This window comes from Haemorhous mexicanus, chromosome 3 (genome assembly GCF_027477595.1).
Source record: "Haemorhous mexicanus isolate bHaeMex1 chromosome 3, bHaeMex1.pri, whole genome shotgun sequence".
NCBI lineage: Eukaryota > Metazoa > Chordata > Aves > Passeriformes > Fringillidae > Haemorhous > Haemorhous mexicanus.
The window spans coordinates 60,502,524-60,789,118 of NC_082343.1; the positions used below are offsets into that span (position 1 = coordinate 60,502,524).

Below are 286,595 nucleotides of genomic sequence, written 5' to 3' on the forward strand. Positions count from 1 at the left end.
TGCAATTGACCTGAGATCTGTCTTCAGTTTCCTTGGAGACTACATGTTTTTGCTTTTATCTAGAAGGCACCAAGAAGAATAACTAAACTAACGGATTTCTATAAGATGCTGTTTTCACTGGCAATAGCTGTGGACCCTTATTCTGCACCAAACAAAGTCAGGACTTTGCCTTGGCACCATATTTAACAGTGGTGTTTGCAGAAGAGTGATTTGCTTTCTAAATCTGGACAACTGATGTATGAAAGGCAGCATCCTCTTGGCAAGGAGGAGCTCTCCCTGTTCATGACCACTTTAAGAGTTCTTGCTATGGGCCCACCAGTGCTTGTTATTGAGCTAGCAAATTTGAACTTCCCCTTCCCCTTCCTTTTCCTCTTCCTCTTCCCCCTCCCTGTGGACCTATGCAGTTCTGTAATGTTTTGCCCTGAGGGTGACAAATGACCCACCTGGGTGTTTATGCCTCTCCCTTGTTCCCACAGTATGATCTGGTGTGTGGCAATGCCTGGATGCTGGATCTCTCACAGGCCATCCTCAATCTGGGGTTCCTGGCTGGGGCATTCATCTTGGGCTATGCTGCTGACAGGTACAGTATGAGCTCATACTTTGGTTTGTTGGGAGGTGAAGCCACTCTCAGTATCACCTGCAGTAGGCACGTGTCAATGTTTTGCAGGTTTAATTCTCTTGGGATAAATATCTCCAAAATGAGTAACAAAACCCAGCCAATGTAATCTTTGCTTTGATTTGGGCTGGAAACTTTATGCATTTGTGCTTACTGGTCCTGCTTGGAGCTTAAAATACCACAAAATGAGTTTTTCTTGTGGTTTCCAAACTTTTCTGTGCGCATCTGGACCCAGAAAGGGCAGAAAGACACAGAAACAAAAAGGGAGCATTCAGAGGAGCTTTCTGACTGATGTTTACTGAAGGGTATTTAATAGGCACCATTGATGATTTCTGCTTTCTTTTCCTTTATCAACAGATATGGCAGAATCCTCATCTACCTGCTCTCCTGCCTTGGGGTTGGGATATGTGGTATCATAGTGGCATTTTCACCAAATTTTACTGTGTTTTTGATCTTCCGGTTTCTCCAAGGCATGTTTGGCAAGGGAACCTGGATGACATGCTACGTGATTGGTGAGAGCTGTTACCCTCTTTCTTTCTTGATTAGGGAAAGTGAGGGATTTTTGGAGGACAAAGCCTCTGGCTTCATCCGCTTGTCATTCTGTTTTTTCTTGGGAACAAAGCACTGGCCCTTGGAGTCAGCAGACAAAGAGTAACCCAAATCCGCCCTGGTTAATGCACTTGTCCTCCAGTGATTAAGAGGTGAGGGAGCGGATTATTCATATATAAAGTTTTTGTTGTTACATACATCACCAGGATGATAAAAAATCTACAGAGCGAGCCCCAAACAAACCGGATACACAAAGAGGGATGTGGTTTATTTTGGCAGAGTCTGAAGGTCTTACACAGATGCTCAGAGGAGTTAGCTGCTTCTCCTCACTGGGAGGACAGCTTGGCTGGCTGCTTTCATTCTTTAGTTTAGTGTCAAGGCTGGAAACCAGGGCCCATATTAGGATTATTATTTTCCTGAAATGGGAAAAGAAAGGGAAGCTATGTTATAAATAGCATCAAGGCAGCAGGGATACAGAATCTTTGGTAGATTGTAATTTATCAGTCCATAGTCTATAGCAATGAAGCTCCTTGCACAGCAAGCTTCCTTTTGATGAGGAAAGGATATTGTTGTGGTGTCTTGAATGACTGCCAGGTTCAGTAAGGCAGTCGTAAAGCATGAAAAAGCCAGACATTGAGGAAGGCATCCTGCAAGAGACAGGATGCCAGATTTACTTAAAAATAAAACCAGCCATTCGGTGATCTACTGTTACAACCCAAAACATAGTGATGACATCATTAGGCAAAAGGGCAAAAGCTTGTAGCATTGCTGTTGTCTATGAGGCCTGTGACAAGTGTTTAAAATTCCTGGTGGAAGTTAGATGAATGGGAGCAGAATTGCAACCAGACATAAACACTTACAGTGAGACCTGGGGGCACTGTGGTGATCTATGTGCAAACATACCAGTCTAGCCCTTTTAGTACCTAAAGCCCAAATTAACCTTGGTTTTTTTTGGGGCTAAGCTACACTGCTGAGCAACTCCTGTCCAAGATCCAGAGAAAGTACCAGAAGCTGGTTTTCCTCTTACTTCCATGCACATGGCTTAATTTTAAACTGAGATCTTAACTTGAGACTTTGGCAAGTGCTCTAACCAGCAACATGTTTTATGACAGATCCAGGTCTTCCTTAAAATGGCCAAGCTTTAACAGAAAGGAGTGTTTTTCAATGCTCAGATCAGGCTGCCTGACTTTAGGGAAAGATTCAGAGATCCTGAGAACCTCAGGAACACTGTATTACTGCAGGCCTAAGCAAGGTGCCTAACTCTTGAATAGAGTGATTCCTTCCAAATCCCTTCAGGGATCGACTCTTATCTCCTGGGATCACCCAGAGTATTTGCCAACCTAACATCTTTTAAGAAACATGCATGTACAGTTCATAGGTTTGTTTGCACCCGGAGGGTGGTTGCTATTAATACATTCCCAAAGCTCTTGATCTGTGCTTCAGGCTGCCCCAATAAACTCCCTTTGTATGTATGAAAAATACAATCCAGCTCTTTTGGGGTCAGTGCTATCAGCAATCCTTAGGCCACAGAGTTGCCCCTGAGCTATGCAGAGGCGATGGATACTCAATAAAAATGGTCATGCTGCCATATCTCTCTGCATTGCCAGCCAAAACAAATCATTGTTACTTGTAAACTTGTGCCTCCTTTAGCAAAATAAATAAATAAATAAATAAATCCAAATTAAAATGCTTTCTATGTGTTGCAAGGCAAGGTGAAACACTCTGCTTTTACTCTGAAGGTGTTGTAGTGAAGATAGTTTTGGAAAAAAACAGGAGACACTTCTTCATGCACTGTTCACCTCAGTTGTGGATGTCATGGCCATGGGATATTGCCTGAAAATGAGCATAGATTTCAGAGCTATTAGACACATTCACAAAATTAAAAATCCACCAAATGATTTTAAAAAACCCCAAATAACAAAAACTAAAGCTTTCCTAATAAATAAACAAACCAGACTGGATCATACCTTACCCTCAGGGCAACCATGCTGTGAGCAGCCTCTGCCTGAAGGATCCCCTTGTCTGGGGCATGTGCCAAAATTGCACCAGGAAGAGTGCTAAGGATTTCCCACCAAGCATAATCATGATGCAGTCTCAACCTCCTGTTGTGGCCCCATGTGGTTCAGCAGCAAACATGCAGTCAGAAACCCCTCTGGCTGGAGAAGGGTGGGTGAGTTGATGAGGAGGTGTCACTCGTGTTTGCCCTGGACAGCCTCAGTGTGCCAACACTACTGAAAACAAAATGCTGGGCTAGACACAACTGTGGCCTGATACAGCAAAGTCTCCCTTATATGTCACCTCTAATAATTTATTTTCAGCTTGGGTTTGTTTCTGTGTTATTTATTGTGGCTTTGTCTCTGCTCAGTGACGGAGATCGTTGGTTCCGATCAGCGGATGGTTGGAATTGTGATTCAGATATTCTTTACCCTGGGAATTATAATTCTCCCTGGAATTGCATACTTGATTCCCACCTGGCAGGGGATCCAGCTGGCCATTTCACTGCCCAACTTCCTCTTCCTGCTCTACTATTGGTAATGTTGCAGTCATTGCTCTTGTCATTATTGCTATTGCTATTTGAGCATCTCAGGAGTCCTGCTGTGGCTCCAAGTCTCCAGAGTGGAAGATGTAGGTTAGGAGGAAGATATTTACACATTGTTGACTTTGCAATTTGTATTCCTTTTTAGTGAATCACAGACATACATTACTCTAGTTTTTCTGCCCACAGTTTGCCTCTCTGATCGGCCACAACTGGCCCTTCACACAACCCTGCACTGTTTATAAGGTTAACTTGACCGAAGTTGGTTTTTCCCATCAGCCATGAGACTCCACTTCTGCCTCCCATTATCTACTTAGTTAAAGTTTGACCTTGCCCTCAGGTCCCCTGAGCTGGGCAGCACAGCTGGTGAGAAAGCAGAACTCTAAGCCATGGTAAACACCTGTCTCAGTGCAGCGGTCCTGTGGGATGGATCCCAAGGCACTAACCCATGGAGCCTCCTCCTGAACCCTGCTTCCTTAAACACTGCCTGCTGTGAACCTTAAAATAGTGAATCATCTAAACCCTAGGTAGCAGAAACTGAAGCAGCCATCAGTGACATTGCTTTGTTCAGTTTATAAAAGAAGTAAGTTTGTGTGTGTGTATCTTACAGTGATACAGCCAGAAACTTCCTGATCTGCCTGTACGTGTTACTCTACCTGTTTAGTGTTGGCTTTCATTGTTACTGTTCTACAGGAATCTTCTTTGCTTGTTGGTTATACTTTTGACAACCAATGTGCAGATACAATATTAAAATTTCTGATTTTTCAGCTTTGCAGAGTATTGATGTAGTCTCTTTTCTTCTTTCTTGCACACTAGGATCAAATATTTTACAGAAGGCTGACTGGAAAAGCAGTCCTCAAAAGAGTTTTTGTGTCCCAAAAACTGACAAATCTGTGTTTTGTGTTAACACAGGGTAAAAGATAAAAGACTTTGGCTTATTTATGATATTATAAGGTAAAAGCCTTATTTACAACTTTTGTGTTCCTACAGGGTGGTTCCTGAATCTCCACGTTGGCTCCTGACACGCAAAAAAGGAGAGAAGGCATTGAAAATCATGCGCAGCATTGCAAAACACAATGGGAAATTTCTCTCACCCCATTACTCAGAGGTACAGTCATGTGTTTGAGCTAGAGGTTTTTCCAAAGCTTTCTTAAGCTTTGGAAGGTTCAGTGGTGTTAAAATGCATTCTCTCTAAGGGATGGACAGCACTCTTGAAGAGTCACACCAGAACAGTTTGTTGTCAGTCACACAGCTACTTTGTTAATTGCAAGATGGGAAAAATGAACTGGCTGGAAATATACAGGCTGAAAAATATAAGTTTGCAAAACAAGGAATCAGGTCTTTCTTTTGTAACACTCCTACTCAAAGAACTTGTGAGAAATATCAGAAACTAACCTGAGGGGCAATGGTGTTTCATAGCAGTTGCCATTTCATCTGACAGAGCGAGTGGAGATAGCATGATCCATTTTCCTGGCTCCTTTTCTAGAAGTTCCTTTCACAACTCTAAGAGAAAAGGAAATTAGATTTCAAGTATAAATTTGCTTCCATGCCAACAGGGAGAAAATATGCTGCAAAGTTCACAGCTGAAGAAGCTCTGTCTGAGATCACTATTCACAAAGTAGACACAGTCCTTTGGCCAGAGGTTGTGACAGAACTTGAAAGGATTGATGCATTTAATGCAAATAAAGCTGTTGTGACATTGCAGCATTTGGCTTGTCCTGTGTTGGTAGCAAATGTCTGGTGCTCAGACCATGATTACTGCAGCATTGGACTTATGGTTCAGTGGGAACAGATGTGGTTAACTGGAGTGATTGTGGTCCCTTTCAAGCCCAGCCATTCTATGATTCTTGTCCTGGGTGCAGCAGTCAGGTGTGGTCTCACAAGGGCAAAGCAGAGGTGCAGAATCCTCTCCCTCGCCCTGCTGGCCACACTGCTTTGATGCAGCCCAGGATACAGCTGGCTCTCTGGGACCCAAGTGCACATTGCTGGGTCATGTCCAACCTCTCACCCACCAGAACCCCCCAAGTCCTGGGCAGGGCTGCTCCTGGTCTGTTCATTCCCAGCCTGTGTTGACACCAGGGGTTGCCTGGACCCAGGTGCAGCACCTTGTTAAACCCCTTGTTAAACCACGTGAGATTATGAAAGGACATAAAGGTGTTGGAGTGAGTCCAGAGAAGGGCTATGGAATGATCAGAGGGCTGGAGCACCTCTCCTGTGAGGAGAGGCTGAGAGAGCTGGGGTTGTTCAGCCCAGAGAAGTGATGTTTCCAGGGAGACCCTAGAGCTGCCTTCCAGTACCTGAGGGAGAGTTACAAGAGAGCTGGAAAGGGACTTTTGTCAAGGGCATGAAGGAACAGAACAAGGGGGAATGGCTTCAAACTGAAAGAGGGCAGTTTTAGATTAGATATTAAGAAGAAAATCTGCACTGTGAGAGTGATGAGGCACTGGAACAGATTTCCCAGAGAAGCTGTAAATGCCCCATCCTGGACAGTGTTCAAGGCCAGGCTGGACAAGGCTTTGAGCAACCTGGCCTAATAGACAGTGTCCCTGCTCATGGCAAGGGAGCTGGAACTAGATGAACTTTAGTGCCCCTTCCAACCCAAACCTTGCTATGATTCTGTGAATCTATAGTCTTTTGCTGGGGCATATACACCAGTGTGATTCCCACATCCAGGTCAGAATTATGCAGTGCCAAGTTGCCCCAAGTCATGTAGCAGGACGTTTGTGCTTCTGCAGCTTCCTCTCCACGTTCAGCCCCACATTCCTACACCCACTTCCTCTCTAAACATCAGCATTTTCAAAGCATCATGTCAGAAAGATGTGTCTTTCCTTGTTTTTTCTTTAAAGTTGTATTTTTTTTTTTTCAAAAGTATCCATGCTCATGACCTTAAGCCACTCGCAGCTGTAACAGATTAACCTCCACACATCCAGATTTGTACTGGATCTGTTCCTAGGATTATTTAATATAGAATCTCTGTCATCCTTTTGCTGTGCCCAGGGGAAAGAGAACATCTCCAGGAAGTGCATAGGTAATGGACCTAGGGTATTTCTCACATTAACTGGTATCAGACTTCTCTTTCATGAAACAGCTCCAGAATTTCAGGCTAAGTGCTGCAGGTGTGGAGGCTCAGGAAGAAGTGAGAGGCATTATTCCTCAATGCACTTGGGCTCAGATTTCCCAGTATGTCTGTATCAATTTCATCAGCCAAGTGTCTTACACGGCTCTGGATGTTGCAGCTTTGGGTTTTTGTTGGCATGCAGAAACCACAGATGACCTTTATACGAAAAAGGATAAACATTTGTTGTTTTTGCTTTGTGAGTTATGACACTGGTGTAGGTCAACCCCAACCAGAACTTATTAAATTATTTTGAAATTATAAATTCCTTTTTTTCCAGTTGCTCATATTTATCCTATCATGGAGAGAGTCTTTTCAAACTAATTTTCTAATTCTTGGTCTCTGTCCAAAACCAGAATAAACTGCGACCCTCTGAGTAGAGCTACTTCTTATGAGAATTGTGGATCAAAACCTGTCCCTTTATCTCCAGATTTTTTCCTACCCTATACAACATATCTAGACATATGTATTTCTTGCATACATTAACTTACATATGTAAATGTTATACACATCCAGTATGTATAAGCCTGCATGGCCCATGAAGAATTAAGCATGTGTAGAACTATGTACACAAAAAAATTTTGGGAAAAGTGATATGTAATTTTGCTGGAACATGAAAATGTGAGAGAAGTTATAAAGGGCTCATCCAGGGTTTTCAAATCTTTGGAAACATGGGCCCTGTCACTGAATTCCTGACTGCACTGGTGTGAATAGCAAAGCTCTCCTTGACTTCAAAGAACAAAAAGGGGATTTTTTTCCCCTCAAAGTGTTGACTCTCCATAGTGCTTTTTTTCTTCATCTATAAAAAAATGTGTGCTCAGTCATGCTGGGGGTTATTTTGACTTTATTAAGACATAAAAATACAAGTGGCAGTTGTGCTGAATTTATCTTTAGTTCTCTGGAAATCTAAAACCATATTTGCACAAAGTCACAACTGATGGCTGGCAGCCTGTTCTTATAAACAACAGACATGGCAGCTTTATAACCATATTATGAGAGAGTCCAAGAGCAGTGCAGAAACCCAGCAACCTCAGCCTGCCCCACTAAGGGCTCTGGCATGCAGCACAAGTGGCAGTGCTTTGAAGAAAACTTTTGGCTCTGGTTACAGAAGAAAAGTGAGAGGGAGTAGAAAGGAAGTTCAAACAAGTGTGGGGTTTCTCTGTCTTACTTACAAAGCTTTGTGTCAGTCAGTTAGGAAAAAGTCATGTGTAAACACGTCCAACCAAACCTCACTGAAAAGCAGCTGTGCTACCTTATGATAAAATAAAACAAATAAAGGGTGAAAGCTTTGGGCTCAGCCCTAGCTGTGCTGATGAGACTCTCAGGCAATGCCTTTGGCTTTACTTGTGTTCTCATCATGGATCTGCATGTTACCTCCAGCTTCTCTGTCTTTTTACTCTCCTCTGGCCTGGGCTCCTGCACCTCTGTAAGCAGCAAGTGCTGTGGTAATAGAGAGGGGTTTGCTCCTCTCTTTGCCCTCTTAGGCCTCCTCTCAGGAGGGGTCAATAATGGGGAGTTAAAGCAGCAAGGCTGCCCAAAATCCTTCTAAAAATGGCACAGCAGGTTTAACCCCATGTTCCCCACAGCTGCTTTGAGAGTTGATAGCAATCCCAGCTGTGGCTGCCAGTTCTTGGGCAGTATCATGTTTGGTGCCTGCCTGAAACTGCCTCTGCCTTATCTTCCTTGTGTCTTCCTCACTTGCCAAATGACCATATGAACAAAGGGTTTTCACCTGGCTCAGTTAAAAACTGCTGGCCGGGTATAAAACCAGCCTAGATCAATATAACTAATCCCTTTTTGGCCCTGCTAGTATTCTGGCTCTGTGCTGTCCACAGCAATGAACTTCAATGGGTAAACACAGGACTGTGTGAAATCCTGCTCTTTTCTGTTAGGGTTAAACCTTCTAACCAGTAGTTTCACTGAGTGTCTCATTGAGATTGTATTGCAGGCAGCTGAGAGCAGATTTATTCTACTTTGTGGGCAGTGTGAGAACCATTAATTCATACTTAGCAGGTTATTTTTTTCAGGGCAAAAGCCATGTTCAGCACAGTGTGTGTGTATTATAGGGCACTCTGAATTTCACTGGTTGAATATTTTGTAGCACCCAAGCATTGTCATAGATCTGCTCTTTCTCTCACTCCCATTTTCCTCCTGCTGCCCAGCTTGCTGCCAGTGATGTTCCCAAGCCCATTGCCTGCTGCTCAGCCCCTCTCTCCATGCTTCCCTCAGCCCATTGCTTTACCCTATCTCCTTGTCCCCGCCACCCCGGCAGAAGGCTATTCTGTGCCCAGTGGCCCTGATGTGACAGTGATTGCTTGTTAACTTCCAAGAAAATCCAGGTCAACAAGGAGGAAATAATTTTTCCGTTCCCAAGCTAAAACTGGGGATTTTTTAAATTGATTTTTGCACAATCATCATTAATGAAAGCCCAGAGCTATATCCAGTTATCAGCTGTTCCAACACCTGTGCACTCCTCTGGAGTGCTATGAGCAGCACACTGGCTTGCCAGCACCTTTGCTCACTGGACTGGAATATTGCTGATCACTGTATTTACACAGAAACTGTGTCCCAGTGTGTCACTTGTACGCCGAGGTTGGGGTAGGAACAGGTGAGAGGCAGGATGGTAGAAAGGCAAAGAAGGCTTTATTCAAAAGAACCGTGTGGTTTTTATAGAGTGGTACGATAGGTTCTATTCTGTTGGCTAACTAACAGAAACATCTTTCTCACGCACTGTCCTTGAGAGGAACAGAAAAATAAAGTAGAAAAACAGCACCTGCAAATTGTTGATAGTCAACAAGTTATCACATCTTTCCAGCTCCCTTAAACTTCTCACAAGCCGCTGTGAGAAACGCTTGCCGTTTCTCTCTCTCTGTCCTATGGATCCCCACCAGTTCCTGCCTGACTGCTGACAGCTGACTGCTGCTCACTTGTCTCCTCAGATCACTATTAGCAACGAGGAGGTCAGCAACCCCTCCTTTCTGGACCTGGTGAGGACTCCCCAGATGAGGAGGAACACACTCATCCTGATGTATGCCTGGTGAGTGCCTATGTCAGTCCAGCTTGTTATCTGGGTGGGGGGTCTTGAGGAAAGATTCCCTTGTGACTTTTATGGTTTCTTCAGCTGCTTGCAACCATTTGTTTGCCTCACAACACTTTTTTCCTTCTGCTGTTTAGGTTCACGAGTGCCCTTATCTACCAAGGGCTTGTCATGCGCCTGGGAATTATCGGAGGAAACCTCTACCTGGACTTCTTCATCTCAGGAGCTGTGGAGCTGCCCTCTGCTTTCCTCATTATAGTGACAATGGATCGCATTGGCCGGCGCCTGCCCTTTGCCATGGGCAACATCGTGGCGAGTGTGGCGTGCCTCATCACTGCCTTCCTGCCAGAAGGTAATAAATTCCCTGCCCTGGGACAGGCTCCTCAGGCCAATGTCACCTCCTGAGCAAGGATAGTGAGCCACACAGAGCTGCAGGTAAAAGCAAAAGCATCTGGTGATACAGGCAGCACCCAGATGTGGAGCAGCACCCCTAATCTGTATGTAGCACATCACCTTGTTTCCCTGGCACGTGGAACAGCCATCTCTTTGATGGGTTGTGAACAACAGCTGGGAATAGCCTTTGAGAAAACTTCTGTAAAGGCCCTGCACTCTCTGTAAAGCCAAATGCAAGGGAAGAATATGCAAACATAATGGGAAAATACATTCCCTGACCTGGAACAGACTTAGTGATGTAGGAAATCAGTGATTTTGGTGAGTCATCTTGGTAAGTCTTTTCCTTTACAAACAAAACAATGCAAACCTCAACACAATGTAGGGGCTGTGGTTGGCATCTCAGAGCTTGTTGCCTTGCCCTCACTCTCCCAGGGGTTTGGACAATGCTAAGAGGCTGGGAGAAAGATATGGCTTTTGATTAAGCCATTCTTATCTGGTTTCAAGGACAGAGAAAAGGTCTGATATTGCACAAAGGCTGCCCAGCACTTGTCTCCTTTCTTTAAATTGTTTTCCCTACCATGGTTTTTTGGAGGGGTTTTTTTTGGTTCTTGTTGTTGGTTTTTTTCAGGGTTTTTTTGTTATTGTTTGTTTTGTGGTTTTTTGTTTGTTTGTTGGTTTGGTGGTTTTTTTGTTTTGCTTGTATTTTTTAATCCCTAGGGAGGCATTTGGAGGTGCTTTGAATTGTATATAGGATTATGCTTTGCCTTACTGTAGCGGGGGACCAGCAGCTCAATGGACATCAGAAAGGCTTATTCCTCCCCTGAACTGTTCCTGTCAAAGTGAGGGACAGTCCTGGCCATCCTAAGAGGTTTTAGTTTCTCAAGGTGTATCATGGGGCTTCTCTCAGCAGGAGAGGACAGCCTTGGGATTAAGATACTTACAGTTGGACACCTGAGGTCCAAGTCCTGCTTTAAAGAAGTCTGTTTGTACCGATGGAAAAAACTGTAGCTCTCAGATCTGAGCCCCTTCACACTATGTTGCTCACACAGTTCGAGTCCCCTGGCAGAGGGAGGATCCACAGGGACATCACCATCACCTTGGGAGTCTGATGGACTGAAGGGATGCCATGGAGATGATGTGGATTTGTTTTGTTCTTTCCAGCCTTTGTTTTTCTTATATAGTTTTGAAAACAGAAGACTTCAGGGCAAAAGCAGTGTCTTGCAACATGGGATGAAGTTTGATGGTGGTTTGTTTGGTTGTTTTGGAAGGGAAAAAAACCCAAGTGTCTCATTTTTGGTTCAGAGAAAACTGAGTTGTTTTCTTGTTCTTGCACTGAAGGTTTGAAAAAACACAATCACTGCCAGAGCCCCCTCCAGTGGCAGAGCTCCCCTTTGTGCCAAGTTCAGGCTCGGTGTTTCACTTGCCTCCCTGCCTGCCTAGTCATGTTTAGACCACGCAGAAGACTGCCTCCTTCCAAGAGTGTGACAGAAGTGCTTGTCACATTCCTTGTCATGCACTTCTAGAGAGCACCAAGATCTCCAGAGAGGGGCTGCTCACAGTGAGAGGGGCAGCTCTGCCCTGCTGTGTGTGGGTGGCCACTGCATCCCTGCTGATGTACAAGGGCTTCCTGCTGATGTATTCAGGGCAGTGGCTGCTCACCAGAGCTTGAGTGGAGCTGGGAGAGCTGGGCAGAGCCAACAGGGCAGTGCCAGGTACAGCCTGTGCCAGGTATGATGGGAGGGGAGGATGACCAGCACTAGCATAATTAGGAGTGGCTAGAAAAATCACAAAGGATAAGTGGACTGCTCTAGGGAGAATGATTTTACTGCAGCCTTCCTGGAGGTTTCCAAGTGATGTGTAGATGTGGCACTCAGGGACATGGTGTTGTGGTGGAATAGCAGGGTTGGGGAAACCGTTGGACTCAATGGTCCTAAAACTTTTTTCCAACCTAAGTGATTCTATGATTCTATGAAGATTTAGAGGTACTTTCCTTGGGGTCAGAAGGCTTTGGGAGGTGACTCAACAGTGTTTCTTACAGCATAACATCTCTCTATAGAAAAATACTCCTTTCTGCAGCATAATTTGGATGTGGTCATGGAAGCTTATGATGGTTATTCTCCCACCCATGCTGTTATGCCCCACCGGCATCTGGAATCAATCAACTCTAGTGATTTCTAATTCCCCAAAGCAGCCTCACATGGCGTTTGAAAGCAATAAATGCCAGTACAGATTGATACCTACAGCAGTGGCCTTTCAGTCGGATTTGCAGTGTTCCTGTGGTATAATTTCTGCTGACAGGCCTGGGGCTCTCAGAAATGCTCTGCTGGTGTGGCAGAGCACACTTCATGCAGAAGTGTTTCTTTTTGTATGAACAGATATCCCATGGCTCAAAACAACAGTTGCCACGCTGGGAAGACTGAGCATCACAATAGCTTTTGAAGTTGTCTATCTAGTGAACAGTGAATTGTACCCTACAACACTGAGGTACGTCAAAAGCTCCCAGGAATCTTTCAACTTTTCCCCGTGCTTTTCACCACTTCCTATTTCACTGTCCTTTGGTTAAACTTGGTTGTCTCCAGAGTTTCCCACTCTGAATAGCCACTGCCTAATGTGGAAGGCATATACTGAAGAGATAGTTTTGGAGCTAAGTCTACATTCTACTCCTTAAACTGCTGGCTATTCTGTTTGGTAGCACCTCTCTAATACCTGATACTTCTTGTCTTTTGCAGAAACTTTGGTGTTTCCCTGTGTTCAAGTCTGTGTGATCTTGGTGGGATCATAGCCCCATTCCTGCTTTTCCGATTAGCAGCCATTTGGTTGGAGCTACCTCTAGTTATTTTCAGTAAGATTTAATTTACAATATACTTTTGCTTTAAATGTCCTTCTCCTAACAGAGCTTTTCTTTTGGGTCAAAAGCAGTATGTGGCCTTATCTCCCCCACAGAGCAGTGCTTCTCCACCTTCATGCCCAGAGCAAGAGGCTGAATGGCAAATGGGTGAAAGGTGATTTCTCTGCACAGCGTGGAAGAGCTCAGGTCTGCTTAGGTAACTCTGCTGAAGCAGCAGAAAAGAAACTATGTGAAGTGCTTTAAGACTGAGAAGCCTTTCAGCTAGATTCTGTAACTGCATGGGAGTCTGTGGCTAAACCAGACTTCTAGGAGGTAGATGTGACTGGAAAAAATCAAAATGAAAAGGATAGAATAAGAGGGGAAATTTGCACCAGTGACAACTTTAGCTGAAAACAAAATTGGAAAGACAAAAGACTTTAATCTTTTAAAAGATTACCATTCTTTCAAGAAAATACATAGATAGTACAGCTTTCGCATTATCTAATTATTAAATTCTGCTGCTTCTGAGGGACATATGAATTCCCTCTGTCTTAAGTAAACAGCTACAAAATCAGGATCAGAGTGAGCTGTGCACCACTCAGGGAACATTTGATTTTTTGCTCCAGCCCTTCTATTTTTGACTTAATACATTGTATAAATTATATCTATGCAGGAAATGATTCCAAAATATCCATTCCTAGTTCAGATTGTATCTGAATGCTGTTCCCCAAGGAGGAGCTTTTATTCTGAACCACATCATTTACTTTGGCCATGGATAAAGAAGAGAGTATTCAGGAAAATCCCACTGGTTTCAGGAAACACAGATACATCTACATGACAGAGCCCTTTGAGAAAAGGCAGATTTGTTCTACATGAGAAATACCACCCTGGTTCCAGTGCTGTTTTTATACATTTGCCCATGTGCACTTACCTCGGGTTTTTGGCTTCTAAGATCTCCCTTTGCAGAGATCAGGCTGCAAATGAGCTCCTAGCCCTCAAGTGATTTTGTAATAGGCTAAATTAATGTTACATACAGGTATTTGATTAGAATAGGTTAATCAGAAATAGCTGACACATGTAAAACATCTCACTTCAAACTCAATCTGAATAAACTTTTCTCAGTGGATAAATGCTGAAAATAAAAAAAGTAACAATGTCCTTATTGCTTTTGTATTTCTTCAATGTCCATTGTAGGTATTCTTGCAGCTGTCTGTGGCATCCTAGTATTGCTTTTACCAGAGACAAAGGGAATCTCATTACCAGAGACAGTGGAGGATGTGGAGCAGCTTCCAAGGTATGAAATGTATTTTCTTACTTATACTTGGGTGAGGTTTCCAGGGGATGTTCTCCAACTTTACTAACTGTCATAAAGTATTGACGTTTTCCAGTGTCAAAGTAAATTCCCTGGTTAGGTGGATGCTATGAGCAGGTGGTATTTTCCTCAATAGAAACCTGAACTTTGCACTATCACTAAGGAAGGCTATTAAAAAAATGTATGGTGATAAGACCTGTATTTTTCTTATAGAGACACAAAGTTGTCCTATGCATCTCTGGAAGCAAAAAGCAACAACAGTGCACAAGAGAGGCGCTGCAAAGCATAGTCTGCAACTCTCTGCTCGAAAAAACCAGCCATTACCTCAGTCCAAGCATCCTGTGAAGCAGGGCCCCTTATCATGGATGCAATCCCACAATTTGTGAAGTCATTTAAAAGTCACTTATGAGATGGATTTATAGCTGAAGAGCTTTAGGCACAGCTTTTGCACTCCTGGCACACGGCAAGCCAGACTGCTCTACAGATATCTGGGGAATATTTGCACCTTGGCTAAATAATTTGAGGTCCTAGTGCTATAAATGAGTTTCAAGGAGAGGCTTTGAATATCACATTAACAACTTTTGCCAGATTCAATGTAAAAACAAAAGAAAGAGGAAATTTTTAATGGAAAAAATTAATGTTTCAGTACTGCAGCTTGGACTACAACTTGAACTATATATTTGCCTGGTTTTTCACACTTATACCCCTCTCCCCTTCTGTTTCAACAGTCATTTTGGAAAATGTGGCAAGAAACGGAAACACCGGGACACCAACTCTTATATTTGACTTTTGAAGGACAGCACTGAGCTAAGAACTTTGTTCCCATACTGGGAATTTGTTCTCCACCTGCCACCACTTCAAAATTTGCTGCAGAATATGGATTAAACTTCATGTTTTCCCTCTAAGGACAAGGACATTTAATACAAGTAGTGTATTTTTCTATGAATATGGAATAAATACTTTTTTTTTTTTGAGTATGATGTTTGCAAGAAGGGACTGTGGTTCTTCACAGAGAACAGAACAGCTTTAAAAATATGGAACGTCCTGCTCAGTGACCCTGTATTCATTTCTGTATCTGAGACTTTTGTTTATTGTTTTGTTAGGATTTACATTCGTGTGGGAAGGATTTAAATGGCAGTGCTTGTTTAGATGACCTTGAGGAGGATAGGATGACTATTTTAACCTGTCCTCCTGTGCCCCTGAAGAGTGTGGACCAACAGAAGTTATGATGGCTGAAGGAGGAGGGCACTGATCAGGGTGACTCTTTCCCTGGTTGACAGGGATGGAAATCAGCAGTGTGCATCAGCAGAATCTCTCTCTGGTCTGATTGTCATCCACAGGGACCCTTTTCAACAAGTGCTCTTCTTCCCTCCCTGTTCAAGGGCTTTCTGGAATGTGGAAGCAGTCCTCCTCACCTTTCCAGGGCTTCATGTAGGTGTCAATCCCTGCCCAGGGCATTAGCTCTGCAGGACAGATTGTCCTCTGCCCATTAGTGCCTTCCCCAGACACAGCTGGGGTTCATGTGACACCCCTCATCTCTCCAAGGGAAGGGCTTCTGCCTGCTCTCCTCTGTTGAGTGCTTTTTCAAACACCTCTTTCAAGAGCAAGCTGATTTTTTCCTTTGCAAATCATGCTCTCTGCCCATCCCTACAAACCAAATTCCTTCACCCTCACCACTGCCAAGATGACCTGCAATTTCTGTCGTCTGTTCATTATCACTATTTGTCATCTTTCTGTCTTGGGGATAACTTTTTGGGGTTCTTGACAGAGATCTCAAGCTGACTTGGGCAAGGATGAGCCAGGAGCTTTGGTTATGAAGGGAGGTAAGTGTTAATTTGTCCTTTGAAGCTGACACGTAACAGAATAACTCTCTGGCTCTGTGAGCAGATTCCAGGGACAGACTGCCTTTCCCTTCTCCTGTATGACCTTCGTCAAGAATTGTGTCCTGGCCACTGACTGGTGAACAATACACTCCTTGCAGGGAAGGACTTGAAAAGATGTGGCATTCAAAAGGTATCCTGTTACCAACAGAGAAATAAATAAAAGAAAGTGAGATATTGTTAAGGACCTTATAAATTCACAAAAACCCCCTTGTTTGGCACAGACAAATATAGGACTGAGTTTGGAGGGTTCATACCACAAATCAGCAGCACTATGGTGCAGTCAGTGAAAATGAATGATCACTGCTCCAGTCTCACCCTCCTAGGAGCACAGGAGGATTTCCTATGGTGAGGAATATACTGTGCTTTTCAGCAATTCCCATCGTTCTCTGCCTTTTTCCAGTAACTGCCTTTATCACCAGCCCTTCTGGAGGAAAACAGGACCTTTAATAATAATCCCAGCCTAATGTTTGCACACTTTAGGTAGTTAGTGATAAAGGCCTGTCTTTCAAGGCTGTTTCCAACTTTGAAGCATAGCAAAGGTCAAAGGTATGCTTAGCAAAAGTCAGTAATGACTTAGAGATATGAAACTAAATTAAAATCTCAAAATCTATATGGCTAATCTAGAAGACACCACACAAAACTGGAGCTACTGCTACAAGGAGAAAACTTCTCCTAGACCAATACAGTCTTCTGTAGATAGCTGAAGACGATAGCCCAAGGCTGGCTGGCAGACACCAGCCCAGAACTGGAAGCTATGAGCTTGCACTGGCCAGAGGCTGTGTCCCAGTGCAGGCCTCCAGCCACAAAACTCAGCCAGCCCCTACTGAAGGCACCTTGGAGAACCAGGGTGATCACATGTGATGCTGGGTGAGCTGAACCACCCTCTTCCATTTAGTGCTTCTTCTTTGTGATTTTTTTAAATTGATGTCTTAAACGCTTTAGCAGCTTGAGAAAGATTGCAGAGATCTTTTAAAGCTACGAGTTTCCAAATAAATGTGAATGATATTTGACAGCTTCTTCAGTTTGTGAACAACTAAAATGTATTGAGAAATGAGAGATGCAAAGACTTGTTTCCTCCTTTCAGATTGTGCTTTGTTTTGCATGTGTTAATCAAAATATAATGTAAGTGATAAATTTCAATAGGTAAAATGGCTTGGGATAGTGTCAGAAGTTTAAACATATTTATTTCTTAAAAATTTGTTTTGTAAAGGACAGCATAAAAAAGGCTATGCATATATTTTGACTTCTAATCTAGTAGTGCTAAGCAACCTCAGGTGGAGTTTGTATTTGGCCATTGCTTTTGTGCTAACTCCTATTCCTAACAGGGATTTTGTAAGTTGAAAAATCCTTCCATCTCTGTGAGACTCTGTTGCCTCCTGAAGGTGTAGTGGGTACATAATGTGGTGCATGACCAGCAGCCTGGAATGATGGGGTTGCACTCTTGTGGGTGAGAGATGACAGAGGAGGTGGTGGTACTAGATGAAGAGCTTCAGCAAGGGAGAACCCCAAGCAAAACCAGCTGTGTGGAGGTGGATGCACCTGGGCATGCAGACCACAGGACAGGCTGTTTGTTAAAAAAAAAGTTATTCTAAATTCATATGTGCCTCCAACTGCTTAATACTTACAGGAAAGTCCTACAAGCTTCTCAGGAGGCGTAGCATGTGTTGCTATGCCTAAGATGCATGTGTTGACACCAAAATGGCTGTTGTGACCCAGCTCACTCAGTGAGAGGCACCTCTTCACTGAGGGCCTGAACTCTGTCAGCTACAATTGTCCTGCACGTGTGTCCTCCAGGGGCACAGTGAGAGATGTGAGGTACTCAAGAGACAAAGGGTCACTGTACCATCACCACAGGCACATAAACAATGTGACCTCAGAAACCCAACTGTTTTTCCTGTTGGCAAAGAGGTTTCTTGGACCAACAAACAGATGGAAGTGCTATTTTGGGTCAAATGCGCCACTGCCGCCACATGTGCTGAGTTACTTTATCCAGTCTGTGCAAATGGTTACCACAAAAAGTGACAATTTTTATTGCCCTTGACAGTCTTGCAGAAGGAAAGGATCACAACTGGCACTGTTTGAAGCATTATGAAGTGGGACTTTTGTGGTCACTCAAGCATATCCAGGCATTTCTAGCCAGTTTGGCAAGGAGAGCAGGGCCAATGGTTTCTCTGTCTACAAGCCAGGTATTAGCCATGCCTTCAAGAGTTCACATCTGAAGAGCTTAATAAATCAAAGCCCAAGCTGCAACACAGAATTTCTGTTGTCAGGGAAGAACTGTACAAATCTCTTGGCTGGCTTAATGACCAAAGTGGATACATATGGAAAATATGCAGGAGGGTTTTTGTGCTCAGTGGATCTCTCTGACCAGACAGGTGGGTGGTGTGTGCTTTATCAGAGCTGCTCCTGCTCAGAAAGGCAATGCCCGGAGATGATTTCATCTTCCAGAACCAGACTTCAGATGTAGAAGCTTCAGAAATCACCCTGCCACCTAAATATGCTTAATAGTTCTCATCTCCCTTTAAGGCACTGGGAGAAAAAAACAAACCAAACCAAAACTCTAGGATGCAACACATCCCTTCTGCATGTGCAAGCATACAAAAAAAAAAAAAAAAAGACAATTTTAAACTGACGAGGAGTTTGGCTTGTCTGCGAGTGCAGAAAAGGGACAGGACCAATCCCACCCCAGGAAGTTGCTGTGTTACTTGGAATGGCTTCATCACACCATGGGGATGCCAGAAGGACCCCGTGCAGAGCTGGGGGTCTCCTGATGCTGTGGGGAGCTCCCTGCTTTATCTGCCAGAGAGGCAGGATGTGAGCAGGAGTTCATAGTCAGCAGTTGTTTCACTTTGGCAAGCATGAGTCAATCTTTCCCTGGAAAGCATTTTGAAAGGTTTAAACTTACACTCCCTATAGCCACATGTGTACATCATCTTCTTTTAGGGGGGAAAAATGTACATCTAAGAATTATTTAGTCAGATAATGTTATACAAGGAAATAAATGGGTACTATGAGTACACAATTTTATAATATGTAGATGCATTGTCACTATTTGTGGTACCAGCTGTAGATATTTTCTTTTCTTTTCTAGGGACTAACTTCAGGGTGAGGCTGTTTTTTTATTCACTGTTTTATATCTTTGATGCAACATTTATACTTTTGTGACACATGTATTTCTATGACGATAAAAAAATATGAAAACACAAACCAAAGGTGTTTCCTTCCATTTTTTTCCCCATTCCATGTATTTAATGCTATCAGATATAACTAATAAAACTTCACAGGCGTATAAGGTATGTGGTGTGAGATTCTTCTTTGGTTTGTAGCATCAAATTGGTAATAGGTTCACACAGCACATAGAAAATAAAAAGTATTCTCATTTCTTCATATGTTAGAAGCAGAACATCTTGAAAATGATGACCTTAAAAGAAAATGTCATTGCAGAGCTAAAAAAAAATTAAAATGCAGGTGTCCAGTTACAGTTAAGGTTAGAATTTTCCACATGTATTTCAGAGGTGGGTAAGTCTATTGTCAGACATAGCAAACAAACTATAGAACATATAGAAACAGGGTAACAGACTGTCAGCTGGGCTTCTTGGCAATGACTACTAATTTATAGCAATTTAAAAAGGACGATCATATTTATTTTGCTTTCTCATGAATGATTGTAGCTTTAATATTGCACTTGGAATCTTGTATTTCTGACGTGCATGCTGCTTTCCAGGAGAGGGCAGTCCATACCCAGGATCAGTTGCTTTCCATCACACTTTTAATCCAAGGAATGTAGTTGGAGACTCGAACATAAACACCAGGTTTCATGGGTTGGGCACAGCCAAGGCCCCAAGAGGTGACTCCATGTTGGACAAATTTATCTTGGTCCAGACAGACTAGAGGTCCTCCACTGTCCCCCTAAACAGCAAAAGAACAGGATGATTCCTTCCTGGACAGACCCTTCCCACAGGAGGCACAGAAATACAAATACCTCCTACATGCAAAGGACACAGTAGTTATAAGGAAACACTGGAATTCCAGCAAGGCAAGAGTTTTCCATGTATTTTGTTGAACACTTTTATAATAAAAGCCCTCTTCATCTCACCCAGGCATTACATTTATTTTTGAAGTAAGGGGGTTTATTGAAAAAGAATCTGATTGCCTTTGTTAACTTGAACTGTGCTTCCTCCCTCAGTCTCTTTTCTGAGGTCTTCATGGGTTTCTGTTATTGCTAGATGATCCAGTGGCACTGATACTTGGAAGTTCATAGTTCCTTTGGCCCTTGTTTTGCCTGCATGGCAGGCTCCACTGCATCCTTCCTTAACTGCTAACTGAGATGCTGTTAACTGAGCTAGCTTGGACATTGGGGGTAATCTAGTTGAGGCTAGAAAGGGGGCCTGGGGAAAGAAAATCAGACCTTTTGTCATTCTAAGTTGGCTTCCACACACCTGACTTGTGCAGCTGTGTATTACCACATTCTCTAGAGTTCAGGCTCTTCTGAAAAAGTGCCCCACTTCCCAGCAGCAGACAAGGGAGCAAGGAAAGAGAAGACTGCATGAGCATTTTTCAGCTCAGATACACGTGGTGTGGTAACATCCCAAGGATAATTCTGGGCTGCTAAAGCCCAAAAAAGCAATGCCCTATTTGATCTGAATGTGCTTACAAGTGACTCTCATGCTGACAGACTTTCTTACCTGGCAGGTATCTGTGCCACCATGAATATTCCCAGCACAGAGCTCATGCTTTTTAACTCTACCGTTCAAGAATTCAGGGCGGTTGCATATTTTATTCTCGATTACAGGAAAGCCAGTTTCCTTTAAGTAGCCCTCACCAGAAGTACCTTTGCAAATAAAAATGAGACAAAAATGGAATGAATGACAAAGGTAATTATCATATTCACAACACACAAATATCAGAACACGGATAAGCAGTAAAATCAGCAGAGTGTGCACTGTGCATATACTTCCCAGGCCCAATATGAAGATATGCCAAAATCAGTAAGCATTATCAGTATTATGGTATTTAACAGCTTCTACCACCCACCATTGACCTTCCTGTTCTCACAGTGCATCCATATGGATCCAGTACCCACAGATACTTGGGGGAGTCATTCCCAAGCCATTTTATTTCTCTATATCTGAATTTTGTGTGGAAGAAATTAGGTAGAAAGCAAACAATAGAAAAAGGCATGATGGGCAGGGAGGCAGAGAAGGTACCAATACACTTTTGAACCAAGACAGAGTAAGAGGTTTTCAAAATGAGGGTTTTATTTGTGTGAGATGCAAACCAGCCTGGCTGGGAGGAAGAATCACTCAAGAGAATGAGAAAAGTCACATTTATGTGATTAAGAAATAACCTAAATCTAGAAAAACTTTCCATCCAATTGGGCAAAAGCCCATTTTGGGGAAAAGCATATGGACTGAGAGAGAAGTGACTCCTTAGCTCTGCTTCTCCTCTTGTAGCATCTATTTAGAAGGTTTCAGTTTACATGGCCTGAACAATTTAGGAGAATCAGTGTCAGAGAGAGACAGGGGGAAGTTTGGCAGCACCTGAGGAATTTTGATGAAACAAGTTTTTAATCAATAGCTTGTGTGGGGCACAAGAGAGGGCACACTTTGGATACAAGTATATACCAGTCTGCAAACACGGAGCTTTTAAATGTGTTAATGCTGTCTCACCTCTTGTATCCCCCCAGCCTGTCACATAGCACTCCTCTCTTCCTCCTAACACAGAGTTTTCTTTTGGTAAACAAACTGGGATTACATGATTATTAATGACTGCTGGTCTGAAATGAACAAAGAGAAAAAATCATTAGCACAATTATACTTATTACTAGGTTTTAATTCAGGTTTCTAAAAAGATTTTATATATATTTAGCCTTTTATAATTTAAATCCTTAGTTTCAGTTGAGGTTTTTTTCTGACATGCAAAATTGCTTTTTAAGCTCTAAACCCACAGAAAGTGATACACAAAAAAGTCTGAAATGGATAATGACATAAAAAGAATCAACAATAATCCAGGAGAATGCTTTGAATTAGGCTAATGCATAGTAAACAGAACCTAACTACAAAACTATTATAAAAGGTATAATTTAGTGGCATTTAACACATAGGTGTTAGATTGCTCTTTCTGCATCCAGTCTGATTTGAAATCACTTTCTGTCAGGACACAGCACACAGTAGAACCTAAGTCCATCTGACTTGCCGCCTGACTTGCCTTTGGGTGCAGCAAAAGCTCATTTAGAAGACCACATTTTTAAGCTGACCCTGCATCTGTTTCAGACATGCACGGCAGCCACAGCACTGAAAGCCCAAGCACCACACGTTCACATCTGCTGGCAGCTGCATGGACAAATTCCTTTTGATTGCACAGTTCCACAGAGGGCATTTCCAATGAATGAAAACAGATGCAAGAGGGGCCATACTGGGCATTACATCAAACTCTTTGCCTGCCCACTGGCCAGCCCTGCTGGAAGAGGAAATTTCCCCACCACAGCACGGAAACAGCATGGAGTGGCATCATGTTAATGCTACAGGTTTCAATCATCATTACCTTATCAAGCATGTAGAAACACAGACTGAAAGCTCCTCTTGGCATAACCTCCTGCTACTCTGCTGCCACTGCCTCACCTTGCAGCAGCTGACACCCAGTGCATTTCCAGCCTGGCTAACTGTCCCCAGCCCTCCTCCCCTCCCAAAGGCAGCCTCTCCCTTTCTGACACCCCGGAGCCTCTGCAGAAAGGGAAGCAAGAAGGGGTCTCAAATCACTAATTGAACACAGAATATGCAGAAACACTCATTTCTACAACACCAGCATCCACTTTTTAGTCACGTTGTCCCATGAGAACAAAGGAGTGCTTCAGGTAAGAAGGTACCTGCTCAGTTTGAGCAGAGCAATATCTGCTCTGCGTGGCTCCTTGAACAACTTCTCTACATCACGTATTTGTACTGATGGCTCTGTTGCTATTTCTCTGTGTAATCCAAGGTACACTTTATATGCAGCTGGTCGTGAGGACCTATTGGAAATGATTGCACATGGTGAGCTGATGAATAGACAACCAGAACAGAGACCACTTACAATGTTACTGACCACCTTGCTCTATCAAAGCCAGATAGCCACCTTTGGAGTAAACTTAATCCCTTATAATGGCACATGAAATCAAATTGGCAGGAGTTATCACTGTCACTCTGATTCACAGTCAAAATTCAGCTTTAATGAATGACAAATAGACTTGGCTCAATTCTTGGCTGCTTGCAAGCTGTTTGCAACCAGCTTGGGTGGTTATTAGGCTTCTTGTTTCTCCTGTTATTTTCTATCTCATGTAAGAAGTTGCTGGTGGAGACTACAATAGATACTTACTTTTCTAAGCAGTGGGCAGCAGTAAGAACCCATTGAGGATCTATCAGAGTTCCCCCACAGAAATGCAAGCCATAACTGTAATAGAGCAAAATGTCATGAAAAGGGCAGTGGTTTAAGATGGGGAAGTCAATCCTACTGTAATTTATGAGGTAATATTTCCAATGTGTGCCTTTACAAACTAAAGACATTACTCTATAATTTTATTAAGAAATGTTTTGCTTTCCTAGAATAATGCTTCTTACAATGACAGTAAGAGTCTATGGACATTTTTAGGAGGCCTTGTATTAAAACACCTAGATCTTCATTCTTAGTGTTTCTATTACTGGAAAACCCTGTGTGCATTGAGGTTCACCATTTTAGAGATTTTGACTTTTTCTAGCTCTAATCACAGTCATAAAGCTCTGCATTATGGCCTTGATTCCCAGTTTTATTAATAATTTTGCCAGTAGGATCAAATGTTTACATGGAAGGACTGATCAAGAGGTGTACTAGCCATACTGTTGCTTTTATTAATTGGAAACCGATTCTGTTGTAGAATATAGGGACAGATTTAAAGCCATTCTGCCTTCTACTGAAAATGTTCTTGAAATTAACAACTAACAATTGATCATCTCACTATTTGTCACAAAATAGAATGTTCTTGGTTGTCTAAATGACCTTTAAGAATAGCACACACAATGTTTAGCCTTGAGCTATTTTTAAATTGAAATCAAGTTTAGAATGCCTGAACCACTTGCTGTAACATTGTATGAGAGGCAAGGTTTCTTTGCATGTAGAGTCCAATGTAACAGGGAATAACCATACCTGGTACGGAGACTGATCTGCCAGGGCCAGGAGTGTGGGTGTGAAACACACCCTGCAACAATCCTCTGAGCACACAATTTTGGTCTGAACTTGGATTTCCCACATTCATACTGAGGAGGAGCTTCAGAATAAGAAAAAAACATCACTGTAAGGAACTTAAGTGATTCGCTATGAACTCAGTGAACTAGAAGGTGAACCTGTTACATTTGTCACTTCAGCTCCTGATTCTCTTCAAGTAATTCAATACCATGCATCACATATATTTTGTTAGGTTACTCTCATCTGGAACACCTAAAAATGCCTAGTAATTTTTTTTTCACATACAGTTCTCAGTGGCCAGCAAATTCCACACAAGTAGCTCTACAGTCAGATAGGAAAAAAAACAATCAAACAAATCCAAAACAAAAACAGGAGGAGAAAGAGAAGAAAAGAGAGAGAAAAATAAAATAAATTCTGCAACAATTTTTAAATGGTCTCTTATGAACATCAGCAGTGCAGAAGCTGCACTGGCAGATGTTTTAAACTTATCTTGGTGGTACAGCACGTGAAATTCTAATGCTGTCTCTGAGGAACAAAATTTTGTCAACTCTTATCTTAGGATCATTTAGTACTTCAGATCTCTCTGAATTATTAAATAAAGTAGTTCTTATTCAGCCTTGGTGAACTGAGTTTTATCAACACAGAATTTAGAATTTTGTCAGCAAAAAGAGGTAACTAATGAAATTAAAAGCAAAAGCCATGTTTCCTCTGCTCATTAGATTACTTTCTCAACAACAAAAAAAAAAAGCAAAAAAAAAGCACAAATTTAAAGAAGAAATGGATCATCAAAATATAAAACAATAGCGATGTGAAAATGTGATTTTTTTTTTTTTAATTTAAGAGTCCCAGCCCAACACATTCACTGCAGTAATACTTTCACAGGTCCAGTGTGATTACAACAACAATTTTCTTTTTCTTGTTTGCTCTGTTTTTGGTTTTGATCTGAACACATTTTCTTCTGCTCACCGCTGAGGGGATAAAGCAGCAAGAAAGTCACCCTTCTTTTGAGAGCTACCTCTCTTCCTAGGATAGCTTTTGTTGTTGATAGACATGGAAGGACTGGAAACCAAAATGTTAAAAAACTTTATCACTGTATACTTTGTTGCACCACCTCATTCAGAGCTTGATTACTACCAACAAAGACAAAGAGCATTTGGTTAAACATTTAGGGTCAGATGCATTTTGCAGACATCAGACACAGTACAATATCAGAGGAAGGACAAGTTGGTTGTCATCCAGAACAGAACCAGAGCCACATGAGCAGGGAATGCAAAGATTTTGCTGGTATTAGAGCGTGCCTTGTTCACCAAGGCCTCACACAAAGTTATGCCAGGAGATTAGGCTGGGTTAGGGAAAATTTCTGCTGGAACTGCCCATTTTGAAACACATGGCAAAACCCCATGAGCCTCAGTGGCCTCCATATCTTGTGGTGCATTTGGGGCTTTCAAGGAAGACCAATCTTAAGTCTTCAGACAGATACCCTGAGAACATCACTTCCCAAGTACCTTAATTTCTAATCTTTATCTATTGCACATAGATCAATCTTTCAGACTAAACACCAAGTACTCTCCAGCTGTTATAAAAAGGTACAGGAAAGGGAGATAGTAATCTTTAAGGGGAAGGGAGACACTAGTCTTTAAAGGAATAATTACGGCACTTGGGAATGTCACAGTACTCCCAGGCTTTTCTCGGGTCTGTTGTGTAGCACCAAGGTCCATTCACATCTCCATCAGGATTCCTGCAATACTGTAACAAAGAATAAAGGCACCAGCTATTAACCAGGGAATAAAAAGGCCAACCAATTAAAATTTCAAAATAAAATAAAATAAAATAAAGTAAAATAAAATAAAATAAAATAAAATTTGGGAAATATTGTTTTATTTTCATTCTTACAAGTGATTTCCCATTCCTTTTGTCAAAATTTATTTTATTTTTCCATTTGCTCTGTGAGTTTGGAAAAGGATAATAAAAATCAGACTTCCTCAACTGTCTTCAGACATTAAGCTTCACTAGGGCAACCTTGGATCTCTGAGATCTCAAAAATTAGATCTGGACTTTGGATGAAGCTTTCTAAGGCACGGAAAATATCTACTCCTGCTTTCTCTTCAGTAAATAGGAGCAGTAGGATCAGTCTTGAGGTCTTTCCACATCTACTCTGGCTGCATGACTCAGGGACAATTGAGTGTTGTGTAAGCTGTTGCTCAACCTGATGATGCCTGTGGTGATGCAGGGCTGCAGTGCTCTCCTCATGCAGGTGCTGGTTAGCCGAATCACTCTCTAGGCTTTCCCTGGGCATATTGACTGATCCCTGCTAAGCACAGACACCTCACACAACTGCATGCTACCAGCTATCTTGTCCAGTTCCCTTCCCTATCCTGAAACATATCCCATGTCTTAGAAAAAAGGAGAAAATATTTGCTACCAAGAGCCCCTGACAAATGCAAGAACCAAGAATTTATGACAGGCAGCTTTTTAGTGGGAGTTTCCCCAGTCTGGAATTCAATACAGGGTATGTGATGCCATCAAAGAATTGACTAAAGCAAGTTCTGGGCATCTCTGTGTCCCACAGTGACCACACTGGTCATGTCAGCAAGAATTATCATGGTCAGGTTTTTGGATTGAACTGAGGAAAAGAAATTAACAAAGACCTGTCACCAAATGCTCACTGAGGGACCCTGAAAAAGACAAGTAAAGCTCAATGACCACAAGCATTAAATGAACTGTTGTTTACATTTTTTTCCAGGCCTGCTCTTGGATGAGTTGTGGGAGTGAAATAGTCGTGGCTGTGAGGTCTCTGAGAGCTCCACTCTTGACAAGTCCTGCCCCTTGCAGTTTTTGCCACTGTGCCTCGGTAGTCTACACCATTTTCAATAATGCACTCTGTGAAAAATGAAGGAAAGGAAATGGTTGTTAGCTGTGAGCTGTTGGGCCATGTCCATACTTGATGGTGGTGAAGCAGAGATAAATTTGAGGAAATACTACTACAATTTACACGTCCTACGTATTATGTAGATAAGGAAAGAAGGGCTACATAGTGTCAAGGATGACTAACAATCATATTTTAATTTCCTTGCATCTTAAAAATTTTCTTCATGATCACACAAGTTATAAATAAAAGAAGTTTACATTCAGTCAATCCTTCAAGACTCCAGAAATCAGGACTACAAAGACCATGCACTCAAAAAATATTTTCCTTGCAGACACTGATATCTGTCCAATGCCATATTTTACAGCAGGTAAAACGCAGTAACACGTATTTAGCCAAAATTATTAGCCTTCTAACCAGTGAAACATGTCATAGCAAAAAAAAAATTAAAAAAGAAAGCTGCAATACTCTAACCATCTACTGCATAACAGAGTTGCATCTGAACTGAATCAAAAAAAGCCAGCTGTCCTCTGATGGTAAGTGGAACCCTAGAAATGTGAAAGCATGGCACAGGAAAAGAGCTTTTGGAGCAGGTGTCAGCAAAATGCCATCACTGCTCCATTTCTGTCATTGCTAGTTGGCCTCCCACGGTAGTGTGGAGACTAGTAGCCATCTGCTTCCTCGCATTTCCAATATTGCCAGATGTAGCAGGTAAAAGATGTGATATTAGCCTAAAATCTAATGCAGAAACCCTGCTATAAAATTCTACAAAAATGCTCAGAAAATTAAGATACAATACTGTATTTATTACTGGGGCATGGGGGGGGATACAATACTGTATTTATTTAGAGTTTCCTGTATTTCATCCTCATTAAATTCTTGAAGGCGTTTCCATAAAAACCAGCTTCCTGGTTATGAGCATTTCTGGGGAAGCTGAAAGTATTCTCACCAGGGTTTGTTTCCTCTGTTGTCTGAGGAGGCTTAGGTACAGTCTGTAGTCCCTGGTCATCACATTTCTTCAGGTCACAATACTCCCACCTCACACTGGGGTCGGTGGTGTAGCACCATGGACGGCTGTCGGCATCCGGGTTTCTGCAGTAATTTTGGCTCAGGCCCCTGCAAATGCAAACATATTATATTCCTATCAATGCCATTGCCCCAGGGAGAGCTCAAAAGAACATTTTAGAAAGCAGACCTGCTTCAGAGTTAGCATATACCATTTATCATGCACATTCTGTCATGGCTAGCTGAAATCGTTTTTACAGCAGAAAGAAATCAGGACACATACATTAAATATTTAAATATGCAAATTCACTGGTTAACACTTAAAGTAGAATATAATTTAAAAATCCAGATAAGTTAATGCATACATGTATAGCAAAGATATAATTTATTTTATTTTTTCCAAATATGGCAATAGTTTTTAAAAAGGAATAGTTTTTTTTCATTTTGGAAAAAATAAGTGATAAATATTAGGAAAGGAAAACAATCTATCCCTTCTTCGAAGTTTTAATGACTTGCACACTAGGAAGCAAAGACTTAAACTCATGAATAAATTAATACATAGAAACAGTTCATTCGGCATAAGGGAAAATTTATTATAACTATTAATTGCCTTAGAAGCAATGTAGAAACACACAGTTAACTAGTCTAAAGTATAATAGTGACACCTGTGGTTTCTTTCAAGACGAAGTGAATAAAAATGTTTCCATGAAGAAAGAAGAAGAAAAGAGAAGGATTATTTTTATTGAGTACACTTCCTTCCCAGCTTTATAATCATTGCTGTGCAGTTATGATGCAAATCAAAACAAGCTTACAAAACAAGCTGACCATTGTCCAACAAAACCTGGACATGGGAAACACACGTACGCATTTGGGAAGTTCTCGGCCGTTTTGTTGTGCCGGTGCGGCGACATTGAGCTCCAGGCTTGGCATTTCTTTCCCGAGCGAGTGAAAGAAGCTGTACCACGGTAAGTCACCCCATTGCCCTGATAGCACTCCTCAGTAACTTCAGCCTGCTCAGGCACATCAACAGCTGTAGTGAATAACAGAAACCAATCTCTAGCATCTTAACACTTGGACATTGATACTTGAGCACAGCAAGACAACAGAAAACAAGAAGCCAGAGTATTTCATTGACCACCACAGCAAGCTCTCTGTAACAGAATCCTTCTAAGACAGTAGATCAAAAGGAAGATTTCAAAAGATGCTTGCAAAAATTTCATGATATGCTAGATTAAAAGCAGTTGTACTTGATTTTACTGTCACACATGGGTATTTATTTCAGATAACAAGCCAAAGAGTTAACATACGAATCAAAATTTTTTCAGGATGGGGGCTGCCTGTGTCTTTGCCATACACCTGTGTGTGGAACAAGACTACCTTGTGTAAGGAGAGTTTTCTTCTCATTGTTTTCTATGGAGTCTTGGTTCAATGCTCCTAAATTATCTAAGGTTTTTGCTACAGATTTGGTTTCTGAGGAACTGGCATGTAAAGCTAACTAACTTTTCCAATGGAGCATTTAAAAATACATTGGTGGAAGTAACCACCACTGGGCAAAATGAAAAGACTTCTTTTACTGCAAAATTTCCTGATCTGAGGCAGCAGCTGACTTAAAACCTTCTGCGCTTGGCTGCCAGACTGAACACAGCAGCCTGGGCTCCACATCAGACCCAGGAGCTCAGCTAGACACAATGGCAATGCCAACAGTGACAGCAGCAATGCAACTGAGCAGAGTCACACGAGATTTTTCAAAATAAACCATGATGACCCTTCACTTCCACTTGTCTCCTGCTCTTACCAGGGGCCTCTGGCTTGGCACTGTCACAGGAGGGGATGTTGCAATATTCCCACCGGGCAGTTGTGTTGGTGGTGTAACACCATGGCCTCTTCTCACCATCAGGGTTTCTGCAGTAGTTTTCATCTAGGCCCCTAGAAGAGAAAACTTGACTGATAAAAGTCTCTCTTGGAAATCTACTAAAAGTTATGAACAAATGGATTTTAATGAATTTACTCATGCCATTGTTAGATGAATAATTGTAATTCACTGGTGTTTTGGATGTGCTAAACCAGATAGCTGCAGGTCTGAAGGATGAATTAAGAGACTGTAATACTCAGAAGTCAAGAGTAGCAGAGCAGACAGAATCTAGGGTGAAAGAATCTAGCCCCAAGCAAATATCATAGCTGTACCCTTCTTACTCCACATGGTTTCATCTGAGCAAGCACACAGTAAAAGGATGAAATGAGGAGGGAAAGAGTCAGCCAAGAAGAGCTTGAAAGTCAGGAGACACCTGTATTCAAGAAGAAAGAAGTCACTAAAAAGAAATGTATGAAAGAAATGAAAATATGAGATCCAGCAGGTGATGAATGCTGGTGTAACTGAAGGACTTTGCAATACAGATGACGAAAATTTTGAGACTGAAGTAATTTTGAGACTTGGTATTTCTCTTGGACACGGAGTAACAGAGGGGTTTCACTTACTGGCAGGGATAGTTTTCAGGAGTGCGAGCGTGTCTGTGGGGAGACTGAGAGCTCCAGTGCTGGCAGGTATTTCCTGATTCAGTAACAGATATTGTGCCTCGGTAGTCTTCTCCTCTCCCTGAGAGACACTGGCGTCCTGGTGCAGGAGGTGGTGGGGGTGTTGCTGTTATAGAAAAAGGAACTGAAATTAATCTGTGCCTTCTAGATATAGTAAAAAGCTAAACCAACAAACCACTCTGATCTTTATAATCAAGTGGGCCTTTTAGATTTCTTTGCAGGTAAGTTCTAAATATCAAAATATTTGAAAAGTCCAAAAGGCCAATAAAAGATCTAAAGATATCTTTCTTAACTTTCTCCCATTTGAGTTCTTCACAAGCAGTCAGGCTGCCAGAAGGGCATTTGCATCTGCCCCTTTCCATCAGCCAGGATACAAGACAGGCCCCAAAAGTCAGGATATGAAAATTCTAGCAGCCTCATCAGAACACAGCTGGAAAGTGAGCAAGTGGTAATACTGTGAAGGAAACTGGGGTGACAGTGTCTGGCCCATCAGTGACACAGACAGGTGCACGTGTATAATAGACATACTCTGACTGGTGAGAGACAGCAAGGATGAGGTCTAGTGAGAAGTCCCAAGAGAAAGTGTAATGGCAAGGACAGGCCTTTAGGGGGAAAGAAAACAGAAATGTGGAGAATTCATTTGGAAGAGCAAAGCAAAAGCCAAAGTATTTTCAGGAAGAGTGAAACTTCTTGGCATCAAAACATGAGCAACAGAAGAAACAGCAGAAATGCCTGGTCATAGGAAAAGACATCAAGGAAGGGAGATGTGCTCCAGACAAAACCATTAGAAATGCCTTTGACAAAATGCCTAGCCTCAATAAAGCTATCAGAGGTTCATTTTAAAGTGATTAATCTTTTTCTTTCAGATAAAATTCAGCTGTCTTTTATACATTATCTTTGGGACCTCTTCTGTTTGTTCTAGATCCTCACAGCACTCTGACTGGAAGAAGCCCAGAAGTCAGACTCACTGCAACGAGGAATGTCACAATATTCCCAGCGTTTAGTTGGACTGGTAGTGAAACACCAGGGCCGAGGTTCTCCATCAGGATTACGACAATAATTATTCTTCAGATCCTTCTCTGGAAAACTGAACCAGGAAAATAAGATTTTTAGGTTTTAAGATACACTTCCAATAGCTGTAACAATTCTCCTGTCTGCTGCAGGGTGGTCTTCGGCCCACCACTGGTGATAAAGAGACCATCACAGAACCTGACTTACTTTTCAGGGAGGTATCCATGGGAGTGAGGTTGCTGGGAGTCCCAGCGCTGGCACTCAAGCCCAGACATTGTTGTTGCAACTACTCCATGGTAGTTTTCTCCACTGCAGTGCATGCACTCTACTGTAGGAACAAGACAGAGTAAGGACAAGAGAGACAGAAAGCCTCTGATGAGCTGGTCCAGAAACATTGCTTCATGTCTCATGTGAAGCACAAGAGCCTGATCAGAGCACAAGGCTGAATTATGATCATTTTTTGGCAAAGTAAAAGCTGAGTTTCCTTGGTAAGATGACTTTAACAAGTTGATTACGTTTGTAGTATTCCATGAAAAAACCCCAAAGCAACATTACAGACTGCAGGCTTTAAAAGAGCTAAATTGAATCTATTAAGATATAATTTAAAATCTGTACTTTGCTACTGTCACATTTTATTGAGTTCTGCAGTAGCAACTGTCCTTTTGTTTAATTCTACTTTTATGATATATGAATACACACATATGCCTGTTTTTTCCTAGGGAAAAAAATACTCTGTAATGATGTTTTCAGGGTCTTTTGATATCTTCCTTGTTGATGTTTAAAATGTTTTGGCAAATTTCATATTGAACTACAAGTTTGAAACAAATGCTCAATTGAAAATAAAGTGTCTGAATAACTTAACATTCTTGAACACATCTTGCAAAAATTGGAAAGAAGTCAGTATGTGTATCCTGACCTTCACACTCAGGGATGTTACAGTAGTCAAATCTGGTATCAGGATCTGTTGTGTAACACCAGGGTCCCTTTTCATCCTTGTCAGGATTTCTGCAGTAGTTTTCCTCCAGTCCTGCCTTGGGATATTTTTCAGGCGTGTAACTGGAAGAGAAGTAAATGGGATTACAGAATAAGGAAAGTGTCCTATTTATTCAGCTGAGGACTGTAAAAATATAATCTTTATCTGAGGACAATTTTATAGATGTTGGTCTTTAGAGGGCCCCTAAGAGTTACTGTGTGCAATTGCTGAAGCATTAGAAGTGCTACAATGATAGACTTCAAGCAATACAGTGCCTCTAGGGCCAGTTATGCCCTTAATACTTGCATTTTCTTTAGCTATTGGTTTCCAGCAGTTATTGCTCAGGCAGGGTACCATGTGGCATGTAGGGAACTGCCTCCTCTGGAATATGTTCCCTGGGAGACACAATGAGAACGTATTGGCTGAAATGTGAGAGTCCTCTGTAACCTGAATGCTATAGCTTCTGAATAGAAGGTTACTAAATAAACTCAGTTAGGGGTTTTTTATTAAATACAAGAAATACTGCCTTGTTAATTGTGGATTCACTGATAAAATGATGCACCTGTATCTCATCTGCCACATTTTATACCTTTGGCCAAGAGAAGAAGTTCTTGCTCTGGTGAGACTACTGAAAAATTCTGATTTCAGCAGAAGCAGATGTTTCTCTCTCTAGTGTTTTGCTCATGTAAAGCCCCTAAAATTTAAATGCTTCTGCCAAGACTGACAGTGTCTCTATTGATCATGTAGCACCACTTAGAGGTCTCTGCGTAATAACTCAGATTGGAGAATTATCTTATTCTGGATAGGTCCAGAAAAATATTTTATAAGGAGATTTCTAACACCAAAAAAAATTGCTTACAAGACATATTAGCACATAACAAAATTTCAGAAAAACATATAAACAAATACGAAAAGACCTTACTTTGGTTTATGTGGGGCATTATCAGCCCACTTCTGGCACTTCACACCTTTCTGAGTTTTGGCTTCTGTTCCTCTGTAATCCACTCCTTTTCCCTCCTTGCATTCTAGAAGATATACTGAAATGATATGTGCTTAATCAGTATCATGACATATCTATTGGGTTCTAGCACACAAAATCCATTTTCATGCCAGCACACTTAAATATGTTTGATCATATTTTGACTTTCTTATGCGCTCAAAACTAGACATTTTACATTGTAAAAGCCTGCTAGATGGCTGATGTCTAAGTTCACCTAATTGGAACTGAAAAATGAATGTGAAAGCAAAAGAAGTTCTACACCAGAATTCCAGAGGAATAAGTGTAACAAAACCCAGTTATTTTGGGAATACACCATAGTAGATTTCAATAATAAAATCCATTTAAACATTTAAATAGATGCTGTAACAGAAGAGAAACACATTCACTTTTTCTTACCTCCTATGAGGTTATTATAGTTATGCACAGTAATTAAAATGAGATCTTTAAAGATGGTCACCTGAATTCAGCTGAAGACAAGACAGCTGCAGTTTAGGGACAGTCACTGCCAGGCTACGTGTCCTCTGGCTCAGAAAACTAAGTAGGAAACTCATTTACCATTTCCCTGGGGAAGCAATCTGTCTTTTAGGTTGTGACCTGGTTTGCCTCAGTGTCTTTAACTAGTGTCCATACTGAATACTCAGTAGAGACTGAGTTCTGCCACAGTTTTTTCAGCATCAAAGTTGTAACAAAGCTGACATACAAGCAGAAGATTAACAGAAATCTGGAGAAATAATGCCATTTTACACAGACCTGTCTTGCCCACAGTGAAAAGAACTAATATTTGATTCCAAAATATGGTTCAGCTTTTCTGAGGGCTGATATTTTAGACCCAAATTTATAGATGCACCCTTAGGAATGCTTTTTTTGAATGTATATATAGAGGCATGTTTACTCTAGAAACTTTAGCTGGAAGCCGTTTGGATCCCTCAAACAATTTTGCAATAAAATAACATTAAACCCCTTGATCACTGAACATTGAATCAGTCAAGTGCTGACTCTTTTTGTTTGTGTAAACTTTTGACCGTTTATATAACCTTCAGGGCTTTTCCTTTCTGATGACAAATTACTAACTTTGATCCCCAAATTCAACCCATGTCCCTTTGGGTTAACTATTTCCAAACAGATATGTAGGTAACAATTCCCAAACGCAGCTTTAATTCTTGTTCCTTTTACTGTAAGTCAGAGACTATTAACTTTCTCTTTTATAGCACATACTACTATTAAAAGGAATAACTTCTGAAACTGTCAGTTTTATAGTAATTGCCATCCTTTGTGTTGAACACAATGGTAAATAGCAAGTAGGTCTCATCAAGTAATTGATAGACGGAAAAAATTACTGCAGATACAAAAATGAGCAACACAGACAACATCTGACACATGCACAGCAGATTGTGTATTTGATGTTTGTGATACCAAGGCCCATCTTTTGGTTTCTGCAGGCAGAGGTGCAATCTTTGGAAATTTTGGTTTTGTCAAACAACAGTTTTTCACACTTTTAGTGGTGTGTTTCTGTTATTTCAAGAAGCTAAAACACATGTCTGTGGCCCCAAAACATGTAGTAACAAATCCCCAATGAATATTGCATTACTGGGTGCTAACTTCAGTAAATCCAAGGGATGTCTCGAAAATAAACCAGAATTGCAATCTAGCTCCTGATCACAGTAAGAAAAACCAATACAATTATTTACATGTAACTCATACAACCTTTTAGCTTTGTTACTTATTAATTGATTCACTCAGTTTTCCTTCTAAATAAGAACTGCAGAAGACTTCTTATCATCACTTAATTTAATGTATGGAAATTCCCAGCTGCTTCTGTGTATAATGAAAGAAATAATGCTCTAAACATTAAATTACCTGCAGAAAAAATAAAGCTGGCCAAAGGCTTCACAAGATATTAGGTTGAAAAGGACCCTCAGCTGTCTTTGGTCCATAGCCCCAGAAATAGCACATTCAGGTTCTAAGGTGAGTGAGACTGCTCAGAGCTGTGTCCAGCCAATATCTGCAAGGGTGCAGGCTCCACAGCCTCTCTGGGCAATGTGGCTCAGTACTTACACACCTTTCTGTGAAAAATTACCTCCTTATCTTCCTTATCAGGCAGTTATCCACAGTGCCTGACCAAAATCTCATTTGGATGTTCGGCTGCAATCCAGCTAAAGCTGTTTGGGCCACTATCTAAAATCTCCTTGCAGCTGCTAGAGACACAGCATTGTCTAGCCCACAGGGAGGGGATAAGCTACCAAGGTCAACAGAGAAGTAAAGATGCATTTCTCTGGAGCTCATGGGTATTTACTGTCAAGTTATTGAGATTCTTGCCTTTTGCTTAGAGACTGGCCCATCCAAACCCCTCCATGATTTTCATCAGCTGAGAACCTGGTTCATTTTGTATTACTAAAGTCAAGTATTACTGTATTATTCAAGTCAGTGAACAGCACAATGAAATTTATGCTACATTAAAAATTAACCACATTCCTTCTTCCCTGTATACAGCATGAGCTCCACGCTTGCTAATGTAATTAAAAAATATTCTTAAAACCCAATTGTTTCCTTGCATCTGGCATAAGCTAAGAATTTTTGAAACAGGATAAAGAATTGGATAGCTGCCATTCCTCAGAGACACACTTCCTATTTTCAGAAAGAATCAGAGACCATTTCTGTCAAATGATCCTCATCTATGACAAAAATATTTATAAAAGATGTAAAAAAGGGAACACAAAAATTCACCACGTCAATTAATTATATCATAAAAATAAGAATGGGATAAAAATGTCACCAGATTAATTAACTGAAGAGTATGAACATCATATAACAATATACAAATACTATAAAAAGAGGTTATTTTTATCTGAACCCCCTGGCCAATAACATAAAAAAAGATATAGACATACTTCTTTTTTCATAAAGAACTGCATTTGCTCTTCTGAATATCATTGCTGTTTTGGTGTTCTCTTTCAATGTTAAACACTGCTGGTCTTTGCTGGTAAATAAGAAGGCCCTGTTAAATTTAAGAAGAGAGAGCAATGTAAGAAACAATACTGAATATATGCTCACTTTTCTGCAAACATTTTTGAGTACTCAGTTGTCATTTTATCAATGACACTACAGTTCAGTGATATTTAAGACTGAGAAATGTTTTCAAATCACTGAGTATTGCAGCTCACATTTTCAGTGGTGATTTTGAACTTCTAAGTGTTCATATCAAACCTAGGTTGAAAGGGAGCTACAAGAAGAAATTATAACAAGGGATTTATAACTTGCCAGAGGTTCAAGAGACCATGTTGAAGGGGATATATACAAAAGGGACCTTGACCTAATGTTAAAAATATTAGCAGTCATTCAAGGAGTTAGACACTCCACAGTATGCAGCAGTTACCAAGGAGCAAGTAAAACACAGTCCAGGACCTTAAATTATCTTGTGGTAATTCTTCTGACAGTGAGCACTTTATAAGTCATAGCCTTTTGTCTTTTCAGCAAGTGCCTAGGCTGTAAAAAAACTGAAAGCAGATGGTGTAGCGTCTAGAATAGCACCTAGGGAAACCTTCTGGCAGGCTAAAAAATTCCTACAGCTGGCTTTTCTAGACTAAAAAAAAAAAAAAAAGAAGAACAATAGCAGCATGGCATTCAGTGGGCAGATCCATACCAGGAAAGCTCTTAGTCCAATTAAGCCAATTAAGCTGTCAGTAATGTTAAATTTGTAAGTAGGAAAGTATCTAAGGAGGACAACCCAATCCACCTCTAAGGTGGGATAATATGTCTGAAGTATTGATCTGAACAGATTGGTCTGAGGCATTAATGTGAGGATGCTGCAGTGCTGCCCTGGTCTTAAGCTCTAACTAACATTTATCTTTCTTCCCCCAGATCCTTCCTGCCAGACAGCACCTGTTCTTGCTTGATAGTAATAGATCTCACATAATTAATTCAGGAGGCATTAACCTGATGTCATTCCAGTGCCAAGTGATGGCGGGCTTAGACCCCGGGGCAGAAGCTAAGGAATGATACTGTGTCTGAATATGCCTCAAAAGGGAACATGAATTCCCTGCCAACTGTATATGTATAATCTGAATATAGCGACGCTCTCTCTGCCTTCCTCCCTTCTCTCCTGAACCACGTGCTGCTGCAGCTCTGCCCTCTTTGTGGTTTTCAGAGTGAAGCTGGATCAAGGGGAATTGGTGGTATTTCATAAAGTCAGCAGACCCCTGTCATCCTTCAGGGTTACAGCGTTTTACAAGAAGTCTCCTTTTCTCTTTGGAGTTAAACCCCAAAGTTACAAAACACACTTAAGAATTCAGGACCATTGTATCCCTGTCTTGAATAAAAGCATTAAGCAGAACCAAGTGCTTGAAACAGCACTGCAGGCCATCACTCTGCTGAGTTCAGAAAGGCATGCTGCAGAAGTGCTACACTGGAAGAGACAACCCCTCTCCCCCATATGTGCAGACTGCCTCCCACCACAGCAATGGACATGCCTCCTGACTGTCCCAGTCTCCTGCTACATTGCTGGAGCTCAATGGGCTGCAGGGCTTTGGCACAGGAGATTCAGCAGCCTTAGGCTCAGAGCAATGGGCTCCAGTGGGGCAGAAGCCTGAGCAAAGGCTAACAGTACAGGTTCATCAACACCTTTCTTGCTTTCTAGCCCCTTGAGTCTGGTTAATGCAAGTGCAGCGAGAGGACTTGGCTGAAAGAGTTTAGAATCATTAAGGTTTAGGTGGCCATCACCTTCTCAAAGTAAATAGACGCTACCTAAGTCCAAATTCTAGTAAAATTCTGAATAACAGATTTCTGTGCAAGATAGGCAAAGCAATGAAAAAAATCAATGCCATCATTGCTGTCCTAAATTTCCAAGAAATTAATTATGACTCCTTGTTGCAGAAGAAGTGCAAGAGTCTTGATAAAACCATGCCAAGTTGGTTTGCAGCATGTCAAGCATCAAGATATATTACATAAGTAATGTTTTTCAATAAAAATTCAACATGACTTTCTTAATTTCTTAATTTTTTCTGTCTTCATCTATATGTCCCAGGCATTCTGTTTGTGCCCATTTTTTTGTTTTTCCAGCAAACCTCAAACCCCTCCATGGTCATAAGAAAACCCTTGAAAGTTCAGACTGCAGATAAAAAGGCATATTGTTCCATCACTTGCAATGAAAGATATATGTGGGAACCAGTGGAAATTACCTGCAAGCAAACTTTTCTTCAGTTTCACATTTCTCTGCACATTCTTCATCACTATTTGCTCTATAAACTTGTTTCATTGGGTTGAGCAACCAAGCTCCCTCTGTTCTCACATAGCGGTCTAGAATGCTTCCTTGCACTAAAAGGAAAAAGAGATAAAGGAGTGAAAATGGGAATGATGATTTGATTGATTTCAAACTCCCATTAAGTTCTTTGTCACCTAGTCATGTGACATCACCATTTAATTACTGGAATAGCTGGGTTAATGGTGACAAAATATGGGTAAATCTAAAATGCCTTCCTGGTATGGCAAAAGGTAGCACCACTGAAAACCCAGTGTAAGGCAGGACAGAGAAATGGTTTGAACAGTGATAACACAAACCTATGGCATAAAGTAATGGCAGCACAGAAGATGACCCAAGGAGCAAAAAACAAAGGGGAGGTGTTTCAGAAAGAAAATATTGGCCATGCATACTTTGGACAAAGCGGAGAAATGGGGCTCAAGAGAGATGTGGAACAACATTTGTCCCTTGCTGTCCATCTATCCACATGGAGAGACTTCAGATTTATCAGCCACCTCCTTACAAAGGCTCCTACTCTTAAAAGAAACAAACCACCCTCAGGTCACTGGGGTTGTCAGACATTCAGTTTGTCATTTTCATAATAATCTTGTACTGAACTTGCTCAATAATCAAGGTAGCAGTTTTTGCCCTCCATTGCAATGAATGAAGACAAGACACTGAACTGGTAAATAAACTCACCTGACAACCTCTGGGCTACAGCTGCATGTCAAATATATAGAATACTAAAAAGTACAGCTGTGTTTAATGGTAAACTCAAAAAGTGTTCAAGAACAGTCCTTCTTGTAAAGGACTTTGGCATTTCGTATTTTCCTGTTAGAGCTCTGCAATCTCAGAATTAGTGCACAGCACAGGGATTTTCATGACTTCCAGCTGCAGGGTCATGGAGTTGCATGAGTCCTATGATTTTTACAGTTTCTTTATCAGTGGAACATATGATTCTTGTGACGAACATCTGGCCCTGGGAGTTACCTGTTCTGAAGGGTTTCAACCCCAGACAGACACCCCGGCGCCTGGTCACTGCAGGACATCTCAGTCCTGCTCTGTGCTTTTGTGCCTGGCCTTATGCAATTGCTGAATAAAAGGCAGACAGGGGATGAACCAGACCATGGCTGGAATCTCAGGAATAACAGCCATGCTGCAGAGAGGAACTTCACTTTCTCTGCCCCTGTCTGTCTCAGCCATGGCCCAATGCCAGCAGGAGGGACAAAAAGCCTCCTTGTCCCACTCGGACCCAGGGCCTGTGAGAGGGGGCTCCACTGGGTTGTTTAGCGGTGTCCTTCCAGCTGAGAAAGGCAACAGCTCCTCTCTTTCCTGAGTAACACTCTTTAGTGTGAAGCAGGCTCATAAGTGCCCTGCTATTAAATTCCTTCACCTGAGAGATAGCTCAGCCTGCAACTGGGTATTTTCTTAAAGATCATTTTGCATCTACAAGTTGAAGCTGGTAACATAGGGATAGAAGCCAAATTACGCTTCCTCTCATACAACTGCAAAAGCACAGAAGTTACTGCAGGGGTTTTTCTGGATTTAAAAACCCCTGGGAAGAGCTCATCCCGAAGGGTTGGCAGTTACTTTAGCAGTATGCATGGAAGAGAAGGATAGCTGCTGGAAAACAAAAGAATAAGTGAAAAAGAGTCCAATGACATTTCCACTAGTTATTTCAAACCAAAAACATTGAGAATAAATGAGTTTTGAGACAAAACATTAAACTAGGTTAAGACAATATCATAGGGATGCTGCAATGCTCTTCACAAGAAAAACAAGTAAGGAACTCCTATTATGGTACAGCTTCCATGCACACTTAATTCTGTTCTGCTTTGACATTTTGCAACAACATTGTCATTATTAATACAACATTTGGTTTTAGAAATATTGACAGGAGCCTAATTGATTTGGGTCGTAAAAATATTTTTCCCCTTTTCTGTTATATTTACATGGCAGGGCATTACATGTAGGGAAAATAAAAAGGAAAATATGCAATCAATTAAAAAGCAGTACATTTTCGTGCTACCATTTTCCCTATATCTGTGATGTTTTACAGTCTCAGAAATGCAAATGTTTACTACCATTTGATAAAGAATTACCAAACAAAAGTATAACATTTCAGATAAAAGCCCAAATTGTATATTTATCTCATTCATATACAATTCCTACTTAATTGAGGAAGGTATTTGATTTTACAGAGGCTGTTCTTTTGCAAAAACAAGGCTTAGAAACTCGAATTTAAACAAAGATAAAAATTCTTAGCATTAAATAACAGATTTTTTCTATGCTGGGGCATGTCTCTAATATTTCCAGCTAAAATCTACCCATATATTTTCCTAACTGTTACTTTTTCTTACATTTTAACACTGCACATGTAAAATGTTTGTCTATTTTATTGTATCTTTAGATAAGCATTAGCACACTCACAATTGTATTTTTTACTACAATCACAACATTTTGTGTAGTTATACAGATGCCTGCAAGAAGCTGTGTGGTCTGAACCTCACACTTCATTGGAGTTTAAGGTTTTCAGGACAGAGAATATTCACATGTATGGATCCCATATAAATATATCTAAAGAGCTCAATTCAGTTCTTGTGTGTGCCAACATTCTTTATCATCTTTCACAAAAATATCTCTGTGTACCAAAAATATTGCAGAAACTAACAGTAATCAGATTTAGTCTCCCTATCACATGGAATGAAAAATTCACTGTTAAGAACGTGGTTATGAAAAAGACTGAAACTGCAGTGTGTGGAACAAACTTTCCTGTATGATTCTGTTTTGCACAAGCATTTACAAACTTTAGAGCAATAAGAATAAGGATCACAATGTCTGGAAATAACAGAAAAAGAAATCCCCAAACCTAAGACCAAAGGCTGCTGAAACCAGAGGGAGCCATGCCTTTGGACAAGCCTTTGCAGGCTGCTCCCCAAGGGTGCCCCTGTCTCTGGCCATGGGAAACGTTTGCTGGGAGCCATAAGCTGCCCATGCAGACACCGAGGCTGCTCCTCTTCTGGTGTCTCTAATGAACACAGCCTGGAGCAATGACAGCTCTCACTCTGGTCAGCAGCAGCTCTTGCTGCCCAGCAAGCCCCAAATCCATCATCGTCCAGGGGAGTTGTGATGCAGGGATCTGGGGACCTACCTGCATCACATGGAGCTTGCAAGTGTCTGGCCCCAGCCTCACCCTGGCAAGCAGAAGGCAAAGGACTCTTACCTGAGCTGAGAAAGAGCAGAAGGAGAAAGGCAGCTTTGCTAATCCCCATTTTGGGCCAGCTTGGAGGGTGCTGGAAGTTGTGTGTGTCGGTGCTCAAAGTTTTATTGACTTGCACTGGAGTGAGGCAGCATCAAACAAACAAGGCAGGAGGATTAAGTTAATCATTCTCCCATGCTGCTCCCCCCTTGCCGTGGTGTGGCTGTTCAAACAACCTTGAATTGGATGGATTACCAAATCAGATTCAATCATTCCTACTGGATGTTATTAAATGCAAAGGCACTTTCTTGTTTTGCAGGATATGTTTGGCTCTCAAATGGTTAGGTCTTTCTCTACTAGAGAAAAGGCAGAAAAAATGTTGCTGGAAAGCATGGGAAATCATGTGTCCAGGCAGGATCTGAATTTCTCTTGACATTAGAGTGCCAATAGTAAATTCAGCCACACATGCCTGTATTGATTTATAAGGAGCAACTTCTTTTTAATCTCATGGTAAGCATGATTATAAGATTCAGATATTAACTCTGTGAAATAATTTCATTTTACTTCTTTATTAAAGAATTCCTTTTCTGATGTCTCCTTGAATTAGAATTTTCTTTTTTTTTTTTTTTTTGTTCTATTTGGGAGTAAGACTTAATTTTAATTTCATTTAAACTTTAGATTTAATGGGATACTCCAAACCTTAAACTTTAGGTTTAAGAAGCATAGATAGCAATTTAGTGTTCTTCCTTACCAGACATGTAACCTCACACTGCATGCACAAACTCATCCAGCGAGGGTGTCAGACTTTGCTCATCTGTGTGTTATCCTGATTTCAACATCAGCTCTCTCTGTATTTCCCAAGCAGGCTTTACCTTGGAAAAGTTGCACTGCAGCACCATTTCATGGCTTCTCTTGCATGTTAACTCTCTGGTGTTGCTTCCAAACAGCCTACTGAATCACATGTGCTAGTGACTCACCAGAGGCAGGAGCAGGATGAATATTGGATGGGGAGAACAGACTTCTATGGACAGTGCTGGATCATGAAATTCAGTCTTCTGCATTGGAGGCCAAAAGTTTGCAGAATCATGAGCTACTTCTAAAAACTAATGAGGCTGTCCACTTCTACATCATCCTGCCTGCTTTAAGTAGAAGTTACACTGTATTGAGGGCTTGGGATAAAGCTAGGAGTGCAGGAGAAAATATGTGAGAGAGGCATGAGCATGAGAACCACATTAGCTTCTATTTTACTGATAATGTGAAAAATTTAAAGCTGATCCTGCTTGTGGCCCTTTACTTTTTTTTTCCTGTCAGGTAGTATAATCCCATCCTATTTGGCTGTTTTCTGTGCTTGAACCTGTTTTACTGCAACTTGTGAACAAGAGCAAAGCATGGGAAATCTGCAGAGGCTTGGGATACCACTGATGATAGTGCAGGGAAACAAAGCAGACGGGCCAAGGAGAGGAGCTGATGGGAGCTGGACTCAGCTCACGGAAGCATTTGAAGGGTGGCAGGGAGAATGGGTGGGATATAATGCAATTACATGTGGGATCAGGCTTATCAGGTTTTAGGACCAGTTACTCACTGGGAAATAATGGTAAAACAAAGGAGCAGAACACCACGTAGGCTTTACCAGCAAGCAGGCTTTTGAGAGCTATTCAAGCCTGGTTTAGCTCCACACTTTTAAAAATCTTAACCTCATTTTCAATTCTAGGTCTAGATGCTGGTTTTCATCTCTCCTGCTCTATACCCCCTGACTCCCTGGCTACAAACAGCATCTGCTCATCCCTGTGCCTCCTTCCTATCAGATATTATCACATAGTGAGTCTTTTCCTTACTCCAATGCAAAATTGGTTTTCTGCTCAGCCCTGCCCTCTCCAGCATCTTTGGCACCTTCCCCAGTTTCCTGTATCTCCCATTTCCACTGAGGTAGTCATTGGGTCACTTATGTTATGGAGCACATCTGCTGGCAAATGTCTAACAAAAAAAACTGCATAAGTGGGTGAGTGCAGCTGTTTCTGCTGCATGGAGAGGTTTGAAAAGCTGTGAATCTTCACTGATTTTGTAAAACTCATCAATAAACACTACGTGTTAGAGATTTTAATCAGATCAGCTTTTCCTACTGGTTTTCAAAACCAAAGAAGCAAATTGTGTTAGCCAAAGGTTTGTTAACACATGCCTAGGATAGTCTGGGAAAATTTCCATGCATCAGGCCAGCAGACTCTTGCAAGCTTTCCTCATGTTCAAGGTCTATATGTACTCCTTCAAAATCTATCCTCCTTCCTTATAGTTGTTGCTAGTTTAGGGCTTGGCTCTGGTTCTTCTCTCAATATCATTGTCTCAAATCTGATTAAAATGCACCTACATTGGTGTGAATGCTCTGAAGAAAGCAAAGAACACTCATATTGCTGTTTCATTCAAAGATGGCAATGCAGATTTGAAGAAATCTTATTAATCTCTATCTAAATGGATCTGATCTTGGAAAACGGGACTTGAGAATATTGTTAGCAACTGTTCCTGGTACAAAAACAGTCATTCTGTAAGTTTTTCACAAGAAAATGACAAAACAGAAGTGTCTTTCATCTGCCCCACTGGCACTCCTCACTGTTGTCTTGTGACAAGGATGTGACTTGTCAAGGCATTATGTTTGACAGGATCCTAGTAAACTGTTGATTTATCCTTTTGTGCCTTTCCTTCTTTCCTCTTTCCCCTCACTGATGCACACAGTATCTGAATCTCTCTCCAGTTCTAATCTTGTGGTGTTTGTTCTCATTTATTTGATCACTGTGAGGATCACCCATAGGTGGAAGTTTATCAGATCTTATTTCAGAGTCAGGGTACATTGGTTAGCACAGTGGTTAAAATATAAACAACAGTAGGAGGCTTTTTAAATAGAAGTTGACCCTTGAAATTGGGTTTACTGTAAGTTCAGAAAAATACATCCACAAAACTAATTACAAACAATGTCAGGAAAAAAGAGCAGAATATCTTGAATAAATTCCCTTAAACATAAATTCTCTACATATCAGAATCAGGAAACATCAGAAGACAGACACTGATCTGATATCACTGATATCACTTACTTGCTCAGAGGAAAGAATCAAAGGAAAGATTTTGTTATCTTTAAATGTCTTCAAAGGAAGGGAAAATTTCAAAAGGCATCTCTAAGGTATTCCACATGCACAAGTCTGAGATGAGCATGAAGTAAAGGAGTTCATGTTATTGCTCCAAAGAGTAATGCCATGACACAGAGCCATGAGCAGCTGGGAAATAAGGAAGGTCTTTTTACTTTCTTTTCAAACACCAAGAGAAAAATTAACAAAAGTGAGACTTACATAGCCTTGATGCACAGAGCCAGAGGGAACTTTGGGCAACAACCCCAGATGGATAATGTGGATGGCTTCTAACAGCAGATGCTGCTGACCGTAAGGTAGGGAGGAGTTTGGGAGGAGGAAAGGTAGCCAAGTTAAAAATAAATTCTGTCCTTGCTCTGCACATGAAAGAACACAGAGGGCAGAAGATCTGGCAGATAAACTCATCTGTCTGATTTCTGGCCACAGATGTTAATGGATCCAAGGTAAGGAACATGACAGTAAGGAGATACAGAGAGGATGCTTTTCCAGTAGTGAAAGCTTCTGTCTCTAAAATGTTCATTTGTTCTGGCTGCTGCCAAATGTAAGAAACCAGCAGAATAAAGTCAGACAAATAAGAAGCTAGAAGTGAGCAAACTAAGTGCCAGCTTTATAGCAGAAAGATCTAAAGAATTAATTAGTGAGGTTTCTGCATTGCTGAAAAAGTACCTAGAAATACAGGGATTGTGCAACTGCCTTTAACAAGGGTGAGGAGAGCATTAAAGCCATAGGGAATCTGACAGCCAGCACTTAGCACACAGTGTGCTACAAGTCTTTGCACATGAGGGACAACTGCATCATGCTGCTGCTAGGTAAAATCATTCTTCATTTCCTACATAGAGAACATCAGAGAAACCACAGCTAAGCTAAAGAATTACAGACAGCAGAGGGATTGTACAGCTTTGAGTTCTGCTCGAGTATCCCAGCCTGTAACATCCAGCACCAGCCCTGCTGTAGCCTGCTCCACATTTCTGTCAGGGGGAGCACATGTCCTGCACCCAAACCTGTCCTTCCTTGATTTTCTTATTCTCCTGCTGTACTGCTGCCACCACCCTGCCTAAAGAGCGCTACCCACGCTTTACATGTGGGGCTGCCAAACACAGACAGAGAAGCAGCACAAAATAGGGCCTGAAATGCAACCCACATGTCTGACTTTCCTTTTTGTTCTGTTCTTCTTGGAAGAGTCTGTAAGAAAGTGAGAATCTCTTTGTATTCAGGCTCCTCCAAGACTGGTGCATGCCAGGTCATTGCTGCAGCTCTTTGTGTTTAGCAGTTCCTGTCACTGCTGTTCCAAGTCACAGGACTCAGCTGTGAGCTGTGCCCTGGAGCCCATGCAGGGGGAGGCTTGTTGAACTCTTATCAGTCCTTCCTCTGACACCTAATGGTGCAACTTAACCCTTTCACCACTCTGTTCAAAGTGTTTAGAGCCACTGGGGAGTCCTTGGATGAGGGTAAGGGCCATTTGGCAGCAGAATGTGAAAGAGAAAATGAAGAAAAGAAGCATAACAATTATTCCACTTCTGGTTAGAAAAGCAGAGGACAGACATCGTGAAGAAATTTTGCATTTTACCCAACAGTTGTTCAAGTGCTTCCATAGACCCCTGCAAATGCCTGCTATTTGTAAAGTGCTGTTCTGGTCTTTTTCTACACACTTAGGCAGTTTTATACAATTATCAGTGCTGCAGTGTTTTGCTAACTGGTAGTTCCAGTCAGTGATGAAATCAACTGTCTAGAAATGTCATTGAAACAAGATGATTGTTTATAGTTCTTTACTTCTCTGACAGTTTCAGAAAAGAGGGACAAGCCACCTCCATTTTCCACACAAAGTGTATATTGACATTTCCAAGTGCATTTTCTGCTTGTCACTTACATATAAGTTTATTTCCACCCTTATTCTTGGGTCATTAACTTGCATAAAGGAGGGATGTTCTAACCAGTTTAATCTTATTGAAAGTAAGTGTTAAAAGGGTAAGGCAGAAAATGATGTTAATGTTCCATTCAGGACTGTTTGGAATGGGATCAGCTCAAGACACTTGAGTCACAGAGATTTTCAACAGTATGTCAGCAAGGTGAGAATATTACCTTCAGGTTTAGTTCAACATTTTGACAAATTGCATGTGTGTGTGTGGGGGTGGCACACATATGTGCGAGTGTGTTTATGTGTGTGAATATAAGCTACTATAACATCTTTGCTTACAAACAGTTAATAAAAGTGTTAATGGCAGTTTCAGTTTAATAGAGTTTGTAAAAAACTCCTCTATTCTTTCATCATTTTTATGTCCCTATGCAAAAAATCTTTGTCATTATATTCCACAGCCTACATTTGCTGAAGACAACATTGGAAAAATTTATTGGTTCCTTTTTTTCCTGACTCTCATGTAAACTCCCAAGCTGAGATCAGGAAATTTTTTGCATTAGAAATCATGGAAAAATTGCTGATCAGCTTTATCATTTGCTCCTATTATATTTTAATTCAAAGTAAATTTCTGAAAGATATGGCATTTACATGTGCTGTGTGTCCCAAAGACTGTAGCATACCATGTTCTGTTTTTGGCATAGAAAGTGCAGAAGTATGAATCACCACAAACAGTGGGCTGAAAGGTGGATGAAAATGAAAAAATTAAACAGATGATGCTGTCAGCAACTGGAATTATCTTAATAACTTTTTCCAAACTTATTTTGAAAAAATTTTCAACTTTTTAACTTTTTAAAAATTTTTAACTTCATGGAAAAAAAAGCTTTTCTAGCACTCAGAAAGTTTTGAAGTGTAGTGCAGTTGTCTACAGGGTTAAGATACAGGAAAATAAAAAAATCCAGTGGAACCACATTTGAAAATGTGACAGAATAAGGACATACAGATCACCAAAGCAGAGCCAGACAGGTGAAATGAGAAGGATAGAACTTGTGTACCAAGGATCTCAGCGGAGTCCCATCGAATGATAAAGTGCTGTAGGGTCCAAGTTCTTGCATTCTATGACAATATATTGACACAGTCCTAGTAGGAATGACACAGTCCCAGTATTCAACTGTAAATATGAAAAATTATTTATATTTAGGCACATCAAAGACCGGAAAATGCAGGAAATCTTGCCAGAAGTATCACCTGAAAAGGTGCCTGAATTAGGACAGATGACTGATAGTCAATCAAGAATTCCCAGGCTGCTAGAGAATAGATAAAACTGCAACTGTTTTCTCAGCTGCAGAAAATAATGCAAGATATCCAGACTGTATTCTCACAAAAGCCAAAAAAACACCCCAAGTCACAGAACACCACCAAATAACTGTGAAATGAAGTCAGAGAAGATTCACATAATATTGCAAAGTGAAGGCCTGACAGTCTGTATCTCCTGAGAACATCCTATAGCAAGAGGATGGGCTGTTAACGAGTCACACAGATTTCTGGGCAAGACACCTGATTTCCAAATGCAATGCTCAATAACATCAAAATTGCTATTTTGGCAGTCACCCCAAGTCTAACCAAAGAGCACTGCGAGGTACAGTGACAAAAGTGTCTGAGAAGAGTAGCCTTTTTGAAACATTAAAATCAAGAACCTTTGGTTTACATGAATCAGCAGCAGCATTTCAGTGACGTGGGGCTGGTGGTGGGTTCCACACCTGTCCTGCTGTGATCTGTGCCTTACAGGCAGACTGTGCAAGGCCTCTGCAGGCAACAGCATCACCTAGGGGGGCAGATCCCCAGCAGGCACAGTTCAGCATCTGCTAGCAAAAGACAGTATCAAATTCCAGAAATTTCCATTAGACAGTGCCCACGGGACCCGCAGAATGTCTCACAGGAACCAAAAGAAACAGGAACAATTTTTGGGCCAGGCCATTTATTACAGAGAATTGGTGCCAATGTTTTTTTAAAGAACAGCACTTCTGGCAGAACTTTCAAAGCCAACAGTGCATGGGGGACAGAAAGCAAGTGCCAGATGGCAGCAAGCCTTGTGTGTGCTCTGGGAAATGGTGTGCTCAACAGGTTCTGAAAGCATCCACATTTACTGAGCACGAAGCTCAAGAAAAGCCCTTGGGGCTGTAGTACAACAGGAGAACGAGGCAGAGACACACTGAGGACTATACCTGAGCAAGGGGTGCTGGTTTTGAGTTCACAGTTCAGCTTTTTCTCTGATCTTGTCCCACTGGTTGATTAGTGAGGGAAATGGCAACATCAGGCTGCAGAAGTGGCTGTAGGCTGAAGCATGGTCCCCTGTGCCAGCCTGTTCAGATGATCACACAGGAAAAAGTAGAGGAAAGCCACCACCATTTCCAGCATTCCTTGGTTAGAGTACAAGGGTCTGGGGTACTGTGAGAAACTCCACACTAAGGGCCACATGCTTGGAAAAGGCAGCCTGTAGTAGACTGTGAAAAAAACTTTGCTGTTTACAGCATTTTAGCTTTGGGAGAACTGCCACCCACAAGAAGTTGGTAATACACAAGAAGAATAAAATCCGTGGGCATAACTGGTCTTGTACCTACTCTGGAGAGAACTTTGAGAAGGCAAATGTGGCTCAACAAAGTCAATGAGAATAAAGAACCTTCCTAAACTCTTTTCTGAGAAAGGACTGCTTACTTGCCCCCAGTGAATTAAGGGCACCCACTTCAGGAGTAGAAGACAAGTCGAGGACAGAACTAACAGTGAAATCTTTTCAGTTCAAAGACTTTCAGATCCCTGAGAAGCAGCCACAGAAATTCAGATTGCCAAATTAACACCTACAGGCATTTCTACTGCCAATATCCACATATTTGGGGTCCACCAGCTTTCCAGCATTGTTAGTCCTTATGACTTGCATGCAAAGCACCAGAAATTTAGCATGCAAGATGCAATCCTCTCAGGATGCAGAACATTTTGCACAATTGTTCCTAATTACTAAAGAAATTGATTATTGACTTTAACTTTTTGACCCTTCTTTTTCTTATCAACACAATATATGTAAAATTCTTCTCTCACTTTCCCCAACTCAGGCTTCAGCTTATGTCAAACAATCAGATCGTTTGCTCAGAATACCAAATACCAGAAACATGATTATATTTTGCTATCAAGAGAAAATAACCTACTGATCAGTTAAACAACTAACTGCTGCCAAAATATCACTGCACCTTTAGCACTCTCTAAGTTATCCAACCACAGATCTTGTTTCTATTTTCAGCACTCGAGTGACACCTCGAGGCTGTCCCTGCATGTGACAGATTTTACCTTCTGTTGAAAGCTAGGCTCTGAGAAGAACCTTGATCCATTCTTCATCATCCTGGAATTCCTGCAAGATTTTCAGAATGTATCTGGTATCTACAAACTGTTCACCTGTAACCCACAATCCGCCCCCTTAGCTCGTGTCCCTTTCTACTTCCCACACATGCCAAATGTAAGATGATGGAAAGCTTTCTCTGTACAAGCCCCTGCAACTGAAATATCAGGTGAACACAGGGAGCACATACTTTTGAAGCCATTGAAAAACCCCATACATACATGTTCCATATTTTTCAAAAGCCTTGCTTTTCTCCTTCCAGCAGATTAGGAATTGCACACTTGTCTCTGCTTACAAACAGGATGTGTTGTGCTTGGAGTATGCTTTCTTTCCTTTGGTTTGCTCCACAGGCCATCAAAGGACAGACAAAACTCATCCTGTTATTTTGGGGGCTGTACAGGTTCCCCTGCATTCTTTAGGTGCTGCTCCTGACTCGCATTGCTTTTGCAATAATGAGCAAAGTCCAAATTTTTTTTTTTTTATTTCACTGTCAGGAAATGGAAAAAAAATATTTGTGACACTGACACGGGAATACACATTGCAACATCTTTAGCTGTAATGGAAGTGTGTTTAGCAGCCTCAGAACCTGCTTAATATCAGCAGGTCATGTTTTGCACTGTGCAAAGTACATCAGAAGAACTGTAAGACACAGGACCTTGTAAGAAGTAACATGAGGAGAAAAAGTCTTCTTTAGATCAGCATGTCAACCCTTGGCTTGCAGCAGCTTTCTATCTGGAACATTCTTAACTCCAGAATAGTGATTTTTAACTAGTCCAGGATGAAAGGAACCAACCTAACATAGATTTGCTTTATCTATTATTTATGAGTAAGAACTGCAGTATTTTCATCCGTCTCTACCCCCCAAAAACCCAACTAAACAAGACAGCTAAAGAGGTCAGATTTATTCTCCCCTGACACAGAAAATGGCCTTGACCACTACTTGCTTGTAGAGCTCAGATGGCACAAACACCTCGTGTTTGTCAAAGGTGCAATGGTCACAGAAATCTTAGACATTCTTGTGAAACAAGTGTTCCTGGAAACTTGGCACAAGCTTTTGGAATAGAAAACCTGTTGATGTCTTGAGCCAGGCTTATTTAGAAGGCTTTATAGCCCATCACTGCTGGTCAAATTAGACAATATCAAATCTGCTTTCCATGTCAGTGACTAAAAATGACTGGTTTTGAGTTTGCCATAACTGAGCCTCTCAGCTGCCAAGAAGTTAGTCAGGAAGGACTATCTGGATTTCTGGTCCAATCTCTTGTTCAATGCAAGGCCAACCTGAAAGTGAGACCAGGTTGCTCAAGGCCATTATTTCATGGAGTCTGGGGTACTACGAAGGACAGAGAGATAAAAGAATGGAGATACACTAAGGATAAAGGGAAGCACACGAATGCTGAGCAGTTGGGTTTTGTTTGTGTCATGCCAAGGCAGCCCAGGACACCTGCCTAAGGCAATCTGAAATACCCCCACCTATCAGTGAGTGCATGCCAGCATTTGAGAAAGCAGAGGACAGGTGAGTACAAAAAGAGATACCAGTGACTGTCACTATCAACTCATGAGGAACAGGGAAGCCAGGTTTCAGAAGGCACATTGACAGAGTCGACGGGAGACAAGCACATCCGATGATGATCAACAAGTCTCAATTTATTGATTTTACATGCGTGTTCTTATAATAGTGATAATAAGGCTCATACATATTGCAAAACTAAAGCTCACTATTGGTTCGCTATAAAAGGTCAGCTCAGCTTTTGCTATCAGATACTCAGGATGCTTATGTTTTCTCCCCTCAGATACTCAGGATGCTTATGTTTTCTCCCCTCAGATACTCAGGATGCTTATGTTTTCTCCCCTCAGATACTCAGGATGCTTATGTTTTCTCCCCTCATTAGCTAGTCTCTGCTTCTGCATCCCGTTATCGTATAACTTCCTGCTCAAGGACACTCTGGCCCTGCCAAAGGCCCCCCATCAGAGGCCCATTGCTTTACCAGCTGTATTTTATCATGTCCCTTCTCTTCAAGCCACGTCTCCACAAAACTCTCCACACTTCCCCCGTTTTCTTTTTGAGCAAGAAGGTTTGTCTGCCAGGTTTTTTCTATCATTCGACTGACCATATTCTGAATGCAATTAAAAATACAAGGCAAAATAAGCAAAAGCATCAAAACTACACCCAGTATCCCTATAGCATATATTACAAGGTTCCTTAGCCATGGTCCAAGTCCCAAGCTTTTAAGCCATTCGTCAATTCCTAATCCTTCCTCTTCTTTGAGACTGTGAAGTCCCTGTTGTAATTCTTTTATTTTAGCATGAATTGATACAGAGTGGTCGGACAAATTCATGCAACACATACCTTCAAATTCTTCACATCCATGCCCGTGAGCTAAAAGCAAAAAATCTATAGCGGCCCTATTTTGTAAAACAGCATGATTAACACTTTGCACATCTGCAGTTAGCATATCTAGAATTTCTGACGTCTTATTCAATTCATCCTTGGCCCAACACCCCAATTGCTTTGCTAAGTTGATAGCTTTATTTGCAGCTCCTCCTGGCAAGATAGTAGAAACTATCACTTGTTTTAACTCACTCCAAAACTGTGGGATTCCTATCTGATTGCAGTCTAGGTCGTGCAAGCTGCGTCTCTGCCTGCTTGAATTTCGGCTCAATTGCATCAATAGAGACACATTGGGGTGAAACAATGACAATTTTCCCAAATAGCAAGGTCCTCCCTGTGGTTTGGCCGGCATACCATTCCAAGCTCTGTCTCCACAAATTAAAAATATCCCTGTGGGTAATTTCTTCGGGGCAGTGATATTACTGCCGTTGCATCGGCTATAAAGCTGCTTATGCACTATACCTGATTCCAGGGATGAATCTAGGGTAGCCCATTTCCCTCTATTCTGATTAAGATCCTGGGAGTTTAAGGGCTCAAAACTGATCCAATTGCCCTTTAAGGTGTTAGTCATACTGGCGTTTGCACTTCCAAAAAGATCCAAATCCTCAGGAGGAGAGTGCAAGGTGGTATTAAGTGACAGAATTATTTGACATTGACGGTAGCCATCATTTTGTGTAGGGTTTATAGGGTCTGTAACCGTCGAAAGGTTTTTGCACAAGGTTTGATTACCTATCAGACCACAAAACTCCTTGGGAGACCACACAGGCAGGCCCACTAAGCACGTACGAAAGGGGTTAGTAACTCCTCCTAAGCTAAGACAAAGCGATGATAGATTAGTTTGATTAGCAAGCGTTATCTATATATTGTCTCTTGGCTGATTAAAGTGCATTACTCCTACTACCCCAGCTATCACAGCACTAAGCAACACAACAAAAATAAGCTTCATTTTTCCCTCTTATTTTTCTTCTTTTTCCTTTTAATCTTCAGCGTTCCTAACCGTTGTAATTTTAAATCTTGTAATTTTCTTAAGCATTGATCCAATTCTTCATCGGGATCCCCCTTAATGGGCCCTACTACAGAATGCTGTGTTAAGGGCACCAACTTTCTACACCTTGCAGATGCAATATAGGACCTACTTTGAGCTTTAACCCTTTTTACAATATGATTTAATTCCCACTGATAATAAGCCAAAATCTTTTGTTCAGGCGCTTCAAAAAGATTTAAAGCCGAACCTATGTCCAATCTTGTTTGTTCTCCCAGCTCCCTTTGCCAGCTATCAAAACGATGGTCATACCAGCACGTATCACACCACAATTGCCGGATCAAGGACTGCTCTATCCAAAAGTTCTTACAGCAGCCCCCACACTACAATGCCACCCAAGCAGCACAACATGAACAATTACAATCAAGACAGTTCTGGCCCGCTGGGCCCCTTATGTAAAAAGATGACAGTGATTCAATAGCTTCAGTCAGCTCCTTAGTAGTCTGGCAGTGTGTCACAGCCCTGTCGATCGCCTTCGAGTGTCCCTTCAGCTGTATCAGTAGTGGCCGTAGGATCACTGGCAGCTTCTCCTCTAGTCGCTTCTTGTCCACTTCTGACAGATTGCTCACCAACTGCTGCATTGAGAACAGGTTTAGTCCACTTTGCGGGTACCCACACAGCTCCTGTATTGTGTGTATTCGAGCGGCATTTCTGGCACCAGATCTCTGTTGCTCGGCATTCCCGACACATGTGATTCATGCCTCTGCATCGGTAACATCTCATCCGATTTCCTGTCGGAGCCGGGGTAAGTGCAGCTGACGCTTGAAGGGGTGCAAGGGCAGCTAACACCTGATTCTGAGAAGCCTTTGCTTGTTCTTGTAACCCTAATCCCAGCTGATTGATAGCATGTACCAAACAGACTTGTGATCCTACCGGCATCTGTGCCATTTTTTCTAGTGCTTCTTCTATGGTCCAGTTTGCACCTAGTGTATTAATTACACTCCTTGTAGCTGAATTACAATTCTGAAGAGCACATTGTTTCAACAAAGCCCCTCTCATATACTCGGGTACCCCTGCCTTCTCAATCGCAGCAGCAGCTTTATCTATAAATGAACCGAACGATTCCTCCCGGCCCTGCTTAATTCCCATATACACAGGTACTCCTCCTGGTTCCTTCACTCTATCTATTGCTAATCTAACCAACCTCATTGCCTCTCGGCACTTGTCCGGTCCAATCAGAGCCTGTGCTTCAGTGTGAAGAAATGCTCCTAAATCCATAAGCTCATCCACAGTCACCCCATGGAGAGGGTCTCCTGGCTGCCGCTGTATCGCTACACACTCATTAACAAGCGCCTGCCAATGTGCATTAAATAAAAGTTGTTGATGCTGAGTGAAAATCAACTTCACTATCCCTCTGCAATCAGCAGGCAAAAGTACCTGAGTATTCCAAACATAATCCAACATCTGTCTTGCTGGTTCACTAGTTACCCCAAACTGACTAACAGTAGATCGCAATTGTGATAGCAATTTCCAATCGAGAGCAGTGATTGTTGCTAGTAATCCTCCACCAGCCTGTGCCTGGAAGGTCACCGGACATGCTAGCTGGGTTGCCGCACTAACTGCACCGTTATCCTCTCTCTCCAAGCCATCTTTTGCCAGCGCAGCCCAAGCCTCCCTTCGCTCCCTGGCAATGGCCTCCGCTAGGTCGCTTTCCGCCCCAGGGATCGGCTCATTACCCTGCGGGAATTCAGCAGTGGGTGGCCTTGGCTGTGGCCCCTGCTCTTTGGGGGGTGCAGAAGGCTCATAAGCAACCTCAGGACCAGCTCTGGTAGAAGGCGATGGTGGAGGCGGCAGGACCACCTTTGTGAACACAGGGGGTAAAGGAGTGGTCTGATCCTGATCACTCCCATAACTCCTATTCTTGGTGTGAGCAGCAGATACCTGCTCAGCTGCTTTCTTTTCTGCCTGATGCTGCAGAAGCTCATTGTGTACCACCCTCCAAAGCTTTCCCAACTTTCTAGCCGTCTTATCATCCTCTAATGTAGCCTCCCATAATAAATCCCCGAATTTTTGCCACTCTGTCAACTCATGTACAGTATGAGGATTTGCAAAAACTCCCTTGGCATACCCATATGCTAAAAGCCCCGGTAACTCCTTTTGTAAATCTATCTCCTTAACCTGCCGCTTTTGTAAAAAAGCGGTAAATAAATCATATACTGCTTGCCTTTCCATACCTAATTCGTCAGCGCTGTTGCAGCCCCTCAAGGTCTCGGCAGCACGTATCGGCCAGGCTCGTCTGTATGGACACCCAGGGCACGGCACGTCTTAACTCTTCTTTTTCGCGCTTTTTTGCCGTCCCGGCTGCTTCGAGACCCGACCCGGTCGTCGCTCGTCCGTGGTGTCTGGCAAGGATCACGTCGTAGGGGTCACCATTTGACGGAGTTGACGGGAGACAAGCACATCCGATGATGATCAACAAGTCTCAATTTATTGATTTTACATGCGTGTTCTTATAACAGCGATAATAAGGCTCATACATATTGCAAAACTAAAGCTCACTATTGGTTCGCTATAAAAGGTCAGCTCAGCTTTTGCTATCAGATGCTCAGGATGCTTATGTTTTCTCCCCTCATTAGCTAGTCTCTGCTTCTGCATCCCGTTATCGTATAACTTCCTGCTCAAGGACACTCTGGCCCTGCCAAAGGCCCCCCATCAGAGGCCCATTGCTTTACCAGCTGTATTTTATCATGTCCCTTCTCTTCAAGCCACGTCTCCACAAAACTCTCCACAGCACATTCTTTTGGAAGCCAGTGTAATTCATTGACAGAATTTGAGGGATGCAATGCTTGGGAACTGTGTCACAAGCTCAGGATCACAAGCATTTGCTCACCTCTAGTTTCTGAGAATTGCTGCCAACTGAGGCTAATTTTACGCAGTTTAATTTTACCCAACTTTACTTCTGAAACAAACTAACCACGTTCACTGAAAACCTTGCACTGATTTCTCAAACCTTCTAGCGTATGAGAGACCTTTGACATCTACAATTTTAATCAAATTTTACACAGAAAAAGTGAATTTGCAAGTTTTGGAATATGACAAATAAGCTTAAGTTTTTAGGTAATTATCCCTAAGAGGCGGAGGAAAAAAAAAACCAAAACACTACTTAAATCAACTCCTAAATCAGGCAAGAAATAAAAGTTTCTCCAGTACCTGCATAGCTCGCTATCTGTGCTGCGATTTGCAGAAAGCCTGTGTGCATTCCCAGCACCTGTCCCTTGCATTCCAAGCACCCGGCACTTGGCCTCCCGAGCCCCACAGAGCCCATCGCCCAGGGACTTCAATTCTTCCGCAAGCAGCTTTTGTTAGTCTGAACTCTGAGAGCTAACATGTACTTTCGACACTTTTCTCTAACAGCGGACCCGTGCGAGGGTTCCCGTCTCTAATGCTTTTTACCGGTTTTTGTTTGTTTGTTTGTTCGTTTTGTGTTTATTTCCTTACCCAGCGCTTCCCTCGCCCGCCGTTTCCTTGGGAGCCGCGATTGTTTTGGGCGGAACCACCGGCGCGGCGCTGAGGAGGGGGGAGCAGGGCCAAGGAAGAGCCCACTGGCGGAGGGAAGGGGGGAAGGCGGGGCGGCCGCAGCCGGGCCACGTCGCGGCCGCCACGGGAGCGGACGGGACCGGGTGAGCGATGGCGGGGGTGAGTGATGCCCTCGGCGGGGAGCGGGGCCGCGCCCCGGGCCGGGAACCGCCGGGCGGGTGCCGCCGCTCGTCGCAGTGCGCGGCCCCGGGGGCGGGTAGGGCTGGGTACCTCCTCCCTTCCGCTGTTCCCTCCCCCGGCTCCCCTTCCATCCCAGGGCTGGGCACGGCCGCAGCCGCTCGGGGGCCGCGCCGGGACCGCGGCCGGTGGCGCGCTCGGGAGGGGAGCGGGAGCAGGGCCGGGAGCGGGAGCGGGGCCGGGAGCGGGAGCCGGGGCGGGAGCGTGGTCGGGCTGGGCGGCGGCCAGCGCGGGCCGGGGAGCGCGGGCGGGCTCGGCGCGCTCCGGCGGGCAGGCGGGAGCGGGTGGCGCACCCGGCGAGCGTGGCCGGAGTGGCCCCGCCGGGAATGTGCCGGGCAGGCGGGAGCGGCGGCCTAGGGCGACCCGCGCGCTGTCACTGTCTGGTGCCGGCGCGGCGGCACGGGGCACTGCTGCGGGAAGCCCTAATCCCCAGATCGGTGTTGTTACGCGCCGCCTCCCCCTCGGCTTTTCACCAGCTGTGTAGTTCACTGGGGTGACATGCGTGGGCATTGCAGTGAACGCACAGCGCTTCTCCATGCCTGGCACCTTGAGCTCCAAAACGGGGATGCCTCCCTGCACTCGGAATGCCCACTTGGATGCACATCGCATCCTCGTTGAATAATTCCCTCGGCTCGTCCAGTTGTGGTGTGTGGTGGGAATGTTCCTTTATAGCTTTTAAATCTACCACTATTCTGGGCACAGCAGAATGTCACATTGGAAATTAAAATACCTAGGGTGGTCTCTTGCTGAGAACACTTTTTCATAATTAGTCTCTAAGATAAAGCAGAAACTTAATGCTTAATAAGCAATAAAATTCTTCTATATTTCCTTACATAGAACTGAAATCAGTGATTTTGCCATCAGAGTCTGTTCACAACTTTCTCTTGACTAAAGGTGCCAAATTTCTGGAGTAAAAACCTCAACCTGACAGTTCCTATGAAGCAAAAACTTTCTGATGCATTACTACTAGAAAACCGAGGGTCACATCAGCTTTCTAAAACACTTCCAAACTTTTATTAGTATGAGTGTGAAGTTTTTACAGGCACATCCAAACTGGTAGAAAACTATTGCACTTTAATTTGTTTTGACATAGGTGTTTACCTCATCTGTCAGTTTTCTGGACTTAAATACTGAATTTTCATTAATAAAACTAGATTGTTGTTTGATGTCAGATTGGTCAGTAGTGAAGAGGAACAGATTCATCTCCATGTAATTTTGCTGTATAATTCTGAGGTGAAACACTTTCACATCTCAGAGTAATGATCCCTACATGTAGGTAAATTAGAGATGTTCAAGTAAAACCCGAGTTTTCCCCCATGATCTAAAGGATGAGAAATAAACAAGGTGTTCCACTGGTTTTCAGTCATTGAAGTTTATGCTCACTTAATGCAACAAAAGGAAAATGAGGAATGTAGTTCAGGAAAATTCTAGAGTGTGCAATTATATTTTGTCAGCTCAGTTTCCCAAATGGTTATAATTGGGTAGGAAATTTTTCACTTCCCATTGCATAGTGCAAATTCTGTATGTTCTGCTCATTGTAGCATGGGTTTGATTTATATCTTTCATTAGTGGTCAGTAAACGTAGGTTTTGTTTATAGTGACCCTTGTGGCAGGTTTAGCATAAAATCCCTGTATTACAGATACAGAATATTGGAATGCAAGGGATATTGTAAAATACAGTGAAAAGAGGAAGAGTTTAATGTAGAATCACTTTATAAATACAAATAGAATATTGGAGAGGAGCAAACTAGGTTATTTTCAGGAAAGTCTAGTAATTGGAAGTCTAGGCTTTATGAATTTATATTGCTGTTTATTCCTGGTGGCTGGACTATGTCACTTTCGAGATAGGTGATTTTGTCGGTGTTGGATTGTGTTATATTTACTAGCATGGAAGAGATCCAATCTGATGAGCCAAAAATGCCTTTTACAAAATTAATGGTAACTGAGCTTACTCAGACTGGGACATGGTCGTTGCTGAACTTTGATACACAATCAAATCTCTCCTATTCTAAAGTGAGATTACACTAAGTAAACAGCCTTGTTCTTATCCTTGTTGATTAATGATCTATATTTACACAAGCCTGAGAGTTGCTTTAATGCAGCCTGTCAAAGAGCATGAAGCTCTAAATTGGAAATGCCTATTAAACAATAGCACTGTCATTAGAGGACTTTATCTCCTAGTTTTATTGCCACAACAGGGTAGAGACTGAATAAACAAGCAGTGATGCAGTCATTGGTGAATTTTATGAATTCTTCGTTTTACAGAGAGGGCTTGTAGATGCAAAGCGACCCCAGCCTTTGGTAAGATGTTTGTTCCATTATAATAAAAAATTATCTGTAAAATTTTATCTTAACCAACCCATAGGTTGGTTGGGTTTTTTGGTGGACTGATTTATTTAACCTTTGACCAGAAACTTATTTCTGTACTTAGAATAGGTATGCACTTATTTAATTTTGCTTTTGTGTACTATATTGTCTCTCATATTTTTTGCTTCAATTTTAAGAGCTCTTCAGTATTTAATTTCTTGTTTCTAATTAGTTTTTGAGGGCTTGTTGAAATCATTCAGCTAAATATAAGATAGTTTTCCATGTTTCTGTGGTTCTCAGTCAGCGATTAAAGTGATAGAATCTGCTGTATTTTTTGAACTTATTTAGTTTTCTGCTCTTCTAAATTATGTGTTTTCTAGCCACTTGTGAATTGACTACTTGGAAAGCAGCACTTAGTAACTGTAGTACTTTTAAAGTGCCCATTAGGTTTAACCAAGTAGAAATGGCAAAAGCAGTTTTATTTTTCAGTGGTTTCTCTTTTAATTTATTGTAAGAAGTGTTATTTTACTGGTTCAGTAGTGACAGTAAAGCTTTCCTGTGGGAGTCAGAACATATTTTAGATGGTGAAAATATTGCAATGTCATCAGTGTCATTTCAGGCATAGTTTGGATGAGTGTTAGGTGGTCAGAATGATGTGAGAATAATGCAACCACATATCCTGGCACTGTTTAATGCTGTGCCTTAATTTGTTAGGATCAGTGCAGTCTGGGTGTGCAGTGAATGTGGAGTTAGTGGTGTCTAACAGGAGCTGTTCCCTAGGGAGAACTCAGAGCTGTTACCTGGTGGGCCATGGGGGACACAGGTACCAGAGTTCTTGCATGGAAGGCTGCAGGGAACATCACACCTTCCTAGGAACCAACACTTCATTGGTTCTGCGGTTTACAAAACAGCTCTTTGGATTAAACTTTTTTGTAGAGCAGTCTGAATTTTCTTGATGAAAAGATAAACCTGTGTGATGTTTTTATTTGCCTTCAAGCTTTGTTTGGATTGCATTTGCAGGCTTTTTTCCACAACCAGGAGGGCCTAACAATTTTTTTTTTTCTTTAGAGAAATGAGTTTCATGTAGTTGCTTGTCTGCTCTGTAAAAATACAAATGCTTTATAGAAACATAAATATTTAGAGATTTGTAATAAAGTTAGATTTGCTGGCAGATACTAACCTTTGTATTGAAAACTATCAGCCAGCCTCCTCACTGATACTGTCAGGAGAGGAATCTGATTAGAATGGCTTCAACATAAATGGTTTCATGGGTCATTATTATTTAAATAAACTGTTAGATTTTTTTTAGAAGGCTGGAGGACTACAGTCCTGAATTATTTGGCTCCCACCCAGAAATAGCCAAATAGCTAATTCAATTACTGTAATGTTGGGGTTTTTTTCTCTCAAATAATAAGTATCAGAGCTATCAGAGCTGGGATTTGATAGCAGAAAATTTCTAATAATTTAGACAAATAGGGAACTACTTATTTCTAAATAAAATGCAGCCATCCCTAATACTAATTAGCACAGATTTAATTACTAACTTGAAGTCTATGGACCACTTATGCTAATGACAGTTGTTAAATACTTTAACTAGAATGGTGAATTCTGAGGAAGAAGCAGCTGTTGTGTTGAGCCACCTCTAACAGAGGACTGAAAATGCGAGCAGGTAAGGATACTTTGTGTTTGATTTCCTGTGTATATTTTATAGTTAGAACTAGGTGCAAATGATAGAAGTTATTTCTGTCCTATATAAATCCTTAATGCTCCATTGTCACCTTTTAGAGTTCATGATTACAGCCTGGTTTTCAAAGTGGTGTTATTTTTTTATTTAAAAAAATAATTCAGTGACTTTTACCAAAAGTTGTAATGACAGTGGTAAATATGCTGTAGCTGAAGATTCAACAGCCTTTTTCAGTGGTGTTCCAGGTTGCATTTTGAATTCTTAGTTACAGCTTAAGCATTACCTGAGGGGAACTAGAACAGCTGCTGCTTCAGGGGTTGAAATGCTGCTGATGGCAGTATCATGATTCATAGAAAGGCGAGAGTGCCAGCTCCTGGCTCTTACAGGTCTGTCTCAGGATAGTGCTGCTCTGGTTTCCAGATCCAGTAAGAGCCCAGATCTGCTGCTTCTGCTGGAAGACGGTGTGTCACCTCTGCTCATAAACAGGGAGGGCAGTAATCTGTCCTCTGGTTTGGCTAGCCCAAGTTTTGTGCTGATCCTCTGTGTGCTCTTCAAAATGTGCTTTCTTCAGGAGACAGGGTAGATGGTGCTGACTTCAGCAACAAGTGAAAGACTGGTGTGTGTGTGTGTGTGTGTGTGTGTGTGTGTGTGTGTGTGTGTGTCTGTGCAAAGCTGCTGAGTTATCCTTGCATGGGTTATGTTGCCAGTGGAAATTCTTAACAAAGTGAATTTCTTGGTAAACTTTCCCTGATAAATAATTCTCATCCTTTGCAATTTCAGAGCATGACTGTTCACCTTTTTTAGCAATGGTGATTAATGAGATAGCAAATCATACTCTTGATTTCTTTTTGCAGTTGAAAGTGAGGCGAAGGCAAAAACCAAAGTTCGCTTTGAGGAAATCTTCAGACGCCATGCTGCCCTAGCAGACACAAAGAAACCAAAGAAAAAGAAGTTTGACTCTCAAGAGAGTATTGTGGTGAGTTACAGCACATGCAGGCTTTGGTACCTTCCTTAACTCCTTAACAGAAAAAAGATCAGGAAAATATATTGCAGACAGGAGATGTAAGCATTTAAAAAAAAAATGAAGTGTAAAGTATGTGTCTGCACATACCCCTTGTTTTGGTGTGGCTTTTATTTTCTTCTTTGTGTACCAGCAAAGTATCCTTGTAGCTTGGAGGTATGGCAAAATGATGTAGACTATAATAGTAGTGAAAAGAAGTGTCACATGCAGGCATGCACTTGTTTAATGTCCACCAGTGCTTGCTTTGCCATACCCATTTTTCATTAAATTTTTCACATTTTTCATACAATTTTCATGCAGTTTTTCATAAAATGTTTCCAATTCAGTACTGACTTTCCTGGGAGTTAATTAGATGTTCGAGGGCTAGTAGAATGACCTCTGTGAAAGTATTTAATTTTGAGAGTACTACATCTGTGTGATATGGGCATATCTGTCTAATACAGCTGTGAATTAAGAACTGATGAAAAAACATAATAATATTAGAGACAGTAATTAATTATTCCATTTTCTACTTTTTCTAATCTCAGTAATCAGTGAATTTCTACATGTGCTGAGCTTTGTGTCTTGAGTGGTTCCTTGTTCACATGTCAACTTTTTTTTGAAGATTTTGACCTTAGCTTGTGACTTGCAGCTTAGGAAGGATTCTACCACCCTGACTTTATAGTTAGATGACATTTTTGTTTGTGGTGTCACTAAAGGAGCCTCAGAAATCCCTCTGAGTTGTGGTTCATATTGTAATCTTTTTCCTGAAGCGGAGAAGAAAAGTTCAATATGTACTTCTCCTATATATACCTGATTATTGACTTAGAAGATTTGGAATTTGGAAAGAATGTAGATTGTTTAGAAGACAAATGTTCTGGTTTTTTATTTTCCTCCTGATAGCTTTTATATTTTTAGTCATTTTTCTTACAATTGTGTCCATATCAGATTCTGGAAATGAATGTTCCTTCATTAATACTCATTTAAGACAAATGGGTGGTATTTCATGTAATATCATAAGTGTTAGATGTAGTTATATATAGAAGAGATAGATCAGACTTAGTATTGCTAAATATTTGGTCTTAGGTTGACAATTTGAAGTTGGATTTTGTATGGACTTCTAAAAAATTTATATTCCTTGATGTATTTGCTATTTAGTCAATAGTCTATAGAAAGAATCAACTTGATGTCTAAAAATAGTACAGAGAGTTAGAAGGTGGAGTTTTTTACTCATTTACAGGCAAATATGTGGATAAAAGACTAAGTTCTTTCTCAGTTAAGTTTACATTTTTATGAAATGTGAGTTTTTAATTCTGTAATATATAGATATTTTTGAACACATAATTGTACGTTCATATGCAACTACATATTACTTGTAAATATTTTAAGCTTGCTTTGGTTTTAGAATTGGTTTCCATTCCAGAAGTCTCTGATGTGAAACATTAGTGTTGTGGAGTTTTGTAGAAACACTTAAAGTCACAGTGATCGGAATCAAAACTCAGTGGTATGCAAGCAAATTAAGAAGCATTTTTAGGATCAGGGTGGAAGCTCAGATTTCTGGCTTTGTTGAAGCTATAAGTATTACAAATTAAACCACTTAAAAATTAAGGATTTGAAGAGAGCTTGTATTGAAACATATTACTGACCACTTGGAGTATTTCCTTAAAGTGTGACAAAGTTGCAGGAGTTCAGGTTGGTATTTTCCATGCTGGTTGCATTCAAGTAGAAATTTCTGTAAAAGCTTCAGCAAATAAACAGTAATTTCTCTGTAAAAAATAAATGTGTGTGGAAGTGAAAGAGTAGGTAGATGGAGGGGCTTGGCTGGTTTTGTTCCTGTTTTTCTCAAGTTCATATGATTTAACAGTACAAAGTTTCACATATCTTGAAATAATGTGAAATTTGTCAGTGATGGTTGGCTTCACATCATGCACTTGCCATAAATGGTCTCCCAGCTTTGATCAAAAACAGGTCATGGTTCAGAGCCTATTTCCACTTGAAGTGTTCCAGTCTGTTTCCTTTGCCTTTGTCTTTGCTCTAGACTTTTTTAAAGATTAATAAGACTTTTTCCCTTATAGTCCACTATTTCTTTGAAACCTGAGTTCTGGAGCTGTGTGACAATCATACCTGAAAGGTTGTGGCCGTGACACTGGGATTTGCAGGCCGTGCCTGGTAAAATCCAAGGTGTAGGAGAAGTCTCATTGGCAAGGTATCAAAAAGCATTGTGCAAATTGAGGGACCAGACGGAAAATTGGCCTGTGTCATGTACCCTGTGATTGCTGGGAAGCCTCGCTCGTCTCTCTCAGTTTGGGGGTCGAGGCTTCGGTTGGAGCGGTAGGAGAAGCCGCAGGAGGGGAGATTTTCTCTGGCTGTCTTTTCAAATCCCTGTTTACCACTTCTTTCCAAATCACAAGGAACACAGGAAAAAATTGAGACACTGTCCCATCTCCCTGTTCTGCTTTTGCTGTTAACAAGGCTCCAATTTTGTCCTAGGCAGAGACAGAATTAACATTCTGCTGAGTAAACTGAGGGAAATGAAAAGATATCCAGTGATCAAACCATTTCAAAACTGCTTTGGAAACCATAACGTTTCCACTACTTAGGGTATCTAAAACTAGGATATAAACGCTTCTCTGTGTTGCAGAAAACTTTGCACCCATTCTGATGTTAAAGAATGGCTGCCAAAGTTACACAGAGCTGCTCAGGAGTCCCAAGAGTTAGAGCTCTTGGGCTCCTCCCCTGCACCATACTGCATGCACTTTGTCTTTATCCCACTTTCCAACACCAAACCTTTTAACAACATAGTACAGTATCAAGCGGAATTCACTGCCAAAAGGTGGTGTAAGGTTTGAAGCCATGTTGCAGCCCATAATCTGTACCATTCACATCCCAAAAGCCTCCCTAAAGATTTGTTTTTAATTTGTGGGGATTGGGCATAGGCAGGAATCCCTTCTTGGCTTTTAGGAGGGCCATGTACCATCGGGCCGTTGTCCCTGTTGACACCCAACCAAAGCATGACTGGCGAATGGACTCGAAAGAACAATTCAGTTGGCAAAATTCAAAAGAGAAGCAATTTGGACCCAATCTGTGATGCAGAAATTTTCCACTGGGCCAAGTCAAAAAGAGTTGCTGTATCCCTGTTCCTTCCATGGGTTGCAGAAGCCAAAGCTCTAAGTGAATTGGGCCACCTGGAGTGCTGGGTACTCAAACAGGCAAACTCGACATCCACGGCCATCAGCTCCCTCCTAGATGATGAGGAGATTACCAGGCAGGCCACACTCCAAAATCGTGTGGCCGTAGCTTTCCTCCTCCTGCTGCTGCACGGACACAAGTGCCAGGAATTTGAAGGACTGTGCTGCTTGAACCTAGTATCAAAAGCACCCAACGTCCACGCGGCTCTCCGAGAAGGAATCCAAGGACTGGTTCAGCAGACTGTTCAAGGACTCGGGGTGGTGCACTTCTATAATTAGGACAGTTCTGTTCTTTTTCTAGTCATGTTAGCGTTCAGGATTCTATGTCACATACTTTTAAAGGCTATCAGTGGTTTAGTCTCCACTACCTTAAAAGTCAACCGCACAGAGATTGTGGACCTAAAGCAAATTGACAGGCCCGCGAATCATGAGTGGTGGACAGATTCATAATCTGCAGCAGAAATAGTCTGATGCATTTCCTTCTATTTTTTTTTTTTTTTTTTACAAAAAAGGGGGAGGTGGTGTATTGCACTAAATAGTTTATTTAGTTGTTGTTTTGCACTGGGTGATTTGACATTTGCAGAGAGTAGTCCTTATATCACACGAAATAGTTTATGTTATGTCACGTGGATTGTTATTCCCTTCTCCCATCACATGGTCTCTCCCTCATCGACCCCTCTGCCCTATACCCCCTGGTGGTCTGTCCCCTGGTTACCCCTCCCCTCACCCCTCCTCAATGATATCCCATTGGCTGTGGTCCACTTCCCCTGCCCCCATTCCCTAGGGTATAAATGTCCCCTGCAATAAGAGAAGGGGCTCTTTTCTACCTGGGGGGTTGTCAGAGTCTGAGGTGTCCTTTCTCAATCCAAGCTTTCTTAATGTTCAAGGTCTATATGTACTCCTTCAAAATCTATCCTCCTTCCAACAACTCTATAGTTGTTGCCAGTTTAAGGCTTGGCTCTGGTTCTTCTCTCAATATCATTGTCTCAAATCTGATTAAAATGCACCTACATTGGTATGAATGCTCTGAAGAAAGCAAAGAACACTCATATTGCTGTTTCATTCAAAGATGGCAATGCAGATTTGAAGAAATCCTTTTAATCTCTATCTAAATGGATCTGATCTTGGAAAACAGGACTTGAGAATATTGTGAGCAACTGTTCCTGGTACAAAAACAGTCATTCTGTAAGTTTTTCACAAGAAAATGACAAAACAGAAGTGTCTTTCATCTGCCCCACTGGCACTCCTCACTGTTGTCTTGTGACAAGGATGTGACTTGTCAAGGCATTATGTTTGACAGGATCCTTGTAAACTGTTGATTTATCCTTTTGTGCCTTTCCTTCTTTCCTCTTTCCCCTCACTGATGCACACAGTATCTAAATCTCTCTCTAGTGCTAATCTTGTGGTGTTTGTTCTCATTTATTTGATCACTGTGAGGATCACCCATAGGTGGAAGTTTATCAGATCTTATTTCAGAGTCAGGGTACATTGGTTAGCACAGTGGTTAAAATATAAACAACAGTAGGAGGCTTTTTAAATAGAAGTTGACCCTTGAAATTGGGTTTACTGTAAGTTCAGAAAAATACATCCACAAAACTAATTGCAAACAATGTCAGGAAAAAAGAGCAGAATATCTTGAATAAATTCCCTTAAACATAAATTCTCTACATTTCAGAATCAGGAAACATCAGAAGACAGACACTGATCTGATACCACTGATATCACGTACTTGCTCAGAGGAAAGAATCAAAGGAAAGATTTTGTTATGTTTAAATATCTTCAAAGGAAGGGAAAATTTTAAAAGGCATCTCTAAGGTATTGCACATGCACAAGACTGGGATGAGCATGAAGTAAAGGAGTTCATGTTATTGCTCCAAAGAGTAATGCCATGACACAGAGCTATGAGCAGCTGGGATATAAGGAAGATGTTTTTACTTTCTTTTCAAACACCAAGAGAAAAAGTAACAAAAGTGAGACTTGATGCACAGAGCCAGAGGGAACTTTGGGCAACAACCCCAGATGGATAATGTGGATGGCTTCTAACAGCAGATGCTGCTGACCGTAAGGTAGGGAGGAGTTTGGGAGGAGGAAAGGTAGCCAAGTTAAAAATAAATTCTGTCCTTGCTCTGCACATGAAAGAACACAGAGGGCAGAAGATCTGGTATCTTAACACTTTGACATTGCTACATGAGCATAGCAAGACAACAGAAAACAAGAAGCCAGAGTATTTCATTGACCACCACAGCATGCTCTCTGTAACAGAATCCTTCACAGAAAGTAGTTCAAAAGGAAGATTTCAAAAGATGCTTGCAAAAATTTTATTATATCCTAGATTAAAAGCAATTGTACTTGATTTTACTGTCACACATGGGGATTTATTTCAGATAACAAGCCAAAGAGTTAACATACGAATCAAAATTTTTTCAGGATGGGGGCTGCCCGTGTCTTTGCCATACACCTGTGTGTGGAACAAGACTACCTTGTGTAAGGAGAGTTTTCTTCTCATTGTTTTCTAAGGAGTCTTGGTTCAATGCTCCTAATTTATCTAATGTTTTTGCTACAGATTTGGTTTTTGAGGAACTGGCATGTAAAGCTAACTAACTTTTCCATGGAGCATTTAAAAATACATTGGTGGAAGTAACCACCACTGGGCAAAATGAAAAGACTTCTTTTACTGCAAAATTTCCTGATCTGAGGCAGCAGCTGACTTAAAACCTTCTGCACTTGGCTGCCAGACTGAACACACCAGCCTGGGCTCCACATCAGACCCAGGAGCTCAGCTAGACACAATGGCAATGCCAACAGTGACAGCAGCAATGCAACTGAGCAGAGTCACACGAGATTTTTCAAAATAAACCATGATGACCCTTCACTTCCACTTGTCTCCTGCTCTTACCAGGGGCCTCTGGCTTGGCACTGTCACAGGAGGGGATGTTGCAATATTCCCACCGGGCAGTTGTGTTGGTGGTGTAACACCATGGCCTCTTCTCACCATCAGGGTTTCTGCAGTAGTTTTCATCTAGGCCCCTAGAACAGAAAACTTAGCTGATAAAAGTCTCTCTTGGAAGTCTACTAAAAGTTATGAACAAATGGAGAATCTCTTGCTGCCTAGTTAAAGGTATTAACTGATGCCATTAGTTACATGAATAATTGTAATTCACTGGTGTTTTGGATGTGCTAAACCAGATACCTGCAGGACTGAAGGATGAATTAAGAGACTGTAATACTCTGAAGTCAAGAGTAGCAGAGCAGAGAGAATCTAGGGTGAAAAAATCTAGCCCCAAGCAAATATCATAGCTGTACCCTTCTTACTCCACATGGTTTCATCTGAGCAAGCATACAGTAAAAGGATGAAATGAGGAGGGAAAGAGTCAGCCAAGAAGAGCTTGAAAGTCAGGAGACACCTGTATTCAAGAAGAAAGAAGTCACTAAAAATAAATGTATGAAAGAAATGAAAATATGAGATCCAGCAGGTGATGAATGCTGGTGTAACTGAAGGACTTTGCAATACAGATCAAGAAAACGGAAGTAATTTTGAGACTTGGTGTTTCTCTTGGACACGGAGTAACAGAGGGGTTTCACTTACTGGCAGGGATAGTTTTCAGGAGTTCGAGCATGTCCGTGGGGAGACTGAGAGCTCCAGTGCTGGCAGGTATTTCCTGATTCAGTAACAGATATTGTGCCTCGGTAGTCTTCTCCTCTCCCTGAGAGACACTGGCGTCCTGGTGCAGGAGGTGGTGGGGGTGTTGCTGTTATAGAAAAAGGAACTGAAATTATTCTGTGCCTCCTAGATATAGTAAAAAACTAAACCAACAAACCACTGTGATCTTTATAATCAAGTGGGCTTTTTAGATTTCTTTGCAGGTAAGTTCTAAATATCAAAATATTTGAAAAGTCCAAAAGGCCAATAAGAGATCTAAAGATATCTTTCTTAACTTTCTCCCATTTGAGTTCTTCACAAGCAGTCAGGCTGCCAGAAGGGCATTTGCATCTGCCCCTTTCCATCAGCCAGGATACAAGACAGGCCCCAAAAGTCAGGATATGAAAATTCTAGCAGCCTCATCAGAACACAGCTGGAAAGTGAGCAAGTGGTAATACTGTGAAGGAAACTGGGGTGACAGTGTCTGGCCCATCAGTGACACAGACAGGTGCACGTGTAAAATAGACATACTCTGACTGGTGAGAGACAGCAAGGATGAGGTCTAGTGAGAAGTCCCAAGAGAAAGTGTAATGGCAAGGACAGGCCTTTAGGGGAAAAGAAAACTGAAATGTGGAGAATTCATTTGGAAGAGCAAAGCAAAAGCCAAAGTATTTTCAGGAAGAGTGAGCCTTCTTGGAATCAAAACATGAGCAACAGAAGAAACAGCAGAAATGCCTGGTCATAGGAAAAGACATCAAGGAAGGGAGATGTGCTCCAGACAAAACCATTAGAAATGCCTTTGACAAAATGCCTAGCCTCAATAAAGCTATCAGAAGTTCATTTTAAAGTGATTAATTTTTTTCTTTCCAATAAAATTCAGGTGTCTGTTATACTTTATCTTTGGGGCCTCTTTTGTTTGTTCTAGATCCTCACAGCACTCTGACTGGAAGAAGCCTAGAAGCCAGACTCACTGCAACGAGGAATGTCACAATATTCCCAGCGTGTAGTTGGACTGGTAGTGAAACACCAGGGCCGAGGTTCTCCATCAGGATTACGACAATAATTATTTCTCAGATCCTTGTCTGGAAAACTGAACCAGAAAAATAAGATCTTTAGGTTTTAAGATACACTTCCAATAGCTGTAACAATTCTCCTGTCTGGTGCAGGGTGGTCTTCAGCCCACCACTGGTGATAAAGAGACTATCACAGAACCTGACTTACTTTTCGGGACGGTATCCATGGGAGTGAGGTTTCTGGGAGTCCCAGCGCTGGCACTCAAGCCCAGACGTTGTTGTTGCAACTACTCCATGGTAGTTTTCTCCACTGCAGTGCATGCACTCTACTGTAGGAACAAGGCAGAGTAAGGACATGTGAGATGGGGCAGTAAGTATATAGTGCCGCTTTTCCTTTTTTTCTGGCTTTTCGCTTTGCTCTTGCTTTTTGCTTCTGCTCATTAGTTAGTTTAGCTAAGCTGTCCAGATTATTTTCCTGGTCTGTTTCTCCTTTCCTTTTTTTGGACCTACTCAAACCTGCTCCAAACTGGGACCTGGGAAACACTGAGTGTTTGCACTCTGGGGCTGCAGCAGCTGGCCAAGTACCAGAGGGACTGATAACAGAGCAACCATCCCCAGGGGAGACTTTCTGAATTTGTCATCTTTTTCAGAGCCGTGAAAGGGTGTTGTCATCTGGTCTTGTTAATTTTGTTTGCTGTGGGGTCATGTGCCTGTTAAATAAATAGATTCTTTCCACTTCTCTCTGAGGAATCCTTCCGGAACCGGTTCGGGGCTGGGGCCATGTGAGTTTGCTTTCTGGAGGGGCCCTCTTTTGGAGGTTTTCTCCCAAATTTGCCCTAAACCAGGACAAAATTTGGCACCCAACACGTGGGGCTTGAGAGAGAGTGGAAAAAACCCTGTTTTGAGTGCATTTTGGTTGCCGTTACTCTGTGTTCATATAAAGCAGTTAATAGCCATGCTTTTTGAATTCATAATGTCTCTTGGGGTGAAGGCTTGCATGCATTTCTGGTCCCTTGGTTTTTTTGAGATCTTAATACCTCTATGGTCCCTAGGTTTATTTTCCTATCCAGAAATAGCTCTCGTTCTGTCCCTAATATGTAGCTTTTACAGCAGAGGGGCAGTGACCAGAATAGCTATCCTGCTGGGCTTGGTGGTAATGATTTGTAAGAAGTTTATAAACATGCTGGGGTCTGTTCCACGTATGAATGTTCATGGCCAAGGTTATGCACCCAGTTTGTTAGAGGAGGAGCAGGTGATGAGGCTTTTCAGCCTTTCCTTCTTCTCCTCTGAATCTGTTACATCACTATTGGAGAATGTTCAGTTTCCCCTGAATGTTAAAGAAACCATCTTTCTGGTATTCAGTCTGGTAAGCTTCCTCTATACAGTCTGCAGCTTCTCTAGAATGAGGTCTGAGATTTCTAGACGGGCTGATGAGACACCTGACTCAGGAGTAGACCCAGGTGTGGAAAAACCTGAGCGGTGTGGGAAATGGGAGGATATGGGCCAAATCCTGAGGGAATTCTCTGACCCTATAGTCTGGGATTTTCCCCATGAACAAATTCAGAACCCAGCTGAGGTGGGGAAATATCTGAAGGAGAAGTACCAGAATGACCCTAAGGAGAAAAAGATCATTGCAGTGAGCTGGGCCTTGGCCTATGCTTATAGCACACTGCTAATACTGTCAGGCAGCAGACAGAGGCAGGGGAGCAGGGAGATAAATCAGCAGCTATCCCGGTCTCTCAGGCTGCAGCCAACACCCCAGGCTCGAAGCCAGCAGCCAAACTAGATAGTGAGCCTAAGCCAGCAGCTAAACCAGACAATAAGCTTCAACCAATGGCTGTTGCTACCAGCACGAGAAGTGGAAAATGCACAGACAAGACCAGTCGACCAGTGGATGATGATGATGATGATGATGATGATGATGCAGGAGAAGGTCCCTCAATGCCTCCTGACATAAAATCAGGAGTCAAAGCAGCAGGTGCAAGATGAGAAGCCAATATTGAGTCCTTTTTCCTGAAGGACCTTCATGGCCTAAGGAAGGATTACACTCGACAACCTGATGAATCCATAATTAGTTGGTTATTCCGTCTTTGGGATGCTGCAGTCGAGGCTACAATTCTGGATGGCACTGAAGCGAGGCATTTGGGATCCTTGTCACATGATCCTGTCATCGACCAAGGAATGATGAGGGGAGGTAACCCTCACAGCTTCTGGGCACGGGTCTTGGAAAGATACCTGTGTGCAGATGATCTTTATATGCTGCAAACAGAGTGGAAGACCATAGAGCAAGGGATCCAACGCTTGAGAGAAATGGCAGTGGCAGAGATTGTCTTCTCTGATGACGTAACAAATAGGAATCCAGACTTGGTACCATGCACATCTGTGGTGTGGTGGAAACTTGTACGACTCAGGCCACATGAATATGCTTCTGCCTTAGCCATAATGAAGTGGGATGAGAGGGATGAGACCGTGCTGGATATGGCAAAGAAGCTCGGAGCATATGGAGACGCTGTGCATGGCTCAACACATGCCAGAATCGCAGCAGTGGAAACTCGTCTGCAAAAGTTAGAGGATAAGGTAGAGGAGAATCACAAGAAGCTCAGAGAGGAGATTAAAGAAGACCTTCTCCAAATCTCAGCAGTACAGATCAGAGGTTCTAAAGCCCAATGCAGATGTTCCCCAGATGCAGAGAGAAGGTACACCCCACAAACTGAGCTGTGGTTCTTCCTGTGTGATTGCGGAGAAAACATGAGGAGATGGGATGGGAAATCTACTGCTGCTCTGGCACAACGGGTGTGTGAGTTGAAGGACAGGGCTCAGAGAGGGAGTTTCACCAAAAGGAAAGCAGCTTCAGTTGCCCGTAGCCGAACTGCCAGGTGTGATGATAATGATGACATGTCCGATCCCCTTGAAGGAACCTCCAAGACATGCCCAGGGAAAGAAGGATAACCAGGCTTAGAGGGGCCCTGCCTCTAGCCATGTAGAGGCTAGGGGAAACCATGTTTTTTGGACTGTGTGGATTCGTTGGCCTGGCATATCGGAACCACAAGAGTATAAATCTTTGTGCCATGCACAAAGTATAAATCATGTGCGCCATGCACATTAATTCCATCGCGACATGTGGGGACAGAATCTGTTCTATTGCTGGTGTGACAGGGGGATCCCAGGATTTCACTTTGGTGGAAGCTGATGTGAGCCTTACTGGAAATGAGTGGAAGAAACATCCAATTGTGACTGGCCCGGAGGCCCCATGTATTTTGGGCATAGGCTACCCCTGAAGTGGGTATTTCAAAGACCCAAAAGGACTCAGGTGGGCATTTGGGATAGCAGCTGTAGTGACAGAGGGCATCCAGCAATTGAACACCTTGCCTGGACTGTCTGAGAATCCATCTGCAGTAGGACTTCTGAAGGGAGAAGAGCAACAGGTGCCAATTGCCACTTCCACAGTGCATTGTCAACAGCATAGAACCATTCAAGATGCTGTGATTCCCATCCATAAGTTGATCTGAGAGCTGGAGAGCCAAGGGGTGGTCAGCAAGACCCACTCACCCTTCAACAGCCCTATTTGGCCTGTGCGTAAATCTGAAGGAGAATGGACATTGACTGTGGACTACCGTGCATTGAATGAAGTGACTCCACCTCTAAGCGTTGCCCTGCCAGACATATTAGAGCTCCAGTACGAGCTGGAGTCCAAGGCAGCAAAGTGGTATGCCACTGTTGACATTGCCAATGCATTTTTCTCCATTCCTCTGGCAGCAGAATGCAGGCCTCAGTTTGCTTTCACCTGGAGGGGAGTGCAGTATACCTGGAACCGACTGCCCCAGGGGTGGAAGCACAGTCCTACCATCTGCCGTGGACTGATCCAGACTGCACTGGAAAAGGGTGAGGCTCCAGAACACCTACAGTATATTGATGACATCATTGTATGAGGGAACACAGCTGCAGAAGTGTTTGAGAAAGGAAAGAAAATCATCCAAATCCTCGTGGGAGTTGGTTTTGCCATTAAAAAGAGCAAAGTAAAGGCACCAGCTTGTGAGATTCAGTTCCTAGGAGTGAAGTGGCAAGATGGACAGCATCAGATCCCTACAGATGTCATCAACAAGATCACAGCTATGTCTCCACTGACCAATAAGAAGGAGACACAAGCTTTCCTATGTGCCATAGGCTTTTGGAGAATGCACATTCCAGGGTACAGTCAGATTGTGAGCCCCCTTTACCTGGTCACCCGCTAGAAGAACAATTTCCACTGGGGCCCTGAGCAGCAACAAACCTTTGCCCAGATCAAGCAGGAAATAGCCCATGCAGTAGCCCTTGGCCCGGTCAGGACAGGACCAGATGTGAAGAACATGCTCTACTCTGCAGCCGGGAACCATGGCTTGTCCTGGAGCCTTTGGCAGAAGGTGCCTGGGGAGACTCGAGGCCAACCACTGGGATTTTGGAGTCGAAGCTACAGAGGGTCCAAAGCCAACTACACTCCAACAGAAAAAGAAATCTTGGCTGCCTATGAAGGACTCCAAGCTGCCTCAGAGGGGACTGGCACGGAAGTGCAACTCCTCCTGGCACCCTGACTGCCGGTGCTGCAGTGGATGTTCAAAGGCAAGGTTCCTTCCACTCACCACACCACCAATGCTACATGGAGCAAGTGGATTGCTCTTATCACTCAGCGTGCCTGTATAGGTAAACTGAATCGCCCTGGGATTTTGGAGGTAATTACAAATTGGCTCAAAGGTGAGAATTTTGCTGTCACAGATGAAGAACCAGAACCAGTGACACGGGCTGAAGAGGCTTCTCCGTATAACCAGCTGCCACCAGCGGAAACACGCTATGCTCTTTTCACGGACGGTTCCTGTCGCATTGTAGGGATGAACCAGAAGTGGAAAGTAGCCGTATGGAGCCCCACGTGACAGGTCACACAAGCTACCGAAGGAGAAGGTGGATCGAGCCAACTCGCTGAACTCAAAGCTGTTACACTGGCCCTGGACATTGCTGAGAGAGAGAAATGGCCAAGGCTCTACCTTTACACTGATTCATGGATGGTAGCCAATGCTCTGTGGGGATGGCTGGAGAGGTGGAAAGAGGCCAATTGGCAGCAGAGAGGAAAACCAGTTTGGGCTGCTGATGAGTGGAAAGACATCGCTACCAGGGTAGGGAAACTACCTGTGAAGGTCCGCCATGTGGATGCCCATGTCCCCAAGAGTAGAGCTAATGGGGAGCACCAAAACAATGAGCAGGTAGACCAGGCTGAAAAGATAAGGGTGTCCAAGATAGACCTAGATTGGGAACAGAAGGGAGAGTTATTCCTAGCTCGATGGGCCCATAATGCCTCAGGCCATCAGGATGGAGATGCCACCTATAAGTGGGCACGAGACCGAGGGGTGGATCTAACCATGGACAGTATTTCTCAGGTTATCCACAACTGTGAGACATGTGCTGCCATCAAGCAAGCCAAGCGAGTGAAGCCCCTGTGGTATGGTGGGCGGTGGTCCAAGTACAAGTATGGGGAGGCCTGGCAGATCGACTACATCACACTGCCCCAGACATGCCAAGGCTAGTGCCACGTGCTCACAATGGTAGAAGCCACCACTGGGTGGTTGGAAACCTATCCTGTGCCTCACGCCACTGCCCGGAACACCATCCTGGGCCTTGAAAAGCAGGTCTTTTGGAGGCATGGTACCCCTGAGAAGACTGGGTCAGACAATGGGACTCATTTCAAGAACAGCCTTATCAACACCTGGGCTAGGGAACATGGCATTGAGTGGGTGCACCCACTGGCATTGAGTGGGGTATCCCCTACCATGCACCAGCTGCAGGAAATGTTGAGAGGTACAGTGGACTACTAATAATCCAGTTGAAAGCCTTGGGTGGGGGAATCTTTCAAAAATTGGGAGCAGCATTTAGCAAAGGCCACCTGGTTAGTTAACACCCGAGGTTCCACCAACCGAGCAGATCCTGCCCAGTCTGAGTCCCTGAATATAATAGATGAAGTCCCAGTGGTACATGCCAGAGGTTTGTTAGGGAAGACCGTGTGGATCAATTCTGCCTTGAGTACAGACAAACCAATTTGTGGGGTTGTCTTTGCTCAGGGACCAGGTTGCACATGGTGGATAATGCAAAGAGGTGGAACAACATGATGTGTAGCTCAGGGAGATCAGATTGTGGGGTGAGAATGATACGCAAATATCACTGTTCTTTGGATGTTACTGCCATTGTCTGTACATTAAACTGTGAAGACATGAGATAGAAGGAAATGTGTAAGTGTTGATGGTCTGAGCAAGTGAAAGATGGAGTTTTGAGTGAGTAAAGTGAAAGTGGGGAATCCTGCAGCTCTGTAGTATGGGGCCTGGATTCAGTGGTCCAGTGTGGGGATGTAATGAGGCCATGATGGGTATTGCTTGTAAATTTTGGGTGATCAGATGGAAGTTTTATGTGAATAAATGCATGATGTGTTGTAGTATGTAGAAGATATGGGAATAAGGGGTGGAATGTCTTAGGGTGACTTTATGAAGATTGTATCCCCATTTGTGTGTGCTGGTTATGCTGGATATTACGTTCTGTGCCTTCAAGACGGGCTCTGAAGAGTGAATGTTTTGTTTTGGTTTTCCTATCAGGCGCTCCTGCATGGCTGGCGGGACACAGAGACGGGGCAGTACATAGTGCTGCTGTTGCTTTTTGCCTGGCTTTTTGCTTTGCTCTTGCTTTTTGCTTCTGATCATTAGTTAGTTTAGCTAAGCAGTCCAAATTTTTTTCCTGGACTGTATCAAAAGGCATCTCTAAGGTATTGCACATGCACAAGTCTGGGATGAGCATGAAGTAAAGGAGTTCATGTTATTGCTCCAAAGAGTAATGCCATGACACAGAGCCATGAGCAGCTGGGATATAAGGAAGGTGTTTTTACTTTCTTTTCAAACACCAAGAGAAAAAGTAACAAAAGTGAGACTTGATGCACAGAGCCAGAGGGAACTTTGGGCAACAACCCCAGATGGATAATGTGGATGGCTTCTAACAGCAGATGCTGCTGACCGTAAGGTAGGGAGGAGTTTGGGAGGAGGAAAGGTAGCCAAGTTAAAAATAAATTCTGTCCTTGCTCTGCACATGAAAGAACACAGAGGGCAGAAGATCTGGTATCTTAACACTTTGACATTGCTACATGAGCATAGCAAGACAACAGAAAACAAGAAGCCATAGTATTTCATTGACCACCACAGCATGCTCTCTGTAACAGAATCCTTCACAGAAAGTAGTTCAAATGGAAGATTTCAAAAGATGCTTGCAAAAATTTTATTATATCCTAGATTAAAAGCAATTGTACTTGATTTTACTGTCACACATGGGGATTTATTTCAGATAACAAGCCAAAGAGTTAACATACGAATCAAAATTTTTTCAGGATGGGGGCTGCCCGTGTCTTTGCCATACACCTGTGTGTGGAACAAGACTACCTTGTGTAAGGAGAGTTTTCTTCTCATTGTTTTCTAAGGAGTCTTGGTTCAATGCTCCTAATTTATCTAATGTTTTTGCTACAGATTTGGTTTTTGAGGAACTGGCATGTAAAGCTAACTAACTTTTCCATGGAGCATTTAAAAATACATTGGTGGAAGTAACCACCACTGGGCAAAATGAAAAGACTTCTTTTACTGCAAAATTTCCTGATCTGAGGCAGCAGCTGACTTAAAACCTTCTGCGCTTGGCTGCCAGACTGAACACACCAGCCTGGGCTCCACATCAGACCCAGGAGCTCAGCTAGACACAATGGCAATGCCAACAGTGACAGCAGCAATGCAACTGAGCAGAGTCACACGAGATTTTTCAAAATAAACCATGATGACCCTTCACTTCCACTTGTCTCCTGCTCTTACCAGGGGCCTCTGGCTTGGCACTGTCACAGGAGGGGATGTTGCAATATTCCCACCGGGCAGTTGTGTTGGTGGTGTAACACCATGGCCTCTTCTCACCATCAGGGTTTCTGCAGTAGTTTTCATCTAGGCCCCTAGAACAGAAAACTTAGCTGATAAAAGTCTCTCTTGGAAGTCTACTAAAAGTTATGAACAAATGGAGAATCTCTTGCTGCCTAGTTAAAGGTATTTACTGATGCCATTAGTTACATGAATAATTGCAATTCACTGGTGTTTTGGATGTGCTAAACCAGATACCTGCAGGACTGAAGGATGAATTAAGAGACTGTAATACTCTGAAGTCAAGAGTAGCAGAGCAGAGAGAATCTAGGGTGAAAGAATCTAGCCCCAAGCAAATATCATAGCTGTACCCTTCTTACTCCACATGGTTTCATCTGAGCAAGCATACAGTAAAAGGATGAAATGAGGAGGGAAAGAGTCAGCCAAGAAGAGCTTGAAAGTCAGGAGACACCTGTATTCAAGAAGAAAGAAGTCACTAAAAATAAATGTATGAAAGAAATGAAAATATGAGATCCAGCAGGTGATGAATGCTGGTGTAACTGAAGGACTTTGCAATACAGATCAAGAAAACGGAAGTAATTTTGAGACTTGGTGTTTCTCTTGGACACGGAGTAACAGAGGGGTTTCACTTACTGGCAGGGATAGTTTTCAGGAGTTCGAGCATGTCCGTGGGGAGACTGAGAGCTCCAGTGCTGGCAGGTATTTCCTGATTCAGTAACAGATATTGTGCCTCGGTAGTCTTCTCCTCTCCCTGAGAGACACTGGCGTCCTGGTGCAGGAGGTGGTGGGGGTGTTGCTGTTATAGAAAAAGGAACTGAAATTATTCTGTGCCTCCTAGATATAGTAAAAAACTAAACCAACAAACCACTGTGATCTTTATAATCAAGTGGGCTTTTTAGATTTCTTTGCAGGTAAGTTCTAAATATCAAAATATTTGAAAAGTCCAAAAGGCCAATAAGAGATCTAAAGATATCTTTCTTAACTTTCTCCCATTTGAGTTCTTCACAAGCAGTCAGGCTGCCAGAAGGGCATTTGCATCTGCCCCTTTCCATCAGCCAGGATACAAGACAGGCCCCAAAAGTCAGGATATGAAAATTCTAGCAGCCTCATCAGAACACAGCTGGAAAGTGAGCAAGTGGTAATACTGTGAAGGAAACTGGAGTGACAGTGTCTGGCCCATCAGTGACACAGACAGGTGCATGTGTATAATAGACATACTCTGACTGGTGAGAGACAGCAAGGATGAGGTCTAGTGAGAAGTCCCAAGAGAAAGTGTAATGGCAAGGACAGGCCTTTAGGGGAAAAGAAAACTGAAATGTGGAGAATTCATTTGGAAGAGCAAAGCAAAAGCCAAAGTATTTTCAGGAAGAGTGAGACTTCTTGGAATCAAAACATGAGCAACAGAAGAAACAGCAGAAATGCCTGGTCATAGGAAAAGACATCAAGGAAGGGAGATGTGCTCCAGACAAAACCATTAGAAATGCCTTTGACAGAAATGTCTAGCCTCATTAAAGCTATCAGAAGTTCATTTTAAAGTGATTAATTTTTTTCTTTCCAATAAAATTCAGGTGTCTGTTATACTTTATCTTTGGGGCCTCTTCTGCTCTAGATCCTCACAGCACTCTGACTGGAAGAAGCCTAGAAGTCAGACTCACTGCAACGAGGAATGTCACAATATTCCCAGCGTGTAGTTGGACTGGTAGTGAAACACCAGGGCCGAGGTTGTCCATCAGGATTACGACAATAATTATTTCTCAGATCCTTGTCTGGAAAACTGAACCAGAAAAATAAGATCTTTAGGTTTTAAGATACACTTCCAATAGCTGTAACAATTCTCCTGTCTGGTGCAGGGTGGTCTTCGGCCCACCACTGGTGATAAAGAGACCATCACAGAACCTGACTTACTTTTCGGGACGGTATCCATGGGAGTGAGGTTGCTGGGAGTCCCAGCGCTGGCACTCAAGCCCAGATGTTGTGGTTGCAACTACTCCATGGTAGTTTTCTCCACTGCAGTGCATGCACTCTACTGTAGGAACAAGGCAGAGTAAGGACAAGAGAGACAGAAAGCCCCTGATGAGCTGGTCCAGAAACATTGCTTCATGATCTCACGTGAAGCACAACAGCCTGATCAGAGCACAAGGCTGTATTGCGGTCATTTTTTTGGCAAAGTAAAAACTTAGATACTGTAGCAATATAGAAACACATTCACTTTTTCTTACCTCCTATGAGGTTATTATAGTTATGCACAGTAATTAAAATCAGATCTTTAAAGACGGTCACCTGAATTCAGCTGAAGACAAGACAGCTGCAGTTTAGGGACAGTCACTGCCAGGCTACGTGTCCTCTGGCTCAGAAAACTAAGTAGGGAACTCATTTACTATTTCCTTGGGGAAGCAATCTGTCTTTTAGGTTGTGACCTGGTTTGCCTCAGTGTCTTTAACTAGTGTCCATACTGAATACTCAGTAGAGACTGAGTTCTGCCACAGTTTTTTCAGCATCAAAGTTGTAACAAAGCTGACATACAAGCAGAAGATTAACAGAAATCTGGAGAAATAATGCCATTTTACACAGACCTGTCTTGCCCACAGTGAAAAGAACTAATATTTGATTCCAAAATATGGTTCAGCTTTTCTGAGGGCTGATATTTTAGACCCAAATTTATAGATGCACCCTTAGGAATGCTTGAATGTATATATGGAGGCAAGTTTCTCTAGAAACTTTAGCTGGAAGCCGTTTGGATCCCTCAAACAATTTTGCAATAAAATAACATTAAACCCCTCGATCACTGAACATTGAATCAGTCAAGTGCTGACTCTTTTTGTTTGTGTAAACTTTTGACTGTTTATATAACCTTCAGGGCTTTTCCTTTCTGATGACAAATTACTAACTTTGATCCCCAAACTCAACGCATGTCCCTTTGGGTTAACTATTTCCAAACAGATATGTAGGTAACAATTCCCAAATGCAGCTTTAATTCTTGTTCCTTTTACTGTAAGTCAGAGACTATTAACTTTCTCTTTTATAGCACATACTACTATTAAAAGGAATAACTTCTGAAACTGTCAGTTTTATAGTAATTGTCATCCTTTGTGTTGAACACAATGGTAAATAGCAAGTAGGTCTCATCAAGTAATTGCTTAGACGGAAAAAATTACTGCAGATACAAAAATGAGCAACACAGACAACATCTGACACATGCACAGTAGATTGTGTACTTGATGTTTATGATACCAAGGTCCATCTTTTGGTTTCTGCAGGCAGAGGTGCAATTTTTGGAAATTTTGGTTTTGTCAAACAACAGTTTTTCACACTTTTAGTGGTGTGTTTCTGTTATTTCAAGAAGCTAAAACACATGTCTGTGGCCCCAAAACATGTAGTAACAAATCCCCAATGAGTATTGCATTACTGGGTGCTAACTTCAGTAAATCCAAGGGATGTCTCAAAAATAAACCAAAATTGCAATCTAGCTCCTGATCACAGTAAGAAAACCCAATACAATTATTTACATGTAACTCATACAACCTTTTAGCTTTGTTACTTATTAATTGATTCACTCTGTTTATTCCTTCTAAATAAGAACTGCAGAAGACTTCTTAGCATTACTTATTTGGGAAGTATGGGAATTCCCACCTGCTTCTGTGTATAATGAAAGAAATAATGCTCTAAACATTAAATTACCTGCAGAAAAAATGCAGCTGGCCAAAGGCTTCAGAAAATATTAGGTTGAAAAGGACCCTCAGCCGTCTTTGGTCCATAGCCCCAGAAATAGCACATTCAGGTTCTAAGGTGAGTGTCCTAGGGTGACATTACGAAGACTGTATCCCCATTTGTGTGTGCTGGTTATGCTGGATATTACGTTCTGTGCCTTCAAGACGGGCTATGAAGAGTGAATGTTTTGTTTTGGTTTTCCTATCAGGCGCTCCTGCATGGCCGGCGGGACAGGGACGGGGCAGTACATAGTGCTGCTTTTGCTTTTTGCCTGGCTTTTTGCTTTGCTCTTGCTTTTTGCTTCTGATCATTAGTTAGTTTAGCTAAGCAGTCCAAATTTTTTTCCTGGACTGTATCAAAAGGCATCTCTAAGGTATTGCACATGCACAAGTCTGGGATGAGCATGAAGTAAAGGAGTTCATGTTATTGCTCCAAAGAGTAATGCCATGACACAGAGCCATGAGCAGCTGGGAAATAAGGAAGGTCTTTTTACTTTCTTTTCAAACACCAAGAGAAAAAGTAACAAAAGTGAGACTTACATAGCCCTGATGCACAGAGCCAGAGGGAACTTTGGGCAACAACCCCAGATGGATAATGTGGATGGCTTCTAACAGCAGATGCTGCTGACCGTAAGGTAGGGAGGAGTTTGGGAGGAGGAAAGGTAGCCAAGTTAAAAATAAATTCTGTCCTTGCTCTGCACATGAAAGAACACAGAGGGCAGAAGATCTGGTATCTTAAAACCTGACATTGCTACATGAGCACAGCAAGACAACAGAAAACAAGAAGCCAGAGTATTTCATTGACCACCACAGCATGCTCTCTGTAACAGAATCCTTCACAGAAAGTAGTTCAAAAGGAAGATTTCAAAAGATGCTTGCAAAAATTTCATGATATGCTAGATTAAAAGCAATTGTACTTGATTTTACTGTCTCACATGGGGATTTATTTCAGATAACAAGCCAAATAATTAGCATACGAATCAAAATTTTTTCAGGATGGGGGCTGCCTGTGTCTTTGCCATACACCTGTGTGTGGAACAAGACTACCTTGTGTAAGGAGAGTTTTCTTCTCATTGTTTTCTAAGGAGTCTTGGTTCAATGCTCCTAATTTATCTAAGGTTTTTGCTACAGATTTGGTTTTTGAGGAACTGGCATGTAAAGCTAACTAACTTTTCCATGGAGCATTTAAAAATACATTGGTGGAAGTAACCACCACTGGGCAAAATGAAAAGACTTCTTTTACTGCAAAATTTCCTGATCTGAGGCAGCAGCTGACTTAAAACCTTCTGCACTTGGCTGCCAGACTGAACACACCAACCTGGGCTCCACATCAGACCCAGGAGCTCAGCTAGACACAATGGCAATGCCAACAGTGACAGCAGCAATGCAACTGAGCAGAGTCACACGAGATTTTTCAAAATAAACCATGATGACCCTTCACTTCCACTTGTCTCCTGCTCTTACCAGGGGCCTCTGGCTTGGCACTGTCACAGGAGGGGATGTTGCAATATTCCCACCGGGCAGTTGTGTTGGTGGTGTAACACCATGGCCTCTTCTCACCATCAGGGTTTCTGCAGTAGTTTTCATCTAGGCCCCTAGAACAGAAAACTTAGCTGATAAAAGTCTCTCTTGGAAGTCTACTAAAAGTTATGAACAAATGGAGAATCTCTTGCTGCCTAGTTAAAGGTATTTACTGATGCCATTAGTTACATGAATAATTGCAATTCACTGGTGTTTTAGATGTGCTAAACCAGATACCTGCAGGACTGAAGGATGAATTAAGAGACTGTAATACTCTGAAGTCAAGAGTAGCAGAGCAGAGAGAATCTAGGGTGAAAGAATCTAGCCCCAAGCAAATATCATAGCTGTACCCTTCTTACTCCACATGGTTTCATCTGAGCAAGCATACAGTAAAAGGATGAAATGAGGAGGGAAAGAGTCAGCCAAGAAGAGCTTGAAAGTCAGGAGACACCTGTATTCAAGAAGAAAGAAGTCACTAAAAAGAAATGTCTGAAAGAATTGAAAATATGAGATCCAGCAGGTGATGAATGCTGGTGTAACTGAAGGACTTTGCAATACAGATGAAGAAAATTTTGAGACTGAAGTAATTTTGAGACTTGGTGTTTCTCTTGGACACAGAGTAACAGAGGGGTTTCACTTACTGGCAGGGATAGTTTTCAGGAGTGCGAGCATGTCCGTGGGGAGACTGAGAGCTCCAGTGCTGGCAGGTATTTCCTGATTCAGTAACAGATATTGTGCCTCGGTAGTCTTCTCCTCTCCCTGAGAGACACTGGCGTCCTGGTGCAGGAGGTGGTGGGGGTGTTGCTGTTACAGAAAAAGGAACTGAAATTAATCTGTGCCTTCTAGATATAGTAAAAAACTAAACCAACAAACCACTGTGATCTTTATAATCAAGTGGGCTTTTTAGATTTCTTTGCAGGTAAGTTCTAAATATCAAAATATTTGAAAAGTCCAAAAGGCCAATAAGAGATCTAAAGATATCTTTCTTAACTTTTCTTTCTCCCATTTGAGTTCTTCACAAGCAGTCAGGCTGCCAGAAGGGCATTTGCATCTGCCCCTTTCCATCAGCCAGGATACAAGACAGGCCCCAAAAGTCAGGATATGAAAATTCTAGCAGCCTCATCAGAACACAGCTGGAAAGTGAGCACGTGGTAATACCGTGAAGAAAACTGGGGTGACAGTGTCTGGCCCATCAGTGACACAGACAGGTGCACGTGTAAAATAGACATATTCTGACTGGTGAGAGACAGCAAGGATGAGGTCTAGTGAGAAGTCCCAAGAGAAAGTGTAATGGCAAGGACAGGCCTTTAGGGGAAAAGAAAACTGAAATGTGGAGAATTCATTTGGAAGAGCAAAGCAAAAGCCAAAGTATTTTCAGGAAGAGTGAGACTTCTTGGAATCAAAACATGAGCAACAGAAGAAACAGCAGAAATGCCTGGTCATAGGAAAAGACATCAAGGAAGGGAGATGTGCTCCAGACAAAACCATTAGAAATGCCTTTGACAAAATGCCTAGCCTCAATAAAGCTATCAGAAGTTCATTTTAAAGTGATTAATTTTTTTCTTTCCAATAAAATTCAGGTGTCTGTTATACTTTATCTTTGGGGCCTCTTTTGTTTGTTCTAGATCCTCACAGCACTCTGACTGGAAGAAGCCTAGAAGCCAGACTCACTGCAACGAGGAATGTCACAATATTCCCAGCGTGTCGTGAGACTGGTAGTGAAACACCAGGGCCGAGGTTCTCCATCAGGATTACGGCAATAATTATTTCTCAGATCCTTGTCTGGAAAACTGAACCAGAAAAATAAGATCTTTAGGTTTTAAGATACACTTCCAATAGCTGTAACAATTCTCCTGTCTGGTGCAGGGTGGTCTTCAGCCCACCACTGGTGATAAAGAGACCATCACAGAACCTGACTTACTTTTCGGGACGGTATCCATGGGAGTGAGGTTTCTGGGAGTCCCAGCGCTGGCACTCAAGCCCAGACGTTGTTGTTGCAACTACTCCATGGTAGTTTTCTCCACTGCAGTGCATGCACTCTACTGTAGGAACAAGGCAGAGTAAGGACAAGAGAGACAGAAAGCCCCTGATGAGCTGGTCCCGAAACATTGCCTCATATGGTATGTGAAGAAAAGAACCTGATCAGAGCACAAGGCTGTATTGCGGTCATTTTTTGGCACAGTAAATCTTAGTTTCCCCTGTTAAGTATTCCATGATTAAAAACCCTAAATCAACATTACAGGGAACTGCTTTTAAAAGAGCTAAATTGAATCTATTAAGATACGATTTAAAATCTGTTCTTTGCTAGTGTCACATTTTATTGAGTTCTGCAGTAGCATTTTGTTCAATTCTAATTTTATGATATATGAATACACCATATGCCTTTTTTTATCTTAGGAAAAAATACTCTGTGTTGATGTTTTCAGGGTCTTTTGATATCATCTTTGTTGATGTTTAAAATGTTTGGAAAATTTCATGTTGAACTAAATTCAAGTTTGAAACAAATGCTGAATTAAAAATAAAAGTGTCTGAATAACTTTACATTCTTGAACACATCTTGCAAAAAATGGAAAGAAGTCAGTATATGTATCTGACCTTCACACTCAAGGATGTTACAGTTGTCAAATCTGGTATGAGGACCACTTGTGTAACACCAGGGTCCCTTTTCATTCTTGTCAGGATTTCTGCAGTAGATGTATGGAAATTCCCACCTGCTTTTGTCTATAATGAAAGAACTAATGTTCTAAATATGAAATTACCTGCAGAAAAAATGCAGCTGGCCAAAGGCTTCACAAGATATTAGGTTGAAAAGGACCCTCAGCTGTCTTTGGTCCATAGCCCCAGAAATAGCACATTCAGGTTCTAAGGTGAGTGAGACTGCTCAGAGCTGTGTCCTGTGTCCAATATCTGCAAGGGTGCAGGCTCCACAGCCTCTCTGGGCAATGTGGCCCAGTACTTACACACCTTTCTGTGAAAAATTACCTCCTTGTCTTCCTTATCAGGCAGTTATCCACAGTGCCTGACCAAAATCTCATTTGGATGTCCGGCTGCAATCCAGCTAAAGCTGTTTGGGCCACTATCTAAAATCTCCTTGCAGCTGCTAGAGACACAGCATTGTCCAGCCCACAGGGAGGGGATTAGCCACCAAGGTCAACAGAGAAGTAAAGATGCATTTCTCTGGAGCTCATGGGTATTTACTGTCAAGTTATTGAGATTCTTGCCTTTTGCTTAGACTGGCCCATCCAAACCCCTCCATGATTTTCAGCAGCTGAGAACCTGGTTCATTTTGTATTACTAAAGTCAAGTATTACTGTATTATTCAAGTCAGTGAACAGCACAATGAAATTTATGCTACATTAAAAATAAACCACATTCCTTCTTCCCTGTATACAGCATGAGCTCCATGCTTGATAATGTCATTAAAAAATATTCTTAAAACCCAATTGTTTCCTTGCATCTGGCATAAGCTGAGAATTTTTGAAACAGGATAAAGAATTGGATAGCTGCCAATCCTCAGAGACACACTTCCTATTTTCAGAAAGAATCAGAGACCATTTCTGTCCAATAATCCTCATCTATGACAAAAAGATTCATAAAAGATGTAAAAGAGGGAACACAAAAATTCACCACGTCAATTAATTACATCATAAAAATAAGAATGGGATAAAAATGTCACCAGGTAAATTAACTGAAGAGTATGAACATCATACAACAATATACAAATACTATAAAAAGAGGTTATTTTTATCTGAACCCCCTGGCCAATAACATAAAAAAAGATATAGACATACTTCTTTTTTCATAAAGAACTGCATTTGCTCTTCTGAATATCATTGCTGTTTTGGTGTTCTCTGTCAATGTTAAACACTTCTGGTCTTTACTGGTAAATAAGAAGGCCCTGTTAAATTTAAGAAGAGAGAGCAATGTAAGAAACAATGCTAAATATATCCTTACTTTTCTGAGAACATTTTTGAGTACTCAGTTGTCATTTTATCAATGACACTACAGTTCAGTGATATTTAAGACTGAGAAATGTTTTCATATCACTGAGTATTGCAGCTCACATTTTCCGTGGTGATTTTGAACTTCTAAGTGTTCATATCAAACCTAGGTTGAAAGGGAGCTACAAGAAGAAATTATAACAAGGGATTTATAACTTGCCAGAGGTTCATATTGAAGGGGATATATACAAAAGGGACCTTGACCTAATGTTAAAAATATTAGCAGTCATTCAAGGAGTTAGACACTCCACAGTATGCAGCAGTTACCAAGGAGCAAGTAAAACACAGTGCAGGACCTTAAATTATCTTGTGCTAATTCTTCTGACAGTGAGCACTTTATAAGTCATAGCCTTTTGTCTTTTCAGCAAGTGCTAGGCTGTAAAAAAACTGAAGCAGATGTTGTAACCTCTAGAATAGCATCTAGGGAAACCTTCTGGCAGGCTAAACAATTCCTACAGCTGGCTTTTCTAGACTAAAAAAAAAAAAAAGAAGAACAATAGCAGCATGGCATTCAGTGGGCAGATCCATACCAGGAAAGCTCTTAGTCCAATTAAGCCAATTAAGCTGTCAGTAATGTTAAATTTGTAAGTAGGAAAGTAACTAAGGAGGACAACCCAATCCACCTCTAAGGTGGGATAATATGTCTGAAGTATTGATCTGAACAGATTGGTCTGAGGCATTAATGTGAGGATGCTGCAGTGCTGCCCTGGTCTTAAGCTCTAACTAACATTTATCTTTCTTCCCCCAGATCCTTCCTGCCAGACAGCACCTGTTCTTGCTTGATTGTAATAGATCTCACATAATTAATTCAGGAGGCATTAACCTGATGTCATTCCAGTGCCAAGTGATGGCGGGCTTAGACCCCGGGGCAGAAGCTAAGGAATGATACTGTGTCTGAATATGCCTCAAAAGGGAACATGAATTCCCTGCCAACTGTATATGTATAATCTGAATATAGCGACGCTCTCTCTGCCTTCCTCCCTTCTCTCCTGAACCACGTGCTGCTGCAGCTCTGCCCTCTTTGTGGTTTTCAGAGTGAAGCTGGATCAAGGGGAATTGGTGGTATTTCATAAAGTCAGCAGACCCCTGTCATTCTTCAGGGTTACAGCGTTTTACAAGAAGTCTCCTTTTCTCTTTGGAGTTAAACCCCAAAGTTACAAAACACACTTAAGAATTCAGGACCATTGTATCCCTGTCTTGAATAAAAGCATTAAGCAGAACCAAGTGCTTGAAACAGCACTGCAGGCCATCACTCTGCTGAGTTCAGAAAGGCATGCTGCAGAAGTGCTACACTGGAAGAGACAACCCCTCTCCCCCGTTGTCGGAACTCAGGACATCCCTCTGGGAGTCCGGAGTTTCCTGGGACCCTTGCCAGGGGGCTCGGAGACCCTGGCACACAGCCCAGAACACCAGTGGGTTCGATTATGAACCACGGAATAACTTGTCACCTTTATAGAAAGAGATAAAAGCCACAATAGTGTAAATAGTGTAAGAATAAATAATTACAGAGTCTAAATGTAGGTTTTAGGATTTTTGGTATAGGGGTTTCTGGTGACAAGATGGAGGGATTTGGGCGTGTCTAGCCTTTCTTCTTCTTCTCTACCTCCATCTTGTCTGGTGATGTTGGCACTTTTAGATTGGTCTAAAGTAGAAACTCACTGTCTAATATAGATGATAGGTATTGGAAAATAACTGTAAATATTGTACACGTAGTTTGTAGTATATAAAGATAACACCGCCCTGGAGGAGGGGGGAGTGCCTCTGGCTGCCCTGCCGAACGGATCTCGGCTGGACAGGGAGAAAGAACTTTATAGATAAGATGCAATAAACAATCTTGAGACCGAAAAAATGAAGAGCCCTGACTTTTTCTTCAAGCACCGGGCTGGGAAAAGAAACTTTCGAACTTTAGTCGGGGTCACTTTGACCGGCTAGAAACACAGCCCCCGACACCCCGTATGTGCAGACTGCCTCCCACCACAGCAATGGACATGTCTCCTCACTGTCCCAGTCTCCTGCTACACTGCTGGAGCTCAATGGGCTGCAGGGCTTTGGCACAGGAGATCCAGCAGCCTTAGGCTCAGAGCAATGGGCTCCAGTGGGGCAGAAGCCTGAGCAAAGGCTAACAGTACAGGTTCATCAACACCTTTCTTGCTTTCTAGCACCTTGAGCCTGATTAATGCAAGTGCAGCGAGAGGACTTGGCTGAAAGAGTTTAGAATCATTAAGGTTTAGGTGGCCATCACCTTCTCAAAGTAAATAGACGCTACCTAAGTCCAAATTCTAGTAAAATTCTGAATAACGGATTTCTGTGCAAGATAGGCAAAGCAATGAAAAAAATCAATGCCATTATTGCTGTCCTAAATTTCCAAGAAATTAATTATGACTCCTTGTTGCAGAAGAAGTGCAAGAGTCTTGATAAAACCATGCCAAGTTGGTTTGCAGCATGTCAAGCATCAAGATATATTACATAAGTAATGTTTTTCAATAAAAATTCAGCATAACTTTCTTAGTTTCTCTATTTTTTCTGTCTTCATCCATGTGTCCCAGGCATTCTGTTTGTGCACATTTTTTTGTTTTTCCAGCAAGCCTCAAACCCCCCCATGGTCATAAGAAAACCCTTGAAAGTTCAGACTGCAAATAAAATAGGCATATTGTTCCATCACTTGCAATGAAAGATATATGTGGGAACCAGTGGAAATTACCTGCAAGCAAACTTTTCTTCAGTTTCACATTTCTCTGCACATTCTTCATCACTATTTGCTCTATAAACTTGTTTCATTGGGTTGAGCAACCAAGCTCCCTCTGTTCTCACATAGCGGTCTAGAACACTTCCTTGCACTAAACGAAAAAAGAGAGAAAGGAGTGAAAATGGAAATGATGATTTTGATTGATTTCAAACTCCCATTAAGTTCTTTGTCACCTAGTCATGTGACATCACCATTTAATTACTGGAATAGCTGGGTTAATGGTGACAAAATATGGGTAAATCTAAAATGCCTTCCTGGTATGGCAAAAGGTAGCACCACTGAAAACCCAGTGTAAGGCAGGACAGAGAAACGGTTTGAACAGTGATAACAAACTTATGGCATAAAGTAATGGCAGCACAGAAGATGACCCAAGGAGCAAAAAACAAAGGGGAGGTGTTTCAGAAAGAAAATATTGGCCATGCATACTTTGGACAAAGCGGAGAAATGGGGCTCAAGAGAGATGTGGAACAACATTTGTCCCTTGCTGTCCATCTATCCACATGGAGAGACTTCAGATTTATCAGCCACCTCCTTACAAAGGCTCCTACTCTTAAAAGAAACAAACCACCCTCAGGTCACTGGGCTTGTCAGACATTCAGTTTGTCATTTTCATAATAATCTTGTACTGAACTTGCTCAATAATCAAGGTAGCAGTTTTTGCCCTCCATTGCAAGGAATGAAGACAAGACACTGAACTGGTAAATAAACTCACCTGACAACCTCTGGGCTACAGCTGCATGTCAAATATATAGAATACTAAAAAGTACAGCTGTGTTTAATGGTAAACTCAAAAAGTGTTCAAGAACAGTCCTTCTTGTAAAGGACTTTGGCATTTCATATTTTCCTGTTAGAGCTCTGCAATCTCAGAATTAGTGCACAGCACAGGGATTTTCATGACTTCCAGCTGCAGGGTCATGGAGTTGCATGAGTCCTATGATTTTTACAGTTTCTTTATCAGTGGAACATATGACTCTTGTGACGAACATCTGGCCCTGGGAGTTACCTGTTCTGAAGGGTTTCAACCCCAGACAGACACCCCGGCGCCTGGTCACTGCAGGACATCTCAGTCCTGCTCTGTGCTTTTGTGCCTGGCCTTATGCAATTGCTGAATAAAAGGCAGACAGGGGAGGAACCAGACCATGGCTGGAATCTCAGGAATAACAGCCATGCTGCAGAGAGGAACTTCACCTTCTCTGCCCCTGTCTGTCTCAGCCATGGCCCAATGCCAGCAGGAGGGACAAAAAGCCTCCTTGTCCCACTCCGACCCAGGGCCTGTGAGAGGGGGCTCCACTGGGTTGTTTAGTGGTGTCCTTCCAGCTGAGAAAGGCAACAGCTCCTCTCTTTCCTGAGTAACACTCTTTAGTGTGAAGCAGGCTCATAAGTGCCCTGCTATTAAATTCCTTCACCGGACAGATAGCTCAGCCTGCAACTGGGTATTTTCTTAAAGATCATTTTGCATCTACAAGTTGAAGCTGGTAACATAGGGATAGAAGCCAAATTACGCTTCCTCTCATACAACTGCAAAAGCACAGAAGTTACTGCAGGGGTTTTTCTGGATTTAAAAACCCCTGGGAAGAGCTCATCCCGAAGGGTTGGCAGTTACTTTAGCAGTATGCATGGAAGAGAAGGATAGCTGCTGGAAAACAAAAGAATAAGTGAAAAAGAGTCCAATGACATTTCCACTAGTTATTTCAAACCAAAAACATTGAGAATAAATGAGTTTTGAGACAAAACATTAAACTAGGTTAAGACAATATCATAGGGATGCTGCAATGCTCTCCACAAGAAAAACAAGTAAGGAACTCCTATTATGGTACAGCTTCCATGCACACTTAATTCTGTTCTGCTTTGACATTTTGCAACAACATTGTCATTATTAATACAACATTTGGTTTTAGAAATATTGACAGGAGCCTAATTGATTTGGGTCGTAAAAATATTTTTCCCCTTTTCTGTTATATTTACATGGCAGGGCATTACATGTAGGGAAAATAAAAAGGAAAATATGCAATCAATTAAAAAGCAGTACATTTTCGTGCTACCATTTTCCCTATATCTATGATGTTTTACAGTCTCAGAAATGCAAATGTTTACTACCATTTGATAAAGGATTACCAAACAAAAGTATAATATTTCAGATAAAAGCCCAAATTGTATATTTATCTCCCTCATATAAAATTCCTACTTATTTGAGGAAGGTATTTGATTTTACAGAGGATGTTCTTTTGCAAAAACAAGGCTTAGAAACTCGAATTTAAGCAAAGATAAAAATTCTTAGCATTAAATAACAGATTTTTTCTATGCTGGGGCATGTCTCTAATATTTCCAGCTAAAATCTACCCATATATTTTCCTAACTGTTACTTTTTCTTACGTTTTAACACTGCACACGTAAAATGTTTGTCTATTTTATTGTATCTTTAGATAAGCATTAGCACACTCACAATTGTATTTTTTACTACAATCACAACATTTTGTGTAGTTATACAGATGCCTTCAAGAAGCTGTGTGGTCTGAATCTCACACTTCATTGGAGTTTAAGGTTTTCAGGACAGAGAATATTCATATGTATGAAACCCATAAAATTATATCTAAAGAGCTCAATTCAGTTCTTGTGTGGGCCAACATTCTTTATCATATTCCACAAAAATATCTTTCTGTACCAAAAATATTGCAGAAACTAACAGTGATCAGATTTGGTCTCCCTATCACATGGAATGAAAAATTCACTGTTAAGAACGTGGTTATGAAAAAGACTGAAACTGCAGTGTGTGGAACAAACTTTCCTGTATGATTCTGTTTTGCACAAGCATTTACAAACTTTAGAGCAATCAGAATAAGGATCACAATGTCTGGAAATAACAGAAAAAGAAATCCCCAAACCTAAGACCAAAGGCTGCTGAAACCAGAGGGAGCCATGCCTTTGGACAAGCCTTTGCAGGCTGCTCCCCAAGGGTGCCCCTGTCTCTGGCCATGGGAAACGTTTGCTGGGAGCCATAAGCTGCCCATGCAGACACCGAGGCTGCTCCTCTTTTGGTGTCTCTAATGAACACAGCCTGGAGCAATGACAGCTCTCACTCTGGTCAGCAGCAGCTCTTGCTGCCCAGCAAGCGCCAAATCCATCATCGTCCAGGGGAGTTGTGATGCAGGGATCTGGGGACCTACCTGCATCACATGGAGCTTGCAAGTGTCTGGCCCCAGCCTCACCCTGGCAAGCAGAAGGCAAAGGACTCTTACCTGAGCTGAGAAAGAGCAGAAGGAGAAAGGCAGCTTTGCTAATCCCCATTTTGGGCCAGCTTGGAGGGTGCTGGAAGTTGTGTGTGTCGGTGCTCAAAGTTTTATTGACTTGCACTGGAGTGAGGCAGCATCAAACAAACAAGGCAGGAGGATTAAGTTAATCATTCTCCCATGCTGCTCCCCCCTTGCCGTGGTGTGGCTGTTCAAACAACCTTGAATTGGATGGATTACCAAATCAGATTCAATCATTCCTACTGGATGCTATTAAATGCAAAGGCACTTTCTTGTTTTGCAGGATATGTTTGGTTCTCAAATGGTTAGGTCTTTCTCTACTAGAGAATAGGCAGGAAAAATGTTGCTGGTAAGCATGGGAAATCATGTGTCCAGGCGGGATCTGAATTTCTCTTGACATTAGAGTGCCAATAGTAAATTCAGCCACACATGCCTGTATTGATTTATAAGGAGCAACTTCTATTTAATCTCATGGTAAGCATGATTATAAGATTCAGATATTAACTCTGTGAAATAATTTCATTTTACTTCTTTATTAAAGAATTCCTTTTCTGATGTCTCCTTGAATTAGAATTTTCTTTTTTTTTTTCTTCTATTTGGGAGTAAGACTTAATTTTAATTTCATTTAAACTTTAGATTTAATGGGATACTCCAAACCTTAAACTTTAGGTTTAAGAAGCATAGATAGCAATTTAGTGTTCTTCCTTACCAGACATGTAACCTCACACTGCATGCACAAACTCATCCAGCGAGGGTGTCAGACTTTGCTCATCTGTGTGTTATCCTGATTTCAACATCAGCTCTCTCTGTATTTCCCAAGCAGGCTTTACCTTGGAAAAGTTGCACTGCAGCACCATTTCATGGCTTCTCTTGCATGTTAACTCTCTGGTGTTGCTTCCAAACAGCCTACTGAATCACATGTGCTAGTGACTCACCAGAGGCAGGAGCAGGATGAGTATTGGATGGGGAGAACAGACCTGAATCTGCACTGCTGGATCATGCAATTCAGTCTTCTGCAATTGGAGGCCAAAAGTTTGCAGAATCATGAGCTGCTTCTAAAAACTAATGAGGCTGTCTACTTCTACATCATCCTGCCTGCTTTAAGTAGAAGTTACACTGTACTGAGGGTTTGGGATAAAGCTAGGAGTGCAGGAGAAAATATGTGAGAGAGGCATGAGCATGAGAACCACATTAGCTTCTATTTTACTGATAATGTGAAAAATTTAAAGCTGATCCTGCTTGTGGCCCTGTGCTGTTTTTTTCCTGTCAGGTAGTATAATCCCATCCTATTTGGCTGTTTTCTGTGCTTGAACCTGTTTAATGCAACGTGTGAACAAGAGCAAAGCATGGGATATCTGCAGAGGCTTGGGATACCACTGATGATAGTGCAGGGAAACAAAGCAGACGGGCCAAGGAGAGGAGCTGATGGGAGCTGGACTCAGCTCACGGAAGCATTTGAAGGGTGGCAGGGAGAATGGGTGGGATATAATGCAATTACATGTGGGATCAGGCTTATCAGGTTTTAGGACCAGTTACTCACTGGGAAAGAATGGTAAAACAAAGGAGCAGAACACCACGTAGGCTTTACCAGCAAGCAGGCTTTTGAGAGCTATTCAAGCCTGGTTTAGCTCCACACTTTTAAAAATCTTAACCTCATTTTCAATTCTAGGTCTAGAACCTGGTTATCATCTCTCCTGCTCTATACCCCCTGACTCCCTGGCTACAAACAGCATCTGCTCATCCCTGTGCCTCCTTCCCATCAGATATTATCACATAGTGAGTCTTTTCCTTACTCCAATGCAAAATTGGTTTTCTGCTCAGCCCTGCCCTCTCCAGCATCTTTGGCACCTTCCCCAGTTTCCTGTATCTCCCATTTCCACTGAGGTAGTCATTGGGTCACTGTGTTATGGAGCACATCTGCTGGCAAATGTCTAACAAAAAAAACTGCATAAGTGGGTGAGTGCAGCTGTTTCTGCTGCATGGAGAGGTTTGAAAGGCTGTGAGTCTTTACTGATTTTGTAAAACTCATCAATAAACACTACGTGTTAGAGATTTTAATCAGATCAGCTTTTCCTACTGGTTTTCAAAACCAAAGAAGCAAATTGTGTTAGCCAAAGGTTTGTTAACACACATCTAGGATAGTTTGCTAAATTTCCATGCATCAGTTCAGCAGACTCTTGCAAGCTTTCCTCATGTTCAATCAAGGTCTATATGTACTCCTTGAAAATCTATCCTCCTTCCTTATAGTTGTTGCTAGTTTAGGGCTTGGCTCTGATTCTTCTCTCAATATCATTGTCTCAAATCTGATTAAAATGCACCTACATTGGTGTGAATGCTCTGAAGAAAGCAAAGAACACTCATATTGCCATTCCATTCAAAGATGGCAATGCAGATTTGAAGAAATCTTATTAATCTCTATCTAAATGGATCTGATGTTGGAAAACGGGACTTGAGAATATTGTGAGCAACTGTTCCTGGTACAAAAACAGTCATTCTGTAAGTTTTTCACAAGAAAATGACAAAACAGAAGTGTCTTTCATCTGCCCCACTGGCACTCCTCACTGTTGTCTTGTGACAAGGATGTGACTTGTCATGGCATTATGTTTGACAGGATCCTTGTAAACTGTTGATTTATCCTTTTGTGCCTTTCCTTCTTTCCTCTTTCCCCTCACTGATGCACACAGTATCTAAATCTCTCTCTAGTGCTAATCTTGTGGTGTTTGTTCTCATTTATTTGATCACTGTGAGGATCACCCATAGGTGGAAGTTTATCAGATCTTATTTCAGAGTCAGGGTACATTGGTTAGCACAGTGGTTAAAATATAAACAACAGTAGGAGGCTTTTTAAATAGAAGTTGACCCTTGAAATTGGGTTTACTGTAAGTTCAGAAAAATACATCCAAAAAACTAATTGCAAACAATGTCAGAAAAAAAGAGCAGAATATCTTGAATAAATTCCCTTAAACATAAATTCTCTACATTTCAGAATCAGGAAACATCAGAAGACAGACACTGATCTGATACCACTGATATCACTTACTTGCTCAGAGGAAAGAATCAAAGGAAAGATTTTGTTATGTTTAAATGTCTTCAAAGGAAGGGAAAATTTCAAAAGGCATCTCTTAGGTATTGCACATGCACAAGACTGGGATGAGCATGAAGTAAAGGAGTTCATGTTATTGCTGCAAAGAGTAACGCCATGACACAGAGCCATGAGCAGCTGGGAAATAAGGAAGGTCTTTTTACTTTCTTTTCAAACACCATGAGAAAAAGTAACAAAAGTGAGACTTACATAGCCTTGATGCACAGAGCCAGAGGGAACTTTGGGCAACAACCCCAGATGGATAATGTGGATGGCTTCTAACAGCAGATGCTGCTGACCGTAAGGTAGGGAGGAGTTTGGGAGGAGGAAAGGTAGCCAAGTTAAAAATAAATTCTGTCCTTGCTCTGCACATGAAAGAACACAGAGGGCAGAAGATCTGGCAGATAAACTCATCTGTCTGATTTCTGGCCACAGATGTTAATGGATCCAAGGTAAGGAACATGACAGTAAGGAGATACAGAGAGGATGCTTTTCCAGTAGTGAAAGCTTCTGTCTCTAAAATGTTCATTTGTTCTGGCTGCTGCCAAATGTAAGAAACCAGCAGAATAAAGTCAGACAAATGAGAAGCTAGAAGTGAGCAAACTAAGTGCCAGCTTTATAGCAGAAAGATCTAAAGAATTAATTAGTGAGGTTTCTGCATTGCTGAAAAAGTACCTAGAAATACAGGGATTGTGCAACTGCCTTTAACAAGGGTGTGGAGAGCATTAAAGCCATAGGGAATCTGACAGCCAGCACTTAGCACACAGTGTGCTACAAGTCTTTGCACATGAGGGACAACTGCATCATGCTGCTGCTAGACAAGAGGGTAAAATCATTCTTCATTTCCTACATAGAGAACATCAGAGAAACCACAGCTAAGCTAAAGAATTACGGACAGCAGAGGGATTGTACAGCTTTGAGTTCTGCTCGAGTATCCCAGCCTGTAACATCCAGCACCAGCCCTGCTTCGGGAAGTGGCTCAGCAAAACTGCTGTGGTGATCTGCTGTAGCCTGCTCCACATTTCTGTCAGGGGGAGCACATGTCCTGCACCCAAACCTGTCCTTCCTTGATTTTCTTATTCTCCTGCTGTACTGCTGTCACCACCCTGCCTAAAGAGCGCTACCCACTCTTTACATGTGGGGCTGCCAAACACCTTGAAATACAACCCACATGTCTGACTTTCCTTTTTGTTCTGTTCTTGGAAGAGTCTGTAAGAAAGTGAGAATCTCTTTGTATTCAGGCTCCTCCAAGACTGGTGCATGCCAGGTCATTGCTGCAGCTCTTTGTGTTTAGCAGTTCCTGTCACTGCTGTTCCAAGTCACAGGACTCAGCTGTGAGCTGTGCCCTGGAGCCCATGCAGGGGGAGGCTTGTTGAACTCTTATCAGTCCTTCCTCTGACACCTAATGGTGCAACTTAACCCTTTCACCACTCTGTTCAAAGTGTTTAGAGCCACTGGGGAGTCCTTGGATGAGGGTAAGGGCCATTTGGCAGCAGAATGTGAAAGAGAAAATGAAGAAAAGAAGCATAACAATTATTCCACTTCTGGTTAGAAAAGCAGAGGACAGACATCGTGAAGAAATTTTGCATTTTACCCAACAGTTGTTCAAGTGCTTCCATAGACCCCTGCAAATGCCTGCTATTTGTAAAGTGCTGTTCTGGTCTTTTTCTACACACTTAGGCAGTTTTATACAATTATCAGTGCTGCAGTGTTTTGCTAACTGGTAGTTCCAGTCAGTGATGAAATCAACTGTCTAGAAATGTCATTGAAACAAGATGATTGTTTATAGTTCTTTACTTCTCTGACAGTTTCAGAAAAGAGGGACAAGCCACCTCCATTTTCCACACAAAGTGTATATTGACATTTCCAAGTGCATTTTCTGCTTGTCACTTACATATAAGTTTATTTCCACCCTTATTCTTGGGTCATTAACTTGCATAAAGGAGGGATGTTCTAACCAGTTTAATCTTATTGAAAGTAAGTGTTAAAAGGGTAAGGCAGAAAATGATGTTAATGTTCCATTCAGGACTGTTTGGAATGGGATCAGCTCAAGACACTTGAGTCACAGAGATTTTCAACAGTATGTCAGCAAGGTGAGAATATTACCTTCAGGTTTAGTTCAACATTTTGACAAATTGCATGGGGGGGGGGCACACATATGTGCGAGTGTGTTTATGTGTGTGAATATAAGCTACTATAACATCTTTGCTTACAAACAGTTAATAAAAGTGTTAATGGCAGTTTCAGTTTAATAGAGTTTGTAAAAAACTCCTCTATTCTTTCATCATTTTTATGTCCCTATGCAAAAAATCTTTGTCATTATATTCCACAGCCTACATTTGCTGAAGACAACATTGGAAAAATTTATTGGTTCCTTCTTTTCCTGACTCTCATGTAAACTCCCAAGCTGAGATCAGGAAATTTTTTTGCATTAGAAATCATGGAAAAATTGCTGATCAGCTTTATCATTTGCTCCTATTATATTTTAATTCAAAGTAAATTTCTGAAAGATATGCCATTTACATGTGCTGTGTGTCCCAAAGACTGTAGCATACCATGTTCTGTTTTTGGCATAGAAAGTGCAGAAATATGAATCACCACAAACAGTGGGCTGAAAGGTGGAATGAAAATGAAAAAATTAAACAGATGATGCTGTCAGCAACTGGAATTATCTTAATAACTTTTTCCAAACTTGTTTTGAAAAAATTTTCAACTTTTTAACTTTTTAAAAGTTTTTAACTTCTTAAAAAAAAAAAAGCTTTTCTAGCACTTAGAAAGTTTTGAAGTGTAGTGCAGTTGTCTACAGGGTTAAGATACAGGAAAATAAAAAATCCAGTGGAACTACATTTGAAAATGTGTCAGAATAAGGACATACAGATCACCAAAGCAGACCCAGACAGACTAAATCAGAAGGATAGTACTTGTGTACCAAGGATCTCAGCAGTCCCATCCAATGATAAAGTGCTGTAGGGTCCAAGTTCTTGCATTCTATGACAATATATTGACACAGTCCTAGTAGGAATGACACAGTCCCAGTACTCAACTGTAAATATGAAAAAGGATTTACTATTTAGGAATATTAAAGACTGGAAAATGCAGGAAATCTTGCCAGAAGTATCACCTGAAAAGGTGCTTGAATTAGGACAGATGACTGATAGTCAATCAAGGATTCCCAGGCTGCTAGAGAACAGATAAAGCTGCAACTGTTTTCTCAGCTGCAGAAAATAATGCAAGATATCCAGACTGTATTCTCACAAAAGCCAAAAAAACACCCCAAGTCACAGAACACCACCAAATAACTGTGAAATGAAGTCAGAGAAGATTCACATAATATTGCAAAGTGAAGGCCTGACAGTCTGTATCTCCTGAGAACATCCTATAGCAAGAGCATGGGCTGTTAATGAGTCACACAGATTTCTGGGCAAGACACCTGATTTCCAAATGCGATGCTCAATAACATCAAAATTGCTATTTTGGCAGTCACCCCAAGTCTAACCAAAGAGCACTGCGAGGTACAGTGACAAAAGTGTCTGAGAAGAGTAGCCTTTTTGAAACATTAAAATCAAGAACCTTTGGTTTACATGAATCAGCAGCAGCATTTCAGTGACGTGGGGCTGGTGGTGGGTTCCACACCTGTCCTGCTGTGATCTGTGCCTTACAGGCAGACTGTGCAAGGCCTCTGCAGACAACAGCATCACCTAGGGGGGCAGATCCCCAGCAGGCACAGTTCAGCATCTGCTAGCAAAAGACAGTATCAAATTCCAGAAATTTCCATTAGACAGTGCCCACGGGACCCGCAGAATGTCTCACAGGAACCAAAAGAAACAGGAACAATTTTTGGGCCAGGCCATTTATTACAGAGAATTGGTGCCAATGTTTTTTTAAAGAACAGCACTTCTGGCAGAACTTTCAAAGCCAACAGTGCATGGGGGACAGAAAGCAAGTGCCAGATGGCAGCAAGCCTTGTGTGTGCTCTGGGAAATGGTGTGCTCAACAGGTTCTGAAAGCATCCACATTTACTGAGCACGAAGCTCAAGAAAAGCCCTTGGGGCTGTAGTACAACAGGAGAACGAGGCAGAGACACACTGAGGACTATACCTGAGCAAGGGGTGCTGGTTTTGAGTTCACAGTTCAGCTTTTTCTCTGATCTTGTCCCACTGGTTGATTAGTGAGGGAAATGGCAACATCAGGCTGCAGAAGTGGCTGTAGGCTGAAGCATGGTCCCCTGTGCCAGCCTGTTCAGATGATCACACAGGAAAAAGTAGAGGAAAGCCACCACCATTTCCAGCATTCCTTGGTTAGAGTACAAGGGTCTGGGGTACTGTGAGAAACTCCACACTAAGGGCCACATGCTTGGAAAAGGCAGCCTGTAGTAGACTGTGAAAAAACTTTGCTGTTTACAGCATTTTAGCTTTGGGAGAACTGCCACCCACAAGAAGTTGGTAATACACAAGAAGAATAAAATCCGTGGGCATAACTGGTCTTGTACCTACTCTGGAGAGAACTTTGAGAAGGCAAATGTGGCTCAACAAAGTCAATGAGAATAAAGAACCTTCCTAAACTCTTTTCTGAGAAAGGACTGCTTACTTGCCCCCAGTGAATTAAGGGCACCCACTTCAGGAGTAGAAGACAAGTCGAGGACAGAACTAACAGTGAAATCTTTTCAGTTCAAAGACTTTCAGATCCCTGAGAAGCAGCCACAGAAATTCAGATTGCCAAATTAACACCTACAGGCATTTCTACTGCCAATATCCACATATTTGGGGTCCACCAGCTTTCCAGCATAGTTAGTCCTTATGACTTGCATGCAAAGCACCAGAAATTTAGCATGCAAGATGCAATCCTCTCAGGATGCAGAACATTTTGCACAATTGTTCCTAATTACTAAAGAAATTGATTATTGACTTTAACTTTTTGACCCTTCTTTTTCTTATCAACACAATATATGTAAAATTCTTCTCTCACTTTCCCCAACTCAGGCTTCAGCTTATGTCAGACAATCAGATCGTTTGCTCAGAATACCAAATACCAGAAACATGATTATATTTTGCTATCAAGAGAAAATAACCTACTGATCAGTTAAACAACTAACTGCTGCCAAAATATCACTGCACCTTTAGCACTCTCTAAGTTATCCAACCACAGATCTTGTTTCTATTTTCAGCACTCGAGTGACACCTCGAGGCTGTCCCTGCATGTGACAGATTTTACCTTCTGTTGAAAGCTAGGCTTTGAGAAGAACCTTGATCCATTCTTCATCATCCTGGAATTCCTGCAAGATTTTTAGAATGTATCTGGTATCTACAAACTGTTCACCTGTAACCCACAATCCGCCCCCTTAGCTCGTGTCCCTTTCTACTTCTCACACATGCCAAATGGAAGATGATGGAAAGCTTTCTCTGTACAAGCCCCTGCAACTGAAATATCAGGTGAACACAGGGAGCACATACTTTTGAAGCCATTGAAAAACTCCATAAATACATGTTCCATATTTTTCAAAAGCCTTGCTTTTCTCCTTCCAGCAGATTAGGAATTGCACACTTGTCTCTGCTTACAAACAGGATGTGTTGTGCTTGGAGCATGCTTTCTTTCCTTTGGTTTGTTCCACAGGCCATCAAAGGACAGACAAAACTCATCCTGTTATTTTGGGGGCTGTACAGGTTCCCCTGCATTCTTTAGGTGCTGCTCCTGACTCGCATTGCTTTTGCAATAATGAGCAAAGTCCAAATTTTTTTTTTTTATTTCACTGTCAGGAAATGGAAAAAAAATATTTGTGACACTGACACAGGAATAAACATTGCAACATCTTTAGCTGTAATGGAAGTGTGTTTAGCAGCCTCAGAACCTGCTTAATATCAGCAGGTCATGTTTTGCACTGTGCAAAGTACATCAGAAGAACTGTAAGACACAGGACCTTGTAAGAAGTAACATGAGGAGAAAAAGTCTTCTTTAGATCAGCATGTCAATCCTTGGCTTGCAGCAGCTTTCTATCTGGAACATTCTTAACTCCAGAATAGTGATTTTTAACTAGTCCAGGATGAAAGGAACCAACCTAACATAGATTTGCTTTATCTATTATTTATGAGTAAGAACTGCAGTATTTTCATCTGTCTCTACCCCCCAAAACCCAACTAAACAAGACAGCTAAAGAGGTCAGATTTATTCTCCCCTGACACAGAAAATGGCCTTGACCACTACTTGCTTGTAGAGCTCAGATGGCACAAACACCTCGTGTTTGTCAAAGGTGCAATGGTCACAGAAATCTTAAAGACATTCTTGTGAAACAAGTGTTCCTGGAAACTTGGCACAAGCTTTTGGAATAGAAAACCTGTTGATGTCTTGTGCCAGGCTTATTTAGAAGGCTTTATAGCCCATCACTGCTGGTCAAATTAGACAATATCAAATCTGCTTTCCATGTCAGTGACTAAAAATGACTGGTTTTGAGTTTGCCATAACTGAGCCTCTCAGCTGCCAAGAAGTTAGTCAGGAAGGACTATCTGGATTTCTGGTCCAATCTCTTGTTCAATGCAAGGCCAACCTGAAAGTGAGACCAGGTTGCTCAAGGCCATTATTTCATGGAGTCTGGGGTACTACGAAGGACAGAGAGATAAAAGAATGGAGATACACTAAGGATAAAGGGAAGCACACGAATGCTGAGCAGTTGGGTTTTGTTTGTGTCATGCCAAGGCAGCCCAGGACACCTGCCTAAGGCAATCTGAAATACCCCCACCTATCAGTGAGAGCATGCCAGCATTTGAGAAAGCAGAGGACAGGTGAGTACAAAAAGAGATAACAGTGACTGTCACTATCAACTCATGAGGAACAGGGAAGCCAGGTTTCAGAAGGCACATTCTTTTGGAAGCCAGTGTAATTCATTGACAGAATTTGAGGGATGCAATGCTTGGGAACTGTGTCACAAGCTCAGGATCACAAGCATTTGCTCACCTCTAGTTTCTGAGAATTGCTGCCAACTGAGGCTAATTTTACCCAGGTTAATTTTACCCAACTTTACTTCTGAAACAAACTAACCACGTTCACTGAAAACCTTGCACTGATTTCTCAAACCTTCTAGCGTATGAGAGACCTTTGACATCTACAATTTTAATCAAATTTTACACAGAAAAAGTGAATTTACAAGTTTTGGAATATGACAAATAAGCTTAAGTTTTTTAGGTAATTATCCCTAAGAGGCGGAGGAAAAAAAACCCCAAAACACTACTTAAATCAACTCCTAAATCAGGCAAGAAATAAAAGTTTCTCCAGTACCTGCATAGCTCGCTATCTGTGCTGCGATTTGCAGAAAGCCTGTGTGCATTCCCAGCACCTGTCCCTTGCATTCCAAGCACCCGGCACTTGGCCTCCCGAGCCCCACAGAGCCCATCGCCCAGGGACTTCAATTCTTCCGCAAGCAGCTTTTGTTAGTCTGAACTCTGAGAGCTGACATGTACTTTCGACACTTTTCTCTAACAGCGGACCCGTGTGAGGGTTCCCGTTTCTAATGCTTTTTACCGGTTTTTGTTTGTTTGTTTGTTCGTTTTGTGTTTATTTCCTTTCCCAGCGCTTCCCTCGCCCGCCGTTTCCTTGGGAGCTGCGTTTGTTTTGGGCGGAACCACCGGCGCGGCGCTGCGGAGGGGGAGCAGGGCCAAGGAAGAGCCCACTGGCGGAGGGAAGGGGGGGAGGCGGGGCGGCCGCAGCCGGGCCACGTCGCGGCCGCCACGGGAGCGGACGGGGCCGGGTGAGCGATGGCGGGGGTGAGTGATGCCCTCGGCGGGGAGCGGGGCCGCGCCCCGGGCCGGGAACCGCCGGGCGGGTGCCGCCGCTCGTCGCAGTGCGCGGCCCCGGGGGCGGGTAGGGCTGGGTACCGCCTCCCTTTCACTGTTCCCTCCCCCGGCTCCCCGGGGCGGGGGGCTCAACCCGGGGCTGGGCACGGCCGCAGCCGCTCGGGGGCCGCGCCGGGACCGCGGCCGGTGGCGCGCTCGGGAGGGGAGCGGGAGCAGGGCCGGGAGCGGGAGCGGGGCCGGGAGCGGGAGCCGGGGCGGGAGCGTGGTCGGGCTGGGCGGCGGCCAGCGCGGGCCGGGGAGCGCGGGCGGGCTCGGCGCGCTCCGGCGGGCAGGCGGGAGCGGGTGGCGCACCCGGCGAGCGTGGCCGGAGTGGCCCCGCCGGGAATGTGCCGGGCAGGCGGGAGCGGCGGCCTAGGGCGACCCGCGCGCTGTCACTGTCTGGTGCCGGCGCGGCGGCACGGGGCAGTGCCGCGGGAAGTCCTAATCCCCAGATCGGTGTTGTTTCGCCCCCCCTCTCCATCTCAGCTTTTCACCAGCTGTGTAGTTCACTGGGGTGACATGCGTGGGCATTGCAGTGAACGAACAGCGCTTCTCCATGCCTGGCACCTTGAGCTCCAAAGCGGGGATGCCTCCCTGAACGCAGAATGCCCACCTGGATGCACATCGCATCCTCGTTGAATAATTCCCTCGGTTCGTCCAGTTGTGGTGTGTGGTGGGAATGTTCCTTTATAGCTTTTAAATCTACCACTATTCTGGGCACAGCAGAATGTCACATTGGAAATTAAAATACTTAGGGTGGTCTCTTGCTGAGAACACTTTTTTATAATTAGCGTCTAAAGCAGAAACTTAATGCTTAATAAACAATAAAATTCTTCTATATTTCCTTACATAGAACTGAAATCAGTGATTTTGCCATCAGAGTCTGTTCACAACATTCTCTTGACTAAAGGTGCCAAATTTCTGGAGTAAAAACCCCATCCTGACAGTTCCTATGAAGCAAAAACTTTCTGATACATTACTACTAGAAAACCGAGGGTAGCACCAGCTTTTTAAAACACTTTTAAACACACTTTTTAAAACTTTTATTAGTATGAGTGTGAAGTTTTCACAGGCACATCTAAACTTACAGAAAACTGCTGCACTCTTACTAGTTTTGACATAGGTGTTTACCTCATCTGTCAGTTTTCTGGACTTAAATACTGAATTTTCATTAATAAAACTAGATTGTTGTTTGATGTCAGATTGGTCAGTAGTGAAGAGGAACAGATACATCTCCATGTAATTTTGCTGTATAATTCTGAGGTGAAACACTTTCACATCTCAGAGTAATGATCCCTACATGTAGGTAAATTAGAGGTGTACAAGTAAAACCCGAGTTTTCCCCCATGATCTAAAGGATGAGAAATAAACAAGGTGTGGTGTTCCACTGGTTTTCAGCCATTGAAGTTTATGCTCACTTAATGCAACAAAAGGAAAATGAGGAATGTAGTTCAGGAAAATTCTAGAGTGTGCAATTGTATTTTGTCAGCTCAGTTTCCCAAATGGTTATAATTGGGTAGGAAATTTTTCACTTCCCATTGCATAGTGCAAATTCTGTATGTTCTGCTCATTGTAGTATGGGTTTGATTTATATCTTTCATTAGTGGTCAGTAAACGTAGGTTTTGTTTATAGTGACCCTTGTGGCAGGTTTAGCATAAAATCCCTGTATTACAGATACAGAATATTGGAATGCAAGGGATATTGTAAAATACAGTGAAAAGAGGAAGAGTTTAATGTAGAATCACTTTATAAATACAAATAGAATATTGGAGAGGAGCAAACTAGGTTATTTTCAGGAAAGTCTAGTAATTGGAAGTCCAGGCTTTATGAATTTATATTGCTGTTTATTCCTGGTGGCTGGACTATGTCACTTTCGAGATACGTGTTTTTGTCGGTGTTGGATTGTGTTATATTTACTAGCATGGAAGAGATCCAATCTGATGAGCCAAAAATGCCTTTTACAAAATTAATGGTAACTGAGCTTACTCAGACTGGGACATGGTGGATGCTGAGCTTTGATACACAATCAAATCTCTCCTATTCCAAGGTGAGATTACACTAAGTAAACAGCCTTGTTCTTATCCTTGTTGATTAATGATCTATATTTACACAAGCCTGAGAGTTGCTTTAATGCAGCCTGTCAAAGAGCATGAAGCTCTAAATTGGAAATGCCTATTAAACAATAGCACTGTCATTAGAGGACTTTATCTCCTAGTTTTATTGCCACAACAGGGTAGAGACTGAATAAACAAACAGTGATGCAGTCATTGGTGAATTTTACGAATTCTTCGTTTTACAGAGAGGGCTTGTAGATGCAAGGAAACCCCAGCCTTTGGTAAGATGTTTGTTCCATTATAATAAAAAATTATCTGTAAAATTTTATCCTAACCAACCCATAGGTTGGTTGGGTTTTTTGGTGGACTGATTTATTTAACCTTTGACCAGAAACTTATTTCTGTACTTAGAATAGGTATGCACTTATTTAATTTTGCTTTTGTGTACTATATTGTCTCTCATATTTTTTGCTTCAATTTTAAGAGCTCTTCAGTATTTAATTTCTTGTTTCTAATTAGTTTTTGAGGGCTTGTTGAAATCATTCAGCTAAATATAAGATAGTTTTCCATGTTTCTGTGGTTCTCAGTCAGCGATTAAAGTGATAGAATCTGCTGTATTTTTTGAACTTATTTAGTTTTCTGCTCTTCTGAATTATGTGTTTTCTAGCCACTTGTGAATTGACTACTTGGAAAGCAGCACTTAGTAACTGTAGTACTTTTAAAGTGCCCATTAGGTTTAACCAAGTAGAAATGGCAAAAGCAGTTTTATTTTTCAGTGGTTTCTCTTTTAATTTATTGTAAGAAGTGTTATTTTAACAGTTACTGGTTCAGTAGTGACAGTAAAGCTTTGCTGTGGGAGTCAGAACATATTTTAGATGGTGAAAATATTGCAATGTCATCAGTGTCATTTCAGGCATAGTTTGGATGAGTGTTAGGTGGTCAGAATGATGTGAGAATAATGCAACCACATATCCTGGCAGTGTTTAATGCTGTGCCTTAATTTGTTAGGATCAGTGCAGTCTGGGTGTGCAGTGAATGTGGAGTTAGTGGTGTCTAACAGGAGCTGTTCCCTAGGGAGAACTCAGAGCTGTTACCTGGTGGGCCGTGGGGGACACAGGTACCAGAGTTCTTGCATGGAAGGCTGCAGGGAACATCACACCTTCCTAGGAACCAACACTTCATTGGTTCTGCTGTTTACAAAACAGCTCTTTGGATTAAACTTTTTTGTAGAGCAGTCTGAATTTTCTTGATGAAAAGATAAACCTGTGTGATGTTTTTATTTGCCTTCAAGCTTTGTTTGGATTGCATTTGCAGGCTTTTTTCCACAACCAGGAGGGCCTAACAATTTTTTTTTTTCTTTAGAGAAATGAGTTTCATGTAGTTGCTTGTCTGCTCTGTAAAAATACAAATGCTTTATAGAAACATAAATATTTAGAGATTTGTAATAAAGTTAGATTTGCTGGCAGATACTAACCTTTGTATTGAAAACTATCAGCCAGCCTCCTCACTGATACTGTCAGGAGAGGAATCTGATTAGAATGGCTTCAACATAAATGGTTTCATGGGTCATTATTATTTAAATAAACTGTTAGATTTTTTTTAGAAGGCTGGAAGACTACAGTCCTGAATTATTTGGCTCCCACCCAGAAATAGCCAAATAGCTAATTCAATTACTGTAATGTTGGGGTTTTTTTCTCTCAAATAATAAGTATCAGAGCTATCAGAGCTGGGATTTGATAGCAGAAAATTTCTAATAATTTAGACAAATAGGGAACTACTTATTTCTAAATAAAATGCAGCCATCCCTAATACTATTAGCACAGATTTAATTACTAGCTTGAAGTCTATGGACCACTTATGCTAATGACAGTTGTTAAATACTTTAACTAGAATGGTGAATTCTGAGGAAGAAGCAGCTGTTGTGTTGAGCCACCTCTAACAGAGGACTGAAAATGCGAGCAGGTAAGGATACTTTGTGTTTGATTTCCTGTGTATATTTTATAGTTAGAACTAGGTGCAAATGATAGAAGTTATTTCTGTCCTATATAAATCCTTAATGCTCCATTGTCACCTTTTAGAGTTCATGATTACAGCCTGGTTTGCAAAGTGGTGTTATTTTTTTATTTAAAAAAATAATTCAGTGGCTTTTACCAAAAGTTGTAATGACAGTGGTAAATATGCTGTAGCTGAAGATTCAACAGCCTTTTTCAGTGGTGTTCCAGGTTGCATTTTGAATTCTTAGTTACAGCTTAAGCATTACCTGAGGGGAACTAGAACAGCTGCTGCTTCAGGGGTTGAAATGCTGCTGATGGCAGTATCATGATTCATAGAAAGGCGAGAGTGCCAGCTCCTGGCTCTTACAGGTCTGTCTCAGGATGGTGCTGCTCTGGTTTCCAGATCCAGTAAGAGCCCAGATCTGCTGCTTCTGCTGGAAGACGGTGTGTCACCTCTGCTCATAAACAGGGAGGGCAGTAATCTGTCCTCTGCTTTGGCTAGCCCAAGTTTTGTGCTGATCCTGTATGTGCTCTTCAAAATGTGCTTTCTTCAGGAGACAGGGTAGATGGTGCTGACTTCAGCAACAAGTGCAAGACTGGTGTGTGTGTCTGTGCAAAGCTGCTGAGTTATCCTTGCATGGGTTATGTTGCCAGTGGAAATTCTTATCCAAGTGAATTTCTTGGTAAACTTTCCCTGATAAATAGGGAAATTCTTATCAAAGTGAATTTCTTGGTAAACTTTCCCTTTGCAATTTCAGAGCATGACTGTTCACCTTTTTTAGCAATGGTGATTAATGAGATAGCAAATCATACTCTTGATTTCTTTTTGCAGTTGAAAGTGAGGCGAAGGCAAAAACCAAAGTCCGCTTTGAGGAAATCTTCAGACGCCATGCTGCCCTAGCAGACACAAAGAAACCAAAGAAAAAGAAGTTTGACTCTCAAGAGAGTATTGTGGTGAGTTACAGCACATGCAGGCTTTGGTACCTTCCTTAACACCTTAACAGAAAAAAGATCAGGAAAATATATTGCAGACAGGAGATGTAAGCATTTAAAAAAAAAATGAAGTGTAAAGTATATGTCTGTACATACCCTTTTTTTTGGTGTGGCTTTTAGTTTCTTCTTTGTGTACCAGCAAAGCATCCTTGTAGCTTGAGCTATGGCAAAATGATGTAGACTATAATAGTAGTGAAAAGAAGTGTCACATGCAGGCATGCACTTGTTTAATGTCCACCAGTGCTTGCTTTGCCATACCCATTTTTCATTAAATTTTTCACATTTTTCATACAATTTTCATGCAGTTTTTCATAAAATGTTTCCAACTCAGTACTGACTTTCCTGGGAGTTAATTAGATGTTTGAGGGCTAGTAGAATGACCTCTGTGAAAGTATTTCATTTTGAGAGTACTACATCTGTGTTATATGGGCATATCTGTCTATATACAGCTGTGACTTGAGAACTGATGAAAAAACATAATAATATTAGAGACAATAATTAATTATTCCATTTTCTACTTTTTCTAATCTCAGTAATCAGTGAATTTCTACATGTGCTGAGCTTTGTGTCTTGAGTGGTTCCTTGTTCACATGTCAACTTTTTTTTGAAGATTTTGACCTTAGCTTGTGACTTGCAGCTTAGGAAGATTCTACCACCCCGACTTTATAGTTAGATGGCATTTTTGTTTGTGGTGTCACTAATGGAGGCTCAGAAATCCCTCTGAGTTGTGGTTCATATTGTAATCTTTTTCCTGAAGCGGAGAATAAAAGTTCCGTATGAACTTCTCCTATATATACCTGATTATTGACTTAGAAGATTTGGAATTTGGAAAGAATGTAGATTGTTTAGAAGACAAATGTTCTGGTTTTTTATTTTCCTCCTGATAGCTTTTATATTTTTAGTCATTTTTCTTACAATTGTGTCCATATCAGATTCTGGAAATGAATGTTCCTTCATTAATACACATTTAAGACAAATGGGTGGTATTTCATGTAATATCATAAGTGTTAGATGTAGTTATATATATTAAGTAGATTCAGAAGAGATACATTAGACTTAGTATTGCTAAATATTTGGTCTTAGGTTGACAATTTGAAGTTGGATTTTGTATGGACTTCTAAAAAATTTATATTCCTTGATGTATTTGCTATTTAGTCAATAGTCTATAGAAAGAATCAACTTGATGTCTAAAAATAGTACAGAGAGTTAGAAGGGGGTTTTTTTTACTTATTTACAGGCAAATATGTGGATAAAAGACTAAGTTCTTTCTCAGTTAAGTTTACATTTTTATGAAATGTGAATGTTTAATTCTGTAATATAAAAATGTTTTTGAACACATAATTGTATGTTCATATGCAACTACGTATTACTTGTAAATATTTTAAGCTTGCTTTGGTTTTAGAATTGGTTTCCATTCCAGAAGTCTCTGATGTGAAACATTAGTGTTGTGGAGTTTTGTAGAAACACTTAAAGTCACAGTGATCAGAATCAAAACTCAGTGGTATGCAAGCAAATTAAGAAGCATCTTTAGAATCGGGGTGGAAGCTCAAATTTCTGGCTTTGTTGAAGCTATAAGTATTACAAATTAAACCACTTAAAAATTAAGGATTTGAAGAGAGCTTGTATTGAAACATATTACTGACCACTTGGAGTATTTCCTTAAAGTGTGACAAAGTTGCAGGAGTTCAGGTTGGTATTTTCCATGCTGGTTGCATTCAAGTAGAAATTTCTGTAAAAGCTTCAGCAAATAAACAGTAATTTCTCTGTAAAAAATAAATGTGTGTGGGAGTGGAAGAGTAGGTAGATGGAGGGGCTTGGCTGGTTTTGTTCCTATTTTTCTCAAGTTCATATGATTTAACAGTACAAAGTTTCACATATCTTGAAATAATGTGAAATTTGTCAGTGATGGTTGGCTTCACATCATGCACTTGCCATAAATGGTCTCCCAGCTTTGATCAAAAACAGGTCATGGTTCAGAGCCTATTTCCACTTGAAGTGTTCCAGTCTGTTTCCCTCCTTTGTCTTTGCTCTAGACTTTTTTAAAGATTAATAAGACTTTTTCCTTTATAGTCCACTGTTTCTTTGAAACCTGAGTTCTGGAGCTGCAGGTGGTTGCTCTGGTTTTAAATGACAGAAGTGAGGATAAGGAGAGTGCCTGCCTGCTTGCCTGCTCTGCTTTGTGTGCCTATTGCCTGGAGAGCCTTCCTGGACAGCAGGGAAGCAGTCTTCTTGGAAGAGGAAAGGTTGATGTCTGTAGGGCAGGATGAGTTTGAAGCCACAACTGATTGGAATGAAGAGCTTATAATGGGGTTAGAAATACACATCAGCTGTGGCCAGTTAAAGCTCTGCTTTGCTGTTCAGTAAATAGCTACGGGGGCAGTGGGTGTGAAACCTAAATGCATTATGGAAAAAACAAGCAATTGAGACACAGTCAGAAAGTGAATTTGCTAATGTCCTTTCTAGGGCAGCCACCATATTTATTTTTTACCAATTGTGGCTCCTGTTACAGCTTGTTAGAATGAGGCAAGCCGCAGATCATGCATTGTCCAGGTACATTAAACATGAAAGTCACCATGAAATTGAATTAATTTATTTCATTCAATCTTAATTATGTGGTTGAAGAGAGGATGTTTAAAAACTTTCTACCAGATGAAAATGTTAGATCACTGTATGGAGGCAAAAATTTTTTTCTTAGACTTTAATCTGATCAGATTACATTATTGGGATGGACAGGCATTGGTAACTTGGGTTTTGTGTTCAAGGCAGGGCCGCAGCAGATTTATCTGGCTTGTAGGCTGAAATGCACTGAATAATTGTTGAGATTTCCACTGGATTTTACCCCTTTGTTTCTTGTGCATAAAATAAAATAATTGATAATAGTTGACTATATAATTGATCCACACATTTTCTCAATGTTTTCTGTTAGAATTTGGTGTAAAAATTCCAAACCCATCATTTTATCTGTAAATTAAAGTTCTAGCTTTGAGTGTCTATATTTTATAGCCTTACACAAGCAGTGGCAGTAAAATTGTTTCCTAGTACATTAAGATTTTCTTAAACAACCCACCCAACATGCCATCATCACAAGTACATTCAGTAACAATTCAGCTGTAGGTTAATGGTCTTTTACAACCAGTACATGTCAGTGATTCAGTGGGCTGGCAGTCTCCAATTTCTCAAGGTGTGCCTGTGTTGTTGTGGGTGGAAATTCAGGTACCTCTGTAAATCAGGTTACACTAGTTTCAAACACCCATGACAAACTCACTCTACGATGCCAGCTTCCACTCATGCATGTTTGAGAAGTCCTTAGGAAAAGATGTAAGTCCCTTGAAAAGGCGTTGTCCCTGCTGACAGCTCTGGGGCACGAATGGCAGTGAGGTGACCTGTGATTGCCTAATTGTGGTGTGAGCCTTGAGTGTCAACCCATGTGTGTGCCCCTTGGCTGGCATCCATCCCCTGCTCCTCTCAAGCCATAGTACAAGCAGGGCTGTTTTCAGGGGGGAGTGCTTCCTCTGCCCTGGTGTAATGTGGCCACAGAGGTGTTGTGTCTTATTTGTTCCACATTTTAAGCTGAGAAAGCCAGGTTTGGGTCAGCAGCCCTCTGGAGTTACTCCAGAGACAGGCCTGTCTTACTGAGCTGCTTTTCCAGCCTAACTCCTTTCTCTAATTCAGTTCAGTCTGTATGTATTGATGATTTCTCTTAGTTGATATCTCTCAGTCCTATGTTTTAGAGAATCTATACCAGTATTCCCACCTCTGCTGGAATCCTAATCTGAAGGTTTTTATGAACCTCTTGGCATCTTTCCTCTCTGTTTAATTATGTCATGTAATTACAGCATGTGGGAAAGGTGGCCTGAATTGAGTTCATACAGGCTATTTATCTGAGGAATTTATGTTTGAGCTGCTGAGGCAGCTTTGTGCTGCCTGCAGTAGCTATTAATGTTCCTGAAATTTGCTGTAGTTTGTTTTCAGTATAGGGAAATGGCCTCAAGTTGTACCTGAAGAGGTTTAGATATTGGGAAATTTTTTTTCCATTGAAAGGGTAGTCAGACATTGGCTGCCCAAGGAAATGGTGGGGGTACCATCCCTAGAGCTGTTCAGAAGTCATGTGGATGTGGCATGTGGGGATATGGTTTAGTGGTGCTGGTTTAATGGTTGGACTTGATGATTTTAGAAGTTTTTTCCAACCTAAGTGATTCTATGAATCTATGATTTTTTGTTTGTGGGCAGTAATAAATAACACGTTCTAATAAGTATTTCAGGCCAGCTTTTGCATCAGGTAGATTCCTTTAAGGAGATTATTTTTGTGTATCAGAGTTATTTCAGAAACTCTTGACCAGGTCATATATGAGGGCTTTTTGTTTAGGATTTCTCAAATAATTCTACTGCTTGCACTTAGTGGATTGATCTTTTATCAAATACAAAATCAGCAAGACCTTATTTATTGGCCGCTGTTGGGTTTTAATTGTCAGTGTGTTTTAATCTTCATTTCTCATACTCTACAGTTAGAGTTATTCACAGAAATAAAGATAAGGAAGTGAGCATTCTATTAGGAGCATTATTCCATTCTGGGGATTTTCTTAGTTTATACAAAGCTTGCTCTTTAATTATTTTCTTTTCCTTACTCTGTTCTGTATTTCAAATTGTTTCTATGAAATTTTCCCCATCTTCTTGAATCATTGACTTAGAAATAAATATGATGTTAGTGGTTTCTTTAAGTGCGTATAAGAATGAAAATGAAAGGGCATTTTTTTCATACTTACTACACATATTGTCCCTTTTTACAAATGTTTGAGACAAACATGATTTTATGACTGGGAGTTGTGCCCTGACTAGAAGGGACCAGTGTTGGTGTTTATTGAGGAAGGAAGTTGTGGCAAATAAAACTTTGTATGCAGATATGTATATTTTATCCAAACTTTTAAATTTGTTTTTGTTGTGTTTTAAAGCCCTTTCTAATGTTTCATGATGAAGCTCTAAGAGAGTTTTCTGTATAACAACCATGTAAATGACCTCAGTCACTTTATAGGAGTTACATCAAAGAACAGGCATCTCTGTGTTGGCCTGACAGAATTAGATCTCAGTTACTTGCTGTGATCTTTGGGATTATCATAGAATCATAGCTTGGATTGAAAGGAACTTTAAAGGTGATCTAACCCAAGTGCCCTGCCATGATCAGGAAGCTCAGAGCCCCTTCCAGCCTGACCTTGAACATATCCAAGGAGGCAGGGAAGTGGCACTATAACCTTTAGTAGCCAGAAATAGAAACTTGAAGAAGAAAGTTTACAATGTGTTTTTTATAAAACCATCAAGAAGTGCTTAAACAAATGCATCAGCTGAAATTTAGTTCTGACAAGTGGCTTTCAGTATAAGAGACTGCAAACAACTGAGCCTGAAATCTGTCTCTAACTTGGATTTTCATTGGATGAAAGTATTTGTTTTTGTGGTGCATGAAGTCTTCTCATCCTCCACAGTGTAAAACACTGTCATCTGTTTGTGGAGTAGACTTGTTGATTTCCTTTTTTTACTGGATATGTGCAAAAGTCAAATAAAAACGTAGTGTAACACTGAGGATGAGGTGCCCAAATACCAAATGGTTTTTTTCAGTGTGAATTTTCTGTTGACTTTCAATCTGTTTCTTGTCAAATTGAAACAACAAAATAACTAGATCTTTGATTTAATTTTACTTTGAGTAATGTTGCTGAAGGAATAACATGAAGTGCAGTGGTTATCCTTGGAGCATGATTTTTCGTAAAAATATGTTATATGTTCTTTTCATTTATAGCTTGATACTTTTAGAAATAATATTGATCTGTCTAAGGAAAGTGTGAATGATGAAGCAATTATAAACAACACATATAATCCTGAAGAAGAGAGCCCAAGATTTACAAAAAATAAATTAAGAGAGAAAGAGTCAATTGCAAAGAAAATAAACAATGATGTTGTTAGTGGAGAAGAGAACAAGCAGCCAAAGTCAAACAGAAAGAAAAAGAAATCACTGTTACAAGAACAGTTTAATGAGGAGGAAGATTTATATGAAGCTAAATTGGGGAGTTTTGAAGAAAAGACTAATGATTTTCCAAAGAAGAAAACAAAAAGTAAATCACAAACAGATGTACCTGATCAAGAAGGTGATAGAAAGATCAAAAAATCCTTGACTGAATTGAGAAATTTAACTGAATTAGAAGAGGAAGAGCAGCTAATTCAAGCCTATCAGCTGCACGTGGCTGAGGAAGAGGCAAATGCAATTAAAATGAAAATGAGAAAGAAACTTAAAGAACAGATGTCTGAATCTACCTCCGCTGTTCAAAGGCATGAAGTTGCATTGAATAATGAAGTGGGCAAAAAGAAGAAAAAGAAGAAAGAGCGAGCAGTTTTAAGTGAAGCTGAAACAAGGTAACATGACAAACTGTACATGGTGTGTCTGTGAATCTTAAACAAAAGGTTTCATTTAAGATAGGCAGCAGCTTTCTGATAAATTGTTCATATTTTCTAAGTGATTAACTGGATGATTCTGTTATGAAAAAATAGTACTAAATCCTTTCTCAAAAGGCTGTCATGATTAATATTTAGCTCATGGATTCTTTTAAACTTATTTTTAAAATATTCTTCATTGCTATTTGATGTTTGTTTACTGTGGAATTCACCCTTAACTAATGTAAGATAGTTTTGTGCATGATTTTTTTTTTTAGTGATAAGTGATGGCTGTGATTCAGCAAAAAGGTATTTGTTTAACTTTTCGCATAAATGGTTCTGCAATTGTCTGGAAATTAGGGGGAAAGGAAGAGGGGAGAGCACTGAAAAAGGCAAGACTCTAATGGGGCTGGGGGCTGTTACGTTTTCAAGATACACAGATGATGATTTGGAGAATTTCAAATGGATTAATAATGGCAATGAGAATTGTATCAATACATGCAGTGGACTGCAGTTGCTGACAGCGATCCATTACCTTGCAGTGCAATGTCCCTTTCTGAGCTGCAGCATCATCATCCAGAAGCAGGTGGCAATGAAAGTCAGTCATCTGAAAGATTATTTACATCAGAAGGACAGAAACTGGAGGGAAGCGTGGAAAAGCAGAAACCTAAAGCCAAGAAGGTTAAGAAGAAAAGCAGAAAAGGTCTGCCAACAAAATGTTATAATACTGTACCTACTTTGCTGTGCTTTATTTTTGTGCTGCTACTGAAAGACTTGTCCACAGTAGTAGCAGCACAGAAGTGATTGAGTTGTCTGAGTTACTTATATTTCTTAAGTTACTCAATTGTATCTCTGTTCTTCCAATTCTGAGGCTCATTTGTGAGGATGTTTATTTGATAAATCAATCTAAAATCTTGAAAATTCATTTACTGTTAGTAGTTTTGAGTTGAGACAGAAGTTACTATGTTCCACTAGTGACAGTTTGTTTACTTTTGCTCCAATTTCTAGAAGAAACTACAGAAGCTGCTGCAGAAAATGATGAGGAAATGAAGAATTCAGAAATTTCAACCCAGTCTAAATTTGGTTTTGGCGATGATCTTGTTTTGGGAGTTTATATCCATCGATCAGATCAACTTAAAATTGATCACTTGGTATCTCATCCTGTGGTCAAAATCCATATTGTTGATCAGAGAAGTGGCTTATATGTGAAGAAGGATTATAGGTAACATTTAATAAACTGTTTCTATTGTCACTATTACAATAAATAGGTATACTCTTCCCTGCAAAATTAAATATTAAGATGAAAACAAGGGGGTGTTTTAAGCTTGTGTAGTTGTTCATTAGTTTCTACATCTATGATAATGTGTATATATATGTACCATAAATGAGGATGATATTTTTCTTTTCCTTTTGGCACTTCTAAGTGCTCTGTAGTGCTGTATTGCTCTTGAGGCTCCTCAGGGCAGTGGTCACAGCACCAAGCCTGACAGTTCAGGAAGTGTTTGGACAATGCTCTCAGGCACATGGTGTGACTCTTGGGGATGCTGCTGTGCAGGGCAAGGAGTTGGACTTGATGATCGTTATGGGTCCCTTCCAGCTCAGCGTATTCTGTAAATCTGTGATATTTCCAATAGCTCATTCTGTATTCTTCCCAGAGGAAGAATTTCTCAAGTGTCAGAAATATGTAAAAGCCAAGAACATATAAGCAAAATTCTTGTAGTATAAATAACGTCTGCCTTTTATATTAAAAACTTTTAAAATCATTAAATGAAGTCGAGTTCTTTATATTCCTAATTACTTCAGTTGCTTGTTTCCATTGTCATTATCCATAATTTTCCTGAAACCAAGTTTTTATGGGGCTTAAGCAGTAGACTCCACCATGATCATCATGCATTAATTTGCTAACAGTAACTTAAATGTTAGGATTTTCAACTTCTGCCTGTAGTTTTTCTATATGCATTGCAAATTGTCTTGAATTTTCTGTGGGTTTAGAAAATTTTTTCCAGAATAAGGCAAATAGTATCTCATATGTTTCTTAGCTTTTGGTAATTGAAAATATTGTTTTGTTCAAGGCTGTTTTTTAAATGCTCTAACAATTGTAATTCTTAGGAAATCTTCAAACAGCAAGAAGGAAGATTCATTTTATGAACAAGGAGAAATAGAGCACATTCTTCCTATAATGACACAACCATGTGACTTTAGAAAGTCTAAATCAACAGTTCCAGAGTGGGAAGAGCAAGTAATATTTAATGAGCGTTTTACTTATTTTATTCAAAACACTGAGGAAAACCCTCAGGTTATCCTGTTTTTTGAGGTAAGATGAAATATTTTGCATCTGATTTATGCACATCCTGCCTTTTGGTTTGTTTCTTCAACAGTATCTATTTGACTGAATCAGGTGTTTTATTTCAGTTAAATTGGGTTAATAGCATAGCTTTAAGGTACAAAGTCAAGTGGAGATACCAAAAGTGGGATTTTTTCTAGGGAAGGAGCCTGTTTTAATAGTAACAAGGAGTACAAAGCTTTCTTACAAAATCAACTCTCAAACTTCTGGGGAAGGCTGGTAAGATATGGTGGATATCACTCTTTTCACGTTCTTGAGATTTGAAAAGAGGTTTAAGTACAAGAAACTCAAAGGTGAAATTTGTCTGCGTGTAGCAGCGCCTCATTGTACCAATGAGCAAACCATTGCATTGTTTCCATTAACATTTTATACATCCGCCTCTCCTGTCCCAGTCTTCATAAAGTAATTATTAATTTGTCCTCCAATACAGTTATGTTTAAAGGAAAAATTTTAGGTCATATATTCAACATAATTTTTAGCTTAGGCATTTCAATATTTGTACAGAGAGATTCTGTAGAATTAACATAAAAATGGAAACCTAATACAATAAATATTTTTCGGTCCTTGTATTTTTTTCCTGTTTACAAATAGATTGAATATGATTTATTGCATATGTTTCTTAATGCTTTTGATGCTTGTAAATGAACATATTTATAGAATTAAGAATCCTTAATTGCTTAACACAAAACTAATTATGTTTGTATGCAAAGATTCTTCATGGAAATAATGTTGGAGCCTAAAGTATGATTCCACTGAAAAAAGGCTGTTTGAGCTCAGTTTGGTTTATGAAATACAAGTTTGGAAAAAGTATTATTCTAAGGGTTTTTTGTATGCCATGTAAACTTCCAGGAGTAGTGAAATACGGGAAAATTCAGGTCCCTGACAGAAAAATGAAGATTCATAGGCAGCATCCCTGTAAGTGTTTAAGGCCAGGTTGAATGTGGCTTTGAGCAGTCTCATCTCGTGAAAGATGTCCAAGCCCATGGCTCAGAATGCTGGGATCTTTGAACCCAAAGATCCAACACAAATTGTTCTATGACTGTCTCGATGACAAAAGTGATAAAGCTAAGAAAGAAAAACTAACTTTTTACTGCCATTTCCTATCTAGATTATTATGCAGCTGGTTTTAGCTGTCAGATTTGTGATCTAAATGATTTCTGAATTATTAAGAAAATTACACATTATTGCTTTTTTTCTTTTATTGAGATGTAAGGGGAGCGACAATAAGTTTTTTTAAGACTAGACTTCTTTTTTAATGGAGGTTATAAATAGTCATCAGGTAAATGCATAAGGACCTGTTATTTCTTGTTTCATACTTGTGTGGAAGAAACACTAATTTTGTAATTTCTTAAAATTTAAATCTGTTTAATTTGATGAATTGACCAAGCATATTTTCAGCAGTTTATTATTATTTACCATGAAGTATGCATTCATTAGAAATACATTTACATTCCTTCTGATACTTCTAGGTCCTTGATTCTCCAAGTATGCATGAAGTGAGAGCCAGTTCTGATGTAAAAATTCAGGAAGGTCGTTACCGAAAAATTTGTTGGGCATTTCTAAAGGTACTGTAAATATTTGAATGAAGAAAAAAATTTTTCAGATTTTATCTGATAATCTCTAACTGTACTGAGGAGGAAAGCATTTTAAAATATTTTCAGCAACAGAGATGGAAGAAAAAAATCCTTGTTTTGTTGGCTGTTCTCTTCTTCCACTCCATGAAATCAACACAGTAACAGGCTTGACATTAAAGTATATGTCTTCTCCAAGAAAGTGTAGAATGTGTAAGATTTTTTATTGTTTGTTCATAAAGTACAAAAGGTTGTATTCTTTTAGGGTTTTTTTTTTGCTTTTATGTGAATGTGAAGAAAATGACAAATCTCCTAATTTCTGTACCTCAGCTGTTCTGTATTCTAGTGGCATTTTCAGTTGTCCAGTCTTTGAAAAGACTCCTTAACTTAATTATGGAATGCTTTTCATTTTCAGTTGCAGAGTTTGAAATGCTGTGGCAATTGAGATACAAATTTGCCAAATGTGAGATATGGGTAATTTAGCCAGCACATATGTACCTTTCTACCCTTTTAAGAGAAACTTGAATGTGTCAATTAGTTCTTTGAGAGCTGACTAACTTCAGTTTCCCTGAGGATTGTTTATTTACACCTACCCCTGTGTGTGATAGTCATTGACAATCATTGAGCAGTCTACAACATAGGGGAAATGTGAGAAATACAGGAGAAGATAATGGACTGCAAGTGTAGGTGAAGGGATGGGGGCCTCCATAGCAATTCAACACAGAGATTCTTCTGAGCTCTGCCTAAGACAAACCTACCAGAGCCAGGAGTCTGTTAGCAGAGCTGGTAAGAACTGTGCATCCAGGCATTCAGTACAGCCTACTCCTGAACAGAGGGAGAAGAACAAATTTTCAGCTCATAAATATGAAATTACTGCATCTGCCTGCATTATCCTTTTATCTGTATCAGCCAGAGTAGAAATGTCTCAATTCAAGACTGATCAGTGTTAATGGCAGTGTTCTGTTATTCTTCAGTTCAGTAGAGATGATTCTGTCTCCTCTGAAGTTGGAGAGGTTACTACACTGCTATATCTTCTGCTCTGAACCAAAGCCTTACCCAATGCCCTTTGTTGTAGCATTCAAAGAGGACAGATTTGGAAGAAGCTGTTTGTGGATTGGCAGTCCTTTGAGATTTGGTTGATTTTAGCAAGTAGTAGTTTAAAAAAAAAAAAAAGAAAATAAGTACTGCAGAGGTCTTCCCATTTTCAAGTTATTACTGCTGTGAAGCATCTTTTGAAACCTCATTATTTGATCCTGGGAGGATTAAATACATGCTTAGTTCATTATCACTTTTAGAGTTAGTATATTTCTCCAATGGGAAGTGATTTCAAGAGTTTATACTGTTAGGTTAGCTATTAGAAATTATCAATTACTTTTGTGTTAATCTTTCTTCCTCTTTTTAATCACGCTTCCAGCTTGTAGGTGCAAATGGAGTTCTAAACGTTGGTGGAAAACTTCGTCTGCAATTATATTACCCACCTTCAAGGACTAAGTCACATTCAAATGTTGTTGAGGTTTATGACTGGTGGGCAAAATGTCCTAGAAATCGTTACCCATCAACTTTATACATAACTGTAAAAGGCCTGAAGCTGCCAGATCGTGTAAGTTAAATATATAATATATAAATGTATTTGCAAATATGCAGACTTTTCTGTAGGAACTAGTACCTAGGTAAAGCATGTGAGTCTGTGTTTGTAGGCATGTATATAAAAGCTGTGCTTACATGCAGTAAATAAAATATATAATAAGAATGTTACATCTCAAGGTAGGTGTTTCAAACTCAGCCCTTCATAGGTATCTTTGAAAAATAGGCATACTTTTCTACCTACAACTTTGAATATTTTGCCACTGGCATTCTGAAAACTTTCAGAGTACTTTCTTGAAGATTAACATTTCCTCTTCTTAGTAGAAATGCCATTTTTAAGTCAGTGAACTCACACAGGTGTAAAAATTCTTTGAGAAAAGATGCAAGTTACTTATCTTTGCTTCCCTGCACCCTCTAGCTGTAATGAGCTGTATTTTTTTGCACAAATGAAAGCTACTTTAAAAATATGCTTACAGCGGTATGTGCTGAGATGAGCATTCAAGATAATTATGATGTTTTCTTTTCTCTGGTGCAAGTACAATATTGTTCTATTATATAATTTCCCATTTGTATTTAGAGCTGTAGTACTACCTTCTTCTGCTCACTTTTGTACTGTGAAGGGTGGTCTGTGGAATCCTGGTGAGATGTGCACCTTCTCAGTAGTACAATACAATACAGTAGTGGAGTAATTCTAATTTTCACTGGCCTTGATAGTTACTAAAGATAGGAGATAATTGAGTATTTGAAAAACTTGTGATACCATTGGATTGACACAACATTGGAAGCTTGGATTGCTTTCTGACTCCTGATTACTTTAAATGACATTTTGCTATGCAGTTTTCATGTATTAAGCTTTCCAATCTCTGTATTCCAGATATAAAATTGCAAGACATTTAAATTAAAAGTAACTTTTAACCTTTTTAGAAATTACATTGTTCACTTAAAAAATATTTTTTCCCTGATACTTAGTTTTGTTTGCCTTAAGGTTGGTCCTTTTCACTCTATGGCAGCTGTTCAGCAGGAACAAAGTAATACAGCACTTTCTGAGCCCCAGAGAGAAGGATGTGAACCTTCTTTAGAGGAGAAAAAGGAGCCATTTAAATGGTCAAGATTGCCTGGACAGGTGAAGTGTTTTTCTTTGAAATGTAAATGAAAATAATTTAAATATTTACATTATTTTTATAAGTATTATGAAGCAAGTAATTAATTAAAATAATTAACAAAGATATTAAACAAAACATAAAAAACTCTCATAGATAATAGAGGAGGCTTAACCTTGGCAAATATGGTTGATTTAACCATATTTGGTTAAATATCATTTTTATCATTTTTTCACCAGAACAGTCAGGTATTTCTATCTGCAGAACTTGCCAAGAATGTCTAAGACGAAGAAGTAAGACAGGAAGCCAGTTCTCAGACTTCAGCTTGATTAGAAATATATTTTCTTGACTTTTCTTTTGTTGAAGACATTTCTAAACTATGAAAAAACAAAGAGCTTACATTGAAGAACCACGTAGCTACTGTGGATATTGCCCTTCACCTTAAACTTTTAATTTAGTTTTGGAGAAAAAGGCATTGGGTCAAAAAGAGGTAATGTTTTGGGAGAAAGAAAAGGGGTCTAAAATACCAGTTCAGTTTTTTGAGGTGTTTCATCTCTGGTTCTGTCTTTAAAAGTCAAATATTTAAATACGGATGAGGAATGTTAAAATTATTTGGTAGAAGACTGAGGGTTTGAGTGCCAGTGGTTGGATTTCTGAGTTCACACTGCAGTCATTAGTTACTAAAAGGTGTGCTTAGGCTCCTTAAGCAACCTTGACTTACCGTCTGTTCCACAGCTTACATCACTGATAGTAGACTTTTTTTAGCATTTCTTAAGACTAAAGAATTTCTTTCAATTTTTATTTTTTTAGTTTTTTAAACATGCTAGTTGTTTGCAATAATGGGCCAGAGAAAGAGATACACATTCACGGTGCCTAGGTTGTGCTGCAAAACTGTCTCTGTTTATAATACATTGAATTTTCCTTTGCAATGCCATTAAGATGTTACTAGCCTTTTAGAGCTTCTGCATGCCAGAGCTAAGAGTGTGTTCCCTGCCTTGGGTAGTTAATGTTCCTCCCAATTGTTCCCTGAAAAGCCAGGCTTGCCGCATACCCAACAAGCCCCTGTTTTCCCTGCGAGGTGGAGATCTGGGCTGCTTCTGTATCCGCTTCTCTCATGACGGAAGAACGCTGGCAGCAGCATGTGCAGGAAGGAATGGCTATCCCATTGCTTGTAAGTTTAAATACATTTTGGCCTTTTGCTTGTAGTCCATGTATTTGGAAATGAAAGATTAAGGGAAGTTAATTTTTAAATTGTGCTTTTTTAGAGTTACTGGTCTGTAGTTGTGATTAGACGATTGTTCTGTGCATTAAAGAGCTTTGGTGAAAATGCTCTTTCTGTGTTGATAGGGCTGGAATTGGCTTTTCCTATATGAATACATATACACAGTTTAATGGTATGAAATGACACCATTTCTGCCCAGAGGCCTAATAGAACTACTTCATCAGTTTGCAGAAAGAACATAGTTTCTGATGATAATGTTTTTTAAGGGAAATAACATTTTCAGCCTCCACCTCACACACTTTTAATGTAAGTTTTTCTTCTAACCTGTCTGGAAGGTTAGATACTGGAATGTTACCATTTCCAGACAGACTACTGGAAGCTGCGCTCTTCCGTGGTCCAGTTCAGTTGAAGTACAAACATTCCTTGTAACTCAAATTTTTGACTGCTTCATCATAGTAGCTTCAACTGCATAGTTCTTAAACCTTGCATAAAAGTTTTGAGATTTAGAGAGAGCAGTATTTCAAGTGTACACAAATAAGTGTTTAAATGCAAGGAACAATAAATCTAGATTCCTTTATTACACAGCCCCATAAAATTATCTCAGTGTTAAAATATTTCTAAGATTGGCCAATTAGTTGTCAAAAGAAACCCAACATAATCGTAATCTAGTTCTAATAATGTAATGCAAATAAGGTGTTTCTTAAGGGGTAAGACATTTGTGACATCCGTGAACCACTAGATGGAAGTAGATGCTTTCTGTTTGTTCATATCTAGCAATTATTTCATCCTGTTGCCTCAAAATGAGAAGATAAAGAAAGTGAGTTGATTCATGCTAGCAGAAAATCAGCCTAAGATTAGACTAAACTTTGGCTCTAGTATGTACATCTGTTTGACTGCAAATACTTACAAAACTTTTATTTTTCTATTTCTACTTCCCTAGTGTATGAAATTCCTTCTGGACAATTCCTGAGAGAATTTTATGGTCATCTTAACATAGTGTATGATCTTTGTTGGTCAAAAGACAATCAATACCTTCTTACTGCTTCCTCTGATGGCACTGTCAGGTCAGTATGATGAGATGTTCTGGCAGATACCATCAGAAGTTGAAAAGAAAATGGTCCAATTCAGTGTTTTACTACAAAATGTGCTATAATGTTTTAATTAAAGATTTGGTTACCGTGTGACTAAAATAATATTAAAAATAGTGATTGGGTTAATCACTTACACTATTTGTATTTAGTATTTGGTTTGTATTTATTACTTGTAATGTATTTGTATTTGAAACCAAAGCTTTTCCAAAAACCCCTGTGTCTAAATCTACAGTGCAGTAAAAAACCAAAAGAGCTTTTATTTTGAGAAGACACTGAGACACTTGTAATATTCTGTTCCTGGAGAAATTGCCAAACTATGAATGCAGTATTAAGTTTGTAGATTTGAACACTAGGCAGGAAATTGAAAGTTTAAGATACAAGTTATGTGTGTAAATTTACCACACTGCCTATATGTATGTTGGTGGTGTCCTTTTGGTTTTTTTACTCTTAGTAAAGTAATTCAGCTTAAATTGCTGTAAATTAATTTTGATACTGTTGTTTCTTAAATAAAATCCTCTATAATTACAATGTACTTCCCTACAATGTTAATGTTAAAATATTGGTCTGCTAAGATTTAAAAACCAAAACCCTCAAAGCTGTAGATACACATGGAAATATCACTGGGAAACTGTACAACTTTATTGTGAGCAACTTCATTGGTTTTCATAGAGCTTTTTAGGTTTTTTAAGCCCTTCAGACCCTATCTATTATTTCTGTCATGCAGCTCAGTAATGGTACAGGCAGTTGCATAAATGAAATGCCAGAAGAATTGTTAAATGGTATGTTGTATGTGTGGATCTGTTTTAGAAGGTGGGGTTTTTTTCTGCTTGTATGTGGGCATAAAAAGAGTGTGTTGAGAGTTCAGCACTTTTTTTTTAATTTGGGAGTGGATTAAATAAAATTTTTTTTAATTGAGGTAAATATCAATTTCAGTCATTCATGTTGGCTGTAAGAAGGCTGAGCTGTTCCTCAGTTCTTGAATTTGTAGCAGCAAGTTGAAACTGCAGTGGTCTGCCTCCTTTTCTGTATACTTTGTGCAGTCACTGTACAAGTTATTAGTTCCTATATTTGTTGTGAGTTGCCTTCAGCTCCTTAAAAAGTCTCAGCACCCCACTGCTTTAAAGTCATTATCAGTTTATTATTTGGATTATCTCATACTAAATTCTAAGATAAAATTAAGGTAAATCCATGAACGTCTGTGAAATCTTCTTTATATAGTGTTCTATGTTATCCTCAAGCCTTCCCAAGGTTTAGTCCCACATTATTTGTGAGCAATAAGTTAATTTTCATTTTGTTAGATTAAAATCATTTTAAAAGATAGGTAAACTCTTTGTGCATCAAATTGCAGATTAATTGCTGTACTCTAAAGGGTTGCAATTTTGTAATTAAGTCACCTCTGAGTAAGCTTAGAATTCTTCAGCAGCCACCAGATGTGGTTGCTTCACCAGAAGTGGGTGCCATGAAAACCATTCAAAAACATTTTGTAACTGAATACCGTGTGTAATGTGCTGCTCACCTGTATTTAGTGATTCTGGGTACTGTTTTATTCTTTGTGGACTCGTCTTTGGGGGAGGCTCACTAAGAAAATGCATACCATCAAATAGAAAACACTAACAAAAATCTGATTTTACGTCTATGGTTGGCAAAAGATAGGAAGTAGATTAATAGTAAGAAGTGAATTTATGTGGTGTCAGCATCCTTGAGATCATGATCACTGTGTGGCTGGTAATTATTATTTTAAAATTTTCTGGGATTGTATTTTTATTTAGTGGCCCTATATGTTCCTTTGCGGCTTTTCTTGTTCTAATATTGTTTTTAATGAATTATACCCCAGAGGAGCTTAATTTTTTTATAACTCCTGAAAGAAAGAAACCAATTAATTTCATGGAATTCTTTATGAGTATTTTAAAATGAGAAATATATCCATTAAGTGAGTAAGTAGTCATCAATTTGCTTTGAAGACCACATACTGTGTAAAATAGTAAATTTTTCTTAATTCTTCTTAGAAAGTACCATAATAAAGAATTAAAAAGAGGTGGAACAAATTGGCGGGATAACAGGTATTAAGTGTTTGTAAGCATTTGCCTCTAGAACCAGTAGCCCAAAATATGGGCATCAGTTATATCTCTGTGTGTGACTGCTTTGTACAGTAGAAATTCTAACTTTGTTTCCTTTTAGAATGTGGAAAATAGAAATGAAGGCAGCATCTGCAGTGAGAGTTTTCCCTCATCCTTCATTTGTATACACTGCCAAGTACCACCCAGTTGCTGACTCGTTGGTTGTGACAGGATGTTACGACTCAGTGATCAGAATCTGGAATGCAAATGTGAAAGAAATCCATGGGCAACTGCTACAGGAGCTTGATGGCCATAAAAGTTTCATCAACACACTTTGTTTTGATGCAGAAGGTATGTAGTTAATACTGCTTTTACAAATAGTTGTCTTTCCAATTGAAGACCACCTTGAGTGCTACTAGTTTTCTTTACTTCCTGGAGGCAGTGTATTCCTCTTAGGAAGAAATTATTTACTGGGAGAATGCTGAGGCACTGGGGCAGGTTGCCCAGAGAAATTGTGGATGCCCTGTGCCTGAAGGTGTTCAGGGCCATATTGGTCTGGGCTTTGTTCTAGTGGAAGATGTCCCTCCCTATTTCAGGGAGGTCAGAACAAGATAATTTTTAAGGTCCCTTTCAAGCCAAATCAATCGTTAGAGAAAATGAGGTGGTAGTAATTAGGTTGTGAGAATTTTAGCACTAGACTGAAGAAGTGGGAATGTGATGAACTTTTCAATATCCTCAGAGAATAAGAAACAGAGAGAAAGGAATGGAGGTTTGACCATTGTGAGTCATGTTAGCTGGTAGGTTGACAACTGAAAGTGAATGTTGTACTGAGGTGTACTAGGGGAGGAAGAGCTGAAGATGGGTGAAAGTTAAAGCTCAACTTTTTTTAGTATTAGTGACATCATTAGTAGTCAAGTGGTTCATTTTAATCACTGAAGTAGGTACTACAAAGAGGAAAGCTATATTTTTATAAAGAATAAATATTTGTGTTTAAAGAACAATTGTTGGGAAACACTGTTCTAGTTCAAAGTTCTCTTAATGAATGTATAATAAATGTATAAGCATTAAGCTATCATGTGAAGCTTGTTGAGCTGTAAATGCTCACTTTTTGCTGTTTTTGGAATATGAATAAAAATGAAAAAAAATTAAAAGTATGTTCTGCTCCTCAGTTATTTAATGTATATGCTATATCCAGATTTATGGTATGAGTTTATGTCATGCAATATGAGCAAAATGCATTTGCAATGAGTATATTATGGCAAAAGAGATGGAAGAATTGGTGTTTGCCTATGCACAAAAATAAGAGACCAAAGATTTTTTATTTTCTGTATTATTGTTTTGTGGGTGGTATTTTACTCATAAGACATTATTTCTCAGGACACCACATGTTCTCAGGAGATAGTTCAGGACTAATAATAGTTTGGGATACGCCTGTCAAAGGAAGTTCTCCACACCTTTTTCAACACTGGAAGGTCAATAAGGTAAACAGGTTTCTTAACTAGCATTGTAATTTTTATGTGAACTGTTCCAAATCCAGTAATCTGATTTGAATGAAATTTTTTGATACATTACCTTTTGTTTAACTGCAGAGCTGTATTTTCTTTAAAAATTGCTATAGAAGAACTGATACAATGTTCAGTGATTCACTGACTTAATTTTTTAAAATTGTTTTGCAAGTTAATTTTGTTGGACACTGGAACAGGCTCCCCAGGCAAGTGATCACACCACCAAGCCTGAGAAAATTCACAAATATTTGGACTCTCAAGGTACATGGTGTGATTCTTGGGGCTGTCCTGTGTAGGGCCAGGAGTTCGTCTTTGATGTTCATAGTGGGGCCCTTGCAACTAAGGATATTTTAGGATTCTGTGATTCTGGTTGTTTTTTTTTTTAAATATATAAAACATGAAAATACTTGAAGTTTGATAACACTGTTTTAACAGGTAAATGCTTTGTTCTCTAGAGACAAAAATAAAATAGACCGCAGGCTTTAAAAAACACATTTGTTCATACCTTAGAGCCCTGATGTTCAGTCAGCATTTCTGTCATCAGCTTAATTTTTTTAGAAATTCAGAAATTTGAAAATTCATTCACAACAGAATCTGCCTCATGGTTGTAAAAAGTTGTTGTCTAGGATGTAATGCCTTAATATAGGAACAAACTTTTTCCTTAACCAAATAAAATTATTTGAGCAGAAAAATACTAATGCAAGAGAAAAATGGGCAATAATGTGTAAAAAGATGATATAATAATGTGTAAACCCACAAAGTTATATAATTTTCTTTATTTTCCATCCTTCTGTAGGAAATAAAAGAAAATGATATTAAAGGGACACCAGTAAATCATTTGGAAGTGCATCCGAATGGAAGGCGTTTATTAATCCATGCCAAAGACAGTACCCTGAGAATTATGGATCTCAGAATGTTGGTATTTTTGGTGACTAATGTGTATTTCCTTTATGTTGTAAAATTTACATGGGGAAATAAAATAGTGTAAAGATATTAGTTGTTTAGCTAGGGAGAAAGAAGATGTCCTAATAATCAAGGATAGAAATGTTAGGGTTAGGAAATTATTTCAAAACACTGCTGTGTTACATTTTGGATGATATTGAGTAAGTCTTTGGGTGATATCTAGTAAGTCTTTTAGAACAGATTATCTAAAATTTCCTAGATTACTTGGGATCCTAAAGTGGCATGAAGAATAAAGTGTTAGTCTTCTAAAGATTGAAATCTCTTTAAAAGTGCAATCAGGGCATGAAAAGAGTTTGGAAGTGGTAATATTTGTGTGTTGATTTTGCACTTTTAAGACTCTGGGAAGGATATTTTGATGATGAAATGGAATATGATTGTCATCATAAATGCTAAAAAATGCAGTGATGTACATATTATGGTTTATTAAGCAGGCTGTGAGATAGTTTTGCAGTTTTTGAAGATTTTCTCATTCTTAATTGGTATAAGCATTATTTTTTAATGACAAACAAAAATAAAAAGAAAGGAGATTATAGACTCACTTGAGTTTGTTGTTGGAGAATGACCAGTTCAACCCAACAATCAAATCACAACAGCATGCTACTCAGAGCTTTATACAATTGGATTTTTAATATCTTGATGGATGAATATTTTGCAACTTTTGTGAGCAACATGTTCTAGTGTTCATTCACCCTCAAAATAAAATACTTTTTTCTTATTTTTAAACAGAATTATCTATATTTCAATTTATGTCCATTCCCTCTTGTACTTTCATTGGGTGGGAGTGAGCAGTGTCTCTCACCAATCACTCACATATGTTGATAAGATGCACTTATACATTCTGTTCTGGAAAGTCAAATTAAAGATACGAACAACTTTTCTAAAATGTTTCATCCTTAATTTCATAGGTTTCTTTCCACCCCTCAGCACACAGAAAATCCCTGGAGGTATTTAAAAGATGTGTAGATGTGGCCCTTTTGTACATAGTTTAGTAGTGGATGGTACAGTGCTGTTAACAGTTGGAGTTAATGATCTTGAAGGTCATTTTGAAGCTAAGCAATTCTGTAATGATACTGGATTGAATATTTGAGCTAGCTGAGGACTCTACTGTATTATGGTGCACATTTCTCTTTTTCTGTAACTGATAAAATATAATGACCATGCTAAAAGTTGAACTTTCCACTCAATCAAAGCATGAAATTGCTGGATTAAGAGAGAGAACCTGTAGTTTTTTAGGCACTGTTTTTCTGTTGCTCCTCTTTCTAAAACATGTGGAGAGTTTTATTTTGAGAGGGAAACACGGGCATGCATTGTAACCTTTAAGAAAGGTTTTAATATGGGGTGCAATTTCACAATTATTTTAAGCAAATTTATCCATAGGACATACCATCTCCTGCAATCTCCCACACCTTTGGCCGTGTATTCCTAACATTTCTTTTTAATGATTTCTAGAGATCTTTTGATGCAGGGTAAGTCAGATCAGTGAGTTGATCCGACTAAAAATTAGCCTACAAATACAAATGATTAATTTTCATTTCAATCAACTCTCTGATCAAATTTATCTGATAGCTGCCCAAACACTAGAGAACAAATGAGGGAGAGCCTGGGAAAATAGGGGTGGAGAGGACACCACCAGGACTGCTACTTTGACCACAGCCCACAGTTACATTGACTTCTAAGTCTATCAATAAACCACAGGGTCAGATACACAGCAGTGATAATTTTACACGTCAGCATTAACTGTTCATTCCCTGCATGAGAAAAGAGGGGGTGGAGGTCACAGATGAACACAATTCATTTTGATTGACAGCTGGTTGCTCTTAACTTTCCTCTTTCAACTTGCTTTTTTGATCTTTTTGGATAATGCTGCTGTCCAGTCACTTAGGTATGTGATCAGGATTTGGTTTTAGTTCAGCCCTCTCCTTAGGGTTTCATGTGAAGGTTAGCTTTACATCTTGCAGGGCTCTTCTCATGACATCTCAGAGATACTATCTTTCTTATTCATACAGCTAAAACTCTTACTTGGGCTAATATGGACTTGCTGTGGGATCATCTAGGGTATATTTATTTGGAATATTGTTTAAGTAATTTTCCTGTAATATAAAATGCGCTGCACTTCTCCCAGCATACCTTCATTGTTTTTGCAGTAACAAATGTGAAATAATGCTGTCTTCTGTCCTTGAGGGCTATGGTGGCCTATTGCTGTTCTTCTTGACTTAGATTCTGCATTGTAGTACTGCTGCTGGGTTAGTCTCCATGTTAAACTTTGATATCCAGGCTATGCCTCTAACAAGCTGATTTATCCTCTTTCCATCCTTTTGTGGATTCTCTCCTACTTGATGCTGACAGACTTTGATAGTAGATCATTATTACTGTGCTGACCAATAGTGTTTCAGTAAAAAAAAGATTAGAATACCTAAGTTGAAAAATAGTATCAAACGTATTAATAGTAAATCAGCATTTATGTCTGATATTTGTTGATTGTACTGCTGGTTTTCTGACCGAGGAGACATTAGTCTGAAGAGCTGAAGAGAGCTGCTCCTTAGGTTTAATCATTCAAGCTCAAGAAGCATAATGAAAACTTTTCTAACAGAGCTTGGTGCAATAGTGCTAATTTCCCTGGTTTTTTGCAAAGCCCAGGATCAAGATAGTGCAAATTACTGCATCTCTATCCATTGTCTAGATCTGAGGGTTTCCTTTTTCTGTTGAAAGACAAGGATATACATTTTTATCTATACTGTCAGATGCATTATGAAGGTTAGGGAAAATAAAGGGTAAATAAATACTTCACTCTGCAAAAGGTGTGTGCTTGCATATCTACTTGGGAGGAAAAGTGTACTGATTTTTTTGAGAAATAAAGGGGGAACTGAGACTTAAAAAGTTACATTGTCTATTCTGAATATATCTTCTATATTTGCAAACTTTCTTTAGCTTGGCGACGAAGAAATATGTAGGTGCCACCAATTACAGAGAAAAGATTCACAGCACTTTAACACCATGTGGTACGTTCCTGTTTTCAGGAAGTGAAGATGGAAAGGCTTATGTTTGGAATCCAGAAACAGGTAACTAATTATTTTATGGGCTTAGGCCAAATTGTCAAAGCTGAGTGGGAAAGGATTTTTTAAGGTTTATTGAAACACTTTTGATATGGAATAAAAGTTCAGTAAGACGTTCTTAAATCCTGAAGCTTTAACTCCACCTTCTAAATAGCTGTTATTAATCTCTGAGATTTAATTCTCTAGAGGAAATGAGTAGAGGTAACATTTGTAATATCCAGCATGACTGGAGCACCTGAGGCTCAGCTTTTTTTATATTGCAGCTCTTTACATGTGGTGAGGATCTTAAGATGGAATGCACAAAAAATGTTTTAGGTCAGGTAAGTTTTTCTGTTGCGTTGTTTAGATTTGAGAATGAGGCTCTTGTGCAGAACCACTTCATCTCTGTGGTGGGTGGTCAGAGACTGAATATTTTTAGTGTGTGGTATATAAGATTTCACTGTGAATTAGTCCCCAAGCCAAGGAGTTTCAAAATAGCTACCAAAATCTTTCTGAAAAAATGTGATGAAAATGTAGGGTAGAGTTTCCTGTACAGGAGGTAAAAGAGATGAAAATAAGAGTAGAAAGTAGCAGAATACCATTTTGGATTTGATGACATTATATTCTGTCTGTAATTGTAATTTATATAGTATTTTAAAATAAAAAAGGTAAATATTTTGAAACTGGCAGATAACTAACAGTTCTGCTTTGAATTTCTTTCCGTGTTTCCAACTATGTTAATTTGCATCTCTGTTGCTACATAATTTGCCTGAAAACTTTTTAACTTTCTGACTTTTGTTTACACACTGTATTTGCATTTATAGTGCCATCAGCTGAAGAGCTAATTTTATTTATATTTTTAATAATTCTCTCCTCAACTTTCACTCCTGTTATCAGTATTATATAGCTGAAATCCACAAGTAAGATGGCTATCTTTGTACAGTGCAAGCACAAACAAATACTGTGGAACGCCACCTTTCCAGAACGTGCTTATCAGAACGAGAGAACTCATCTAACCTGGTGCATCCTCTTCTGGCATTTCCTGCAGCTATTGCAACAGCACTAACTTTTCTGACTTACTGAATAACTTAAAAGCATGCAATATTTCCTTCGTCTTATGCCAAAATACAACTTTTCAATCAGGAAATTGACTGAAGAACGTTTATTCACAGTGGCAAACATTTCAGTAATAGCTGTTATTCTGCTGTATTTAATGCTTCAAATATTTTTCCATGGCATTAATAAACTTACTTCACTTCTGCAGGAGATCAGGTGGCCATATATTCTGATCTGTCTTTCACATCTCCGCTTCGTGATGTTGCCTTTCATCCACATGAACACATGGTGTCTTTCTGTGCCTTTGGTCAAAACCATCCAATACTTGTATACATTTATGATTATAAAGGTACTGTACAAATTTTCTTGATACTCACCTGTAAGTATTTTATTTTTAGAAGCAATTTGATAGTATTTGTACTTCTTTTGAGAGGAAAAGAAAACAGTAATTTGATGATAATGCGTATCTTTTTTTCTGGGAGATACCAAAACTGAATTGAACATGATCCTGCACTACCTGTTCTATGTGATGCTGCTTTAAGGAAGGGTTTTGGCCTAGCCAAAATCACCAGAGGTCCCTCAATTTTTTTGTGTTTCATACTGTGTGATTTTTGCAGCACTTTATCATATTTAGGCAGCATTACGCAAAAGCCCTTTCTGCAATATCAAGGTAGATTATGAATCCAGAAAATACAATTATTTGGAAAACTAATTAGTAGCTTAATTGGAATCTGAGTAGTTTGTGCCAGCTATGTTACAAAATAATGTTGAGGAGCTGTATAAAAATGAATGAGTGTATAGACTTCTGATAAATAGTTCTTATGGCTGTGATGTCATTATATCAGCGATATGTTTATTCCCCATGTTATATTGAAGACAAGATAGTAATAAATGCTAACTTAGAATTTTTGGTATACAAAATAAAATTCAGACTGTCCTTCACAGGCTTTTTTGATAGTTGTGTTCAATTAAGGACTTTTTCATCTATGGAGTTAATGTGTTAATATGAATTGTGCAGTAATTTTTTTGTATTAAATATTTTTGCAGGGGACATAGATCTGTAAAATTAATCCTGTCTTTATGTACTGGGCTTTTAAGTAACATGTAGTAATAGGATTACTCATATAAAATCTCAGTGTAGGTTATTTGTTGAATTGGTTGACTTTTACAGGAACATTAAGTGGAATGACTTTGTAGTCAATATTCAGTGCTATACTCAATTAAGAAGGATATTGGTATTTTAAAAAACAATGAAATTTTTTGGGGTGAAATGTTTCTTCAGAATTTTTTGATGAGCAGGCAGTGAGTCTAAAAAACTTAATGTAGTAGTTTGAAATGTATATATATATGTGTGTGTGCATACACATTTAGAGACCACACAGCACAGTCGTAGTTATTTGTGTCTTCTGACTGCTTAACTGCTAACAGTAAAGCTTTGCACAGGTTGTAGTCTTTTTTCGTATTGTTGGTTACTATCTATATTCCTTTTTTGGTTAAAAGCATTCTTTTTGCTTTCAGAAAATAGTCATACTGCCACAGTGTTGAAAGAGTTAAACATATAGTAATACTTATTTTAGTCACTCACACAATTTTTAAGACTCTGACAGCTTGTGTTTTAGGTACACCAACAGTTTTATTCGTGTCCTGGGCAGAACTTCTATAAAGAATTCTTTTAACCTTTGTTGGCTTGAGACCATAGTACAAAAAATTGCAAAAGTCAACTTGTCAGTCAGTGTGTCCTGTGCCTGTATAATATGTCTGTCAACTTATGAAATATTGCTCAGGCATCATAAACTCACTTGAACTAGGCTGGAAAAAATGTGAAATGTCACCAGCTTGAACTCAGTGCAGGCTTTACGACTTTATTGCCTTTGAAAAATTCCTTTCTCTTCCCACTCTTTCCCCCCACCCAATGCCATATTTCTGTATGAAGAACACTATTGTTTATAAGCAATACAAAAATACCAGTTCTGTATGAGAGATTATTAAACACAAATATCTGAAAGTGTGATATTGTGATCAGAAGAGTTAGGGGGAAAATGGGGTAGTAAGGGGAAAATTTCATGTCGCTTTCAGGTTTTGCCTATAGCACTGTTGGTACAGTTTTTGATGGTATTTGACTGAAGGCATGGCTGGCAAAATGACTGTGATCCTTCAGTTTTTTTCCCATGGCAATGTAAGGCTTCACCTGAGACATTAATATTGGTTATTTCTACAGTTGCTCAACAGGAAGCTGAACTCGTAAGAGATCTTAGTTCATCACTTACCACAGCTGCACCAAGAGGGCCACACTTCATTGGCAGTTTTTCTGAAATTCCTGTACAAAAAAACTCAGTGATGTCTCCAGCAGATCAGTTTGCCAGTGTTGCAAGAGCATCAATGAGAATGCAGAAGGTGAAACAAAAACTTGATTCTGTTATGGTAAGTCAAATTTAATTAATTTCAGAAGTTTATAGTCTTCCCATATTCTGGAACTGGTATACTTAAAAAAAAACATATGTGTTGTCATGGCATCTGGTCTTTAGAAATGCATACATCTCTCACTTACACTAATGCAGGTGTAAGTAGCTCTTAAGAAAAGAGCTATTGTAATAACCTAATTCTGTTTTTCAAGTACTGATGACAAGGGATTTTTTTTGTGCTAGGGCCCAATGCTGTTTGTTCATTTATATGAAATCAGGGATCCATAGATCATTATGGTCGAGATTTCTGTCCACCTTAAAAACTGTATGTGGCATAAATGCTAGGGGTTTTAGGGAGCTGCAGGGCATACCCTGTGCTGGGCACAGCTGTTTGAAGCCAGCTCATTGAAGGGCAATATGGACCCACTGCACAGGTGAAACTGGAACCAGACAGAATATGGCACCTCTGAGAAAACAGACTTAAGGAAGGTCAGAACCTACTAGAGACAGGAAACACCACAGCAGAGGAGAAATGCAAAGGAAAACGTGTCAGGGGGCACAAGTGAAGATACAGGAGGGGGGATGTGAGGAGTCATGTGAAGTGAGGAGATGTGAAAGAAGACACAGAAGGAGGCAGAAAGGTGATGCAAGAAACACAAAGCAAATGGAAATGCTAGGGAAATAACAGAGTAGGCTTGAAGGGAAAGACAGGAGATACATGAGGATGTGCAAAATAAAACACAGACGATGGCACATCTCCAACCGTGTTGCAAACAATGGAAGAATCCATGCTGGACAGGTGCAGTCCCCAGGGATGTCTGGTGGAGGATCCATACTAAAGCAGTTGAAAAGAGCAAGAAAAAAGAAGAGTCAGAAAGAGCAGGTCACTATGCACTAGTCTCACTCTACTGCCCCACCCTTCCACTGCCTTTCCAAGGGGACTGAGTGTAATGTAATGTCAAAATTAAGGAGACTGGGGATTAGAAAGGAGAAAAAAGAGGTGCCTGAAGTGGAGACAGACAAAAAGGGAGGAAAAGTGTTTTCTTTGGTTGGGTGTTTTACTATTTGACTTGTTTCTCAATACTCAAATCAGTAATTAAAGCTTTTTTAATTTGCAATAAATTAATTTAAGTTAAATTCCCCAACTTGAGACAATTCTGCATGCAACAAGGATGCAGAATGTTCCTGAATAGCACTATGAAGTTTTAATTACTTTTCACAATGACGTGAACCGCATTTGAGTTTGCATTTACTCTTTTTCATTTTGAAGTACTTTTGAGTGCATGTAGATTTTTTTTTTTTAATGTAGTTTTAGGTTTTGTCTGCATTAATAAGTAGTGAATCACAAAAGAAGCAGATGAGTAGATGAAAGCTGTTGTTGCTGGGGTTGCTGTAACTACTGTCATGCTTTAGGGGTTTTACTTTGGATTATATTTATTCTGGTTCCTTGGCTTTGGCATCCCCATTAGGCCTGAACTTTGAAACTGTCTGGAAGAAAGCTATCCCACAGACCTTCACACAGACCACAGATTTCTGAACGGTGAACTCCCAGTGAACCCCTTCATGAAACACCACACAGTAGCTCTCATGGATAACAGTAGTATGCCGCTTCTATCTTTCAATTACACGTGGCCTGACACAAGGAAACAAACCTTGTTTCTACTTTCTGCTCATTCTGTTCTGCTCACCTACAAAGTGAGTGCTGCTGCTATCAATTTCTTTATCAGAGAAAAGCACAACATGGAGAGAATGGAGCATATAGCCTTGTGTCTGGGACGAGTACTCCAGGATAAATTTTTACTGTTCTGGATCTCTGGCCTTATGAAGAAAATAATGGGGTTAGAGAATTTATGAAAGCCTTTATCATTGCAGCTGTTTAGTCCCAGATAAACCAGTGGTTCTGGACTGTGGAAGACAAATCTGGTTTAGCAGAAGCATCTGCAAGTTCCATGTTGCTGTGGGACTAGATGGAATAGATAAGCCTACAACTGTGAAAGAATAGCTTTCAGCCGCTGGAGTTTTGTAACCCTAGATTTCCATTGACTAGTTTGGGATGAGTAAGTCCACTGTGAGCAGAGTAATAATCAGTGGTTTTGACAGCATCCTCCAAGCCCTCTACCCATGTGGGAGATGTCCAAAAGTTCATCTGAGTCTTCTCCCTGTGTGAGTTTCCAAACAGTACAGGATGGTTGGTGAAAGAATGCACATCCAGTTTGATATCTGTCACATAGCAGTAGTGTTTATAAACACTGAGAGTGCTTCCTTGCAGGACTTTATGAACCACTGAGATATGGGGGAGGAGATTTCTTTCAAAGGAGTCTTGATGCTCATCTTTTCGGTGATCCAACAGGAGACTCAGGTGACAGCGGTAGATGCTTTTCAAGCAGGAATGGGATAATTTTTTGCATGTGGCTGCAGTATTGCCTGCCTGATTTATCACATTTTGGACAGCCCCAGAGTAAAATATACAACAATAAAACATACAATTTATACTAATTTGTAATTGGGAAGTAGTTTTTAATGTGCATGCAATTCCCTTTCTCATATGAAAAATGATGTGTGTGTGTAAGTGCTGGCTTTGCTGGAAGGCTTATTAGAATGCACATTCACATGAGTGGTTTGCTAAAGTGTTTGTCAAAGTAGAACTCTTAAAAGTTGCCACTCAGCCACATGTGTGAGAATGTGCTAATATTTCTGGGAATAGACAAGTGAAGATGGAGAAAGACGACTTTAGGAAACCACACGTAGGGTGGCTTGCTGCACTGTGGTCGAGTTGGAACATTAAAAATCCAGATGAGAACACAGGTGTTACCTTGTATGTATTTCACAGAATCATAGAATATGTTGAATTGGAAGGAACCCCCAGAGATCAAGTCCAGCTCCTGGCACTGCACAGCACCAGCCCCAAGAGTCACACCATGTGCCCGAGAGCATTGTTCAAACACTTCTTGAACTCTGTCAGGCTGGTGATGTGACCACTGCTCTGCGGAGCCTCTTCTAGTACCCAACCACCCTCTGAGTGAAAAAACTTTTCCTCATATTCAACCTAAACTTTCCCTGACACAACTTGAGGCCATTCCCCTGGGCCCTGTCACTGGTCACCACAGAGAAGAGATCTGTGTCTGCAACTTCACTTCGCCTGATGAGGAGGCTGTAACTTCAATAAGGTCTCCCCTCAATCTCCCCTTCTCAGGCTGAGCAGACCAAGTGACCTCAGCCACTCCTGGAACAGCTTCTCCTCCTGGCCCTTCACCGTCTTTATTTCTGTCCTTTGGACACTCTCTAATAGTTTAATGTCTTTCTTATGTTGTGGCACCTGAAGCTGCACAAGGCATTCAAGGTGAGGCTGCCCCAGTGCAGAGTAATCCTGGTCTTTGGGTCATGTTTGCATGCCCTTGTCACAGACATGTGGGAAATACCATGTTAGGACAAGCACGGTGACAGCACACCAGTAGACCTGGCCTAGGGTCACACCTGGAGTCATGTTTTATGAGACAAATGTGCTGGAACACAAAAATGGCAAATCTGCCAACGTGGGGGATCTCTTGTTTTCACACGTGTCAACAGCATACTGGATTTAAAGCTTAAAAATTTAAAGCTTTAAAACTTAACAGCTACTGGATTTAAAACTAACTTCAAAGTGTAGAGTTTAGACTTCTGTGACGTAGATACAGATTGGAAAATGTACTGTCAATACATTAAGTTCGGGTTAAGCCAGATAGAGAATACTCTGATCCTGTATAAGCTTGGGTTCTTTGTCTTATGGCCCATGCCCCCTTTCCAGGTCCCGTTAGAACCAATAGTTTTTTTATTTTCCTGTTTTTCTTCTTTTTACCTAAACATGAACCTTAACAAATGATAGATTAAGTTTCTTCTCTTCTGCAGCATTGCCATTCTCAGTCCAGAAATTAGAACCAAGACGTGATTATTGAGCTAAAGCTTTAACAATTCACAAAAGCTAAGACCTTTTGATAGAAAAAGAAAAAATTAATTTCTGTATGAAACCACTATGCAGAATTAGCTTCATTACCACATAGAGAAATTACAGAGTAGTGAATCTTTGCAGCAGTTGTTATTTGTCTCTACCTCAAGGAACTAATACTAATGCATGATTCTGTTAATGGAGGTTTTTGATAGGAAAACATTTAACTCATCTCTGGCTCTTGGAAGTGCTCAAAAGAGTTTTTCATTCAATGTTACTGTTTATTTTTTTTTAGTTTCCCTTCCATCTAGCAGTAAAAAAACCAGTTTGTAACTGTCCATAACAGGGGGATGATGTATGTTGTGTAGGTATGGAGAGAAGAGCTTTCTTTGAAGATGTAGTATTCTAGCTCTGAAATTCTGGTTTTAGATGCCTGACACCTTTGTAGCACTTACAAATTGCATCTGTAAATACTCTGTAGTACTAGTCTTGGAATCAATTGCATGTTGGCTGCTTTATCTCTCAATATATGCTTTTGCCACATTGTCAAGTCTTAGAACATTCTATTTTTTGCCTCATGCAATTCACTTTCAATGTGAAAACTAGTTTCGCTGAAAGTGTGTATTTGCATAATTTGCATAGAGCTGCCCTAACACAGAAAAGAAAATGCAAATCATCTTTCTTTAAGCCTGGCAAAAATTGTGTAGGTATCTTTATTGTGATGGAAACAATAAGAAAGTTTTAACTGTTAGTTTTACTCAATTCACAGTAGAAGTAAACTGTGTCTTTGATAAAGCTGTGGTTTATGCATGAAGAAAGCAGAGCCTGTTGCGAAAAATAAGTAAATTCATGGCTGGCCATCTTAGCCAACTTTGCTCATTGTTGTAAAGGTATTTAGCAATGATTTCCCACAGCATACATTAAAAAATAAAAGTAATTTTGTTCTGTGAATAGTCTTCAGTCTGCCTGGTTTAGGACAATTAATTATTTTTCATAGAATAGTGTACTTCACCTGGAAGCAGTTGTGCTTGAATCACAATTCCTCATTATTAGCTGAATTCTTCCCCTTTCTGTTACAATGTTGTGCCTTTTTTCCCTCCTTGGGCTTCTTAGAGATTTAAATAATACTTAAGAGCTAATGGCAGAAAGGTCATTAAAACCTGGTTTTGTCTCTGCTTTGGGTGGGCAATCTTTTATTGCTCACCTGAATTCAGCTGCATTGCCAGGAAGGGGAGGAATAAATCACTTCCTGTAAAACTGATTAAAACTTAATTTTTAATATCTCTTTTATTAAAAAGGTTTTCATCTTGTTTTTAAGGCCTTGGACAGGAAGGAAGTATTCTAGTGGAACTTAAGCTGCATTTTAGACCAGGTGATTTTCTTAAATCCTCAGAACTGCACATTTAGCCCTCTGTTCTGTGTGTCTTGTTGCATTTGATTTCAAAGCGCACTTTTTGGCATGAATTGTGAGAGTATTTGCATAATACAGCAGGAAAATAAAGGGAAATGAATTAAATGTTGTACAGGAATAACTTACATAGAGCTCCAAATCTCTTATATAATTTGTTCAAGGACCAGAATGAAGACAAGCTTAGCTTCATATTTCTTCCTTCCAGGATGAACTGGGGAGGTATCTATTAAGTGTTGGTTTTCAGTAGTTTGCTCTGTCCTGTTTAGCTTGATTTCCAAAGGCCAATATATTCAACCTGTCTTCATTTCCTGATATTACCTGAAATCTAATTTTTGATAGCAAATTTGAAAGAGACTTCCATCAAAGTATTTGACTGCAAAGCCTCTGTCTTGTGTTGTCATGTGCACTTAGCAAGAAATTCATGCAAAGGGGAAATCCTCTCATTTTTCTAGGGAAAAGGCTCTCCCTAGAGTTTACAGTGGATTAAATAAGATGAAACACTGGGAAGCTGAGATCAAAACATTTGCAGAACAGATTATTTTTTCTGTGTTTGAGTAAATATGTAAGCTAATAGCTTTCCACCACTCCTTTGTATCAGAGAAAACTTTATATTAATGAAGCTTATTTGCTTGCATATGGAAATGCAAGAAAAGCAGATTGATTTTGCTTTTGCAGTTGTTCAGAAAAACAGGCCTCCATTCTGATAACATTTCCCAGCTACTGTTTAATAGCATTCATTTAAACTTGTACACTGTTGTAAAATCTAGCAGGTTTAATGCTTTTTAAAAATCATGTTCAATATTTAATCTGATTTTCTGTGTTACTTTTCTTTCTGTCAGTTTTGGTTTATAGTCATTACAATTGTGCACTTTTGCTGCAAGATTCCTTGTTAGTCAAAGATAATTTTTGCTACAAACTTTCCACGTTAGAATTAAATCCATATTCCTGCACAAAAGCCGGACACATTAAGATGAAGGTCAGGTGTAGTGGTGCAGAGCAGTTGGTGACAGATACCCTCTGGCCCAGTCAAGTAATTGAACACACATTTTTACTGCTATATTACCTGCATTTCAGTACACCTGCCAATACCCAATTACTGTGCATTATTGAATTGAATAATATTTCTTGAATTACAGAAATAATAGTTACATAAAATATGTAATTTTTGAGATAGTTAAACCAAAGTGAATCTGTGATTGTCTCCTTTCTTTAAACAGAATTTATTAGCCAGTAGTTTGAAAATTTGCAAAATATCACCAGCCCACCACTGAAGTTTAAGGTTCTGATCTAGAGTTTACTGAGGCCAAAGGTAGTGCTCTACTGATAGGGAGATTTTAGTTGGATTGGGTGACCATATGCTTTTATTCTATATGATGAAATAGGCTTGACTTTTGAAAGGGTCAAGAATTATGTTATCTTATGTAAATAATTCTCATGAATTTTAGCATATGAATATCTTGCTTGAGGAAAGTTACAAATATTTTATTCAAGGCCTGTTTTTCTTCTGCCTTGGCTTTGGTGTATTAAGGCAGTGAAAATATGTTTAACAAACAGTAAAATTCTCAGTTGGATCAACCAAACACTTGAGATCATAAAATTTTTTTTCATAGACTGTATAGGATAATATGACAAGACTAAAGTTTGGGAAGGGCTTTTGTTTTGTAGTAGTTGTGTGCATATATATATATATATATATATATATATATATATATATTCCTTACAAAAAGAGATTTTAACTACCTTATCTTTGTTGCTATGGAGATTAGGACTGTAATTATATTATGTGTAATTTACATGTAGGAAGTCCCTTCAATTTTGGTGTTTATTGCTTTACAGTAATTAGTTCTGTGCTAGGATTAGTTTAAGATTTTTTTTTTCCTATGATAGTGAGTATCTCTTCATGGATATAGTGTAGTTTGAGTACTCAAAAATGAGAAATTATTTTACATTTCTAAGTTTATGAGCATATGTACATCTTGTTATTTTTATACATGAAGATGCAACAAAATGCTGGTTCAAACAGTTCTGTTCCATTGTTTGCACTGCTTGAGAGTTAGTGTCCATATATAAACACACAATTCAGTTTATTGCTGTGCCAGTAATTTTTCCAAGTCTGTATCTCCAAATACTAAGAAGAAATAAATATTGCAGTTGTTAGTCTTCATCGACTTGAGCTTTAATTTTTTTCTTGGAATTTAATAGTTATTTACAGTAAATAAATATTTCTCTTCTAGCTATTGCATCAGTAAGTGACCCAGGAAATTACACTTCACTTTCTGATTTGTCTTCCTATTACAGGCAAACTCAAATCTCTTGCTTCCTGCACCATCATCTCTGTCACCACACTCCAAGCTAAGGCTGACGGGTGCTCTGAGTATTCCACGGAATCCTCTGTATTCTTTGACTGCTGAAAGTGGTAAGTTTCTTTATTTCTTCACTCTTTGTACAGAAGGGGTGATAACTTCTATGAGGATTTTCTGCCTTTCAAAATTTTGCTGTGCAGTTCTTTGAGGGACTAACTCAGTTTTGTTATATGTGATACTGTTTTTTAAGTCCAGTGTGATACAGTCCAATGATGATGCATGTTTCTTTGTAAAATTTTTCTTTCTTTAAGCTGTACACCTATTTATTAGTGCTGTAAGTTCATAGAAGAGGATGAGTTTGTCAGCTTTTCTTAATTTAATATTTTGATATATATTTTAATGCTTACTGAAGTATCTTAAACATGGGCACTCAAAAAGAATAGAATTTAAAAGCATATATACTACTACAAAACCCTAGTGATTGATAGTCTTTTTGCAGTTGTTTTTAATCTATTTTTGGATTTTTTTCCCCTAAAGATATTTTGTATTGAAAGATTTAGAGAAAAAGGTAAGCAATGCAATTATGTACATTTGTGATGCTTACTTTGCTAATAATATCTGTTTCATTGATAATCACAGTATTTAATAATAAAATGTATAATTTCATGCCATTTTTTCTGGGCACCTGTAAAATAAGACAGAAAATTGGCACCTTAATTTCAAAGTGTTTTTGTTTTGTATCCTTGAGAAGAGTAAAAAGAATTCCAGAGGGAGGGTGGAATATCTAATGAAATAAAAACACGTAATAGAGATTTAAAATGTAGATAGTAAAGATAGGAATAATCTCTATAATTATATAGAATTATCTCCTAAAGGCAGACAATTTTTTTCGCAAATGAAGTTATGATTACTTTTTTTGAGCATCTGGGGAAATGGTCCTTAGCATGGTCTAAAAGATAGACCACTGGTCTCAGAATCACTCTTAGTCACTAATTCACAATGGAAATGGCCATACACCAATTAACTTCAGCATTTTTATTTTCCACCTAAACAAAAGAGCTTTGAGCCATAATAATATTCATCTGTTGCTCAACAGATGCATGTTATTTCCACAGTGTGTGGAACACACAGAGACAGTAGAACACACATATGCTTACATATTGTGAATATTTAAAGTAAGTGGACTAACCCTTTAAAGAACATTAACATATGCTTTTAAGTTGTTCTACATGGCTATTGCCCAAACCAAGGAATTTTATTTTCTTGAATTTTACTTTATGCGGAAGCACAGATAAAAGTGTTGATGGAGACTTCCTAAATAGCATGAGTTAACATAGGTTTATGTTACAGCTGTGTATGAGCACTCTCAGTGTTTTTGTTTCCAAAGCTGACTGATATTTCCAAGATGATCCACAGGTACAGGAAAGTATTTGTACCAGGGAAGCTCAGTAAAATAAGAAATCTAGTAAAGAAGAAGCCATGAGAACAGGAAGATTTTTAAGGGAAGGCAACCATAAAAATACTAGTGGGCCACAATTGAAATAGATTTTTCTGCAAGAAAATGTTTTAAAATTGTGAATTACTTCTCTGTCGTTTTGTGGGCCTCCAGGTTGTTCTGTTGTGGTAGACTTGTTTTCAGTCAAACATGAAAAAGATTTACTTATCTATGTCATCATTCCCCATTGGTTATAAACTGTGAAGATAAATGCTGGTGTTCGTAGTGCCTAACTGCCAGATAAATTTTGTGTTTGAATAACAGAAAATCTGTACTTAAATGTTTCTATTGATTTATTGATTGTGCTGTGAGGACAGAACCTTTATTTTCTGTGTTGGTTTTATATATAAAATATATTTTCATTTTGTGCTTATTTTAATTGGGATGTTGGATTGTTAACAATTGCCCGTACTAGAGATCCAGCAGATGGTTACATATTCCTGAAGGTTATGTTGACAGTTCAGTTTTGTCACCTTTACTGTGCATTTAATGCTTCTTAAAGCAAAATGCAGGATTCCCATTTACATGTGTGAAGCGCTGTTAGCAGTTTATTTAACCACATGACTGGTGTTTGTGCATACTCTAATAGTTTGGTAAGGTGGCAGCTAATATCTTGTAGTATGGGCAGTGTCGCAGCCTGAATATATGCAGCCCTTTCTTTTTAAAAGACAGTTTAATTTTCTCAGTCTTGCCTGAGGTAGAAAACAGTGGAAAAACAGTGTTTCCATCTATGTGTTACATGGGCAGTAGCAGTAATACAGCAGATCTTTCCTGATGTTTAAATCTTTTCATATCCAGATACATTTGCAGAATTAGCAGTTTGTGACTTTGTAATATAATACTTCAAATAAAAGTTATATTCACTGCTATCACTTTTAAATATGTGTGTTCATTTTGACAAATGGGTTCTGTATACCCTGACATATCGTGTGTTTTGGCTTTTCTTCAAGTGCATAATTTCACAGATTTATAGGCTTTAACAAAGCCCCAGTCTTATTCTGCTATTTATTCTGCTATTTCCCCACTTCCCTAAGAATAGTTAGCTCATGGATGCCAAGGCAGGACTGCCTTTGTTTCCAACCAGTTTGCTCTAAATAAAGTAATTAATTGTTTAATTATCTGATAGAGAGCTTCAGTATCTTTCTCAGTGACAGAATATTCTTTATGTGAGATGAGTAAAGGCAAGATCATGATATTATTGACCATGGAGCCCAACCCTCCTCCTTAAAGTGGATTCACCTAGAGCTCAGGACTGTATCCATTTGGGTTTTGAATATCTCTAAGGATGGAGACTCCAGAACATCTCTGGACAACCTTTTACAATATTTGTTCTCACAGGAAAGGATTTTTAATTATCTTTAAAATATATTTTGTGTATTTCAGTCTGCTTTGGTACATGGGATTATTTCTCCACTAGTTCAGGACTTGGCATATCCCATTGTTGAACTTCAAGAGGTTCTTGTTGGCCCATTTGTGTGCGTTGTCAAGGCACCTCTGAATGGCAGCACATTCCTCTGCTGTATCAGCTCCTCCTCCCAGATTTTTATCATCTGCAAATTCATTGAGGATGCACTCAGTCTTGTCATCCATGACATTAGTGGAGAAGTTCAAGTGTGGACCCCAGTATAGACCTGTGGAAGGCACCACTGGTCTAAAATCTCCAGTTAGATTTCATGTGAGTAGTTACAAGCCTCTAAACTCTCCAGCTCAGCCAGCTTCCAGTCTGCTGCACTGTCTGTTTTATACAGTGCACACTTGAGCTGTTCATCTGTGGGAATGTTGTGGGGGACAGTGTTGAAAGTCTTGCCAAATTCAAAGTTAACAACTTCTACTGCTTTCCCATTGATTCTATGCAGCTCTGTGCAAGAGCATGGTTAGAATTATGTAAGAAAAACATAACGAATTTTGTCAAATAGTAATGAGCAAATATGTGCCACAAAGCAGGTGCAATACATGGATCCACTTATTTTTATGTGTTATGTATAAAGCACTTCATTAGAGACATTTAATCAGATTTAACAGAATTAATTAAAGAAAATGTATGTTCTGTGCCTTCCTCTCACAAAGATTGTTTTAAATTTGAGGGAAAGGCATGAAACTGAGGTTTTCTTACTGTCTGTCATGATGGCCTGTTTGCTGAAATTTTTCATCAGGATTGTGACTCATTTTACCACATCAGGGTAATTTTTGTGTCTGCCTCAGAATAGTTGTAGCTCATAGCAATGTCGGTAATTTGAAAAGTTTGCTAAATGTTTGTCTTTGGAGAAAGTCATCCCCTTTGAGATTTACATTTGTAGTTTAGATTCATGAAGTCTTATGGGTGTTTAGTATTGTAAGGAATCTCTCCCTAGAGGTATGTAATATTTAAGGTTGCTGAACTTCTTTTCTGCTTCCTTTGCTTTCCTTATTTTTTTTTTTTTTTCCTTTCTTGGTAATGCAGTTTGATTAAGATATGTCTTTGATAGTCAGAACTGAGGTTTTACCTTGCCTGTGCTGTATAGCCCTGGCTATGCTCATGCTTAGTGCTAGTTTTATCATACTTGGCCTATAGTGCTGTACTGCAGCACTGCACTGTAGCATTATCCAGAACTTTGTCTTAAACAGTCCTGTCTCTTACTTCTTATATGCTCCTCTTTCATAACTTCTTCCAGCATGACCCATTTCCTAGTTGTTATTTTTTTAACAAATAGGAAAGTAGCAAAAACTTCAGATTTTCAGTTGCTCATTCTAGCTGACAGACATTAAAATCCCCTCTGGTTTTGTTTGCCTTTCCTCTTTAAGACTGTGAGCATCTTTGGACAGTGAAATCACCTTCCTATGAGACACTCTTTTGGAGGTCTGTGGCATGCCATGAAAGAAATATCCGGCATCTTTGGGCTTTATTCAACAGTGATTCTTCAGTAACTACCATTGTGTTCAGGACATGCTTTCTAAAATAAGTTTTAGGTTTCAAGTCATTGTAGTTAACAGTGACCCTAATTGTTAATTATGTGGGAGATTGAAGCTTGACTATAAATACTACACAGATCTGTTCACTGAAATTTGGACTTCAATAAAACCAGTTAATTAAACTTGCTCTTAAAAAATTAATTACGTATGTGCTAGAAACGTGATGGTTCTTGTATCTTTAAAGAAAATCTCAAAAACAAAAAACACAACATTTTGGCAGGGTTGAGAACAATTAGAAATTTTCTCTCCATTAACACAACTGACAGTCAAAGGTGTTTTCCACCTATATAAAGGGAAAGCTTCAAAGCACTCTTTATTGCACTCTAAAAAAATTAACAAAACTGTCTTCACATTTAAGTCCTTTATTACATTTGATAGACTATTTAAAACTGCTTCTTTCAGTCCCAAGCAAATGGTGAAATAGATTTCTACATCAAAGATATCAGAAATATTAATGCATCAGTTAAATGTTCTTAAAATACATTTTTTATTCTTGAGGTTTTTTTTTAGAATCAGAAAAAGGAGGTACAGTTTTGCTACACCAAGTAGCAAAATTCACATTGTGCAGAGATGCTGCAGAAATATATGTCAAAAGTTGCAGTCCCATATGTATGTTAAATCATTGTTTACCCCCCCAATATTTAATATTTTCTCCCCAATTCTGTCTCCATCTATCCTTCAGTACTGCAACAGCCTTGAAGGAATTGGATGGACTTGTTTGGGTTTTTTGGTGGATATATGCCTTTCACGTAATTTTGTGCCACTCAAGGAAAAATATCTGCAGAAAGCTTGTTCAGTGTGGCCTTATTCTTTTCATCTCTGAGGATCTCTTAGGGGAAAGAAGACTTACACAAGCTGTAATTGAACATGTATCAAATGAACGATTTAATTCAATTTTGTTATTCTAATAACTTATTGTTTTTCTAATTTGAGAATAATCATCAACAAAATTTTCCAAAGAGATAGTAAAAAACAACAGTGTATATTAATAGAAGAGTGCATATATGTGAACTATATAGTCCAAGTATAAGATGAAATACAGTATTTGTACTATCTTGTGAAAGAGGTGTTTGAAAGAGAGAGGATGACTAGAAGAGGTCATGTGGTACAGGTGGCAGCATTGCCATCTTCCCTGCACTAGTGTGCTGAAAATATGTAATTTTGACCTTGGGTGGGGGAATATTTTTGTTTAGAGGGAGTGCCAGTGGAAGTGCCCATTGGAGAAATCTGTTACTGGGATCCAGTCCATGCAGGCAAATTGAATGGCACATGGATCACTGAATACATACTTTTTTTATTCCCAGCATATTAGTGTTAATACTGTATTTTAACAAATCATATTTTAACATAGGAGTGAAATATCTTCCTATGCACTTTTAAAGAGAAATATCTTGAGTATGTGCAAAAGACTTCTTGCCAAGAATATAAACATAAGACAAGAGCTCAATTTTGTTTTGAAAGAATATTGGGTATATCTGTTCCCTGTTGAATTGTAATGTATGCTGCCTCATTAGCTCACCCAGCAGCTTCATTTAGGTTTGCTGTGATGGTGAAAGCAATTAAGCCAGCAGGGCTGCACAGATCAGAGCTATGGAAATGCTGTAGCAATTTGCCATAAAAATGTCTAAGTTCCATTGACGTTTTTCTTTTTATCCCCACATCTTAAAATTGGGGCAGAAAAATATTATGGTGAAGAGAACCAAATACACACCTAAAAGTGGTTCAGAACCCACACTATTGAAAGTTGAAAGTTGTTCCAGTGTAGTACCATCTGCTGTAGGTAAAGATTGGAAACTAATTTTACTTTATTTATGAAAAAACTTAAAAAAGGGAAGAAGGTAATGTATAATAATTTCACAAAGTTTCTAAATTTCATTAGCATCGGTGAGTCTGCTGGCCTTTTTTTGTGTTACTGATTGAGAAAATAATGAAGTGATGTTATGAGGCCTGTGCAAAATAGTTTAGTAGTCTTTTCATTGTTTTCCTGATCTGTTTATCTTTTCTGTTTATTCTTACTTCTGTTATTCCCTCCTTCTTCTACAGAGGGAAAAATGCAAGTTCCCCCTTCACTAAGGGATATTCCTAATGGCCTTGATGTGATCAGGCAGTCCAGTGCGTGAAATATGTTTTGATAGCAGTCTGCTACCCATGGAATCTGGGACTGGAAAGAAATGCAGAACATTTTCATTATGTGCTATAGAGGTGCTGCCAACATAGGAAGTGATGCATGAGGATAAATGCTTGTGGAGTGGTTAGCTTCCTGCAAGCTGCAATCTGCTGCTAGTAGATATGTCATGTGTTTGAAAAAGGGGAATGTGTCTCAAGATGAAAGAAATAAGTGCCTAGTACTTGTCTCTCACTTTGCAGTTATTTTTCTATGGTCTTACACAGTTTGCTGTCTTCCTGCTCTGTCACGTATCTGAATAACTAATTCTGCCTGACACACTTTTCAGAAATTTAAACTTTAAAAAATTCTCAAGTGAACTATTCTTATATTTTTATGGGGTTGGATTTTTTAAAAATGTGATCCGTTTCATTTAATTATTCTAGTGGGACACTGATATCAAAAAACTAAGAGTTTTACCTAGTATTTTCTTTCACATTCCTAAATGTAGAAATGTGAGTTGCTTTCTGTTATTGCAAGAAATATATTATTGCTACTTCAAAGAATTCTCACATTTTCTGTAATTTGTAGGATGTAATTGATGTTAACTCTGTGACTGGATCAAGTATGTATGCTTACTTTCTTTTGGAAAATGAATTAAACATCCCCACCACCACTTGGTCTGTAATAATAGACAGCAATAGTGATAGCAATAATGCAGAATACCAGCACTTTCTAAATGAGTAAACTTGACTTATTTTAGTCCCTTGGTTTTTGAGTATATTATTCTGTTGTGGGATTTTTTTCTCCTATTAACCAAAGATAAACATACTTTTACAGTCATTAAAAGCCTTTGTTTTAACTAAAGATTACTGCATAGTCACTGAGTATTTATTACAATGAATTAAGTTTTAGATCCAGTTAACAGAATTTCTCTTTATTTTTTAAAAGATGGAGGTAGGAGAGCTCAGTAGAGAGAAATCACCAGCTCAACACTACAGATCAGTTCTCAATAAGTCACAACTGATGTAATTACACTGATGTTTGCTTAAAGTATTTTTACCATAAGCAGAAGAGCATTAAATATAAAGTGCTTTTTTATATATGTCTGTTAATTTGAATGGGAACTCCCCTGGGGAAAATGATCATTCATTTTAAGATATTCATATCTCTCGCTTTGACTTAAGGGAAATGTGTAACAGGAGGGAGATAGAAAGAAAATAAAACTTTTTTCATTATTATTTGCTTAAAACACTATGGAAGAACTGAAAAATACAGCTTACAGATATTTTTCTCAAAGTTAGTTTTCTTTTAAAACAATAGGAATATCTATCACAAGATGTTATGATACCTTCTTCTTTTATAACCTATTCAGCCATACCATTTACATTTTGAAGTAGCTGTGACTCAGTTTCTTCAGTGCAAACAGATCACAAAAGCTCGTGGTGTTCCAGCTTACAGCTGACTTTGGCAGTAAATTAAAATCAACAGTATCAGGACACACCTGTGCCTTCATCATGGCTTACAGGCAGCTCAGGCCATTCTGCAGGAGAAGGAGCTCCCTCAGAGCTCTGTGACCCTGCTGTGCTGCCCGCATCATTGGACAGGGTCAGAGTTCTGGCTCAAGGCACAAATACAGGACCTTGTCTTACGATAGGAGAGTTGGGTGTTTACATTTAAAAAATTAATAGTAAAAATTATTTTTAAATTTGAAAACATAAGTTGTATAAATAGATTCATCTAACCACAAAAATGTTACAATAGAATAGTAAAGACACAGAGACATAACCATTAACACTAATGACAATCTAGTTCTTCTATTGTAAAAGGTTGCTTATCCAGTTTCTTCTATCTGATTGATAAGATGTTATAAATGTCAGAAGAGTTTGTATTTTCTAGTTAAACTTGCTAGAATTGTTTATACTGAGATCAAAGATACACATGTTCCTTTTTTATATGTTCTTTCTCATATTTCTTCTAGGTAAGTTAATTAAAATATTTCTCTAAAAATTACATTAAATACAGAGCACAATAACAGCAATCTTTGAAGATTCCAAAAACTTTATCTAAAGAACACCATTTATATTTACTTGAAATTGGTGTATGTTAGGGTAATTACTGCTGAGCCTTCAGGCTAAAGGAAGTATTCTCAGCCAAATTATACAAGGGTGTGGATTAAATGAAGCATTACTCTCTGCTTGGCAGCCATGGATATAGATTGCAAAATCAGGGTGTGACGTAGTACTGTGGTAAGTCTCTGCCAAAAGAGATCTGGTCTAAGTGTGCCCTTACTTTCTCAGTTATGTGGATCCTAAAACAACTGAATCTAATTAATTCCTAAGTAGAGAGGTCCTGTTAACTGTTTTCACTCTGACCTTGTCTGTAATTTTGGGTTGTTGAGCCACAAGGCAACAACATGCTTGAATGAAATTTCAGTTGGTCACAGGGAGGGAAACAGTCCTGCCAAGGAGTGTGCAGTGAAGTATCAGTCCTCTTGTCCAGCAGAAAGCTCACATCAGCAAGGATGCTGTCTGTACAGCAGTAAACATGAGTGAATAAAATAGGGAAATTGATCCCTGCTTGTATTGCTCCAATCCTTCTGTTCCTGTCATTTCCAGAGGAGCTGGGAAGACAATGCAAAAACTCTAGTAGTAGCCATGGTGCACATGGAGGGAGACATCTCCATCTCCCAAGAGGAGACCAAAGTACTTTGACTTCATTGCTGGTTTTGACAAGTTAGCAAATCCTAAGTGCATCAAAAAATTGAAAAATCTATGTTTTAAACATACATTATCTGTCCCATTTTAGTACACATGCACACTTTTTCAACTGCTTTAAAAAGCCTTTGCTAATTTTGCTGACAGATTTTTATGTGTGAAGCAGTTAAACTTCCATGGATTCATATGCACCTTGTTACTCTTGTTGAAGCACCAATTTCAGTGAGAAATGATTAATTCTATTAACATAACACCTTTTAAATTAACTTTGGGTATATGTGGTCTGTAGTATGCTCTGCAGTAGGTTGTGTTCCTAATGCAGTTTGGTCATTGTAGCTTGATATGAATCATGTTGATCCTGTAGAAAGTAATGATAGAGGATGGTGGCTTGGAAAAGCATTAACATGGCAGAAGGCAGGTGCAGAGAAGTGAGGGCTTCTATAGGTGTGTAACTCAGACATTGCTGTTGTCACACAGTAGTTTGCTGTTATATACAGAGCTGGCCTCAATGTGCTGCCTTGATCCAGATGCAGTGAGAGCTTCACTGGAGCCTGCATGCTCATTGCTAGCTAGCTTGCTTTCCTGCTCGCTGGAGGCTGTAAGGAACAGTGACTCGTTCCTTGTTGGCCTCAAATGAAGCGCTAGAATTCTCTTAAAACTCTGCTTCTGGAAACTTGTATATGGGTGTTTTTTGCAATCTTATGGCATGCAACGAAGGATTGCAGAGATTCCTTTCTCATGTTTTCCTCTCACAATTAAGGCTCAGTTTCTCCAGTTTTTACTTCCTCAGGCAAAGAAAAAAAGATTCAAGTGACAAACAGGCAAATTCAGAAAAACTCTTTTAGTGTCTCTCCTGCTCACTTGACCCAGGGCTTTGTTCTGGCTTGCTGGACAGTCCTTTTGCAGAATGCTCTTACTCAACCGTGTAGCAGATAATATTTGATACTCTGTATCTTATAGAAAGATTGACTCCGGCATACTGCATCCCCATATGATTCACGATTGCACATCCCCTTTTCCTGTCCTGACAGTCTCTACTTCAGCTGTCTATCTATGCTAGCTTCTGGTGCCTCATTGATTGGGGTTTTTTACAGATTAGCTGAAGGGTGTCGCAGTGGCATATGTTGATACAGGTCTTTCTGCAATCCTTTCAGAGCCTGACTGGTCAAAGGAAGCAGACTTCTGCAGCTAATGTGCCAATAATAACATACAGAAAATTGGAGCTTCTTTCAAAATATGTGTTGAGCATCTTTTGGTGTGACAGATTGCCTAGTGGCAATTTGAAATGTCATGAGAGTTCATTCACCAACTTCTGGTTGTCACTATTCACCTACAGAGCATAATAAGATTCACTTTGTGAGGTGTTGTATTTTCTGGTGAAGACCTTGAATAGGTTTCATTTTCCAACTCCTTGCATCTTTGAGTTTTCATTAATTTATAATCACATTGAAGAAGAGTTCACCTTTGTAGTAAAAAAGGATGAGCCTATCCTTAAAGTGGGGGGGGGGGGGGGGGGGGGTGTGACCGTCTCTATACAGAGCAGAGCTATGCATGCTGCTAGTTGAAGAACTTCTGTTGTGAGCTGGGCCCTAGCTAAAACCAAGCAGGTGTTTCTTTCCTATAAGGATTCAAAGCATATTCTTGGAATTTTTCATTTTTGAAATAATTTAAAACACAAGTTCTGAATATATATTTTGATTAATTGGTGGCAACTTTTCACCTTTTGTGTCCAGCAGTTCAATCTAACATAATGTATATTCTGCCAAATTGTATTTGCTTCTGATTTGACTGCTTCTGCATAAAAAACAGCAACAAGAGGGGAAGAAATATAGTTGTTCTACTGTTCTTGCAAGATTTGGGGTGTAGTGCCCACCTAATGCACATCTATAACATACCACAGCACTTGATTGGAAATTTGTTTTCCTTCTGGTACAGAACATAAAAGAAACTTCCATATTTGTTTACTACTCACACATGTAAAGGATCTTCAGCAGTTGAAAATGTGGTTTCAATTAAGACTCTTCCTGCAAATCAGCTTTTCTTACCAAAACAATTTTCAGAGTAAGTTCCAGTAATCACTCAAAGAGAACAAGGTGTGTCCAGGGTTGTCTGTATCACCATTCTTAAGTTAATAATTGGCACGTAAATGTGTGCAAAAACCATCTCGGACTGTTTACTGAATAAGGCTATATTAAAACATATACTTTGAGATTTCCAAACTTAAGAGTGTTACCAGACAATTTTCTGTGGTTTTCAGTTGTTTGGTCCTTTTGAAGAAGCAAATGTTTGTAGCAGTTGGCAATGAAGTCAGTTTTCAAGAAACTCAGATATCATTCATAATGTGTAGAAATGGGTGGTTCCTTTTAGAAAAGGCTATGGAGAAGAATTTCCTGTCCTTGAATATTCAGACCTTAATCACCTCCCTCTTAGTGATGATTATGAAAACTTAGCAGTTGCTGCTTTTATGTGGGTTTTGGCTTATTGGAGATGCTGTATGAGCATAGTCATTAGGGATTTTAGCTGCAACTGGTAGTCAAACCAGAGAGGATGGGTCATATAATTAGGCTTATATGTTAAAGTACTGTAGTTTTTAACAGTTTGGCACTACCTGTGTGAGGATGTGAGAAAAGCTAGTATGGTATTGTATTAAGCATTTATATTGCATTTCATTATACTGTAAAAAATATTTAGTCAAATGCTATTTCTTCATTCAGAATTTAATTTTCATTATTGTTTGTGTATACATCTTTAGATTTGCTGGGCAAATAGTCTTGCTTGCAAAATTCCTATACAAACAAGGTACTAATTCACTGGATAGGACTGTTACTTCTACTTTCTCACTTGCCACTGAGATAGTGAAAAGTTTTACTGTCTTCTAATCCCAGTTGTAGCATTTTGTGTTCCTGACTGAACCTTTTAGAGAATTCTATTTCCTCCAGGATAATCCAGAGTTTTAGAAATGTGGTCTTAGCCTAAAGCTGGACACAGCCACTCTTTATGAATCTGCCTGTCTTGATTTGCCTTCTTTTACCTCTCCTCAGATCAGGTTCTGCTGTTGTAAATAAAAGGGAGTATTGCCTCCTAATTATGTTCAATTCAAACATTTTCCATGCTAATTTTTTTCTGCACATCCCCCATCTAAACATTCTAAAAAATCCACTGCTGTAAAAGCAGTAACAGGTTGCTGTTGCATTCTAAAAAACTTTGCAAACCTTGTAGGTAAAGGAAACTTACCTAGTGAAATCTGTGCCCAGTTGGATCTCCAATGTGTTGCTTTATTGTTGGATATAACATTTCAGTATATTTTCCTCTGTAACAGATGATACCAATATTAGTCTCAAGTGCTTTTTTTATATGTTATTTACAAGGAAGTATATTCAGATTTTTGTTACCAAAGTGGTTGCAGGCCATTATTTTATTTTCCTGTACAATTGGATACTAATTAGAAAGGGATTACTTATTCATACATGTTCTATTCACTGATATGTAGAAAAACCTTCTAAAAGTAGTTTATTCATAAAAATTCTGAAAACTCAAAAAGTGTGCATGTAGGAAAATTCTCATGGAGTAGCTTGGTTTCCCCACACACATATTTCCATGAAATATCTGACCAGTCTTATTTCTGAACTACAAAATGGAAAGTAAACTTGGGGGTGTATTTTAAAGAGATGATCTATTTCTGAACATAGAGGTGTGTTTGCTGTGAACTTTTTTCCTTACTCTTGATTTGAGGCAAAATTAAAAATCTTACATAATGGTTTCCTGATATAGTGTCTGCCAGTGGTCCTGCATTTTTAAGGTTTGATAATGTAATAATTGTTTGGCTATTTCATAGAATTTTCTGGTAATACTTTGTCAGAATTAGTGCTCAGTACTGGCTGAAAGTGCTAATGTCATAGAGAAAGTAGTGGCTATTCTGGTCATGATAAAGACCTGAAATATCAAGCTGTCTCATTTTTTCCAGCATATTGCACATGATGTTGGTGGTACTGTTTTACCTTGAATGTGAATGTTAGGAAAATGCTACATAAGCATTTACAAGATCTGAAATTTTTTTTAGATTTTTTTTCCAGTCAAGATGTGATTTGACATTATGAAGCTTTCTGGGTAATATAGAAATTCAGTCATTTATGCAGTAACTGGTTGTTTTTACTTAGCTGGCAAGACTTCGCATTGCAAAAATGGGTTAATGGCTGATTTTGAAAGATATTTGTGGTATCCTAAGCATATTTTCTTACAGCTTTCCACTTGTAGAATGGCAAGCTAATTTGATTTAATTAACTCTGAGTAACTAGACATTGCTGAATTCCTGTTGTGTGAAGAGCCATGCGAAAAAATTACTTTGTTTTCCTTCCTAGCATAATTTTCATTCTTTGCCTTTTTTCTCTAGTTAAGTATGTTTTTTTTAAGACACAAGTAGAGTTATGAGGTCATAAGACTCTTGACTTTGAGAGCTGCAGATAGAGTTAAATTCTATTTAACTGTATTACATAGGAATTACCTGTATTAATAAATAAAATTTAACTGTTCTACATATTTTTAGAAAGCAGATAATAATAAAGCCTGCTTAAGAGCTCCATTTCCTCTGATTCAGGGAGGGTAAGTTAAAGTAGAGGCAAAAATATTATTAAAGCCAAAAGTGAAGGTTGCTATTTCAGTGTTGGGCATCTACAGCTCCAGGGGACTGCAGTTTTTTTATTTTGTGATGACAGGGAGCACCACAAACTACATGTAATAGAATACAAAATAAGTTTCTTTTCTATTTTATTTTAGTTTGTTTACTTTTAAATAGTCCAGGTGAGCTTTGCAAAACTAATAATGACTTTCTCAGGATATCTGCAGCACTAGAAGAAAAATAACTCTTATTAATACAAAGAATGCGTCATAGTCTGCATTTTCCTTACATCTTTTTTATCTGCTATCTAAAGCTTGTAAATAATGCTGCCAATCTGATTTCAGAAAGCTGATGTTATCTCTGCAGGTTTATTGATGTTTGCTGTAGAATCACCTTCTGTTCTCCAAGTTGTAGAAAGAAACAACGGGATACTATAACTTGTGCTCATTTTCAGTGATATCTACCGCCATTGTGATGTAATGTTAGAAGTTGTCGTAAATTAGCACGTTCCTGATTAGCATGAATTCAATAAATGTTCATTACTTCAAAAGACTGCTTGGGACACGTGCTACTACTTGCATTGTTTATATATGGTACTGTAGAAACTTAACATTTGCAAGAAAAATGTAAGATGATGGTTTGATAAGATTACTCAGAAATAATTAGGTGGGTGTGTAGGCTGCTAAATGTATTTGATTTTAATCTCTAATTAAAAAGTTGGATTTTTTAATTGTTTTTGTGATGCAATAGTTTTTACTTCGTTATGCTTTTTGTAAATAGGGGCCAAATTCTGCCTCCTCATTGTGCCTAAGTACAGAATAAATGTTTTCAAATGAAACCCAAAGCCAGTGACAGACAGATTATCTCTATAGTTCTCCTCATGGAGGATAATTCTCAGAGCAAACACATGTATGTGCCCTTGTATACCTTGAACCAGGAATGAAAATGATGGCTAACCTCTATGCATTCTTTTGGCTGATGGGAGATATAATTATGTTGTGGGATCTGGCACTGCCACAAGCACAGTGTTTTCATGTTAGTGCTCTCTGATTCTGAGGTCTCTTATATGAGGATTGGAATTGGTTGATGTTACAGCAAAGGTATCTCTCTGTGGATCTACAGGTGTGAATTTAAGCCTTTCTCTGTTCCACTGCTCCAGTGTTTACTTAACTCTGCTGCAAGGACAAACTACCTGGTCACTTGAGCTGTGGAATCAAACAACCAGATACATTAGCTAGAGATAACCGCCTCAATCCTTAGATGAGGAAGTTACTGTGTTAAAGCACACTAGAGCAGTTGTGTCTCTCACTTCAGGAAAACTGTGACTTGCTCATGGTTTGGGAAGCCAGGGTTCTCCTAGTAGCTGCAGCTGAGGCATCCACTGGGAAATCACATGCTGTGTTAAAGAAGCTGCAGCACGATGTATGGAGCTGCATGGTCCTGAATTGTGTAACTCCCTAGAGGTTTTTTCCTAGATAACTCTTTTTCATACCAGTGTTTCATAAGCAGTTGGTTGAAAAGGTGAACATTACTTGCTTTTTCATTAAAAGTGTATGCTTCTGTACAGACTTTTCTATGTAGTATAGATTTTGAATGGCAAACAAAGCCTGATCTATTGACATATTTTCCCAAGATTATTTTGTTCGTTTACAAGTTTTCATTGTGTTAATAGGGATGGGGAAGGGAAACAAAAATAAGTGATGCTTTTCCACCTATCAGCACAGCTGTTTCAGCTGAACGTGGAGAGGTTAAGGTGGGATGGATTTGGGGTTTTTTTATGCCTGCCATCTAGATCAATTTCCACTAACTGGAGGAGTGACGTCTGGCAGCAATAGAGCTTTTTTGTCTCTCATTTTTACTGAGGTGTATATAGCATGTAAACAGCTCTCATATCCAATGGGCAAAATAAATAAACAGATGTTTCTCTATATAACTTATAAAAAGTGAGACAGTAAACAGAGAGGGATTCTATTTGTCCTATAGATTTTGGGGTTTGGTTTTAAGTGAATAGATTTAGTTTACTAAATTGGAACCCCACCTAGAAAATGAGAACATCATTGAGGAGATAGTTTTTCCAGATGCTTTGATAGAAGAAAAAGGTGTGGAAGAGAAAAGGAGAGAGCTAGTAATGGCATGGGCTGACACTGGGTAGACTTCTATCAGTGCAGAATACTCTGCAAGAATCTCATGGTGTTCGTAGAAGACCTTTGCATTCAGTAACGTTGCCATCACAGCACCTTTGTATATACAGCACGTGAGAGCTGCCTGTTTTAATCACATGCATTTTAAGTGGTTTGCAAGATCACAGAATCACAGCATTGTTTAGGTTGGAAAAGGCCTGCAAGATCACTGAGTTCAAGCTTTACCAAGTCACCTTGTCAACTCGACCACGGCAGTAAGTGTCACATCCAGTTGTTTCTTGAACACTTCCAGGGCTGGTGACTCCAACACCCCCTTGGACAGCCCATTCCAATGTTTAACAACCCCTTTCATGAAGAAATTCTTCATGATGTCTAACCTGAGCCTTCCCTAATGCATTTTGAGACCATTTCTTCTTGTCCTGTCACTATGATACAGATTAAACTTTGCTAAAACAGTTTTCAATACACTTTGGTCCAATCAATTCTGCTGTTCAGTCTGAATATATTCAAAATCATAGGTGCTAGACTAAGTTATGTAGAACAGAGTTGGAAGTGGGTTTTCATCTAAAGCAATGGATATTGGTGAAACATCTGCTTTGCTGGTGAAATGAAAAGGTATGCTTGTGTTAAGTAGCTGGATCCACTCATTTTGTGTGAACTGCATCTGAAAATGTTTGTGGTGGATTTTTTAATGTATTTGTGATCATGTGTTTAAATAAAGGAAAACAGGTTCTTACCCAATATATAAACAATCTTTTTATATAATGAATTCTCTTTGATCTGTTAGAGCGTAATTGGTTTGAATATAAAGTCTTTGAGGAAAGATTAATATATATTTAGATAATTACAAAGTTATCTTAACTCCCTTACATTATACGTAGTTTGAAAAATGAAATTTCAGAAATAGCTGAAAGCTTTTACTTTAAAAACCTCAAAACTTTCCTCTGAAACGTTTGGAACCTAAAGTAGAGCTTATATTGTATACTAAAAGATCCTTTCATCACAAAGGTCATACTTTTGGTCATACTACACTAGATGACTATGCTTAAAACATGATTCTTGTTACTGGAAACAGTTTTAAAGCCACAGAAGATGAGTAGGAAGAGGAATGAGCTGATCTACACATATTCATCTCATATCTGACTTGACTTTTTTTCCAGTGCTTGTTATTTAATTGGATGTATTTTAACTACACTGTGTTGCAAGAGACCATGATATAATTAATAAGAATGTCTGCAATAAGAAATACCATTTCCTAGAGGCATTGTTTATTTTCATGTCTTCCAGGATTTTTTGTGGGTTTTGAGACATTAGCAATTAGTATAAACCTAAATAAAACTCAGTTAAAAACAGAATAGTGTGTGACTAGGTAAGATTTTTTTTCTCTCTCTGCATGCTTTAGAGGTGTTCGTCACAGAAATATCTGAATATTAACATATTTCAGCTTTCTTAGATATGTATTTGTCCTTTGCTCTGTGATTTTCTGGGAATTTTCCAGGATGAACTTTTGGATTATTTCATTAGCTATAGATTCTATGTGACTGGAAGCCTTAGAGATTTATTATGCCCAAATACCTTTAGTAATTATAAAATTAATTTATCAAGAGCATTTCAGAAAGTGAGAAAAAGCCTTCTTTTGAAAAGTGCATTAAAACAGGAGTTCTTCTGTAACAAATGTTTTCCTTTTTTAAAACAGCATTTTTTCACAAAAACATTTCACATTGGGTGATTATAGACAGTCCAGGAGGATAATAATGGAATTATGTGACTGCTTAGAAAGACTTCTTTCTCTCTTCTGTTTCTCATGCTATTAGTTTAAAACAAAACCACTAAAGATGCTGTTATTTTAAAGGAAGTGTTTCTAATTATTACAAGCTCTATTCAGGGGCTGCTGTCATATCAATTTCTATATAAGTCAAGTCTATTTGATAGTGAACTCATCTATTTTGTGCATTGCAGTCCAGCTACTTAGAATTTGATCACCTCACACTGATGTGAGGTTATCTAGAGCAGAGGGTAGCTTTTCAGTGAAAACATGCATAAGACTGGGACTTGGCATTACAGACATGTTTTGGACAGGACAGCTGCCTGGCTTCTGTCTTCTTTCCTCTTAGGCTGCAGTCATACTGGCAAAGAATAAATTGCCAAAAGTGACCGAGGGGAACTGAGGGTACCCTTTTATTTCTCTGTTCAAATTGTGTAGGAAACTACCCCGGTTCCAGACTCCTCTCAGGGCAGACAGATACACTGTTTTTCAAACCAGTTCTTTGATAGGCTCACGACATAATTGTAACAATAGGGTTAGATGGACCCTAAAGAGGAGCTGTCCTGCTTTAAATTGTGTGGATGTGAAAATTCTGATCATTTGAGGTAAAGGATTAGCATCTGTTGTTTTGAGATGCCTGATTTCCAGCTAGACATTAGCAGTAAGTTCTTCTAGAAGAAGTATGATCTTCTCATGTAAAATTCCATGTAAAGGAAACCACTGAAGAATCAATGCAGAGTAATAGGAAATGCAGTTATTCAAATATTGATACTTTCATTGGGAAGATTAGCTTCTCAAGATATATATGATTTTGAATGTGAAGACAGCAGATAAGAAAGAAGATTGTTGGAGAGCACAAGTAAAGCATTTGCATCAATAAAAATGCTTCTCCATTAGTGATTCTGAGGCAACCTTAAGAAAGGACAGTCCAGATTACCCTGTGTGTTGGGGCTGTTTTGGGCTTGACCTTACAAAGGATTTAATGACCTTTCTATGAGCTCAGACTAAGTGAGAGTCCCAGCAAGTCACGGTGTCCTGTAAACTTAATTTTTAGATCAAGAGGAAATGTCCTCCTGGAATGCGGACCTCAGTGTCAATATAGTAGTTAAAAAGCGTGTACAGCCTGGGTGGGAGAGAACCAAAGCAAGCCCTCTGAGGCTGTTAGTCACACCTGCTTGATGTCATTTACATGCTTCATCAAGCATGGAACCATATCAAGCCCATAGCTGTGGAACATTGCTTCAAATTTCTACTGCTTCATTTGGGGAAGAAGGGATGGATATTCCCTTGCTTGCTGAATGGAGCTTGTTTTGTGAATGAGTGAGATGTGAACAGGCTTTTTAGTTGGTTTGGGTTTGTTTTGTTTGCTTGGCAGTTTTTAATATGACCGTTTTGAATGGAGGAGCTACAAAAATGGATGCTTGATAGTTAAAAACAAGTAGCAGATGGCCCTAAATCTACTTTGGGGTAAGCAATAGGCATGATCATAGAATATTTGTGCCCAGGTGTGCTGTGGTCTGTTTATACCTCAAGCAAAGTAATAAGAGTTTTCTATTTGTTTTGTCTCTAGTCATGGAAAACACTGAGTCTGAACCAGTGCCAGCTCCTAGAATTCCTTACAGCACTCCTTATATCTTTGAGTAACACATCTGTCTGTCCTACACTTGCAGCATAGCAGTTCTGTGCTGCCCTTTATTGGGGCTGAATTGGGAATATCAGTCTAACCATATAGTTTTCACCTGATAAAGAGCTGAATATAGAGGCTACACAGGAGTACTGACATGCATAAACATACAGTCCAGGAGCACTTGGAAGTAATGCATGTTTTCCTTAGAAATAGATGAAGGTCAATGATGTTACAGATCCAAATGCAGATTAATGTTGTTTTTAATTAAAACTTGAATATTGTCCCAGACAAACAATTGTTTTTATCAAATATTTTATATATCTTTTATCTTAGTATGGGTTTGTGTGAGTTGGCACAGCACTCCCATGCTCAAATTGGCTGTCTAAAAAAAAAATTATCATGCAGGTATTTTATTGGTTTTCAGTTTGTTTGTTTTTTCTTCAAAGATACAACGCGTATGCGGTAGCATATCCATATGTAGTATCATCTCTGTAGCACCTGGTTTTCTGACTTCATGAGTGTGTGGATAACAATATTAATAGGAGTAATATCCCCACTGAGTTTTGGTTGGTGCTGAACAAATGTTTTAGCAAATAGCTTGTTTGAAAAATGTTGTCTTCAGGACCACTGTCTTAAAGTGTGGATTGAATTCAAAAAATGGTTTACATTCTCATCTCTTTCTTCATCTTAAAGAGATGGGAAAAAGTAAAAAAAGCAAAGTAAGCCTTTCAAAATAAAGTATTTTAGAATTTGTACAAGATTTTTCGAAATTATTAAGAGCAAAATGTTTTTAATTCATACATGAAGCTGAATAATCCATTATTGCGTTTATTTAGGATTTCTTACAAGTTGATTAGTCACAAGCAGATTTGCAGGAGCATGGATTAACTATCATTATTTGGGCTTGCAGCTTTTATTCTCGTTAGAAATATCTAAATATCTTAATGATTAAACATTTATGAGTAAATCTCCTGTGAAAGTCAAAACCACTAGGCTTTAGAAAATATACTGTAGGTGGAGTTGTGCAAGTTTCCTTGTGGAGCTCTGCCAGTACTTGGGAATCTGAATCTGAAAAGTCCCCTTTATTCAGATACTAGACTCCTCAAAAGCAGGGTTTTGGTGTGGCAAATGAAAATGAGTTTTCAGAACTTATTTTTCTTTAAAAACAAAATTTGTTTCAAAGCTAGTGTCTCACAGAGAAAATCCAGTGAGCTTAACTCTGTGTTGCCTGGCATTTCTGTACTTGAGAAACTGTTCTCCAGCGAAGCGGTAGCGTTTTTCACTGTCATGTTCAACGATTTTCCGATTTTTTTTGTATCTTTTCTTTTTAAGATGTTTTCTTAAGTATACAGCTGAGGAGACCAGTAATAAAAAGATAAATCCATAGATGATGAAAGGATTTTCCTGAGCTTAGTAGTTAACATAATAGTCTGAAAAGAAAAGAATTTACAAGTACTTGTTCAAGTGAGCTATGTAGAGAGTGAATAAAATAAACAGCAAGATGTGTTGTGATAGGAACTCAGATGATCAAAGGGAACCACTGAATAGGAATAGTTATTCTTTCAGATAAAATAAGGAAGTAATTCTTTTGTGAGTTTTTGTGATCATTTCTGTTGGAAAACTTTGTATGCATTACTTGGAATTTCAATGAAGAGAAAAGCAATACAGCCTAGATAATAGTGTCAGCTTTGAGCACGAGGTGGCATGTGGACATAGCTTGAGCTACTTCTCCAAATCATTTGAATGGAAATATTGGATTAGTTAACCTTGTGTCAGGTCTGTTAGTTAAATAAACCCTCCAACTGTTCCTGACTGAAGGATGCATAGTTGTGATTGAAAGATGCTGCTGCTTTTCATTAGAATTTTGTCAAACATACCCTGCTAACATAATGATTTTAAAATAAAATGGTTTATTCGATGGAAAAGGATAACAAGCAGAAAATTCACAGCCTTTTCTTTTCACAGGGTGCTTCAGCCCAGTAGGAAATCCTCTTAGTCGAACACTATTGGGTAGACTACAGAAGGTAAGGAATTCTCTCTTTGCATTTTTTTTTTAAATTGATGTTTAACTATCAAATGTCACTATTCAGAAGTTCTCTCTCTTGTAGAGAGGTGTTTTTTTATCCTGTCTTTATTTTTAAAAAAGGTGTCTTCAAACCAATTGTCTACATGGCCAAATTAGCTTATGCTGTGACCACCTGGTAGTGAGATCAGATATCTGCAAATCAAAAGCTTTCTATTTTTTTCATGACTTAATTTTTGTTGTTGAGAAATAAATAAATAAGATCACACTCATGTGTTTTTGTTTTTTTACTAAAAAAACAGGCGTTGATGAGTAGCTGAGAGAAAAGCAAAGACAGTAACTTGGAATTAAATTCTCATTGCAGCACCATGTTTTCATTGTTTACTCATACTTCATCTTTTTGTAACAAGTTAAATCACAGTTATCCTCTGTTTACTTAATTACTTATCTCTTAAATATTGATTGTAAGCTTCTCCTAATTGTATTCGTTATTTCATTTATTTCTGGTTTCCTGATCACCATAATAAAAATCCAACAGAATCTTTAAATGCCAATAATTGCAACTGTACATTTGATGAACCTGTATTAAACACAAAACGTGTGGAGAAACTAGTGAAGAAAGAAGCAGTGATGCTTCTGAATGCTGAGTGCATTTGTGTCTCCATGAAGCTGGGCCTGTTGTACTGGAGATGGTAATCCTCCTACTCCCATGGACAGAATGGCATGGTTTAATATTCTGTTGTAATTGCACTAATTTTAATTCTTGAGAGAAATGTAATAAATTGACATCAATTACCTTGGGTCATTTATATCTGTTTTACAATTTCAGTTTGGGGTTTGCTTTGGATTGCTTTAGGATTTTTTGGACCTACCTATTTTAAGAGAATCTGTTAAGATAGTTATGGAAAGCTTAGATACATAGGATTCACCCAGAAATTTTGAAAGCATGGTTTTACATTGGTGTTGTGTTAGTTACTAAATTATTCCTGTTTTCATGTTTTCAAATATTTAGCCATCGTATGTAATTTTTTAGGGAAAAATATATATTGTTCAACCAGTACTGTAGTGTTCTCCACCAGAGCAAGCTTGATAAACATTTTCAGGACCAACTGTTTTGTGAAATGCTAGGTAGCAGCTAATTTAAAATAGGGGTATTTTGGGAGGGCTAAATTAAGATTTTGAATAAATTTTTTACTCCTTCTATTATAAATTAATTAATATATATTAATACAGGTTAACCAAGTAATTAATATAAAAAACTAGCATTTTTAGAAATGGTGAAATAATTGAAGAGGTTTTGAATCATTTCAGGAGTTGGAGTATTTAACATGTTTTTGAATTGGTCTTTTTCTGTTTTTTGTTTCCTCTCTTTTTTTTTTTTTTTGGTAATCCTTGTAGGTTTACTGCAGCAGCTGTGTTTGCATTTCTGATTTCTGTTTGTACATTGCAGGTATCAATAAAGTGCAGCCTGGTGCAGTTTGGTCCTTTCTTCCTCTAGACAAATTATAGATTCCCATGCTTATTAAATATTAAAGGACTGTAATCAAATCAGGACTGTAGTCATCTGAAGCCTAAGCAAGTAACTTTACAGTGTCTATGGACACATTAATTATGACTGAAGAAGAGTTTATCATTCTTGCCAATTATACTTCTAGCATAATTTTAATTTAGCTATTAATACTAGTATTTGTATTCCTGTTTCCCATAGACTAAATTTGTAGTTAGTTGTCCTGAGCTAGGACCAGAGAATACAAAACAAAATACAAAAGTGCTAACAGTATCCAGCTGTTTTCTTCTAAGTCTCATTACATAGCATTTAATTTAAAACTTTACTTAGTAAAGAGTAAAGAGATTGCATAGCATTCTTAGGTGAGGAGACAGTTAAGTAAATCTGCAACCTTTAGGATATTAAGGAAAAAGACAATGGAGCAACAGTAAAATCTCAGATTTATTCTGTAGAATTTTCAAATGTTTTGCATATTAACTTTTAAGCCAACCAAGGGTTTTCAATCAGGCTCTAGAAGTTAATTTCTTTTTCTTTCTTGTTTAAAAAAAACTAATCAAGAAACTACCAAAAACTAAAAGCAGCAACAAAAGAAATCTGCTGAAGGTTACAGCCTTAGAATGTTGGCTGTTACACACTAAGGCACAGATTTACTGGACACACAAAAGAAGCTGTAACACAATCCTTGTGTCTTTTCTGGAGTGTTTGCATGAGTAATATTTCCAGTTTCTCTTACACTGTGTCAGTAGGTGGGGAGGGATGGAGTGAAGGGAAGCAGTGTTACTGGGAAGCATCCAGGCAATAGATGTTTGTCCTTCTTCATGTCCTTTAGTCTGTCACTGATGGGAAAAGGAGAGAGCATGACTTTGGCCATGTGTGCATACTGCGGTTCACTCCGGTATGTGTAGGGTCTGCCTAAAATTAATCTTAGAAAAGTTATTTTCCATGTGCTGCTATTAAGAGTTAAGGGCTAATTAGAAGTGGGATTTAGTCTATATGTTTATTCTGTTACATTCTGTTACATACATACATTTACATTTCTGTTAAATGTATGTATGAAGCATACATTTACATATAAGGAAGAAGCATGTGAAACTATATGAATAATTTTTTTTCTTTAAATTTTGCTATTGTGGTAATAGAAGTATATTGGTTCAGTAGTAGAAATTAAATCCTGACATTGTTACAGAAAAGGCAGCAATAAGATATCACTTGTTCTTTCTCATTGCTCCTTCTCCTAAGGGAATGAGCACTATTTAATGCCCAAATTCTGTATACATGCCACTATACATCTGCATCAAAAAAAGAAAAGCTCCATTTGAGCAATCACTGAAGCTGGCACATTTAAAAGAAACCATAAACCTTTTAATTAGGGCTATTATCAGGAATCTATAAAACTTGGTATGACAGTGTATCAGGTTGCTCTCACCTGCAATGGTCTCTTTTGTATCAGCATCTTGAAACATTTTTGTTTGGTTTTGAGTTAGAAATGTCAAGGGTATCTAAGAGGGTTAGTCATGGATAACCAGTGTGGTACTCCATGGTGTAGAACTCTGCATCAACTGATGAATCTATTTATCCTCCTCTGAGGATGTTCCTTAATGCTGGAAGTTCCTAATAGCTTTGTTCAACCACAATCAGTGTGACATGGCACGCTTTTTTAGCAATCATTTTATTTCTGTTTCTCACAGATGGTCTGCCTCCCAAAAAGACCAACTCCACAGGACAAAGCTATAGCCCCACATCTGTTCCAGTGCAAGAAAAGGATTAGCCAGTTTCCATCCTGCAGGAAAAAAAGGAGACATTAATATTGTATTAAGAATGATGTATTCATACCATTCAATATGCCTGTTGCTTTTTTCAGAATCCTGAAAATGTGCCCTAATCTTGTGACACAGCATGTAAAAAAATACATTGCTAAGTTAAAAGGCCACTAGTTTTTGTTGGATGTTTCTTGTGGTGTAACTGGTGCTTGGCAGTGCTTGAGGAATGGCTTGGCACTACTCGAGGGATGGCAGGGCACAGCAGAGGCAGCCTTGCTGTGTGTGTGGTAGGCAGCCATGGCAATTGCCCTTGACAGCTGGAGGTAGAGGTGTGTGCAGCCAGTGACGTACTCAGAGCACCTCTTCAAGAGGCACCTCTTTGGATTGTTGTTGCCTTAAAAGTTTAAGGCAGTGTCTGAGAACATTCAGCATAGTCTTGGGGTGACTCATAGATGTTAGCTTGTTATTTCCACACAGCTTGCTCTCTTCAAGCTGTTCTCCAGTGTTTGAGAGCCACATAAATACTTTATTAAAAAATGAGAGAGAGACAGATTGAGACACAATAATGGGGCAATATGAGTACCTGAGCTAGATACCTAAATAATACTGCTAATAATTCTGATGAATCATTTTTGAGCAACAGGAGGCACTCCCATCCCACAGGCTAAGCACATTGCCTGCACAGTTCTCTTAGCCTTGAAAATGAGAATTAGCTGAAACCTGTACAACAGTGCTGACTACCAATAGACCACTGAACAAGCAGTGTACTCTGAACTGCAGCTCCACCAGTCTTTGTTCAGAATTTGTTTATCAAATCAGGCAGTTACGCTTCTTTTTTTTTTTTTTTTTTTTTTTTTCCTTCTGTGCATGTACATAATTATTCAGAACTCTTTAGGTGGTAGGCTTAGATGTTCTGGTAGATGATAGGAGCTGAGTGCAACTGTTTACTTTTATACTGAGTTCATCTGTAACTGCTGTGTGTGTTTGTAACTAGTGTCGCAGTACCAAAACAATCTGGAGACTGGATGGAGTTCAGGATAGTCTGTGATTTCTTTCCCAAATGGAATAAGCCCAGCTAAATTGTGGAAACCACACTGAGGGCAAGAATCCATTCTCAAGAATGGCATTTATTCTACTGAGGATTTGCAAGGATTTTCTCTGTAATTTTTAATGATGTTCCTTGGACCACCATAATAAAAAAAAATTTTTAAAAGTGCAAACACTGAAAATAAAAAACCAATACATTTTAGATAGATTTTTTAAAATCAGAAGAAGAGAAAGAAGTTAATGCAAAAGATGTATATAGGAGTGGCTGTAAAATATGAAAGAGATAAAGTATGTTGGATTAAAATGTGCAGACTTAAATGGTTATAATGCAATATATCTGGTAGAGGTGGAAATGCACACATTCACAAAGCACGCATTTAACACTTCTAAAATATTTTAATTGCTGTGTAATATTTCTATTCTATATGGTAGTGTGTATCCTGTGATGCACACAAAATGAAGAGGAAATTGGTTTGCCCTTTGTTTAGAAGACCATTGAAAAAAAATTAAGTAACACCAGCAAAGGATTTCCACCTCTTCCTTTTTTTCCCCCTAGTCTGTTGTTCCTCTGCTAATTTTCGTAATTTTTCTATTCTAAATCTTCTTTTGGCTTAAGCATTTGATTATTTTACAGAAATCAAATTGTTTTAAGGTACAGGCTTATCCTGATTATTGCAATAGATACCAAATATTCTTTTGAATTCATTGAAAGTCTGAAGAGCAAGTGGTGAGGATAGAACAATTAGAATTAAAGTACTGGTTATTGAGACCAACCTAAAATTCTCCATTATATGGAAGTAACATTTTTGCATATTGGTTCAGAGGTAAATTCCACTGCAACTACTTGTGAAATATGCAATTTAGTGTTTGCAATGCAAACAAGCTTGGACTACATAGTCTTCAGTCCAGTTGTGTCTTTAGTGCAGTGTACGTACTTGAAAAATTTAATATCTTTTTCTAAACATCTACCAGCCAATAGCCAATATTACTCAGTGTTGCTTAACATCACTTCTGCTTTTTCTTTTTTGAAAAAAGCATTTTGTTGTAGATAATTCTTACTGTCTTACAAGAAAAATGAAAAGACAATCATAGTTTAGCAAAATGCTTCATATTAAATTTAAAACAACTTATTCTTCTAGAATGATGACAGCCTGACGGCACTGGGAGTGGGAAGAGGAAACAGTTGTCCACCCGGGCAAGAGACAGTAAGTATTATGTAATTTTTTGCAATATCTTCTGTACCTGTTATATTGTATCTGCTTTTGAAAGCATGCTTTTTTTTTTTAGCATGATCTCAAGACATGTTTTTTCTACTGTAGATTTTTTAATTCTTACAAAGATGTTCATAACTGTATAACTACATTACTTCTGGGTTAAATCAGTCTTGAAAAACAATATCGTAAAATTTTGTGGAATTTAGATTTTTTAAAAAATTTTTTGCTTGGACATTGACCCAAATAGAACTTGACAAATCTTTAAATTTTACACCAGAAGAAAATCCACTGCTTTAGGTGTAATTGTGAGTGGTATATATTCTATACATTCTTCTTTGGTTCTGAGGTGCATTTCTTATATCCTGTTATTTTGACAGAGAATATAATGGCAATTCCCACATTTTATTTAAATTGCCAGGCTTACTAAACCGGTTGTATTACAGGACACATTGGTATATTAATTTCTTATTTCTGAGAGACTTGATTGGTTTGAACTGTTTGTGGCAGTTTCCATGTGACTGAATTTTTGTATTAAAAAAAATACAACATTTTCACCAGAAGTATCTTGCAAAAGACCCTGCATAAAAAAGTAGTTCCTGCTCTGCCTTTCATTGTTTTTCATGTGCCAAGTAATTAGTGTTGCATTCCTACATTCCGTTTTGGGTTTTGGGTTTTTTTACCTTTTGTGACCTCATGGTTTTCATGAGATTGTCACTTAACTGAAGTGGGCACTGTTAGAGCACCTCTTACTGGACATGGTCATGATGCTCATTAGTGTGCTTTAGTTGGGATTTGTTCTGCAGTTCATATTTCTGTTCTGCCAACATCACCTGTAATTACTGTTAGCTTTCTTAATGCAGAGAGGAGAGTTACGATAAAACACATTTCATGGTTTAGCTTCTTTATGTAAATTCAGGACTACTGAATACATATTTAGGTAAATTTCCAGTCTACTGAAAACTATGCTACTACTAATTCTTTGGTGCTGACCAGCTCACAAATTGCCACATAAAATTTACAGTGGTAGAATCACTTCCATCTTTTCCCATTCATAACTGATTTAATCTGTTTAATTGGTGACATGGAATTATGGAAATACAAGTGACATTGGCTATATTTCTACACACGCAACTCGCAGGTGATCTTGCTCAAAGCAGAAATACAAATATAAAAAGCACTGTGGAATTCAGCAGTCTTAAAATTGAAATGCATGCATGAGTAATAAAAAATAAGGGGGTTTTTCCCATCCATATCATCATAACTTTGCTGTCTCCTTCAATCCCATTACCTCTCCTATTGCTCCTAATGATCCCTGCTTCTGACCTCTACTTACAGTGCAGTAGAGGAATATGAGGTGAAGATTGTAAGTAGGAAAGCAGCATTCTGTGTGTGTAAAATAGGTCATAATTTTGCTCTTCACTTATGATGAGGGAAGTGAGCAATTCCCTTGTTCTTTCAGTTCATTTGTTTTCCTTTCATGCTTCTCTGCTCAGAGTTCACTAGGACAGGTTTTCGTTCATAGGGCATAGGAAATAAATAAGAAATTGTACTTGATATTTTCATATTCAGGGTAGAAAGCAGGCTTCTAGTAGTTTATTGTATGTAATATCCATGGTCCTGATGACTGTTAGTACTTTTTTTCATAAAAGTATAGCTACACTGAATTTCACTGTCAAATAGATTTATTATGTGAAATGAAATGTAAATGTATTTTTTGCAGATATTTATAAAATTGCATATCCAAATGCTTACTGCTAAACAAAACAAATGAAAAACAGAAAAGAAAAAAGAAAAAATGGAGTGATCAAAGCAAAACTTTTCAATGTCTTTTTGTATTAAATTTTTCCTTGGATAAAGCTGTCATACTGTTGAAGTATTTATTCAAACACATATGCTTCATGAGCACACAGAGAATGGGATCTGAAGGTGGTGTAACAATTCTGAGAAAGTGACTGTATGAAGTTTTTTTTTTCCCTTTTGCTTCACAAGCAAATTGCTTATAAAACTAACAGCTGCTGTTTTGAAGCTAATCTTAGTGAATTGAATGTTCTTAACCATTTCTGCAATCCCACAGTCCTTTATCTTGCCTCTCCTGCTGCTTTCCCACCACCCCTGATCCCATTAGCAAAACTTGAGGCAGCCTCAGCTTTTACCAAAGTGCAGCTTTGGTTTCAGCTGCTTTTCTGCAAGAGGAAGTGAATGTTGCGCTTTTTTCTCTGTGGCATGGTTGTGATAAAGCTGTGGTGTTCTTATCTCTCTTTTAGGTAGTGGCTCTTTATGACTACACAGCGCATCGATCAGATGAGCTAACCATCCATCGCAGTGACATTATCCAAGTGTTATACAAAGATAATGATAACTGGTGGTTTGGCAGCCTAGCAAATGGACAGCAAGGCTATTTTCCAGCTAATTATGTGGCTGGTGAAAGTAAGTTTACTGCTGTCTTCCTGGTATACCGGTGTGGGTTTAACTGATGCTCCAAGATTTTACCGTGCTGTTCTGCTTATTGTTCCAAAGATAGGAATTTATGTAGTACACACGTGGCATAATGATGACTTATTGTGGTGCAAAAATTGTATTAAGTTAGCTAACCATTGCACTTTCAGCTTATGGAATAAGTCAGTTTATTACTGACTTAATTATCTGTCAGCTGGATTGATCCCTTGTCTCCTCTAACACAGAGCCACCTAATTCAGGCCTCAGCTTGGCAATGTTTTAGGACACATCAGAGCATTTCGCAAACATCTCGGGGTTTTTTCTTAGGCAATTTCTATTAAATCTAGCTTTTGTACAAACTCCTAATTTTCCCCCTGCTCTAATGGAGAATGTTCGGTTCCCAAATATCGGGATTTCAGTATGAAGTCTTAAAAGAACAGTGATGGTTAAATCTCACATCTGAGCATTGAAGTTGCTACCAGGTCCTTTTCATTAAAACAGTTTTGATTAAACTGATACAGGCAAACCTAGATGAATTTGAACAAATAATATAGGAAGCATCCTACTTAGTCCACTGCTGTAAAGATGCTCAGTGTGCTGGTGTAAATATTCAGCCTGTGGACACAACATATGGTTGCATGCTACAAGAAATTAATTTGCCTTCCTAAACTATCAAACTATCAGTTATACTGGTATTTAGAAATCTTTTAACCCAACATTTCTCAAGATGGTTTTCCCCATTTTTTAGTTCCTCCCTATGACTTTAAAGTGAAATCTAGTATTTAAGCCTCTTTCCTAAAAAAACACTTGCACATAACACTGTGCTCATTTGATGGGGTCAGTTAAAATTAGATTTACTATGCCCTTCCCTGTTGTCTTCTCCTTGTACATCCTGTGCACTTCGCCCTGTCTTTCCTCCTTGTAATATAACCCAGAGAGAAGTCTGAAGGAACAGTCTTCAGTGAGGGCCTTAAAAAAGTGTTCTGAAAAACAAAGAAAGACAAAACTTAAACAAAATTTTTGAGGCAGTTGTACAATTGTGAAAAAAAATCTCTGGTAAATAATTTGCTATTGCAGTGATGATCATCTTATTGAATAAAAAGAAATATGTAAGATACATTTGTTAAGTGTCCACTGCTTCCTAACAGTATGGACTTTGTTCTTAGGTAAATGTTTGAATGGTTTTATACAGTAACCAATATATAAATTACATTTAAATCTAAACTTGCTAGTATAAATAAAGGTTTATGGGAAAAATTTTCATAAATTTTCATACAACATTTGCCTTCAAACATTTTTCACCTGTTTTTGTTCACATCCTTGTTTTGGCTAGATTGTAATGTCATGGTGGTTCACAAATTCTTTCATAGCTCTAATAATGGTAAATTATGGTTCCTCTTTTTAGAAGAATATGAAGAACAACCTTCAGGATTAATACCAGATTCTGCTCCTCTCCTACCAGAAGGACCAACAGAAGCAGAGGAAGGTTTTCTGACACTAGATAAGGTAATAATTTGAGAAGGAAGGATTCTCTAAGTAGAAGTAGGTTGTCTTTTGTGTGCCACATGGACTGTATTAATTTTTTATTTTTTATGTAAAAAATACTTATGTGTAGATCTCATTCTAGGCAATATTAAACTTCTACTTCCAGTAGAAGTTTAATATTTATCTTGTGTGGAATCAGCTGTTCCATCATGTGGCAGTTAAATATCCTGCTTACTTCCAACATTCTAATGGGTGGCAAATCTCCCACTGACTCCAAGTTTACAGAAGTTATGTGCGCGTAAGCATTCCAGTTTCTGTGATTTTTATTAGTCAGAATATACAATATGTACAGAAAAAAAGAAATAGGACCTGGATTTTTGTCCAGGAAAAAAAATGGACATTTGATATTTATGTACTGGCCGTTTTTTCCCCTGAATTTTAGAGATTCCACTATATACAAAGCAGGCCAATTAACTTTCTCTTCTTCAGAGGATTAGAAACTTTGCGTGCTTATGTTTCCCTTCTGTGAAATAAAACTAATGATTGTCTTCAAACATGGGATATCTTCTAAGAAAAAAATTAATTTAAAATTAGCTCAAAAACTTCTAGAATTTAAGACATTTTTATTTCAAACTGTTTGTATCCTTAATAAGTGTACTTTCCACAACTGTTCATTTTTATTTACTGAGATGGTACTAACACAACTATTTAAAAGTATTGTTCAGATTTCTTTCACATTATTTGACTTTTCCATGTACTTTAATAAAATTGAATCTAGTATTTTGTGTCTGATTTGCAAGACTCCAAGCATATTCTGTGTTGCTTAGCTACAACTTTGGGGACTTCTCAAATGATTCATCTAATCTTTGCTCCATGGTGTATACAATCATAGAATTATTTAGGCTGGAAAAGACATTGCAGTGTTCAGGGTTAAAACACTCAAGACTATTTCTGTTGACCTTTTTTGTGCAGCTTCTGTTCTTAGTAGGTGAATATAGAGATAGCATTTAAGAAGTTATTGAGATTACTCACTTGACAGTCTTGTTGAAGCTGGCTGTCTTCTTGAAGCCAACTGTTATAAATTGAATTACTGAGTGTTTTGTTCCTAACTATACTTGAAAAATCACTACACCGAGTAGTAGTAATTAATCTGAAGTATCCTTTACTTTTCTGTAGCTGAGCAATTCCTAGGCAAACCATTGTCCAGGAATTACAAGGGTGCTCTACTTCCAGATACTTCTGTACAGGTAGACTGGAATAAATATAGGAACAACCACATTACTAGTGATTTCTTTAATTTATTGTCTGCATGGCTAGAGGCAAGGAAGGTATCCCAGAAGATGTTTTTGAAATCCCCCAGTTTCACTCATACCTGGATTAGAAGAGAGAGAAGCGCTGCTATACCTATTTTTATTAGACTTGGTCATTGTTACCCACATATGTTTTTCTGTTTTAATCTGGTAGGAATTTAGTCAATTTACTGTATCACAATACTTTTATGCACACCAGCTACTGTTACTAACATTTGCAACCCATATTTGTTATTCAGCTTTGTGAGAAGCAACATTTGATTAGTTTTGATTGCTTAGAATTTCTCAAGTGTCTATGGCTGACATATTTTCTAACACTAGTTTTTTTATTACTGGTAGTACTTGTTTGAATAACACTGAGTTTTAATATTATTAATGCTCTTAAATTGAATTCTGCTTGTACCTCGAGTTAAATTAACTACATATTTAACAATTAGTTGGAATTTTGTAGTAGTCTACAAGAAAGACATAATGAATCAAATGTACAGTATTAGTCGAAAACCAAGCATGTACATTGCTTTTCATCTTGCACATCAGCCAAGGGTAGTACAAAATCATACAGAGTCTAGAGGGAAATTGTGAAACAGGTCCTGGAAAAAATTATATAAAGGGATATACATACGAGATTAAACTAGCAAAGAATGAGTACTGGAGAGAGTGTACCAAGTAGTACCTGATGTGAAGTCAATGCACTCTTCTTTCTTTTCTTTCCTTCTGCTGTTAAACAAGATCAGGGAGCATTAAACTGGAATCTTAGTAGAAGAACACATCTACTATTGGTAGAAGGAAATTTTAGTTTATGCCATGCTTAGTTACCCTGGTGAACTCAACTACTACAAGACACTCTCAAATGTCTGTGCTTAGGGATTAATTGCTTTAATAACACGTTTTAGGCTGAGGTAATGGCTGAGATTTCAAAAGCATTGGAGTGACTGGAAAAGACAATTTGGTGGATTTTTTTAAATTTCAAGTCACATCAGAACCATATAAACCATCAAGAGGATAGCGAGCTTAACCAAATGATGAATCAAATCTCTCTAAGATTTATGATGCCTTGAAGTGTAATAAGTTTACAAAAGCTGCAGAGTTCTGCATAGAAGAAACAACTTGTCATTCAGCTGTTTGCCAGAATGAATGAAAGTTTTACAGGGCTTTGGTTTTAGGCAATCCCAGAGACTTCTGAGACAAAACTGCTAAGATGACCACTGAGGGGGCTCATCAGTTATGGCAGTTCCTGTCTTGCAGCAGTGACACAGCAACTTTTCTTCCTATTCCTTTCACTTTTTTTCAGTATAAGACCTGATGACGGGAAATGTCAATTTCCTTTATATGGGAGATAAGAAAAACTTAGCAAAACCCTGCATTTTGTTGGGGTTTTGTTTGGGTTTTTTTGTTTGTTTGTTTGTTTTTTGGGGTTTTTTTGGTTTTTTGCTTTGGCAGAAAAGCTTTTATTTTTTTAATCCAGAAATATTTATTGAATAATTAGATTGTTGCTTAAGTTGTGGACACAAGCAGTAAAATATAAATTAATATTTTAGTTATTTGTTTTTTGGACACAAGAATGTTTCCCAAATAGTTATACCTAGGACAGCTATATCGTTTGCTCTTTCTGGTTTTTTTTGAGGATTATTCAAATGTTTAGCACTGTTAAGACTGCAAAACAGTTACTGTGAAAATCATCCTAGCAATTACTTGTGAGATTTTGGTTCAAGACTAAATAAGGCACTTAAAATATTGACTATGACTATGGTATTAATTACTGAGAATACCAGAGAGTCTAATTAAGAATAGTTTTCCAACTGCAGATAGTTTTCCACATGCATATCTAGCTAATCGTCTGAGCTTTACGAGTGAATAAAGTGGAATTATTAACATTATAAGAAGGTGTAATACTTAAGATCCAATATTAAGTTTTGCAAATCATTTCTAGAAAAGGTTTAGTTCAAATAGCTTTCTTTCAAAATACTTTCTACCATCAGTTTTGCATGCATAACAATAATTTTATGCAAACCTTGTTTTCCTGCCTTAGGAGTTACTTAACTCCTGAGCCACAAAATTAGGTCATAATCATCTTTAATTACAACATGCATGTAAACTGCCAATTGAAATTTCATGGAGTGAAGTTCTCACTGCACTGATGATAAGTCCATCTCTATTTCTTGGAATTCTTCAACTGGCTGCTCCAGTTAATGTGTTGTTTTCAGGTTCCTTAAGATGAAGATGGAAAGGACAGGAATTCAGATAGGGTTCTATTAGAAACCATAATGTGGGTTTTGAAAAATTTTGGCCAATCAGAAATATTTCAAAGTTGATAGAGTGTCTTTTTTTTTTTTTCCCCAAAAATTTTCTGCTGGCTATAATATCTTGTGAACATATTTCGTAATTCAATGGCCTGCCACTCACTACATGAAATACCTGTAACTGGATTCTGAATATTGAATATGCAATGCCATGTTACATGAGAATAGTAGGAAGTACTAATAGACAAAACAGTAAATTTAAAACTTCCATTAAAAGTGTAAGAAAGTATTTTTTCTGGTATATTTATCTTTGGAAAATGATGTCAAGATGTAAATAGAAAAAAAAGAAAAAGGCTTACTGGCAAGAACCACATTATTATTGCACAATTTGAATAATCTACCCAAAGGTCATCAAAACTTAATTCCATGTATATTTAAACAAAGTTAGGGATTATCATTGTTCACATAAATAATTCATGGTCTCACTCTTCTTTCCCTAGAGGAGGTCCTTGTCAGACTTTTGAATACTTTGCCCAGTGTGTCCAAAACTAACCTGCCAAGCAATTGATGCTTTTCCCCTGGGCTTGAGCTGTTTACATGTGGGTGATTTTCTGGGCTTAAAATTTATCTATTAAATCTAAAAATTTTAAAAGCATGAAAAGCTTGTTCCATATTTCAAAAATAATAACTAGAAGTGTTTCTATTTGTTTCATCAAACACTTTTATTTTATAGTTTGTATTGTTTCTGTTTTCTCCATTAATGTTTCCTTTCTTCAGGTTACTGAGGAGCACTTCAGAGACTGATTATCTTTTAGGAAGAGGAGGGGGAAATAGGACGATGTGATTATGCTAATGAGGGAAATACTAAGGAATTAATACAATGAAACTCTTGCAGTGAATAGAGCTGAAGACTTTTGACACATCATGAAGTCTGTTCATTTTCAAGGTTCAGGGAGATAGCAGAAAAAAGTGATTTTCAATTGAATTAGAATGTATTGTAGTGAAGTTCATAATTCTGGGCTTCTTTCCTAGCTAATATGATTACAGATCTCTCTTTCTGAATATATTGACATCTGGGCTGAAAGAAACTATACTTTTCTAGAATCAAATCTGCAAAGCGACAGTGTAGTCTTCCACATATATTGTTTAATAGCATTATTATAAACTAGATATTTCTTTATAAATCCTACTTTTGAAGTAGTAATTACTTTGATTATTCTTTAAGAAATCATTCATCTGAAGGAAATGTTACTATGGCACCATCTATGAGGAATGGGCCATTTTTCTTAATCTTTACCCAATATTGACATATTTTAGCTTTTGAGTTCTTTAGTTTCCTATTTCTTGGTACTCTCTTTTTCCTTTAAAATGCAGTTTGTACTGTTTGAGATAGAATCATAGAATGTGAAGGGGTTGGAATGGACCATAAAGATCATCCAGTCCCAACCTGGTGTCCCTGCCCTCTGTCATGGGCAGGAACACCTCCCGCTAGACCAAGTTGCTCAAGGCTTTATCTGACCTGGCTTTGAACACTCGCAGGGTTGGGGCATCCACAACTCTCTTGGGTAACCTGTTTCAGTGTTTCTCCACGCTCACAGTAAAAAATTTCCTTCTAATACGTAACCTAAATTTCCCCTCTCTCAATGTACCCATTATTCCTTTTCCTGTCATTACAGGCTGTTATGGGAATGGTACTCCCCAGTTCAGTGCCCCCACTGAGGCTCTCCCCATCCACACACCACTCCCCTGCTCCTATTTCCTCCCCCCTCTCCACTGTACCAGAATGAAGTTGAGAATTGGAGGCACAAAAGGTGAAGATCGTGGGTTGTGATAAGAACAATTTACTGTAAACAGCAATGAGATAAGAAAATGAACAGTAACATCAGCAATGTTAATAACAAAAGTGTACAAAAGAGAGAGTGATTCACATCCAAAGATGCTCTCTGGAGCCTGCTACAATAAATTAGTGCCAGATGGCTTCTCCCCACCAAGTTTTGGACTGGAAGGAACACCTTTCTCCAAGAGTCTTTTTTCCCCCCACCCCGGGCAGTGATGTGAGGTCCTATCACATTTGGGTCCTGACTGTGCCTCTCCCAGCTATTGCACAGAATTTAATCCTGCCCTGGCTGCAATCAGGACACAGAAAAAGAGTCCCTCTCCAGCCTCTCTGTAGGGCTTCTTGAGACACTGAAAGGTTATGATGGTCTCCACACATTCTCCACACAACCTTCTCGTCTCCAGGCTGAACAGCCCAAACTTTCTCAGCCTGTCTTCATAGGGATGGAGCTTCAGTCCTCTAATCAACTTTGTGACCCTCCTCTGGCTCCACCAGTTCCATGTCCAGAACTGGGCACAGCACTCCAGGTGGAGTCTCAGAAGAGCAGGGTAGAGAGGCCAGATCACCTCCTATGACCTGCTGACCACACTCCTTTGGATACAGCCCAGGATTTGTTTGGCCTTCTGGGCTGTGAGCACACATGGCTGGCTCATGTTGAGTTTGTCACCAGCCATCCCCCCCAAATCCTTCTCCATAAGGCTGCCCTCAATCACTTCTCTGCTCAGCCTGTAGGTCTGTCTGGGATTGCCCCAACCCAGGTATAGGGCTTTGTACTTTGCTTTGTTGAACTTCATGAGGTTTGCATTGACCCAGCTCTCAAGCTTCTTGAGGTGCCTCTGGATGGCATCCCTTCCCTCCAGTGTGTCAGCTGCACGTGCAAGTTGAATTACTCTCTCTTAAGCATGTATGGTGCTACTTTAATTGTAACCTGGTAGCTGTGTCTTCTGTCCCAAGACATATTTACACCTGTATTACTTGAGTCATTGAAAGAGAAGGTATCTGGTTTATAAGCAGATTAATACCTGTTGGGGGAAAAAAGAGAAGGGGCAACTTCGTGCATAGACATTTATGTAGGTGACCAGTCTGTTTAAGGATAGGAAGAATAAGGCTGAGCCACTGAGTTGGTCAAGTGGAACCAAAAATGCTGTTTAGTGACACGTATTATGTCAGGAGCCAGCTGACTTCTCCCTTCCCCATTTTTCTCCTCTCTTTCTGAAGAGAATTGAACTTTTTAATGCAAATGTTAATGCAAAGCTGCGATCCCATATAAATTCCCAGAGGCCAAATCGTTAAGACTGAAAACAGGTGTTATAAACCATACTGCTTCAATCTGAAGAATCTTGTCTTCACTCTTCCTCCTCCCCCTTTTGTTATCCCTCAAAAGCTCATGTAGTGGATTTGATTTCTGAGATGCAGTATTTGCTGGTGTTAAGCCATGACCACAGTTTACACCCAACAGATTTTTCCTTTTATGCAAAAGAGAGAAATTCATGCCAATGTCTGTCTTGTATACTGAGCCATGGTTCTTCTAGATTCTCACATCTAAGCTAATACTGTTAGATATAAGGGCCAGAATTTGGTCAGTCTGATTTACACAGGCTTGTTCTTTAAAAACACTTAAGGCGGGGGGGGGGGGGGGGGGGGGAGCAGTTGTAAGTTAATTGCATTTTAAACAGGAAGGTCATGGCAAAAGAAATATATGTAATTCTGCTAGCAAAGGTCTTTGCCAGTTGTTCATTTAAAGGGAAAATGTGTGGATGGATGCAGAATAGCAGGGAAGAAAATGATGAGTGAGGTGTGGTGTCACATTTCTCCTGAACTTGACTTGTTAGAACAGTTTTGACAGCAGGCATTGGCATAGTTTTGGGTAGTTAAATACGTGGCTGTGAATATTTTATCCTCGGACTGCATAATAGAAAACAAGATACAGAGTTAGTACTGAGTGTAGTGTCCTAAAGATGAGCATGAAAAGGCACAGAGACATGTTCATTCTTGCCATCTGTGATCCAATGAGTTTTTAATTAGATGAAGTTCTGTAGAAACGGCTTCTATGGGAGAGTTCCTCTGTAGGCTATATAGCACACTCATTTACTGTCATGGCTTGAATCATCTGAATAGATTTCCTGCATCACTCTCTTCTGTCCATCTACCTCCTAGTTTGCCAGAGAATCTCTGCAGACCAGTCTTAGGGACAACTCTTGTACAGCCTAGAGGAAAGCACCACCAAAAACGTAGATTTGGGATGGGACTATGTCCTTAGTGTTTCCTTTAGATGCCCTCTGCTTCAGATTCTTTTAGAAAGTGTGTTCTGAAATACCTGGTTGCTCCCACAAATTTCAGAGGAAGGGTTTAGTGCTTGATTTACTGCTGTGGATTCTCTAGCAGGGATCAGGAAGTTGATATGCTTTTGTGTATTTTGCCTTTATTTATATTGCTTTGGTTGCTTCTTACGTGGTAGCAAGAGAGAATGTTAAATATGAAATGAAAGAGCTGTAAAGCAAGCCAAGCCCTTCAGAAAAGGAAAATATGTACTTTATTACAATTTTCACTTCTATGATCATAAAGCAAAAAAAAGTTTGGAAAAGCCAAGATTCTACAGTTGACATAAACTAATGTTCTCTTCTTCTGGTGGGCTATATCTCACAAACGGGGGAGAATTAGAACATGGCAACAAAATTGAACACCATTAGTGGCACTGTACAAATAAGCTCATTTTTTGTACTGTGTTCAGCATTTGTTCTTGTGAACAGAAAAATATTCAGAAGTGTCTGAAACGTTAAGGTGTTTTTCTTTAAGGCAAACATTGCCCTAATGATGCTATATTAATATTTAAGCTCTGCAGTCTGTAGGAGTGTCTGGCTCACACCATGCCTGTTCCAGCACCGGCTTTACTGCATCCTAGTACAGAGGCAGTGATGATAGTGCAGAGCTGTTTGGAGCTTCCTGGGAGATTTGCCCATGCATAACAAATGATTGAGAGGTTTAGAAATTGACAAAGCTGAGATCAACAGCCTCCTCAACTCCTCCATATTCCAGCCTTCCCTGGCTTTCTCCTGACATTGACATGTCCTTAGTGAGTTCCCAATGTGTTACCACACCTCCTTTGTCAAAGATCTGCATGTTTTCCCAGCCTCCACTTCTTCCTCCTGATGCTTCATCCCCTTGTTTCACCAGCTCCTGCACTGCCTCCTTGCATCTGCCACTGATCCCCTTGTTTCTTCAGTACTGCTACTTCTTACATCACTAGGATGGGAAAAGAAGGTCAAGGAGTAGGCTGAGAGGCACACGAAGGTGTGTGGGACAGACAAAAGGAGGTCGTGGCAGCGATATCTGATTCATAAAGATCTAGACTCTAGTTCCTCCTTTGTTACATGCTTGAAAGTTTGTAGGAATGAAAAAAAAAGGTCATAAACAGTACTGGAGAGTGTTGGGAGTCTGTCTTCACAGACCTAGGAATTCTCATGAGTTGCCATGTGAAATGAACAGCTATCTGAATGTCTCCAATTGGGTGCTCTTCTTTCCTTGGCTACTCATACTAAAAAGCTGTGCTTCAATATATGAAAGGCCATGTGATGAGTTCTTTTTAAAGCAGATCATAAGAATTTTCAGTTAAGCAGCTTAGTTTAGTGAATAGTTTAAACTTCTAACTAAAAAAAAGGATAATTTTCTGTGTTTAGGTGTGTGAAAGTATTAAAAATCGTAGTGTATTTTTTATAAGAGGTCAGTCTTCTGTAGCAGCACTTCAGGGAATTCTACAGTTCTTTGGAATGGTTCATATTTTATTATAGTAATTGTATAGTGGGAAGATTCTGTAATATTCGCTCAAAAATGTGGGTAAAATGGTTCAACATCATTCACACAGGATTTTCTGAAAAAATCTTGTTTTCGCTGTGAGAAGAATGAATTAATGATTGTATGTATGGCAAGGAACCACAAGGTTATAAATGCTGAAGGAAGTATTAATTACTTGGAGTCATTCCCTTTACAACACTCCCTTGTATTTTCCATATCAGTGGTATTATATTTCCTTCTTTTGTGTTTACTTTTACCATTGACTTAGTCTCAAGTTTATTACTGTATTAACAAGGATTTTGTGTGTGAAATAGATGATTTTTCTTCCTAGCCCTGCTAGTACTACATCATTGTATTCTAGTAGGCTGACTTTTATCTAAACTAATCCAGCAATCTGTGTTTTTACAGCAGACTAATTCTAATGACTAATGTTTGAACATGGTTGTTGTGTGCAGTGTAAATGTATGAATTCAGTAAGTCAATGGGAGCTTGATCCTGTTTATTTTAAGTCAGCAGAAAAGTAATATTAAACTAATAGAATAATATGTCCCTGAAGACTCAGGAAGGGCATTCACATTTCCTTATGGGAATTCTTCTATTACGTTTGAGACCTGTTAGAATTAGGTTTATTTGTAGAGGGAGCAAGTTGTACGGAGACCCTCTAATTACTTTGGAAGGGAGAGAATCTGCTTTTCCAGAGTTGGGGAATCTTTTTAGCCCTGAACTACAGAGTAACCTGGAGTGATTTGAACTGCTTTTGAATGAAACTTGCAAGATTAAAAAATACACGTTTTTCTTGTGAGAACGATGCAATAAGAAGGCTTTATAGCATTCTGCTTTTTTACTTGAAGAAGCGCAAATAACAATTCTTTTAAAACAATGTGTATTTTAAGCTGGCTTCAAGCAGATTCCTAACCTCTTGTTTCTACATATACCTGAAAACTGTCTTTTATTTGCAAGCAGCCTTTTTTTTTTATAGCAGGGCACTGTTTCCTTGTTTGTAACCACATAGGAGTTAACATTTTATGGCTGATAGACATTCTTTTTCAAACGAGGTATATTCTCTCCTTATTCAGGAAGCTGGTGGGTTTTCTATGCACATGTGTTGGCCCCGTTGTCTGTTGTCTTTTTACCTTCCTGCTTTTATTGTCTCTTTTACAGATGTCACCAGTCACCAGTAAGTCAGGGGACCTGCAATTTACCTCCAAACATGACACAGATAGAGACTCACCCGCAACACAGTAAGCAAGAAATGCTTAAAACAATTTGCAGTCTTATTCCTACAACTGTTGTTTGAAAGCTGTGAGAAATGTTGGAATGGTTGATTTTTTTTTTTCAAGCAAAACAAGAAGTTAGCTTTAGGGTGATCAGTGGGAGAGTGCTTCACACCCAAAATGTGAAGGAAATAACAGTTCATGTACATATGCACATCCCCAGAAGAGCAAGGACTGTAATGTACATGGCAATCAAAACTCAGTGTTACGTGGTTGCTCACTGGCATCTCTTAGCTATGTATTAGGATTTATTGCTGCAGACTGAAAGCTATTTTTACACCTTCTAAAAGTTAATTAATGTAAATTCCAAAAGGTTTTCACCTTCTAAAAAGAATGCCAGCAGCACCTTTGATGATGACACTTGCGTTTCTTAAAAATTGTAGCTCTCTGTTTTGTGAAAGCTGTAAGCAGATTAGATCTCAGCATTTTGAACTGGAGCTTCCACAATATCTTTCGCTTTTGCAACCATTTTTGCTTCAAAAATTGATATCTGAAAATGCTTCCCATGTTTGCCATTGTATCTGTCACCTAAGCAAGGTTATTTCACTGATCATTTTCCAGACCGGTTCCCTCCTCGTATAAATAATCTACATTATGCTGTAAATGCAGATACATACCTCATTTGAACCTGCCTTTTCAGGTATGTATCTACATTTATAGCATGATGTAGATTATTTAGATTATGTAGATTATTAGTAGATACAAAATCTGAATTTTGTATCTCCAGCTGTATCTTGATTTGAAAATAAACGGTGAGTGGAAAGTTTAACCCTCAAGCACGATGAGGAGTGAGCTGTGCAACTACACATTGACAGAATTCAGTGTTGAATTTTGGACACAACTATTCTAGTAGTATATTCATTAAGGAAGGAAATGCCTTAAAAGCACAGTTACTGTGACAGTTGACACAGTCTGTTAGAAGTGGGTATCAAAAATTTGAGATAACTCAACTCCATTGGTAGGACTTCAGAAAACAGTTATTTTGAGTGACCTTTCCAGGCCATCCACTGAAAAATGTGGCACCACAGATTTAAAATGTGGAATCACAAATGATTTAGGAAGATTCAAGAATTTAGAATCATACCAAATACAAATTTTCATTTTAATTGAAACTAGGGCTATCCTGAGAAGATGTCACACTGAAGGAATGGAGCCCAAAAATTACTTCAGTTATATTTCAGAAAGGTGAGAGAAGACACCTACGTGCTTGAATCACTGGAATGTGCTCCCTCATTCTGAACCATAGGGAGCAGGAGCATCATGGAGATTCCAGTCTGAAATCATGCATGCTCCATGACATAGCACTTCACAGCAGTGACCACATGGACCAGGTTTTTTTCAGAAAAGACTACAAGCCTGTTGCCTTATTTTGAAGCTAGAAAAGAATCCTCTGACACTGCTGATGCTACTAGTGTGAAAAACTGTCAATATTTCTTTTTATAGGTACTTACACAGCACACATCAGATAATAAAACAGCTCAGAAACAGGGCTGCCTATTTTTCATGAAAACTCTCACTTTACTTTTACCAAAAACATGACCTGCCAGGACTCTAGTTTTCTTGGTCACTGCAGTCAATGTGTCTTGAAATATCCTTAAAAATTTACATACATGCCAATGTTGCCATCTTAACTGGAAAAGGTTTATATTTCAGCATCCAACAGCAATATCAACATGACTTGAGATCCAGTCCAGTCTGTACTTAAATACTTGCTCCACCTAAAACATGCTGTTGTTTTCCAGTTTTCTGTGAAAATACGCTTAATATTCATGTCACATTGATGTATATGATATGAAATTTATTTACTGCATAATTCCTAAGAATCAAGTGGTTGTCAAGTACACACTTTCAGTATGGAGGAGTGAAACTTTAATACCTGCACAACTTGCTAAGCCAAATGAATGTTTACTGGTTTGCTTATTGGAATAGTATTGTTCACTACAGCCACAATACCTGCTGTAAAAGAACATGAACGACGAGTCCTTATGAAATGTCTGTTTTTTGAGAATTTCTGGGTAGAAAATAAGGTTTTGCAATAGTAAAACAAAATTTATACAAGATGGTAGTAGACTTTTATCTTAGCCAAGCAGTTCACATGTCTTCTGCAGACTTTAGAAGAAATAGAGAAATTACGCTAAGTGATTTTAATCTAAGTTTTGATACATCATCACATCTGATGTTCAAATAATAAAAAGATGAAAACTGCTTCTCAAAATTAGAGTAGCTTTATATTGGAAATAGTATAGTAACCTTACCCTTCAAATAGTAATGATTAGCTGCTGCTTGTCAGCACAGCCAGTATGTCCTTAGGCATGTTCCCATTGTATGGTTTCCTTGAGATGCACTAGGTACTGCTCTGCGTAAATTTACACAAGACCCAGCTGAACACTGGGTTTGGTACATTGGCACTTACAACACTGAATAATTATGACTCTGTAGCCCAGTTTCCTCATGCAGCAGTACTCTTTAAATTGTTCTAGGAATCCTAGCACAGAGGGTCTTAGACTCTCAAACTTTTTCCTTAGGATGTTCCAGTACTAGAGCTGCAGCAATCCACATATTCATGAGTATACAGTTTAGCTTTAAAAAAAGTTCCAACTGCAGGCAGATATTCATCAGTTCATTAGCGAGGCTGATGTGTAAACATTTTCATCTGTAAAACCTGATTACATTAGGACAGTATCATCAACAGTGCAGCACTTGTAACACCATTTTTGTGGAAAAGACATACATTACATTCTTCAGTATTGATTCATGCCTTTGCTTATGTGTTTCAGCAGCACTAAACAGTTCAGGTCATAAACCAAGACCTGTTGTGCTGGGCACAATACAAATTTTGAGCAAAGACAGTACCTTCCTTTGAAAGATTAGAGTCAAAGTATTGTTCTGTATTTATAGTTAAAAGTTACATATTTATAGTCGAAGTTACAACTTCTGCCAAGAGTGGGAATTCATGGTGAAAGTGGTGTAACATCTGCATAATCCCTGCTATCATGTGCAAGACCAGTTAGAGGCATCAGCTTTAACACAGGAGCTTGGCCAATCCTTTTGGCACTGTATGAAGGCTGATAAGCAGAAATAAATAGACATCACAGCGATTTCTGATTCTGTCCTTGTTCAGGTATATTAAAATGGAAAAACTAATCTTGGGCACTTTGACTGCGTGTCTTACTCTTGTTGCATAAATAAACCAGGAATCTCTCCCTGATTGTAAGTATTTTGGTGTCTGAGCTTAGGAAGGTGGAAAAAAAACAAGTGCAATTGCTTTTATGAGAGGAGGAGACTGGTAATTTGTATTTTTTAATTACATCTGTTGTCTGTTGATCAAGATGAGCTGATTTTTAAGATCATGAGCAGTTCTTTTCAAAGCAATGCTATGATAAAAAGTAGACTAGTGGAGTGGTCTCATATTTTGTCTTCATGGTTTTTCTGTCTTTGTTCTGCTGTGGAACAGTAGTTTTTGTAGTTGTTTCAGCATTGTGCTCAAGAGGACAGGCAGACAATTGCTCTAACACATCAGCTGTAGGTGGAAAAAGCTCTAAATTTGGGCTAACTTTGTGTTTCTTTTACTCTTTTTATATCCACCTTCCTCTAGAGGTACAAAGAAAAAGAAGAAAAGGATACAAAGGAATGAGAGAGAAAATCAGCACAACTTAATGAGCGTCGATACTCCTCTGTCATCAGTTACAACTAATGGTGTTGAAAACGAACCTGCATCCCGTGGGGTGGAATTGAAGAAGAAGAAAAAGGCAGCGAGAGGCTCAAACTTGAGCACAAGTGGAAGGACAAATATTGCCTTTGAGCTCGAGCACCATGACACAGAGGCGTAATTTATTTCTGAATACTGTGGCGATGTTCATTACATGCGTGGAAGGCTGCAATTATGATCTCTCTTCCAGGAGTAACAACAAACAAATAAATTAAAGCACTTAAATATGCAAAATGTTACCAGTTGTGACTTATCAATAGTGCAAACCTGTTTTGGATGACTTTTGCCCTGGCTTCCTTGAAATCAACAGAACTTGAAGGTTCAGCTCCTCACTGGACTGGAAAAGAACTGAAACTGTCAAATACAATGTTTCCTAATTTGATATCTGATTAAACTGTCACTTAGGCATTTGTGTAGACTGTAGATCAATCTATTGAAAGCAAAGAATCAAGTGAAAAAGTGTGATCTAGAGCAAAATATGCCCAACCACTACATAAGTTGTTATAGTAGCATTTTAAAGCGTGCTGTGAGTTAAATAGAAGAGTGTTCAGAATGGTAAAATACCAAAAGAGTGCTGACATTAAGGTGTACCTGAAAACACAAGCTTTCAAAAAATATTTTCCTGACATCCAATACATGTTTGGACTGCATTTTGCAGCTCTGAAGGGAGTTATGGAGTAACTACCTATGCAACTGCACTGTCTTCAGTAGGGCTACTAGTTCTTATCAAAATTAATTAGTGTTGCAAATTCCAGGCAGTTGTATTTTTCAAATGAAGTGTGCTGCACACAGTAAAGATTCATTGCAGTTTTGTCAGAGTTCCTGGCTGCTTTGGCAGCAGTCATGCCAAATATACTTTCTTTTGTCTGGATGAAATATTTCATATCCTACTATGCTGTTTGTTTTACTTGTAGTCCTTATTCACTTGTAAGCATCGTTACTCTATTTTTTTACTTGAGTATTATTTTGTGAACTTTCACTAATGACTTCACTAATTATCTATGATGTTAAATAATTTATGTTTTATATTAAACAAAACACTTTCTATCAGTTAGTGTTGGTATTTTTTCTGGCTGATGATGTCCAGTTTATTTTTACTCTGCTAGGAAATTCTTTCTCCTCCCCCTCTGAAGCAATAAATAACATAAAATTAGAAAGCCCTTATTTAGTAGACAGGGCACTTGATTCCATTAAAAAAAGAAGTGAAAATAACAATGCTGGGCACTGATGTGTGAAATGCACCCAGATGCAGAGGACTAGTTGCTGTATATTGTAATATCTTCCTTGCACATGTTTTGAAGCCAGAAAAATCTGTAAACTTTTTTTCTTTTGAGTAAAGCACAGCAGCAAATCCTCTCTTTTTGCCCCACTGGTAGCTGCTACTTGCCAGCAGTCCTAACTTTGCTCTGCCTGGAGTGTGTGCATGAAGCCTTGCCCTAAATGGGGTTTGCATGTGTGTACTGGAAACTTAGTAATGTCTCTTTCCCCAGTCAGAGGTGGTGTAAAATTACCTCAGTCCTGGGGCTACCTGGTTCTGTCCAGGCTCCCCACCTCTTATGTCCCTGCAGTGCGTTCCAGCTCATCATCCTCTGTGACATGTGGCATTTAGAGATTTTATAATGGGGAAAAATCTCGACATCTTACATTTCTTAAAATGTCCTGGGTCACATTTAAAACAAGGGCAGAGCGTGACATCAGGCTCCACATCAGGGAGAGCTGAGCAGCAGCCAAGATCTGGGAGCTCATTGGAAAGCATTGTAAAATGTTAATTTGCCATTGTCGACACTGAAGACAGAAATAACACTTCAGATAAACACCACGGAGAGATGGTAGTTCTAATCAAAGGCACAGCACCTCCTTTCATGCTTGCGAACTAGGGCTCCAATTATGTTCACTGCTCTGAAGCTGAATAGAGCTGCTTTGCCACACTTTCCAAATTGAGAGGAGAGGCAGCAGTAGTGTCTTCCAAGGCACAGTTCCAAATAACAATTAAGCAGAAGGAATCAGATAAGAGCCAAACATGAAAATGCAGGAGTTGAAAATAAACTTTTCATAATGTTTTCTCGTAATTGCAATAGCTTTTGGTTTGCTTCTATAATTTTTTTTTCTTCCCTACCACATGGTTGGTTAGAGACTTCTTTTCCTTTATACACAGTGTCACTGTGGTGCTAGTTTTCTGCATTCATTTCACAGAAGAGGAACAAAAATATCTGAAATTTAAAAAGGTTTATGATCCTTTAGTATTAAAATTAGAACCTTCACCCTAAAATCTCTTTAACAAATTATGAGCGTGGCACAGTGGCAAAGACAGTTTTTACCTTTTGTTCAAAAATATGGTTGATGCATTCATTTTTAGAAGAACTGCTTTTTGGTATTAGTAGAGTTTTTATTCTTCAAACATTGCTGTTGGGATTTTAAATTTACAAAAAAAGGGTAAAACTTTTAAACGCTTTAGTGTTTTAAAAGGAAGTTTTTAATTAAAAAACTATATGATGCTTCTTGTTTCTGTGTTAATGCAACCTACATATTTTCTAAAATAACTTTACAGTGAATATATTGCATATTTGCTGAATATTGTTTAAGTACTTAGAGGACTTAAATTTCAGCAGAAGAAAAGAATTCCAGAAGGATTCAGATTGCTTACTGAAAATTTTCCTTTTTTATTACATGAAGCATTACGGTGTCCTGCAAAATTGCTCTCTGAGCCATGATATGTGAATTAAAATGCAAGAATTATTAAAGTCTCTGTGAGACTTCCTTAGAGGGTGACACGAGTTCATTGCTGGAACAAACCTGATAAAATGTTGCTTTAAAAAGTGTGAATATTAGATATTTATAGCCGCCTGGCAATAGCAGCATCGTGGGTCTTTCATTGTTCTGGTGTTTGTAGGTTTTGTGAGTGTGTGGTTCCACTGTAGAGTGGCTATTATATTTTTATGATAGAGCAGAGATATTGAGAACTGTGTGTAAATCAGCAATGCAGAAGAAAATGTGCGGCCGTGTTTTTCCTGTGTTTCCCAATAGCCATCAAATTGCATTTCGTTTTTTCCTTAAAATCATTTGAGGAACAGACATCATAAAACATAGTAAGTGTATTTGTAGCATCACTTAATTCAGAAGGCAGTAGGGGATGGATCACAGTCAAACAAGGGCTAACGAGAACACAGAGGAACATGACAACCGAAAGTCTCTGTTGACTAGTGAACTAAATCTGCCGGCTGGACGCAATTGTCTGACGGAGAATTGAATGTCAGGATCATTTAGGGTTAACAATGGCCCATTGCAAGCAAAAGCAGACAGCTATGAAAAATAGCCGGCATGGTAGTCATTCTGCAGGGACCGTGGATGCAAACTTGATAATGAGGCACTTCATTCACTACATCCTTCTGCTCTAATTACTCAGGTGAATAGGAAATACTTCGTTGAAGGCGGGAACAGACTAGAGCAAAAACACTTGTTTGGTAAACACAAAGAGTGACGGGGTTTTTTAATGATCCTGTTCCAGCACGTATGAAATTAGTATGTATGCAGTGCAACCTATTTTATGGATGTGGAAATTGGGAGGGGATAGAAATATTTACTGACTAGTGGAGGGAGGCCAGGAAGATTCATGTAAAGATTGGTACTCCAGGGTTTTTCCTTTAGCATTTTGTCCAGTGCCCATACAGAATATTGCAAACAAACTGACTTTTTTTAAGTACACCTGCACTTGTAAAAATATACTGTGTTAGTTCAGTCAAGGGGGTTTAGTGCTTGGAGTTTAGCATACATGCTTTAGGAACAAAACTGCTGCATGTAGGGAATAGAAACAAGAGGAGGTCTGAGAGGGGGAAATAAGCAACTTGAGAAGAAAGCTGCTGCTTGGGGGAGACTAACAAGAATGTGGCAATTAGAAATTGGAACTTCAGAAGAAGGAACAGAAGATAGCATGTAGGTGTGTTATAGCAGATCTTTGGTTGCTTCAGTCATGTTTTTTAGACTTTAGAAATTCAGATATTTAACCACTTCACTTTTTAAAACATTTGTTTTGTGCCATTTACAGAAACTTTTGGGATGAACTCTCGGAACCTATGAGCAACATTCTGTGTCCCCCCAGTAAGTCTTAGCTCTCTGGTGTTCTAACTCTGAGCTACAGCCTACGGAGTTCCATGTAGTCTGACTTGCAGAGCTGTTAGGAGAGATGAAGCTTTCATTCCCCGATTTGTGGTACAGGTTTTCAGGAGGCACCTTTGTTGTTGTCCATTGCAATAGGCACCTCTGCCTTGATTCAGTCCTCTCCAGCCTCTTCATCTGGTGCAAAACAGCTGCAGCGGAGATTGGAACTTCAAGAATCAAGCTGCTCTTTCAAACATTTAATGTCATAGGATCCCTTTCTTATGTGTAGATGTGTTCTGCTCATAGTGGTTTTGACAAGAGTTTTGTCTTTTGTTCATCTACTGTGTGCAGGTTGCTAGCTGCCTTCCCCTTCAGAAGGGTTTGTTTACCAGCTCTGGGGTGTTTGTGTAGAGTGCCAGTCCTGCAAGCTGCTCAGAGTAGAGGGACCTCTATACTCAAAGCTCCAGTAAAATCAGCAAGGAACGGGGTTTGAGCCACAACATCATGGCTGAAATTAGTGTATTCTAATTTTAAAGGCTGGGAAAACATTTTCTCTCTTGCACTCATAGATGTCAGCTCTGCATTTCATACAAAACTTCATCCACCTGATTGTTTGTGAGGACTTTGTCAAGCCAAATGAATTTTCGGTGTGTTTGGCTGTGACAAGCACGTTTACAAGTCCCGTGTAATGCTCAAATTCAAACAATCAGCAGAAACTGCAGATGCCACTTTTAGCGGAAAAAAAGTTTCCACACCGGTAAAGCAATATCAGTAAAATCTATGCTCTGAGCAGACTTCAAATTTTTGTTGCATTTATATCGCCTGCAAAGGCAGGGAGTATAATAAACTAGTGTGTAGCAGCTGTAAATTTTCTGAGGATTTATCTAACCACAAATACATCGAAATGGGGAAATAGGTCTATATTAAACTGTGCAAGATGCTGCTGGAACTCAGCCACTTCTGCAACATCCTGTAATTAATTTATTATGACAGGTCTGGCAAACTGAAACACCCAATACCCTTGCGACAGACTGTTATGATATAGCTGTTTGAAAGCTCTGTAGTCACATAAAATGCAGGTATTAAAGGAAAAAGAAGAAAAGGTAGCCCAGTGTTATTTTTCTGTTATGTAGAAATTTTTCACCAGACTCACATTCACCAGCATCCTGGAGTGCACATGGCAGACTCAGTACCTCTGCCTGCACTAGCTGGGAAGGAAATTGTTGCAGAATATATTGGCTTAGATCCTACTGTTCTGGAATCAGAAGGAGAGTTAATGAAGTTCCATGGACGTGTTCGACTGAGGGACCTCTTTTCACACATTTTCTGAGTCAGCGCAGGCCTAGCCATGTCTTTTGGTGATGAAGTTAATAAGAGGAGCTGAGACATTCAGTGGTGGTTTAACTTTCTTCTTGGTCAGTCCATATTTGTTTTACTGCCCATTTTTAAGACTCTTGGTTTCGTTAAACAATAGTGAAAGAGTTCCAATGAAATTGTCTGTGAGTTGCAAAAAGAATTAGTACAGATTCCTCACAAATCAGTTTTTTAATGTCTCTAGTTCCTACAGAGGTGACAAGAACAGGTTGTCCTTGCATTCAGCTGCTTATCCTAAGTTCATTGCCTCAGTTCTCAGGTAAAATAAATACTGAATTTCATCTTTTTCTGGAGGTTCTCTTCAATGTTGAACATCCTGCTATTAATCCACAGCTAAACGTAGCTAATTCAGCACTGTGCAGTGGTGTAATTTGAAGAAAATCCTCTTTCTCCGCTCCCAAATTTTTGGTAAGTAGAATAGGCTGGTTTGCTCCCTTGCTTGCACTGCATGTCTTCAAGTGCACAGGTTAAGCCTTTGCATATCCATTGCTGTCGGTGAGCTGTGCAGAGTACATACAAGTAGTTATCATCACCAAGTTTTACTCACTTGGCAGTGCTGGTTTTTTATGGACCATAATCATTCCTTTAGTTTCACCTCAACATTTTTATTTTGCAATTGCATCATCAGCCTGCTTTCTTTCAGTGTATGTCATCAGGATTTTGACATCTTTGTACAGACACTGTATAAAGCAACTTTATGTTGTGTTCTGCATTCATTTTCGAGCTTGATGGGGATATACAATCATGAATGTAATAGTGACATCAGCCCGAGGTTCATTAAAAGAAATGCCATCCAAAGCCAAGCTTGAGCAGGCTGCATAAGCCTATAATAAGCTTATACGGGGTTGGTTAATCCCCATTGTTGTTTAGTATAATGTCATAATAAAAAAGTGACATCAGGGAAAGGGCAGAAGGGGCAGTAAATGTGCTCTGCAGTGTGGCCAAGTGCTCCTGACATCCCTCCTCCTTAAGCAACAGCATGGGCAGAGCTGAGCAGGTCCAGGTTGCATTGGAGGGTGACTGAAAGTGGCTCTTCTGTTACCTGAGACAGAGCTACAGAGCCATGAGCATCCCAGGGTGGCTTTCCTTGGTGATGCACTCTGGGTGTGTGCAGGCACGCAGAAGGTGTGGAGCAACACGTGGCCCTGCACTGGCTTGCTTCCCAGGGATACAGCTTCATTGGACCTTGCAGGCCCTGTTCTCCACGGGAAACATCCCGGAATCAGGACTCCCAGTTTAGACCCCAAAGGTTTTAATTTGTTGCCTGCATCCAAAGGCTTGGATGAGAAGGAGGTGGGCTGCCCTTAGGGTCAGCAAGGGCACCCAGGGCACCCTCCTCAGGAGCTGGTACTGAGCAGGGCCAGGGCTGGGGCTTCCTGCTCCCCAGGGATGAGTGCCAGTCACCAAGCCAGCACTGGGAAGGAGGGAGGAGGCTCTGGGCGACACTTTTGCCTCACACTTGGTTGAAGTGGTAGCTGCAATTGTCTTTCCTTGCTGTTCTTTCAGACAGGGTTAGATTTTCTCTGAAAGCAGAAAAAGCCCTCAATGGCAGCTCTTTGAGTTCAGTGTCTCTGGCATTTTGCCCTTTGTACTCTTTGTTAACACAGCAGGATGGGTTTTCAAGTCATGTTTGGGAACCTGGGCACCTGGCTCTTGCTGAGACTAACTTGAGGCAGTGTTTTTGATATCAGTTTGTGGGACAAGAGTTAGAGACTTGGCTGCCTCCAGTTAGATCCCTGAGTAGCCTGAATTCACAAGGAAAAAGATTGCCTGATAATTCTGAGGTTCTGCTCATTGGTCAGGTTCTGGGCTGGAGGAAGAGACCATGTGTAGACATGGTCTAAGATACAATTTCCTGATGGTTTGTGCAATCATCCAGCAACAGCTGCATTCAGTTTGCTTCATCAGGAGAGTTGATATTTTTAACAATGCTTAGCATTGATTGTTTTTTCATGCCAGTGAAACGGAAGGTGACACAGAACAAGTAATGCTGACAGCCATTACCAACATCACTATCCACAAAGATTTCTCCTGGGCCATGATAACTAGAAGAAGAAAGCTGTAAGACTCAAATATCTTCCCGCCTAAATGTACATACAAGGCCTGCCACCAAAGGTGATAAACCTAATATTTGGCTCAGGTTGCTTGTTCTAAGGACACGTTTTACAAGGTGAGGAAAGAGTGACTAGTTCAAGTACAGCAAATTGGGGCTGACATCGGTCAAACACTGTCAAGGTTTGGTCTTTTTGGTCTTTTTGGAGGCTGAGGTTTCTTCATTGAGTCGTTTGAACTCCACCAGTTTCCCACACTAAGATCAGTGCTGTAAAGTCTGTGAATGTTTTAGGTTATCTTTTTTTTTTTTTTCATCTTCTTCTTTTTTTTAGTGGTTTTGTTCCCTTTTTTTTTTTTTTTTGAATGTGTGGTAAAGCATTGGAAATTTGTATAATTGAAGAAATCTATTCCTAGTTCATTTGAACCGTTGGTATGTTTTTCCAGAGCATTGCCATATTTTCCTAGAGCTAGAATTAGCTAAATTTAGATACTTGCTTTCTAAGGACCCAGCAATGGACCAGCACAACTTCCAAGTTGAAGATGTGTGTGTTTGTGCCTGCAACAGTAGCTGAATGCTGGTTAACCTCACTTGCAGAGTTCTGGTGTGAATTGGAGTTTCTTGTCATGACTACATCTCACAGGGTCAGATTGAATCCTGTAAATTGAATAAGAACTCAGCCAGAGAGAGGAAAAGAGAATTTGCTGCCATTTGAACCTGTGCAATACCAGCAGAGAAGCACTTGAGCAGGGCACTGGCAGTCTCTCTGCACAGTGCAGCAGTGTGGAAAACAGGCCTGGCTCTCCGCAGATTTGTAAGCAGTGGCACATGTCACACGGGATTAAGGACTCCTGGAAGGACATGCAATTTGTGGTGCTGCTCCCATTCTCCCTCCCAGCCGCCCTCAGTTCCCTGCTGGCCTCCTGCCTCCTGTGTAAGCTGAAATGGAGAAATGGGATGGGTGGCAGTGTGCCAGCTGCCCGGGCATCCAGCGCCGCTTATCTCTCTGACGGACACCCTGCCGTCCATCCCTGGGGTGACTCGCTTCTTGTGCCTCCTGTGGCTCAAAGAACTCACTCGCTCCTGGAGAAATCCGTGCAAATATTGATATAGCTGCCTTGTTTTACGTCGGCCCTTTTGAAGGTTGGCTTTTTTGTGAAGGCAGGTCGGCTGCTGATTTGCCGCTATCGTTACACCTTGTGTGACTGAAGGTGTGCGTGGAACTATTTGCTTCTTCTGTCCTAAAGTGCTAAAGTGTCTGCTCTAGGAAGAAAAGCATTTGGAAATGCTTTGGAAAGTTATATTAAAAGCTGTGGTATGGGTTCTTAGTGCTGTCTGAAAACCAAGAAAACACGCTATCAAAAGATGTTGAAATGATTATTTGTTTCCACCTTGCTGAGTTTAATTTACAGCTGGTTTTGTGAGTTTCAACTGAAATCAGATTAGTTAACTTTAATCTGAAATTTGTGTCTAAGTACTCAAAAACCTAATTCATTAGCTATATTTTATCAGCATTTACTAAAAAATACCAGCAGTGATTTTACAAATTTTGAAAAGAATATGATTACCGTGTCATAGGAAACATTGAAAATGTTGACAGTATTTCACCAAAAAATTCTGTGCTTACTTAAAGACCATTCTGGGGACAAATCTTTCTATGAAAAATACTGGTGTTGGATATTCAAATCAACCACTCACTGGGCAGTAAAAGTGGTCTAAGTGAATGCAGTAAAAGTGGTCTAAGTGAATAAGAGTGCATGATAAGTGACATGACTTTTGATTTCAGTAAGATTTTTGATAATGTCTTATATGACTTTTTATTGTCAAAAAATATATGGGGAGGGAATATATGGTCAACTATGACAAGGAGTTGATGCATAACTAATTAAAAAAGAAAAGCTGCATTCAAAAAAGAGTTATCCAAATTTAGTTATCATACCAGGGAGATATTGCAAGGGAGGTCCCTGAGGTCAGTTCTCTGTCACTTCTATTCACTATTTCCATTAATGAGCTGGATGATGTAGTTGTATTTATAAAATGTGTGCGTGACACCAAGAGTTTGCAGACTGTTTGTAGGACATGAACAGAATTAAAAATCATGTTGGAAAATGGAAGTGATGTTGCAAATCAGTAAAACTGGAGCCAGTAAGATTTGTGCTAGAGGAAGAAGGAACCAAAGACAAAAATACAAAGTGGCTTTCCAGTTTCATTGCAGAAAAATGTGAAAGGTGACAGGTTCAAAGGCAAGCTAAGTGAATCATCAACACCCTATGTCTGTTTGGAAAAAAGGGTCACCTGAGTGATATTAACAGAAGTGAAGTGTGTAAGATCAGATTATTACTTCTTCCCAAGTTATGCTGGTGAATCTTCAGCAGGAATACTTTGCTTTAGTTTTAGGCACTGCATACTGGAGCTGGCAGACAAGATGAATACGGTTCAGGAAACAGCAGTGGGCTTGACAAGAGATTTAGAAATCTACAAAAATGTGCAAGGGATTGGAATTTCTAGTGTAGAAGAGGTGAGGATTGGGAGACACAATAGGGATGCTTATGGTTTTTACAGAAAGCAAGAAGTAAGGTAGCTCTGTTTGGTACAATCTATGCCCATGTGATTTCATTACAAAGCTCATCTATTTTTTTTTTCTCTCTCATGGAAAAGTTTAGTTTTATCTTACAGCAGTGTGGTGGAGCAAAAAAAAAAAGTATTTCTGGGTCCATTTAAATTATATGATCATATATTTCTTTCTCTTTGTTACGTGTACTATTATTAGTTGTCTTTTTTTTCCTCTAAAATAGCCCCTGGAAGACTCACTTATATCAGTGTTGGTGCATAACAACCATTCTTTGAGAAGAAAATTGCGGTGGAAATTTTTTATTCATTATCTCCTCTGTCATAAATCTCTAGCTGGAGCAAAAATCCTGACCCTGAATCTTTCTCCAGAACTCGTGAGCCAATGGCTATTCAGCTTTTATTGTGCTTCTCCAGTGATTTATGGCATGACCTTGGGTAAATTGAACCTTCACCTCAATTTCCCTGCCTTTAGCTGAAGATACTGACATTTCTCCTGTGGACACCCTGAGAGCTAATCTGTGTAAGGCTGTCTTGACCATGTCCAGTCCTCAAGCAGAGTCTTAAAAAAGTTTATCTGTCACATACCTGTGACTCAGTAGTTGAAAGGCAGTCTGTATTTATGGTGGGACTAAGTTTTGAGGGTTTGGGGATTATTTAAGTACTTCTGTAAAACCATGTTTTTCAGTCTTATGGCTTGGAAGTGCAATTATTGTATTTTTGGGGCTGAGACTATCAGGCATGAGAGCAAAAAGCTCTGGAAAAGGCCTTTGTTTGTAAAGGTGGATTACTCAGCTGTAGTTGGACACTGTAATGTATTACAATACACTCTGCTGGCAGCTATAATAGTAGAGCAAGCTCCACTGGAGCTCCAAAAATCTGGGATGGGACTCTGGCCAGAAAAACTGAAAGCCTTCAAGTATGTTCCATGGCAAGGAAAGAGAGGTTACTTCTCCCCTCAGGTTTTTTGCATTCAAAAGTGATAATTACCATCAAAACAGAGAGAAAAGATAAATGCTGGATAAGCTGGCAAGGAAAGGACCCAAGATTCTGTCCTCTACAAACAGGAATGCCAGCCCAGCACATATAATGCCATCTTGATTTGACAACAAAACAGAAATGTATTAAAAAGTATTTGAGGAGATCCTGCTTATTTTACAGGAGATAAGAGATAATAATGAGATATGAGATATTATTATAATTATGAGATAATAATGTCCAATCCATAGATAGGAGGGTCATGCTGCAAATGCAGTATTTATCTCAATTGTAGGCACTCTCTCATTAAGGAGTGGAAGTAGCTTTACTTTGAAATGGGATTAATAAAAGGTATGACCACTTAGGCTTTTGAAAAATATGCAGACTTATATGATGACAGCAGGTAGAGGTATTTCTGGTGGGTCCTGACCTCTGCACCTTCATTTCATTAATTCACTGAGCCATATGTTTAAACTAAAATAAAAACTGTGGTACAGCTGGAAATGTCTCACTGTTGAAGAACTTGGCCTTTTCCCTGTCCATTTCTCTTCTTTTGTGATCTCAGTTGGTGAATGGTCTGTAATGTCCTGACTTTTTTTCTTTCTGGGGTCTCTTTCTCCACAACACAGAATTAACAAGATTTCTGTTCAGGAAATCAGGTAGTCTGCAAAAGCAACCATTTGGTGGACAGGAGGGAAATACTAGTCAGGAAATTTACACCGTGTTACCATGTTTTGGTTTAGTTGTTTCCCCTACATTTTCCCATTCCCACAAACTCTCTGAAAGCACCAGGTCTACTCAGAGTCTGAGAAATCGCTCTTTACTTGGTAGTAAAATGTATTTTCTCCATCACTGTTTTAGTTTCAAGCTACATAGAGTACATGTGGATTTTATGGCACATGCATTGAATAATCCCACCAGCCATCCAAATAATTTGGGGTTTGGTGTCAAATGACGGAAGCTGGACAATTTTTCTGAAGGAGTTGCTGATGCACAGCTGAGTGCACACAATCAGTGCATTTAATCGTCCACAGTGTGCTGCATGCTTGTCCCTGAGAAGGCTCCAAAGTGCTGGAGGGGCAACTTTCATCTCACACCTCTTACCCAGACCGAGCCCCTTCAACTTTAAAATGTGGAAGTTCTGCGGACAGAGATGTTTTTGAGCTTCACTGCTGGGCAAGTCTTGCTGGAGTCCATGGGAGCTGCTGGGCTTCCCTGCTCTGGAATACCCTGACAAGGACTCAATTTACCTCCTCCTGGGCTCTGGCAGCTGGACTTCAGAGGATCTAAACCAGAAGGAGCCCCAGGAGCTGGGCCTGAGCAGCGCTGTCCCCTTGCCCAGCTCTGTGCAGGCGCAGCCCTGCCAGGGTGCCCCGGGGCGCTGCCCTTGCGCTGCCACGGCCGCAGAGCTAAAGTGCAACCTCAGAGTCTGGCTCCTCAGCCGCTGGTGCCTCGTGCAGGTCAGGCTGGCAGCACCTATTGTTCTGGAGCATTTCAAGGGCATCCAAGTTTTGGCATCATTAGATTATTGCCATGGTGCTTGGGCTGCAGATCCTGTACAATAAAAGGGGTTTTACTTTATGTTCAATCACTATTAGCTGTTATCTGCAGCTTTCATCTAGTCTCCATTAATGAAAGAACAAATAATTCCAGGGACAAAGTAGATGTTTGACCATTCAAATATATGCAAAGTGATACCATTTATAAATGGGAGGAAGTTGTTTTGCAAGCCTAGAATTCCATTTGCTGTGGAATTTCCATTTAACAGTGTGAATCCAGTTAAATCTTGAAATACAACACTTAAGGTTTTGTCATACTTCATCTTCCGTTCAGCTGAAGGCTCCTAATGGCTGATATTTCTAAATCCCATTCCAGCTCATTAGAGGGCAATTATCTGTTGACACTATTAACATTGCTGCAAAAAGGAAAACATCAAGTTATTCTCCACGATCTTGCTGACTGAAAAAGAAGGAAAAGGCTTGAACTGCAGCGAGGAAGATTCAGGTAAGACTTTGAGAAAACATTGTGTGAGGAACTGAGAGGTCTGAAGAAGCTGGGCATCTCCATCACCAAAGAGTGTTTTCTATTTTTATGGCCAACAGAATATGCACTGCTGCTGCTGCAGTCTCCTGGCAAGGGAAATGTTTTCCCTTTCACTGAGTCTGCACATGGCATTCACTCTCCAAAGCGAGGGCTGTAGAAGGCACAGCCAGGCAAGTGTTGCTGCACTGCAGCCGATGATTGCCAAAGGGTTGCGTCACAGCCCGGCTTCCCAGCAGTTCCAGCCCCGTGGCAGCCCTGGAGCTCTCGGTCTGCAGGCATCGCTTTCCCTGGCGCTGCTCCGCGGGGCAGAGTGGGCGGTGTCAGCGAGGGCCAGGAATGTGACTGCAGCTCAAATGCCCAGCTCCCGGGGAGGTGTTTCGGACTGGCCTGTTTGAGGTGAATCAGGAAGGGCTCACTAGCTCTGACACCAGCGCTGAGCTCCTGCTGTACCAGCACAACTGAGCATTTGTCCTCCATTTCCCCCTCTTTCCTCCCAGACCTATGCATTATTCTCTGTTTACCAAAACTGCCTTATTTACAGCTGCAGAGGCTTTGGCAGAGCTGTCTGGGTTTTGTCACAGCTGAAGAGCAGCTGCAGAGCATCCTTACCAACTCTCCACCCTGAAAGCTGAAGCACCAAAGGCTGAAGGTAAAAACAAGCCCAGATGTTGCCTGAGTGTTTGACTTTGTCCTGCCATCACTCAGCTTTCAGTGGTGGGTAGGCTGCTGTCAGAATTTGTGACAAATCAGAGGGACAGTTCTAATTCAAGTTGTTATGGAAAAACTGATGGTGGGGGGAAAAAATAACCTGGATGAAATAAACTTTCTGCGAGGCAAGAAACTGCACTGCTAGTGAGGTTAGACATGCACCCAGCACGTGATTGGAGAAGGGAAAAAAAGAAAAGCCCAGTGCATTTTGAGAGGGGCATTTTAAGGTATCAGGTGATGGAAGCCAGAAATAAGGACCTTTCCCTCTCTGCAGCCACTGCAGTGAGCCTGGTCCTGGAGGGCTGGAGAGACCCTTCACTGCCAGGGGGATTCCCCAGAGGCTGTCAGAGAAGTAAATACACCCTTGTTAATCTTAGCTAGAGAGTGAAAAGGAGGCCAATATGTATAATACTCAAATGGTAATGATGGGCATTTTCTTTTCAATGGAAGGAGGTATAAATAGCAGGAATGAGATGAAAATGAGAAGCAAAACTTGGGCTACATGTAAATGGAAAAATCTTAACATTGAGATGATGGGATCACCCCCTCAGGGTAGCAGGGGAAGCCTGTAGTTTAGGACCTGAACAACCAGCCAGAGAAGGAGCACGAGGCACCACTGTGCAGGGAACAGTCCTGCCTTTTGCACTTGAATTTGCTCACAAGGCTTCTTTGCCACTTTTCCTGGAGGATCTGAAGGAATGTTTAATGTGGACGGCTCAGCCAAAGCGCAGCTTTGGGAATTCTTATCTATCCTCAAAGTCTTATCTTTTATTTCAGTTGTTTAGATTTGCTGGCTTCCCGTCTACAGTGCTTATCCAAGTTTATTGTTCAGTTTTACTATTCCTCGCTTAACAATTGCGCCTTTACTCTCGACGGTGCTTCTCGAGTGATTTCTCTGTTTATCTTTACCACCAAGTTCAGGTGTTAGAAGTAACATGCTAACCTTGGAGCTGTCTCAGCAATCCAAAGATGCAAATTTTCCCCACAGATTTGCTAGGGTTCTTTTACTTGCATAGCAGCTTTTTTATTTGTAGCATAGTTCTGAACTAGATATGATTCTTGCATTTCTCTACTCATGTAATTTTGTTCTAGCTCAGATAGCTTTTGTTTTTGTTTTTTTTTTTTTTTTGATTGGTTGTTTTCTTTCTCTGATCCTTTCTAGGCAAAAAAGGGTTAATTAGCCCCAGTAAAACATTGACAGTCACTGGGGACTGCTGCAACTGAGATGAAAAACAAGACTGCACCTGTATGCTAGCAATTTCAGATAGATTCTGGTCAACTATTTTTCTGTCCTGCTTTGTTCTGCCAGCTGCCTCAATGCTTTGGATGCAGGTGGAAGGATGGACTTTGCTATCTATAAAAAAGTTAAATGGTGAGGACCAACTTCCGTCTCACCTCCCCAGGGATCAAAGTGATTGCCACAGAACATGGCAAAGCAGGAAGCAGGCTGCACGTGGTCTCCATGTGAAAGAAACAGGTTGAGAAATTTTCCCCTTTTGCCTCCCTCCTTTCTTTCTCATCCCCTTTTTTTTTCCTTTTCTTTCCTTTTTTTTTTTTTTTTTCCAATTTGGAGGACAGTGAAAGCATGAAGGAATCCCAAAATGATTGACCATAACTGGGGGAATGATCCACCACTGTATAGTACACACCCTGCAATATCACTACTGCAGTTCCTCGATAGAGGAGCTATTGCAGCTCCTCCAATAAGCAAAAGAAAGGCAAAAGATTCCCTGGGAGCTCTGGCTGTATGTCCTGATGTGTGCCTATGAAAGAAATTCTCACAGAAACCATGTAGATTTATGTCATAATATGCCCTTGTATGATGAAAATGAGGAGTCCCACCTGCCTGTGAAGGTGCCTTCACTGCAGAGCAACAGAAAACACATGCACTCTTGGAAAGTCTGAGATCTATTCTTACAACAATATTTTACTAATAAATAATTCTCCTAGCAGCAAATTTTGCTTGACACAACAGGAACGTTCTGGGGTTGTGCCACGCAGTGTCTTACAGTCAGGCTCTCCTTGACATAGTTCTGACTGGTGCTGTGACAGAAACGAACAACAGGTGAAGAGCAGTAGTAAGACCTGAGATATTTAAATGTGAGTGGATTATAAGACTTGCATGATAACAGTCTCCATGAAAGGGCTTTGCGCTGGGGGAAACCCCCAAAATATCCATTGGAAAAGTTAAAGAGTTATGCACTATTTGTGTGGGTTTTGAAAATACTATCAGAAGGAAAAGACATCTCATTTTCCCCCTCTTCTTTCACTGATATGAACTGATGCGTAATTTGGGTTGTTTTCCTGGGTTGTTGTTTTGCATCACTTTTCTACAAGCCCACGCCTTCAAAGTGCCATTAAAAAAAAAAAAAAGAAAAAGGAAAAAACCCCAGAAGTTGCTAAATGGAGATCAGTGAGTTACAGCAGCTGAAATTAACCCACATGCATATTGCAATGAAGTGTATGGGGACTTCGGAGGAGGTAGCTGGGTCGGGTTTGTGCAATTTTATTTTGAGCTGCCTATGACCTTCTAATGCTAATCTGTCTTTAAACAGTGTACATTTATGTGTATAACATGGGTAGCTGGTTACAAAATAACACTTGGTATTAAGAAAGATTAACTAAATCTCACATGTCAGGGCATGCAGTACCCCAAAAAGAACGTCTTGGCCTCTTCTCCACCAGTGCGGGAAATACTGACCTGGTTTGCAGGCAGTTCTTGCCTGTCCCTACAGCAGCAGGTACCACCACCTGTGGTGTGGGTGAGGCACAGGAGGATGGAGGCTGGATGGAGGATATTACCTGCTGTGGTACAGGCACAGTGTGCTCCTGTGCCCCTGGGCTGTTTGGCCTTTCTGACGTGCGGTGTCAGGGCCACCCCTGCCTTGGCGTGGCAGCTCTTGCCAGCACTGGTTGTGCACCCCCACTTCCTTAGGCAGTCATGGGACAGCACTTTGTCCCACGTGTGTCATGCAATTAGTGAGTGCTCCTGTACCTGTGCTTGCCCCGGGGTGCAGGTGAGGTTATGCTTTCTGCTGCAGAGAAAATCAAAGCCTGTAATATCTTTGCATTAGCTCAGCCATTGATCTAAGAAGCTGTATCAGGTAGTCTAATAAAAATATTGCTCTCCTTGTAAACCTTGTCTGACTCTGTAGTAAATGAGTTACTTTTCCTGATAGCTGATGGGAATTTGCTTGGTGCTTGAATGAGTTTCTGAACTTTCTATCCTCACTGTGAAGTTTTATCTTTTGTGTGGCAGAATATTGGCATCATTAAGATAAATGATTCACTGTTTCTCTTTCATAGGGACAGTTACATAAAGCAGTTATGATCCTATCCATATTCCTCATTTTACATCCAGTTGCATTAGTAACAGTTAATTTTGTCTTACAGAGGATGACTTTAAGGTTATGTTTAGAATTTGCATTTTTTACCAGCAGTGCTTTTTGTAAATAGGCAATTTTATGCTGTTGTGAGCTCATATTTGACATAATTTTCAAGTTATTTCAAATTGTTCTCCAACGGTGGAGCTGAACACTGAAATACTCCAATCTGTCAGCAAATAGTGGTAACAGGAGAGTGAATGCTCATTGCTTGAACAAATGAGCACGTTTTTACCTCAAATGTAAATGAGCCTGAAAGGCAAGTGTGATTTCCTGAAGAGAACTTTTTTCTTCCTTTTTGGATGCACAAACTTTGATGGTCCCAGTCAGCGGAGAAGGCCCGAGTTGGATGCTATGTTGATTTGCTGTTAGCCTTCCCCCTTGCAAAGTTTTGGGTTTTGCCCATGTTGACTGGGCTTGCATGTGGGGAGGGGCTGGGAATGGCATCCAAAGGCGTGTGTTTTGTAGTGTGAATGCAGATATGCTCTTGGCAGGCAGGTGGTCCTGGACATGTCTGATGATGAGGAGGGTTTTGCTACTCCACCTCCTGAGCACATTAATGGATTCCCTAGTTCAGGCCTTTGTGCTTTACACATTTTAGTCTCTCCTTTGAAATACTGAGATTTTTTCCTAGGCAGAAATCCCAGAGCTACTAATGTCATCCTTGCCACACTGAGAAATGAAACCTTGGATCCCTGTAGAAATTTACACAAGAATTTTTGTGTAATGAAATGCCTAGTTACCATACTGCAACAAAACTGTGTTCAGTAAAAACCAAATCCATAGGATTTTATGAATGCCACAATGCTGATTTTCAAAAGTGGAAATTACATAATGAATCTTGACATTGACCTAAAATAAAATCAAATGAAGGTGTCATATCACTTTCCCTGCCAAAGCTTTGTTTTGACTGTCAGAAGGCAGTAGTGCACAACCATTACTTTTTCCTTTAACAGTACTCACCTCTGAGACTTTCCTTCGTGTGGCAAAGGTATGTGTGCCTAAGCGATATGAAGCTGAATTTTCTTTCAGTCCCAAAGCACTCAAGTTTCTGAAGTGCTGAAGCAGTATAGAAGAGCTGAAACTGCATAGGTGTTTCTGAAGAGGTTTTAAAAGTTTTCTCATTCCTATCTATGCTCTAGCTGCAGTTCTCTTGCAATGCTATTGAACTATTCCAGTAGCCTTAATGTGATCAGATATGAATATGAGGAATAAATGCTGATCTTGATGATGAAGTAATTGCCTAAAATATAAATAAGTGTGGTTAGTGAAGCTTTGCCTATATTAATATGCTTGTTCACTTTACTTGTGCTTAACACAGAAGGGCATTCTGCATATCTGTTCAGTGAAGGCATTTGCATCTTTTCAATTACTTTTCTTAAATGTAAACTATTGGTGTCAAATGTTGCCCATCTTCTGAATAACCAAAAGGTAAAAATTATCATTTAAAGTATAAATTAAAAGATCATTAAGGCTTGGGAGTGCAGTACTTCAAAGTCAGGGGAGTCAGAACTGAGGTTTGACATGCAATTAATTCACCCTCCCCTCACTCCCCACTTTTCTGTATATTCATTACAACACTGATCTTAATTACACAGTCACATTTATGTGTGTGCACACACTCATGCACATATTTACATCTGGCTCCCAGCCAGTGATTCCCATTGCTCCCAGCTTGCCTTTACACCCACCTTGCCCCGCGCCCCTGGGCGCTGGTGCTGGGCAGCCTCGTCCTTGCCCCGCAGCAGGCTGAGCGAGGAGCAGCAGGAGGGACCAAGGCAGCCCAGCTGAGCCCGGTGTGACATTGCATTGGCCCTGCAGCACAGAGCAGGTGGTGGATGACCAAGTGCAGCCCTCACCCTCAGAGAGGTGGCGTGTCCTGCCCAGGAGGGGAGCTGCCAAAAGGAGGTGAGCGCCTAGTGCTCCTGTGCTGAATGAAACGTTCAGAGGGCAAGACTTGGTCAAGTTTATGTGAATCCTCTTAGGAATAAGAGTCACAAATTACACTCCTGCCTAAAATTTTGAGTCCCTGATCCACAGTGTAAAGCCAGGAGAGTTTCTTAATTGAAACCAATATAAGAATATTTAAACTGGTTATTATGGTTTGAGACCAAATGACAGTGGGGAGCCTAAATGGGTTTTTAATCACAGTATATGCAATGCAAAACAAAAAGTCAGTTAAAGTTCACAGACTCATGCTATGCTAACTAGGCCTACCAGGGCAAGGAAAAACGAGTTTTCCTCAACCTCATTCTCAGAAAGGGCTGAACTGTTTTTGCTACAACTTTTTTTTTTATTCTTCGACATTTCTCTTTATTTGTTTTCCATTCTAGAGTGTGTGCTCTAGTCATTCTCCTACCTGTCTGTGGTTAGTGTTATTCAAAGAAGACACGCTGTAACTGAAACTCTGAGTTCCCTCCAGTTAGCCCAGTACCACCTCCATTGTCTGAGAATCCTGAAAATAGTTAAAAATAAACATGTTTTTCAAAGTGGACAAGGCTGCCTTTCTAAAATCAGAGCAAAAAAATCTTAGCTAAGAAGAGTAGGGGTTTTCATCAGAACCATGTACATGACCATTTACCCTGAAATGTGGTGATAATGTATGTAAATATTTTTCTACTGAAGAACATTCACCAGGTACATTTTTGGCTGAATATCAGCAATTTTGTGGTGGAGGATGATTGTGTAAGGTGTATGAAGATGCAAATGGTTCAGTCTTCCCTGTGTGTAGAAGAAACATCTGGCTGAAGTGTCATGTCTGGAGTACAAGTTCTGATTTTTTAACAATCTTAAGCAGTAACTTGCTCAAGCCTAAAATAATCAAGGCTCAGACTATTCATGTTTTGCAATATTTTTAGCAGCCAATAAGTAATCAGTGTGTCTTTTTCCACACAACCCTGATGAACAATTCTGAAAAATAAAGCTGTGTCATAGATTACACCAGACCCAATGAGAATGCAGCAGTTGTGCAGTCCTGAAAGCTGTGGATTCTCTGATACTCGAACCACGGTGGGAGGCCAGACATTCACAGGCTGTCCTGGAGCCTCTGATTTTTTTCACTCAAACTTTTTAAGTCCTCCTGAAGAAGATGGCTGGGACACAAGTTGACCAAGCATGTTGTCCGATCAGCATGGACAGCTGTGGCTCTAAACAATGGCAGCCATTGTTAGGTCAATTTTAAAGTAGGCCCTTAAAGTTAATGTGATTATGCAAATGTTGCCCTAACTACCATGGCTGTCTTATATCCTTCACAAATGAGTGCATTGTCACTTTTCATTATGTGCATACAGTCCTGGTGGTTTGGTGGTATCATTGTATCTCTTGGAAATGGACCATGTAAAGGCCATTCACTGTTGGCACTGCATTGTGCTCTTCCCCAAGCAGACCAACCTTGACCTACAAATGAGGGTGGTAGAGATTTTCAGGCCAAAACCTGCGTGTGTTATTCACATGATTACTCCCATTGACTTGGCTGGAAACTCTTGCAGCAGGCATGGAAGAATTAGGTTAAAATGCAGTTGTGAAATTAAGTCCAGTCCAGTCTAAACCACAATGCATCTGAACCAACCTCTGACAACCTTATTTCTAAGATAAAAGGTTTTGTATTCAATCACTTGCAGCATAAATTGAAAAATTAACACATTATTCACAGGGGGAAGAAAACCCCAAACACGTCAGACGACTTCTGTGTATGATTTTTTCCATAGTGTCTATATGATTACTATTATTAATTTGATTTTAGTAATGAAATACCCTTTTACAGAAATCCGTGATCACAAATAAGGAAGCTGAGAAATCTCAGGATCTGTGTGATCTGGAAGGTGGCGGATTTCAGACGACTCATCAGTTGGGGGACATGACTGATTTCAGACTCTTGGTTGCATTGCTTTCAATGAAAACCAGTGACTTGCAGTTTCAGTTCTCATCACAGAAGATGTTCTCACAGCAATCTCTTGTTTGGATGGTTTTCTCTTTTTCTGAGTGTGGTGTCTGATGTTTGTCTGAGTTCTGTCCTTTGTGAGTTTTTGTTCTGGTGAACAAGAGCCTCAATAAAGCAAGCACATGATACATAGATTCAGGCTGCTGGTTGGGATTTGGGTCTGCTCAGTAAAATATCCTTCCTTTATTTCTAAAAAAAAATACACTATATATATATATATATATATATATATAAAATAGGTACAATAGAGACAGAGATTTGCATGCACTCACCTAACATGAGTGAAGGTACGAGAAATTCATCACCTCCCAGGGAAGTAATTGCTGACTTGCAGCAGCTGTCTGATGAACACAAACTTCCTCAGCAGATTCAAGGCCATGGAAACTGCAAGAGTGGCACGCTCTGTTGCTTGGTGATGTTATTTTACATGCAACTTCTCGAAACATCCTCATCACTGCAACACTTCAACATTGCTCCAGGACTTCGGTGTCCTTGGCCACCCTGTGTGTTCAATCCAGAGAAATCTGGTCAGTCCAAACCTACACATGTAGCAGCTGGGCTCTTCTTTCACAGTGCCTGGTTTTACTGGAAAGTTTGGATTAGGGTGTGGAAACCTGCTTTGGTGGAGCAAGGCTGAAGCTGTAGCACCCTCAGCATGGTCTTCAAGAGAGTACAGCGTTGCCTTTGGGACATTGAGCCTTCTGGAAAAGTTCCTGTGCTCTAGAAAAAAGAGGATTTCTGTTGTTGGAAATCCTTTGGAAAAATTTAGTTATGGATGTTAAAGACGAAAGAAGAAGAGCTTGTATCCCTAACAGAAAGACAAACGAAGGTATCAAATAAATTTGCACATTCACTGTGCTCAATCTGTCACACAAAAACGAAGTTGCTCTATTGATGAACTGCCAGAGAGGATGGTAACAAGTGTTTTTTGGATGTTGGACAGAGAGCACAGCAAAACTTGGTAGTGACAAAAAGGAAGGGAGGACTGCTGGAATAATCAGCAGTGTATTTTAATCATCATGCTTGCTGCTTTGTGATTTCTGTGGCAAAATCGTGGTGTAGGTGTGTGTCAGGTTCAGTCCTCCCTGACCACGCTGGCTCTGGCTCTGAGATCCCAGCAGTAGCTACTCCAGCTGGCTGCAATGAAAGTTTGCAGGTTTAGAGAGCCCTGGCTTTCAGAGCAGTGGTGGAGGAGGGACTGTCACATCGGTTCTGTAGCTTATCACCATGCAAACTGCGTTTCTATTTGTTATGGGTTTTCTGTTAAAGGATGTGGCCACAAATCAGAGGTTGGCAAGAAAAGGATTACTGCAACCCCTTTGATTAAAGAAAGTTAAGGGTGTTTCTGTGTTGGTGATAGCTCAGGAGGGGAGCCTGTGAGTTGCTGCTCCTGGACTGCCACTGTGGGACCTTCATGGGGCAGCAGGAGAACCCATCTCCTTCCTGGGCAGGTGGGAAGCTGCTGAGAGGGTGACAAAGCTGGGTGCAACATGGCCTGGTGAGCCTTGTTCCTGGTGGGCCTTCCAGCCAGGAGCATATCACCTCCAGTGAAAGGCTTTTGTGTACCTCCCTGACTGGAAGATGTTACTTGAGATGCAATCAGAGCTTGCTTTTCAGTGAAGATGGTCCTGAAGCTGGGGATACCAAGAGAACCATTGTGAGTGTGTGGGGCCTCTGCTGAGTGGGAGTGGCAGGAGCACATCAGCCATGGGCAGGGAAATGATCGATGTCTTTAGTCCTGGCCAAATATGGGCTTGGGATCTCTGCTGTTGTGGAGATCAGAGACTCTTATAAATCCTTTTGGAGCAGTGTTTGGGCCTGAGCCCCATCAGGGGCACGTGCCTTGGTGAAACAGAGATGAAGTGGGCAGCGGTTCAGAGGGAATGGCCAGTATGAGCAGAGCAGAAAAGAAAAGCAAAGTATAATCTCTTTTATTTATTATTTAACTGAAAGGTATTTTAGGCCTATGACTACAGCAAACCGCATTTCTTTGGTGCAAGAAGGCTTAGCTGAGCAGGTAGGAGCTCTAACCTCTCGCAGATTTCCCTTTCCCAGCCAGCAGCACAGGCTGGCAGCACCTTTATCTGTACAGGAAGGCCGAGCCAGCACCTCAGAGGTCTCTGCCTTGAGCTGGTAGGAACACAGATATCAAAAACCCACCACTGAAAAAGTGATAGCCTCCCTGCACCTTCAGATAAGTCCTGTGCTGATGTACACTGATGAGAGAGGTACTGAAACACGAGAGAGGCAGCGGGCAGGAAAGCACACCTGCAGGCACCCTTTCAAGGCTCTCTGGGGGCTCTCTCTATCGGGAGGGCCACGGCAGGCTTGCAGCTGGGCTGGCAGGAACTGGGAGATGCAGAGGTGGTCGCTATGGTTAGTGCAGAAACCTGTCTGGGGAGAGCTTCCTGAAACTTTCTTCTTCATCTTCTTCGCTTCTCTGACAGATGTGTGCACAGAGCGCGTCTTGGAGCTGCGGTGATGGGCAGGGATTGAATCAAGGGGTAAAAGTTGTTTTACCCATGAAATGAAATTTCCTAGGCTACGAGTCAAGGAATCCCATGTAAAAGTGGATTTGCGCAGTCTGAGAAGTGGAGGCTGTTTCACAAAACAAAATAAAAACTCAGCAATTATTCTGATACTCAAATGGCTTGGAAAAATGCCTTCTAGAAATGTCATGTATGAAGAGGGATTATAAAAAACCAAAACAAAATCAACAACCCGGTCACCAGTAATTTATTGAAAAATAATAGCAGAGTGGATACATTTTGCAGCCTTTAACAATGAGCTGTTTAACCGCTGCCAACTTGCAACACAGCTGAAGGCAGAATCTGGACCTCTCTGGTATATCTTCATTGTCTCACCTCCAGCTTTTTTGAGAGCAAAAAAGTCACAAACAAGTTTGTGCTGGTAGCAGGGTCTTCAGTGAAAACCGCTGAGACATCAAAGTCAAGTTCAAAGAAAAGAGGCAAACAAAGGGAACAAGTGCATTTGGTCAGGATGCATGACTTCCTTTTGAATTAAGACATTAGACTGGAGATTGAAGGATGTGACCAGTGTCTTTCCTTGGCCACCCAGGCAGAACTCCACCATTGCTCCTCAGCAATGTCTGCTCTCATGACTGACTCCACCCATGCTAGGAAACAAGGACACAGGCAAATTGCAGACCAGTGCCTCAAAACCATTCTTTCCTGAACTGAAATATTTTTAACATGCTCATTAAACACAAAACAAATCAAAACAGCCAAAACAACCAAAAAAACCTGCCAAAAAACTCAAAACAAAAATTACAAAAAACAAAACAAAACAAAAAAAACAAGTCCCAACACCTTTTAAATAGATTTCTAGGAACAAGCCTTTTGTTTTGTGCTTTGCCATCACACCTGTCTCAGATCAGGAATGAGGCAGAAATACAATTAAATGTGGCAGGAGTAAGAGGGGGTTATGGTTATGAAGTTCCCATCACAATGTCACAGAAACATCCTTTGCCTATGTGCCTGCCTGTGTGGGCTTAAGGGAGGGCTGATTGTCATTGACTTAGCTGGCATGGATATGGTTCAAGATTACAAATACAGAGCAAAAAAACTGGCTTTTTTGAAGGATCACTCTATGCTATGGAATATTCAGTTCTGTGCTTGCTCTCTGCTTTACCTTCAGCAGATTTATTTTGGCTCCTAACTACAAAGTCTGGCTCTTTCATTCAAGCTCTAATATTTTTTCCCCATCCAATTGAAACTCTGGCCCTTTTTCAGTTTAAGCTTACAGCTGTCACATGGGTCAGACCCGTGGGAGTTGGAGCCCCAGGATTCCCTGAGAAGGCTGAAGAATGTCAGGGAATTAGCTGGGAAACATCTCACACTCAGGTACTTTTCTTTTGTTTTTGCCCTGGCTCCTTTGCCTCTTCATTTTTAATTAGTGGCACATGCTGAAATGATAATTTAAATTCTTTTCAGAAATCAAAAGAATTCCCACTGACAACATTATTAAGTTATAATTACAGAGGATAAAAAGGTTAATAGGAATTTGAGCCAATATCTACTCTCCATTAAATGAGAACTTGACTGAACCTGTTTTCCTTTCACTTAGGCAGGTTACTCTAGGTTTGGATGTGTCCAGGATGGCCACACACCTGTGCAAAGGGCCACTGCTAGGACAGGCAGCTGTCACCAAGACCATCTACACAGACCTGTCTCAGGACAGCTCTTGCCTGACCAGCTCAGGATGGAATTTGCCAGAGAGGTGGGACTCCTCTTGGGCCTCTGAAAGATGTGTGCTTCAGACAGTGAGGAGAGCAGGGTCACACAGGGACATTTGTGTGAGAAAGGTGTGTAGGAGGTGGCACTTTGCTGCAAGGGAAATGCAGCCACTATTGATGGAGGGAAAATAATCAGCTTCCTGAGTCTAGCATCCAAAGAAAGCCTCTTCCTTCACCCATGCTGGGCACCACATGCATGCAGAAACAAATGAGAGCTGGCCTGAATCTTCTAAGTGTTTTGCATTCTCAGTGAAATGAGAAACGGGGAAAAGAAACATTTTTCTCCATATTAGCTCTTAGTGTGCCCATCAAAAAGACAATTATTGTAATAGTTATACATGTTTAAAATGGATTTTAAAGCAAATGAGGGTGTAGGGGAAAAAAGCCCACTCCTTTTTCTGGGCACCTGGAAGCTGAGCTTCCATGGGATAATGGACTGTTTAAACTCAGCCATGATCTGTGCAGTTACCACTGGATCCATACAAGGCAGGAGTTTTGCCCCGAAGTCCTGTTGTAACTTGGCCTTTCTTTTTCCCTTTTTTCCTCTTTCAAAGCTGTAACACATTGCCTAAGCTGTGTGGCATGCCTCAAGGCAGGCCTGTCCCTCTTCCCAGCTCGCACGCCGGGTCCCGCAGCGCCTTGCACAAGCGGTTGGAGCCCGGCAGCCCCGGCACAGGCAGGGGCTCCCGCAGACTTCCCCTTCCCCGTGATCCCTGCCCAGCCCCGGGTCCTGCCTGGGGGAACCGCTCAGAGACCGCCTGGGGCCGGCTCTCCTGGCCCCAGCGCTGGGTTGAGAGCCCAGACTGCGCAGGAGGGATGGGTGTGAAGCACACACAACTGGGAGGGGGCTGCTGCAAGCACTGGTCCTTTCTCATGCCCAAAAGCACACGAGCAGGGACCTGTGCAGAGGGTGGAAAAGGCCTTTTTGCTCCTCCTTTTCTGGGCACTGCACGGTTTGAAGGCCAGCGTGTGTCTTCGGCTGGGAGGCTGGTGCTGGGTAGGGAGCCAAAAGGGCTGGAAGGCCCCTTTGGGGCTCAGCACACGCGTGGCTACTCTTTCATCAAGCATCTCAAGTCTGCTCTCATGAATATCAGTATGTCTTTGAAGCACTTGCTTCAACTTACATTTCTGCAATTTATTTCCAAGCTACTCAATAAAATGGTTTTTTATTTCTGACAGGATGCCTCTTATTTGTTTGTTTGTTTTGTCAGGAATTGCTTTTATCTCTAGCCTTCCTAGGGCTGAAAAACCCTCAGGATGTCAGCTGTGTGAGGCTCTTGCAGGTCTGTCCAATTATTTGCCGTGAAGCACAATGCACTAGGGTTTCAAAGTACACTCTCACCTCTGTTTTCTTAAGACAAGCATGGAAAAAAGCCTGTTCCACAGGCTCCAGAATATTTTTCTCTTATTCAATTGGTTTCTGACCTGATTGTCCTTAGATGAAAAAGATAAATTCTCCAGCTCTGTGGGATAAGGGCATTTTGCACAAAAGGTGCAGTGAGTCTCGCACAGACTGAAGCTGACCTGGACTTTGGTGTCAACAGAGATGTGCCCTGAGACCCCAACATGCTCAGTCCTCACTGTTTTGTGCTGTGTTCCTTCCACTTCCTTAACAAGCAATGAGAACCGAGGATTTTGAGGCTATGGTGTGCTATTTCTTGCTTATCTAAGTGTGCTGGGAAAAACATTCTTGGCCTGATTGTCACCATTAACACCACTGCCAAAAAACTGAAGACAAACGAGAATAGGAGGCCACGCAGGTTTAAGTAAAAAAAGAGCACACTTTATTTATCTACAAGGCAGTACATTGTTGTATAAAAAATTAAGTGCAGATAAAGCTGCACCAAATGCTATTAAGGCAGCAAAGTCAGAGGCTGTTATAAAAACACAAAAAAATAAAAAAATAAAATCAGTGTTTTGCCATATCAATAAAGATCTGATATGGCAGTACAAAGAACCATGTATTTCTAAGAACCTGATTCAGTACACAAGACCCAAGTTAGGGAACAACTAGCTAGACATGGAACAAAAGAGACAACATGAACAAGACAGTGTTCTCCCAAACATATGAAGGTGCAATGCATGCTGTTACAAACCAATAGGAAACAAAACAACACATCCACACAAAGAAAAATCTCCCAAGAACAGTGTTCAAAAATATTGCTTATAAAAAAAAGGGGAAAAAATATAAATGATGTTAAAAAAAATTTAAACAAAAAGGTCTGAAATGCTAGTGCATAGTCAATTAGCTAACATCAACATTTGTTTTTTTCCATATAAAGCTCTACTGCTCCTTTTACACTAGCAGCATGTCTACACGCTAAGGTCTGTAGCAGCAAAACACAGTATTCATTTGGCATTTACAAAATTAAATTACTGAATAAAAATATAATTTTTCTCATAAATCTATGTTTCATACAGTAATATTTTTTAAAGCAAGCTAATTACCCCCCCTCCCCAACAGAAACACACAATGTATAATGGCCTAGAACCAAAACAGAAAGGAGTATTTCAAGAGGCATGGATGTTTGAGCATTCACGATCTTGATCAGCTTTCCCCTTTTGCACAGACAAGCGTTTGTAGTAATGCTTTTCACTTCGGTATTTTACACCAATTACTTTTGTTCAGTGATTTAAAATATATCTGTGAGTACCTGCTCTTTTATTATTACAAAACAAAATAAAAAATAAAAAAAGAAACAAACTAAACCCCACCCCTGACTAGCACATCACTGAAATAACAATACTGGTGTATTAAGTCTGTTTGATCTCAAAAAGTACAAGAAAAATTATCTTTATTATAGGACTGCACTTAAGATCATTAATTACCGATTCAAACTCAATACCTAATAATTTAGGCAAGTATCATTAAAAAACACAAACTCTTAAGTTGGGTGAAATCCAACAAGAATATATATGCTGAGTGACTAAATGCACTTTTGCTGCTCCCAACTGTTGTACCACAACAAAGATAGGCTCTTCTCCCATTCATGAAAAGTTCTCATGCAGAGGAACAGGAATTTCCCAGCGGAGGTGAAGTGTTCTCAAAACCATAATGCTTCTCTGTGCGCCGACCCTCTCACATCACCAGAGTCCGGGTGGGGAAGGTGGCCATGTATTTGCGTGCCTGATCTGGCAGAGCCATCTGATCCTCCATCTTCCCGCAGGACGCCAGCTCCCAGGTGTTGTTCAGATGCTAAATCAGAAGAGAGAGAGAGAGATTCAGTTTGAATGCTGTGTGATTTATCCATAGTTCCAGCCAAAGCTGGGCACTCTCGCAATTAACTGTTCCAAGAACAGGCAGTGGGATGTTGTCCTGCCCCCTGAGAAACTGAAATCTCAGCACAACGGGCAAAAAACGTCACCCTGACTTCTCAGTTAGCGACCAAAGGGGCAGAAGGACCAGATGATCGGCAGATGGGACATCACAGGGCATCCAAACTTTCCTACTTCTCTCTCAGACAGTGTCTTTTCTATAAGGCCACAGCTACAGCCTTGCCTTTAATCCTTCAGGAAGGTCTAAGCGAGAATGTACTTGGCAGGCCAACTTTACAGTCACCAGAGCACAGACAGGCTACAGCCAACAGTTAAAATATTCAATGTTATGACCACGCACGAATTCCTGCTGAACCTCCAATCCAAAAATGCAGCTGCTGCGTCCCAGAGCTCCCTAAAGGGAGCTGACAAGCTCCACAGCCTGCCCAGCGTTGCCGAGGATTCCCGCGCTCCCAGCTGCTCTCACCTGTGGGCAGCGATCGGCGCCCGCCCAACAGCTCAGCTCCCCTGGCAAAGGAGGAGGGAGTGGGGCTCGGCTCCCAGCAGAAACAGCTTTCTAATTATCGTGTAAGCCATTTCACTTCTTGTGGTATTTATGGAGGTTGCAGACACCATTTAGTATAATGCTGAAATGAGATAAACCTATCTGCAGAGGGCTGTGTGCGCTGTTATTTATTTACTCACTACACATGTGAGACATTTCTCATTGCCTTGAGCTATAAACAGCAATGAAATTTCAAAGCTCCTGGAATTTACCAGGATACACACTTTTATTTTTTTCTATTGAACTCTCTCACTTAGCCAGTGTGTCTGCCTTTCCACACTGAAGCTTTCTCTAAGACCTGAATAAAACCTCTATTATCACACAGTTAGCTGTACAAATAGTCTGCATTCCAAAATTGCACACAATTGTGCTTATCTTCCACAAGAGGATCCCAGCACTGCTGAATACTGAGAAGGTGTATGCTCAGGATCCACCAGAAAGGACAAGTCGGAAGAAGCCTTTCTCGGTTCTCCATTGCATTTGAAAATGATCATCTTTGCAGCACAATGACTACATTGCTCAAAGAGATGTCCAAAGCCTTCCCAACCTCTAGGACAGCGGATGAATCATAATTAGTGGACTGCAAACCATCTGCTAAGAGCAGAATTGTCCTGGCGTGCCCATGGCTCTTTCTGCCAACTTCTAGCTGCTAACTTTGCAAGAGGATCCTTAAATTATTCTCTGGCCTAAATGCTTACAGAATGTTCTTCTGACTGTAAACAGTGTTATCTGAGACATATGGATAATAAAAGGCTGGGCAGCTATGAAATACAGATAATTTCACGTAACATGCCCTAATCAAGGCACCAGCACAAACACAGGGACTGAGGTTCCTGCCTTGGAGGGCTTGCAGTCTAAAGGGGACAAACCCAGTGAATAACTAAGCAAGTGTGTTAGTCCTCTACAGACTTCTGCTGGGCTCTTCTAGACATGGCTTTCTCTTCTCTTTGTAGGGAAGCTCCAAATGCTGCCTCTTCTCCTGGATGCCATTTTGCAAGCAAAACTGCTCAACTTCAGTAGGAGTTCCCTTTCAGAAGGAGAACCAGGTCAGGTTAAACTTAAATCATTAAGTTTCTGCAGTTTTTGTGGGAAAGCTGCATCTGTGAAGTGAACAGACATGCCACATACCTCTTCTCCAGAGCTGTGTACCTTGTGCTGTGGCTCAGATGAGGGCACATGCCAGAAAGCAGGTGTGACACACTTTCTGTGTGCCACAGACCCCCATGCAACACACCACAGCTCCTTTTAAGTTTTGGTTAAACAGCTTCCAGCATCACTTTTTCAAAGGCACCTACACGAGCTGGGAACCTACAACTCCCTATTGATCCTCAGTGGGACTCAGGCACCTGTGCATTTTTTCCCCTGCTCTTTTAGAGGTATTTGCATGAGAAACCAAATTAATGCCTGGTATAAAGCCACTGGTTTTACTCAGAAGTTGGATTTGTTCTGTATACGTCAAAAGCAGCTGATAGCTCCCACATATCCGTAATTTCCAAGGACAGAAATATGTGTCTAACCAGTATTTCCCTGTGATCCACCAAAGCTTCAATGCACCAGTCTAGAAATAAGAGATCAGCAGTCCCTTAAATAACTGAAAATAAGTAAGGAAAAGTCCATTTGTCACAGTATGTCAATTTCTGAAAACTATAAGTAACTTCAGGTAAGGAGTGTCCCTATTTCATAAATTAGGCTTAATTGTTAGTATCTACACTGAGCTCTTTGTATTAACAGCCATGTGCTTAGTAGGAAAAAAAAAATCTGTATCCTGATATCACCAACATCTCAGCAGGCTGCTACATGTCACTCATTCCATGGAAAGCCTGGTCTTCATCTTTAACCTGATGTCAGTGTGGCAGAAGCTGCTCAGGCAGGCAGTAACCCTCTGCCCTCCCACTGGGCTTGGCTGCCCCGGGGAGCACTGGGCAGCAGACACAGCAAGCACAGGACCAGCTCCACCCCTCACCTGAGCCTGCTTGAAACAGCTTCAGCTCTGCTGTAGGGACAGAAAAGTTTTCATCCATGTATTCTTTTTCCCATAAAATTACACTATTTACATTTTTCCCCCCTCCCTATTGTGACAAACTTACAAAAAGAGGCTAACTTTGCATCTCGTTGATGATGGTGAGAGCTCTGCTCCAGTGAAGAAAGAAGCACTGGAGCCAAAGGAGTATGTTTTCTGATGCAGCATATTTACTAACACAGTTTTCCATTCTACCCTTGGGGAACTCAGATAACATTTAAGTGGGTATTTTTAATAAACATTTTCTGTCTGAAGCCCTGACTCTCGGCAGCCAACACAAAACAAAGCACAATGCCTGTGCCTTGCCAGCCCTGCAGCGCCGTGCCGGAGGCACGTGTGAAAGTCATCCTGATGGGAGCAGCTTTCCTTCCCTCCCTGGCAGGGAGTGCTGGGTCCTACAACCCAGGCAGAGTGCCTTGCCAGGCCTGGTCACACAGAGCTACGGGATCTCCTTGTAAAAAGGGATCCCACAATGTCCCCTTCCACACCAGTGTCGCAGTAAGTACTGACAGGGCTCTGTCACAGGACAGTGGCAGTGCCCAACAAATGTATCAGAAGGAAGAGACCCAAGGCAGAAGGCTACAGGCATGCAGGAAACCAGCACAGAAACCCTAGCCAGAACACTCCTGTTGCAGAATGCTCATTGCATCCTCCTGACCACATTTACAGGTCTAACTCTGCAAACCAATGGAGGGAAACAAGTAACCAGAAGCCAGAAGGCCTGATCCATACTTCACCAAAATTGATGGACATGTTTTCATTAATCCAGTGGATTCTTCCAGCCTAAATTCATCTAAGAGTGAAGTGTTGGTTTTGGCACCTAAATTCCTAGCCAGTGGGGAGTGAAAGTGATTTCCAGAGTAAATTCTTTCCACATACACAATTGTTTCTTTGCCTCACCAGGTAGAAGACCAATCTTAATTTTGCTGTCAATTAAAAAAGTTTAAACCTTTTCAGCCAGTACTTCCACTGTGTTTTTCTCTTCCAAACACAGCAGTCTCTCTCTTTAAGTTAAATCACGAAGTGGAGGGGGAGAAGAAAGTATAGTACTACAAGTTCCCATAGGATTAAATTACAGATCCATGGTACAATTCCAGCTATGCCAATCTCCCTGTCCCTTTTCTTTTTCTTTCTCTCTTTTTTTTTTTTTTTAACCTCAATAATCCTACAAGTACATCCTTCTCCTGGCAGCAAAACTACCTTATTTATCCTGTAATATGCCTTCAACTGCCCTCAGGCAAACGTGAACTGTAAACAAACTGTCAAAGCTGTAATTGGGATATCCAGTTAAAGCACTTTAAATAAAAACTTGGACCATCTAGAGAAAACAGACCAGAGTAAGGGAAGAAAACAATATGGAAAGCTGCTTTTCTAACAGAACTAGTCCTTCTGCTCTTGTAGCCCAGACTGCCTTTTCATGTGCTGTCTCTATAGCTTAAAGTTCCTGTGTTACAACACCTTTTGTGTTAGAAGCCAATGCCAAAACCAAACACTGCTGCAGTCCTGCAGTGCCGAGCTCCCAAACTGATGAAAGTCTAGTAGAAATCCTTGGGCAAAGAACTGTGTTAGAAGACAGATTTTACATCTCTGCTCTGCTGGGAGGTAGCTTCAGCAACTCCAGCAAAGCTAGTGGTGTTACAAACACCACCACTAATTTAGCCAAACTTCGCTAGTATTTAAAAATATTTTTTAAAAAGCTAGTGTCTTAAAAATACTTTAAATGCTCAGACTAATAGAAGGTCTCTTATTGTGTTCCCCTGCTGCAAAAAGCTGGATTTCTTGCCAGCTTTCCCTTAGATTACACGGTATAGATTGTCTGCAGAATGTGCCACTGAAAAGAAGGCTTGCAACAAAAATGCAGCACTCCTGAAACAGTAAAACAATGCACTAAACAAAACAATGTCCTAGCAGAATACAATAGACAGCATACAAATAACATGGCTTTCTATTCTGTAAGGATGCAGAACTGGCAGGACAGTAAAGACTAATTAAAAACTAAAGTGACCATAAATTACCTTTTTATCTCATTTGACAAGACAGACCACTATTTCTACCCCTGCTGCTGGCTTTCCTCTGGGGCACAGGACAGACTTCTCCTGAACTCTGGGGCTTTCCAAGCTGCTCAGAAATACAGCTTGCTAAATGTGAAAGAATAAGATGGTCCAGCTTTTCAGCTTTTGCTATAAGCATGATACCAGAGCTAGGAAGAGCTATTTGATGGCATTTAACCCTGAAGGTCTTGCTCAGGTAGAACTCCTGCTGAAGATGTATGAGCTTTCCAAGTAAGATGAATGGACAAGATATGGAAGTGGGCTAAACATCTGCAACTCATATTCTTCCCCTCTCCAGTAATCTTCTTTTTTTTCCCACCACAGGTCAGAGCACATTGCTGCAAATGTGACGAATAGCTAAGTTGTCACTTTTCTCCCAGAGAGACCATGACCAGCTAAGGGCAGCTGTCTCCAATCTGTTTGCAACCCAAATTCTGCTGACCTGGGAGGAAAACATGCAATGACTGGCCTGCAACTTTGAACCTTCTGTGGCTCCCTCAGCTGTGGCAAGCCTGTCTCCTTCCTGTGCTCATCACTCACTGGGGACAGAAGGGGCAGTGCGAGTGAGAGAAACCTGTGGGGCTACCTTCCCCTGCTGTGCAAATCTCAAACACAGTGTGCTTCCCCCTCTCCTTTGATTAAACAAAGAAAAGTGTGAGATTTCAGGACCTTCTTCCCCCAAAAAGCCATGGAGGAAAAACAGAGAAAGCCTCCTGCTGCCTTCCTGGCCATTTTGTCTTACAAGCAGCTGCAAATAAAGCAACATTTCACTTTTTTAAACGGAGAAAATTAAGCTTCATGACAGCTCCAGCACTTGAAAAAAGGTTAACCAAGTAACTGTTTTAAAATCCTTTAAACTTACTCTTTGAAGAAAATGGCTACATAAACCGCCGAAAGTCAGGAAATTCGAGCTGCAATGTGTCAGTCTGTGGTTAAAAAAATGGAAAGTGACAGGAGCTAGGGGTTGAAGAACATTCTCTTTAGCTTGCAGGGCTTCTACCTTGTGTTGTTTCCTTTGTTACTGGGGGAAGAAGATATCAAAGCAGTGCTATTTTCTTAAAAGGCTCCATTTCATGGTGTCTTTTGATAGCCTGCAGGGTTAGGTGGAAGGTCTGTGATTTAGCCTACTTTTCTTTCTGTTAAAATGTCTATGTTAGGATAGTTTGAATTATGTACCGCTACTCCTACAGAACATAATGTGAAATAAAATTTAACTTTTACATAGGAAGGGCCAGAAACAGAGGGGGTTTTTATGTAACCTCTTACAAGGCAAAATTCAAGCACATGCTCAGTACAGATCATCTTTTTGTCTTGGTATTGGAGTATGTTATCACAAAATCTTAACCCTTGGAAAAGTTGCTAGTGAGACCAAAATCTCCCTGACATGCAACTAAGTGACAAAACCATAGGGTGCAAAAATAGAGGTTTTAACTAACCCCACGAATGCAAAGCAGAAATATTTGGGATCCATGCAATAGAGAGTAAGTCTACCTCAAGACAACATGCAGGAGAGACATTCCTGTTCCTGCCAGTCTGATAATACTCAAAGCACAGCCATGAGATTTGTCACACAGGACAGAAGAGGTGGCTGAACCTCCACACCTTACCAGAAAGATCTTACACAAAACTGCCTTTCCATCCAATGTCTTGGGGAAGCTTAACAGGGGACTGAATGAGGATAAAGTCCAAACTCCCCTTGGGTCTATGGAGGCTTCTCCTCCCTTTGCTCTATACAACACTGACAGCACCAGACTCCAGTGGGGTTACATGGAGCTACCTGACCTCACATGCCAAATGATGCAACATGCTGCTCCTGCTAAGTGATGGTGAATCATGTTGTGCTATCTGATACGGTCATCAGCTGATATTTACTAAATGGCATATGATCAGCCGTGTACCAAAATGCAGTAAAAAATATCATTAGAGATGTGTTTGAACATTTGCTACTCCTGCCTTCCTTGGAGTTTAACAGCAAAACAATAAGTAATCAAGGATTTTGATCAGTTTATCCCTAGCCAAATATCTTTGTGTAAATGTATTGCAAATTATGAAAGCAATGGAAAACTGTGGGCTGGTAAATATACTGCCTCCCTCTTTTCTAAGTTCAAATTTAAAAGAAAATGGAATTTGAGGAACCAAGCATATTAAAAAACCCTAAGTTTAGTGCTGTCTTTGTTTCTCTCTTCCTTTTCCGTGCACAGATCCCAAGGCACAGAGATTGCTGTAATTCTTTCTTGGACTGAAGTCAATGAGAATTTGCCTAAGTAAGAACAGTTGGATCAGGCCCAAAATATTAACTGCAGCAATGTCAACATATGCAGACACAATTAAATTTCACCCACATGAGTTCCCTCATGCTTAATGTCTACTTTCATGGGATCAGTGGATTTAGTCCAGTATTTGCTTGTGTCCATGCATGTGCTCATGTAGGAGGGCGAGACACCAAACTCTAAACCACGAAGGGCAGAAAGCATAGGACAATAACCTGCTAAAATCTGGTCATGTACAGAAAGCAAACAGTAAAAACTACAACAAGCACAAAGGCAAACGTTTTCCATGGCTTGGCACCCTTTAGACATGCTATGCCCAAGTCACAGGAGTCCACTAACACTGGGGTGGAGGAGGGGAAGCATCAGGGACAGAGCAGCAGCAGTTTCTGGTGTGAAACAGAGCCAGACTACACATCCTTTCGAGCTGCATGGGGCCCCCACTGACATGAAGCCCCAGACTGCTCCCCTCTGACATGAAGCCAAGCAGCTTTACCATTCCTTTTAACCACCACACCAAGTCCAAACCAGAGAGTGCAGCCAGTGGCAGACAATACTGCATTGTTATAAAAAGTCTGCATTTCATTCTGAAAAAGCTGTTGTGCCACCATCACAGAAACCCCAAGCCTCATTCTTCATTTAAGATTACATTTCAGCTGAAAAGCTCAATGTTCCACCAGCAGAGAGAACAATTTTACCTTCATACTAGTACACCAAGAAGCTGCCTACTATTCATTTTGGGGCTTTTTACAACTACTTTTTCCTTTCAGTTCAACACACTTTAAACACTGAGAGGAGTTAGGAAGTCCTTTTTAACCCAGTTCCTACTTAAGAAAAGGTCCTCTTTATCCAAACAATGAGCACACCTGACTTTTAACATGGTTTTCCTGAGCAAGGACTGAAGAATTGAATCCAGAATGATCCACAAATTGACTCATGTAAACTTCCTGAACAAAATCAGCATGAGTGAGGACAGAAGGTTAAACAAGCCCTTTCGTTTATAGCAGCTTGTAAAGAAAATATTTTTAGATAGCAGGAAACATAACACCGGTACACCAAAGATCAAAAGATCCTATTTTACAGACCTCTCAGATCCTTCTTTTTTATTACAGCCAGAGTGCAGGCAACTACCACTAACAGGACAACACACAGTCCATGCTGCTTAGCTACCTGAAAATCTTGTCCTAAATCTATGAAGGAGCCCAGAGTATGGCCGTGGGGACACAGCAGGGCTGAGCTCTTGGGGACCAGCAGCCTCCTCCCAGGCACCCACCAGGGAGCTCCAGCAGCCCCCAGCAAACCTGGAGATCTCGGCTCCTTTGCCACGAGGCAGGTGTGAATTCAGCCCCTATATCCTGCCCTAGATCAGGGGCAGTGGACCTGCAAACCCTCTTCTTGGCTGCCTACCACAGTGCAGCCAAGAAACACAGCTCATGAGGGAAGAGCAGATAAACAATATTGAGTGTGAGTCTTTGGCCCCTACAGATGCTCCCATGCCAAGGGGAGTCCTAGTCCCTGCTCTCCAAAGCTGTTTTTCATCAAATGATTCTGCAGCAAAAAATACAAGCCTGCTCCATGGCAAACTGTGCCAAATGGGGACCTGTAAAATTTTACTATCTCCTTTTTTAATGCCTGGCTAGAAATGCCTAATCAAAACCAGCCTTTACTCATTCCTTCCTACTGTAAATAAGCCCTAATGTAAATTCTGGAAAGAGGGAGGAAAGAAAGGATTAGCCATGTGGACTATCTGTCTGAAAGTCAGGAACTATGGAGTTACAATTTCCTTCCTGACAGTGACTCACCCTGGGGAATGAGACACTTTCCTTTATTTCTCCTATGTAGAGAAGGGCTACAAAATCACTTAGTCATCTACCCTGGAAATACAGAAATTATGTTTTGTTTTCTGAATGACTTGCTGTGGGTTTCACCTAAAGTACACAAGAGCTGCCAAACTGGCTGCCAATGACTTTGGTGGGCTTTGGATCAGCCCCTGTTTTAAAGCACAGCAAATGTCTGTGTTTGTTAACTCTTGGCAAAAGCACAGACACATAAACCCCGACCTCACACGTGACTTGCATTACAACAGTTACACATTTAGCCTTCACTGGGGAAAGGCCATCCTGGTGCTGGGCTGAATGGGCAGCACTGGCCACGTCTGTGCCAGGCAGGCAGTGCCAGCGTCTCTCCTCTCACCCCAAGGCCACTCACAAGCTCTGGCCACCACCACACCGCTCAAATCTCCAAAACAGCAGTGCCACCTACAAGGAGCCTATGGAAAAAAACCCCTCTGATCCACGTTAGTTCTCAGTCCTACCAATTCCACACTGCACCCAGCTGAGTTACAACACCCCACACACAGGGCTGGGCCCTCTTTGGCTTCCTGGCTCTGCTGCAGCCCCTGTGCCCTCATGCTCCTCAGCCACATTCATCTGAACATTTCATTCTTCTATACTCAAAACTTAAAATTGGCCTGTGAGAAAGCTATACATTTTTATATATATATATGTATATATATATATACATATATGGATTCATATATGTATTTTTATACACTTTTATCAAATAATAATTACCTGTAGAGGACTAGCTAGTGGCCTGTTTCTAGGTACTGCAACTGTTTTGTGAAAACTGTCATCATCTTCAGACACAGGCATCTTTAAAATGGAACTGGTAAGAAGATTCTGAACAGAAAAAGAAAAAAAAGTTTTCAGCAACTCATGAGAACAACCTGAATTGGAATGTATTGTAAGTAAACTCAGGTTGAGTGCAGAAGTTGCTGCACTGGGCACAGCCACAGATGTGGAGCAGACCTCAGCCTGTCCCTGGGACTTGGCTTTGCAGGAGCATTGCCCTGTGCAAAGGTCTTCCATCCAGTGAAAATCCCAATTTCAAGAGTAAGAGTAACACTGAATAGTCCATCAGCCCTGGCAATGCAAAGGGAACTGTGCTCGTGCAAGGTCTCCTTTGCAAAAACCAAGAGAGAGTGTCTCTCTCTCCCTTTCACCACCTTTTAACTCCACGATCTAGTAATTTCTGCACACAGGTGCAGGCATGCTGCAAGTGCACGCTCTTCAAAGTCTGTGGGCAGCAAAACGTCTGCAACTTCTGAAACCTTCTATAGGCATCAGAGCGATAATTAGGAGTAGCATTTTGCTTTTTATGCTTAGTAGAGGAAAATGACATAGAAATAAGGAATAAAACCTACTTGTGAAGAAAATCAGGAAAAATAATTCTCTTTCTCTTGCATTTAAGAATCGAACAGGGATGTAAAACAAAGAATTCCTTTAATGGTGTGAAAACTTATACTTACTGGCACATCTTCCATAGTAGACCCAGGTGTAAAGAGCTGAGTGTTCAGGTTTTCTCCTTCCCAATGATTTGAGCAAAAAAAATTTCCGGCTTTATCTGTTGGGGACTCCACCTGAAAGCAGAAAAGGCGTGATTCAACCACCACATAACTGACCAGGAGATTTCTGTCAGTTGCTTAACAAATTGAACAAATATTCTTCACAGAGGTGCATAATGCATGTTTACAGTAACATCTTTTACAGCAGCCTTGCTCTTTGCAGAAGAAAAAAGTTCAAGGTTCTCAAAAAAAAATCCCCATCTAATAAAACTTTGAATACTTGCACTCAGTGCTCTGTCAGTATTCAGGAGTTTAATCCCCTAGAAAGGTTTGAGAATAAATGTATTTTTAGAACTTTAGTGACAAAGTAATATAATGCAATGTCCTCAAATGTTCAGGTTTCTAAGTCACTCCATGGAGCTTGGTCCCCATGGGGTTCTTCTATACTTTTCACCAATATTTGAAAGATTCAATCCAAATTCATGTCTAATTTTTCTTTTCTTTTTAAGTTTCAAACGAAAACTGCATTAGAACGGCCCAAGCAAACCCCTGCTGAAAACAGCAGAAAGACTTCTATGGAAATCAATGGGAGATGAATTAGACATGCCTAGTGTACTATATGGAACCGACACTAGGATCTTGGGGCTCACATGAAAGAAAAACAGACACAGCTATTTAATAGAAAAGGCATTGCTGTAAGTTTCTCAGCAAAGAGTTCCGAATTAAATTGCCTCAGGTAAGTTTGAGATTTACCTCTTGTTTGATTTTCTTCAGCAAAGGGGGTCCACTTTCATGTAGCCCAGCCACTATTGCAGATTCCTCCGACTCCTGCTTGATAACATCCTGCAGATCTTCTACAAGATGAGTTGGAGTTTGAGGCTGAAAGAAAGAAACGTTATATCCAAGTCCCAGAACATCCCTCTGCACTAATATCAAAGCAACTTTTATCATTGTTTCCTTCTTACCAGCATCTTCAAAGGACCATATTTGATTTCCTGAGCTGCAAGTGCGTTTTTGAATGGAGTGGGTGTTCTTGGAGAGCTTTCTAATATCGACCTCTTGATTGCTGGAGTCCTGAAACTTTAAAAAGAAGGAGAGGAACTTTAAAGGAAGATGCTTGGAAATACTAGCTCTTTGCAGAAATGCATGCATACACAGGCAGTATTGTTGTAAGACTTGAGAAAATATTTCCCTATCATCCTGTAATCCATTTTGCTTTTACAGCAGAACATCTGTTTGACTGTGATAAAGTGCAATGGCTTTATTTTAAAAACTGGTGAACCTATATGCATGGGTTTATAACCTACCTCAGAAGTCATAAAGCGTAAGTTTTACTCCCAACTAAGAAAAATTTGAACGTGTGAGCAAACAACTCTGCAGGAAGCAGAGAATCATAGAATGGTTTAGGCTAGAACAGTCCTTAAAGACCATATAGTTTCAAACACCCTGCCACAGGTAGGCACACCTTCCACGAGATCAAGTTGCCCAGGGCTTCATGCATGGATAGGCCATTCACTTTTCTGGCCAGCCTGCTCAGTGCCTCACCACCCTCTCAGTGAAGAATTCTTTCCCTGTATCTAACCTAAACCCACCCTCTTACAGCCTAAACCATGTGCTGACCCATTGCTTTGGTTCCATGCAAATCTGAAGATGTGGACCCTCGTGAGTTCAACAAGACAAGAGACTTACCCATGGTTTTCCTTCTGAGCTTTGAAAGCCTGGTCCCTGTGGAACGGGGTGGTAACTGCCATCTTATGGCCACACACCGGCGTGGAGGTAAGTGCAGGGTTCTCCAGGTTCAAGTTTTCGTGAGTGGATGAGGTGTTTAAGAACTGCACGTGTGGAAAGAAAAAATTAACAGGAAAGAAAAAAATTAAAAGAAAGAAAAAATTAAAAGAAAGAAAAAATTAACAGGAACATCCAGATTACACGGCTGACCTCTTAAGCTGATGTTATTCAACAAAAGAAAAATAAATTGTTTTCTTCTGATTGACACGAGTCACTCTCCTGACCCTATGATGTGAGCAGGGGTATGTGGGACTACATTGTGAAAAAATACTAAATGGTTTGGCTCAGAAAACTAGAGGGGGAAATTCTAAAGGAAATGACACTCTGTTCCAATGAGGAAAACTTTCCACCACTTTCAAATCAGAGCCTGATTTGGATTTTCTCCAAATAAATTTTAATTAAGACCAGTGTGCCCAAGAAACTGGGAGAAAACGAGCAAGGGATGTTCAAAAATAAACCCACAGGAAACAGGGTTAAATTCCACAAATATTTATATGGGGCATCTAGGGGCTTTCAGGGCAGGGAAAGTGTTGATGACAGGAAAATAAATTTCCTATCATGTCTCTCAAAAGAAAGTACTTCATTTTCAGAGTATAAAATGAAAGCTGCCACCTGTGACGGGTGCATGGAATACTTTGGAATGGAAACAGCTGACCGAAAAAGAGGCAGCACTATTTGTTTGGAGGAAATTGCTCTTGCATGTGTTCTACCTAGTAACCTAAAATATTGTTTCTATTTCTAGTCTACAAATCTGTGAGCATAGTGGTATCCTTTATTCTGACAACAATTTGATGTATTCCCTTCTAGATTCTGTCACTTTATAAAAGTGTAAGAAAATCTGGCTTTCACTGGGAAAACGACATGATTAAAATAGCTAATAGGTAATGGGAAATACAGCAAGAAATCATGACATGAAAACTTTTCCTACATGAAATAGTGTTTCTTTAACATCAAAGACTAAAGCAAACCAACACAGACAAACAAAAAATCCAAAACACTTTTAAATAGTGCTACAGCTGTGAAACAAAGCAACCATCATCAGGAATTTGAAAGTGCACACCAGGCCATTTTAACGGGCCATTTTCCTTCTCATTCCTATTCCACTCCAACTCTCACAGCCTGGGTAGAGGATGGCAAGCTTGATTTGAATTTTCTGGTTGTTGTCAGTTTGTCTCACAACCTGAATGCTATTTAAATGCAGTTTGGGGTTTTCTAGGTCAATGAATCATATTGTAAGTGGACAGAGATGGAAAGTATCACACATGATCAGAAATGTTAAAGTCTAGTAGCTGGAGTTAGCAGCAAGAGTAAAGCAAGAAGTCACACTCCCCTACAAAAAAGATCCAAAAAGGCAAAAAACCAAAACACAAAAAACCAAGTCCCACAGATGAATTTAAAAGTCACGAATCAACAGTTAGCTTGCTGATTAACTAAACTCAGCAGTGAAGACTAGCAGCAGTGAGAAGATTCAAACACGGAGTGAAATCAACAAGCACAACGGTAATTAGTCATTTGTTCCAAAGGATTAGTTTCTAAATTGTTAAGACTGGGGTGACTTTTGAGAATTAGTAACATCTGTGCAGAAGTCTTGATCTACCTGCGAGGGAGAGAAGGGCAGGCTTTTGACAGGGGAGCGCTTAGGAGGAGTTGAGCTGCTGACGTCAGCTCGGACCAAGGTGCTACCGTGGCCACTGGCTGAGGGGCCGCAGTGCCCTCTCCTTTTGCGAAGAAGGAGCCACGGAGCCGCACTGCCCTGTGAGGCAGATAAGGTCTTTGGTGAGCCAAGAGAGCCCTGACTCGACATGACTTTGCTCAAATTTGTGGTGGGCTGTCCTTGCGGTCTACAAGCACTGGCCCCTCTCTGCTGAAGCTGCGCGGCTTTGCCTGAGGGAGCTCTGCTAGCCGGAGTGTCTGTGTCTTCAAAGAATTCAAAACTGCTGAGATCACCCCATGATGAAGGATCCTGAAACAACGTGGGAGGCACGGAGCTATAAGACAGTGTATAGTGCCACCTCATGAAAATACAGCGCTAGGATATGTTTGTAACCAACAACAACAACAAAGTCTTTCCCAGTTCAATTCAGCCTGACCCTGTTCGTGAGAGCAGCAACACTGTGAACACAATTTGCGTTTTCAATACCTACCTTGATCTTATCAAACTGTCTGACATCCTAGTAGTGTTGCTGGCAACTGAGTCCCTAACAAATGAGTCAGATTATGTCCTTACTATTTGCTTGCCCAGTGTTTTCTGCTTGCTATGATGATGGTGACTTTTGTTACAAAAAAATGTGTGCTGTAGACCAAGACTGGCCTCCTCCTAACATGCAATGTTGCTCTGGATGTGCTGAAATGGAAATGATACCGAATGAAGCAGACACCTCTGCTTCTGAAGGAGATTGCCACCAACAAATGTAATTCAATGTGCTACTTTACATGTAGCATCCCAGAGACTGCAATGACAACAGGTCCACGTCAATGTCAGTCAGTACTTGACATTCAAATGTGTGTTTAGAGTCCTTCACATATGCCAGGACAATTCCCTTAAACTTTGAAAAGCAGCTATTGAGGCTGTAACTAAAAATTCTAGAAAATGATGCAGATACATGAGCAGCCACACCCAAACCTATGGCATGTGTCACTTCAGTAAATATCAGTAAATAGGATCGCATTGTTTAAAATTTTTCATGGTATCTCTGTATTTTAAGCAGACTTAAAAGTGAGAGATTGTTTCAAGCTCCTACTGTGCACCTTGCCGAAACTAACACTCCCATTCCAAGATATAGCAGGAAAGGGAGACACCCAAAAAAAGCCTATGAATCCATGCTTGAGGGCTTCATCTACAAGCAGCTGCATTTTGTCATGTCAGAAGATAAGCTTCAGATCCTGAAGCAACTCGAAGTTACTCGGGAAAAAATCAACAACCACACTTAGGACAATCCCAGCTCCTCACCCCTTACTCCTTGACCATGCACAAATCCACCTGAGGCGGCGAGTCTACTTACGGAGTCTATTAACTGGAGTGTTTCAGCAAATTCTAAGAGATTCTTAACATTATCCAGGATGTTGCTCTGGTGAACAATCATGCACCGGGCAGGGGATGCACTTTCCTCAGGTAAGCAACCGTGATCCACCGGTGGAGATGGAGTACAGTGGTGATGCTCCCCCAAACAGGAAGCAGGTGCACTGTCACCACTGGTCCTGGTACTGTCAGCAATTGTGGTGCTGTGCCAGCCGGGGTAGTTTGATGTGTGGTTCTGTGTCTAAAGGAAGAAGAAGGCAAAAAAAAAAAAAAAAAAAAGAAGAAAAGGGAGGGGGGAAAGGCAGAAGGAACTTAGCAATGAAATTGCACAAGGTGTCAGATGCCACTGGAGGAAAGATAAAAGTAGTTGCATCATCATCTAAAAGCTTATGCCTATGAAACAATTGTCAAGATGTTTCCTTTCATCAGTGCAAGATCTTGTTTTATGTAATACTGGCATTGTATTTGTTATCCCAAAGTTACCTCATAATTTACTTCCAGGATTATAGGCATATGTCATTACTAGCACATAATCAATTCATACTTTACTCCAAGTGCTCAAAAAGTGTTTGCTAGTCCTTTTCTGTAAGAAGCAAGAAATGGCAGGATTTCCCTACTGAGCGCTCAGCACTGTAGAAGGCTAAATGTTTTTAGAGTTAGAGTTGCTTTTGTCTGCTTATCTCCTTTTCTTCTGCTATCCCTGTCTAATGCTACAGCTTACACCAATGCAATGAAGAGGCTGTCAAATCAACGTGGTTAGGAAAGCAGAAGAACAAATTAACAGAAGTTTCTTTCCAGTGTGATCATGCAACAGAAGAAATTGCAAAACATTAACTAAAGTTAAAAAGTGGCCAAACTAACGTATCATGCATGCAGTTCTTTTACTATTCATTTAAATATTACCCAAAAAAAAAAAAAAAAAAAAAAAAAGAATCTGCTGGCTATCACCTATCTTCAAAAATGATTTTGGGAGTCTTGGCTTTGGCAACAGTGTTAAGTAGTTACACAAGGGCTTTCACGCATTAACATCCAATGGCATATACAACCAAGTATGAGACTTCAGTAATAGCCAGCACTTGCTCCACACATGCAGTTATGAAGAATCTAACATTATTCAGAGGAGTAAAACAAATTCTCAAACATGCACCAAGTCTGAAGCTTATGAAATACATAAAACACAGCTGAAGGAAAGAATACAACAGAGAAGAAAAATCAAATGCACAGGCACTACATTTTCATCACATGAACCATTGCACACTTTCAAGAAACACAGATCCCGTTATTGATTAAAGGTCTGGGATTTTCAATTTTTGTACAATCATCATGTTTCCAACATTACATCATGCTACGGAGCCCAATCCTGCTCCCACTTTGCAAAGTAAGATACCTGCAACATTTTCGGATTTTTTTTCAGTAAAATAATTTACAAAGCAGATACAGATTACATATGTGCTATGTTTCATCCTTTAAAAACGGAAATATAGAGCCTTGATTAGTACTGAAGGCAGAGGGGGAGTAAAAAGTTAAAAAGACAAGCACTGGGGTAAGGCTGCTATCCCTCCATCCAAGCACACAGTGACAATCTTACTGGTAATGCCTGCTGCCCTTTCAGTTCATTCTCAGTCGACATTAGTAGCAACTCTAATTCCTTTATTCGCTTTTCTTTCTCAGGGTCTTCATCATTATAGTGTCTCTGAAATTAAGAGTTAAGGGAAAAGAAAAGATAAAGGTCTGATAGGATGTAGCAACTAAAATGCTCATGGTTTGCCGACCTGTGGTTATAACAGCCAAATTAGATTCCAAGATGAAACAAATGTCAATTGTGTTGTCCACCACCAAAATCTCTGCTGAATTTCAGTATGGACATTTGAAATGGAGAAAGTGAAGGCCATCACACCAGATGTCAACTACTGCATTTAAAATCCACTTCAGAAGGAGCAATTATTAGCCATGTTAGAACTCCCCGACCTTCCCCATTTTCTCTTTTCACCACACTTAATACATTAAAATGTTTCCTTAATGCACAATGTCTGCATTTTAGTTTATCAAATATTTAAGAAATTGACTCCTGAAATAAAGTTCAAGTTATCTACCTGGATAGCTGCAGCAGCTGGCTGAGGTACATTGACAATATTTACATGCAGTGCTACTGGATACGGGATCTGACCAGGAACCTAGGTCAAAAAGCAAAAATTGATTATTTCTATCATAATATCTGCGTGCATTGTCAATTTGTGTTAAACATACTTTGGTGTTAGGTACTTAATATTTGTAGTCTGTGGAGATGAAATAACAAGAAAATAACAATGTTTACACGAAAAGTAATCACGTTTTTATGAATATGACAGCAAGCATTAGAGAGGAAGAAAGAAAATTCATATATGAAATATTTACCCTTCCTGAACGAGAAAAGATGAATAATTTATAGACACATTTGTAAGGATTTTCTAAATTGAAGTGAAAAAGCAAAAGATGCAATTTATTATCATCTAAAACTCTACAATGCAACTGTCTGAAGCAGGAGCCTGTTTCATTATTAATCATTAATAGACAAGAAATCTGATTAAAAACAATACTTGTTCACTTGGTTCTGGCAGGCAACCCATAAACAGAATACTACTAAAGAGATTTTGACATGGAACACAGAATTAACCAGATTCAACTGATATTCAAGAAACTTAATATTCCCAACTCGTAAGAAATATGTAAACTGCTCCCAAGGCATTAAACCTGCTGTACCCAGTTCCACCACCCGAACACCACCAGTCTGAAATGTACTTATTTTCACCACTGAACAAAAAGTCAAAGAAATCCTCATCTGACATTGAACACATCCAAGTCCACCAAGACGAAGAAAATCCTCCGAGCTGAAAGCAGGCATGGCTAAGCTGCACCCATCTGCTCGGTGAGGCAGAACAAGCAGCCCTGCCCACTGCCATCTCCAGGCACTCACGTTCTGTGGCTCGGGGATGTGGTAGTAGGGGTAGTCACTGCTCAGCGGGGGCTGGCCGGCCACCGGCAGCTGGGCGGGTGGCGACGGGTTGTGAGCAAAGGCCATCAGGTGGTTGTTCTTCTGAAAGCCAGCAGGTGCTGAGGAGTGGCAGGCTTTGGAGGTCTCCTGCAGATAGCCCTCCTGCTCGACCTTCCGGCGCATGGTGGAGTTCCAGTGGTTCTTGATGGCATTATCAGTTCTGCAACAGAAATACAGGCGCTCGAGGAGTTTCAAATACGGGCATTTCCAGTTCAGACAGGTCAATGGGCAGGGAACTGCTGTCTGCATTTCTATTTAAACCCTGAGCTCTTCTCTGACCTTCATCCTACCCCTACCACTACAGATGCTACTCCCAACTTGTCAGGAAAGATGCTCAGTATAAAGATTAGGGAAAAAGAAAACCAGCTACGGTTGTTTACATGTTTTTAAAGCAATCTCTCATGACTTACATCCTCAAATTATAGGAAATTCATAATTTCATCTTCACCTCATTCCCATGAAATGAGGAGACAACAAAGGCTAACCTCCCTTTGAGGCTATCCTAAAGGAATGCCAACATCATCTTCCTATATCTTAATATTTCAGTGGAGTCTTATTGTGTCTCATTGCTGGAAAGAAAGACTGTGGAGAACAGCTGTGAACAGACTAACTTCCAAGCAATTTTCCAGCTGGTCACCTGGACAGCAACAATGATATGCAGAACACACAAACTCAGTAAACAAAACTGTTGGGATTTTTTTTAGATTCAGAAAAACAGAGATTCAAATCCTCACATATATGAGTCAGGAAAAGCAAACTTACCAACTTTGTGAGATTCCTAAGAGTACACTTTAAAATAGCTCTGCTATTTGAAAAACATCACCACTGCATGGTATCATTCAAAGTAGTATCTGTGATGTGTGGAAGCCACAAAAATATTTCCAAGGGCTGATTCCTTTTTTGTTATCTTTTAGAAGGTGAAAGCAGCCCAGGGAATGATTGCTTAAAGGGCTATCATGATCTTATGCCTTATATTTAGGTCTTGAAGATGTTTTATCAAATAGCAGGAAGAAAAGTAGGAAGGGAAGCCTCTCCCTAGCTTACATTATTTTCTTACCCACATTTTGAGTCACTTTTAATCAAGCAAGTAAGACACTGAATCTTTGAGTTCATATACAAGCTGTACAAAAGCTTTCAGTGAGACAAGTATTTCCAGGACCAGAGTTTGAGGAAAAAGTTTCTCCTATTTTACGCATGGTTTTTTAACAGGTCAAAATCATCTGGATGATTCAAGAGCATTACAAAAGTTGAAGAAGCCTTCTGTTAAATAATTTTGAATAAACAGACTGGATTTCATGTTGAAGACATACCCTTAGCTGAATGTAAATTTTGTTCCAATTGCAGGGCCTGATCCTTCCCTGTTAAATTTAAATTTTGACAGTCATCACAGGCACAAATAAGACTGCACAGACATTTAGGAAACTCTTACGGTCTTGCTCCAGTTACTGGCTTTTTTACCTGTGGCAAACATTAAAAGCCTGAAAAAATAGCACACTGCTGAGTGTACTGACCAAACAGTGAAGTTCCCCACTGAGGAAAATGCGCATTGGTGTCACTGGCTTCCCAGGTTTTGATTCCAAAATTTTTTCCTTTCATACAGGGCAGCCTGAGGCAACCAAAACAGACTGCTCAGGCCTGCAGCTTTTTCCTTTTTCGAGAGCTAAAAGCATATGTCATTACCGTCCAGGCAGCAACTTTGCAATCTCTGCCCATCTGTTTCCCAGCCTCTTGTGTGCCTGGTAAATAATTCTATCTTCCTCTTCTGTCCAGGAGGTTTTCTTCACTTCTGGATTCAAATGGTTGTGCCACCTCTCCCTGCACTGTTTTCCAATCCTTCCCTTCAAATGCTTAGCAATGACAGACCAGCGCTTTGGACCGTATTTCTGCACGAGCTCTATTACCTTCAAAGGAGGACATAAAAACTGCCTGTATTTAATGATGCATGATGAATCAATTTTTTTTTTTTTCTGTGGTGAAGCAATATTTTTGACAACATTTCTCAAAACTGCCCAAGTAAAACTAATAGCAATTAAGGTTCCCCATTTCCCATTCATATTTTTACCCAAAAGGAAAAATCTGGTAATAGTTAGGGCATTTCTAGACTGCAATTCCACATTACAGTGCTATAAAGCAACAGTAATTTATTTGCATAGCAAACTTAGAAAGCACTACACAAATACAATCTGCCTCTGGCTGTAATAATGTTGAGACCACCAAAGTTTCCAGGAGTTTTCCCCCAACACTTGAAATCTGCTCATAAGGCATTAATCAGACAGAAAGAAAAACTGATTACCTACCCTTTGATCCTCCTCTTTAGTCCATGGACCTTTAATAAGTTCTGGGTTTAGTACCTTCTGCCATCGGTGCTGGCACTGAACATCTGTCCGATTCTAGAGAAACGTGAAACACACAATGTGGATAATTCTTTAGAAAAGATGAAAGTAGAGTGAGAATGCTCTTATTTACATACACTTGTTTTGTTGTATTTCACTACCAACTAAGACTCCTAAACATCACAGAATGATACAGTAAGTCTGAGAAGAAGGTGGTCAACTATCAATTTTCTCACAGAATAGATAAGGTTTCCATCACTTCTGCATTGAGGACTCCATCACCAAAACGACAAGAATTTTATATTCCCCATCTGCACAATAGCTGGCATGCTTTCACATGCAGTATTTCAGCAACAGACAAACACAAAGAAATTTTCTTCAAAATCATATTTACAATTCACCAAAGTTTTTGGTTTTTGTTTTTTTTTTCTGTGCTGAGACATTTTGTTTCATTGTCACATTGACCATCTACTGTGCAAGTCCCACCATCCCCCATTTTTGCTTGTTTGACTTTTTCCAACCCTTTCTGAGAAGTGAAAGGAAAAATAAACGTAGAGGTTTCCACAGTAATCCAACTGCATTTCTAAGGTCTCCATTTGTGGAAGTTTTGTATCTCCCCTGAAAATGTAACTATAAAGCAACCACTCCCCTTCCCCTTTATTAAGGAAACCCCTTGATAAAAAGTTGCTACTAAGCCTGGAAACAGAAACCAATATCCACTTACAGGAAGGAAATTGGCAATGACTTTCCAGTCTTCTGTGCCATTCTGCTCCACAAGCTTCTTCAGCTTCTCATCCTGAATCATAAAACACCCCCCAGATAGAATTAATATTGCAATCTCCTATTATCCAAATGAAATATTTTTTAATTTGTTCTTGTAGCTTCTTATGCATCTACTTCTGCTTTCTGAGTGTAAGGGGGGATGGTCTGTAGACTTTGCAGGCTTTTAATTCCTAGAGCATAAGATTTTTCTACTCCTTTGGATTTTCGTAGGTTCTTTACAGTGTTGCAGGAGAAAGTTTGACTTCTGTGCAATTCTTTGACTCACAGTATACATTCCCATTTTACTCCTCAAAGCACTGCAACTGTTATTCTTGGACTGGATTTACAGGAGGAAATGGGTGTTTAGATGCCAAGCATCAGAATAACCTTGAAATTCAGTAACAGTCAGGCACTCAGCTACCTGGGAACCTCTGAAAATCACAGCCTTAGGCTTTATATGTCTTGCAAGTAGTGGGAGTTCCAGTGATTTGCTCGTGGCCTATCCACCTACAATAAACGCACAATAAAACCAACAGTTTCTTTCTGCTTCTGTTCTCTGCAAGGGAGTTTTGCATACTTGTAAATAGCAAAAAAACTGGCCCAACCTTTTTAATGATAAGGTCAGGAATATAGACCCCAAAGACAAAAGAAATCAATCTTATGTACTGGGAAAGATCGAGATAGAGTAAAACAAACCAGCAATGCCCCAGGAGATAAGAGGAGGAGAGTAACCCTCTCCTTCCCCAGTTAGCACCTCCCAGTACGCTCCCAGTTCATGCAACAGGACAATAGCCTTTGGACCTCATGGCCATCCTTTCCTCCCTGGCCACATCACAACCACATCCACCTTTGTAAGGGCAGACAATGATCTAAAATAAGTAAAGTAAAAGCTTGCAAGGGGTGACCTGCCACTGTTTTTACATCAATACACATTGCTAGAGAAGAGAAAGTCAAAACACAACTCAAGAACTGTATTAATGTGTTCCACAACAAACTCAAACCAGTTAAATGGCCAAAGGAGATCCATCTGGCAGAGGAGTCTGATACCACAATTTCCCCAGAAAGTCAGCACAAGGGTATCACAACTAATTCTGACCTTGAAAAGCAAAATACATTCTGAAGGCTCAGTTTTGGTACTGCTGGATTTCTCTCGTTCAGCTTTTACTTTACTTCCACTTGGAATCATAACAGTGCAATTAAACTAAAAAATTCCAGTGGTACAGAAGGACTGCAGCAGTTTTTGCCACAGTGGTTTGCTGCTGTGGGACACTGAACACACGTGGGTTCTCGCATAGCAACAGTTTCCAAACATAAAGAGGAAAGTAGCAACAAGGAAGCACTGCTACAGGTGATTTGGAATCTGCTTCCCCAACAGGGATTACACAGAGATTCACACATCACATTCTTTAACACAGAGCATGGTGGAACTTAAAAAGTCGTGTTTATATATTTTATTGAAAAGGTAATAACTATGCTCAAAGTTAAATAAAACATGAAATGTAGCTAGTGGGTCAAAAAAGTTGTCCTCAGATATGGGACTGTCACTGAAGTAAGTTTGGAGATTAGCAATATGGTGAAGAACATGAAGCACTTTGGAGAAGAGTTTGATCCATGCTCTCTCTTATCTTTTTACATGCAGGAGAGGAATGACCTTGGATTTACCTCTTCGCGGGTCCACCTGGTTTTTCCCAAGTGGCGTTTTCCAGTCTTAGGAAGCAGACCATCATAGTCATGATCATACACCTCAACATCTTCTTCATCATCATCACTACTATATATACTGCAAAAGGAAACACAGTGAGACAGAGTGGAGCATGAGGACTTGAGCTACTTAATTACAAAACACAAAAAAACCCCCCACTACAATGCTTACAAAGGTTACACAGATAAAAGTTTTAAAACTTGCACAACAAGATTTTGTTCTGCATTCTGTTGTTCTAGTATTCTGAACTGGTTCTGCTGTTTTTGGTATCCACAGATACAGGCAAAGGGTTGGCAACCTTCGTATTACTGTGCATGTTTAGACCTGCTCCTAATGTTAGATCAGTGGTGAATTACACATTTGGCAAACTTTCAGCCAATGAAGGTTTCAAATTAAAATACAATGTTTGGGACAATAAAGACAACTAGAGGCTGTGTCCAGTACACGAGTACATGTTTCAGATCTTTAACTCATGACATACACATTCTGAAAAGTATTAGTGTTTCTGTATGTTTAATACAGCAGATTGTCATACTGCTCCAAAATAAAACTGACTGTGTAGCAAAACAGAAAGCTAAACAATAACTTTGTCTGAGAAAATGTTTATGGGCCCTATATAGAAGGCACAAGTTTTTACAATAAGCAAAGACAGTAAGTGGCAGCATTAACATGCAATAAGCTCTAATATAAAATATGCCCTCCATTTATGGGTTTGGACAGATAAGGACTGAGGACAAGTTTGTTTAATCCTGCAACCAACAAATGACTGACTGAGCCCTTCTGTATTCTCCATTTCTATAACTTTATTACCTCTAGTCTATTTCTAAATCCCTCATACTGTTTTTGAAATACTCTGCTCACCTAATTCATGACTAAGGGATTTCCCCAGAGGCTATCTATGGGTAGAAAGGACTCCACGACTCTTTTCACAAACAACACCTTCTCTACCTAGCTAACTAAATCTAAATTAGAGCATTTTGCAACAAGACATGCCTTTCTGGTGGTCAGTATTTTACTTCTAAGGCATGAGCAGCAGTTCTGATACTTCGGCTAAGAGCTGCTAGCCACACGTGTTAGAAAGGGGTCAGTGTCATTAAGATTAAAAACTGTGATATATCTGATGGCATGGCATGCTGCGGTATGTTAAAAGTATGACTAAGACATTAAAATAAAGTTATTTTGTAATAAAATTAACAGGCACTGTTTATGCTGTTAACCTGTTTTCAGGAGATTACTTTCAATTAAGTTGCAGTGAAGCACAGTGACTGTCAAGATGCGAACACCTCCGAAAGGCAAGCTGCTGAACACACATTCTTTAAAAGTACTGGGCTAATCACACCCTACATCTTCCACCCTGTTTTCTGGCCTGTGTCATGAAAGAACACGCTTACATGCTGCATGTAAAAAGTTTTCCACAGCCTGCTGTGATGTGTGTGGTCATCCTGCAGCCTCTGCCAGGTGCCCCTGACTCACCCACCCAGCCCATCACTGCCACCCTCAACTCGCGCCCACCGCGCCGCAGTCCGGCAGCCCCACGATTCACTGCCTATTCTCCAGGCCCCATAACCACTGGGAGTAAGCCCCGATGGAAGCTCCCGCTCCACACGCACCCCTCGTTGGCAGCTGGAGCCTCCCTTGCTTGAGCAAAAGCTCCCACGCTCCAGCTGCCACAAGCGTGGCTCCGGCCCCAGCCGCCGCTCAAAGCAGATTCACTTTTCTCAGTGACAGAGACAGCTGCGCCGCTGCCCATATGCCAAAGGAAGTTTTGTGGCACAGTTTCCAAGTATCATTTTGAAAATGAGTTTTCCGTAGACGGCAACCAGCAGGTATGCATCCATCGGCGGCGCTTTCTGCGCCGCAGGGAAACGCCGCTCTGCAGCAGCAGCACAGCACCAGCGGCCAACGCGTTTAAGGACTTCAGTGAGGGGCCAGTTCTGTAACAGGGTTATTTAAATGACTGGGGCCTCGCTGGCACCGCGGAACCGAGCAAACTTCACTGTACTACCTGCGTTCTCCAGCAGGAGAAAAGTGCCCGGGGATTCCGGGACGCTCGGTAGTTTCTTCAGTCAACCTGGCCCTCAGCGGTGCTCTAAAACTTTATTTTGCACCTCCGGCCGCAGCCCTGAAGCGTCCCCCCAGGCGGCTCGGCTCGGCACGGCACGGCACATCACGGCGCTCCGCCCGGCCGGGACAGCGGGAGTCCCCCGGCCGCCCGTCAGCGCTGCGCTAATCGCCGAGGGAACCGGCTTGTGCAACGATACACGGGGGAAAAAGCGGAAAAAAAAAAAAAAAAAAGAAAAAAAGGGAGAGGTTAAAAAAAAAAAAAAGAAAAAAAAAAAAGGTGTAGAGGAAATGACTCGCTGCTGTTACCGTGATTGAAGGAATTCGGGCACCAGCCCCGCGGGGCAGAGCCCGCGCCCGCTCCCGCCGGCGCCGCGCCCGCTGGATCAGGCGGACACCGCACCGAGCGGCTCCGGCCTCCCAGCCCCGAGCGGCGGACGTGTCCCTGCGGGAGGCGCCCGCGAGGCAGCGGTAGCTGTCCCTCTCTTTCGGGAGAGACGGGCCGGGTGATTCACCGCCAGCTCTAGCGACAGTCCCGCTCTGACACTCAAAGTACAGCCCGGCGCTCGCCCAGCGGCTCTCACCGCCTCCTCCCGCACCGCAAGCCCCTCTCCCTTAGAAAGAGCCCACCAAGCCCCCTGTCCCACCGGACGGGGCTGGCACCCGGGAAGAGACAGGCAGGGCTGCGACCTTCTCCCCTGTGACAGCCAGCCAAAGGAGAGGGGAGGAGGGGAGGATGCCGGGCTGCAAAGAGAAAAAAGCCTCCACGTGTCCGACCCGCCGTCCCCGGCTAATTAGACAACAACCCCGCTCGGTGCGCCCGCGCGGCAGCGGGACCACGGACGCGGCCACGCGGCGCTACTGCCCCGTCCGGTCCAGTCCGCCACCCCCGGGGCACCGCCGCCCCCGGCCCCTGGCGCGGCGTGGCAGGGATCGCCCTGGCCCGGGTGCGCGGCAGGCGGGCGGGCGCGGGTGACAGCTCCGGCCGAGCGCTCCGTCGGACCCGCAGCCCCCCGCCCGCGCTGCCGCGCTCCGGCATGTGCCGAGTGGCGTGTACCGGGAAAAAGCTAAGCCCCTCAGGCCAGAGACGCGCTTCCAAGGGCGAAAGGGCCGCACGAATAAAGGAAACAAAAAGTCGAAGGAGCGAACCGAGTCCCCGCACCCGCCGCCCACCTGTCGCCTCACCCGGCCGGGAATGAATGAATGAATGGAACGGGACGCGCTACCTGCCGCCGCCGAGCCCGCCAGACATTGTCCCGCCTTGCGGCTGCGGGGCGCGCAGCTCCGTCGGGCTCGGTGCCGGCTCCTGCGGGCGGCGAGCACTGGCCCCCCGCAGGCGTGCAGCGCGGGGCCCGAGCGCCCCGGCACCGGCGGCTCCGCGGCTCGTCCCGCTGGGCTGCAGCTCCCCGGGCGCCTCCGGAGGAGGGGAGCGCCTCGACACTGGGGGCGGAGTACACCAGGTGCACGGAGGACGGGGGGCTGCCCGCCCGTCCGCCGGGCGAGCCGGCTGCCTGCTGCCGCTTTGCCCCTCTCCCGTCCCGCGCCCCGTCTGACAGGCGCGGAGCGCAGCCGGCCGTCCCCCGCCCGCAGACAGCGGGTTACCTGTGCCGGGGTCTCCGGGACATCCTCGCACCGGCCGCTGGGGGAGGAGGACGGGGGAGACCGAGCCCGCGCCCGCCGCCGCGCCCTGCTGCCGGGCTGCGCCTGGGCGCTCCGCCGCCGCGCACGGGAGTGCCGAGGAGCCGCGGGAGGAGGAGGAGGAAACAGGTTGAGATTAAAGAGTAAACTCTGTAAACAGAGATGCCATCAAACAAAGGGCCCTTGGACACTCCCCCTCCCGCCAAATCTGGCGCCCCTGCAGTGCGCAGGCGCCTGGCGGGCCCGTGCCGCGGCGGCGGGGCGCGGGGCGGGCGGACCGGGGCCGCGCGCCCCACGGGGCCCTCCCGCCCCGCCCATCCCGCGCGGCAGCGGCGGGAGCCGCCCGCGCCAACGCCGCCGCCGCTCCCGGGCCGCGGGCCCTCGACGGCGCGTCCGCAGCCCCCCCGTGCCCGTGCCCGCGCCCTGCGGCTGTCGCTGATGGTGCTGTCGGGACAGGGGGCAGCCCCTCTCCCCCGGGCACGGCGGGTGGGGAAGGCGGGTCTCGCCGTGGGGCGAGAACTCTCGGGCGGGACCCTGCGACCACCCCCCGGCCCACGCAGGTGCCTCCCGCCGACGGGGGGAGGGTGGGCCTTGGCGGGTGCACCTGCTCCGCTCCCTGCGTGGCGTGCGGGCTGCAGCCCTCGGGGGCGAACAAGCCCCGCCGGCAATAGAAAGGGAACTCGGAGGGGCCCGGGGCTGCCCGGGGCTTGGCTGCGGTTGCCTGGCCGCCGGGGATTTCTGCTATAGTTCCCCTTGCTGCTGCCTGGCGTGGATGCTGCCTGCCGCCGCGGCGGCGGGAGGGGCGGCGGGTGTCCGATGAGCTCCAGAGAACACGTTTTTTGATACCGATATGAGTCAGGATGTGAAAAATGGCGAAACATGCAAAGTTCCCAGGCTGCGCTGCTGCTTGAAAAATCATGGCTTTGCAGCGGTTTCGGCGCACTCGCCCTTTCCTCAAAGGCCCGCGGCTCATCAATGAGCTGCCGACGGGGCGGGCCGGGCCGGGGCGGGGCCGCAGGGCCGCTCCCGAGCCCGCGGCGCCGCTGCCGGAGGGCCGTAGTGGGCTGCGGGGCGGGGCGGGCCGGGGCCGTGCGCCGGGCACAGCCCGCGGGCAGCCCCGCACCGCCCCGCCGCGGCGCTCTGCTCCCAGAGGCTCCCGCGTAACGCGGGTCACCGGCTCGGGCAGTGCGGGGATGGAAACGCAGCCGGGGTTGTCTCCCCGAGCGGACGCATCCCTTCTTGGGATCACACCTCGTGCTGAATTAGCCGGAGGGTGCGCGTCGTTCCTGTTTTGCCCTGCTCAAGCCTCCGGTAGGAGGTGCCGTGCCTACCGGCCTCTGTTTGCCTACCTGTAAAATGGGTCTGCTCCCCCAACACCAGCTTTAGTGCCGAGTGAAGGGGCTTTGTACAGTGCGTGTCTGCAAAGCATTCATCTGCGAGGAAGTCTGTGTGTGGGGGGGGGGTCAACACTAATCTGGAAAACTGAAGACTAATTCAGCTCTGTTCTGCACCTTTGCATAAAATGCATTTTGGCATCAGCTGAGAACAAGGCTACTCGTATCCATCGGATTTTTAAGTTGTTTTGTAGTTTGAGGTTTTTTTCCCCCAGTAAATATGTATTTGGGCAATGAAGGAAATCAGAAGGCCAGAGAAAATACAGAAAGATGTCTTAGTGTCCACAGTGTTGCCAGATGTTTGGGATATTACTGTTGCAAAATCAAAACTGATAATAAGCCACAAGAGTGTAAATTTCGTGTGTGTAAAATGTTCCTGAACACTTTACCGAAAGTCATTTAGAAGTAAGAGAGTTTTCTGAGTACTGCTCCAACAGTGTGTGTTGCTTACATACGCAGAAGGCCCAGAGCTGGGCCTGTCATCAGTGGAGGTGTAAGGATGTGAGAGAATTCACTGGATCTACTGTTAAGGATATGTGCTACTTCTCTGTGACTGAAAATGCAGGTTGCACTGAAGCGGTGTGGTCATTTTGCCTACTGTATCCCAGAGAGGTACAAACAAAACTGTGCAAGGTTATCTCTTCCTTCTTCAGCAGTAAACACTTTCCCATATTGATTTTTGCAAATATTTCAGTGTTAACTGAGATAAATCCAACATCTTCCCGATTTGGATGTAAATTTGCTGAATAAATGCAAAGAATGTCTATTATTGCTCTCAAGAGAGTTGTTAATATGCACAATTTTCTTCTGACAGGTTTTTTGCAAGGCTACATTTCTTTTCCAGTGACGCTGAAGAAACACATTTTTCCATCCCAGTTGAAAAAAGAATCCACTACATTTGGTTTATAAGATTACATAAAATTGCAAATAAAACACATCTTACTGTGTTCAAAACAGAGAGGGAAGTGACACCTCTGCTCAAGGTTTAAAGGTAAATCTTCCACAAATCACTCTGCATATATAAACCCCACTAAAATCAGTAAGGTGTGTGTCATGCACTCCACCGATGTTGCTTCATTCTTAATGTTTAAAATTCAGCTAGAAACAAGCCATAACTCTACTATTTTGCTTTATTTCCTGAGCATCTGTAGCACTTTGATGTGTGAGGGTTCTTTATAATATATTCTTGACAAAGCCCAAAAGAAAAATCACCCTTCTGCATCTCAACTTAGATATCATATGCCTTAAATGTGAAGTAGCAGACTTCTTCTTACATTATTCTTCCAACTTTATTAATTAGTGATGTCTCTGAGCCTATTAATAGTAATTGCATCAACTGACAGAGTAATTGTAAACAGCGTAACTGCATGTTCTGTAGGGTTTTTTTCCTTACACGAATTATATAGGTAATTTAATAAAAGTAATTATATAAATGGTAAATACAAGTAGAATTACTTGATTTCCTGCACCTCCACTACAAACATAAACCTTAAGATGAAGTTTAAAAGCATGTGAAGAAAGTTTCAAGAATCTTGGTTGAACATCAAATCTGTTGATGTCAATCTAATCTGTGTTGACTTCTTCCTTACTGTTTTCCTGTTGCGATCTGCTGTTCAGCTGGCAGGGCTTAGGCTGAGCATTGCCAGTGTCAGTTAACTAGGCACAACCAGACAGAGGAAGCATGAAGGAAGTTCAGCTGTGAGAAGAGCAGTAAGCCTGAGCACCAGGATTTTCCAAATGTACAGGAGGTAGTTGCATACTTTTTTTTAGGCTTTGGAAAACCTCAGCAGCAGTCTCTACCTATGTGTTCCTATTTTTTCTGCTTTTGTTACGGAATCTGCAAGGAATACTGTGAAAACAGTGTCTAACCACTTGTATGATCACACATAATTTTGTCCTATCAAAAGTCTTATAAATTGCCACCTTTCCCTCTGGTACAAATATATTTTAGAATTCAAGAAGCATTTTTATAAATGTATGTTTTTCTGTGCTTTTTTGTTTACTTTCTGCTTTTCTTTCAGCCTGTGTATCATAAAACAACAAGGAACTTTCACTTTTTTAGTTTCACTTTTAGACTGTAGTTACGGTAAAGTTTCAAATGCAGCTGTGGTATTTTTATAATTGAACATCAGGTGATTTTTGGTATTTTGGCCAGAAATGTTTTTAATAAATATTGTTAACACATCTGAAGCAAAATAAAAGTGTATGTTTTCCTTTGATGTAGACTTCCTCACAAGTTCCTCATAAAAGGAGATAAGAAGATGGATTAAAAGTTACGGGGAAGGAGGCAGGAGACCAGGTTTTAATGCCTCTTTTATCATGTATCAAATTATGTCCAACAATGTGCACTAACATTTTTGTTCCAGTAACCTGTTCCATGTGTGAGGGCCAGGCAGGTGTCTTCCTGAGGGATACCTGCCTCAAAGCTAGCTGGATACGTTTGCACCCAGATTTGCATGTGTTCTGGGACTCTGACAACAGCAGACACTTAGGTGTGAGTGGCAGGCACCTCCCCTGCTGAAAATGGGCATAGCCTGGTCCTGGGTAAGGCCAAACCAGATGGCAACAGATGTGGGCCAGCAGGAGATGCAGCTCCCTTCACACCATCACACTCACATTTTCTTGCAGCCAGGCTGGAAAGCAAGAGAAAGGGTAGGAAGCTGACTGGAAACTTTTAGTAGCTAGAAATAAGGTCTCTCCTAGGATATGCATCCCTGTGCTTAGGGAGAGAAGAGGTGCTCATCTGGCTCCTACTCCAGCAGTGCAGATAGTGTTGCCTAGATCTTTAAGTCTGGTTTCTGCACGTGCACATTTAGAGCCCTCTAGACCACTGTTATTCTGATTGTGGCAGAGCACCTACACTGAAAACTCAGTGTGTTCTGGTGTACAACAGAAATGAGATAGCAAGGGTTCAGCCTTACCAGTTGATGGCATTATATCTTTTTCTTTATTTATTTTGAATGTATAGTTAACCTTAGGTCAGGTAGCAATAAGAATTCAATGATAAGGTGAATCTGAATAAATTGAAATTTTATAGAACTTGATGAAATTAGGATCTTGAGTGAGGCAGCAAAGGTAAACCTTACACTCATAGCAGAGGCTCTTTTTTGTGGTAAACCTTCTTTGTTTGTGTATGGCTTGAAAGGATAGTAATGCCTGAGGCCTTCCAACAGCAAAAATAGCTTACTATAGGAACTGAACATATGTTGTGCAAAAGCTGTTTTTTCATTTGTTCTGAAACAGCACAGTACAGTAGGTGCAAAAGGAGGCTTGGGGCAAGTGACACCAGATCTTTGGACACCAGCAGAACCCCATGTCCAGTTGGCTGTCCAAGCACGGTGGGCTCAGTGGTATTCCGAGAGCAGGGCCTCCTCTGAAAACTAGCCTTTCCATGTAATTCCTCATCATCACACAGAGCAATCTAATTTCTTTTTAAAACACAGTACTAACAATAAGAAGCATTCATTGCACATATTGCAGCTTCATCCTTTTAACCTGCAGAGGAGCACTGACATTCAAAGTAATAGAAAATTTGCTATATGGTGGGACATTAACATTGTCTGTTGCCAGAATACCTGGAGCAATACAGCCTTTCCAACTACTTTCATCACACATGAGACCAAGTGATTCCTTGACTTTATTTTATTGCTAGCAACTACTACTTGAAAGGCCATCATGATGTTTATTTATTTTGATATAAAATATGATGTGATAAAAATATTAGACAAATATAATTAATAACAGAGGAGAGGACAAACAAGTGAAAACATATGCAAATAAGCTTATTTCCTTAAATGATTCCTTTAAGCGTATTAATATGTCAAAGAACAGCAATATGCATTTCCAAATGAAAAAGTAAGCCCTATTCACAATAGAAGTGATTTGCTCTATGTAGATGTTTACTTACATGGGTGTGGTTACTATAATGTATGCCTGGCTGGCAAGCAGAGAGGCTTTTGTTCCATGGTTGCTTTTAAAAGTGTCCTCTGAGGGAAGTGCACCTCTGCACCAGTTTAGCAGAGAATTCCGTCTGTTCCTTCTCTCCCCTTTTTGCTCTTGTAAATGCAAAGCAACTCTGGTGACGTTTCTTAAGGTTCCATAGAGACACCTTGCTGTCCCTGAAAGCAGAGCTTAATCTATAAACTGTAGCAGTGCAGTTGAGAGTAAACACATGAGAGTAAAAGAGTTTAGCCACTTATTTGTGCAATGCACAACACAGCAAGGTCCTACGGGCACCAGCAGCTTACACTGAGCCCTTTTCCACTGTCATGCAGCTGGAAAGGCCTGGTTCCCCATTACAGCAGTCTTTCTTCCCTCTTGTTCTATTGACTTGATGAATTGGAAGGAAATACAAGGTGATTTACACCAGTTTAAATAAAAGCATGGGCAGACTCCCATCAAGTCCATTGTCTCTAAAATTCATTAATGTCTCCTATTACTGGAAGATATGTAAAGGAGATTTATCTCCTTCTGTGGTTCTAACTTACTGGTTGCAGTCATTTCTCACATATTTTCTTTTAGATGTTAACCCATTATTAATCACATTTTTTAGATTTGTCATGGACACTTATGCTTCTCACATAAAGCCCTATTTCCTGTGTAGTCTTTTATTATCTTATTAACATATCTTGTATTTTTTATGCTTATAAAGAAAAGTCCTTTCAGACTTTCTCCCATCATTTAACTGACTGAATATTGTGAAGTGGAATCAATTTCTTCTTTTTCCGCTCTCCTACACACTTACTCTATTGCTGTGGTAGACTGCTGTAGGCTAGCTACTAGAGCTTTTCATTTTCACCATATCTGTTTGACTTCCTCAGGCCCTGTGTCACTCCTTTCTGTATTAGTCAGTAGGAGGTGCCAAAATATTGGCAAGAAAAGTAATTTTTTTCAGGCCAAGACAGGATTAATCACCTCCATTTCTGTGTCTTGCAACCCTTGTTACTCACTGCTGTTTAAGAGGTAGTCAAATTAGGTTTGCACTAAAGCTGTGTATACAAATAGAGCAGTGCTCCTTCCTCTCTTCCTTGTGCCCATAAGGAAGGCCATTCCTTGTGCTGTCATTTAATTCCATGAAGTTACTCCTACATCACACTGTTAGCTTTTAAAGAAGTTTGCTGGATCTTAGAAGCAAGACCAAGTGGTTGACTAGGTGATTACTATCACTTAGATGACTCTGAAGCAATCACTATGTTATTACTAAATATTTTTGTCCAACAAAGTTTGGGAATGAACTTTGAAAATGTGTTCACCAAATATTTTTTAGCAATAGTTCTTCAAATTGCATGTTTGCATGCACTGTTTTTTCAGTGCTGGAAATAATTTCTGTGACCTGCAAAAATATTTCCCAAGGTATCTTGTAAATGTCAATTGACAACATCAGCCAACTTGTGGTTTGAGATCTTAACCAGATAGGAAAAGGATAGTCAAAAATATTGACAAAGCTTGTGCTCAGCTTCTTGAAGAGAGGGCACCTCAGCAGTACTGGGCGCTTAATTTTCATTAGGGATTTGAGCCTTCATAGGGCTTACATGGCAAAGTTAGCTGGAAAATTATCCTTGGTGGCTAATAATAAAATGGAGATGGTTTAGTGGACCCATAAAGAAAGTGAGTAAAGCACCAGATCTGTGGCCAGTGACATGCTGGCTGTGCTTGGCTTTAGGTCCTCTGCTGCGCAGTAACTACAAAGATAAATTGTGAAAATGAAATCAGCTTTGAAAGACAGGTGTCAAAGTGGAATTTTCTGTGCTTTCCCTTACTTCTCCCTTTAGTGAAGCCTGGTGAGTTATATAGAAAATGATACTTGGAAGACTCTTTCATACATTTAGATACCCTGTTCTTTTTCTCTGCGCTCTCTAACACGTGTAAAAGAAGCCATTGACTTTCACATTCACCCTTCCAGTGCTTTCATTACAGTCATTACTAATGACTGCACTTTCTGGACATGATGGTGTTTGTATCCCCATTCTTTAATGTTTTATTGCTTCTGTTTTGTGCTTCCCATATGTTTCCGGGGAGAATTCCCTTCTTTCTTTTACTTGTCTTGTTTCTGCTTGTTCTTTCTGTGTATGCCAATTAATAATGAAGGCTCTGCCTGTGTTTCCCCTCCCTATGGCACAAAGTGGTTTTCTCTAGCTCTCACTTTTTGTGAAAAGTAGGCCATCTACTGTTTCTAGTATGGATTACAGATTCCCCCAGCAAATGCCCATGCCATGCATATAGCTCCAAGCTGGACTTCACAAGTGCCTATTCTCTTGTTTAATAGCACTTCTTTTTTTGCATCACAGCATATTGTGATGTAATAGTTTCAATAGCAAACTGAAATCTTATTTATTTTTTTCCTTCTTTTGAATAGTAACCAATATAATTGGTTCATGTTCATCTGACAGAAACCAAGTTTTTTATTTTGTAATCTACCTAGCATTCAGTGTTCTGGTTTGCTAATCTAAAACTTTTCCTCAAATGAACATTTTTCATAGTTAAGCACCTTTCCTCTTTCCCATCCCCATTGAAGTTAGAGGGCAAGAAATGATCACCTATTGATTTAGGCAGCTATTAGTGACAGTTTTTGTCAGTTTAGCACATCTTTGTTGTGGGATTTTTTTTGTTTTAGTTTGGGGGTTTTTATTTTCTTTTTTTTTTTTCCCAGCGTGGTTTTGAACAGAAAAGTGACTTTAAAAATTGAATCTTGGTAGTACACATTCTCCATATGTCTTCTGAGTCATATCTGGATAGTACACTAATGAAAACATGCTCCAGTGTTGTCAGCACTGTAAAACACAAAGAGCCTTGAAAGGGGAGCTGGCCCATCATCCTTCTGTTGTACCACCCGGTCTGCATTTTGGTTCTGCATCTGATTCCTCCGCTATTTTTGGAGATGCTACAGAAACTGAGCATTGACAGTGCTCAACTTTTTATCAAAGGTGAACTTGCTGTGGGGGCAATTGTTTGGACTTCATTTTGATGGGGATATTATTGCATGATTAGAATCACATGCAGTCAAATACAGCTTTTTCTGGTCTGTACTTTTAGGTCAAAGTTGAATATTTCTTCCTTTCCTTCCTGTGAAAACTGACTGAGGGACTCATACAACATTAATTTTATGAAAAAAATTTCCTTTATTTAGTGACCTATTAGTCTTAGTTCTGCAATTAAATATTTACTGCTTGGTTCATAAAGAATAAAGCATGAGTGTAAGAATTTTATTATGGTCAGTTAATTTTTTGTTCACTTGCAATTACATACTATTTCTCAGTGCCTTGTCTCTCTTTTTACATTAAACTGCCATTAATTTTTTTAATTTAAGTTTTAGTTAAGTTGTAGTTTTCAGGGATGTTCCCTCTTCTCAATTAGAAATATAAGGGATTGCAGTTCCTCTGGGGAGTGATTTTTAAAAAATTGACCTACTTTACATAAGCAAAATTACAGAACCATTTCATCTTCTTGAGTATCTGACTCTTTAAACTGGTCACTAACAGAGAGGCAGCCTTCCACTGGGTGCAACTGCTGTGCAAAAGAAAAGGAAAAATAAAGTCGGTAAAGGCACCTTTAATAGCTCTGAGAATGATAAAATTAGATGGATCCTTAGTGCTCTGTGGGTAGAAATATAAGACAAGTGGAGACAACTCACTTTTCTTTAACAAGATATTTAGGGAACCAGCTAAATTGCTGAGGGGTTCATATGAATAAATAAAGCATCCGTCTTTACTGATCTGTCACTTGTCAGATGTTGTTTTAATTTGATGAAGAGGCCAATATCTGCTTATGGCCCTGCTCTCTACTCAAATATAACTGGAGAGCAGGACTCAGCTCTTAGGGTGAGGCACTAGAACTCAACAATGGCAACACACCAGCTAAGTGCCACCATGGAGCTGTGACAAATGACATTTCGATAGACATGTAGGAGCTATCTGATTACACTGGAAGGGCCATTAAATTTAACCTCAGATGGCCTAAATTTCAGTGAGGTAAGCTAACACACAGGCACAAATTCTCTCCTCCCAGTAGCCAGTGCCTTCTAGAGGTTGAGAATGAAGTTGAAGGCATTTACTCTGGGATAGAGAAAATCCAAGTCTAGAGGAGTTTGGACAGAACTGAGAAACATTTTTAATATTTCCAATATAAATGGTTAAGTATTCAATGGCAATGCCTGAATGGTCCATCTCTCATTTTCAGACTTAGTCAAATGAATGTCATGAGCTTATCACAGGAGCTGCTTCTTCAGACTACTTTGAACAGAGGCATAAATCCCATACCAGTTCATGCTGTTCAAATTAAACACATTTCACTGAAGCAAATATGTATTAAACCTATTTTTACTCTATCAGAGGTTGCTTTGGTGTCAAATCATGTGATTTTTTTTAACCTCAGATACCTCTTTGCAAGAAATACAGGCAATGTTGCTGTTTCTGTTAAATACACAGTTTCAGGTACTCCTGATAATAATAGACTTCAGCATTTTTTGTAGAAAAGTACTCACATGATTTTGCTGAAACATACTGGTTTTGCTCCTCACAGAAATTCTCACATCTAAATGTTTCAGAAACAGCTGAATATTGTCAACATGGTCTGTACAGACTCTCTCTTCTCTAAGTAGGTAGGGCAATATATAAAGTTTCTTCTAGTGTCAGTCACTGAGATGGCAAGTGCTTCTCTGTGAAGTCTGTTTTATTTAGCTGACATAACAGGAGCTGATCTGTACATAACTGTGCCAAGGAAGGATCATCTTGTCTGCACATTTCTTCCAGTCTCTGCCTTTGCTTCAGGACATTGAGGGCTGGTGATAATGCACTAGAAATTATATCTTGCCAGAAAAGCTTTGAAACCTTGCCCTATAAACCCTGGCCTTTTTTTTTTTTTTTTTTTTTTCTCTTCCAGTAATAGTTCCTCTGGAATTCCCCAGTAAGAAAACATACTCTTAACCTTCCTAGTGACATATTAGTTGCACTTGACAATCGCACAGTTCATAAGTGTTTTGGCTAATATTCTAGCCCAGCTGGCTATTTCTCTCCCTCTAGCGCACAAAGATTGATATCCACCCTGCTAGTCTCCCTCAGACAAAGCTGGTATTATCAGAAAGTCACCTATTTTTTTTTTTTTTTGTACTGCCTTACTAAAGTGACAGAATTCAGAGATTCTCATGCTTTTTTTACATGCTGTAGGCCACCCTAGAAATAGTGAGGTTTTCATAAGTTTCTGAAGGCCTCAGGGCCATCCTGTCTTCTATTTTCAGCTTCCTCTCCAAGTTGTAGGAATTACCCTAAACCTACAAAAAAATATGCTTTTTTTGCTTGTAGCTAGCAATTCACTACTGTTTGAAAAGGCAGGCATTACTGTTTACTCTGTAAGGTACTGGTCAGGCAAATGTTATTCTGTTGGTTTTAACTTTCTGAAAGTTCAATGGCCTGTAGAATTTCCTGACCCTCTTGTGTCTGTGCTTTCTTCCACACCATAAATATTTTAACATTTTGTTTCTGTAACTGGGTGACAGGTTGGGATATCCACAGTTATCAAATATTTCTGCAAGAATAGCTTTGGAGTAATTTACCCCAATACTGTATTAACAGAAATTTTTGTGTAAGGAACAAGTCAAAAAAGCTTTATGTGATTTCATAGCAGAGAAGGAAGGAAGGAAGGAAGGAAGGAAGGAAGGGAGGAAGGAAGGAAGGAAGGAAGGAAGGAAGGAAGGAAGGAAGGAAAAGAAAGAAAGAAAGAAAGAAAGAAAGAAAGAAAGAAAGAAAGAAAGAAAGAAAGAAAGAAAGAAAGAGAAAGAAAGAAAGAAAGAAAAAGAAAGAAAGAAGAGGACCATTTTACTTTTGCATGGAAAGGACCAATACCATTCTTTGTGTTACAAGAAACATTTTCAGGCAATTTGCTACTCTACACAATTTTTTTAATGAGTGTTGGAAAGGCCCCATCATTCTGTATTCCTTTCCCTCCTGGTACAGATGTGCTGACTGTGCAGAATGACCTCAGGGTTACTGTAATCAGCAATGAAACTCACAAAAGATTCATTTGTAGAATAAGTGACTTCCACTGGTCTCATATCACACAACAGCACAAAGCCCACCAGCTACTTCCCTTTACAGGAGGAAAATGCTCTCCACTTGCAGTGATCTTCTCCATGTTGAGAATTGAGATACGATCACTGCACCACTGCTGCATCACTCTCCAGTTTTTCATCCTTCTTGACACTTTCAAGAGATCCACATCCTTCAGATGTTCCCTTTACTTTTGTATCATCTGCATTGCTCTGACACTACAGCTTAACAGACTGCAAACCCTCTGTCTGTTCTGGTCTCAACCAACAGCCCGTGTGCTGTCTCCTCTGTAAACTGCCCTTTCCAGTTTTCCTGCTGAGCTTCTGAGGGCAACAGTGGCTTATTTTAGCTTGGATTGGCGATGAAGATAATTGTATACTGGCTGTGACAGTAGAAATAGCAAGCCTGTTTTAGAGCTCCTGTGCTTGCCATGAAGTAGGAAACCTGCTTTCCAGGGTTCATCACACTTAGAGACACAAGTAATAGAGCCTGAGAAGAAGGGCTCTGCATGCTCCTCCTGGGTGCCTTTTGTTCAGCACATAACTGAAAAATGACCCTTCTTCTGTCATTTCCTACATTTTGCATTTCTAGCACATCTGTGATCAAGATAATTCTTTAAGTACTGCCTATTGTTTTGATCAGTGTACTTGCTACACTTTTCCGTGTCCTTTCAGTAGCTGCAAATACTTTTGTAGTGTCTGTCGCAAGTACCTTGTTAAATGGCCAACTTCCTATTTCTTAGGATCATCTCAGTGGTGTTCCTTGAGTGCCAGTGGCATGTGACTAGAAAGCCATCCACCAATCCTTTTCAGAAATAACAATTACCTGGTTAGTCTAAAATTTAATTACTTTCACAGTTACATCTTAGCATGCACTTTGCACTATCCTTTTGTCTGTATTACCATCATTTAAAGCTTTATTGAGGCATCAAGCTATAGCTAAGTTTCTTGGTACTTTCAAGGCTTTCACATTTTCTTTTCTTTTTTTTTTTTTTTTTTCTTTCTCCCCTCCTTGATTAGGAAAGCTATTATTGGCAAACCAATATTCTCTTCCTACACTATTGCAAACTGATGGATCTTTCCTCTGTATCTAACTCTCAGTATAAAAAGCTGGTAGCTGCCTGTGAGAACTCCTTCTATTTTGGCTATTCTATAACTTCATCAGCATTTTAGTACTTCAGAGTACTAAGACCAGACTCAGATTTTCATCTTAAGCAAAGTTAAGGTTGTTCATCTTGAAATCCCACCGGAAAGCAAGTGAGAACAGGGTGAAATGTGACAAAAAGCATGTTCTTTTTGTTCAGCCTGACTCATGTTAATTTATCTCTAACTATCCATTTGGGATAAAATTTATATGAATGACACATTATTTGAACTTCAACAGATTAACTGAAAATGTTATTTTTAAACTATATAGTTTTTCATACAGACAAACCTCATTTGTGATACACAAATAATACTATTTACTTTCATTTAAATTTTCTAGTTACATACACTTATTGATGCACTGAGTTAGTAAAACCTACAATTTGAAGCTCTTGGAGAAGTTACTAGGTAATTTTTAGAGATAATGCATGGGTGGCTTCAGTGTTTATTGATTAGCTGCTTCATTCCAGTATTGAGGTTTAGGCATACAAACAACAGCTTTTGGCAAGCTCTCTTAGACTGGCAAAGATGGAAGGTGAGGGTAAGAAATCAGTGAGAGGAAGTGGAAGTCTAAGGAACAGGTTGTTAGATATCGATAGAAAAAGATGTGTACAAATATAAGTATATTCATCAATTTAGACAGAATTCAGACTTACTCAGATGCAACCCTGAATCTGGCTCTTGAACAGGCTCCTTGCATGTCATATTCCTGCTCCTGGAATATGAGTCAGAAGGATTTTTCTGTTCATCTACATGAGAAAAGGACAAAGCCCAGAAGATAACAGGTGAAGGTCAGTCCCAGATGTAATGACTGCAAGAGCAATGGCCAGCAGAAATTCACACAGGTACCACTTCCTCAGGTGCTCAGGTGTAATCTTGGGGCTGCTGAGCTCACTTGCCAGAGCTTCAGAGAAGAGGACTGCATGCTGCAATTGATGTGCTGCATGATCCGAAGCATATAGTCTATCTTCAGCAGGTCCAGATTAAGGACTCTTACAAGGGTTAATAACATCTCTATTCTTTAGAGGACATTGCAAAAGTTAATCCATTAAAGTTCATGATAGTGACTGAAATGACTGTGATGTAAATCAAATGAAAAGTTACTGAAGCAAAAGAACTCTGAGAGATATCCCTCTTTTGAAACAGTTTTTTCTGCTCCACTTCTTTTTTTTTTTTTCCATGCAGTGGAAGTCAACAGAGACATAAATTTTTCTGATATTTACAGATTTTTATTACACAGTATTTAGGCAATTTTCTAAGAGGAAAGCAGTATTTATGCCTTTTTTTAAGGTTTTCCACATCTCTGGCCTGAGAAAGTTCAGCTTGGGTTCTTCTGTCAGAGACTAAGGTCTGTTTCATTCTGGAACACAATGCAACATGAAGGGTAATGGTACCACTGTCACCCATACAAGTGAGACCTGATTAAATGTGGTGGGACTTCTTTCATCGGGATCATTCCAAACTATTTTTTTCCTTTAATCACCACAAATGCCTAAACTATTTGTGAGAAAAACTTCCTTGTTGATTTTTAATATTCTTATCTTTCGGTTGAGGCTTGAGAGATTTCAAAACACGGGGAGGACCTCAAACAAGGGCACATCTGATACATAAAAACAGCAAAGAAAACGAAGCAAACAGAAATTTGCATGAAAATAATGTTCTTTTGAAACAGCAGAGACAAACATGCAGTGCCATAGTTGTCTCCTACTCTTACAAAACATCAGTGCTCAGAGCCTCCGTTACAAGTGATAATGGCAATATTAATGTGGGTCCTTATCTGAGACCTGCTGAAGTCAGTTAAAGGCCTTCCATTGATTGCAGGGAATATTAGATCAGGCCCTTTCAGGACATATTTTGGTCAACTCTTGTCCAACCGTTACTTCACATAGGAGAAACGGGGTTTATCTCTCTTCTGCACTCTGGCTTCTATCAGCAGAGTGACATCCAAGTGAGGGATCCAAGCACCAGAAAAGTCCAGGCTGTCCCGGTGGTGAAGTACAGAGGGTGTGGAAGTTTTTAAAGAGTCTCAACATGATGACACATAAGAGAGAAAGGGAGAGTGAAAATAAATCATAGAGCAAGACCGGAAGGCAAAGATGTAGAAAAGTATAAAAGCAGTTTTTTCTTCAGTTTTTCTACCAAAAATAGTCCAGTCGTGTTAAGACATGAACAGGTGGGAAAGTACAGCTTTGCAGCTTTAAAATCGTACATTGTTTTTCATCTGTAACACAAAAGGGAGCTTGAAAAAAGTGAAAAACGTTCCAGCAGGTTTTGGAGCAGGAAGGAAATCATGCCAAATTATTGCTGATGTTCAGTCTTTACAGGTGTGCTTTCTTCTTCACCTTGATGGGAAATCCCCTCATTTAATCTCATACAATGTAGCAGAATGTCTGTAAGCAACTTCCTACCTGGTGTCCTTTTCTTCTGCTTTTCAAACCACAGTGAGGCAACAGGAATTAAGGCCCTGCAGGTTATGGCATATGGATGAAATCCTATCAGCTTGCACAGCATCTCTGGCAGTGGGGTTCTGGAGGGATGCTGGCAGCCCTGTGCAAGCAAACATTTAGCAGAGCAGGGGCCAGCTTCAGCTGTATGCTATGGTTTGGTCTTCTTGCTCCCATACTTTCCCACTAAATTTGCTTTCCTCTTACAGTGTGTTGTATTTCAGTAGGGAAGTGTTGTCTGTAGGTGTAATGAGCATTTATTTTATATTATTTCAAAATAAAGATGATTCATGGGGGAAAATACCTTTGAAACTGTATCCTATCATATCTTGTCACCATTATGCAAACAAAACTAGGTACTAATACCACTGTTGCATATTTTATTGTTCAAAACCCAAAATTACTAAAAATAAAAGAAAAGTACACGCATGACCCAAATGTATAATTTCCTTAAGATTGTCAGATTCTTTTAAAATGTGGGAAAATCAGAAGACACTGTTAAAATACAAGTATTTCACAAGATTTTATTTAATTTTTAAGTAGTTTGAATCTTATGACCATTATCTGTTTCCATATGCTATTTTTCTCATGGTATTTAATTTTTATTTAATTTGTATTTTAAGATTTTTAAAACTTTTACATAGTGCTACTATGATGTCTGTCTTCTGTTAAACATTAGAGAGAAAAATAACATTTTGTGCTTCTTACATCATGTAGCAGAACCATTTCAATATATAGTCTTTTGGGACAGTTTCTTTGATGTTTTTCCAGAAAACTTTTGGAAGTTTGGTTTTTTGGTTTTTTTCCTAATGAAACATATTGCAATATTTTGACACTTTGTCCTAAATTTGGAAATGCAGTTTCTTCTTACCTGGCACTAAGCTGATCATCAGCACCAATCTCTTCTCAGTTTTCATGGAGTGCATATGATATTCTTGTCATTGCTCATTCCCACCCCGATTGTAGGGCCATAAAACCAACACTAGTTCTCTTCCCTGTGCCCTCACCCAACCACCTGGGACTAGAGCTGAGACATTTTTCCCGTTCCGTACGAGCACAGACTCTGGGTCCCTGATAAATATAGACAGCTAGAAAAAAAAACAGGGCCACATCTTATTCCACATCTCTTTCAATAATATACAGTCTTTTTTCTTTTTTTTTTTTGTGATTTATTAGTACAAAGGACAGAATGGGAGATGAATACATCTTGTATTAATTTTGCAAACACAAGAAAATATACCACAAGAAAATGTACACCTCAGAATATTTAATAATGATTCATGTATTCATTGCTACTTCTATATGTGCAATGAAAACATAAAGAATGGCACTGTAATTTAGAAAATGTGAATTATTGAAGAGATTATTAAAAATAGAGATAAATATTCAACTAATTTTATTTTTAATCATTATTGGTTTTCACTGTTTTTTGCACTCAATAAAGTGTTATAAATTAAATATCTGACTAGAGCAAATTAAGCAACAAGTTAGAACAAGCCTTGAGAAAAGAAGTTTATTCATTACTTTTGATCAATTTCCATATCTTTAGATTTTTAGTGTGATGAGATGTATAATTAAACAATTTCCAACAAAGGCCTCATCCAAAACTTGTGAAAGGTAGTAGGTACCAGCACAATTTTATTAAAATTATTTGGTAAGTCTCCTTCATTAGAAGGAGCATGATTTTGAGCATGGTAACTTGCCTGAGTTTTGAAAATTCAAGCTTTATGTTTTGAAATTAAAATTCCTGTTCATACAAGTATAGCCTGTAATGAAAAAAGTAATGAACGGAAAGTATGGTGGAAATCTTAAGTGCTTGCTCAATTAAACAAGGAAAAAATAATGTGAAGTACTGATTTTTGTAATACTTTGGCAAGAAATTACCAAAATGGTTGATCATTTCAATCTTCACATTCTGTATATTGATGTACTAAACTGACAGTTCAGATTAAATATTATAAAAATAATTTTTCACTGAAAGAGTGATCAGGCACTGGAATAAATTGCCAGGGAGATGGTGGAGTCACTATCTCTGCAAGTGTTCAAGGTGGCTGGATGTGGCACCTGGGGATATGGTGTTGGGGTGATTATTGTGCTGCTGGGTTGATGGTTGAACTAGATGGTCTTGAATGTCTCTTCCAACCTTGAGTATTCTGTGTTTCTGTAAACTGGCAGGCCATTCTATACTTACTATTGCAGCTTTTCCTATCACAGTGTTAGCTAAAACCTCAAGGCCTAAAATAAATCTTGTCACATACTGAAAGAATAGAACAGAATATTTCAGTTTGAAAAAAAACCCCAAATATTTAACTTGTCCTGCTGAGTTGTGATGAAATGAAGTGTTGGGATCTCAGAGCTGCTCAGGGAGTGACTCTGAGTTGCACATTGGTGGATGCTTTCTGCAGTCACTTGCATGGCTTGCCAGTCCTTTGTCTTGAAGTCAGTGGAAATTAAATTTTGCCATTGAGTAAAATAGGCTGACAGCTTAGACTTTATTTTCTTTTGGATAAATATCTTTCCCAGCATTTCTCTTCACCTCACCAGCATCTTTTTTCCTCTTGCATCCCCACAACTATCTCTTATTTTATATGGCTGCAGCCATTTCATCTCTGACAGACCACTGCGGGCTCAGTCCAGCTGGTTACGTGCCACGGGCACTTCTTGTGATTCAAGTGTCTCCATTTCAGGGAGAGCTGTCTCACTGCAATGCCTCTCACAGCCCCTTCTCTCTGTCATCAAAATCATTGTGATTTTAAGCTGATTCAGACCAGCCAGGAGGAAGGAGAAAAGAGGAAGGACGTCGGTGCGGTTATGGTGTTAGCCAGAGCCTCGGGGGATGAAGGTGTATTTCCCTCCTCTGCCACAAATGGCTGTCGTGGCTTCAGGCAAATGACTCAAACTACTATACAGGTCCCTAAAATGTTGCTTAGGCAGCAGAATAATGCTTTAAAAGGCACAGTCTTGAAACCACTGATGGTCATGGCCTAAGCTTCTGCAGCTCTCTGCTCGTGTGAGAAATGCCTCAGTGAGAAAACGACGGAACAGTTCAGGGTCTGGCTCATGCCTGAGCTTGCCTGGCCAAAGAGCTTTGGTGCTTCTCCACCTGCTCCTCCTGCTGTGACAGGGCCTGGCTGGTGGGTGTCCCTGCTCCCATCCCACCCGAGCGTGCCCTGGGCGAGGGGACACGCAGAGCTTTCACTGCACCTCACAGTCACACCTTCCAGGGGAATGCCCTGCTCATCCCACCCCACTTGCCCTGTGCCCAGGGAATGCAGAGGCTGCGTGTTCTCCCAGGTGCTCTCAAGCTGGGGATGCCTGGCAGGAGCTTTCAGCACCTGGTGCTGGACTCCAGCTGCTCACAAACTGAAACCTCTTGTAACATCCAGCAGGAGGACACTGGGCCATCAGCATCAACGTGCCATGCAGCACATCCATGCCTGTGGGGCTGCCCTGCTTGCTCATGGAGATGCAAGAGTGGGAATTAAGAGCAGAGATGCTCCATGGCATCCTCTTTGTACCTTACCTCCCAGGGCTCTGCAGCACAGATCCCCACCCAGAAGGGAGGATTTCACACTCACTCTAAGTTGGGTATTATCTTGCGTGAGTAAAAATTTCATTAAAAAATACATAAATAAATTCTCTCTTGGAACAAAAAATATTAGGCCAAACCCTCTGCTTAGTTAAATACGTATAATAACCAAGATCCTGGGAATTTTCTTCCTCTATCTTTGCAGAAGAGTTGGAGAACCTCTTATTTTGCCCCAATTTCCTTTACTAAAAGGCAGACAAATATTGTCCTCTATTATTTTAACAAAACGGGTTGGGAAGGATGGGAGTTCAACAACCTGTTTTCAGTGTCTTACAGACTTTTACATTTCCCTATTTTTTCTTAAGTGAACTCTTCCCCACACCTACTTTCTCACAGGTGTGAGAAACTGATGTACATTTGACCTTCTTTCTCCCCTCTGTTTGCACTCCACCACTGTCAGGTGATTAGTCTAACTTCTCCAAAACTGTCTTTCTGTCTATATTGTTAAAATCTTTTATTTTCATATCCTGGCTCTCCTGGTGGTAACTTGAAAAAAAAAATTAAAATACAGACTTTCTTTCATTAAGTAAAAGGATGTGTTTCAAGCCATGTTAATTAATCTTTGACAAAATCTTAAGGAAGACCAGACAACTTGAAGTTTTTAAGCCCCATTTGCCAGTGAGGAGGGGGTGAACAATTTTATCAGAGCTGGAAAAACACACCAAAAAAAGGGTTAAAAAAATTTTGAGTTTTTAAATTTTGTGCAATCATTCTTGAAAGGAGATGAAAACTTGAGTAGAAATCTAGAATACTTCAATAGCTGGTATCCAAGGGACAATGATTTTTCAGAAAGTTTGAGAAAATTAAAAAACTAGGTACAGTTTCAACGTACTGGTCAAAATGAGTACAGTATATTCCTCGGGCACACCTTGACTAGATGAGAAAGATTAAAGATTGGGTTTTCTCCTTGGTTTCAGGATTGCATCATGATGTATTGGATCAGGAATGAAATGGATCAAAACCAACTCTCAGTTTGTTTTTCCCTTCTTCACTTTAGAGAAGACAAGGTCTGTATATGGAGCACATACCAGGTGCATACAAAAGCAATGTATAGTTTCAGTATGGAAACTATCACCTCTGTGCCTCAGAATCCTGTAACATATGCATCACTTAATCTGGTGTATGTTATGATTGCCACTCTCAGGAGCATGACAGCACCAGAGTAATATAAGCTGTCTGTGTCCTTCAGTCAGTTTTGGATTGGGCCCTTGGTTGTCCTTTCTGAATTGAGCACTGGCTCACTCAAAATCCTGGTACAAGCCACTTGGGGAAGTCTTTTCTAAAAAGTCCCCCCCATTTTGAGTTCTTCTCTTTTTTTAATGTACCCTAAATTAGACACCTGCTGGTAAGTCTTTAAAGCCAGACAACCGTAAACAGAGGCATGCAAAGTCAGTGAATACTTTTGAGTCCCTTCAGCCTTACCTCTCTATGGCTGAATAGTTTCTGGTGTGATTTGGGAGGCCCAGATGAGTTATATCAGGGCTAAAATTGTGAAGTTTATGTTTATATGTATAAAATTTGTTAAGTTTGTTTGTTGGTTTTTTTTTTTTGGGGGGGTGGGGGTGTTTGTTTGGAGTTTTTTTGTCTTTTTCCCCCCAAAAAGCTGATCAAGATCTTCATACTGTAAAGACTAAAGGTAAGTCCTCAGTCTACTTGCATACCTGTCTATGCAATATGGCCTGCTTGATGAGATGTATCTCTCAACCAAAGATAAAAGCAATGTGTATTCCATAACTTTAGGCACTTAAGACTGAGCTGAACCTCTCACTCCAGTGTTATTGCCAACAAGAAGACATGATCTGCAACTTAATTCAAAAATTCAGAAGAAGGTATGAGGAGAAAACACATCTGGTGGTGACCTTTTTACTGCTAAACTTATCTCTGTCATAAGGAATTAAAAGGATAATCAATAAACAGAACATTGAAAACTGAGAAATCCACAATAAAAAAGAATATGACTCATGAAAGGTATGATTTTACTTTCCCTTATTGGTAAAAATGAATCACAACTGTGTGTGAGAGCTAAGTGAAAATATCAACTGTAAATACTGCTTTCTTTTTCCTACCTTTTATTCTGTTCTTGTACCTATGAAAAAGGTTGCTATAAAAAATAAGTTATATTTTCTGAAGCAATATTTACAAAGGCAGAGTCTTCACAACAGTCAGCCAGCCAGTTAACCTAGGAAGTTAACCTAGGTTTGCTCATTTTCTTCAGTTGCCCAAGTTTTTGCTCCAGGCGAATGAGACCAGTTTTTAAGGTTCAGCTCATCTGCCTTTGGACTTAAAGCCAGTGGTTTTGCTTTTTTGGGAAACTCCTGTACTCAGCTAAGATGGAGAAGCGGTGTTTTGTCTGAGCAGGCTTTTCAGTCTTTAATTCTGAAACTTCGTGCTTGCAATTTTAGTTTGGTACGTTTGCATAATTTTTATGTTCGATCAAACCTTCTTGTGTCTTAGTGCCTATGAATAAGCTTGGCCTTTTTTCTGAGCAGTCTGCAATTGAAAAATAAAGAGAAGAAGTTAGGGTAAATTGATTTTGACGCTAACAAAAAGTATAAGTATGAGTCAGTAACTAAAAGAAGTCCTGCCCCTAAACTTGACCTTAGTGGTTATTGGCCTTCGATATAAAATCCTGAGTGTATGATATATACCAATGTTCAGTAAAAACAAAAGTTAACCCAGTTCTATTGAATAATTGATTTTTTTTTACAATAAAAGATGTAAAGGTGTCATATAAACCAGAAATGTGTATATATATATATATATATATATATATATATATATATATATATATATATATATAATTCTTATAAACTCCCATAATACTCCCAGGTAAAATAGTCACAAAACATGGATGGATATATTAATATTTGAGCAGGTAGAGCCAGATCCATAATATTTTATAAATCAGACAAACTTATTTCTTCCAAGTAGTGCTGCAGACAGTTTTTCTTCACTGAGGATCAGTGATACTGTAAATTAATGATGAAAGTGGGGAGCTACTTCCAGAAGACTACTGCCACTAAAGTAAAAACAATTGCACTTGTAAGATTATCATTCAGCCTGATCTTTAAATACTTCAATCATTCTTCTAGGGAAGTGAGTATAGTCTTCCAGAATCTGTCCAAAAGGCTTTTATCACCCATGAAGTGGTCTTTGAGTCAAATCCATAGGTCCATTTATCAACTTCACAATACCATATGCCTTTTCAAAACTACCCAGCACAAGCAATATCCTTCTGATTCAACAGGAGAACCAGAATGGATCCCAGGCTTAGCAAGAGGGTTGAGAAGCAGAATACATCTAAAATGCAATATAGATGTGACTAGAATGCTTTTAGGGGCCCATAGTGATGAAAGGGCACAGGTGGTGAAGGCACCATCAGAAATGTCCCCAGCTCAGAATAAACCAGTATTTCCTTTTTTTCCCTAGCCATGTAATATGTCATCTTTCTGCTGTACTGGGCAATTTCTACTGTACTGTCCTAGTCACTATGGAAACATGAAATACAACTGGATTCAGTAGACCCAAGGCAGAATCACATCCACTTGAGATCCTGTTTTTGTTTGGTGGGAAGTCACTGATAAGCAGATTTGAAACTAATTCAGCCAACCTTATCTACCTGATGGTGACCACATCAAGATTCTGCTTCTCTCCAGGAACACCACGTGGACAATGACAAACATTTACTGCGGTAGAAATGCAGCCTTCTGCTTCTTCCTTCTGTGCTTCTTATGTCTATTACCTGTCAAATAAAGGAATTAGTTTGGTGTGAAGTGAGCTTTTCTTGACACACCCTTGTTGCTTTTTTTTATCACTTTATTATCTTTAAGGCTGTTGACATGGATTGTTCAGTAATTCATTACAGTATTTTTTATAGACTGATTAGTTTATGATGCTTGGCATCTTCACATTTTTCCTTCTCCCTTTGTAAAGACTTCTGCCTTTTCTCACTTAATAGAGCTCTCCTTGTCCTCCCCAGGTTCCCACATGCAACTGCTAATATTTGGGAAATATTGGTTAGTTCCAAAATCAGCTAGTTTGGCTACATCAAACTTTTTGTTGTTTTATCTAGGGTAAATTTCATCTACCTCTGTGGGCTAAAACATTAATTTAAATTTGTTCTTTAATCTGCTTTTTCTGTATTCTGTCTGGTACTATTCTGTCCTTCTTAAAATATATTTTTTTCCGTGTGTCTGATTGCAATGTATCTTTCATGTTTGTGTGTATCTCGAGCCATGCTTGGTTGTTTCCTACATTATGTAATGGATTTATACATTGTTTTCCTCCTCCTTCTAATACATTAATAGCTACTTTTTTCCTTGAATTTTATGCCTCATGATAATTTAAATATATTTTCTATCTGAGATTTTTCTGATTTTTCCCCACTTGATCATACTTGGAAATAATGCTTATAAAATAATATGCCTTTCAGGAGTGCTGGTTGTAGAAGTGGAAATCCTAACGTAAAGGCCAGGAAATACAAGTTTAAGTACTTAGCCTGAAAAATAAAGTTCCCAAAGAATGAGAATTAAAGCAACTGGGAAACAGGCAACAGTTGTTGTACAAAAAGAAAATGACTTCTTCCTTTCACGCAAAGCCTAAAACCAGTAGCTGTATATTATATGACACTATTAACTAATTCAAATATATTGGATAAAATATTTGTAATATCAGGAAAATATGGAAAAACATAACTGATGTTATTAGGAAAATATATATATATTACTTTTAATATAATAATCAATAAAAAATTATAATTGTTTCCTATAGAAGATTCTATTTTAAGTTTGACATACAAGTGTTCTAGCTGTATCATGAGATGTGTTGTGCTTATCATGTAACTGACCTAAAATCTTTGAAAAGTATTGTATGTACTTCTCAAATAGCTTCTGTGAGTACATGTTGTCCCTTGTATGGTCATGTATCTTTCTCTCTTCTGTTTAGAAGACTAGGCTTTTATAAAGAGTCTGTGTTTTCTTTTAAAAGCTGCTGTGATATGCCTTTGAGCGTGTTTCCTTTGCTGTTTTGACTGGCTTGACTTTTCACTTCAGCAATTCAGCTGAATTACAAGTCTTCCATTAATTTTAATTAATCCTTTTGATAACATTAATAACAAAGAAGTCAGTCTTATCAGGGGTAAGAATCAAGAAGGATTAAGAAGCTGAAGCATGAGGGACAGAATAGAACATGAATCAGGTCTGCCAGGTGGAAAATGAAATGATGAAGAGAGAAGAGTAGGGGGTAGCTCATGAAATAGAGAAGAATGAAATTGGTGAGTTGGGAGTTCACAAGCTATCAGACTTGCCTTCAGACATCCCAGCCTTTTCTGAGAGGCACAGTGAGTACAGGCACTGCAGTTCTGGTATTGATGACACAGAGAAAGGTGGCTGTCCGTGTTCCTGTCCTGCACGAAACCGGGAGCAGGCACACGTGCTGGCTGTGGAGAGATCACATGCCATGAGCCTGTGCTGGGCTGGAATTCCCAGTGTTCAGGGATGCCTACAGTGAAAGGAGAGGAGATACATCACCTAGCTCCAAGCCCTTTCCCACCCATTCCATGGGGCAGTGGTGCTCCAGATGAAGGAAAAGATGCTCCATCTCCCACCTGTCACCATATCCACTGAATGTTCTCTGGAGATACATGCTGACCTTTTTGCCGTGGCCACATGGAAAGTTTTTAAAGTGGCCTGGAAGAAATAAAAGAGTTGGCTGAAGTAGATGGGTCTCATACATCTGAGAGCAAAGATTAGCTATGAATTTCTTGGTGCTGTTCTGGCCACATTAGCTTGAAATAGAGACTGAGTTTTTAGCATGTTGTTATTCATAAGAGAATTTTCAAAACACTGAAGGACAGTTAGTGACTAGTCCCCAGTGAACATTTGTGAGGACTAGACACTCAACTCTCAGCTGCACCTCCCTTCTGCATCACTTACAGGGCTGGTAGAAGGCTAAATCAGAGATGAGGTAGACTAAGGAGTGTTGGTGGGGTAAATAGGAATAAGAAAGGGAGAACTGCAACAGCAGAACATACCCAGGTCTTTGGGTTAAAGGACTATTATATTGACAGGGATTGGCAATCATCAGTGGAAGTATGGATGCAGGACAACACTTCTGTGTGGTTCTGAGAATAGAATTAATTTTTTTAACAAACGAGTATTTAACGTAATTGCATGTTTCATGTGTTGAAATCAGTTGTTGCTTCATTAGAGTGTTTGCAGTGTGGCTGGTCAATTTGCAGATATATAGATATATAGCTGCATACAAACATACATATATATATATATCCTTGGGAATCCAAGTAGCATTTCTCTGACTTCTAGTGTTATGTCTAAAATAGCACGATGGCTGTTACTATAATACAGCTTTATCATGTGCACTATTTAGGTCTGCCAAAATAAATGGGGATGTAAAGGAAAGAGAGGGATGGTGGCTGACTAAGTAATGTTCAAACTGTCAAATTTCTCATAAACAAATTAGCTGATCCTAATCTAGTTGACATTGGGAAACCATCCAGGATTTTTTTTTTTTATTATTTAGGGTTTTTGATATGACTTTTTATTGGAACTGAAACCACTGCTTCCTTGGCTCTGATTACATCCTTCCTCACCACAGAGTGCTTGGTACCACAAGCAGAGAGAAGTCTTATTCTTATGCATCCTGCCTGTGCATCAAGACAAAGGAGGAATAGGATAAGAAAAAACTCTTTGCTGAAGGCTGCCTGGAGAAGAAAGCCTATGATAGGCTGATGCAGATGTGAGAATGCTCAAGCTTTGCAAGAAGCTTAGGCTAGAGCTGGGCAATTCCATCATATAAAAACAGTCACAGTTTTGCAATGATCCTACTGAAACTGGACCTTTCCTTTCCCATCTACTTGGAATAATTATGTGCTCTTACTTTGTCCTTGAACATCTTTGAATCAAAACACTGACAACAAATGCACAGAAGATAAGTTCTGTTGTAAAAAATACTTCTGTTGTTATGTGGGTGAGCTGTGCCAGTTTTAAATTGTCATGGGAAATCTCTGGATGTGCATATGATATGCTTAAATGTGGTGCTTGGGAGAGCTCTTCAGAAGTCTGTTCTTCAAGTTTTGTTCCTGTTCCAGTTCCAGCACGCTGGTTCACCAGCTTGGCTTTCTGGTTGAAGAATGAACAATTTGTTACTTAAATACCTTTGGGTTACAGATTAAAAGTGAGGTTTGGCTAAGTATCAGTGTGTAGTTGCTAGATGCTGGGGAACTAAAAGACGACAACCAGAGGGAAAAGAAGGAAGCTCATGTCTTCTGTTCAGAAACAAAGACAGAGAAAAAAGAAAACCCTTAAAAGGGGAAAATTGAGAGTTACAGCAACCACATATTAGAGCTAATTGCCCGGACACTTTACGAAATTTGATTTCAGTGTGGGGGAACTTAATTTGCTCTTGGCAACAGGGTAGAATGCTTAATTCAACTTAACAAAAATACGTTTTTTGAAAGAGGAAACAAGACTGACAGAATTTTGGCATGTCAACAAAAAGTAAGAATACAAAAAGAAAAGGATTAGTGAAAAGAAGATCAAGAAAGGATCAAAAATATATTGGCTAGAGTCCAGGAAACATTTGTTACATTTTATAAGCAAAGCTATTCTTCCCAAGTGTGTAGAACAGAGGAACTAGCTGATCTTTACCTAAAGCGATATTGGCCACCCTGTGTGCTAATGAACAGATGTCCCCATAGGAATCAGAAAAGCGTTGATCTCCCCATGGTAACTGAAATGGCATAAACTGCCAGGTCTACCTGCATTTTCCTAAATGGAAAATTCAGTAGGGACTTGGACATTTAGACTTATCTATAAGTAAACAACACTGCCCATATGTTTAACATAATATAATGAAATTATTTGACATTTAGTAAAAGCTTTCTTCTTTTTAACATCTGTTTCTTGCAACATAAGGATCTGAGTCACTCCATAAAATGGTCAGCCTAATAGAAGGAGAATATTTTTTCCATGTGATGTTCAAGTGTACTGTGGCAAAACCAGGGCTGCAGGACAGCAAGAAAGTCAAAATATAGAGTAATAGTTAATATAGTTACATCAACACAGAATGTATTCATCAGGAGGTTTCAAACTGAGAGACCCCTCCCTTGCTAGTGACCAATGCAGGCATTGAATACTGAGCTAGATCAGTCTTAGGTCTCACCCACAACAAATATTTTTGCAATCTACTCTTGGACTCCTAAGACCTGATTTTGTATTTGCCATGTTTTTCTAACAGACTTGGGAAAAATTTACTCTTAGCTGCTATTTCCAGGTGAGGGTTGTTAACTAAATAAATAGGCATTCTGTTATGAAGTCAAACAGATTAGCTCAAGACAGGCTCAAATTGGTTCAGCTAGTAGTTAGCCTCTTCAATATCACACTGAAAGGGACTAGGAGTGTTCACAGGGTCATCAATAATACAAGCCACAAATAATCCCAAACCTGATTTTTTTTTTGGTGGTTGCAATCACTGATGTATGCCTTGAAGTAGATTAAAAATTCAGAGCAGAATTACTAGAGGAATTATCTGACTGTTGGTGCTGCCCACCCAAAATTTTTACGTTACTTGTGCGTAATAAGATACAGAATGAACAGAGTAAAAAAATTCTTCCAGCAGTATAAACTAGGAAGGGTATAATTTATTTTATTCAAATAATTTCTCTGCAAAGCAGATTAAACTTCAATGACTTTCTAAAACTATTCAAAACTATTTCAAAACTGTATTATGTCAATTTTCAAAAGTGTTGCCTGCAAAATTTTCTGAATACCTTGATACTGCTAGGATACATTTTTACCTTGCCTAAATTCAGATCAGCTGGGGAAAAAACATTTAGGACACAAGACAGTGGGAACTGTCAAGAGGACTAGTAATTGTAGGCCAGAGCCTTTCACTGCTAAATCGTGTCCACATCGACACTGTTAAATGTGTGAAATTACTTTGATTTAGCTAAACTCAAGTGACCCACAACTGTCTCTTTCTGATATGGAAAAACTTTTTTTGTGTTTTCAGTTTGTATGACCTCATTTGGAAAGGGATTCATGCTTGACTGGGAAGAACCTTCTCATACCTGACAGAAAGTTCAAGCTATTTTTATCTGAGCAGTGATACTGGTGTAAGTGACTGACTCAACCTGCCTGTGTAAGTAAGGCAGGAATCACAACTCAAAGGCCATGGAAGCAACCAAGAATCATAATCTGGTGGCATTCTGCTAGCATGGGTTCTGTTCCCTTGGGCCAGTTCCTGGGAGATGACCATCACCACCAGAATTCCAAGTAATTTACTTGGATCAAGTAGAGAGTCTGAGATAGAGCAGTCAATTCTCTGCACTAGAAATACCCCTCCAAGATACAAGGAGCAAGTAATGTAAGCAATCTTACCCACTCGAGCCCACTGGTATGGCTGTTTAGAGGCTTAAAAAGAAGAAGAAAACTAAATCACAGGTTTTTGATATGAAAAGTTACTCAAACTATTTATTCACAAGGGGAAAAAAAAGTTTTTGAAACAACTAGAGATTGTTATGGTTGTTATCAGAGTTTTAAAAGTGGCAGTGAATCATCAGAAGTCACTTGCAGTGACTCATACTGTGGTCAGAGCTTTCATATGTCAAACAGGTATTTTTCTCAAAGAATACCTTTTCATGTTTCTTTGTTTATATTCAGTTATTCAGGATATGTCTTTGTCTTTAGTCTTCCCCAGGAGCCCATACTGTGAGCCATACTGCACATAATTGTGCAACATTATGTTCTGTACCTCTTCTGGTTCAGCCATGGTGAGCTTTGGATTGGCAAAGACAGCTCAACTGGCCTTTGGACTACAGTGTGTAGGTACACAAGAAGAACTCTCTTGCTGATTGCTATGGGATGGATTGTGTGGGCTTCTGCCCAAGCACTGAGAGCAGATCCTCTGCCTCCTGCAATCTGGCCCTACATCCAGTGCCCACTGAAGCCCACTCATGTCTGACTTCACTGAGCTTTGCACCTGGATGATCCTTTAGAGTGTAGCAGCCATATTTTTATTTGACAGTGCCCTCAATAACATCATCAGGATGATTTGAGTTGTCTGGAGTGATGCTGAGACACTTTTAGGAAGAAGGATGCAGTTGTGTTCCAGACTTCCTTCTTAGCTCCTGCCTTTACTAATCACCTGTGCAATGGCAGTTCTTAGAGGTTCAACAGCAATTAGGTGGGTAGGATTTCATTTTCCTGTAATGCACTATTTACCATGGTACCATGCTACCTTCAGGATATACACCTAAAACCACTTCACCCTGTTTTCAATAACACCTATTAATTATTCAATAGAATTTTTTATTTTGACTGTACCCAGTCTCTGGGGAAAAATCTTGCTGCTGATTTTAAACATAACTTTCCATTTGGCTTGAGTTTTAGTATTATTTTCTGTATTGTATATAACATGCCTGTCTTTCGAATTTTTTATTATTTTTACTATTAGTAAAGAATTGTACCAAATAAATGTGATATATTAAGGTTATTCCTTACAAACACATTTGGAAGATGTGATCATATATAATGAAAGGACCAGAGTCTCTCTGAATACTTCCTTAGAAATTAAAACCTTTTAAAAAAGCAACTTTTAAAGTGTTTGTATAAATTTTTAAAGAAATTCATTACTGGTTAATTTTAATGGTGTTCATAGTATGGAGTCATGGAGAAGACTAAAGACAAAGAAATATCCTGAATAACTGAATATAATCAAAGAAACACCAAGAAGGTATTCTTTGAGAAAAATACCTGTTTAACATACGAAAACTCCAAACACAGGTAATGACTTCTTTTTAGAGGAATATATTGCTGGTTTGGTGATTTGGGGAGGAATATTCTTTACTAGTACAATGAAGTCTTTTACATAGGAGGCCTGATCCTTTATAAAGGTTCAATTTAAAATAAAAGAATTTAAAGCTGTAATGCAGTTTTGCCAGCAGTTGCCCCTACACCTCTCCCTCCTGGTATTTTTGGAGAAATCAAGGATTTGCCGCAGGTGGAGTAAGTGTGTCTTGGGAATGGTTCCTGGGGCACCCCAGTGTTCCAGCTGGGCACAGGAATCGGGAGCTCTGTCTAATCTAGAGCAGTGACCAGGCTGACTCCCATTGCCCTTGCTAATGCCCCTTTACAGTTCTCTCCTTTGTTCAACTCCCCAAGGCTTGCATAGAGTAGCACTTGAAGAAGTGGCTGGACTTGAGGAAGCAGTAATTTTGAGGCTCCTCTTCTGGTATGGTAGGAAAAAAACTGTGGAGGCTTGTAACGGTGTGGTCTATGGATGTGTTATCTCTGTTCTGGTGTTTGACAGGCTTTTGATGCCGTGATGACTCATAAAAAAAAAGAGTTGGCAGAGAAGCCACGATGGGCCATGTGCCCCACTAGTGATAGCAATGAAAAAACAATGTCTTGGACTAAAAGTTTGTCTCAGCCTTTGTTTCAGAAGATACCTTTTGTTATCACTCTTTGCTTTGAAACATATATTTGTACAATAATTATGTTCAAATTTGGTCTTGTACTAATATATTAAAATACTTCTGTGACAGTTATTATTTTTTAATTGGACTTGAGATTTTTGTCAGTAGTCTAGAGAAAATTAATAATGCTAATCAAACTGAAATGATAATCAAATTTTCTGTGTGCCTGTATTACAAGTGCTGTAATTGTACATTGTATTTGTTTATGCAAGTAAACATTTGAATGTTTAGAACTGATGCATATATGTATCAACATATTCCTTAGCTATTTTGTACACATACTTAATTACATTTAAAGATGCATTTGGGGTATTTATTCATGCATATGCTTATTGAATAGCTTACTGCATGCTGAATATTTCTGATTGCAGGGAGGTTTTGTATTTGTAATTAATAGGTGGTTCCATAAGCAAAGGAATTGATGGCGTCCTACAGATTTGAATCTTTTGTGCCTTAGCCATTTCGACCTGTCTCAAGAGTAATTTTTTCATGGCTGACCTGTCAGGATTAATGTGCTCTGTGGTCAGCCAGTATGTGTAGCTTCATTGGACACCAAGGCAAATATTTATTGGAACTGCTGAGTTCTTCTTCCTTTTGCTCTTCTGCAGTATTAATGTATGATGGTATTCCACTAAGGAGTTCAATTCCAAGAAGCACTTAGGATCATCATTATCTTGGAGATACTTGCCACATTTTGAAATGTCTAGAAACTGGCTAGTGAAGTCAGAAGGTATGGGGCAGGAGACATGTAAAGGAAGAGACAGACCTCTGGACACAATCAAATGCTTATCACCTTAGGAATTCAAGTTAAAAAAAGAAGAGTAAAATTTATGACATTTCACTTACAGTATCTACTGTAACTTTTCAACAGCTCCAGGACAGAGTTTGCCTCAGATCTATGCTTACCCTGGAATTCATGGCCTGAAACTAGGTTCAACTGAAAAAGCAACAACTAAAACAACAAAGTGTTGTATGGCTTTACAGTTGCAAACAAAACCTTCCAAATAAAGAGCAGTAAATCAAAGGTTTTTTCTTCTTGGTCCTAGAGAAAGCTTGATGTAACAGAGCAGGGAAATCTTACAGTCACATGACATGATGACATGGGCTATAAATACATTACTCTTACACAGTAGTTCTTCTGATCTAGCCAGAATGACCTATAATTCTCTTTGCTTGCATTGTTTTTACCTTGAACAATTTTTCAAATTTTCTGGTACTTTTGTATCTCCTTGGCCTAACTTCAGTCTTTTTTTCACTTTTTTCTTGTTTCTAGTATTCAAGGTCTCTTAGCACCTGTTGACTGTCTCATTTCCCACAGTTTGTGTCATCATGTGATAACACCAGCTGAAGGGCTGCTTCTAAAACAACAACCACAAAGGCAGACTGTGGTTTTGAGAAAGGCACATTTTGCAGAGGATGACATCCAACACTACCATGATGCCACCTGCATCTATATTTGAAGTAGTCTCAAAAGTAATATGAATCATGTCTGACTTTGTGTGTCAGAGGTCCAGTGTAGAAATTTGAAAAGAAAATTAGCTGCTTTTATAAAGAAGTTGAAGCACTGAAGTCAATTACCTCCACTTGGATAATCTGAGGCCCTAACCATATCATCACTTACCATGACTCCTACTCAGCTCTTTCCTAAATAAAACATCCTCAAACTCTGTACCACATTCCCATCCTACCTTGTGATCCCAGTAGCAGCTTTACCCACAGAAGGTCTTTTTGCTTGGAGTTGCCTCTTATTCAAGTAGAGTGAACGCCTTCTTTCCTAAGACTTCATTCCCTTCCTTCAGACATAGAGAGTGAAGTGACACCTGCTACCTACCTGAGCAGAAAACTCACCACCCTTAGGGAAGACTTATGATTGGGCAGCAACAGTCAAAAACTCCCTCTTTCCTCCCCAAACAGCCAGACAAAACTAGGATGCTATCAGTAGGTGTCTTTCAATGTTCAATTACTTCAGCTAGAAGGGCTGGGTCTTTCACATCACTGCTTTCTCCTAGAGGATATGATACCTTTTGAAAGAAAGGTACTGCAGAAAGGCTGCCAAGCCATGAGAAATATTAAAAACCCAAACCCAACAAAAAGACACATGATGACTATTTAAAAAATGCTTCCTATATCCCCGCATACTAATGGGAACAATGAATGGCCTCCTCTGCCTACCTGAACCTGTGAAGAAATTCAATGCCATAAAAATTAACACTATGCTTGAATCCATACTGAACAGGCATCTACGTAGTAGGCTTTGATAAGCCACCCCCCACCTCATAGTTCAGAAACAAGTTTGATTCTAAGACAGCTTCAGAAAACAACTGTATAGAGTTGTGACCAGAATAATTCAGATCAAAATAATTCATTCTCCTGTAAATGCTCAGGATTTTCAATTCTCAAAATGCTGCTTTGTCATATTATTACAGTTAAAGTGATCCCACGCTCAATTGCACCAGCTGTGAATGTTTCCTCAGATGTTACTTTCCCTGGGATGGACACCACCTGTCCTTTTCCTCAGCAAGGACAGTCAGCCCAGCTAGCTGCTAGCCTGCTTTTAAGGACAGCTACCACACCCCATATTTACTTGGGAAAATAAACAGGAAACAAAATATGCGAGAATTGGGATGCAGGTTGAAAACGTGAGAATACACATCTTGGAGATCCTGAGGCCATGGTATATGTGCTATGTTTATTAGATACTCAGTAGTCAAGACAAATAGATGGGAGGAGTGGAGTATGTGGAGAGGGAGTGTTACACAAATGGCAGAGAAGTAAACTGTAGATGAAGAAACCTAAGAGAGTGGCTGCAAGCCTAGATAAAGGTCACAGAGTTTTTCTTACACATGCAAGTCAAACAAGGTCAGAGCTCACACTCATGCACCTTTCTGCAGTTTCTGGTACTTCTACAGTTTTAGCACACTTTGATCCTTGACAATGAGCACTACTATCCCAGAAAATGTGTGGGCATCACTAAGTGGACAGCATGATATACAAACCTTGCCATTAATTCTGCATAAAATAAATCTGTTTGGGATGGGGTGGTGGGGATTTTTGGATCTTAATTCAAGCCATGTCATGTGTCTTCCAGGTCAATGCACAGTTTCCAGTCTGGTTTACCTACAAATGTAGTCCAAAAGACCTGCTGTAGAAAGGGAGCCAGAACAGAGTGGTCAGGGGCTGTTGGTTGCAGGCCTCGACCTCTTTTTCTGTCTTTCAAGCATTTACTCAAGAGATCAGGATAAAGCAGTACATCTAAAAGCCATGAATCAATTAAAATAAGAACTTCAGATAGTTTATATAGGAAGCCAGGTTATGTGATAGAATTAGACACTTGATTTATAATTTTTAAAATTATCTGTATTCCTGGACAAGAAAGAAAAGAATGTTTGTCAGAAAGGAACAATGAACTTGCACAGAAACCAGGTAAATAATTTGTGTGAAGATGAAACCTGTCTCAAAGGTAGTTAGTTCCATTATTACAGAATGCTGGAACTAAGCTGTAAATCAACAGAAACTTGTGTGTGGGTTATAAATGAACATAATTTATCTTCCAGCTCTCACTGCTGATACCAGGAAAAGCCTTACAGTCTTCTCTGGCTGTTGAAAGAAGCATAATGAAGTGCAGTATTTCTAGTCAAACAAATCACATGGGTTTTTTTGGTAATTACTTCTTGTCTTTTGCACACAGGCTGGAGGTTTCATTCACCTTCTTGTAAATGTTTTCTTGTCTTTGCAGAGATCAATGTTTCATTTTGGGATTTTTTAAGGGGAGATATTTTGATTTTCCAGAACCAGGTGGGATTTTGAGAGCAGAGATGGAAATACTGAAGTCAACTCATTTTTGTTTCTTAGTGGGAGGCCCACAGGAAAGAGCAAAAACAAGTTTCCTCAGCCCAGACAAGTTTAGCAAGATAGTGTGAGCTGAGAGCTCAGACACAGACACTGATCATCTGCAGGCCATGTATCTGATGAGCATAGAGCCCTTATTGTTGATGATGTACAAATCCCCCCAGGAATTGTCACACTAATATTGTATAACCAACCACTTCGTGCTCAGTAGAAAAAATTTACACTGATGAATGGGGGCACTCTTTGAGAAATATCATAATGTGAATTCTCATGTCCATGAATCAAACAATGAAAAAAAAATTGCATATAACTTTAAAAAAAATTACTGATGGTGGCTTAGCTATAAACCTTTATCAGAAGGAACTGTCCTAAGTCATGATTGCACGTTGAGGTGATGGTGTTACACAGCTGCCTGCAGTTCACCCACTTCTGTGTGTCCCTGACAAACAGATCCCTGAAGGTCACACTTGCTTCTTCCCATGATCCCATCTACCTCTCCTATCACTGAGTCATGTCAACATTATTGTCCTGCCTCCAACCTCTCTGCTGCTTGAAAGGCTAAGTGTGGGCTTCACTTCTTGCTTTTCCGGGCTAAGTTTAGTTCATGAGAGGTTGCTGAAGTACAAACAGGTACCATGGAACTGGAGCTCACTGCAGTTGTTAAGGGTGAAGCCAAGGTCACTGACAAACAGCAGGAAATCGACAGCTGAAGTCACAAACACCACTAATATAAGAGCTTTGCAACATATGGGAATGTACCTATAGATGGTTGTACTCACAGAGGATGGATGGATGGATGGATGGATGGATGGATGGATGGATGGATGGATGGGTTAATGGACAACACAATCCCCAGAATAAACATGGCAGTACAACTTCCCTTGCTGCTCATGCCTTCCCAGCTCATGCCTTCTCTAACTCCTACCATCAGAAAGCCTAATAAAGAGTAGTTATAATCTAGCATTTGCACACTCTGGCAACTGATATCTACATTTTTAAGCACAAGCTTACTTTTCTTCACTCGTCTGCTGACCTGTAGTTATACAAGTCTCTCCATACTTTGTTTATCATTAGACATTTATCCCTCAAAAAAGAGGGATAAACAGAGGAGAAACAGAGTTAGCAACTATGTCTGTCCTGCATAGAACTGGTAGAAATGATTGATTTTATAAAGTAATGATTTAATCAATTTGCTTTTAAAAGGTTTTTAAAGATTTGAATTCTTTATTATTACAATTGCCCCTTTTCCTTGAAGATCTGGTTGTGGGGAAAATGTGTATAGAAGAATCCATTATTCCCTTCTTGCCTGGGGCTGCAATTATAATGCTAGGCCAGATAGTACCTATTACCTGCCTGCTTCCTGTTATTTTTGGAATGATCTTAAACAAGGTGAAAGTGCTTATTCAGGGTGCAGGAATAGGAAGGTTTTATTTCACTTATCCAAATATAAACTCTGTATTTAGACAGTATTTTACATGACAAGCTAAGGACCAAAATCAATTCATCTTTATGTGAATCTTACAATAATGTCAAGTAAATTGGACGAGACCCTGAAATAACAAGAATTACACATCCTGTGGGAATCTGCAGATGTTGCATTGTCGTTCCCAGCAAACGCTGTACACCATGTGGCAGTGCCTGCAAGCACCTCTTTTTTCACTTTCTAACCCTCACAAAGTATTTACTGTTCACAGTCAAGTGTGTTATGTCTGTATGAGGCTCAGACTATAAATAGTCACATTGCTTATAACTGGAACAGATTGTTTGTTTGAGCATAGTCTTGAAATAAATCTTTTTACATAAAAGCAACATGTTCACCTTTTCACCAGCTAAAACCTTTTCCTCAATACTGCTGATGCAGAGATCACATTTAAACTATATTGAAAGTCTGTCTGTGTTTTGCTTTTTGTTGCTGTTGTAAAGTACTATAAGAGACAAATTTAGCTTCCAGAGAGACAGGATAGCATAAAAATTAGCAATCTGTTTGGGTAAAACTGAATGTAGACTTCGTTTTACAGATTTTGCCCATGCTGAAAGAACTAAATACAATAATTTTGACTTTCCTCAATTATTATTTTCCTTTCTTCATGTCTATATCTTCATTATATTTTTGTCTATTTAGCTATATTTTTGTCATCCATTCTCAATTGATTGATTTCTCCCTGGCTATTTACAATAGAAAAACATCTCAACAAGATTTCAGCAGCTCACTTTGTGCCTTGGAAGCCTGGAACCAGTGTGATTAACCATGGGTTCTTTAATTTACATTGGTAAGTAATACAGTTTTCTACTATTTCACACATAGCTTAGGATTCTTTTCAGAATGAGAGCGTAACATAAAAGAGAGAAAAATCAGTTCCTCTGGGTCTATACCTGAACAGAATTTTTTTTAAAAAGATATGGTAGTTGTATAGATTATAAAGTGAACGTTTTAAATCCTGTAAACTTTATGTGTAATCACATTAAAGGTGTCTGCAGAGTAAAGCAATGATGCTCATTTGGACAACATTAATTTATTTCAGGAGCCTACAGAAGTCATGTAATGTGTACAAATGCAGCTCTGCTGTAAGACTTACAAATGAACTTTCAATACCTTGACAGTGTTTTGACTGGTCATAAATACATGTGTGTTTATTTTCAGCTTTGAGTTACCAATGTTTTACTGCTATTGCTCTTATGTGTCATTTCTGCAGAAGAATCATGCTGTTCTCAGTAGGGTAAAAATACAGATAATTGTTTTTTCAAACAGCCTACAGCCTGAGACAAGGCTGGTTTGTTTTCTGGTTGAAGAATAGTGGCTTTTCAACAAACAAGAAGTTTTCTTAAAAAATTTCAAATCACTTGACGGCAAAATACCTCTTTTTTCCTCTTTGTTTTGAGAAGTGATATGTTTTCTTGATGTGCACTCAAATATATATGTCATCTGCTTTGAAATACTGGAAACAGTCATGTCTTTATTGCAAGGTGAAGTGCTCATACAAGCACACAGTAGTTGCTAAGTCCCTGTATTTTTGTAAACTGGCAGGCTTCCTCACCTGCCAAGGAAAAAAAAAACCCAGTGCCATGCCCCGGCTTCTTTAATGCCCTTCCCTCAGGCACTGTTCATTATCTGAAATGCAAACCCTACCTACCAAGCAGCAAAACACAAGCTATTTCCCCTAAGGCCCCTACAACCAGGAGTCCATGGACCCAGTTGAATTTCTTGGTCCTTAGCAGAACTCACTTGATGCCTTCCCCTTTGGTCAAATAAAGGCTCAGACTGGCTGGTTCCAGTGCTCCTCTCCCACTTCCTCAGGCTCAAAGGTGCCCTTGGTTATTTGCCTCCTCTTTGCTATATTTCACTTTTTTTTGAAATACGATCTTGTGTTTCCACAGATAACATCCACTGACATTTTCTCACTGCCTGAGAACGTAGATAAGAAATTTGCTATACCTATTATTATTATCTTTTGTTGCTCAGCTCATGGTTTCTCTAGCAGTAATAGGATGTCTAATACAATTTACTCAACTGGAACTCAATGTAAAATTTCGTGCTTTTGTTCTACCAAAATTCTGTTATTTGTATATTTTGTTGGCCTGGTTAGTGTCAATTTGATTCATGAAAGCAAATCAAATTATCTCTATTGACTTCCTGAAGGTTTGGACCAGGCCCCAAATGAATTTTTTATAAAAAGATGACCAGTTTCTTGTAGTTAAAGAGTATTAGTAGCATTCTGCTGTAGGTTTCATTGGGAATGAAATGTGGATTTCCTCATGATCACAGATGAACTGAAGTGAAGTAGGAATATTTTTATGTTACTATTGCAAAGGATGCCCTTACTCATCTTGATAATAACATTTCCAATCATTCTAAACTTTCCTTTAATAGAATTATGTGACCAATACAGAGGACAGGCATTCCTTCATAGCTGTAAATTATAACGTCAAATTTTTGAAATCCAGCATATTACTGATGCATCTATCTAATCCTTCACCAAAACAAGGGGTTTGGGTGGCAAGTAGACATTGTGTTACTAAATTTATTGCTACAGGATTAAAATGTATTCTTGATTACATTTCACTTAATATACTTTTGTACCTTGCAAAGTAGATGATAGTGACTTAATTCACTCAGAACTTTAAATCCTGCAGAGTGTCAATTATTGGACACTGAATAGAAGAAGTTCAGTAAGTCCTGAATATCCTACCATCAATTGAAGCAATGTGGATAGCCTTTGACGATTTCTATTAAATACTTCAGACTGCAGGAATAGCTTATGTCAAATAAAAGAGCTATTCCACAATCAGTGAAGGGATGAAACGTGGATTCTTTTGCACTGTATCTGTTGTCCCCTAACTACTCTTCACAGCTGTAACCAGAATTGTCTCTATATCTCTGACCCATCACTGGGCCCACACTGTGACGAATGTGAAACTCTGCGTACACACAGAGCATGTAACATTCACTCTTTTACATGTTTTTTCATCTGAGTCCCCCTCTTGCATCTTGCCACTGAATTTATGATAATTAAATATATGAATTTTTTTTCACAAACTTTGCTTCTATAAAAGTTTGCAAACTCCTCCCTCCCCAAAGCCTCCACAAAAATTACTAACATCAAAGGGAAATTAAGTTTCAGCTTTATTTCCATGAGTGCGGGCAAAGAGAGACTCTGTTGCTGCAGGGATCTCCTCCATTCCAAGAGGATGTAGCTGATATTGTAAGAGATGTTAGCCTCTGGGGTTAGACAGGTATTGTCTGCAGGAATGACTGGTGCAAGGTACCAGTATTAAGTATTGTGGGAAAATATTTTATCCATAGCAGAGAGACAGAAAGAACCATTGTGTCCTTGCATGGTTTGGGGAAAAAAAAAATATTGATAACTGAATTTGGCTTACACTGCAATGCTGTTGTGTCTTTCACAGAATTCATTCAATGGATACAAACATAAAACACACGTGGATCTGAATACAAAGATGAAGTCCACCACATCTGCAATCAGCAACAAAATCACATAAAACAATTATAATTTTAAGAACACTAAGCAAATATTTAAATAATTAGCCTGTCTTCAGAGACAGCTTAGAAAGTGAGACAATATTCTTTTCTGATGAGTGTTTTTGGAGGTAGCATGGTGTTTAATTAGAGCAGCCACATAAGTTCACTTTGGACACCAGTATTAAAATATTGATTCATAAGGCCTAAGCCACGTTTCCTTTATAAAGCACAGATATGAAAATTGGAGAGATGAGTAAGATATCTCCAGTTAAAGTGAAATCATGCTGTCACCCACGAGGCAGCTGCTGCAGCACCCTAAGACCAAAAGGTTACATGCTGCTGTTCATAATAGATGGTGAACAAACTTGGAAACTTTGCACTGGTAATTTTATTTTTTAATTGGTGTTTCTCCTTTACACTTTGTGGCTAATGTTTTCCTATTATCGAGGTCTTGCATATTTTAAGCACCCACCCAATTCTGTGGTATTATGTATTTTTTTTTTAAGGTCTGAGCGACAAGTACATTGATATAAGTGAATCATCATTTTGCAGGCATAAATTTTTATCAGATCGGTTTTCTAATAGATTTATACATTTAAGACAGGGCATCTGCCATTAAAGATTAGCTCCTGGAAGATAGGATGTTGTTCTAATAGCAAATGATAGACTTTTATTCTTTTAACATGTGAAACAAGCTAGATAGTAAATGAGCATCTTGTCAAGTAGTTTCTGGTTATCAGATAAGAAAAAAGGGAACTAAAAGGATATTATTGTACAAGATTTCCATTCCCTGCTAGAGTCACTGCTTAGTGCTGCAGGACTGCATTTGACTCTAGGATATGCCAAATATGATGACAAAGCAAAAAAAAGCAAAATAAAAGAGCATCTGAAGTGCATTATATCCCATGATTGCAGGATGAATTAGCAATACCTTCTATGGGATTCTTCTGTGTGCAGTACATGAGAATCATTTGAGAGACAAAGACAGACTTGATAATTTCTTGAAGAATCACCCTTGAAAGTGAAATTTTTGGGGGGAGAGGAAACAAAAGACTTTAGTCAAAGACTGACATATAGTATCAGTCTGAATGAAGCCACATTTCTTATTCATCAAATTATGCTCCCTGACTTAATAACACCACATAAAGCTCTTCAACCCGATGCATCCCAGTTTTACAGATTCAATACTGAGTCTCATGTGGGAAGAAATGTGACTCAGAATAACCATGGAGGTAGTGGATTTCTGAGAGAGACAAGTACAGGGGGTTTCCCTGACTCAGTGGCCCAAAATATATAGCTGTGTTTGTCAAAGGCAGGTCCCAAAAATGTAAAAGTGCAGAATACTAAATCAGTAATTCTAACATAATTCTTAGACTTTAACAAGCTGTCTTCCCAAGCTAAGTATTACTGTGCCTCCCGGAAGCATACATGTGTCAGCACTTGTTTTTTATTTTAAGTCTATAAGAAGAGATCAGTAGTGGAATGTCCCAGTCAGATTTGTGTCATGAATTACTCTTTACAGGGAAGCTATGGATTTCTCAAACTGTATTTACCCTGCTTTGATTTGCAGACTTGTGTAATGGCTTTCAAAAGACATTTTCTAGGATCTAAGTTCACTTTAGTGTTTTTTTCCTACAGATGCAGTAGAAAAAGGTCTCACTGCTGTTACTGAAAGCTTGCTTGCATCTCTATGTCCAATCATTACTGACAAATTGATGAAGTCACAGTTTATGGTAGTAGCCAGGATCCATGACAAACTCTTAAAAGTGCTTTATAAATTGATGTATATAATCACACACAACAGAAAGCTGCCTATATGCACTATAAATATATGTATGTGTCATTATAAATTGCATTAGTGTGGACACGTGCATCATATAAAAACAAGTCATAATGACAGCCTTCTGTTTTACCTCTTCCTGAGGTCTGCAGCTCCCTTAATTTATCCTGTCAGGCACTTGTAACAAGAAAAGCAAATGGAATCTCTAACATGAAAATTTTCATACCTTGCAGAATTTTATATAGACTTTAAATATTTACTGTTTAAGTATTCTTGTCATCTACATAAGGATGTAAACTGTTTGAATCTTGCCAATTTTTTTAACCATGATTATTTATCTTGCTCATGAACTTTGTAGTCTAATTCTGGGCTGAATGAAAATTGTCTACTTTTATCAGTTTAAAATTTGACTTCTTTGAGTTTCAAGGAAATTGAGAAAAGCTGTTACTATGAGAAAAAAACCCCAATGGTTATTCCTGAGCTACTCCTAGTATAAACTTTGGTCATGTTCCATTTTATACATCTTCTCTGTAAGACAAACTCTTAATGCTTTTCATCTTTCTTCATGTAAGATATTTCCCATACCCCTGATGATTTCATCACTTTCATCACTCTCTGTACCAAGAATAAACTTCATAGACCAACTATGAATGCCATTTTGTTTTAATAAAACACTGCTTTTATTCAGGGGTAAAACCAATAGATAATAGGTTTTCATTGAGTTCTTCACAGTGGCTTTAACTACCATGCTTTTGGTAACCATGCTCGAATTTGAACTCCTTCTGTCCCAGCTGTGTGGTTCAAGGCAGTTCCCTTCCTTGCAGAGAGTGAACTTCCCTTTCTGAGCCAATATTTGGGTCACTGCAGATGAGAAGCAGTCTGAGAGCCAGCAGGGAGGCAGCAGGGTGACAGGAGAATTTCGGATTGAAACCAAAGTGTTACAGAAAGTACAGATTCACCTAAAGCCACTGAAATATTTTATTCCTTATTGTAACAGGATGTTTACATACTTGTGAGGAACACAAATGTGGTCGACTTGGCAGTGTTAGGTTTATGGTTGGATTGGACTCAATAATCTTAAAGGTCTTTTCAAGTTTTAATGATTCTATGTTAAACTATACAAATAGGTCACTTTTACAGACTGAATTGCCATTGCATTTCTGTTTGCCATCAGCTGCCATCTAACTTAGCTGTTAATAGATCCTGTTGAAACTGTGTAAGGTCTTGGCTTAACATAAATCACTCATATATGAAACTTGTTGTTCTGCACTGATCCATTCCAAAAGAAATAATAAATATATTTAACAAGCGCATTCAAACTGCGGAAAATGGGAGACACTTGCTATTTACCATATGTACAAAATGATAATTTATTAATACTCTTTGTTTTTTGACTTTTAAATCAGCTCATGACTACATGGGATCATCAAAACCAGACATGTATTTACTAGCTGCAGTTCTTTTGAGCTAGTCAGATCATTTAGCTGGAAATGTGTTTACTGACCTTGATAATTTATGTTTTAAAACTTAACAGCCACACCTGGTAGTGTGGTAAAACATCTGGAATTATGCTGTTTTTTTCCTAGACCAGGCCTTGCTTGATTTTGGTTTAAAAGGACAATACAATATTGAAATAGACTGAATATTTTGTAACTAAGACTACTAAACTACTAAAAAGCTTGACTTCACTTTAAGAAGGAATAACATCATATGAAAGACTTTTTACTTAGCTAAAATGAAATTATTATTTTATTAACTGATTCTTACAGTTACAAAAAAAATTCATAGTGCTGGGGCTGGGAGTGCCCAGCAGATTGCTGAAAAAAAGAGAATTACCAGAAATGCTGCCACCTGGATTGAGACCAGTGATCTTAGTTCACTTCTTAAGACACACACCTTAAAGTTATATATAATCTCCATG

At 40.1% G+C, this 286,595-nt stretch overlaps 4 protein-coding genes across 29 annotated transcripts in view; 2 read left to right on the forward strand and 2 right to left on the reverse strand.

The window, feature by feature from the left end:
• SLC22A3 (solute carrier family 22 member 3) overlaps positions 1-15,365 on the forward strand; it is a 24,715-nt gene extending 9,350 nt beyond the window's left edge. The window contains exons 2-11 of the mRNA XM_059842038.1: positions 477-580; positions 974-1,128; positions 3,531-3,696; positions 4,692-4,809; positions 9,756-9,853; positions 9,991-10,205; positions 12,622-12,730; positions 12,976-13,088; positions 14,268-14,367; positions 15,114-15,365. Of these exons, the coding sequence (XP_059698021.1) occupies positions 477-580; positions 974-1,128; positions 3,531-3,696; positions 4,692-4,809; positions 9,756-9,853; positions 9,991-10,205; positions 12,622-12,730; positions 12,976-13,088; positions 14,268-14,367; positions 15,114-15,171 (1,236 nt within the window). The 3' untranslated portion in view covers positions 15,172-15,365. The remainder of the gene's footprint in view (positions 1-476; positions 581-973; positions 1,129-3,530; positions 3,697-4,691; positions 4,810-9,755; positions 9,854-9,990; positions 10,206-12,621; positions 12,731-12,975; positions 13,089-14,267; positions 14,368-15,113) is intronic.
• Positions 15,366-19,890: 4,525 nt separating this feature from the next.
• Positions 19,891-93,910, reverse strand: LOC132325113 (plasminogen-like). Of its 12 annotated transcripts, none has more exons than XM_059842014.1 (33): positions 93,753-93,910; positions 90,472-90,607; positions 87,561-87,667; positions 85,691-85,811; positions 85,441-85,559; positions 84,411-84,573; positions 83,713-83,843; positions 80,447-80,567; positions 80,197-80,315; positions 79,175-79,337; positions 78,485-78,615; positions 70,837-70,957; positions 70,587-70,705; positions 69,562-69,724; positions 68,872-69,002; positions 39,023-39,158; positions 36,737-36,843; positions 33,771-33,885; positions 32,792-32,931; positions 32,083-32,200; positions 31,833-31,951; positions 30,808-30,970; positions 30,128-30,258; positions 29,197-29,362; positions 28,277-28,443; positions 27,193-27,341; positions 26,114-26,207; positions 24,423-24,543; positions 23,619-23,693; positions 23,134-23,274; positions 21,938-22,044; positions 20,954-21,099; positions 19,891-20,177 (listed from the first exon to the last, which is right to left on the reverse strand). In XM_059842014.1, the coding sequence occupies exons 1-33, from the start codon at positions 93,799-93,801 to the stop codon at positions 20,016-20,018; spliced, it is 4,251 nt and encodes a 1,416-aa protein (XP_059697997.1). In that variant the 5' UTR covers positions 93,802-93,910; the 3' UTR covers positions 19,891-20,015. The 12 variants fall into 12 exon arrangements, with proteins under 12 accessions (XP_059697997.1, XP_059697996.1, XP_059697995.1 ...); XM_059842013.1 differs by having other exon boundaries at positions 32,083-32,203; positions 85,691-85,808; positions 93,753-93,909; XM_059842012.1 differs by having other exon boundaries at positions 32,083-32,203; positions 80,447-80,564; positions 93,753-93,909.
• Positions 44,673-189,782, forward strand: AHI1 (Abelson helper integration site 1). Of its 13 annotated transcripts, XM_059842031.1 has the most exons (29): positions 44,673-45,854; positions 47,411-47,477; positions 57,525-57,718; positions 62,642-62,763; positions 108,612-108,683; positions 109,548-109,669; positions 115,494-116,104; positions 116,665-116,825; positions 117,131-117,344; positions 118,232-118,436; positions 119,936-120,031; positions 121,452-121,637; positions 122,607-122,744; positions 123,760-123,892; positions 124,884-125,007; positions 127,213-127,442; positions 128,469-128,572; positions 129,393-129,511; positions 132,488-132,618; positions 133,856-133,996; positions 135,866-136,068; positions 143,681-143,798; positions 165,064-165,122; positions 170,575-170,640; positions 172,914-173,076; positions 174,491-174,591; positions 184,911-184,990; positions 186,140-186,208; positions 188,619-189,782. In XM_059842031.1, the coding sequence occupies exons 5-29, from the start codon at positions 108,674-108,676 to the stop codon at positions 188,851-188,853; spliced, it is 3,819 nt and encodes a 1,272-aa protein (XP_059698014.1). In that variant the 5' UTR covers positions 44,673-45,854; positions 47,411-47,477; positions 57,525-57,718; positions 62,642-62,763; positions 108,612-108,673; the 3' UTR covers positions 188,854-189,782. The 13 variants fall into 13 exon arrangements, with proteins under 13 accessions (XP_059698014.1, XP_059698017.1, XP_059698016.1 ...); XM_059842030.1 differs by lacking the exons at positions 44,673-45,854; positions 47,411-47,477; positions 57,525-57,718 and adding exons at positions 58,448-60,097; positions 61,701-61,772; XM_059842034.1 differs by lacking the exons at positions 47,411-47,477; positions 57,525-57,718.
• Positions 189,783-215,887: 26,105 nt separating this feature from the next.
• On the reverse strand, positions 215,888-244,086 carry MYB (MYB proto-oncogene, transcription factor). 3 transcript variants are annotated; one of them, XM_059842041.1, is made up of 16 exons: positions 243,929-244,078; positions 240,226-240,343; positions 238,526-238,597; positions 237,766-237,858; positions 237,149-237,369; positions 235,391-235,628; positions 234,531-234,611; positions 234,026-234,130; positions 232,421-232,678; positions 231,016-231,381; positions 229,320-229,462; positions 228,596-228,710; positions 228,384-228,509; positions 227,595-227,705; positions 226,858-226,965; positions 215,888-217,322 (listed from the first exon to the last, which is right to left on the reverse strand). In XM_059842041.1, exons 1-16 carry the CDS (start codon positions 243,949-243,951, stop codon positions 217,206-217,208), a joined length of 2,295 nt encoding a protein of 764 aa, XP_059698024.1. In that variant the 5' UTR covers positions 243,952-244,078; the 3' UTR covers positions 215,888-217,205. The 3 variants fall into 3 exon arrangements, with proteins under 3 accessions (XP_059698024.1, XP_059698023.1, XP_059698022.1); XM_059842040.1 differs by lacking the exon at positions 231,016-231,381 and having other exon boundaries at positions 243,929-244,086; XM_059842039.1 differs by lacking the exons at positions 226,858-226,965; positions 231,016-231,381.
• Between the last annotated feature and the right edge of the window lie 42,509 nt (positions 244,087-286,595).

Excerpts from the sequence above, each read along its gene's own strand:
- LOC132325113 (XM_059842011.1), bottom strand. The coding sequence starts at position 93,801 with ATGGGGATTAGCAAAGCTGCCTTTCTCCTTCTGCTCTTTCTCAGCTCA. Across the intron at positions 69,725-70,586 it reads TTGTGACATTCCTCGTTGCA|CAACACCCCCACCACCTCCT; the intron begins GTGAGTCTGGCT and ends TTTCTATAACAG. Across the intron at positions 36,844-39,022 it reads GAAGAAAAGTTTGCTTGCAG|GGCCTTCTTATTTACCAGCA; the intron begins GTAATTTCCACT and ends TAAATTTAACAG.
- AHI1 (XM_059842023.1), top strand. Across the intron at positions 121,638-122,606 it reads GCCTGAAGCTGCCAGATCGT|GTTGGTCCTTTTCACTCTAT; the intron begins GTAAGTTAAATA and ends GTTTGCCTTAAG. Across the intron at positions 133,997-135,865 it reads ATACATTTATGATTATAAAG|TTGCTCAACAGGAAGCTGAA; the intron begins GTACTGTACAAA and ends TTATTTCTACAG.
- MYB (XM_059842041.1), bottom strand. The coding sequence starts at position 243,951 with ATGTCCCGGAGACCCCGGCACAG. Across the intron at positions 237,370-237,765 it reads CTAAAGAGGAGGATCAAAGG|GTAATAGAGCTCGTGCAGAA; the intron begins GTAGGTAATCAG and ends CCTCCTTTGAAG. Across the intron at positions 232,679-234,025 it reads AAGGGCAGCAGGCATTACCA|ACACAGAACCACACATCAAA; the intron begins GTAAGATTGTCA and ends TTCTTCCTTTAG.